This window comes from Genypterus blacodes, unplaced genomic scaffold (assembly GCF_046128005.1).
Source record: "Genypterus blacodes isolate CSIRO-AG114 ecotype Tasmania unplaced genomic scaffold, CSIRO-AGI_Gbla_v1 ptg000120l_1, whole genome shotgun sequence".
Classification (NCBI taxonomy): Eukaryota; Metazoa; Chordata; class Actinopteri; order Ophidiiformes; family Ophidiidae; genus Genypterus; species Genypterus blacodes.
Window position 1 is genome coordinate 1830071 of NW_027466923.1, and position 278646 is coordinate 2108716.

The 278646-nt window shown below is 42.1% G+C and overlaps 26 protein-coding genes across 35 annotated transcripts; 18 read left to right on the forward strand and 8 right to left on the reverse strand.

Moving 5' to 3' along the window:
- The first annotated feature begins 3269 nt into the window (after positions 1-3269).
- LOC143009980 (vasoactive intestinal polypeptide receptor-like) lies at positions 3270-22733 on the forward strand. 2 transcript variants are annotated; one of them, XM_076162085.1, is made up of 13 exons: positions 3270-3355; positions 5528-5615; positions 8525-8638; positions 14137-14243; positions 14392-14489; positions 15925-16054; positions 17406-17559; positions 17653-17713; positions 17954-18020; positions 18111-18202; positions 18719-18848; positions 19232-19273; positions 20194-22733. In XM_076162085.1, the coding sequence occupies exons 2-13, from the start codon at positions 5543-5545 to the stop codon at positions 20380-20382; spliced, it is 1257 nt and encodes a 418-aa protein (XP_076018200.1). In that variant the 5' UTR covers positions 3270-3355; positions 5528-5542; the 3' UTR covers positions 20383-22733. The 2 variants fall into 2 exon arrangements, with proteins under 2 accessions (XP_076018200.1, XP_076018199.1); XM_076162084.1 differs by lacking the exon at positions 3270-3355 and adding an exon at positions 3669-3904.
- A 234-nt stretch (positions 22734-22967) lies between these two features.
- Positions 22968-26129, reverse strand: LOC143010144 (kelch-like protein 40a). Its single transcript, XM_076162342.1, has 6 exons — positions 24996-26129; positions 24741-24901; positions 24278-24385; positions 23536-23721; positions 23166-23315; positions 22968-23079 (listed from the first exon to the last, which is right to left on the reverse strand). The coding sequence occupies exons 1-6, from the start codon at positions 26127-26129 to the stop codon at positions 22968-22970; spliced, it is 1851 nt and encodes a 616-aa protein (XP_076018457.1).
- A 1106-nt stretch (positions 26130-27235) lies between these two features.
- On the reverse strand, positions 27236-34687 carry hhatla (hedgehog acyltransferase like, a). The gene is made up of 12 exons (XM_076162082.1): positions 34291-34687; positions 33165-33292; positions 32081-32148; positions 31871-31984; positions 30794-30988; positions 30495-30704; positions 29952-30123; positions 29658-29802; positions 29511-29546; positions 29207-29408; positions 28845-28986; positions 27236-28476 (listed from the first exon to the last, which is right to left on the reverse strand). Exons 2-12 carry the CDS (start codon positions 33268-33270, stop codon positions 28346-28348), a joined length of 1521 nt encoding a protein of 506 aa, XP_076018197.1. The 5' UTR covers positions 33271-33292; positions 34291-34687; the 3' UTR covers positions 27236-28345.
- A 1173-nt stretch (positions 34688-35860) lies between these two features.
- LOC143010067 (CTD small phosphatase-like protein) lies at positions 35861-48011 on the forward strand. 2 transcript variants are annotated; one of them, XM_076162224.1, is made up of 8 exons: positions 35861-36487; positions 43450-43607; positions 43875-43907; positions 45420-45521; positions 46008-46064; positions 46446-46538; positions 46989-47174; positions 47490-48011. In XM_076162224.1, the coding sequence occupies exons 1-8, from the start codon at positions 36412-36414 to the stop codon at positions 47613-47615; spliced, it is 831 nt and encodes a 276-aa protein (XP_076018339.1). In that variant the 5' UTR covers positions 35861-36411; the 3' UTR covers positions 47616-48011. The 2 variants fall into 2 exon arrangements, with proteins under 2 accessions (XP_076018339.1, XP_076018341.1); XM_076162226.1 differs by lacking the exon at positions 43875-43907.
- Positions 48012-52209: 4198 nt separating this feature from the next.
- Positions 52210-60301, reverse strand: LOC143010175 (1-phosphatidylinositol 4,5-bisphosphate phosphodiesterase delta-1-like). The gene is made up of 15 exons (XM_076162382.1): positions 60044-60301; positions 57749-57907; positions 57006-57234; positions 56724-56853; positions 56378-56606; positions 55397-55598; positions 55153-55297; positions 54906-55061; positions 54620-54775; positions 54360-54516; positions 54082-54198; positions 53809-53987; positions 53544-53676; positions 53283-53432; positions 52210-52912 (listed from the first exon to the last, which is right to left on the reverse strand). The coding sequence occupies exons 1-15, from the start codon at positions 60072-60074 to the stop codon at positions 52821-52823; spliced, it is 2265 nt and encodes a 754-aa protein (XP_076018497.1). The 5' UTR covers positions 60075-60301; the 3' UTR covers positions 52210-52820.
- A 2965-nt stretch (positions 60302-63266) lies between these two features.
- Positions 63267-75748, forward strand: LOC143010074 (serine/threonine-protein kinase OSR1-like). 2 transcript variants are annotated; one of them, XM_076162237.1, is made up of 17 exons: positions 63267-63488; positions 64566-64678; positions 66986-67094; positions 67836-67977; positions 68798-68853; positions 69900-70009; positions 70135-70236; positions 70741-70874; positions 70997-71045; positions 71143-71208; positions 71353-71475; positions 71769-71804; positions 71958-72107; positions 72387-72495; positions 72588-72656; positions 72925-72989; positions 73135-75748. In XM_076162237.1, exons 1-17 carry the CDS (start codon positions 63419-63421, stop codon positions 73207-73209), a joined length of 1578 nt encoding a protein of 525 aa, XP_076018352.1. In that variant the 5' UTR covers positions 63267-63418; the 3' UTR covers positions 73210-75748. The 2 variants fall into 2 exon arrangements, with proteins under 2 accessions (XP_076018352.1, XP_076018353.1); XM_076162238.1 differs by having other exon boundaries at positions 72390-72495.
- A 72-nt stretch (positions 75749-75820) lies between these two features.
- Positions 75821-79590, forward strand: slc22a13a (solute carrier family 22 member 13a). The gene is made up of 10 exons (XM_076162145.1): positions 75821-76195; positions 76283-76386; positions 76491-76645; positions 76779-76947; positions 77210-77330; positions 77708-77802; positions 77893-78107; positions 78184-78292; positions 78364-78570; positions 78780-79590. The coding sequence occupies exons 1-10, from the start codon at positions 75821-75823 to the stop codon at positions 78853-78855; spliced, it is 1626 nt and encodes a 541-aa protein (XP_076018260.1). The 3' UTR covers positions 78856-79590.
- Positions 79591-79817: 227 nt separating this feature from the next.
- On the reverse strand, positions 79818-83489 carry LOC143010025 (uncharacterized). The gene is made up of 2 exons (XM_076162144.1): positions 83380-83489; positions 79818-83147 (listed from the first exon to the last, which is right to left on the reverse strand). The coding sequence occupies exons 1-2, from the start codon at positions 83487-83489 to the stop codon at positions 80444-80446; spliced, it is 2814 nt and encodes a 937-aa protein (XP_076018259.1). The 3' UTR covers positions 79818-80443.
- xirp1 (xin actin binding repeat containing 1) lies at positions 83421-97842 on the reverse strand. Of its 3 annotated transcripts, XM_076162143.1 has the most exons (8): positions 97546-97842; positions 96674-96817; positions 96397-96451; positions 96059-96319; positions 95682-95760; positions 91831-91985; positions 91598-91639; positions 83784-90993 (listed from the first exon to the last, which is right to left on the reverse strand). In XM_076162143.1, exons 1-8 carry the CDS (start codon positions 97695-97697, stop codon positions 83977-83979), a joined length of 7905 nt encoding a protein of 2634 aa, XP_076018258.1. In that variant the 5' UTR covers positions 97698-97842; the 3' UTR covers positions 83784-83976. The 3 variants fall into 3 exon arrangements, with proteins under 3 accessions (XP_076018257.1, XP_076018258.1, XP_076018256.1); XM_076162142.1 differs by lacking the exons at positions 91598-91639; positions 91831-91985; positions 95682-95760; ... (2 more) ...; positions 96674-96817; positions 97546-97842 and adding an exon at positions 83421-83510 and having other exon boundaries at positions 83951-91587; XM_076162141.1 differs by lacking the exons at positions 91598-91639; positions 91831-91985; positions 95682-95760; ... (2 more) ...; positions 96674-96817; positions 97546-97842 and adding an exon at positions 91102-91587 and having other exon boundaries at positions 83785-90993.
- A 4746-nt stretch (positions 97843-102588) lies between these two features.
- LOC143010184 (cysteine/serine-rich nuclear protein 1-like) lies at positions 102589-108964 on the forward strand. The gene is made up of 5 exons (XM_076162392.1): positions 102589-102720; positions 105991-106202; positions 107086-107348; positions 107439-107732; positions 107903-108964. Exons 2-5 carry the CDS (start codon positions 106019-106021, stop codon positions 108887-108889), a joined length of 1728 nt encoding a protein of 575 aa, XP_076018507.1. The 5' UTR covers positions 102589-102720; positions 105991-106018; the 3' UTR covers positions 108890-108964.
- A 1423-nt stretch (positions 108965-110387) lies between these two features.
- gorasp1a (golgi reassembly stacking protein 1a) lies at positions 110388-114290 on the forward strand. The gene is made up of 9 exons (XM_076162159.1): positions 110388-110554; positions 111230-111310; positions 111703-111906; positions 111987-112073; positions 112164-112294; positions 112421-112574; positions 112670-112778; positions 112865-113008; positions 113201-114290. The coding sequence occupies exons 1-9, from the start codon at positions 110492-110494 to the stop codon at positions 113827-113829; spliced, it is 1602 nt and encodes a 533-aa protein (XP_076018274.1). The 5' UTR covers positions 110388-110491; the 3' UTR covers positions 113830-114290.
- Positions 114291-115327: 1037 nt separating this feature from the next.
- On the reverse strand, positions 115328-124028 carry LOC143010035 (WD repeat-containing protein 48). Of its 2 annotated transcripts, XM_076162157.1 has the most exons (19): positions 123974-124028; positions 122298-122438; positions 122107-122185; positions 121791-122003; positions 121581-121669; positions 120290-120304; positions 120099-120200; positions 119767-119991; positions 119538-119612; positions 119297-119399; positions 119102-119199; positions 118612-118719; positions 118407-118503; positions 118207-118302; positions 117984-118089; positions 117638-117725; positions 117343-117419; positions 117052-117244; positions 115328-116802 (listed from the first exon to the last, which is right to left on the reverse strand). In XM_076162157.1, exons 1-19 carry the CDS (start codon positions 124019-124021, stop codon positions 116707-116709), a joined length of 2049 nt encoding a protein of 682 aa, XP_076018272.1. In that variant the 5' UTR covers positions 124022-124028; the 3' UTR covers positions 115328-116706. The 2 variants fall into 2 exon arrangements, with proteins under 2 accessions (XP_076018272.1, XP_076018273.1); XM_076162158.1 differs by lacking the exon at positions 120290-120304.
- A 3152-nt stretch (positions 124029-127180) lies between these two features.
- On the forward strand, positions 127181-137262 carry LOC143010011 (sodium channel protein type 5 subunit alpha-like). Its single transcript, XM_076162118.1, has 12 exons — positions 127181-127456; positions 128569-128687; positions 129755-129844; positions 130599-130727; positions 131094-131185; positions 131750-131992; positions 132139-132202; positions 135955-136096; positions 136377-136574; positions 136719-136910; positions 136997-137139; positions 137187-137262. Exons 1-12 carry the CDS (start codon positions 127190-127192, stop codon positions 137260-137262), a joined length of 1755 nt encoding a protein of 584 aa, XP_076018233.1. The 5' UTR covers positions 127181-127189.
- On the forward strand, positions 137061-148064 carry LOC143010068 (sodium channel protein type 2 subunit alpha-like). 2 transcript variants are annotated; one of them, XM_076162227.1, is made up of 16 exons: positions 137061-137381; positions 137528-137641; positions 137765-138003; positions 138468-138641; positions 138935-139291; positions 141358-141762; positions 143070-143187; positions 143279-143433; positions 143641-143814; positions 144462-144584; positions 144728-145000; positions 145132-145185; positions 145268-145409; positions 145725-145825; positions 145913-146183; positions 146319-148064. In XM_076162227.1, the coding sequence occupies exons 1-16, from the start codon at positions 137345-137347 to the stop codon at positions 147476-147478; spliced, it is 3897 nt and encodes a 1298-aa protein (XP_076018342.1). In that variant the 5' UTR covers positions 137061-137344; the 3' UTR covers positions 147479-148064. The 2 variants fall into 2 exon arrangements, with proteins under 2 accessions (XP_076018342.1, XP_076018343.1); XM_076162228.1 differs by lacking the exons at positions 137061-137381; positions 137528-137641 and having other exon boundaries at positions 137983-138003; positions 143073-143187.
- Positions 148065-150500: 2436 nt separating this feature from the next.
- LOC143010069 (uncharacterized) lies at positions 150501-155414 on the forward strand. 2 transcript variants are annotated; one of them, XM_076162230.1, is made up of 8 exons: positions 150509-150652; positions 151083-151125; positions 151438-151640; positions 151751-151843; positions 151940-152035; positions 152651-152761; positions 152846-152975; positions 153076-155414. In XM_076162230.1, exons 3-8 carry the CDS (start codon positions 151491-151493, stop codon positions 154944-154946), a joined length of 2451 nt encoding a protein of 816 aa, XP_076018345.1. In that variant the 5' UTR covers positions 150509-150652; positions 151083-151125; positions 151438-151490; the 3' UTR covers positions 154947-155414. The 2 variants fall into 2 exon arrangements, with proteins under 2 accessions (XP_076018344.1, XP_076018345.1); XM_076162229.1 differs by lacking the exon at positions 151083-151125 and having other exon boundaries at positions 150501-150652.
- Positions 155415-157739: 2325 nt separating this feature from the next.
- On the forward strand, positions 157740-177222 carry col6a1 (collagen, type VI, alpha 1). Its single transcript, XM_076162235.1, has 35 exons — positions 157740-158028; positions 158594-158723; positions 158807-159007; positions 159107-159266; positions 159660-159773; positions 159872-159892; positions 160473-160493; positions 160592-160636; positions 160731-160784; positions 160991-161035; positions 161524-161550; positions 161644-161670; positions 161802-161846; positions 161956-162009; positions 162609-162671; positions 162758-162820; positions 162921-162974; positions 163066-163101; positions 163195-163257; positions 163471-163533; positions 165713-165775; positions 166291-166353; positions 166471-166521; positions 166610-166645; positions 166803-166865; positions 170935-171000; positions 172241-172276; positions 172621-172657; positions 172818-172826; positions 172914-173047; positions 173591-173697; positions 174345-174531; positions 174633-174804; positions 174926-174955; positions 175064-177222. Exons 1-35 carry the CDS (start codon positions 157947-157949, stop codon positions 175669-175671), a joined length of 3030 nt encoding a protein of 1009 aa, XP_076018350.1. The 5' UTR covers positions 157740-157946; the 3' UTR covers positions 175672-177222.
- Positions 177223-180830: 3608 nt separating this feature from the next.
- Positions 180831-194205, forward strand: col6a2 (collagen, type VI, alpha 2). Its single transcript, XM_076162244.1, has 32 exons — positions 180831-181037; positions 183262-183353; positions 183470-183570; positions 183686-183829; positions 184125-184487; positions 184571-184591; positions 184681-184746; positions 184879-184977; positions 185080-185106; positions 185212-185238; positions 185333-185377; positions 185461-185514; positions 185601-185663; positions 185747-185809; positions 185999-186052; positions 186135-186170; positions 186256-186318; positions 186447-186509; positions 186595-186657; positions 186761-186823; positions 186919-186969; positions 187044-187142; positions 187225-187287; positions 188193-188228; positions 188408-188453; positions 188537-188689; positions 188933-189027; positions 189727-189908; positions 189997-190175; positions 190291-190329; positions 192605-192939; positions 193206-194205. Exons 2-32 carry the CDS (start codon positions 183278-183280, stop codon positions 193470-193472), a joined length of 3036 nt encoding a protein of 1011 aa, XP_076018359.1. The 5' UTR covers positions 180831-181037; positions 183262-183277; the 3' UTR covers positions 193473-194205.
- Positions 194206-194543: 338 nt separating this feature from the next.
- On the forward strand, positions 194544-197574 carry LOC143010201 (D-serine dehydratase). The gene is given in 11 exon segments (XM_076162414.1): positions 194544-194617; positions 195056-195211; positions 195294-195427; positions 195552-195608; positions 195611-195697; positions 195784-195964; positions 196101-196219; positions 196333-196459; positions 196736-196798; positions 196887-196992; positions 197082-197574. Coding segments are annotated over 10 exon segments (1110 nt in total). The 5' UTR covers positions 194544-194617; positions 195056-195065; the 3' UTR covers positions 197172-197574.
- Positions 197575-198004: 430 nt separating this feature from the next.
- Positions 198005-202125, forward strand: orc2 (origin recognition complex, subunit 2). Its single transcript, XM_076162393.1, has 17 exons — positions 198005-198106; positions 198445-198516; positions 198631-198792; positions 199071-199157; positions 199254-199343; positions 199433-199464; positions 199594-199651; positions 199738-199955; positions 200047-200145; positions 200401-200510; positions 200581-200713; positions 200824-200920; positions 201021-201167; positions 201262-201433; positions 201518-201579; positions 201675-201793; positions 201917-202125. The coding sequence occupies exons 2-17, from the start codon at positions 198447-198449 to the stop codon at positions 201995-201997; spliced, it is 1737 nt and encodes a 578-aa protein (XP_076018508.1). The 5' UTR covers positions 198005-198106; positions 198445-198446; the 3' UTR covers positions 201998-202125.
- On the reverse strand, positions 202125-204199 carry cfap410 (cilia and flagella associated protein 410). Its single transcript, XM_076162394.1, has 7 exons — positions 203983-204199; positions 203856-203874; positions 203640-203686; positions 203168-203397; positions 202931-203081; positions 202720-202819; positions 202125-202620 (listed from the first exon to the last, which is right to left on the reverse strand). Exons 1-7 carry the CDS (start codon positions 204057-204059, stop codon positions 202471-202473), a joined length of 774 nt encoding a protein of 257 aa, XP_076018509.1. The 5' UTR covers positions 204060-204199; the 3' UTR covers positions 202125-202470.
- A 209-nt stretch (positions 204200-204408) lies between these two features.
- On the forward strand, positions 204409-206529 carry rpl37a (ribosomal protein L37a). The gene is made up of 4 exons (XM_076162156.1): positions 204409-204474; positions 205153-205281; positions 205386-205468; positions 206367-206529. Exons 1-4 carry the CDS (start codon positions 204472-204474, stop codon positions 206428-206430), a joined length of 279 nt encoding a protein of 92 aa, XP_076018271.1. The 5' UTR covers positions 204409-204471; the 3' UTR covers positions 206431-206529.
- Positions 206530-206664: 135 nt separating this feature from the next.
- On the forward strand, positions 206665-210730 carry pecr (peroxisomal trans-2-enoyl-CoA reductase). Its single transcript, XM_076162153.1, has 8 exons — positions 206665-207661; positions 208391-208524; positions 208610-208775; positions 208867-208948; positions 209141-209237; positions 209330-209440; positions 210310-210421; positions 210517-210730. The coding sequence occupies exons 1-8, from the start codon at positions 207550-207552 to the stop codon at positions 210597-210599; spliced, it is 897 nt and encodes a 298-aa protein (XP_076018268.1). The 5' UTR covers positions 206665-207549; the 3' UTR covers positions 210600-210730.
- A 650-nt stretch (positions 210731-211380) lies between these two features.
- ndufb3 (NADH:ubiquinone oxidoreductase subunit B3) lies at positions 211381-212717 on the forward strand. The gene is made up of 3 exons (XM_076162154.1): positions 211381-211486; positions 212269-212403; positions 212494-212717. Exons 2-3 carry the CDS (start codon positions 212270-212272, stop codon positions 212642-212644), a joined length of 285 nt encoding a protein of 94 aa, XP_076018269.1. The 5' UTR covers positions 211381-211486; position 212269; the 3' UTR covers positions 212645-212717.
- LOC143010031 (UDP-glucuronosyltransferase 1A1-like) lies at positions 212678-216801 on the reverse strand. Its single transcript, XM_076162152.1, has 9 exons — positions 216130-216801; positions 215347-215410; positions 215117-215265; positions 214871-214998; positions 214400-214493; positions 214207-214332; positions 213970-214057; positions 213667-213886; positions 212678-213308 (listed from the first exon to the last, which is right to left on the reverse strand). Exons 1-9 carry the CDS (start codon positions 216658-216660, stop codon positions 213038-213040), a joined length of 1671 nt encoding a protein of 556 aa, XP_076018267.1. The 5' UTR covers positions 216661-216801; the 3' UTR covers positions 212678-213037.
- A 388-nt stretch (positions 216802-217189) lies between these two features.
- Positions 217190-219758, forward strand: LOC143009978 (uncharacterized). 2 transcript variants are annotated; one of them, XM_076162080.1, is made up of 6 exons: positions 217190-217467; positions 217680-217748; positions 217930-218342; positions 218729-218804; positions 218889-219002; positions 219275-219758. In XM_076162080.1, exons 1-6 carry the CDS (start codon positions 217430-217432, stop codon positions 219633-219635), a joined length of 1071 nt encoding a protein of 356 aa, XP_076018195.1. In that variant the 5' UTR covers positions 217190-217429; the 3' UTR covers positions 219636-219758. The 2 variants fall into 2 exon arrangements, with proteins under 2 accessions (XP_076018195.1, XP_076018196.1); XM_076162081.1 differs by having other exon boundaries at positions 217190-217374.
- Positions 219759-220880: 1122 nt separating this feature from the next.
- LOC143009988 (C-X-C chemokine receptor type 4-like) lies at positions 220881-222748 on the forward strand. The gene is made up of 4 exons (XM_076162096.1): positions 220881-221326; positions 221449-221657; positions 221747-222030; positions 222128-222748. Exons 1-4 carry the CDS (start codon positions 221312-221314, stop codon positions 222721-222723), a joined length of 1104 nt encoding a protein of 367 aa, XP_076018211.1. The 5' UTR covers positions 220881-221311; the 3' UTR covers positions 222724-222748.
- Positions 222749-278646: the final 55898 nt, after the last annotated feature.

A 278646-nucleotide genomic window follows, 5' to 3' on the forward strand; every position in this document is an offset into this window, starting at 1 on the left:
ATTACAAAATAACTATCACTTGATCTTGCACATTAATACAGAATGAACACATTCAAGCCAACTGCACCATGATTAAATTGACCTGTATCTAAGCAGAATATATGGTGACCAACCCTGTATGATCAATATTAACTCAAGCTTAATTATCACAAACAGCATTTACAGCACAGGGAACACTAACTTTGGCAGTGTGTGTTCAAATATTTAGGCTATTACAGTGGGATTTCTGGGCTTTGTTGTTGATATGAATGACTAAGCCCTCAGACTGCGGGGCAATAAATGTAAAGTTCATCATCATGCATCATTTGAGGCCCCCCCGACCTCTTGAGCCCCTGGGCCTGGGCATGTTGAGCTTGCCCAGTAAGCTACGTCTTGGTCCTCCGACAAGCAAAAAAGAAACTGTATAGAAATCCAAACTATGCTACAGCTTAGTAAACAATTCCACTATTTAATTTCGCAATTGCACCAAAACTGGAGAGGAGAGGAGAGAGGAATTCAGAGGACAGAACAGAGGGATCCACTTCAGAGCTGCTTTTGTCCTTTTATTATCTTTAATGCAGATCTTAAATGTGTTTGCCCTTGACTGTGAATTGAAAGCATCAAGGCATTTAACTCAAAATCCAACGTCATTTTCTTCTTGTTATTTATTTGAAACATTTAAATCTAACAAAAGCAGCAGCAGTTATGATACAATGTTTAGTCACCCAAGCAGTACGACACAGTTTCATGAAACTCTTCCCATTCTTTCAGAGACAGTGTCACAAATTTGCTGACTTGAGACTCAAGTTGACATTCTAAACACAGATCCATCTTTGACTTTGACACACTCACTTGTGATGTCACATGGACTTTGATTCAGGGAGACCTTCCCTAAACCGAAGAATTGGATGAAAATACACAAATATAACTTAATAAAAAACTTGTATAGTTGTATATTTGTATACCACAAACACACAAACACACACTTTATGATTCATACTTACCACATCTTTGTGGACTTCAGATCCTCTTATTCAATCAGCACCAAAGTATTGAGTCAGTCTAGACTTCTGACTTCCTTGTTTTGAATAAAGATTTCAATGTGCCTTCAAAAATACTAACTTGGTCGCACCTGAGCTGTATACTCTTTAAACTCTACACTCTAAAGTGCTAAATCGTTACGCATCTGTTGTACTTTCAATGACCACAGTTCTAAAAATGTCACTGTTTGCTGAAAAACAACATTTTTACCCCCAATTCAAAGATTAAATTGTTTACAAATCCAGCATTCAAATGGTTCATGGAACTCCTGCTGGGAAAATAATTTTACTTTCCGATCTTCATCTTCATTTGATGAGACTGTGGCACCGTTGTAATTATCATCATTACCTCTGATAAACTATCTGGGGCACTTACTGTGTGATTGACATCACCGGGGTCTATTTAAACTCTAACATCAGCATCACACCAAAACATTGAATCCCTGGAGTCAAGGCATCAACATTATTACAGGTGCCATATGTAGCATTATAAACAAGAACATGTTAATTGACTTTGATTTACGAGCATTAACAGTCCAGTATATTGATTTTAAAAACATTGTCGCCTTTGCTGAAATGATCCTGAAATCGTACAGGCTTCCAGTTGGCCACAGAATTGTTGTTTTAAATAGCATTGCTGTAAATGGCTGAGGTGCTGACAAGCTGACACCATATGAGTCAAACAAACAACAGAAAACAGATCTACTAACTGTTTATAGAGCTAAAACAAAACATGGCAAACCTTTAAATGTTATGCTTATATATGGGACAAACTCTCAGAGGACCTGAGACATTTTAGAGATATTTGGTGTTAACTTCACACGCCCTTTGGTCCAGCAATCTGGTTCTTAGGCCTTTGGATTGCTGTAATGTTAATGACAGAATCAGTACAATAACAGCAGATGCAGTGGAAGGACAAACAAATGCTCTTAATTTGTATTGAAGTGTGACTGTAGCCTGTGGCATGTCTGAGGTCCTCTGGGTGTTTATCCCATATATAGGCAGCATAATATTTGAAGGAAGCTTTGCCATGTTTTGTTTCAGCTCTATAAATGGTTAGTCGACCTGTTTTGGGGACTCCTATGGGGTCTTCATGTCAGACGTGTTCATGTATTTGTGGATCTATGTGATAATGGGCAATGCTATTTTAAATGTGGTTCTGTGGCATAACAAGGCATGACAAGAGGACCAGTGCAATATGATCATACTCCTTAGTTCTTCTGTATGGATCAGAAAGCTCTTGACCTCAGAAATCAAATATGTTTAGAGATGGATTCAAGTTTAAAAGAATTACAGAAGTTAAAATTGCAGATGACTCAAAAGCCAAAATGTTTGTCTTCCATCTCACTGGGGGGCGTCCTCTAACATCCATCAAAGATGTTTACAAGCCTCTCCGACTCATCCACTGATAAGAAAACCAGGCCAACGTATGGAGTGAAGCACACGGTGCCACCCAATGAATCAATGTATAGACCCTGTGTTTTGTTCTGTGTTACGTATATACGTCAGTCTCGTGGATGGAAATGAATGCAATAACCTTCACTCTCGGTGTTCACAATGACAGAGCGACCATCTGTCCAGAGACGGAGACAAACTGCATTTCGGTGCAGGAATCCTGCTTGGAGAGAGAAAGCAGAAACATTCTTCTGTCTTTTTACTGAAAAAGGTCTAATGTCTTCTCTCTCTCTTCTCCACAGCATGGTGCATCCACTTCAGGTATAAACACTCTGCATCACTCTTTGTCCTATTCCTGTGGGTACCACTAAATATCCTCCTTATCACTATAGCAACAGAAGTAATAAGATGTGGAAGGTGTGCGTCAGAAATAAAGACTTTGTGGGCACTTGGGAAGTGATGCATAAACAAAATGACACATGCTTCCGAGCATCATGGTACTTGAGTACTGCAATAGCTGAAGTGTGTTCATAAAGCTTCCCATATGTTGATTGGTGTGCTGACATCCATATGCTGTGTTCAAAGTAAAAGCCAGTGAAAAGCAGCGTGCTACGTACCTAACACTAACACCTACTATTATACTGATTTGTTTGGTGTCAAATCAGCAAAAGGAAGCGTTAAGGATCCGTTTTAGAGATCTGCATTTTAAGAGAGAAGGTACGGAATGCTGCAACTGTGTTCAAATAATACAGGGAGTCCCAGCACACGTGGTGTGTTTGGATTTATCATACCAATGGAAATTACCATCTATTTATTTGTTTAGTTGTCTTTACTGCCGGAAAGTTGTGCGCGGCCCCCTCCCGTCCCAGCGCAGCAACAAGTTCAGCCTCTGTCCCTCTGCCGTTCAATCCTGACACTGACACCCCGACGCCCCAACACAGGTGAGACTAATCAGTTCTTCAGTCCAGCTCCCCTCATATGTCCACAGTGAGATGAAGACCCTCAACATCACTTTCTCACTACATTCTTTTTTGTAAATGTGCTCTCAGAATGAAGACTTTTCTTGAGAAAATGGCTTCAGACCGCAGACAGTTAAACAATTGCGGACACATGTCACTAACGGGTATCGCATTTCCTGCTTCCTTCACCGACTGGCGTCCACGGGTAATGTTTAATTAGTTTGTTTTAGTGGGTCAATGTTAAAAATCCCAACGGGAGGAGGTGGGGGCAGGGGAGGGGGAGGAAGATGAGGAGGAGGATGAGGAGGAGGAGGAGGAGAAGAAGGGGGAGGATTTGAGGAGCGCGACTACAAATTCACTCCCCACCGTCAGTGAGTGCGCAGGAACGCGGAGTCGGGAACAGTAGGCTCACAAACCTGAAGCGGATTATCACTATTATTCACTTATTTTCCTTTGTTAGTTTGAATGAAAACTATGACGGTGGGAGCTTCTAAACTCGTCTTTATTCTCTCTTGCCTGTTGTTGGAACCTGTGAGTATATTTTAATCTTTAAACTTTTCTCTTGAGCTGAAGCTGGTTGTCGAATGTATTATTTATTATCTGAGCTTTCCTACATACACCCACAGATCCTTCTAGTATAGTGAAGGAAGTGGGTTTGGATGCAGCGCAACTTCCTTACTGCGCCTGAAGACCAGTTTAATGTCTTGGCGTAGGCATGGAAACGTACAAAAACGGATTTTGGTTTAATTTGTGACATATTATGTAAGAATCTTCATCTTTTCTAGCTGAAAAGTACTAGTTTTTTGGTCAAGTCTAAAGGAAAAGTTGTCCATTATTATATCAAGGTCTTCCTCTAATAGATTGTATCATCATGCCTCTAAAAGTCAATTTTCAGCCCTTATCACTGAAGAGATTTAGCTTTCACATGCTTTTGATTGACTTCTTTATTCCTAACAGGCACAAATGTATTCAGCCCAGGTTCCCTCTGCGCTTTGTGTCAATCTACGCTTTGTGTGTCAATCTCCAGAGTTCCCTGAGCGCCAGAGTCTCGGCAGGTCTTTGAGTGACAGTCAAAATCAAACTGTGCGACAGATTGTTGATTGATTGTTTTCGGTGAATTTATGTATTTTGTGAGCTTGCTGAGGGTGAATTACCTGGAAAAGGCTTTGAGGTGTGCGTTGGTTTAACAGGACACCATGGCAACAGCCTCCTTTGTCTTTCTCGGAACTCGCAGGTCTCCAGTATCTTTATCCGCAATTGTCTCCTATAGAAGAGCCCCTATGCATCATTTCTGTATTCACCTAGAGGTCAAATCTCTTAGAACACTATTAGTATGTAGTAAGCAAAGGAAGGCGCTGTTGCTAGTGGCGATGACAGTGAAACACAGGGGGTTTTCTCTAGTTACTCCAACTTATTTTGTTGAAGCCTGCACCAATCCATCAATGACTCAAGTGAATATGGCCGAGGTGATGGCGGCTCTGTAGCCTGAGGAGTCAGATAAATCATAACTTAAACGAGGGAGTCACCTTGTGTAGGGGAAGCTGATGTGCTACGGACTCATTTTGTCGCTAACAATAGCTTCATACATCCAGTTTGATTAATGTCTCCACAGAAGAGACTCATCCAGCTAAGTAACAGCTATAAATCTACAGGTCTAACAGGATCCTCCAGAGTCTTCCTCCTGTGGTAAACCCTGACACCATCAGGGAAATCCGACTCACTTTCACATTGAGGATTCATGGGAAAATCAAAGGAATGAAGAGGTTGAATCACTATTACAGGTTGATTTTGTTTCAGCGTAGGTGAGACTCAACTCAGGGATGATGGAAGTTTGCCTTTATATGTAACGCACAGCTGAGACATGAGGTGGACCACAGGTTTTCTTTCAGATTCTCTTATTTGAATAAATAATTATCAACAATTTTGACCTTTTTTTTTAATGTTTTATTTTCAAGAACTTCAAAGATTTGTTTTGTTGGATGATAGATTCAGGAATTCTTGATTGATCTCTCCTTGAATTTCTTCTAGATTTTTCATTTTTTTTACCAAAGCAAAATTCAGTGAAACCTAAAGAGGGTTAACTTGTAATCTCATGAAGAGTTTGTTACCAATAGAGAGCGGCCTAATTAATCAAACTGAACTGTGTCTTCACAGGTATTTTCTGCTCAGATGTGTGAAATCATGATGGAAATAGAAAGAGAGAGAGACGTGTGTCTGTCTCAGATTGAGAACAAAACGACAGGTATGTATTCTTTTGACACATTTGTATAATTAAAGGTGAAGCCATACGCTTTGCCCTTAATGTTAATATCTACACAACGGATAACTCACCTACCTACACACCTGGTTAGACACGCCCACTTTTTAAGAGTCAGTGAGCCAGTGGGTGTGTCCTAATACCCAGTGAGCTGCTGACTAAGATGCATCATTTTGGTCGATTCTTAAGTCATCATGCCATGGGGACTGGCAGAGTAAGGCAGTTTTGCATGCAGCAGAACCTTTGGTGACTTTTTTCAATCCACAACGGCGGACGCAGGCGAGAGCGGAGCAACCAGCAAGTCATTTTCAAAAGTAAGTTATTTCAACTGCTGTGGAGTTTTGGGGTTCGTTTTATCATAAATAGTTGTGACATTGTGTGTAATTTGTACATGAGCTTTATAAATGCTCATTTTGTCATTTTAGTGCATCAATCTTTTTCTTGGTTTAGCATGTTAGCTAGTTGTGTTGCCTCGGCCCATTGTTTCTAATGGGTTGGGTTAGCTAGCTCTGACCCTAAGTAATCGCTTCCATGGAAATAGAACAATTTCATAAAATCAACAGGGTTATTTATCTAATCTATCACCGTGGTTACTGGCACTTATTTGTCAGTAAGAGGCTGGGCAGTTGTTCATATTGTTTTTTTGGTAAACAGGAGTGTTCTCTTCACTTTCAGGCACCAAACCTGCCCTGGGAGTTGGTAGACACACGAAGGAGGTTACCCTGTAATCGTTCACAGCCTGTAGCTGTACTAAGGGGAAGAGTTCCCGGTTGCCATAGCACCCAGCACCTGGTTCACCTGGAGCCTTAAGCGGACATGGCAGCCATCAATAGCCCCAATAACATACTGGAAAACTCTGTGCTCTTTTATTTATCTATATTTATATTTCTGTAATGTCATGTGTTATCCTATTAATTGCCTTGTTCCTGTTTGGCTCGTATGTCCTATGTTTTTGAAGGTGCTATACAAATAAAGTTCTTATTCTATGCATCCTATGTTATACTCTCTATTATTAATGGTTTAGTAATGTGAAAAGGTCCATTTTGGTCATCTTTAAGTCTTTGACGTAGAAACATCAATTGAATAAAATCCATGCCATAAATCTCACTCTTAAACACTGATTTGTGACATCCAGTATCTGTAGCAACATAGGGTGTCCCAATAAGCTGCCTAAGTAGACATTATGATGCTGTTTGTCTTCTAACAAATCCGCATAGATCTCTCATGGAATGACTAAACCAGTCAGGCTGCTCTGTAACCGACTGATGCCCAAAAGACAACAAGGTTTTCGGCTTTAGATGACACCTTGGCTGAACACTAATTTACTTGAAAATATTGCAGGCTTTAAACTCAGAAACTTTTAATTTACCACTGATCAGTCTTAATTACATATTTGGAAGTGTTGCATATTCACATTATGCAGCAGGTAATTGTATTCTACTGAGAGAACACTGAAGATATGTTTACTCGGCCTGGTTTAACAGCATGTTTAACCCCTGATACAAGACTCTGTTTATGTACACACACTGCTCTTAACTGCTCATTATGGTTTTAATTTAGTTATGATTTTGTCTGGTATAGATTTTATCAAACTTAAACGCTTTTTAATCCTCAGAGTAATGTGGCAAATGGTGTGTTTGTAGTGTTGTAGTGGTGTAAATGGTGAACAGGTGTGAACAAGCCTGGTGGTGATCTGCTCAATCCAAATAAGTGTAATGAAGGACAGGGACCTGTTTTATTAGTCATTGTAGCAGCGCTTTAACTCATCTGTTGTTATGGACCCAGGGCCATAACAACAGTTGACCTGAGTTAACACATTTTGGATGCCATGGAAACGTCAACGCTCTACCTTCGTTTTCTGGAAACACAAGCCAGGTTCCTGTTTATCTCACAGTAGCATTCAATGGATTCTGAAGAGACTTTAACATGTTGTATCTTCTTCTTTGTCTCCATTGATTCCCCTCATTCTCTCTCACACACGCATTTTCTGTTTCTCTCTTACTTTTTCAACCTTTCCTCCTTCTTTCTCTTCATCTGTATTTCTCTCACTCCCCCCTTGAACTGTCTTTCATTCTCTCCCCATCTCTTGGTCTCCCTCTGTCCTTTTGTCACTCTTCATCCTTCTCTCTTTTACCCTCTCTGTCTGTCACTTATCCTCTTATCTCTCCCTCGCTCTCCCCTCTCTTGTAATTTGTTTTTCCTCTCTCACTCTTTCCCCATTCTCTCGTTCTTCATCTGTCTGTCATCTCTCTCACTCTCCCCAATCACTCTTGTTCTCCTGTGTTTCTTTTTTGACCTCTCTCTTCATTCTCTTCACCTGTATTCCTCTTGTATTTCTCTCACTCTAACCTCTCGTTCTTCATCGCTCTCTCTTTTTCACTCCCTTCTCTTGCTCTTCATCCGTTTCTCTTGTTTGTTTGTTCTCTCCCTCCTTTCTACATCTGTATTTATGTCTCTTCATATTTCTCTTCTTCTTTTCCCCTCCCTATCTGCTCCCACTCTGTTCCTCTCGCTGACTTCTCTCTTGACCTCTTTCTCTCTGTCTCTCTCCATATTTGTTCCCTTGTATCTGTTTTTATCCCTCTCACACACTGTCTCTCTCTCTTCCCCTGTCTCCCTTACTCACTCCTCACCTTTCTCTCTTTTACCCTCTCTGCTCATCTCTCTCTCTCTCATCTCACACACCTTCTCTCTCCATTGTTTTCCCTCTCTTGTATTCCCTCTCTTATGTTTTCTGTGTTTCTTTCTCTTTTGACCTTTGTTCCACCTTATTTCTCCTCATTTCTACTTCTCCCTCTTCATATCCCGTTTGCCTTTTACTCTCTCTCTCTCTCTCTCTCTCTCTCTCTCTCTCTCTCTCTCTCTCTCTCTCTCTCTCTCTCTCTCTCTCTCAGGGTGCACTGGAATGTGGGACAGGATTGCTTGCTGGCCCAGTGCTGATGTGGGAGAGGTGGTCACCATCCCCTGCCCCAAATATTTCTTCTATTTCTCCAGAGACGTCCATGCGGGTACGAGGTCCAGTTTATAAAACAGGTGGTGTGTGGGTCTGTTTGTGTATATGTGCTTTTATGCATGTGCGTGTGGGAGACGTTGACTGATGTTGGAACATTATGTGACATGAGGGTGGTTGAACAATTGATATACTGAAATGTCCTGTAGAATCTATAAAAAGCACAACTTGTTTGGCAAAATAGTATAAAGCTTCATCAGTACACAGATAGCTGCCCCCCCATATTGACCTTCTTGGCGTCTGTCCTGTCTACACATTGACTGTTTTTCTTTCCTCTTAGTTATCACTCAGTAAATTCATTTCTCTTTGTCTCTGTCATGCTGCTGAATTGTTGACTGGAGGATTTGGTGCCGTAAGTTAAAATTTCCACGAAATGCCCCACGTAACAAGTTGCTCATCAAGTGAGAATCCACCATTAGGAAGGTCATCTGCTTAGGAGGTCGTCATTTGATTGGATGACAGCTTGGTGGAAAGTTAACATGTCAAGTCATACCAATCCATTTATTTATTTATTGTTAGATTTTGGGTTGCTTTAGATATTTTAGTCTAGATATTTGGTACCCTTTGGCCATGAGGTCTGGGTAGGGACTAAAAGAATCAGAATTAGATCGCAAGTGGCCGAAGTTGTGTCAGAGATCATTTGTAGGCATAGAGTGAGGAGACATCTGAAGATGGGACCTTGGCTCTTTCACGCTGACAGAATCTAGCTAAGGTGGCTCAGATCCTGAAAGACTGGCACGTCCAGCTGTGAGCAAGCTTAGCATGCTGCCTCTGTGTTTGGTCAGTGCGTAAATGTGCCAAGTTTTATGCTGTTGAAAAGTGCAAGGTTTGACCTAAAATCCTTTTTAACCGCCATGCTATTGTTGAAAATTGTTGGTTCTCTTTAAAAATGGCATTTTTAATTGTTGGATATTTCTGAAATGTACACGCGTGCCATTTGAGTGTGTGGGGTGTTTGGACAGATCTTGTTGAGTCAGATGTTACATCATGCATCAGACAGTGGTCTCTGCATTGAGTAGTATTTCTATACATGCAGGTCTGGGTTGTGTGTAGGATATTTATAACGGAAAGTGTTTCTACATTACATTACATTACGATCATTTGGCTGACGCTTTTATCCAAAGCGACTTACATTACATTTACCACCCTTCGCAGAGGGGGGAGCAATTGAGGGTTCGGTGCCTTGCTCAGGGGCACCTCGGCAGGGGCTCGAACCGGCAACCCTCCGATTCTCAAGCGGAAGCTCTACCCACTGAGCCACTGCCTCCCTATTCCCTTCCATTCATGTTGATCCTCCCCTATGTTTTCATAATATATGAGATCTTTGCAAAAGGTCATTGTCGTTGAATGTTGGTCGGTATGTACTGTCCTGCATTTTTGTTTGTTTACTATACATTAGGTTCAAAGTAGGCTAAACATGTAGTGGCTTGTACTCATGATGTTATGCATGATATTTCTCAGCTGTGTTTAATGTATAGATTAGGTATGAAAACAACAAAACAAGACAAAAGCAGTGAGGCGTACTGGCTGAGTCACAAAAACAACAGTTTGTCATCTCCACAAAAACAAAACGATCAAAGATTGTGATGTTTGTTTGTCCTCTTTTAATCTACGAGAAGCACCGTAAAGAATCCTACTAATTATGTGTAACACTATCCACTGCCTGGAGAAATTGTCGGCTGAATAGCAGTTTGTTGTTCTTGCAGATATGATTCCCCTTTGATGATCTCCGTATTTTAATTATTTACAACGTTGGATCTGTTCAGTTTAATGCTTGTTGTTGTTTGAGTGTAATAAACTGGCAGGGAGGCGTCAGTTTGAGATTCTGGGAGGTGATGGAGTTGGCCTAACTTAAAAGACTCAGATTGACACTTGGGGTTACACTAAAATGATGCTTTTACTGTGGCTGACTATTTAAGTAATCTTTCATTGAAACATGCTTGTCACTCAATAATTCCTGTACTAGCTCACTTCAACAGTTCAGACTATGACATTTTGACTGCATAGGGTTCGGCTTTAAGTGGCCGTAGTGCTTTTACAATTCACCTTGTATACATACTGTATAGGGGAGATGTGGCTGCCCCTGTAATCTATCCAGCATGTTATGTCACATACAGGACAAAAGAGGGACTCAAGTCAGGGATTTATTATCAGCATGCGATGGGTTCATCAAGGAAAAATAGTGTTTTCTGGGAAGCACCCAGATGGGAGACGGAATGACCTTTCCCTCATACCCCTGCAGGGAAAAGGGGGAAGCAGTGAGCACAGAGATGAAGAATCACCAGTTTACTGAGGTGGAGGGAGGTGGAGGTATATTTCAGCGAGCTGTCAAAGGTTCAGCTGGCCCACACTGAGCAGGGCTGAAGTGAGTTAGAAACAACATTATTACAATCTGTTCTGTAATGAGTATTTTTAGACATTCTCAAATCATCAAAATTTGAGGTTGACTCCTGAGAAATGCATCCATTAAGACAAACAAGCCTACAGCAATCACTCAGTATGTTTACATTCATGTTGAAACTTGCGTGACGGTAATCACTTGATTTTCAAACATCTCATTTACGCTATAATTTGGCCTAAACAAGTGTGTTTCTACACAGCTGGTCAATCCTACCTGAGCTGTGCAGACCTGTACCTAAACAGCACTTATGTGGCTGGAGATGTGTTTCCAACGAAGGGGAACATCCAGGGGGAGGATGTCAGTGAAGGGAAACCATCAGATTCGATGCAGATAAATTGAGCTGTTAATATTCTAACTTGTGGATTATCAGTGGTAAAATATGCATTATGCAACAGAAATCATGATGTTTCAATCTGCTGCAAGGCAAACACACAATCACTGCACACAATGTTGTACTAGAAGAAAGCTCAATACCTTGTGTGCATCGCTGTTTGTGGTCTGTTTCAACGGAGCAGACAATTCAGTCTTAATTATGAAAACATAGAAATGAATCCATGAGGCTAGAGACCAACTTGACTGGGCTCTTCTACGAAACAGCGCTAGGAAACTGTGTTTTCCGAGCTTACTTCAGCTCGGCTCAGGTCCACTTGTAGGGTAATGGAAAAAGAAGCAGGCCAGGTCAGATTATATGATTGTACATCTATTTACTCAGGCATGTTAAAGTTTTAGTAAGAGTCTGCTGGACCTGGAGATGGATTTTATTCTTTTAAGACTTTTTTTTGGGGTGTATCTAGGATGACCTGTTGTTAGTCAGTGTTGTAGCATAGTTGCAAAGAGAGATTGTTGTTTGTTTGCACCAAAAGCTACTGTTGGTCAGTACAATGTTGTACATAGCAGGAACATTAAAAAACATTATAAAGCAGACACATAAAAATTTAACAACAGAACAGGAAATATGTGCATTCCCTCTCAGTAACTTGTGTGGAGGCTGGAAGAGCTTCTTATTGGACAGATTTTGCTGAATTTGCCAGTTGTGTAAATAATGATTCTGCCCCTTATCGTAGAGTCCATTCTGTTTTTATTTTAAAAGATTGAATTCACGTGCTTGAATTAATATTTTCACCATCAACAACCGTGGTGAAAGACTGAAACACATCTAAAGCCATTCATTTTCTAATCCTCGCACTGAAAAGCCAAGCATTACGAAACACGGCGCCACAGATATTCAAGGGGCAAAGTCATAAATTTAGTTCAGATAGAGTTTGCCATTCTCATGAACTCTTTACCTAGTATGTCTAACACAAACACACAGTCATTCATCTCTTTTAATAACACGACTCAACCTCTTCCCAAGCTCCCTTGTGACAGACTGCGAGGTAAGTATATGTTTATACAAAAGAATTTAATGTCACAAACAACGTCTATGAAGTTATTTATTTTTACGTCCCTGGCACACGACAGGCTGATTTACTCGCTTGAGCTCTGCTCGTTTTTTATGCATGACACTGAAAATCCCTCCAGTGGTGTTTTGGGGGATGATGAAAGCATTCTTCTGGTCATCCCTCATACAAGCCAAATCCAGTGGTGGCATGGGCTGAAACAGCAGGGGCTTACCATCTCCTTTGTGTCTTGGCATGTTGTTTGAGAAAGCTAAGCCTCGATCTTCTCCACCGTACACCGCTCAGGTATTTGTGAGCTGAGCTTTTTTAGAACACATTCTAAGACTTTACATTGTTGATCATTTCTCAACTCACACTGGATTTGATAGTGGCAGTGGATTGTTATTGGGAAATGTGAGGAATGTCCTACATTTAGATTTCTACAACATTCAGGCCAGGGATTAATTTCTCTCCTCAGGAACAGAAGGAGAGGAGGCTCTACACGTGCTGCACAATTACAGACTGAGTAAATCCCATGACGTAATTGATGTTTGTAGGATTAATTATGGATCATCTTTGTTGCATGATGGGTTTTCAGTCTAATTACAGATTAGCTCCAGCTTTCGGTCCCTGCAACACTTGCAGGTTTAAAGTAGGTTGATATAAATGCTGAACATGTATTCATACATGATATAAACATTTGTATTTGCAACTGCCAAATGTATTATGTAACATAATTATGAACATAAGTGGTTGTAATATCATCTAGATATAATGTTTTGTAAGTAAGACCTTAAAGTCGGCCCAGGTGTTGAAAGGAAGCCGTTGTTGCAAAGCTAGAACTGGAGAATTATCTTCAAAGTTACGGGGTCGTAGTTCGGGGTCGTGCTGCGGTGTTGTGAAGAAGCTGCAGTTTTTAAGAGCAGTAGAGCTCAAACCAATGACAAGAACATAACAATAATTTGTCTAGAATTACGAATGCATGGACTGAGGAGAGTTCTCATCCTGGATGTATTAAGGAGAGGAAAATATGCAACCATCGTCTTCGTCGAATACTTCCCTTAGGTCTTTTATTGTTATGGAATGATGGACTGGGGAGTTATCAAAAGCATCACAACCATAGCGTATTACTTTGTCTTTTATGCTTCATTCAATGCAGTGATCCAACTCTAGTCAGTAGGGAAATGCATAATGTGTTGTCCAATTACCCACACTAAGTAAAAAGCCTTTCAGTGTGTGTGCGTGGGTGCGTGTGTGTTTTTCATTTATTCATCCCTCCTGCTTTCGTTTTGTTGTTTATTCATCCTGTTCTAGTCAGTCTCTTTGCTCCACTTTCTTCTCCTTGTGTCCACTCAGATAATCCATCACTCTCCTCTCAGCACTCTGCACTTGTACCCCCCCCCCCCCCCAAGCAAAGATATCTAAATGCTCGCCTTGGCCTTCTGATTTGTTTGTTCAGAGAGGGAAATTAAGAAACAGATGGAGGGAAATACAGTGGGGAACCGTCTCAGTGTCTCTGAGCCGCTGGGACTGCTGATCGCATTCAGCCATGCCTTTCATTTTCTTATAGTTGGGAGTATTCCAAAGAGACGCATATGGCAGGTCTTAGAGGGCCATAATTGAGTGTGAGCAAATGTAAGGACGTTTTGCCTCCTCATGAGGAAAGGAACTAGTTTGTCATATGATTGATGTTTGCCCCGTCTCTCTGCTCATTAGGTAACCTGTCAAAGACCTGCAATGAGGAAGGCTGGTCCCAGATCAGCGCCGCTGCCTTTATACAGGACTGTGGGTACAGCCCCAATAACACCATAGATGATGATGTGGTAGGTATGGCAACCAACACTTTAATGACCTCCAACCCTTAGCTACTGATCATCATGTCTGAAATTTTATGGCAAATGTGAAACCCGGTCTGTATGGGATTCAGTTGGTTTACACTGAATTTAACAGAATGTGTAATGTGAATTTTAGGGGGAATTCTATGACAGAATCAAAGTGGGTTACACCATTGGTCACAGCGTGTCGCTCATTTCTCTGACGATCGCCATCATCATACTGTGTCTCTTTCGGTAAGTGGATCCACAAAATGCTGCTTAATGTGCCTGTATAAAGAAAATCAAACACCTTGTTCCATCATTTAGGGTGATAAACCCCTCAGTCCCTCGTTTGCGGCCACACTTCCTGAATTTTATAGAAGTTTTACAGCGCTTTTCACACAGGGACTGACTTGTAGGACAAAACGTCCAGATCTATCCGCTCTTGCAACATTTCTCAAACAAAGCACTCAAATGCAAGAAGCAATATAGGAAAACCACTTCGACAAGTTGCTGTTGTTGACTGTATCCCTTTTTGCGTGTGTGTCTGTGTGTGTGTGTCTGTATGTGCGGATATGTGCATTCTGATGATTAGAACAAGTGGCCTGTGTATAGCTTTTAATGAATTACACACTCTGTTCATTAGGTTGAGTGTGAGTTTACAATTGGACTCCTGCGTGCTTGTTCATGTGTGTGTGTGAGTGTGTTACTGACTAAACAACAAGTGAAATGTTTATCTCACGGGGTAATGAAATGCCAATGGTTGGGACACACAGGATGCAAAGAGTATGGGCTGTTTATGTGCAGCTGTACACTCGTGTTCAGGCAGCTGGTCCATGCTGTGTGTCATCACGCCCATCCCGCTGGATGACCTGTCCGATTGGCTCACACTCTTCACCCCGATCATAAGCTCACCGTGAAGGCATGTGTTTGGGAAAACCCACATGACAGAATTTACATTAGAGAAGTTTTCTCCACAGACCTCCCGATTTGTTCTCAGAGTGAAGAGTTTTTCTCGCTTGTTTTGCTCATTAAACATAGAATTCAGTGAAAGAAGTAAATACAGAATAAATCTACGTGGCAATAACTGGTTTTGTTGGTAAACAAAATCTGCTAATGGATTTTTGTGGAGCCTTTTCTCATTTTTAGCTGCTTTATTTAACACTGCGGTTTGGCAATTGTTTCTCTTATCAATAACTCATTTGTGAAGCTTCACTATTTGGTCAACAACCAGAAATTCTGTGCTTCATACTATTCAAAAGTGCTTATTACTCAGATGGGACAGTCAAAGGGAACAAATTTCACAAGAGCAACAAATCTCAGAAAGTAATAATGGAAAAAAAAACACCAAAGCTTTCATGCTTCTTTCCTGTGTGTGATGGATTAGATGCTTAAATTGCATTTTAAGTTTTGTTTAGGTATTTATAATTTTTCAGCAATAGCAAGATATCTAAAAAGACACAGGCAGGACTTGGACACTACAAGATCCTTAAGCCAGTCTTTCAACAACAGGAAACAAAGTCCTCAAACAAATGGTCTGATTCTCCTCAAGTGTGTGGTTTTTTAAACAGCTCTTATATTTATTACTTCTGTTCGGGTAAACTCGTAATTAAACTTAAAATGTGATATTTATTCATCATATTCTTGATATGAAACCCTAATCACCTGTTTACTTTCTATTCTTCTACAGGAAGTTACACTGCACAAGAAATTACATCCACATGAATCTGTTTGTGTCCTTCATCCTGAAAGCCATCGCAGTCTTCATCAAAGACGTGGTTCTGTACGATGTCGGGGAGACTGACAACTGCCAGTCATCTGTGAGTGACACATTCAGTCTCCTCCTCTCCTCCCCAGCTCTTTGAGCCACACACTTTATACTGCAGGGACAAAATATCCGCACATCTCTTAAGTGTAAAATGATTATCCTCAACCATGCACGCACATCGCTAATCACTATTGTGGCTTTGCACGAGTTCAGCTCCACTTTATCCCACGTCATCCCAGTTGGCTTCCAAATACTTTAAACCTTAGATTCACTTCTATCCCTTACTGCAGCACTACTTTGCACACTGGGCGGTAACAGGTTACTTTAGGTCATTTGAGGCTTACAGGAACTAGAATATTTCTAAAGATGCTTGAATAGATCGAAAAAGACAATCAGGTTGAAACAGCAAATATATAATGTGTTCACTTCAAAAACACAAAATCTTAGAAATCTACGTGAAGGACTTCTGTCAAACTGGGACCGACCTAAGTTGGAGTATGATGAATATATTCAGAAGTCCTACATGATACAAAGATCTTATTCACTTGTCCATTTGATGAATGAGTCTCTGTGTGTCCCTGCTGTGTCCACTCAGACTCAATGGACTTTAATGCCTTTGTCTCCAAGTTTACATAATGTGAGTGTGCAAAAGTTCCTGGGTGGAGTTGTGTTTACTGAGTCTCTTACGCTGCAGAGACAGAGATGTCCATTAATCTGTCCAGCAGGATGTTGTGAGAGTTCCTGTTGGCTGAACATTCAGATAAATCACATTCAAACTTTTGATATCAAATTTTAATCACTTTGTTTGGACAACATGATCATAGCAACAACATCAAAATGTAATAAATGTAACCATTCAGATCAGAAGATAGGCTGTTGTTTATCTTGCAGTTTCATACCGTCTGTATTCTTCTGTTGACATTTTTACATGTCTAGTCAGCAACTGCAGGTCTGTTTTCTCAGATCTGGTTTGAGACGAATCCTCTGCTTTATTACCTGGGGGGGATTAGATCAGCAGACAATAACTCACCCGCCTACTTCACTATCTCTAAGTGCTGATTGTTAAATGCAGAGTTGGAGTACACTGCTTTAGATACACTATTTCCGCTTGAGGGTACACAGACGGTCCTGGACCAAACACAGCTGCTCACGCTCTCAACAGTGTTCAAACACAACAGAGCAACATGTTGGACGCAACTAACATGGACAAGTCAGGGATAATCCTAAAATACTCTCTGGTGTAAACGCTGGAAAGTTATTCAGAGCTTCGAAAGTTATGCACCATTGACCGAACAACCACCGACCAATATCCTACTAAGCTTTATAAAAGTTGGTTTTGTGTTTATCTCAGTTCATTTTGTTCTGCAATCCGCTGCTGATATCCCATCCCGCTTCTCCTTCAGGTGGGCTGCAAGGTAGTGGTGGTCTTCTTCCAGTATGGCATCATGGCGAGTTACTTCTGGCTGCTGGTGGAGGGCCTCTACCTCCACGCTCTGTTAGCTGTCTCTTTCTTTTCTGAGAAGAAGTACTTCTGGTGGTACATCCTGCTTGGCTGGGGTACGTGTGTATGTCCCATGCAGGGTTTATTTGTCGGCACAACTGATTACTTTGCTCTTAAAATAACCTTTTGTTGTTGTTTCTTGATCACAGGGGCTCCGACCATCTTTATCACAGCATGGGTGATTACAAAGGCTTTTATGAATGACCCTGGGTGAGCGAACCATTTGTCTTTGTTTTTATCTCAATGATGAAATTGGCTCCATGCCTTCACAACAGTCATTACGTGGCTGTTTTCACATGATGGTGAATATTGCACCCATGATCAACAAGCTGGATTTCATGTTTAAAAGTAGTGGAATCCCCCTTTAAGAGATATACTTGGCTTATAAAATAGAATAGTGGTTTGACAGTTTAAGTATGTAATATCGTTCTATTCTCTCTGTTGCCGTAGATGCTGGGACACAATTGATGACAAGCCATGGTGGATCATTAAAACGCCTATTTTAGTAACCATACTTGTGAGTCATAGTGTTGGCTTGTGATTTACATTTCATAAACAGCTCTGAGTAATGGGATTACATGAACCAGCCTATTTGCTCTTTTGCCAGGTAAACTTTTTCCTCTTCATCTGTATAATCCGCATTTTACGACAGAAGATGAATTGCCCAGACATCGGAAGAAAGGAATCCAATCAGTACTCGTAAGTTTTGCGCTTTGAAATATCAGCGTCTCTGTTAGGGGGTGGGTCCTGGTTATTTCTCATCAGGCGACATGTCATAAATTATTTGAGCTACGGTTGTGTTTTTATAGGCGAGCAGTCATACCTCTTGGATAGGGAAGAGTGTTGCTCAGCATTTGTGGAGGATATGAGGTTTGACTCGGCGAAGTCTCGGCGAAGCTTAAAATGACGGCAACATTAAGATATTAGTGGACAAAACTAGGCACATGGTCATATTCAGATCATTTAATGCAGTACTTTGTAAGGGTGTGTTTACTTCACACAATGCATATTGCTGTCAATATGTTTGAGAAGTAAAGGACCAATCAAAAACAAAGCTTTTGGGGCATGAATTTAAACTTACTCACAAAATATTAAGGCAATACATGTATAATATGTCCCCTTACAGTTAGGGTAAAAGGTAGTCATTTACCTGAGCGAATTAAGATTAGAATAAAGATTGAGGATTAATGACTTCATTTTATTTGTGACACTCAGGAGACTGGCTAAATCCACACTGCTCTTGATTCCTCTCTTTGGGATAAACTACATCATTTTTGCCTTCATTCCTGAACACATCCACCCGCACATCAGGCTGGTCTTCGATCTGATTCTGTGGTCATTTCAGGTGAGGTACACCGCCTTAAGCAACAGTTTGGTGTCAGATTAACAGAGTAAACATTGTGTTTGGGCAATGTTAAGAAAAGTACGCTCCAATAATGTGGCGTAAGTGATTTGCTGTGGCTGAGTGTTGCTGCTCAGGGCCAAGCAGAATGACGGAAACATAGCTGGGGAAAGTATTTTTAATTTTCAACCTTTTAACTCTGATTTTCACTGGGAAAAATTCCCAGAGATCTAAATGATGAAGCTCCTGTCTCAGCCTGAAGATGGTCGCAATCTCGCCATCATTACTCATTCAGAAGTATTTTGAGTGTCTCTCCAGCTGCGCTATCACACTGGTATTTCTACTGGACAATACATTTCATCTGCTTCTTATTCTCTCCTCTGCAGGGTTTTGTTGTCGCTGTGTTGTACTGTTTTCTGAATGGAGAGGTAAGCACAAAACGTTTCTGACCCTTTAAGAAAAAGAGTTCCACATTTATTAGTCATCAGATCTGCTCTTCATCCACATCAGACAGACAGAAACACAATCTGCCCAAACCAGGGATGCAGAAAAGTGTGATTCCGGTGTCTAAGTTGAAGAAGTTATTTATTCATTTATAATTGAGGTCTTTAATACCTGGTTGAAGCTCCTTCAGCTGCACAATCTCCACCAAACTTTTCCCGTAGCTGCACAACAGTGAAGAGGATTTTCTGACTCTCTACAAAACTGCTACACTTTATCAATAGCTCTCGGAATTCCGTCCTGAACAGCCCTCTCCAGTTTATGCGTTCCTATTTGGCTAAGATCGAGACGGTCCTCACCATTCCAAATAGTTTCTTCTTTTTAAGGCATTCTGTTGTTGATTTACTGTAGTATTTTTGGAGTGGTACCCTGAAATGCTCCAGGAAAACTTCTACAGTAGATCCAGTTTGAGTTGTCGTTCCCTTAACGGCTGTAAGCTTTCCTTTCAGTTAGGTTGTGGTGGCGGTGTGCTATTCTCTCTCTTTTTCTTTTTGTATTGAGCAATTCACCTCTACAACCCACAACAACAATGTCAATTTTACAAATTTTATTTCATGTATTGACAAGAACAAGTACAGTTTTGGTTTATTTTTAGTTTTGGCAGATTGCATTTGTCCATTCTAGTGATTTAGATGAGTATAATCAGTCCACATGTGATGAGTAATGTAGAAATGAGGTCACCCCGAGGATTTCACTCCCCCTTTCTTGCGCAAAACCATCGCTTTAAGATGATAATTTCCTCTCCAGCATTTATGTATCAAATCCTATAACAGTTGCCCCCTCTTCAGCCTGTTTTTATTCTTCCTCACCTCTCTCTTTCTCCGCCACTCTTCTGTCTCTCCCACAGGTTCAGGCGGAGATTAAGCGTAAGTGGCGGAGGTGGACGTTACAGAGGTTCCTGGGTGCTCACACAAAGTACCAGCATCCCTCTATAGGCAGCAACGGCAACAACAGCACCCAGATCACCGTTTTCACCAAATGCAGCCCAACTATCAGGCGAGCATCTGAGACTCAGGAGAAGTTCTCTGCCATCTGAAACAGCAAAATCTAATTCTCCTTCTATTCCAGTCGTACTTCGATTTCATATGGAGAATGATTGTCTCAAGCTACTGGTTTTGGGTTAATACATTCTATTTGTATTAGGGCTAGTTTAGTGCCAATATTGATCGTCTTTAAGTTTCTTTCAGTATGTGGCAAAAATAGAGAAACTGAGGCTTTTAAGGGAAACCATGGGAACCCGAACACTTTGAATTGTTTTAGTGTTAGAAAGTCTTAATTCACGGTAACCAACGCCAACCATCATTATCTCAAAAATCTTTGAGAAATTAAGCATATGACAGTTTCAATGTCATTTATCAGATTTTTTTTAGACTTGGCTCATGATAGATTTGATTAGATACTGAGGAAGATCAGAATCTGATTAAAGGAATAGTTTCACTTTCATTAGCCTCACATGATAAGGAATTTGTTGACATTTTTTGCACATTTCTTAAAAACTACGTCGATCATAATGAAAAATACTCTGGCATGTGTGTCCTATGATGGATCATCAACAGGTGTAATCTAGCTCAGGCAGGGTCAGATGCTCAGACGGGGGTCACACTTGTGCTGTAACAAATAAAGCAAGACACATGGAGCTACCACCAATATTAGGCTAAAATGAGGCAAGATTCAACACCGAGTTTAACCCCTTATGGACAGCCATTTACATGATAGATATGTGGCATGTCTCACTTCAAGGTGTTGAAAGTATATGGGCAAAAAAAAGCAAAACTAATAGACTGTTGTACAGCAGGACAGGGACATTATACGGCACTGACTGGCAGATATGTAAAATTTCCAGTAAGCCCAGTGTCAGGATTATATATTGGCAAACAGGGAGGTTTGTACAAGCATGTAACACCTGAAAACTAACTACTGAAAAGATGTTGATAGTCGTCACCACACAGACAAACATTAACTCAGTAGTTTTATTATTAATGGAAACCAGGACACTGAAGGAAAAAGAAATGTGACTCTCGGCCAGAATTTTCCGTCTGATGCTGAGCAATAGATGGATGGAGCAGAGGAGCAGAGTCCTATAAGGAGTAATATGTTTATTAAAGGGGTGTGTTACACAAGAGGACTTAAAGCACTTAACCTAATGGCCCATGTTGCTTAGGGGACCGCTGGTAGCAACATTAACGACAGCATTGGTCTGCATCTATAGCATAGCCAACATACTGGACATTCTTATCCTGTCTATGACAGTTTTATATGAAGGATACACTCAGATGAATGACTGCCGGATGACATTCCAGAGGAGAGACTAAAGATCCCCCCAGTGATATTTATCTGAGATTACAGAAGCTTTTAGTTGTGTTGAGTGCACACACTTTCATTTTTACGGCCTCTGCAACTCAATGCATTTGATGTATTTCATTATAAATGCACAATATACTCATTCCATTTCAAATCAGTGTGAGTTATTATGTGGTATCAGTGATTAAAGTCCATTAAATGGACTGCGGAGCATCTGACGGTTAGTATTCTACTCTGTTCTATTTTATTCCTCTCTTCTCTTCTTTATTGTCAAATTATACAAATGTAAATTGTAAGCAGCAAAATTCTGTAAATATCAGAAAACATAATTTTGACTGTGCACAGGCAGTGTCAGGTATTTTACTTTAGTTCCCTTTCCTGTATCTGTGCTTGTACAAGTAACTGAAAGTACCTCAGACCTTTGACTAAACGTCACACAAAGGTGTTGTGTATAGTGTGAAACTGTAAATATGGATGAAGAATTTATGGTCATGACTTTTAGTCTTCAGGTGTAAACTGGAAATGGATGTTTACATGTAAAACTATGTCCCACACGGTTCCCTGTGGTATTTGCATAACGTCTGTAATGTTGATTTATGTGAAACTCTTTGTCGCCCTGTAAAGTTCTGTGTAAATAGTGTGTAATGACCTGGCCTAGTGTACAGAATAAGGAATCACATGTAAAGATGTTCAAGAACCAAATGTTAAATGAATACAATCATTTGTGGATGTAATCAGAGAAACATTCAAATCAAAGCAGTCAGACTTTATCTGTATTTGTGCTTCACACATAGCAAAAGATAATAAAGGAAATACAACATCACAAAACAGATGTACAAATTGCACTCAAATATTATAGCTTTTTATAAAAGAATATTGATGATATTCTGACCTCAATCGGCTCAATTCCTTCCGAACTTACAGTTTGTATCCGTCTCCCCCTGCTGTTAAGGCTAATATAAAACAATTCTGAAAACACTCAGCAGTTGTTATACTGTTTTCAACTATACAGACAAATTAAATGCAATCATGTTCCTCTTCCCTGAAATACATTTTCCCTTAAGCTAACTTTGGGCCATTTGTACAAAATGTGTAGATTGATTTGTTTGTTATTCTTTTTGTTTTTGTATATTATTCTTTTGTTATCAACGTGTAACAGTTGTGATTTACAGACTTAAACAGGTAAGTGTGCACTGTGGTGCTGTGGAGTAGAAATGGATCCATGTGTTTGCACATTAAGGCATTGAAACTATTTCAAAATACTCCCGAATTTAAATAATAACTACTAAATTTTTATGTCCCCTTTAACAGTTCCCATGGTTATAACTTGGTGAGGCGCACAGTATTGAGGCGCGCAGGAAGCACAGTGGAACCCTCTGCATAGATGATCTCTCGTAAAATCCCATTCCAGCATGTATCTGACTCATCGTATCTGTTGGTCAAATAGAGAGAAGACGTGAGTCACACGTACACAGATTGTCTTCAGATATCAGTACTGCTAAAGAAGTGGGCGTGTACCTCCAGATGTCAGTCATCTCTGTTGGGGTGGGCTCCTCACTGGTCTCACTGGGCATCATGGCGAAGCCTCCCACAGCGTACAGGAAACCTCCTGTGGAGATCAGACTGAGGGAGCTGCGCTCTTGAGGGAACTCTGTAAAGTCAGACCACCTGGAGCAGAAGAGTACAATAATTACACACGCACACAGGAAGCGATGATAGCCTGCAATAAGCTGCTATACTTCAGTGTGACTCACACAGAGAACAGCATCTGTGCTATTTTATGACCTTATGACCTGCTGTCCACAGTCTGAGTCATTACACGACTGATGACAAATACTTCACCTCATAACGAGGAGATTTAGTGGTCATATAAAAACAGCTGCCTTACTGATCGGTGGCGATGTCGTAGACCTCCACAGTGCTGGTGAGGCCCGAGTCTGTGACCCCCGTCACCACATAGATCTGATCGTTATGGACAGTGACACCAAACAGGGAGCGGCCCTTCTTCATTGGAGCCAGGTCCTTCCACTCAAACTTAGTAGGGTTGTAGACGCAGACCCTCCTCATACACTTCCTGCATAAGAACAGTGATACAGCGTGTTGAGAACTCCACCCTGAAATGCTCTCAAATGATACATTCTGACTTAGGCAGAAGGATTTGTGCTTTATAGAAATTTAAAATGGATCATATGACTAGTGATCAAGCTTGGAAGAATTACTAGAACTAAAACAGTATTTCCATAAAAAAATGTATGAAGATAAATTTTAGATTTAAAATTATGAGAAATTATTCCTTTAAAGATTCCAGAAAAAAAACCTATTCTACCTATTCCTTCACTTAATTCTCTCTTTAAAAAAATGTCTTCATATTTGTTTGTCATGTGGTCCATTTTGGTTTCAGTCCTTCACAGTCATTCATCCTTTTTTGTTGTCTAAAGGTTTGGCAGAAACATCCCCCTTTTTTACAAGATGAAATGAGAAGCAAAAAGCAGCAGCGTCACGGCGCTGATGTATAACACCCTCCACTGTGTACTTAACAGACACTGCATGAGGAACTTAGACTGAGGAGCTTTTGTAAATCAGCCATAAATTGTCAGACTTTGGACTATCTGAAGTTCCAGCATACGTACTTGCCCTCAGACTTTCCTCCAATGACATAAACCAGGTCGTTGTGTGAGACAGTTCCATGCCCGTACACTTGATAAGGCAGAGGGTCTGACTCACCCCATTTGAAAGACCTGTGAGAAAAAAGAGGATAACAAAATCAGACTTACAGTATTTGACAAAGTACAATTCAATTACAAATACATTTTTTCACAATGCAAAAAATAAAGACCAATTAATAAACAAAATTGAAGCATAATTGAAAATTGAATAGTAAAAATGTAAATACAAAACACAGGTGCAACAGGTTTCAAAAAAGAAATATATATAAATATAATATATAAACTGACTGTACTAACGTTCCTTTACATTGTTTAATTAGAAAACACAAAATTACAGTCAAATGTGCAGACAAAAACCTGTTGCTTACAACAGTGTCAGACCCGAAACTAATCATAATTATGATAATGTTCTAGTATCCATACTTACTGTCTGTCATAGATCAAGACTGAGTCCAGAACGTGATCTCCGTCCTTCAGTTCTTTGCCACCTACAACAAAGATGGAGTTCTCAGCCTCAGTCAGCCCAAACAGACATCGTGGGTTTGGTAATGAGGGCATCCCGAGCCATTCTGAGCTCACTGGGTCAAACTGGGGAGGGAGAGAATGAAAGTGAACGCTCTGTCTGGACAAATACTTTTTCACATAACTACATGTTGATCCTTGGAGTGCATTGATACGCTACCTGTAGGAAGTAAGAAGTGAATGGGTCGTCTTTGTTTTCCTCGTTGTACAGTAATCCTCCCACCACAAACACCTGGTTCTGCTTTGTCACCAAGCTGCTGTGATTCTTTGGAATTTCTGTGGATTCTGAGACCACAAAGCATTCGTTTCCTACCGGGTCATAGGCCCAGGTCCCTGTGCTACTGATCATAAGTACCAGGTCCATCTCAAACATCCCAAAGCGAGGGTTGTTGTTAAGTATACCAGGAAGAAACCCATCTTCATCCTCCTCTTCCTCCTCCTCCTCCTCCTCACTTCCTTCTCCCCCCTTTGCCCCCTCAGCACTAGGTTTCCTTGGTTTTGGAAGATGACCTCGGTGAGCATCCTTGACGAGTTCCAGCTCCTTCTTGATGTCCTGGTTGAACCGAATCAACGGGTGACGCTCCACTTTCTCCTTGAAGTATTCCAAAGGTATCAGCCTGAAACGGACGCAGTGCAAAAGCTCCGCCAGGTCCTTCGTGCGATTTGTCTCATCGTGTTTGACCCAGTCCATCACCGATTCAAACACCACCTCCTCCCGTTCAACATTGAGGGCATCTGAGGTGATGATAGAGGCCAGCTCGCTTGGACCCAGGAGCAGGAAATCCTGATCCCTGACAATAACCTGATAGCGTTCACAGATGAACTCCCTTGCAGGCACAATGAGCCTGGGACAATCCAACAGTATTCCTAGCCTGAAGATAGCAAAGCTGTTTCCCAGAACCAGCTTTTCTTGAAGGTAAGTCACACAGACAGAGAAGATAGAAGGAATCTGATACATGTTGGCAACCATGAAGATATCTTGAACATTCTGCTCTGTCAAATCAATATCAGAGGTGTATAAGTAGCGCAGGATCAACCCCATTATCCCCGGCTCCACATCTTTGAGGACAATCTCACGTCTCTTGCTTTCCTCCAGGTCAGACAGGAACATGGCCTTGAAGAAGGGGCTGCTGGCCGCTAAGACCAAGCGGTGGCAGGGGAACTCCTTGTCTTGGATTTTGAGGACGCAATCCACAAACTTGTCATTCTCCAGGAGATCACATAGTCCATCCTGAAGCAGGCTCTGTTGGTACATCCGTGGCTGCATGATCGGGTCTATGGTCAGGGCAGCCATTTTGTTCTGTCTCCTTATCTTGGGTGGGTTTCCTGGGAGGGAGAGGAACTCTACTTACTCCCACAACCGAGCAGAACTGCCAGTGTTCTCAGTGTTAACCTGACTGCTGTGGAGTCTCCATGGGTTGGTTGGCTACTGCAGCTGTCTGTGGCTGTCTGTCACTCTGGCAGTCAGAGGTATTTATAGACAGACAGACCAACAGGACCATTCCACTCCTGCACAGAGCGTCCCCCACAAACAGCTGAGTGACTAAGCACAGCTGCCTGGAACGTTCTCCTCACTTTGATCACTGTTCCCAACTCGTTTGCAACGTCATACTGGGTGAAAGTGGCTGGACTGGGTGGAGGGAAGAGTTTAGCATTTAGCATTTATATGTCAGTGCAGGTCAGAGCCTGAGGCTGTTTTAGGTGTTTCATAATGAGGAACATCTTTGATCAGCAGACCTGAGCACAGTCCCATGTTTTAGGGTAAAATACATGGCGTACTTGGCTGAAATATTGATAAATTCACAAGGCAGAATTTTTCCTGCTGTCTTCTCCAGGGCTGCGTTTTAGGCTCAGCCAATTTCACTTCATTCATTCATTCATTCATTCATTCATTCATTCATTCATTCATTCATTCATTAATTGTGTGGCCATGAGTGTATCAATAATCTGATCCATTTGCTCTCTTTTATATCTTATTTAGCTTTGTTTTAAGAAAGTTTAGTCCAGAAGGGCATTATGGGTCAGTAGAGATCTGTGGTAAAACATTGCCATCTTGTGGTGAAAGATAACAACGTTTACCGTTAAGCATAAATAAGAAGTTTCTTGATTTGTTGAGCAGTTTCTGTCACATTCTTGTTGTCAGATCCTGACACTGATATGTGAACACATATATATATATATATATATATATATATACACATAAGCTTTGAGCAATTACTGAGTATTTATTTCTTCTTGTATGACACATAATTACATGGACTTTCCAACTCCAATAGTGTATAGTCTTAAATTAGTTTGAAGGTCAGAATTTTCTTTTGTAGTCCTTCAGTCCACTTATTGTGATATGACACACACACACACCTAATCATCAACCAAACAGGTAACAAACACACAGCCATATTTATTCCAGCAAGTTTTTATTATTTCCTCTCCTGCACAAAATCAAAAGTTAGAGTTTTAAATCCAGTGCAACAACTGAAATGAACAGTTTGAAAAATAAAAACTTAACAATCAAACCCTTCCTCACTGTCTGCAGCACTGAAGACACACAGCGGGTTTAGGTGACAGACAGGACAACTGAACAATGAACTCTGCTCGGCTTCTCACCTTTCAGCCTAAACCTCAGGATTGCCAGTTGAATGAATCATGTGGGGGTTATAGGCACAAATGTCACACTTAATCTCCAGTGGAGGACGATGACAGTGGAGGGCGGTAATGTCTCTAGAGTGGACGTCTCTCAAGGTTTTAGCTTGCTTTCAACTACATTCATTGTTTAAAATTAGAGGATGATCTACTCAGGTGACGTTTTCTCAATCAGCTCTCATCTAAACGATCCCATACAGTCTGACTTGTATTTCACTTAGTGACGCTACAGCATCACAAGCATACAAGCAATGCGGAGGACATGCGTCTCCATAGCACCCAATGTTTATTTGTTACACTCCACAAATAGCACCCTGATTTAATACTCAAGTTCAAGTTTATAAACCTCTCAGGAAGGTTAGAAGCTGTGATGGGTCAAGCAGTCTAAAGCAAATTGGCAAATTAATATTGATCGTAATGACAAAAAGCAAAGATTGTCCAAATTTGTAGAAATCTAAAATGAACACAGGAGACAACCTGCATCCACAGAGCTCCAGTTACAATCCACCACAATCCCATGTAATGTTCTTCTCAATATATTATTAGTTATCATATCATAAAATATTTGTCCGACTTATAACCTGTTAAACAATCTTTTGTTCAAATACAATACAAATACAAAACGTGCCATTGGTGTGTTTGTGCCAAAGGATGTGGCGATTATCTACAGCAAGTGCACTTGAGGATATTTCACAGTTCCAAATATTGCCTCGCTTCTGACAACAAAAGCAATTACACAGGCTTGTGAACAACGTCAGAGCTCATTGGCTGTTACAGTCTGATTGAGTAAAGTTCGCAAGACCGAAAATGGAAAGACGTGAGGGTTTGTTGACGATAAAGTCCGTAAAACTTAGTTTTCCTCCCTGATTATTCAACTTTTTCTTTGCCATCGGCTGCCTCTGCTTCCTCCTGAATGGCTTGTTGGCGTTCTCTTTCCTTCACCAGCTGCACACCACAGTAGGTCACCATGAGCACTGACAGGGTGGATAGAGGGAAACCTGGAGAAAACAGACATGGAGGGAACAAAGAGGGAAAAAGAAGGACGTGAGGGCAGAAACGTATGTAGGTTGGCTCTGCTGTGGTCTGAGAGGTGATCAATAGGTGATGATCCTCTCAGTTTGTCAGTGGATTATTGCTTAGATATTTTTTTAAGTGAAGCAAAGCAACAAAGAGGGCGATCACACTGTGTGATCTGTGGAGGATGAATCCTTTTGGGATTCTGTCGCTCTGTCTGGCTTTGATTATGTTCAAAGGGAAGTGACAGAGCTCGATAAAACACCAGGATTAGGTTCCACTAGAGAACTACATCCACCAGTCGTAGCTAAAAATTGTGTTCCATCTCATCCGAACCTCAATAGTTTCCCACCTTTGAAAATGAGTCTTCTTCCCACCATTTTGGCAAATTCCAAATTGTTGAGGGCGAGAACGTTGTAGAGGACGATGGTCCAGAAGTTGGCAGCGTTGAACACACCCCTGATCCTGCGTGACATGGCTTCCCCCATCACACCCTGCAAGAGAGTGCAACACCTTAAATGTAGTAGTTTCTTGTTATTGTTATTCTTTATTATTTCTCCAAGAGTCTGTAATAAATGGTGATTTGACCCTAGACAAACAAACCAACCAAACACTCGACAAATCAGGGACCCAAGCATCCATCCATTCAACCAACCAACCAACCAACAAGCTAATCACCCACCCAATCATTCCTTTTGTTGGTATGTTGCTCACCTCAATAGTTGAAAATGGAGGAATGGAGAAGAACTTGGCCACCCACAGCTCAAAGTTCAGACCAAAGCAGTTGAAAAATGACCAGATGTAAACCAGCTCACACGGACCCAACCACAAGGTGGTGATAGCAAAAGTGCAGAAGGTTGCCAGGAGCTCCTTGAAGATCCTATCGTGATTCCCTCCAATATAGTCGTAAACATACCTGGAAACAGAGTTCAGCTGAGCTTCAACTTGAGACCAAAGAGAGCAGCATTTATACACATCTAACTCCATTTGAGCTGTAGTTATACATTCATATACTCACTTGCACAGCCAATCGTTTATACCTCTGTCAAAATGCCTAAAAAGACAAAAGATTTCATATTAAAACGTGTTTAAGAACTCTCCAGCTGCCACACTGATTTAAGATTCCGTTTGCAAAGGGACGACACGCTGACGAGTTGACACTTACGTCTCAGCGAAGACATACAGCATGGTGATACACTTGGGAGGCTGAGGAGGGTCCAGGTGGTCCAGTCTAGCTACGGTGTTGATAACGCCAAACATGACGGCCGCTTTCACCCAGTCATACACCAGATTGGAATAGGCCAGAGCACCTATGATGGGAAACACAAAGACTCTTTCCTAAAGGCTCTTAGACAGTCAAATACCACTTTAACCTTAAATGTTGGCTCAAAACTATCATCAGAAACATCAGCACTGGTATCAGATATCCACAACCCACTTTAGACATGAGACTACTGACCCAGACACCAGTCAGAGAGCTGCTTGACCAGTTTCATGTCACTGGGGATTGTCAGGATGTAAAGATAGTGGAAGAAGACGTCCACCACCAGGATAACACCCAGGTGCAACAAGGCCCGGGTGGTGATGTTCCACATCTCCCTCTCCTGGCGGGTCAGCTTGGTGTCGTTTGCCTGGGGGATAGAAAAAACATCGATCTATCTATCTGTTGTTTTGGTAACGTGTTCTAGTAGTTTTCTCATATTTCCAGAGTTGAGGTACAGGTTAGGGAAAGTCATGAACATTCGGGACTTACTCATGATCTATGACAGACAGTAAGTATACATATTAGTCACCACCACTGTTCATTGTTTTATTATTATCATTAGTAGTAGCAGTAGCTGTTGTAGTAATGGAGTTGTTGTTGATGTTTGACTTAAAGGACTAAATGTCGATTTCAACCTTTTACCTTTTCTGTCCTTTTTTCCAAAATATTGTTTTCTAAATGTACTGTTATTCGTTTTTATTTAATTTTTGATGATTTAGGTGGTAACATTAGCCTCACCTGGGCATGAAACCTGTCGAAAGTCATGATGGGTCCAAAGAAGAAGAAGGGGAGGTAGAAGTTGTATTTGAACAGGTCACAGAATGAGTAGTTGCCATCTTTCTTCTCACAGTTCTCTAAAGCAAAGCTCATACAGCGAAAGATGCTGAAACCACAGCCTCCATAGAACAGGATGTCTTGTAGGTCAAAGGAGCCGGTCACCAGAGATTCCTGCAGGAAGAGTCAAAGTGCTTCACAGCTTCCTGCTTACCTCTTTAGATGTACTTCACTTTAGATCTACTTCACCTGGAAACACTCACCTGCCAAGAGTTATAGGGCTCTAGCTTGATGGAGGCCAGCGTGGTCAGGCCTGCCAAGAAGCACATCCATTTCTTCTTAACCAGAGCAACGCTGTAGAGTATGAAGCAGTGAGACAGAACCAGAGCCATGAAGGTCCAGCCCATTGTGACCAGGACTGCCAAACCACCGTACAAACCAAAGATGAAGGATCTGTGCTGTGGGTAAAAAGGGCTCAGCATCAGAGAAAGCTCACAGCTCAATCCTTGTATGATTTGTCATTGCAATGTATAACACATTAGGAGTTAGTGTGACATAACTGCCTATTAGTAGGATGGGCAGCAAATTAGAAAAAGCAATGAAATCCATTATCAAAGTAGCGATGATTTAATTAAGACACATGATATGGGCTTTAAATTCATGTTGATGTTACCTTACATCCATCTATACCAATCTTCATTGTAAGCATGAAACAAGACAGAAAACATGTTTGAAACACATTAAACTGTTTAAATATAAAACAATTTTCACACACAAATGTATTTGTACATTAATATCATTCAACTCAAGTCAAAGTAATAAGAATATACCTTAAAGGTTACATATTATTTTCATTTCATGTTTAAAGTTGTTTCTGATTGGTCCCTTTACTCCTCTACACATTACATCATCATTTAATACAGCTGTTTAGACACACCCATTAATTATGAGGTGAGTGAATGAGCATTTTCACTCTGTGTGCACTGGGGTGCTGCAACAAGGGAGAGATGTGTTTTTTTGCAGGTCAAATGTTTTAAATATTAATGTGGAGATCGCTATAATATGTCCCCGATTCAAAGTGTTTGGAATAGAATAGAATAGAATAGAATAGAATAGAATAGATCCATTATTTGTTTAACCCAAGACAACAGTACGATGTTGATTGGAACACAGCATGCATTCATTAATAACTGTACAGATACACACTCATATCTACAATACAGAGAGGATTTGCAACTATACATTCATGCAGATCACATCAGAACACAGTGCTTACACATGGGCATTCATTAAGTCCCTCGGTCTCTGTATCACACACACACACACACACACACACACACCTTTGGAGCCAGCAGGGTGAAGATCTTGGCAAAGATCACATGACCGGCAAGAGCAAAAAGGATATGGTTGCGGAAAGTAGTGAACCACATCATCCACTCGAAGTCTGCAACATCCTGTGTAAAAGGAGAACACATTAGCACAGAAGCACTAAGATGCTGTGCTGCAGACAAACTGGAGATATATATTCAGTATATAAGTGAGCAACTTGCCATTTTCCTGCCAAAGTAATGCCATCCTGGTTTCACGTTTTCTCTGAAGGACTTCCTGTTTACATTTTCTGAACAGAACCAGGGAAAGAAATACAGAACAATCACCCAAAAAGAATGTCATTAATTGCACAGGAGCCATTGCTGAATAGGTGAAGTCTTAACATGTAAATTCATGGCAGTGTACACGCCGGTAAGCACTCTTGTGGGATTTTGTGTGTAGGTGTGAGCACATTTAACACGTTTGACATAAAATATTACATAATATACTCATAAAGACTTTTTTTCCATTTAGCCTCTGCTGATAATTTTGTAATCCATTTGTAAAAGATGATGTCATCGCAAAGACACTAATACAAAATACTGAAAACAGAAAACAACAACAACGAAGCTCCCACAGCTTTACCTGATTACACTAATGGCCCTAAAAATATGTGTGAAATGTGAGACTGACTGAATAAGGGAAAGCTTATCTAAGCTTCCTGAAGGCCAGCATACGGTGCTGAGTTGAAACTATACCATAGCAAATCCAGAGAGCAAACTGTCCCTACAGAAACACATCTATAGTGAAGCAGGAGAGACAGTATGACTCTGAGTGCACCGTGACACACTGCACCATCCACCAGATCACACTCAGTCCATTCACATCGCTGTGTTATGAGGCTTTGGCGTTGAGCGATCAGAATACATGCAAATCTTTGGGGAAGGACGTAGGAAGGAGGAAGAACGTTCATCATGAAATGAATTAGCAAATAATTAGACCAGCTATAATTTGCCCTCATATTAATAGAGAGAGGATTCCATTGGGGTAGATGATCCCTTTAAATCTTATCTAACAGGACAGTACTAATGTTACAGTACAGTTCTTGACGTTGGCAGGATTGTTGACATTGATTGATTATTAGAACGAGTTATTTGAGCTTCACTTACTGGAGTGTTTCCTCCCATTGAACTTATATGTTAATTTGGTACAAATATGAGTCTATATTGATCCACTTTGATATACTTCAGATCTGTAATAATATTTGTTGTTGTACACTTGATGTGTGTTTGTGTTGGACATCATCTTGACATGTGACACACTCACCGCTTGAAGCTTCCAACACCCAACTGCCAGCCCATATCACGGCCACGCCGAGTACAGCTGTGTAGAGATAGAGCTCATATTTGGGGAGGGCAGCTTTTAACCCCATGGTGACTGGTTACACAGGAACCCTAACGGATTGAAAAGCAATCAGCAACACAATATTAGACCTGACTGGAGGCTATAGCATGAGGATGAATAACACATAAACCAGAAGCCAGTATCTTACAAGTATCGTGTGGTTTGATGATGTTCTCCTGACATTTAAGTTAAGTTAAGTTAAGTTAAGATGTGAGACATTACGTATGACAACGTGCACTCGGTCAACCATGGCTAAAAATACTGTGGGTCGTTGTCCTACCATAAAATGCCACTAATGATATCTGAGACAACAGCTGAGTCAACGATTAATACAAGACCACATGATAAGTTGTTTTTTATTGTGGAATGATAGATTTGTTGATATCACTAAGGTGTTTTGCCTTTGATCACTCGAAGGCTAGAACGCAAACCAATTTAATAGGTCCGGTCCTGTACTATCTACTCACCACAATACACAACACAATTTGCAGCTTAAGAATCACACACAAATGGAGATATGTGCCTCTTCTTCATGTCTATCTCAGACTGAGGTGTTTTAAGGAGCTGACATTTTACTAATTTGCCTTCAGGAGTGAGGGGCCAGAGACTTAAATAGTACTGCAGCCCTGTAGCTCTTTGGAAATCAGCATCGTCAGCTGCACCCAACCATTCCTATTATAGCCTGCAGTTGGTATGGCTGTGCAGCAGGGCAGCTGCAGTGCTATGTGATCTGAGTGACACTGGGGACTCACTTCACAGAATAATTAGCACTGAGTGGAATAACCAAGAATGGTGCATCGGAGTGAGAAAACACATTCACTGGGTGTGTGTGGGTGTGCATGTGTGGTTGTGTTTGTGTGTGTAGTTAGTGAAGTTAAAGGAGTTGGACTAACAATCCCCTGGTGTGGACCATGACAAACTGCCCCCCCCCCCCCCCCCGCCCCCCAGCAGGACCCCAGCAAAGCGTCCTGCATACAGATTCAGGATTGTGCTCTTATTGGCACATGCAGTTACATAAACAGCGGATAAAGCACTTGTTTTTACTAACCTCGTATCGGTTTCTCACTGTGGAACGCGATAGGATGTTCAGCCCGATTCTTCAAAATACAGAAAAGGGGGCTGTTGGTGGTTCCAGCAGGGTTTCAATTCATCCGTCCTGCAGGGGGTTTGCCGCTGCCGCTGCCTGTGATCGCCGCCCTCAGCCAGTCAGGATGCGGACTCCACGAGGGGTTGTGTGGGGGGTTGGGGGGTATATTTATCCTCCATACTGCACATACTGCACCGCAGTGAGGAGTGGTCCACACGCTGTCCATCACAACCAAATACGCCCCGGATTTGAAAGTGAAGCGGGATCAATCTGTATCGATCAGCACCCACATTCCAGAAACATGTCAAAAATATATATCAGGTACAATCAAGCGACGAATCCATCAATCAATGCAATCTAATTTACAGTGCGTGTAAGACAGGAAACGTGTCAATATAACATAAAGCGCGACAGGCAAGACACTTGAATGAGAAAGAATGAATTTAGATTGTGAAGAAAAACACGGAGTAGACATAGATTATCAAAATAGACTTTACCTGATGTAAGTTACATAAGAAATGGTGTCATTTTGTTATTTTCACTCGTTGACATGTAAGCAGAATCTCTATATCCGAAACATCTGACTGCCATTTCCCATGACTCTCTCACATTTTATACATTAAAGTTCAAGCACTTAATAAAACTAGATCGATAAACTATGCAATAATTATTAGTAATCATGCCGGACTAATTAGGTCAGATCTGGCATTTATATTGATGAAGTTTATGACCCTCATCACACAAATAATCAATTCTTCATCATGAATGATCTTTGGGGAGGGATCCTTTTCTACTAATGAGCTGCTGTGTTACAGAGGGACAGATTCAGGGTAATAGGATAATAAAAAAAACATAACGTCAATAGGCTAGAAAGCTGATAGATAGATAGATGTATTTATAGGTAGATAGAATATAGATTATTATTTATTTGTAGAGTATGATTGATGTAGTGAAGAAAATGAGCGAGTTCAGTCCAGTACAGCACTTCAAACTCTGGGTGGCGCTCATTGATTTTGTTTTGATGCACACGAAAGGAATTGTTGTCTACAGCTTGCAATTTGTGATGTGATTCAATAAATATACATTTAAGTAATGCCATTAAACCATTAAAGATTGTTATCAAATGTACCGGTTCCATGTGTATTCTGGTTCGAATGATTATATTTGTGTAAATTAAATAGTTTTCCCTTTTTGTTATCTTCAAAAATAATTTTACTGTGTGCTCTAATCTTGATTGGACACATTAGTAAAGTTATTTTTTTAAATTATCAATTTGAAAATTAATCAATTAAATCCTAGGAAAGTCCTATTCAGCAGAGGTTCATTTTGCATACAAGCTTCTTTTTTTTTTAATCAGTAACAGTTTTAATGATTGACTGATTATATAAAGAGTCTAATTACTCCGTATTGTATATTCTCTTTAATTGTGTTTCAAAGACTTCTTCTACATGTGATAAGGAGAGAGAAAGTGTGAGCAAACTGAGCCAAAACGCCCACTCACTGCCCCACAGCGCCCCCTGCGGTTCACATTCATTCCAAACACAGAGAGCCTCCATGTTGCACAGGGCATGTAGGGCCCGTTGCTACTAACAGATTGCCTAAACCATTAACTTTAACCTCGTTTAAAATTCGCCATTAATCCGATTTTTGGACAACAGCACTCATCTGACGGGCTTCCTGCTTTTTTCCCACGCAATTCCGGGAACATTTTTGGATAGTCGGGAGCTTTACGTAGCTAAATTGCTAACCCGGGCTACTTGCTAACTTGAGCTTGTTTGCGAATTAACATCTAATGTTTTTGTTTATTAAGCCGCGCACACGGGTCGTTGTTGTCCGCAGCGGCGATGGTATTTTGCGTAAAGCCCTAAATGAGAGCCCGTAACCCGGCTCCTAGTTTTCATCGTGTTAGCTGGCTGGCTACCACCGCTGCCACAACGCTTCACCTCAGACGTCCGCCTGGTTTTGTGGGCTTAGCTGCTCACCGATAGCGTAGACTAAGCTAGCTCACCTTCGCTAGCCAACAACATCCAAACTCGCTATTAGGAATAACATTGTGGAAGACGGGAATACTCAGCAGCCTAAATGGACCACATGTCCATAATAACCCAAGTTTCCAACCCCAAAGAGGAGGAAATAATATCCTTCAACCAGGAAAAAGGTAAGGAAAAACTCCGAACTACTGTTAGCTGTAGCTGGCTAACCACTTTTCCACGACTAATTGCTAATGTATGTGATGACACTGGTTGCCTGTAAGTGATAGGAAAGTTGCAGAAATAAAGCAACGTAGCAACGTATCGCTGTAGTATTGGCGCGAATAAGTTGCGAAATTCTTTAAACGTTTTCCCTGTCGGTGGTGTTGAAGTGTCAACAGTGCGGTGTGATCCCGCTCACTCCAGGACTCATCTGTTGACAAACGGTGAATGAATGCGCACAATCGAACCTAACTTCGTGTCCTTGGCAACACGAATGACAAAATGATGGGTATGATCACGAAGTTTAAAGTTTCTTTGGTCTCAGGGAGTTGAAACCCTAAAAGGATGGAGCCAGTTCACAGGCAGAGAGAGGAAAGCTGCATCTGTAGAGTGAAAATGAAAGTATTGTACTTGTGTCTTTTTCATTGTCTATTTCCATCAAAGTTTCTCTGTCTTAATATCTAAATGATGAAGCTGTTAGATGATGAAGTTGTTTTCTTAATTTAGTATATAATCCATAGGAATCCTCTGCCAGTTAAGGTAGTATCTTCAAAGTGCCAATACATCGACTGGTTGGTATGTGTTTTTGTGGCCAGATGTGTTAAGATTAAATCAGGTTTGTGTAAATGAGACCTGTTACTTTTTACAGAGCTCCATCAATAATCTTTATTTACTGCTCCAGTCCCTTAATGATCAGCAATAGATGCCACATCAATCCTTCCAATCTGTACGTCCAAATGTCTTTTAATGCACTTGTGACTGAGCTTCCTAAACCCAGCTAATGTATCAGTGTCTCATCTCAGGATTCACTTCACTGACAATTAGTAATGTGAGAACCAAAGTCTTTGAGTCACAACAATGCAGTTCCTCAGAGCTGGACAAAGGTACTCCTCAGTAAGTCTTTAAGAATTCACTTTGACTTGCATGTATGTGGGCGTCATTGTAAATATATCTTGAACAACACAATCTGAATGTTTCTAGTAGCATGCTCCATGTTGAGCCTGGTAGGGAGCAGGTTAGATTCCAGCTTAGTGTGGGCTGAAATGTAAAGCTCACTCTGATCACCCAAAAATAGATTCACCCTTCTTGCAGGATCTTGTTGAACTAAGTGCACGTGTCGTTAGGGACACACGCGCACGCACGCGCACACACACACACACACACACACACCCTGTTTTGATTGTGTTAAGATTTTAAATGTAAGGAGTACTTGCTCACAAAGTGTATTGACTTCAGTGTGGTGATACTGATTCAGGCTGATTGCTGTGTTTAGATTTTGACAAGGCCGAGCTCTGTTATTCCTTTGTAGTACCTCCCCAGGTTGCCTTTATATTTGTATGGATGTCAACACATCTCTTACCACTTATTTAGCTGTCATGTCACCATGTATAGCAAACCTGCAGTCTGAAGTCTATCAGAAATCTCCCCTAGGTCTGGTTGTACTTGATGTTGCATCATTGTGTTGGGGAATGTTACTGTTTGATTATTTTATTCCTCCTGCTGCACTTCATCAGATTGGCTCAGCCCAGGTCATTGAAAGTCATGATGTCACTTATAAGCAGCACTTTAACGAACCAAATCGTTTATCGACATTGACATGTAAATGTGACAATCATTGTTGACAAGATGCATATTTCTGCAAATTAAATTACTTGGTTTGTTGGCTCTTGGTAAAAGTCACCAAATATGGTGTTCAGTAATAATCAGCTGATAATTTCTGAGATAATTTCAAGGGCAAATAAGGTGTGCATCAGGGAATCAGTCAGCTTGTTTCCATACAGGAGCGGAGACTTTGATTAGGAACACACAGATATACAGTTTAGATAGCAGGAGTTTGCTGTGTTTGGCTGCTGAGTGAATTCACAGCCGATGTTGAGCTTTGGTATGGACGTTGATGAATACCAGGGATGGTTCCTTTTTGTTCCTGGATCTACCTCTCTTCCATTGTCTCTCAAGAATGAACCAGAGACTTTACCCCCAAGGTAAAGTCTGACATAGCCATTGTTACAAGAAATGCCGGTCTTTCTCCTTTTTTTAACATTTGTAATTGGCAAAGCTGGACTGTTAGCAGTGAATTTACAGACGATGGTGTCGTCAGGCATATGAAAAGATTCAGAGACATATTTTAGGTATTTAAGCTTATCATCACCCTGTCCAGTCACCTCACAATCAGTGTTTATAGCCTTATAGTTTCCTTCTATCCTAATATTCTGCCAGTCTGTGATGTGACTGCCCTTCATCTCTAACAAACCATGAGACATGTAGCCTATCCTTATTCCCAACAGCTGCCTCGGAGGCATTTAACAGGTAGTCCTTTGCTTGGACCGGCTCCAAGCTGTCTGGACAGAAATTGCCCACCTTTGCTCCCGGCGTTCCTAAACTGGCTGTCTTAGGACATGTGTCTGCCTTTCACACTGCTTTGGCTGCCAAGTGGCAAACTAAATATAGACCCGCTGCTCTGTTGGCCGGGGCACCGCTGACCTCGAGGCCAAGTATAACTGCATGCGAAGACAATGATTATGTCGTACACGCTCACTAACTGGACCTAATTTGGATAGTTTGGAAAATCTCGTCACTAGGAGACAGTTGGGGCAGGGGTCTTGTTTTATTTCAATAGTTATTTCAGACACACACACACACACACACACACACACACACACACACACACACACACACACACACACACACACACACACACACACACACACACACACACACACACACACAAACTAGTGGCTGGCTACCTTTATTGCACCTGTGAGCAGATGCCTCTCATGTGACCCTCTTCCACCTCTGACATTCGTCCTTTGAACCGGAAGTCAAGAACCATTTTGAGGTGGAGTCCATGTAGAATGTGAATGTGTTGAGCACTGCAGTTAGTACATTTCATGATTTGTCATTGTAATTATTAGGTCTGAAATCCCAAGGACATGGGCTGGAACCATTCCATGTAGGATTTTTAAAGAGGAAAAACAAATTACAATAAAACAAAACGGCTATAAAAAGTGCTGTGACGGAGAGCAGTTGTGAATGCACCACAGCTCTGTTTGAGCACTCACACACAGGAAAGTGTGGAAACAGCCAATCCACAGTGCTGCTCTCCCCCTTTTATTGTTACTTCTGCTAGGATCGGTGATATGCAAGGCCACACACACACAACTGATGAGATGATTGATGCCTCTGGTAGGGCAAAAGTTAAAACTGACGACAAGAACACTATTTTGAGTACAAAGGTAGAGTTTTATTTATATTTAGCTGGAACGGGTTGAAGAATACAAAGTCTATATTTTGAGGCCGTCTCTGCTTGTGTTTGTTCTGCTTGTTTGGCGTTTCGCCGCAGGGAGGAGTCCACATCGTTATTGTTCTGTTCTGAAGTAGTTTATACATGTATTCACTGCCTTTGTGGGTAATATAATTTGTATATGTTTGTGTATTTTAGAAGTATATTAGTAGTCAACTTGGTTGAAATGAATCCATGGGTAAATTAAAGTGATAAGTCTTAATGTATTTGCGGCTAGACGATGTGACTGACCATGCAAGTTCCTACAACCGCTGTGGTTGCCTTGCTTTCGATATATTTTCTCTAGATTCTCCTTCAACTTTCCACACTTTTTTGTTGTGGGGTCTGTTTTTGTATGCACACGCGAGCAGCTGTTAGCACTCCCCAAAACATCGCTACCGCCTGGAGCCAGGCCCGCTCCCGGCGGAGCTCAGGAGGACACGCCAGAGGTGTCGAGCCGGGGTGAAGCTGAGAGCAAGGACACGGCGATACAAACCTCTGATCCCAACTGTCATCATGGGGAATAAGATGTTTTTTGAGATGGTAATGCCCCTTGGGGAATATGATGGAGCAGATGTGTGTGCTGGTTAGGACCCAGCGGGACAACCTGGCTGCATGCAGACTGTCGGGACCACAGAGCCTCCATACCTGGCCTCAGCTCTGTGCAGGCAAACGGGGGTGTTAAGAAGAGAGGGAGATGGTGGTGGTTTTTAGAAAGAAAGGTACCGTGATTAAGTCCATTAGTCCTGCCTCCCACAGTCACACTGTACAGCAGCTCACCTCTGTCTGACAGATGAAGACACTGTGAACTCTACATTTGTCACCATTGCACAACATTTACACTGATGGCACATCCTCTTTGTTTGAACATCCTCTGCTGTAATCATTGTGTTGCATCATATTAAAGCTTTGGTTATGGCTTTGGCTTTGTTGTGGCCTTTCTTAGTCTGGGCAGACCTTGACTAATTAATGTGTGTGTGTGTGTGTGTTTATAACTCAGGGCTGCTATAGGTAAAAGTTAGCTTATGATCAAAGGGGGCAACACAGGACATTTCCTTTGTCTAATGGTTTGTTTTTTGTTCACTGATGCTTGAAATTGTTATTTCATGAGCAGAATTGACCTATTTATAAGTCCAAGTGAATGATGGCCCCCATCTACCCCGTGTGTGCCGTGTTGAAGTCGCATTCTAGTGGTCCTCAGTGTTCGGCGGTACTTTTACTGAGTATAGTAGTGAGTCATTCGACAAATGACTCACTGTTCTAGTTTTACATTAATGCAGATCTGGAATAGCAAGCGTAGACCTTGGATGATGTCTGATCTAATAAAAGTAAGTTGTGTGGCGCTGGTGAGGTTATTTTTACCCCAAGCTTACTATGGCTAATAAGATCAGTTTGCAATGTTGCTTGTGAACTACAGCAAGGTCATCGGGGAAGTTCATTTACTTCATTTTTCCTCTTCATGTTGTTCTAAATCATCATAGGATGCGGTCTGTATTTGAATGTACTGGTGATACATGCAGGAAAGTCTGTAAATATGGGTTTTATTAGTATGTGGTTGTAGTTGGTGTCTTGTAAAGTATTTTCCAGTGCCATGGGTCAGCTCAGATGATGGTGATGAGCTTTTACACTGTGGAAACATTTGGTAGTATCAAGAATGTCCTACATATCCCGTTCAGTCGTCTTCTCTGTCAGCTCTCCTCGTATTCTCTTCTAGATGTGAGGATTGCACGAATCCAGAGACTAATCAATCAATCAATGGATTATTATGATCACACACAACCATAACCTAGCATTGAACCCTTTGCTGTCTAAAGCACATTGGCTTTCTTTGACGTCAAACTCTCTCTTGCCTTCTACTTCCCACTTCCACTTGTTCTGAGAGCAGTTCAAATCCGGTAGATCCACCGTCCCAGGGGGGGACACTAGTCTGTTGCTGTCCATCATTCAGCCTCTATTGGAATGATTGGAATGGATTCTGGTCTCTGTCAATCTGACAATGTGTGACGTGCATGCAGCATCAGCGTCCATGCGTCCTGCAAGCTTGACTGTTTAATGATAGGAAAATATAAGAGGAAATAGTTGTGTATTGAAAGCGTTTACAGTGAGCCACATCAAAAATGACATTTTAAAATAATGAAGTGATATTGACGGATTAGTTTGCTCATTTAATTTAGGAAATCATTGGAAAATAAAGCAGCACTCTGTATAATTTCCAATATGCATTAATTGATTGTGTATTTTGTCACTGATTTTAGTAATATAGACCTGCAGCCTTTTGTAACTTGGGTTGACGTAGTTGCAGGGATTGCTTGTACATCTTCTTTACAGCTGAGTCCACAGTTACCACTGCATTTCCTCCAGGGATATCATCAATCCAACAATTCTTTGTGTGCCCTCATAGGACAGGCAGTAATTAATTTTCCAGTCATAAAGCCGGTGATGGAGGCAAGTGACAAAATTGGGATCAGGGAGTATGGATATGTATGTAGCTGCGTTGTGTCTCTGCTGATCCTCCATTCATGAGTGGATGCAGCTTTCTGAATAATGTAAATTATGAAGTTGATTGGCATGCTGACTTCATATGATAATCAGCCCCGACATGGCACAGAGATCAACTAAAGAAATCCAGTATATTATGTAGGAATGGTGGAAAGTTTATGGGATTGTCTGAGGTTCATTGTCTGGAGAGATGTGTGTATCTGCATCAGGCACAACCTTATGACAAATGTCTGGTGGGTATTTGTTCAGGGTCAGGGGTACAAAGAGGTCAGATATCATGATGACATAATGCATTGGCGTTTGCTCTTTACTGGGTATTGGTTGCGAAAGCATTTTGGATGTGTAAGCTGAGGGGTTTGGCAGTGGGGGGGGGGGTCATGGTTGGAGAGGAATGCAGCCTTGTATAGGCTCTGCAGGGGCTGAAGGCCTCCCACCTCCTCTGTGCCCCCCTCGTCTTTGGTGCAAGTCCAGGCTGCTTTACTCGCTCACCTGCCAAGGGAAACGTGGGAGGGAAACGCGAGCAAGCCTTCAAAATGGAGACCCTTTCACCAATCAACTGACAGAAGCTACAGCGGGGAGGAGCGTGCAGCTTCCAGCTTGTCACTATTAATACAAGCTGAGTGATTTAGGGCCCAGAATTGGAGGTGATTTGCAATTGGGACAGAACAGTCTGAAATGTCACTGTGTCTGACTGACACTCTGGTTCTGCATAGGGCTAAGATCTCCATATTAATGGACGACGACCCTCACAGTTTCATACATTCTCTGTGCAGTTTTGAAGTATCTGGACAAGCACAAGCACCACTCTAGTACTGTGACGATGAAGTGTTCCCACAATCTTGCATTTGCAGTTGGTGTGCGTCTCACATACTGTAACCGCATATGAATTTAATTACAAAGTTTGTGTCGTTAAAAGAATTTCAGCCGTTGAATCAGCACTGCACTAATTGGGAGATCAATTGGCAAATGTATTGGATCTTGCTGCCCCACTCACACTGAATGAGCTGATCAAGCCAAACGGTTTTTGTTGTAGTTAGAACATGCAGAACTCCTGGTCCATTTTTACGTCGTAAAGTTTTGATTTTGCATATTCACATATCTATCCTGACCTCTACCAACTCTTTGTTTGTTGTGTTTCTTCGTTGACAGCGTTGCAGTCGAACAGCAGCCTAAAGAAGCAGAGGAGCCGGAGTATCTTCAGCACATTCTTATGCTGCTTCCGCAACTATAATGTGGAACCGCCAGCTGCCAACACCAACACCAGCTCTTTGCCCCCACCTGTGGAAGAGAATGGAACGCCTCCCAAGGTGAACTGCTACTGAATTACGCACAAATAGGAACAGGAAGCATTCACTTCCTTCGTCCACAACTGTATCTGCTGAAACTTTGTCACTGCTAAGATCGATACACTGCAGATGTTCTGAGTAGTTCTTATCTCTTATGAAAAGTCTGTTTGTGTGAAAAGTGTTTTCTCTTTGTGTTTCTTCCTGGACCTGTCTGTGTGTGTGTTTTTTTTGTTCTCCTTCCCACCCCTCACCCTGTCCGTGTACGTATGTGTCTCTCTAATGTCGTAGTGTGACCAGGTCGAGGTCATCTCTGTCCCTTGTGTATGTATCGCCTTTATTCTTTCCCTTTTTGCATGCAGGCTGAGTGGGCTGGCGCTGGCACATCCTGTCTGTGTGGGCTCCAGCGCTCCTCAGAGAGCTTTAGCGCCGCTACCGTACCGCGGTTCATTTTCAGCTGATGGTAGCTCTGGCTGTGAGGAAGGTTCTTTGTGCCCCTCTTTGAGTTAGAATGACGCCTCAGTGCCTGATCTGCATGAGTGACACTTGGTGGTTTGTATGCTTTCAGAAATCCTGTGATACTAACACATTGAACAGTTAACGATTGGCTGGAGTGCTTCTAAGCAAGAAATAAAGCCATTTACCATCCCTGCTTACTCATACATGACAAGGGGAAGAGATCCATCCTAGGGGCTTCTAGTCTTTAAAGTTTCTCCCTCAATACAGGGAAGTAATAGATCCTCCTACTAAGGAATGGAATGTGAACTTGTTTGCTGAGTGGCTTATCATCATGGCTCCTTGTTTGAAGTTTTTATAGATTTTCACCTAGAAGTCTTGTTTTGTTTTCAAACCCATTTTTGGAGTATAACCGCTTTCCACCTGTCGTACGATTTACGCTTTAAACTTTCTTTTCTGTACTGCTTGCTTGAGGAATCACCTTCTAATTGCAGTTTACAGTGACAGTGTTCAGGTAGCACTGCTCACATCGCTCAGACTTTGCTCCCAGTAATTGAATGTGAGGCAAAAATGCAAATGAGCTGATAATGATGTGCCAGCATTCATGGAGTGCGTACAAAGAGTCTGTAAAAAAGGCTCCACTGTAACGGCCCTAAAATGATACCTGGGAGGTCTGGGGTTCCTCTTCATTGCTTCACCTCAGCAGGAGTTCTCCCTGTAAAAGAAATGGTATTTGTGCTTTTTGTTTTACTTTTACATTTGACTTATATCCATCCATTTCTGAAATTGTTTTTCCCAGACTTCTTTAAATTAAAACTAGAATAATGAGCCCCAATTATCCCCTAATGAACCGTTCACATCCCATATCATCGAGTGTTTGAAACCTCACTCCTCAAATCCACTTCATGTAACTGGATTCTGAATACAGCACTCTTCACGCACTGAGGCTTTATTTCCACTTGAGGCCGTGTATCAAGTCCCCACATTACTATTGAAATTTGAGATTTTAGTGACCTGACCACTGTTGGAAAGCAGCTAACCATTGCATCGCTGCTTGTCTCTGAGAGTTTGTATTTGAGGCAGAATTCTGTTTTCCATGCAAGAGATTTGCTTCAGCTGTGATGGAGAGACGGCTCACCGATCCATTAAACGCATCATTTCAGATATCGCTCTCTCTCAGCTGCATTGATTAAAATACCCTTTGTTAACCCTGTTCTGCTCAGCCTTACTCATTAATTTATGCCAAGTATACAGTGATGTGCTCTCTCTCTCTCTCTCTCTCTCACTCACTCACTCACTCACTCACTCACTCACTTACTTACACAAACAAACACTAACCCTCTCAGTACACCTGACCTTATGTGTCCTGTCTCGTTCCAGCCTCCAGCCAAATACCTCCTACCTGAGATGATAATATCCGACTATGGCAGAAAGTGTGTGGTGATCGACTTGGATGAAACCCTCGTTCACAGCTCATTCAAGGTAAAAATGTCTGGGGTTGACCGTCTAAGGTTGTAAACTTTTATAACTCACTGTAGCTGAAATAAAAGTCTTTTATCAAGCGTTGTCACTGATATTTGTAGTACAAAGTTGTCTTTTGTGTACCAGTAGTCTCTCACAGTGGCCCTTACAGTTCAGAGTATGTTGTATCTAGACCTCCTCCTGACCGTCTTCCTGTTTATCCTTCCTTTTCTACCTCTCCCTGTCCTCCGCTCCCTCTGTCACGTCCCTGTCTGAAAGCCTGCCATCTTGTCTCTTGTGTCAGCTTGCTAACTTGTGCAATGTAGAATGACAGAGAGGAGGGACTTGTTCTGGCAGAAAATAGCCTCATTATTTTCTTGTCCCTGCCTGATGTTTTGGCAGCGTGTGGCTCAGCGTTGTCGCCGGTGTCGACAGGCCCTCTGTTGCTCAGTTGTGGTACTACACCTACAGTCTGACTGACGCTGACACTTTTGTTTCTTCTCACAGCCAATCAGCAATGCAGATTTCATCGTTCCGGTGGAGATCGATGGTACAGTTCACCAGGTATGTCTCTCAGCGCGTGTCCTGGTGTGAAGTATACTTGTATACTTGTTGTAGGGGCAAGAGTGTCGCTCGCTCTGTTCATGTCAAGATCCTCCCAAGAACGGCGGTGTCCCAGTTCAAGTAATCCAGGATAGGCTGTGTGTATCTCGGTTGGCCTGTTCATGATTACTTGCACTGGGTTGCTGCTGAGAAACAACAAGATGTCATCTAGACTGAGTGAGGATGAGACCAGGTACAAATGTTCATCAAATACTGGAGAAGAAAACCCATAATGTGTATAGGAAAAGCTTATGTGCTTCTGTCAGATTTTTTACCTTTTGTCCTTTTGTCCTACAAATTCTAAAGCCGTGGTCAATCTAACTCCCTGTATGTCTCCGTCAGGTTTATGTGTTAAAACGACCCTACGTGGATGAGTTTCTTCAGAAGATGGGGGAGCTGTTTGAGTGTGTGCTCTTCACAGCCAGTCTCGCAAAGGTTTGTCACTCACTCCCAGACATTTGTTGATGCCATGACACTGCAAACATTTTCCTCATTTCCTTGTTATTGTTTTCTGTTTCTACTCCTGCTGTCCTAACTTCTTAAACTCCTCTGTTCTTTACCTTTTGCATTTTTAGCCTATAATACATTGGTAAGTTTGATAAAGGAGGTAATTAACCACAGCCTGATGTTTCCATAGTGTCAGGAATTCATTCTGTGGCGATAAAGCAGGTAGCGGTGCTCGTTGTGTCATAGTGTAGTAAGTCCTGAAGATTCACTGTCAGATAAACAACAATGAACTATGATGTTAGCATCTTTCCACCGGTCTTCATGACATAGAACAAAGTCATAATAGTGTGTTTTGTGTAGTGTGTGTAGAAATCTAGGATATCTGTCGTATTTGTCTTATTTGTCTTCATGTCAGTAAACATTTGTGGCTCCCAACAGTATGCTGATCCTGTGGCCGACCTGCTGGATCAGTGGGGTGTGTTCCGGGCTCGACTCTTCCGAGAATCCTGCGTTTTCCACAGAGGGAACTACGTCAAAGACCTCAGCCGGCTGGGACGCGAACTCAACAACGTCATCATTGTTGACAATTCCCCCGCCTCTTACATTTTCCACCCCGAAAATGCTGTAAGTTCCCTCGTCCAAATTTCAGCACTACAGTATAGACAATCGGAACGTCTGACTTGCTTTCCACCTTGAAATTGGAGGGGGGGGGAGTGGAATTATTGAGGAAATTGCCAAGTCAGCAGCTCATTGTTTTCTTTAATTTCTGTAATTTGAAGCATATTCTGAGCTGTCCTGTGCTGGAAGACCTTGATAATAAATAAGCTGAATCCGGTCTGAGTTTTGTGTGACGGTGTGTGAATAGTTAACCCAGTTTCTAGGTGATGAAATACTGAAAATGACACTATTTGTCCTTTTACACTCCCTGTTTCTCTCCAGGTGCCGGTCCAGTCCTGGTTCGACGACATGAACGACACGGAGCTGCTGGACCTGCTGCCGTTCTTTGAGGGACTCAGCAAGGAGGACGAGGTCTACGGCGTCCTGCAGAACCTGAGAGGCAGGTAGCAGGACACAGCACAGCACAGCGCCACCTGTGCTCCGCATCCTCCTCTCTCCGATGATCTCGGCTCTATAACACACCACATCTCTTAGACTCAGGCAGAAACCCCATCCACCCACCCCCCCCAACACACACACGTGCCCCTCTTGTCTCTTCCCCTCAGAGGACACCTGGGAGTCTCACTGTGGAAAACCTTCATGTAACGCCCCCGCCCTCCCTCCCTCCCCTCTACGCTCTCACTTCCTGGTGACTGGCTGCATTCTGAGTGCCATCATAAAAAAAACACTTCATACACCAGGAGCACTGTGTTTCACAAAAAAAAACCCACGCCAGAATCAATGCGGCGTACCGAGCATCACAAGCACGTTGCAATTATTGTGGGGGGCGGGGCGGGGGGGGGGGGGGGGGGGGGGGGGGGGCAAAACGCTAAGAGGAGCGAAACTCTGGTCTTTATTTTCAAACCAACAGAGTTTTACTATTAGGTGAAGTGCTTCGTTTCAAACCAAAAAAAACAAACAAAACAACCTTTTGTTGGGAAAACCGTCTTTTGTGGTACCGCACAAAAGTCGGGAAAAGATTTTGTCCTCGTATTGTTGCTATGCAGGCAGTTTCCGGTAGGAGAAAGGACTGTGATTCTCTTTTCTTACTCAACGAAGTGCCTTGTGTGAATGTTTATATGGGGAGAGATTTTTGTACATGGCATGTTTCCAGATCACTTTTTTTCCTACACGTTATGCTTTAAAGTGAACACGGAAAAAGTTTGTTTTAGCTCATAAGTTGCTGGGTAAATGTCTTCTTCTTTTTTTCCCTTTTTTTTGGTGCCATTATATAGATGTGGCTTTCTTTCTTTGTTGCTTTCATTATACATAGATTTAGTTTCTAATTTGTTAGAGGCAAAGGAGTGCGTTTGCAATTGTGAACATCGTCCCACATGCAAGTAGTTTAAACTGATAGAATTGTGCCATTTAATCTCCTATCTCCTTCATTTTACTCATTTTTTTGCATTTTATTATTTGCCAAATTAGAAACATAACTTTAACAGACTTCCTATCTTTTAACAGGGGCTCAGCTATAACAGTCTAACCATTCGTAGTGCGTATAAATCTATGGGTTTTAATTCTTTTGACAACTGGATGTCGGTTTGCATTGTATGTTTTTAAACTTAGCTGCTCCTTCGTGTTTATAAATGTTTCTCGACTTCTGCTTTTAAGCATTTAAAGGTTCCTATTTTCAGCCCACTGCGGGAAATCCGTGTCTGAAATTGTACACAGTTGCAAAGGTGTTCCTTTCGTCGTGTCCCGATGTTTGGAATCTTACAGCAAATGAAATGAATAGAGTGCCATGTTCAGTTTTATTTCTTTCACGAGTTTTAGTCTCTTTGGTCAGTGATGGATTGGGCCTGGACGGAGCTGAAACGACACCATTTTATTCCTGATTTACATACAGCAATGGTCTGGCTCAGTCCAGCCTGGGTAATACCAGTGGAGAGGGCATATATACGCGGTGTTTACCTTCCCAGACTCTTTTTAACTGCTCTTCACCTCAGTGCCTAAGTTTGAGAGGAGCCACGCAAACCCAATGCTGCAACATTCGCTGCCATGGCAATAACCTTTTTGGGAGGTTCCGGCCCAAGTGTTTGGTTTGGGTGTCGGAGCACTTCACACGGCTCGGCCAGTGTAGGTTTGTATGAAACGAGGGCTGGCCCGGTTGTCTCATCGTCAGGCTTCAAGATGGTCATCAGTGCTGATGAATATATTCATATAATTGTGTTCTTTAGTTATTTTATAACTAAATTCAATTGATTCAGTCAGTTGATTATTAGTCTACATATTATTAAGTTAGTACACACTCAATTTTTATTATTGAACTCAGCCAAGAGCCAAATGACTTTGTGTTGTCATCATGAATCTGCTTTTATTGTGGAAGAAAGTAAAAGTGACGCCTTCCTAACCTCCCAGTTGTGGGTGCTCTATGTTGGTCCGCCCAAGCAGAGCGTTTCCATAGACAAGGTGCTGGTACCAGAGCCAGTACTGGACCAGTGCTCGCAACCCCCCCACCCCCTCCCCCTCCCCCCTGAAAGTATCTGAATGTAGAAGCCTTTTGGAAATAATTAATTATCCTTCCGACCGGACCCCTCATCTCCTTCGAAGAACTCTGATTTAGCTGGTTTGGATCTTTTCTTTCTTTCTTTTTTTTTTAAACAAATCAGAACAATCAGAACTTCTTTGGTCTCCTGCCACTTTAAGGCCAGTGCTCTCAAACAAACCAGGCGGTGTAAGATGCTTCTCCCTGCCTCCGGCCCCTGACATCACCGGGTCCTTGGTGCTAGACCTGCAGCTTCCAGCCCAGAGTCGGGCTCTTTGTTGTGGAAATCATGCTACTAGGCGCAGGCACAGCACCGTGTCTATGGAAAGCACTAACAGACTCCTAATATTTGGGGCCAGTTCTAAATACAACACTAGTGGGGGAACTGCAAATGAACTGTGAAGAACCTCATCACGGCATCGATGCCTTACTGCCTGTGGAGCAATGTTTCTTCATCTATTCCAAGCTTACACCCACACGTTATAGCATTGTAAAAGTTGACTCTGTCTCTTGTAGAGTGTAAAAACAGCTCAGCTATATATGTAGACCATATATGGAGTCAGTGGGTCGGCAGTGGGAAATGAAACAGCGAAGCAAAAAGAAGCTCGATGGCTCCATCTAGGGATAGAAAGCCTGAATAACCTCCTCTGCTTTGTTTTGCTTTTGTTTTTGACTCTTGTTCTACAGAAAAAGGCCGACACTAGTTAAATCATAATTTCCATCCGTTTCTTTTTTTCCATTTGTGAGGTTGCTGCTCCTTCAGACACGTTGAAGCGTTTGATCACATTTGTGTTGGCAGTGAGCGTTCCAATCACGACGATGGTTTCAGTGCAATGTCCTTTTATACAAAGTGTTTGTCCGACTCGTCTCAACCTCTCGATGATTACCTTTCTCTGAAAATGTTGTTTGTATCGTGATATTTTTCTACTTACCTTTTGTCAGTATTTGGTTTAAAAAGTTGCATATTTCCCATTGTATACAGCTTTTTTTCCCGCCCCCCCATCTTTTCCATATCTAATATCCCTCTCTCTTACTTTTGGTAAAGATCCTTGGTCAGGTGTCGTCTTTCCTATCGGAGCTAGTGTGTGCATGTGCGTGTGTGCGTGTGTGTGTGTGGGGGGGAGCACAGGGCATGTGGTTTGTGCTTCTTTCCAGTTAAGTTTGGTGTGTCACTCCACACATTGATTCACTTTCATCGTTCTGTATTAATTTAACACCAAAGTTCTAAAACACTTGAGTTGAAGTCACAGCATATATATTTGGTTTCCTTTCTTCACTTCTTTTTTACCAAACATCTGTCAGTTCCTATTTGCTCACTTTGGCTGTAGGCAGTGTGTTGTCATCCAGTCACTTTTCTTTCTTTCCATAATAAAAGGCTTCATTGAAACATTTCCTTTGTCACACTATTTGTTATTATTTGTCGTGGTACGTGAAATTAAATCACACTTGGTTTCTACGTCTCTGCACCTGACATGGTCTCAATATCAAAAGTACTGAGAGGGATGTTACTGTTTCCTGTTGGCAGTATATTTTTACAGTGAGTTTGTTTTGCCATATACCTCCTAGACATGTCACAATAAAGCACCTTTTTATGAAAGAACGTCACTTGTCTTCTGTCAGCAGATTGGTTTGTGCTCTGTTCGTCAACTAAGGGGGGGCTTCACACCAAATTCAGTCTACTGGTGTTTCGTAGTCCTGTGGTTGAATCGGCCCAGATTCTAGGAGTAGCTTTAATTTTCCAACCTGTAGCCTTCAGCAACATAAAGAAGATGAAACTTGTCATGAAGTATAATGAAATGTTTCCTCTGAATCTTGGGGCATTGGACCAACTCCAGATCTACAACTTAGTTTGGAGAACTCTCAAACTGCAGACAAGTCTGAGCACAGGAGTTGAGCCCAGGACCAGCTTCCTGTGAGGCAACAGTCCTTAACCACTGTTCCACCTTTGTACTGCTTACCCTATAGCCTTTATTCTATACACCACAGAGGCCTCTCCTGTCTATGAGAGCCATGATACTGCATGGTAGGCATCCCGTGGTAGGCAACTGAATTTGCTTCACCTCAAACAGGTTACTTTTGCTGCTTCAAACACAGAAAGTCTCCTGGTCTTCTAAAGTGAGCAAAACCTATTAGACGTGAGTTTTCTTATGGCACCGTCATACAAAGATAATATAATAATAATAATACAATAATGCCATAAACAAGCATTGGCCTGGACTTGTACCTCAGTAAATTATAATCATAAAAATCTAATAGTTTATATGCAGGATTATATGAAGGATTGCATAATTTTCCTAGTGCTTTACTAATTTGAGAACTAGATGATTTACGCTCTTTTAATTCAATACTTTATGGACTTCCAGATGCATCGGAATGATTCTTTCCTTCTCCATCTGTCTCTCCGTCTGATGTTGGCTCTCCCGCTCCCCCATCTGAAGTTGTAGCCTACTGTACCTGCATACTGATTATGTGCAAATGCTGACTTTAAAAAAAAAAAAAAAAGATCAAGACACGTTTGGATGTTTATAACAACTTCATTTACAAGACGATTTCATCAAAGTCATTCTTGGGAAAAGGTACAGGGAGATAAGCATTGCTGATGACCACAATGAGAACTCTGAGCATGTGTTGTGTTGGCTTCTGTTCTTCCTGAATTCATTACGGAGTATATTGAGAAAAATAAAAAAGCTGCTGAAAGATGCTGACCAGAAATTATGGATTAAAAAGATCTGAAATCAAAAAGAGTTAATCAAGACTGTCCAACACGTACTAAAGCCGTTTATTGGTCAGTCCCTGTCATGTGATTGTGATGTACTGTAGAATAATGTAGCGTAGCAGAATTAGCATGCATGGAATTGTTGATTTGTGTGTGTGTTCACTTCCCAAAGCTACGGAGGTCACAAAGGACAGAAGACATGATGCGTCTCAACATGCATAGAGCTAACAAGTACATGCTCATCATTACATGCTGAATATTAGCAAGTACAGACAATAGACAATAAATTAATCATGAACTAAAACTGCAAAGCCTTATGCATTAATAATCTCAGATTATTAAGAGTGTGGCTGTGTGATGAACACTCTTGTTTGTGTCACACAGAGGAACAAGCTGTCGGGGCGACGTCTTACTCTGCATCCAGGACCATGATGTGCACGAAGAGTCCAGCTGACAGGAGGACGTCTCCAGTTTTACTGAGCAAAGGCATGTGTCTGTATCCTGTGACGGACAAAGACGGCTGCAGTCAGTGAGCGATCAGAGGTCAGTGTTACAAACAGAAAAAGGAGGATATAAAGACATGGTTTACCTATAAAGTGGAGCATTTGTTTCCATTTATTAAGTGTAGTTATTGCATTACAATAGCACAATCCAAATCTTATCTTTTGACAACAAAATGTAAACAAAGCCCATTTTGCTGTCACCTCGGGGCTGCAGGGACGACTTATTTGTCACCGATTGGTTATAAAAAGCTGTTTTGGCAAGCAAACTTTGAAACACTTAGACAAAATACCCAGAAAACACTGAGAGGGACAGGTGGTAAATAATAATGATGGAATACCTCATTACCACAGTCATTTGCTGGACTTACCCATTTGTAAGCTGTTGAATGGAAGAGTGAACTGGGCAACAAACTCATTGTCGGAGGTGGAGTCGTAGTCTTCCACGAGGAAGCGCACCAGGGCCAGATCAGGCACATACACATCAAACTGGAAGTTCTCATTCCACGCTGGGTTGAAACCTTAAACAGGAAACGTTGTTATAGATTTGAGGATAAATGATTCTTAGGAAAGATGAAAATCTTTAGCGCTTGTGTGACAAGACGGAAATATAGTCTCTGAAGAAAAGATACCATTGTTTTCAATATGATTGGTCTCTTTGACAGCAACATCAGCTGCCACTCCATGGATTTCCACCTTCACCAGAGGATCCACAATGGAGGACTTCTTCTTGTTAACCTTAGGGAGCTGCTGGGCTGATATAACCTGTTGGACAGGTGGACACATCATGTAAGTGAATCAAGATCCTATCAGAAGAGACACAACAGAGCAACACGTAGAGGAGGAAACTGCAGCAAAACGTTCCCAGCCATCTCATCTTTCCAGTGAGAGCCTGACCATGACGTGGAGAGTCTTGTGTTGCAGCCAGTGTCCTCGAGTCAACGTGACAGGGTCAAACTCTGTCGCTGGGTTCCTCATGTAGTCTGGTTTCAGGATGTAGCCGCTCTTCCCGTTCACCGCAAATCTGCCTTGGTTGACATCCATGTCCGGGCAGGTCGTCTGGAAGTTTAAGGCCACTGAGATGGGATTTAAAGAAAGATGCAAGGACAAATTTCTTAACAATTCCTCATTCTCTTTTGCGATCCTTGTCAGCTGTGTTTGACTATGTACCGATTTGGCAGCCAGTGTTCCACAGGGGCACTGGGTTGTAGTTGGATGAGTCGGTCCTGGACCCAGCTGGATAGATCCGGCTCAGCTTGTCCACGTTATGATGGATGTAGTCATTAGCTAGAGACAAACAGGTCAAACAAGAGTCATCTACTGGGATGCAAACAGGAAAATGAATCATAACAGACCAAAACATCTGAGCAGCAGCTACAGAGAACCATCTTTATGTAATGACCTCATACAAATGTCTCAAGAACTTAGCTTCCCTCTGGTTTCCTCACCTGTCTCCTCTGCCAGCTTCATGGCCTTTCCTTCTTTGAAAGACGACATTTCGTAGAAGCCCAGGTTTTGTCGGGCATCGTCAAAGCCGTGGAAGTGGACACTCTTGCAGTAGATAACAATGTCGGACAACTCTTTGGCTAGCTTCAGCTTCTTCTTCTTCAATGTGAAGAATTGAAAAAAAAAAGGGTAAGTTAATAAAAAGCTTGAGTGACAGACAATGTATTTATTCCCTGCCAGACCTTGCTTGACGTCATCCCACCTGACTTTTCTTTGCCTCCTCCAGCTCCTCTTCTTCGTCATTCGACTCTTCCTCCTCTGTCACATCCGTGTCCTCGTCGGTTGCCGCCTCAGGAGCAAAGCTAGCCTCAAGTTTGTTCAGCCTCTTTCCTTTGATTAGGAACTTACCCTTTAGCTCCTGTGCGTATAAACAAAAGAAGCATTTTCAGGCTTAAAGTGACGTTCTTGTTGCATTACAACACTGGATCCAAAAGACAACAGGCAAAACTAAATCTGCCCGACATAGAGACCACCGAGAAATAACCAACCTCAGGAGATGGAAAGTTTGTCGGCATGCCTCCTTCTCCCAGGGGCGACGTGACGAGTGCACTGCCCAGGATGGAGCGCATATGTCGGGCCATGACTTCCTGTTGCTCCACACTGCAGTGGTTCTCCAAGGAAAGGATCACTGGGTAGTCAGATGTCTAGGGACAACCAGGAGAGCCACAGAAGGTTGGAACGGAATGGAGTGCACCTGGATTAACTAGAGCCATGCCTAAATATACAGAAACACACCTTAAAGGCGTACTCCTTGATGGCTTTGATCACATCTTTGAAGAGGATCTTTGAAGTGAGGGTGTAGCCGTGGTAGATCTCAGGCTCATCGTCTGATCCGTCCCAGCAGTCCAACTCCACACAGCGACAACCCTTCAGCAGAGCCCTGGGAGATTTACAGCATTAAATCAATGAGTGAACAAACTGCCACTGACACTCGAAGACAGCTCCTTCCCGAAAAGGTTCTAAGGATGAAAGTTGGTACCTGACATAAGCCTGTGTGCTGCTGGGTCCTTTGAGCTGATCCTCCATGAGGTAGGTGTTGTGTGAGGAGGAGATGAAGTAGTGGTTAAGGGGCTTGCTCATGTCCTGGTACACATCTTTGTGCTCTGGGTTGAGGATCATGGCATCTAACTGGTGCAGGTACATGAGGAAGCCATCTTTGGAAAGCAGCTTGTTCCCCTTTGCTGGAAAACAAACAGAAAACAGCTGATTTGAAAGCGGAGCAGATAACAGGAATTAAAGGCCGACTTCCTCCATTCTAACTGCACATTGGAGTACAAGATGAAGCTACAGATCATTATGTGAGATTCAACTGCACAACCACTTGGATGTGATGTATTAACAGTCATGTAATATGTAACTAATCCCTAACAGCACACACAGTTGTGATCCGGCAGGTAACAATGCCCCTTTTATGCAACTTGGCTTCTCTTAAGCTAATATTAATAGTGTAATTAGTTGCTGGGCAAGCGGCTTGTCTTACTGGTTGTGTAAATACTTAATGCTGCTGTAGGTCTGTCAATACTACTTAGATCTTTCAGTCCAAACTGTGATGTGATGACACAGTAATGCCCGAGACTCACAATGGCTTATTGGTGACCGAACTCAAGGGTAACGACTGATTCATCTTCTTTCAACTCTACAAACTCCTGCATGCACTCAATACTCGCCAACAGTGATCTGATGTGAAGGAGGCACCAGGAAGATATGAGAGGAAAGTAATCCAATCTGTTTCATGTTAAGTGTCTCAGGAAAAAAAATTCTGAGGAAACGGTGAGCATGTTAGCAAGTTCTAAGTAAACTGAAGTTAGAACTTCATGTAGAGTAGTTTTTAGAGGCTGTGTCCTATGGTGCCATTCTACAGCCTACAGATCTACTCCAGACCGGGAAAGCCATCTGCAGGGAGGGGAGTAGAATTCACCTGTGTGCAATCCAAATGTGCAAATTCAAATAAGGTTCTGACCCGTTTCGTCCGGCTCGATCTTCTCAATGATCCTGTGAGCATCAGCCAGCGTGGCCGTTTGTCTCTGCTCTTTTATCAGAAACTCCATCAGGTTCTCTGCACTCATGTAGCTGCTGGTTTTGGCGTACGTTTCGTAGATCATGTCGATTTCCTCTCGATGGGTCAGCAGGTCGTAGAAATGTTCAATCTCCCTCCCAGACAGGTATCCAGATTCTGATGCGTCACATTGCTGTTTGATGGAAACACAGTAGATAAATGATGCAATCCCACTTTTAAAAAAAGGTCATAAGTTTTGAAATAATAATAAATAAGTCCTGGACAGCATAAACAAAACTCTGAAGATCACCTTGAAGAGCATCTCTGCATAGTCGTCATCCACCTCAATGTTGATTAGATGGAGGAAGTTCTTGACCTCTGACTGATTCATCTTGTCATCTTTGTTCTTGTCTGCTTTCCTCAGGCAATTGAAGATCCAGCTGAAGTATTGAACATGTAAGGTAATATTTATTTTCTAAAAAGCAGCCAGTCTCACCTCAGTCATTCAAGACAGAAGCAGATCAGAGAAACCCCTCTGATCTGACAGTAAGCACAGTAATTTAAGACATATCAGTCATAACCCCAAGGATACTGCTCTGTCTTCTGCTGGCAGGTCAGGTTGTTCATGTTGGACATGACTTTCTGCAGGCTGTTGACCCACTGCGTGGCCTCTGCCTCCGAGCTGGCCAGGAGGTCCAGGTTCTTGCGGCGGACCTTGAACATGATGGTGAAGCAGCGGCTCTCCACTTGCTCTTCTGTGTTTTTTCTCAAGCCCTCTGACTGACGGCCCAGTCGCACTGCCGAAACTTCATCGAGGGAAACTGAGGAAGACAGCAGTAAAGTAGGATTTGTGGGGGATTGCGTCATTACCAAGAGATTCCTTGTAAAGAGGATGTCTTACAATGGGATCAGGTATCAGACTGTTATTTGATTCACACACACACACACACACACACACACACACACACATAGTGAGAACAGTTTGTGGTTCACACCTGAAACTTACAAGGTCCACATTTATTCAATTCTATGATTTCCTTGTCGCCACACCCATGACTCTGTTATCAAGAACAACCCACTTATGATAACACAAAGGTCTGTAAGATTGCAATAGTCTTTTATAGCTGTAATATCCAGTCTGATCTTCAATAGTAAAAATCAATGGAAAACCTAAAGACAATCTACTTGTGAATCTGTCAGCAGAAGAACTGTGACTCTTTTAAGGGGTAAGGTGTAAGACACTAATCCACCACAACACCTTTATCCCCACATTCCTGCCAGATTTTGGTGGCGGACCTCACACACATGTCGATGCGGCGCTGGGATGGCACTCACATGTCTGGTTTGACTTGAAGAGTTTCTTTGATTCGTGCCATACGGTCTTGCAGTCCTCCTGTAGCCTAAAGTATCGGGTCTTCTTCCAGGAGGAAGAGCGGACCTTCAGGAGATCTCCCCCCTGCAGGAGGAACCGAAGCTCTGGTTCTCCCTCCATACCTGGCAAAGCAAAAACACAGGTTTACTCTCTGCAGCCATCCTCCTCTACCTGCTTATCCCCTGCAGAGTTGAGTAAGGGAAAGAAACGGAAGCACCCAGAGGAAACACATGATACAATTTAAATTGCAACAGGGTTAAAAGAGGTCATGTCAAAACGTTACGTAAAATGTTCACAACACAACAGTGAACTACAGTCAGAGATCTCATAAAACTGTGACCTGTCGCTGCAGTATCTGGTTGCAGGATTTTAAAAGTGCTGAGCAGCCTACCTAGAAGCTTTGCATTAATTTCTATGATCTTCTTGCTTCTTGCACTTTGAAGTAATTCCTCTGATCTACTGCATTCTGGTTCTCTTTGCAAACAATCCATGTTGCCTTCAGGTGCTACAGACGGCGCTCTGTGTTCACAAGGCGTCGGTACCAAGCAGCATGAAAAAGGGCGTGTGCTATCCAACTCAAAGTTCACCTCTCGTTTCCGGCAAAACGCTCTGCTGATAGTCAGCTGACCGACGTTTTGCATTAAACCGTAGTGCAAAATGGTGCCAGGCCAGGTGAATAAGTGTTACACTCGAATAAATCTATATTTGTTGGCTCTACACAACGAGCAGGACCAGGAGTTAATGTATCTGGAAATGTAATAAAAATTTGACTAAGCATACAATTTTTGTCCCTCAAAGAAAACACTTCAATTGTGCAATATATGTTGATTGTGACGGGAATTGTTTTTTAAATAACTGGCAAACGCTCAGACATCATCTTATCAAGTTTAAACAAGTCAGACTTTCTTCAAACAAGTGGTAAAAAAAAACTTTCTCATGAAATCATCTTTAATATCAAGCAACATTAAAGTTAGGATCTGCAAACACAATGCAGCACTAAAAAAAGAAAAGAAAATGACAGTGCGCACAATTAACACATGCTCCATAAAGAAACACAACAGTGAAGCGAATGAGAAGTACAATTTTACACAAATTACTTACTCCAAAATTATAATCAGCTGAAGGTTCAGTTATGCAGCGGTTGCGTTAATGTCGCCATCTAGTGGCGCTATGCACATATTGAATAATCACTGTGGTTCTTTTTTTATTTTGCAAATATATGTAAAGTAGCAGTAAAACGCTATAACAATAATAATAAACGAATATGATCAGTGGTGTGGAGCAGACTCGGATCTGAGTTATATATTTGACATAATCTTGACATAATCAAATATTTGCAACTTGACTTTGGTGCCTCACTGACTTTGAAGTTACTTCACTTGACTAAGATACTTTTCCCCCAAATCAAGCACCAAACAATTACACAGTGTTGTAGTCATATTCTGTGCATTTTCACTAAACAATTAGGTTGATCAAAGAGTAGCCTGCTAAAAACTAATCTCAAAAACAGCCACAATTAGTGTAAATATACCATACGTATTATTTCTCAGACATTAAATCGGTATAGTGTGAATTGTTTAGCACTAAAACTTCTACTTCATGAAATACTTATAGCGCACCAAAAGCAAACGATTGAAAATGAACTCGTAAATTTATTGGAAATGAATCAAACTAATAGCAGCATCCAGTCTGAGTCAATCGACCATCATTTATTACTTACTTACTTTAATATCGAGCGCATTGTAACTTGTCCATGATTTGAAATTCAAATTGTATGACCTTCATGTCTTCACTGACAAGACTGACGAAAGACGTGCGCTAAATCAAACCAAACTGACTTTTGTCTTGCAGTTGTGACACACACTGATATACTGTACTTTATCAGTATAAGCAGATTCAGCATCCCAGTCGTTTTGTCACCAGTTATCAGCGTGGATCACATGCACAAGTGTGGTTTTGTCCCTGTTTGTCTGTGGGGAAATGGGCTGATTAAAGAGAGCCACACCTATTTGGCAGACATATCAAATACCTGCTGCTGATCTTATGCCGAAGAAGTCGAAGAAGCGTGTTAATATCCACATTTTAAAAAGGATGAACTATTTCACGACTATTTAAATGCAAGAAATGCTCAATGCGAGTTCAATCACCTACTCTGCTTACATCCACGCTGCGGTGTTGGATGTAACACGACCTACAAGCTTTAAACAAAACGTATTAAACACACCAACACCCCCGTTCCTGAAGTCTAAACCATTTACCGTGTTTCGGTTCGATCCCGTTCGTTTCCATCCTCTCCAAAGTGTATCTAAAGTTGTTTTGTTTGACTTTATTCAAAACTGCATGTAAAGTTGGTGCGTCTTTCCATGTGGGCGCCAAAGTTGGGATTGTTGTAGAAGGCGAGCAGCAGAGAAACACACCCAGGGAGGGCGGTGAGACGTGTGGGTAACTCCTGCTTGCCTGATCGGTGTCTGCACTCAAGACCAGTTTGACCAGCCGGTCCGACGAGCTGGAGTAATGATGTCACAGCAGGGTAGAATACACTGGAGCGCCACTGCACCGACTGATCAGCACGCCACACAATCACATGCTCGATTTAAAGCTAATACAACACATGCAAATAGATCAATCCGTCGCTTTCTTTGCACTTGCATGCAGGAAATGCTTTCAGTTCAGTGGATCCATTTTTTAATCCGAGCTTTTTGGGATAACGTGTGTGTGCCAAAGTGTGGAAATACTGCCAGAGCCTGGAGGCCAAACACAGGCAGGGGTGGTTCACCTGAGAACGAACTATGTAAATAAATTCCTTATAACAATAAAAGAACAAAGAGTGCGCTTGTGCGGCCTTTTGTTGCTATCTTTCAATAAGATAACGCGAGTTTGTCCAATCAAAAACTAAATTATTTTGTTTGTTTTGGTAGTCGTTTCATATGGACTATAGCTTTCATTTTCATCATCATTCAGTGCAATTTGATTTGTATAGCACGAAATGCAAATCAAAGTGATTTGCAGCCAATAAAATACGCACAACAAAGAACAAAAGCTCAAAGGGACGATTGAGATCAAATCACGCATAGATAAAAGTAAAATCAAAAATCAAACATGGCAAACAATCAAATATTGGATGAGAAATAAAGACACTGAATACAAATAATTAGAAGAAGTTCAAGGAAATTAACAATATAATAATAATATAAAACAAGACCAGAGAAAATTATATATGTTACATTAAATATTTCATCAACAACAATGATAATAATTTAATAAAAGATGTTAAACTTGAACTTAAGCTTTCTCTCAACAGATTTTGTGTTCAAACATCTTTATGTGTGGAGCTGTTTATTGTTATCTGGTGTAAAGAAGCAGTCCCAACATCTGACATGCCCCCACATGCTGCACAGGAGGCACAGTATTTATTGCATTCTTTTCTTGATTGCAGAGATGAAGATATCTCTTAGAATAAAAGCCAAAAATGAATCAATTCATTCATTCATTTAATCATACGACGGATCTCATATGGATTGGGGTCAACCTATGTATTGTTTCTTTGTTTGGTGCCATCACGCTGCCCTTCTGCACAATCCAGACATATGCAAAATTATTAAAGACAAGGTTGCACTGCATAGGGAAAATGAAGTTTCTGTTTTCCTTTTCATGTGCAGCTCAGCCTTGGCAGGATAATAGTATTGCAGTCACTGGTTCACTGCTGCTCTTGTGGCTCTCAGCAGTTCCCTTTCAGGCCTGGCTTACCCACAGCGCTCTGTCAGCATTAGGATGAGTGAGCTTTTGCGCAGCATCTGGGTAACGCTTCCGGGGAAGGGCCATCCACTCCCAAAATCCACCAGGGTCATAATAATAAAAGACAGGACGATGGAGTGTAATATTGGTTTTGATCACTATCAATGCTCTCAGGAGAGTAATCTATAAACCTTTCCTTACCAATCTTGCATTATAAGTATTGATTATAAATTGCATCTATTTAAAGTCATCTTTCATAACATTTAGAAGTAGCTATACAAAGTGCTGTGATTTGGTAACTATAAACCAATCTGTGAATTTAAGTTAAAAAGCTTTGCATCAGATCAAACCAAACATTGTGATGACTTCAGGTGCTGTCGCTGCTTGTTGCCTGTGATTGTAGAACGAGCTCTGACAGGCCCAGCTCCTTCCCTTAAACCACTGATACCATCCAGAGATGGCTCTCTGGTTCATGGCATGATACAACAACTACAAAACACAAAGACTAAAAAGCATTGACAGACAAATCCTCCTAAAGTAATGTGTCCATTTGCAACAACTTTCATATACAGCTTGAGTTTTAGTTCTGCGTGTTGTCCGTATGCTTTTGATACGTATTAACTTAGACTTCTTCAAGCATTACATACTACAAATTCATGTCAAGTCAAGTGAAATGATGTTTATACATTCTGATAGCAGGCACAATGTTTCAGGTGAACATTTCCTGGCTCACACCCCACCAACCTGCCTGTTTGGAACAATGTGAAGACAATTCTGGACTGACACAATTGGACTAAATGCATTGGACTCCTCATTTGGCTGGGACACAATTTTAACTTCTTTCTTTTTTTAACTTTTTTAAAACATTTTTTATTTCATTACCAGTGGATTTTGAAAAAACGTCTGTATCCTTCTCCTGTACAGGGCTCAATTGTTGTACTGTGTATCTTCCTCTATTGTTACATCTTTGTTTTCTTCCTTTGTACTTGTTCCACATGTGCAGCTCCCGTTGCACTCCTTGTGATTTGAGCAAATGAGATCTCTGTGAATTGTCTCTCCTGGGGGGTGCTCTCCCATTTTACCTCCATTCCAATTCTTTTTTGGAGAGTTTTTCCTTGAGAGCTTGAGGTGGGTCATGAATCTTTGCTTGGTAGGCCTGTACAGCCCTTTGAGACTGATGTGATACTGGCTACACACAAATTCACTTGACTCGAAAATAGAGTCAACAATAGCAATAATAAATGTGCTCTCAGTCAGAAAACACCTGTTTAATAGATTATGTATAGTGAATATACTGTATATTTATACATTTGGTTCAAATTAAATAGTTTCCCCCCATTTTGAGTTTTCATTGTTCCCATACTGTAAAAATCAGAGATGATAATACAATACAGCTACAGACCATATAAAACAGAAAATAGTCACAACAAGACATTTGTTTCACATTTACGGTAGTGTTTATTAAAACGAATCTGAACGTACATAGTATGTTTCCACAAGAATGGGACATTTGCGCCCTCTAAAGGGGGCTTGTGGTTCTACAGGTTAGGTTTGTTAAAATAATTGTTTTTTAAATTAAGTATTATCTGTAGTTCAAACTATTGCGCTTTTAGCTTTGTAATATCGGCAGCAGTTGTAATGGTTCACAGTATTTCCCCATTTTGACATTGTGGGGTTTTTCGCCAGACTCAATATGGCGTCAGCCTGGTCCCGCCTTTCGATGACGTAAGAAGGCGTCAACGCCTCCGTGCATCGGCCATTGGTGAAGTTGTGTTGACAGGAGCAGCAGGACTGTCAGCGGAACAGCAAGCAGCATCCCGGGAGCCGAATGGAGAGACCTTAACCCGCCAGAACGCATCGCTATTTTAACCTACCAACACTGTTTACAGTTGCAAACCATGGCGGACGACCAGAGCTCCCAATCCTGGACAATCGACAGGGATGACTATGAACTTAATGAGGTGATAGGTGAGTAGCTCAACGTGCTAATGTTAGCATATTGGCTAACGTTGCCAAGCTAAACCTCGGCTCTTCTTCCAGCAGGGCAGACTTGACACTAGCCTGCTAGCACTGCTGCATCTCTATAGCTACCAGATTAACAGAAACAACGCAAAGCAACAGATACGGAGTTTTCTTTTAGGTGCTCCAGGTTCAGTTAGCATATTCTGTCAGCTAGCGGGCTCAAGTAAGACAGCTTCTTGGCTAGTTAGCATTAGTAGTTGGCTAGCTAGGACAAGCTAGCCTGCATTGTATGAAGACAGGAGGCTGCAGTGGGTGGTGCTGTGTGCTGGAGGTGAGAGACAGACCGGACAGACAACGAGCCACATGGAACGTGGCCGATGTTTGTGTGACTATGAGAATATTAATGTTGCAGCTAACCTTTCATTTTGAAAACAAAACTAAGAATAAATAACTGACATTTTTATTGTTATTTATGTTTTTAAACCCATATAGTTGGAAGAAAAAAGAAATTGCTTCATGAAACGTATTACAGACCTAGTTTTATGTATTATTAACCTAGATTTCTTAATGCAAGTTTTTATACAGGGACTTCATTTCAGTGTTTAATTTCCAGCAACTAGAATTTTACTTTTCCAAGTTGATTTTCATCATTTTAGTGTTCCTGTTGACATCTTTAATCATGAACTTGAACTTGGTTAACTCTGAAAAATCCCAACTATTGCAACTATCTTCTTTGATAATGTGATGGATTGAACAGTGTCGGCTTCTGTTGTGTCATTTTCTTTGATTCAGCATTATCAGGTTTTTCTTTCTCTCAAATCCAGCTTCCAGTATTGGCAGGACTGATCATTTTCATTACAGTGTGGCTGTGCAAATACTGCTATCTGTCCTATAGTAATAGCACTAAGTATTGATATGATGGCTGAAATTGCCTTAGTGATCTATCATAAAGTTGTGAAAAGAAGTGACATTCAGCACAGCACATTTGCTCACAGGCTTCTTTCTGTCACCGTTCAAAGACTTCTCTAATCTGTCAGTGGGGACAATATAACTCAAATCTCTTTTTCTCCTCTGATTGATCAGGGAGCGGAGCCACTGCTGTGGTCCAGGCGGCATACTGCAAACCCAGAAAGGAGAAGGTGGCCATCAAAAGAATTAACCTGGAAAAGTGTCAAACCAGCGTGGATGAACTCTTGGTAAGAAACTGTACATTGTACGAAACTCTGTATGTGTTTGTGGAGAGCTTTGTTTGGTGTAGGGCGGAGGTTTCTTTTTCGTTTCTATGATTCAAGTTGTCTAAAGAACAAGAGAGAGAGAGAGAGAGAGAAACATCAGTCAGTGTTAGTTTAGGATTGGATACAGTACATTATCTTAGACCTCCTTTTTATTACAGAATTCACTGTCAAACTGGTTTTACCAATGCAGCTGGATGACGCGACTGCAAAAGTTTACGATTACGCAACACACAGTGGGTTTAATCAAAGTCTCCTTATTTCATTTAAGTCGCAATGCTGGGGGTTCCAAATGATGAAAATGAATACTCCCCCATCCCCAGATAACGGCACCCACGACCCATATGAAAAGCTGGGAAGCCTCGCAAACAACACGCGGTAGAGCATCAGAAATCACTCCCTGGACCGAGCATGATTACTATGTGACTGTCAGAGATCAACACTGTGATCTACACCAGCTGTTATTAAATACTTCACATTACCAGGCTTCCCAGCTACACACAATTCCTGATTGTCATCTCAGTTACAATTTCTTAAGTCAGTGTTTCAGTGGTGGTGTAAGATGAAACATGGAAGAAAGAATAGAAGAATCTGGTTTTAAACATCCGGTTTTTTTCTTAATAACTTTAGCTGCTTACTGTGAATAGAGTTTGGAGTGATGCCTTCAGTGACGTCATTAAAATCCAGCAGCACTTACTTCCTCTCAGTTTGAACTTCTTACTTCAAGGATGAAGAGGCAAATGCAACTCCTTAACCCTGATTTATTAACTAGAACTCACTCAATGCTGGCACAGAATAGAAGTGGGAACCAAAACACAGTCTTGGTTTATTTGTTTTGTTTGTGGCTTTCTGAATAAATACCTGGTATACACACTGGAAAGGCAACTCCTGCTGCACCCCTGCTGGCATTACACTGGCTGGCAACCACGGACACAAAGAGCAGCCATCTGACCAGTGTTAGTCCGGCCTGGCCCTGTGTAAACATTCAGGTCCCGTCAGGTTGGGACAAAAATGGACAAATAGGGAAGTAACGTTTTTTGGTAAGAAGAAAAGGGGAGGCAATGCAATTTTTGTGAACGGAAGGCGGTGCAATCGCGGACGTATAACTGTTATGGAACATCTCTGCTGCCCGGACATGGACCTCTTGGCTGTCAGGATGTATCCTTACTATTTGCCATGGGAGTTTTCTTCAGCCATCTTGATTGTTGTTTACATTCCAGCCTCAGCTGATGCTGCAGCTGCATGCGAGGTATTCCACACCACTGTTACCAGTCTGCAGGCCCATCACTGGGGATTTGAACCATGTTTCCCTTCACTCCACCCTCCCAACTTTCCACTTGTTTGGTGACTGCTATACACGGAACAACAAAACACTGTATTTCCTGTATGCAATGCTACACACGCATACAGTGCCCCTGCCCTTTCCCCATTTGGCAGATCTGTTCACAACACGGTCCTGTGAACACCTCAGTATGTCCCTGCTGTGCAAAGGCAGCCTGTCTCCACATGCACTGTGAGGAGGTGTACTCAGAAGGCCAGCGAGGCTCTGCTGGACTCCTCTGAAACCACGCACTGGGATGTGCTCCCTGAACCACACAGGGATGATATTTATAACTTGACCGGCTGCATCACTGACTGCATCGCCTCCTGTGAGGACAGAGCCAAGAAGCACAACTCATTCTTGCCACCTGCAGAAGTTCTTGGATGACTCTGCAGAGTTTAGGGAACTGGTGGGTATATTTGTTGAGCGGTGCAGAATGAATCAGCTGATGCACAACGTCAACAACACCAGGGAGAGGAAGAAGGAAAGGTGCTGTGATTAATTGTGTGTTCCATAGAAAGCCGGGTTTGTCATATGCCACAAGCTGGAGCTGTTTGAGTCAGTGATGCTCTCTGTCATTGTCATCCTCTCTGTCGCACATTGGACAGACAGCGGAGCTCATTTTGTAACAGACTCATTTAGCGCCACTGTCACAAAGAAAGTTTGAGTTTCGCCATCACACTGTACAACAGCTCACCTCTGTGTGACAGGTGAATACACTTAACTGTACATTTGTCACCATTGCACAACTTCTACACTGTTTGCAGATCCTCTTTGTTTGAACATCTGCTTGTTGCTACTTCTACATCTTCTCCCAATGAATGAAGTTAAATTGTAGAGAGATCTGGATCAAAACCCCACTGAAGACTCACCTGAGCTCCACACAGTGATGGAGGTATTCAGTCATGGCTGTGCCTTTTTCTTACATCACACCTGTTCTTTATTTGCAGAAAGAGATCCAGGCTATGAGCCAGTGCCACCACCCAAACATTGTGGCTTATTATACCTCCTTTGTGGTGAAGGATGAGCTGTGGCTGGTGATGAAACTACTCAGTGGTGGTAAGTGCTGTGATGGAAACCTTTGAGCTTTGGCTTCACATGCTCTTTGCTTACTCTTATCTTCAGCTTGACATTGACTTGACTTTCTCCATACTTCCAAAATATCTGAACTAAGATCAAGTTTCTGTGTACTATGTGGTAAAGCCTACATTGGCACTTCAACAAAGCCCCACTTCAAAGTTTACAATTTAAAAACACAACATGTATGACCAGATAGATAAAATATAGATTGAATCTTATTATTCTGCAAGCTCCAATTCCGCTCTGTGTATTCCTATTTAGCAGCCATTATTGCCTGATCCATTGTAGAAAGGCTCTACCTCACCGGTTGTCTTTCACACTTGGATATTGATGTCACCTTCCTGGTTTACAGCTTTTCTGCACTGCTGTCTCGGTGCTTTTTCTGTAACAAAATACTTAAGCAGTTTTACAGTACAATGCATCACACGCAGGTAAATATGCAAAAGGTTGGCAAACAAAATACTGAGGGAGCCAAATTCCAAGCACCAACCCAGATCACCCTCTTGCATGATTTCATATAGGATATAGAGAATCCTTTAGCATCCTTTAACCCCTTTTCAGCCAGTATGCCAGGTAGAACCTTATAACAATCAAGTCACAATTCCTTTTAATTAACAATTTCTTCATCTCTTCTGGTACTCATTATGGCTTTAACTACCACACAAATAAACATCCTACTTATGTCCTTTTCAGTGTGATAAGCCTGTGTGTCTCTCTCAGGCTCGGTGTTGGACATCATCAAACACATCATCTCTCGTGGCGAGCACAAGTCTGGAGTGTTGGATGAGGCCAGCATAGCCACCATCCTGAAAGAAGTCTTGGAGGCGCTGGAGTACCTTCACAAGAACGGGCAGATTCATCGGTGAGGCAGATGAACGCATGACTGCACACACACACACACACACACACACACACAAGCATAACAAAGCTGCAGAGCCATGTCGTGTCGTCACTTTATGTAGGTTAAGTGCATTTAGAATCATGGTAGCTAGGCAAATGGCATTCACTTTTCCTCTCGGCTTAAATGTGCTTCAGTTTGAACCGGGGCCTCTGGCTTTCATAAAGGCCTTTTAATATTTAATATACTGGAAATCAGAGGTGGGGGCGGGTCAAATTTGAGACTTGTTTGACTAACAGTGATGAAAGCCTTGACTTTGACTTGATATTCATGACTTGAGACTTAAGTTACACATGAGACAGATGACTTGAAAGGTGTAAGCTTATATTTATACAGGCAGCCCCCAGGTTAGGAATGAGATTCTTTTTTTAAGTGTCTTTATGCAAAATTTGTATGTAAATTGGAACAGTAACCTACGGTTCCCATCAAGTGTCTGGAGGTGATTGTAGGAATGGTGCTTGTTGCAAACACAAACTGCAGGAGACCTTGTAAGTAAGTGGTATGAGTCAGTTTGGAACAGCGGTCGTATCTACACTGTACTCCTGATGCCCTACTGGCTTTATCCACTCTTTACTTTCTGCATAGTTTGCCACAGTTTGCAAACAGATATGAGTTGGAATAATAACGGGAGGTGGTGCAGCTGCAACATGTTAGTGTGTGTAGTAGTAAAGACTGTGTGTGATTGGGTTAGGAGAGCCTGGCCACTCCTCAGTTAGTTTAGCCAGTGAGTAATTGTTGATAGTGGTTTACATGATGATTCATTCATTCTCCTCTTTGTTCACAGGGATCTGAAGGCTGGAAATATTCTTCTGGGGGACGACGGCTCAGTGCAAATTGCTGGTATGGTGTTTCTCTGTTTTCTCTGCACCTGCCTCCATCCTACTCTCTAAAATGATGGATCTTCATGTGTTCCTCCATAAGCACACACTGCAGTCACTCTGTTGGAGTTCTGTTTCCCTTCCTGACAATGTGTTTAGCTACACTGTCCGTCCATATTTATTAGCACTAGGAATTTTCGCTGGTGAAATTAGAGAAAAGCTGCATCCGTAAGATTTGCGTATTTGGTTAAATCCATATTAGTCTCAGGGCTTGCCGATATGAAGCCACAAAAAATAGCAGAGAATGGAAATTATGGCTTATGCCTCGCTACGGCTGATTTATCATGGCTGGTCACCTTTGCAGCAAAGGTGATTGCATCCATGATTTACCATCTTTGAAAAGCACTTCACCTCTTTGTGGCCCTAGATTGTAGACAAAGCGGCTGCTATTGTTAGGAAGAGACATCGTCGGTGTGGTGGAGTGTGTGTGCAAAAGGAGAGAGTGAAGTTGAGATCAGGCTACTGAGTCATGGCGTACTCCAGTTTCTCCACTTTACTCGACGAGCAACAACAAAGTGAAGCCGCGTCAAACCTGCAAAACTTCAAAACGTCTCTCCCCGCTGCATTTCCTTGCTTCCAGCTCTTTTGGAGCTCACAGTCGCAGCATTAGCCAGGATCTCACAGGCGCCGGCTTTCAAACGCGCTGGTGCTGAAAGCTGTGCTGTTTGGAGTGTGTATCATATTTCCAAAACCGAGAGGCAATTTGTTTTGCTTTCCTGACGTGGCTCAAGAAGCGTCTTAAATAGCTGCAGTGCGTTCGCATGATCTCGCTGCAGCTGTGCTCATTTACATAACGCGCCTTCATAAATAACCTGCTAAATGGAAAACATGCAGCGGTGCAGAAGATTAACGTCTGGATGATAATTTACATCATGCTTACTAAATCTGGCTCTGTGTGTGTGTTCTTACTACCAAATCGCAACACAGGCTGGGCAACTTAGTTTATCTTCTTAATTAAATTTGCTTTCAACCTACCTCCTCTGTGTCTCGTCTTGTTCTCACACACAGATTTTGGTGTGAGTGCCTTTCTAGCAGCAGGAGGAGACATGACCAGGAATAAGGTTCGGAAGACTTTTGTGGGGACGCCATGCTGGATGGCCCCTGAGGTCATGGAGCAGGTGAGTGGCTTTTTGATCCTTTGATGGTGCCCACATTGTTCTGTTGTCCCTCTGTAAGGCATTGTTATTTGATGACTATAGGGAATGTTGCACTTTGGTTACTTGGCTCTGTTTTTAATCTGCAGGTCCGGGGATATGATTTCAAAGCTGACATCTGGAGTTTTGGGATAACAGCCATTGAACTGGCCACTGGTGCTGCACCATATCATAAATACCCACCTATGAAGGTAACTGTGTGTTTCTGTTTGCAAAGTCATAAACTGTACGATCAGGGAATGCTGTTGGCCAATTTTCAGTTCTCGTGCTGCTTGACCTATTGGCTGCCTTTCAAATAGTCAAATCCTCCTCTCCACACTCTGAGCTTGGCCTCTCAGGATCGGCTCTCAGCTCTCAGGGAGATCTTTAAGAGTGTCATGGGGCAATTCTTGCATATTGTCACCAATCGGCATCCAGCTTGACTCCTCAAGTCAACCCTCCAAAAAAAAAAGGGAATGATTTTGCAATATGCATTTAGCATAAACTGCTGAGAAACAATATTGATCCAGTCCACTTGATCCAGTCAATATGCAAGTTCTGATTCCCCTAATTCCTGAATAAATAATGTGGAAATGTCTTGACATTTGAGTATAAAACATTCTGTCTGATTTGACAAAGCTCCCCAAACTTTGGATCGATAGCCTCATCGGTTTTCCAGTTTATTGAACACTATTGGTTTTGTTGTTTGTCTGTAGGTGCTGATGCTGACACTGCAGAATGATCCTCCCTGTCTTGAGACGGGCATCACAGACAAGGAAATGGTGAAGAAGTACGGCAAGTCCTTCAGGAAGATGATCTCCCAGTGTTTACAGAAAGAGCCGGACAAAAGGTCAGTTGGTGGTCAAACCCTCTTTCTAAAGGAAGAGTGTTTTTTGTGACATTTAACTTGTGCTGCTTTTGCCTTCACTGGGATGTGCTTTTGATGAATCATGTCACGTCTCTCCTTTTAAGGCCAACTGCTGCTGAATTGTTGAAAAACAAATTTTTCACAAAAGCCAAGGTAAGCGTTGTGTGTGTCCCTATGATAAAAGATTCAACTGAAACTGTTTTTGTTTTCTTTAAAGGCCATGTAAGGAATGTTTCTCTTCCTGTTACAGAACAATGAGTACTTGCAGGACCGGCTCCTACACAAGGGCCCAACAATAAATGAACGATCAAAAAAGGTTTGATATCACACTGATAACACACTGCATTTGTGTTTCCATGGTTCCAATGGTCTCCCGTCCTGAGAAGTGTGTTTAGTAGATCCATACTCTTCCTAAATGTATGCAGGGAAACATTTTATCCCTCTTTTTTGTATTGTTTAGGTGCGCCGCGTCCCAGGCTCAAGTGGCCGTCTCCACAAGACTGAGGATGGCGGGTGGGAGTGGAGTGACGACGAGCTGGACGAGGAGAGCGAGGAGGGAAAAGCTGCTTTTGCAGCTCTGCGGGTAAAAGTCGACGCCGCCGGCTTGTCTGAACTCAGTCCAGTTCAATGTGTGAGGCTGAACACAAACTCTAAGATCTCTTTATTCTTCAGTGTGTGTTCACCCTGGTGCTCTGTCTATGTGTGGGTGTGGGGTTTTACTGTCTTGTCATCTTGTAACTTTGTTACAAGACCTCTGGTCAAAGTCACTGTGTGTCAATTGTATTCAATCTAATGTTTCATCAGTTTGTAGCTTTGTGGGATAAAAGTAGAAGTGCATGTTTTTAATCCTGACAATCTGTCATGTCCATCCTGCAGTCACCCAGAGTGAAGGACGGATCCCAAAACATGGAGGTGAGTCCAGTTGTAATGGACATGACCTGAAAATCTTGATTCATCTGTAATGCCTTGACATAGAGATCTGCATGACTGTCTTGTGTGTGTCTGTTTCCAGTGATGTAACAATGGAAAACACCCACTGATTTGTTTATGTGTCATACCCCATAGCTCTTCCCACCAACAGATGGCTCCACTGCTCTACTACAGCCACCTGGTCCACCACAGGAGAGCCCTGCACATGTCAGCCAGCCGGTAGAAGACGCTCCACCGCCGGCACCCATCCAGACAGCCAGTCCTCTGCATGTACCCGCTCCCCAGGTACAGATTATATATATATATATATATATATATATATAGGTATAGATAGATAGATAGATAGATAAAATACTATATAAATACAATAATCTCCTGTTGTTTGGGAGTTAGGAAGGGCCTTAAAGGCACTGTAATTGTAGATACATCTTAATCACACAAGCCAGCAGTCGTGAAGAGTTGTGTACTTTAGTGGATGCTGATTGTGCTTCATCCTACTTCTCATCCTTTGCTCCAGTCAGGCGGAAGTGCTGCATAATGACTTTTATTCCTGTTGTGCCATAGCAGGAGTCGGCCCCGGCCAATGCCAGTATTCCCATCAGCCTTGTCCTGAGACTGAGGAATCTCAAGAAGGAACTCAATGACATCAGATTTGAGTTCATGTCTGGCAGAGGTAGAATAATTCCACCTATTTGTTCTCTTTTCTCACATGCCAAGAGAGTTAAATTCTCATGTCCTCCTCTCTGGGTTCTCCTGTGTCCTCAGACTCTGCAGACGGAGTTTCTCAGGAGTTGGTTTCAGCAGGTTTGGTTGATGGACGGGACTTGGTCATTGGTAAGTATGAGTAATATAGCATTGTATTCTTGAGATGGCATTTGGCTGCTTTGGTTTCTGCTCTACAGCAGAACAACAAACCTGCTGAGACTCAATGCTTGCGTCACAATTGCCAAATAGCTTATTTTCAATGCTTCTTCACAATGTCCTCGTTTGCTCATTAGTTTGTCTTCTAGGTTAGTTTGTGAAGAATACATTGTGCATCATCACATGGCAAGGGTCGAACCTGAGACTGATGCATCCTCTCACTTTCAAATCCTCTGTTTAGTTGCTGCCAATTTGCAGAAGATCGTTGATGATCCTCAAAATAACAGAAATGTGACCTTTAAACTGGTAAGTCCCTAGATTAGAACATTCTGTGAATAAGACAAGGATGTCTTTGTCTTTCTTCTGTCCACTGATCTGTAATATAGATTATTTATATATATATATATATAAAAATATGCATGTAGAGTTCATGATGTTTGTTTCCTGTCAGGCATCTGGTGTGGAGGAGTCTGAAATTCCAGATGATGTTAAACTGATTGGATTTGCGCAGCTTAGCATCAGTTAACCACGGACCAGGCAACCAACAAAGGACAGCTACAAATGGCATTGCACAGCTGCATAATACTCAATTTTAAGAAGCCACTGCTGCCAAAGAGATGAGCAGGAGGAGGAGGAGAAGGAGGAGGAGGAGACGTTGAGCCGGCAGGAGTGTGACACGACAGCAGGGTGCATGTGGTCTGCATAGGGCCTCAGTTCAACCTGGGAATCACACTTGAATCGTTTACAGTGCGCTTAGAAACGGGAGAAGAAACACAATCGACAAATCCTACTCATCTTTTTCTTCTTTGTTCTTCATACAGAAGCACAATCTCAACCATCTCATGCCCCCACTGGAAGTGATTGCCTTTTTATTTCTTTATTCAACTGTGCCACAAAACTGGTGCCGCCTATATGTGGCACATTATGAAAAGTGTAAATTCAACCTAAGTTTGAAAAGTTATAGATCCTGACGGTGCAATAGATGAATAATTGAGTCTGATGATGATGATTGTTGGTTTTACCCTTTTTAGGACTTTCTGAAACAAAAGCAAATCCCAAATAACAGGTAAAAAAAAGAGTTGTCCATAGCTACAGTTTAGTAAGTTCTCTATTGGAATTGGAATCTTAGCATACCGAGTGATAATTGCATCTTAAAATGGTGCGATGAATCCTCTCCTCAGTCTGATGGTTTTGTTTAAGGCATAACCAAAGCGTTTGGGCTCTTAGTACTCTATAGTACTCTTAGAATATTCTTCTACTATGCAATAGTTCCATTCTTTTCCATTCTTCAAGTTATATTTCTCTTGGGTTTAACACTTTTTGTGCTTGTATCTCAACAGGAGTTCATTAATAGTCAACCAGGGACAGGTGGTGTTCGATCATTGACACACCTGCAGACATGATTTTCATTCCGTACCCCAGGAGAAGCTATTAGCTGTTATTAGGTATTTATTTTTCCGGTATACTAATATTACAGGAGCACCCCACCAATTTTACAGAGTAGGTTCATTTTTGTGTGGGCTGTGGGAGCTTGACGCATGTGGAAAGAACTGCTTAAAAGCTTTTGTGTCTGTTAAGGGAGATTTACAAAGGTCAAGGCAGGGCTTTATTACAAAACTTACTACTTACTCTTACCAACATTTGCTGTCTAAGGCCTGGATGCAGTTTTCATTGGACCAGATAGATAGATGGCTAATATGCTATTCCAGACCGAACCTCCATGCAGGGCATCATCCATTCTGTCTCGACTTAAATTAAGTAAAAAATGATCAGATTATTGTGAAGAAATCCTTCATTGTCGGTCCAAAACAGATATTCACCCGATATTCGTCTCAGAATCGTATATGCATCAAATTTGTGACTTAGCATGTCTCCCTCTGCAGCCACAGAAGCAGTTCTACAAGTCTTTCTCCACGCTGCATATTGCTCTCCAAGAACTAAATAATATGCAAACAAACTGATATGCAAAGTGGGTAGAGTCTTTAACAGCTGGGATCAATCCTGAATGCTGGTGTTGATCTTACAGATTGACTGCTAATGAATTTCTTTGAAGCGTGCTCGCTCAAAAACAAAAACCCCGAAATATAACAACATTTCCCTCTCAGTCATCGTCTCTCTAGGCATGTTGTCCTGACATGCATGTAGTCCCCGTGCTTTTTAAACACTCGCCAACAAATCACTTATGTCACTCCCAGTATCGCTGTTTGGTTGTTTTTTTTTTACCTGTGCGAGAGCTGTGATGGCTCGCAGTTCAGGTACTGAAACATGTATGTAAAGATGTACAAAAGATGGCCAATCTCCATGTCACACAAACATCTTCAGGTTTGTATGTAATTATGATGAGGGCAGATTGTTTGGAACACCTTTTAATGAAAAGTAACATATTTGTAAATAGTGACTGAGGCAAGAAGCTGGTGAATCCATTACAGTACACACAAGTAGTTTTTGTTGGTGGTTTGCAATGTTGGGCTTTATTAGATCACTAATCATGCACAAATTCTTTGTTCAATTGGCACCTTATTGATTTGTATGTTATGAGCTTATTTGAATTTACACGAGGCTTGTTATCACATTATGTGCTTTAATGTCACGGTATGCAGTTCTCACCCAAACCTCTCAAAAAAAATATTATTGTGTTCCTTTATATGTAACGAAACGGGCAACACAAGTTCTGTTATTTGTCTCTTATTTGACACTGTTGGTTGGTTTAAAAAAAAAAAAAAAAATATCAAAAGTTTTATTGTTTACTAATCGCAACGCCAAATCAATTTATTTCTGTATTTTTATGATTGATTGAATTTTTGTTATACAAATCATTAATCAAAGCTGTAATGTTTGTGACAACAGCGTTAGAATATATCTTGACCAATTGTGTATATTGTTGGAAATGGTCCACATATGCAAATGATTTTTAGTAGCTGAATAAAGTCACGACGCATTCATTTTATGATTGGGATCTGTTTTAGTATCATGATTTGATGTCCATGTCATAAATCATCCATTGGTAGAAGTTGATTTTTGCCCTGTAAAGTGAGTTACTGAATAAAATCAGTGGGTTAAACATCTATCTGCATTCCTCTCTTGAGCGTGAACAGAACGGTCCGTCTGCATTTTGCAGATTGTTTTGCGGTGTGGAGATGGCAGAGTTTGGAGAGATTCTAAAAGCCATTGGAGACTTTGGCTTCTTCCAGAAGCTCATCCTTCTAGCCTTAACCTTTCCAAATCTCATGCTTCCAATTTTATTTTCCTGTTTGATTTTTATCCAGTCCGATCCAGACAGACACTGTAACACAGACTGGATCCTCGGTGCCGATCCTAACCTGACAGCAGATGAGCAGCTGGACCTCACTGTGCCTCGGCAGGAGGATGGATCCTTCAGTAAGTGTCTGATGTTTGTCCCTGTGAAGTGGGACATCATTGCCATCAGGGAATACGGACTCAATGCGACCACACAGTGCCTGCATGGATGGGTGTATGACAAGACGCTGTATGAAGCCACCATAATCACTGATGTAGGCTAAGTATGAGTTTGGGTTTTGTGACATGTCCGGTACTATCCGCAAACATTCCATGACATTTTAGCAGTTTTGTTTGTACAGTTTGATCTCGTCTGTGACAAGTCTAACTTGGTTGAAGTTGCACAGACGGTCTTCATGGCTGGTATACTTAGTGGGTCATTCATTTTTGGACCTATGGTTGAATCGTAAGTCCTTTTAAATAGTCATCTTTTAGATTTTACATTTTAGGGATTCAAATCTTTCAAAACCCTAATATATACCTCCTGCTTCTTCCCCTCTCTAACTGTAGGTACGGCCGTAAAAGAACCACCCAGTTACCAGCAGTCTTTCTGCTTATATTCACCATACTTAGTGGTGTGTCCGTAAATCTATATATGTTCCTGGTGACGCAATTCTTTGTTGGAGCTGCAATAGGAGGATTTAGAATCAACTCCACTTTATTAGGTTTGATTCATCTTTTCTTATGGTCTTTGATTTTGGGGGTGCTCTATCACAGACATTGATGGCTTTACAGAAAAGGTTTAGTACTGGTTCTGTGTTAATGTAGTGATTTAGATGTTTACATTTTTCTTTCTAGCTACTGAGTGGATTGGCGTCACCCAAAGGTCTTTCTCTTCCTGTCTGGGCCAGTTATTTGCAGGTGTTGGACAGTGTGTCATGGCTGGTCTGGTTTATATTTGCCGTGATTGGAGAAATGCACAGTATGTCATGGCAGGAGTATTGGCCTTTATAAGCATTTACATATGGTATGTATGTTTGGCATCCATTCTTTGCATAACTAACTGATGAACTCATGACTTGCAGTTTCACCTTGTTGATGCAAGGTGTAACTGCAAGTCATGTTATGTCATGATTAATGATTAATGGTTTGCCCAAGTCCCTCTAGATGAACCTGTCGTTAAATTAAGGTTAATTATGTGATTTATTTGTTAACACTTTCTGGATGAGTGCTGTTCAAGATACTTTAATAAGAATTACTGAATGACTTTATATGTGTTTTGTGAAAAGTTTTATTCCAGAATCCGCAAGGTGGTTACTTGGACAGGGAAGAACCCAAGAAGCTAATAAGTTAATAATGAAAGCTGCTGCAATAAATAAACGTAAAATCCCAGAGAATCTCCTGGATGAGGTATGTCAGATTAGGATCATTGTACACTTGCCTCAAGATAACTGCATTAGACATCTGCCAATGTCCTACAGACTGATTTATTTCCTATATATAGTTACACCTAACTTAAATCCGACATCTAAAAAAGATTTACCAAACTATTGCATTGTATAGCAGCATATCAGACATCTGGATCTGGACCTGTTCCCCAGTCCAGATCTGTTGAACGCTTCCTTGACCCAAGTCCTACCTATGAACAAAATCAAACTCCATACGTTTACCTTTTATGTTTCCTGCTAACAGATGGACGGACAAACAATGGTTAAAACATAAACAAACGCGGTGTTGATAATCCCCAAAACTCTGATGTCCTGTGTGTGACATATTTTTTCCTTCAGGTAACCGAGAAAAAAGAAATCCAAAGAGGGGGAATCCAAACCATTTTAAAATCACCAGTTCTTGTGAAATACGTCTTTATTGTTTCTTTGGCATGGTGAGTGATCTGGAATTTTAGTAGAATAAACTTTTGGAGATATACTGTACATTTCCTATACCTTATCTTTTGTGTCTTTGTGGTTTTCAGGTTTTCACTGAACTTGGGCTACTTCTGCCTTGTTCTGAATGTAGCCAAGTTTGGTATGAACGTCTTCCTGGTGCAGATCCTGTTTGGAGTAACAGAGATACCAGCACATCTTCTTTGTATCTGGTTTCTGGAGTTGGTGGGGAGGAAGATATCTCTGATAGTGACGCTGTTGGCAGGCGGTGTTGTTTGCTTCTTGTCCCTGGCTGTCCCTCAAGGTACATTTGTTGTCTTTATGTTCTCATATTTAGACTGTGAGTGATGTAATATTCCATACTGTAATTATCATTGCAGGCAATGCTATTGCATTCACAACTATTGTAACGATAGGAAAGTTCTTTTTGACCTGGGCTGGATCAGTGTGTATGGTCTACATTCAGGAGCTGTTTCCCACATGTGTCAGGTACACTAAATATAATTCCACAGTATTTACAGGTGAAAATAAGTGCTCATAACTTCATTTCACCCTTTTAGGCAAACAGCCTTTGGTTTGGGCTCCATATCTTTTAGAATTGCAGGATTATTAGCACCAATGGTCAACATGTTGGCCATGTACAGCTGGTTCATACCCATCACAGTCTTCAGCAGCTTAAGTCTAATCAGTGGGGCTCTCTGCTTTCTGCTTCCCGAGACGAGAAGAACAGAGCTCCCTGATTCAACTGATGAGGGCAAAGGCAAAAGGTAACATTTCTGCTTATAGTGAAAACATCGGCTTTAGGTTTCTGTCTTACATTTGAACTGCATTTATAAAGGCACTCCCTAATTTTGAATTAGCTAAAGTAACTACAGGCCTACTGTCTGGAAATAAAATGCACTGCAAACAATGTGAAGATTACAGTATGTTTTTGCAAATGATCAAATCTGTATCCTTTTTTTTTTTTTTTTTACAGAAATGAGGCCACAGAGACGACCACACGTGACTCTGAGATGGCCGAACACAATGTCCAAAGATCAACCAAACTGTAGTGATACTAAGGTCATACTGTAGATGTGTTGCTGTTACATGAAGTATTGAGCTTAGTAGTTAAACATCACTGAACTTGTTTTTGCTGAAGACGCCATGAGAATCACTTCACTATCAGAATGATATCAAACATGAAATCTTTCCAAACCTCTTGAAGCACATTCAGCGACTCAAGTCACTATGACATGATGGTTGAGGCATAGTTTGTTATTATGTTTAAACATTAAGACACACATTAACTAACATTATTTGATGTTGAACAAATCATTTACAAGTATTGTTGATAGCGGGTCATAACTAATCTCTAGTTCATCTGTAAATGTTGAATTAAGAATGTGCTGATTATTTGGTAAATTTTCAACATTCAAATATTACAGTGATCATCAATGGCTTCATTTGTGTTTCTGCCGTTTTACAAATAATTTGTTAAACAAAACTCGATAACTCATTTGCAGATGTTTTTGCAGCCTCTTATCTGATGTTGAAGCTAATCACCATGTGCCAATGTCTCCCTGGTGAGGAAAGGACTTCATTACAGAGGGAGGGTTAGGGGAGTTCCACTGCAGCAGTAGAGGATGTCTGGCTAGTAAGGCTGTGAAATTAATTATTTCTTTTTGACAGTGAATCTTGCAACGGTCAGGGGTCAAGAGAATGTTTTAGTTGGCATCTACCTAACCCAGCCTGTGTTTGCTCTCGGCCAACTCTATACAGTATTCTCCAGGCTACAACAACAACACCACTACTAAACAATAAATAAAATAAATAAAAACAATAATTCAGTCAAAAGAGACAGAATTTTGAGTGTGTGCTCCTTTTATTATAATCATTTCTTACTTTTTTAAAAATCATTTCATGTGATCAAATTTAGTTTAAAGTTTATACAGACAGGATTAAGAAAACAAAACCGAAGTACTTAATTACAGTGTTTCTTTTCCACTCATCTAAAATGTCTTCGGAATTCGAATTTATTCATCAGAAGTTACAAACTTTTTCCTCATGGCAGTATTAGAAGAAAATCTTTAAAATGTTGATTATTTTTTCTCAGCAGCACTGTGGAGTTGTCATGTCTTTTCTGTACAGTGTTTGTCATGATTATTTGCGGATATTCATATTCATTTATCAAAGCATTCATATACAGCATTTGCAGTTTGTCATCTAAAAAGCTGCAAAAGTAAACAAAGAAGAACCCTTCATATTTCTTCTGAGACTGTAAACACAAAGCTCAGTGTGTCCGAGGCCTCGGTCATAGTTTACACACCAACATGAAAAGACTCAACGAAAAGAGATCATTTTTACATTTTATTTAATTTTCATGATTCTAATGGGTGTTCTGACTTATTTTGCCATGCTTTCAGAGCCCAACACACATTTCCAGTTGATTTTGGTTGAAAACAGGTTGAAATCTCAGTATTTCAAATTCACATGTGAAATTCCCAAACCTAAGGTCACTTCTCAGTCTTAGTCAGTATATAATGACACAAAAAATCATACATGAAGCTGGTAGACTTGATTAAGGGTCAGAATCTGCATTTGTTAGTGAGTGATGATTATTTAAAAAGTTGAGTTAATTCATGTAAACTCAGACTGCATTTACCCAAACAAGTCATCCATCCAGCTGTTGTCTGTGACACCATTGTTTGCTGCTTGCTCAGTATTGCTTTCTACAGACCCTGAAGGAAAACTTTGTGTTTCTGATGTAAATATTTTGTGATCAAAGGGATCTGTGTGAGCCGATATTGAAGATGAATCTAAAGCCAGGAAGTCAGTCAGTGAATTGGAGACGTCTTGACTGCTTGTTGGTGCTGTGAACACACCTGCACTGCTTGAGATGTCTGTAATTCCAAAGACATCATCAGGGAAAGTAAATGGCTGAATGTCTGCAGACACATGTGTTCCAGCTTGATCAGACACATTAACAGCAGGCGGCTGAGTGAACAGAATGCTGTCTGAGCTGAATATATCAAAGATGGCTTCCTGTTCTGCTGTCTGATTGTTTGTAATGAAAGTGGAAGGACTTGGAGCTTGACTCTCATCTTGATTCACAGGAGCTGGATCAGGAACAATGAGCTGATCTGTCATGCCAAACAGGTCTTGATCTTCATAAGAAATGGTTTGGGTGTCAAGCGCTATAAAACCATCAGCAGAAACATCTTCAGACATAAATAGAGGTTCTTGAGGTTCTTGCTTGAGATGGTTGTTTCTTTCTCCGGACTCTGGTGCTTCAACAAGTTCATTTGGCCTCTGGTCATCGTTATTGGCCTGAACAATCAGCGGGGTTGAAGCCCCATTATCTCCAAAGATGTTGAACCCATCCATCAACTGATTGGTTGAACTGTCAGGCATTTGGTTCAGTGATTGCTCAGTGATGGGAAGTTCTTTGGAGTCTGTTATGCCAGTATCAAAGACACATAGACCCTCAGCCTCACTGCTCTGTACTTTTGATTCACGATTATCAGCTGGAGTTACATCCATTTGTGCTTGAGATGTTAAGATGGTTTCCACAACAGTTAGGCTATGACCTATTTCTGTAGATATACTTATGTCCATATGGTCTACAGACTGTGAGTAGACAGTCTTAGGGCTAGTTTCCTGTTCTAGATGTTGGACTTGAGATGTCTCACTTTCCTTTTGCCTTTCCTCTGTTGCAGGCTTTTGTTCGTCCTTAGGAGTTTTGTCATCGTGATGTTCTTGTGGGATGTCACTTGTTTTGTCCACTTTCTTGGTGTCTTCAGTTTTCTCTGAGGACGACTGAAGCAGCCTTCCTAAGAGTCCACGGGATTTGGTTTCGGCCTTCTTGTCGTCTTTTGGTTCTGCAGTTGTTTTTTCATTGCCGCCTGATATGAACAGCTTTGAAAATGGACTCTTTCCTTTGGACCACGATCCCAGTTTTCCTCTCGTTCTCTCAGGCTGTTTAACAGAATTGTTTTTTGTACCAGCCGTCTTCACAGCAGCACTGTTTTCTTGCTCATTTGCTAATTCCACCTTTTCATACTGACTTTCATTCTTTTCATTGTTCCCCTCCTCTCTGCTCATTTGCTCTGCTGGACTTGGATTTTCTGAATCATGTGGTTTGACTGAGTTTCCTGGATCGACCTCAGTTTTATTGGGCGCCTCTTTTTGTCTCACAAATTCGTGAATTGAAGGCTCAGTTAATTTAAGATTTTCACTCAGTGATTCGTCACCCTGTTCTTCATGTCCATTCAGAATCATGTTACAGTCTTTGTCATCAGTTTGTGAGATCTCATGACCACTCTCCACTTCACCATCATGCAGTGGGTTTGATGTTTGGATTGTTTTTTCATGCCATCCAAATTCAGGTGATTCAGGTGATTCAGGCGTTGCTTCGCTTTCAACCTGCTTGTTCTTGAGCTCAGGTGACAAAAGATTGTCCTGTTTTTCACTGCTCTCTTCTATATTTTGGAATGTATTCCCTTGGCATTGTTCACCTTGATCTTGCTTCTGCCAGTCTTCATTTCCAGCTCCGAAACACAACTGAGAGGACCGGTCATCCTGAGCAACATCCACATCTGGAGCAAACCGCACATATTTCTTTGCTTTACTTGGAGTTGAAGCTTCCTGCCTCTTAGCTGTTGAGTTGTAGTTTGTTATTTTGGTGGATTTCTGTGTGACAGAAAAGCCATTTTCTATGCAGGATGAGGAAATAATTACTTTCGATGAGCGGCTGTCTTGGAAAATAGTTGCTTTGGTTGGAACACTCCCAGATTTTGTTTTCTCTGATGGTAAACTATCAGATAAGTTCATATCTGTGGTCTTAGATCGTCCCTTCACCCTCGACATGAAGGAGCTTGCCAGTCTCTTCACTTTGTCCTCGGTGTCTTTTCCCAGGCTGATCATTAGCTGCTTGCTGTCACTTTGCTGATGCTGTGAAACGCTCACACTAAACATGGTGGCTTTGCCTACGTCAGGTGTATGGTTTTTCTGAGCTGTAGTTGTTGCATATTTCACTCCTGTATTTTTCTTGTCTGGTGGCCAGCTCAGCTTCAGTTTACCTTTAACATCAGCACTGCTGTTTGACCCGGGGTCCCTTGTTTGTTGAGCAGATACACCAGACGAGGTCTCTCCTCTAGAGCCATCAAAGCTCCTTGATTGGCGCTTTGTATTTTTTGCAATCAACTTGGCATCTGGCTCATCCATCCCATTTGTTTTCTGAAGCCATCGATCTTTATGTTGCGCGTGGCCAAATCCCTCATCATAATTTCCTTTTCTCTTAAAAAGCTGTTGGTAGTGCGAAATGCAGTAGAACTCCCCATAAAGAGATGAGTAATTGTGAATGCTGCAATGAAACAAAACAGATTTTGTTATAAATTTGATATTGTTTAATCGTTTATGTTTTTGTTATAGTTATTCATCTGTTGTCAATACTTTAGTCATTCCCGAAAGTTTAGAGTTAGGAAATAATTGCCAATTTAAAAATCATCCCATTTAATTTGATTTATTGATCTTGGTAAGTTGTACTACTAAATGGAATGAATACATCTGAATCAATGGAATGGATGGAACCTTACCTGAGCTTCTTCAAACAGTGTTTACAACAGAAACAGTTGCTGTGCAGGATCAGTTTATTGGCCACCATTTTTTCCATCGGGTAGACGGGAGTCAAACAGGCAGAGCACATTTCCTTGGCAGTTGACAGAAACTATGATAATGAAACATACATTTCATTCAGACTTGTGACTTTGTAAAGGCATGAAGGTCTCAGGAAACGTTTCATATAATAACAGCTCTCTTACATCTTCCCCATATTGGTGATGAAATTATTATTTTTTTATTACTGGTTCTTAGTTTTAATTAAAAATTTAAATATTTGATATTGTAAACAATTAATTGTTTTTCATGGAATTTGATGATTTTAACTTTTTAGGTTGTGAAATAATGCAAGTGAATTCAGAACAGAAATAATTCCCTTAAATTACATTTTATTTGATTATTATACAACAGAATGTGTCAATCTTAATAAAATCATTTAATACTATGTCATTACAGTAAAAAAATCCATAAAACAAACATTAAGTAATTAAAAGCCAACAATGTTTCAATTTCATAGTGTGATGATACAGAAATGTAATTATTAGTTACATAAAAACCAAAGAAAAGTTGTCATTTTAGTGTTTGTCAGTCGGTTTGCTGAATGTTACAAACACAGCTCCCTCTTTTGCATTCGTCAACTTATTATCTGCAAAAGGCCGAGCAGATCTCCGCATCAGTGGCGATGTCATCACTTCATATCTGGATGGACTCCCGACAACCTCAAACAATGCAGATGCGTTGCTGTCAGCCTGCTTGGTGACGACTGTGGAGGTCGTGGAGGAGACGAACATGTTTCCAAAGCGGTCGGTCTCTTCATACGTCTCACTGACGGTCTTTGTGCCAAAGATTCCTGCAGGCACCTCTGGAACGGTTTTCACCTCCAGTACACTGACTTTGCGTTGCGCAGGATCGTGACCGCTGTTTGAGGACTGCTGGCTCTGGCTAATATCGTTGTGGCAATTTTTAGAACGCTGGTCTATTTTGGTCTGGAGTGTGGCATCAGGTGATTTCTGCTGTTGGCTGGGTTTTCTGGCAGCTGAGTGAATGGAGATGAATGATGGGGAGGACTGAGAGCTGCTCTGCCTCATTATTGGTTTATTGTGCACTTGTCTGCCTGCACCTTCTGGTTGTTTTGAGGCACTTGAATATGAACTTGTTTGAGATTGTTTCTCTTTGGCATCTGACTTGGCTTTGGCAGACACTATACTTATTTTCCTGATGTTGTTGACAGCTTGACAGTTTTGTTCATCCTTTAAAGATTCATCAAAAAGCCCTGACAGCCCTGCAATGTCAGTCTCCGATTTCAGATTGGAGACAGAGTACAAAGCCTTTTTAATTGCCTCTTCAATGTCAAGGAGTTTGGCTAAAGTCTGTTCCTTCAGGCTCAGAATGTCCTTGCTCGCCTTCTCCAGATCTTCAAACGCCATCTCCACCGAGGAGATGCTTTCAAGATCATCGTCCTGTGCCTCTACTTCTTTCTCTACTTTAACTTTCTTTTCCTCCATTTTGATTTGCTTAGCACCTCTGCTTGGTGTAACTACCCAAGCAGGCACATTCTCATAAATTGTCTTCAAGGAGCTAACATCTACATTGCTGGTCTCTCCTTCTACCTCCTGCACTTGTGAGAGGAGTTCCTTGAGTTCCTCTCGTTTCCTTAGATTTTCAAAAATCTCCATTGCTGCCCCCACGTTTCCTTTCATGATTTCCTCTTTGTGGACAGAGAGTCTCTGTCGTCTTTCATCCTCTGTCTCCTTCACTTTCTTCTTCCTTAAAACAACTTTATCCTCAACTTTTTGTTGCTTTTCATTAAGGTGACTTTTTCGGATATCAGATGCATTAACTGGAATGTCGGTTGCTGATGTTTGGCTATCATTGTGTCTGTGGGGGTTCTTGGGAATGTTGGGCTCTGCTTTACACGGTTGTGCAGGGGTTTTGTCAGATTGTTGATGTTTGTTCACAGAACCGTTTACTACCTTCACCTTTTTGGACAAAACAGGAACTCTTTTATCCCGATTGTCACTTTCCTTTCTTTCAAAGTTCTGTAGAGCGGCCTGCAAGCTCATATTCATCTCATGTTTACCGTCCTCTGCATAATGCTGAAGACACATCTGAATCTCCTCAGCAGCATTGATTTTCTGTGTCATGTTTCTGTCCATTCCTGTGTTGTTTGTCATTATGTTCTTGTCAGTTTGGTAATCAGCCCTTTTCTCTGTCGATTGTTCTGATTGTTTTGTCTCCTGATTTGATGTTAGTAGACATTTACTAGTTGAACTAATGTGATGAGTATCTTGCACTTTTTTCTGAACACATGGATGGCAAGAACTCTGTACATACTGTTTCTCTTGTATAGTCTGTTTGCTGTGTGCCTTGTTTTCTTGTAGTTTCTCTGTGGCAGGCAGAGGTTTGCGCTGTTTTCCTTTTGGAAGAATCACTGCACGCTTCACACAGTCTACACTGGGATTGGGACCTTCAGCAGCAGACGGCTGTAGAACATTTTGCTCATCTACAATTATTGACTGTGTCCATTGTGGCTTGGGTGGCAAAGCCGGCTTCTGGTCTTGTGGCTTCCCACTACTTTTATGAGGGAGTGGAGGTGCATTTATAATTTCAGAAGTAGACGCTTTAGAGTTTCCATTTGCTACAGGGTTGGGAGTTGAGTTGTTTGTTGCAATGGATGGTTGTCCTTCACTGGTTACTGAAATTGAAGGAGACAGTTTTGCGTCAGATACCTCACCACACTCCTTGTCAATGGTTTTGCTCTGTCCTGAACAACTCCTGCCTGAATTCCTGTATAACATTGCAGCTTTAAAGTCTCCTTTGGATACATTTACACTGGACTTCTCAAGAGACTGCAGTGCCTGTTGCATATTGCCTCTCACAACGTCTTCTTTATCTAAGTACTTCTGTTCTGTTGCTGCACTCTGCAGGGACTTAATTGCTGCCTTCACATCTCCTCTGATCATTTCTTCTGTCTCAGCTTCTGTCATCTGACCATTACACTCAGAGCTTACACACTGTCGCAGTGGTGCGGGTGCACAGTTACTGACTATAACTGCATTTTGTGACTTTTTACTCTCTTGACAAGCCTCAAATATAACATGGCTTTGCTGATCTTTCACTGCATCACTGACCTTTGAAAAAGTCGTGCTTTGATGGCTTCTAGTGGAGGAAGAAGATGATGATGATGAAGAAGACTGCATCACTGCTACAGAACGCTCCTCTTCTGCTGAGACAGTGACGTTGTATATTTTTCCAGGAGTAATGGCCTCACGCTCCACATGCATGCTTTGCTTCTTGGCCATTTCAAGGGACTTTTTAGCTGCTTTCACATCTCCAGATATGATAACTTCTTTCTGTGCTTGGTTTCCTTCTGTCTCAGGACCTTCGCCTGACAAGTCCATGTCATATATCGTTCCAGGTTTTATGATCTCACGCTCTACAGCCATGCTGTGTTGCTTTGCACGTTCCAGTGACTCCATTGTTGCCTTGATGTCACCAGCCACTATTTCCTCTTTTTCCACTGCAGTAGCTTGCTTTACCGCCAGTTGTTGCTTTGCTGTTAAAACATCTCCAGGTATGATTTCTTCCTTTGGAATGCAGTTCTCCACACTGAAAGAGCACTCAGATGAAAATACTTTTTTGGTGTTTTTTACATCACCTGGCAAAACATCAGAAATGGTTTTCTCTACCTGCTCCTTCTGCTGGTAGAGACTTCTCATTGCTTCTTTCACATCACCTTGCACTATTTCAATCTGGTCTTTTTCCAAAACACTGCAATCAACTTCATCTCCTGATTCCTCAGTATGGAGACTTTTCAGGAATTCCAAATTTCCTTTCTCAATGCAACTTTTAAACAAGTTCACATTTCCTTTTTCATTTTCATATACTCTACAGGCTGCAGTCTTTTGTTGTTGTTGACCGTTGGCAGTAGCTAAGAGATTTCCGATTGTTGACTTTACGTCTCCCCTTTCAATAATGTGACTCTCCATTTTGGTTTCAGATTGGCAGATCAGCGAGTAAAAGGACAACTCTGCATGTCCCCCAGCAGACTCTTGCATTATGAGTCCTCTTTTCATGTTTCTACCTTGCACAAGTATTTCATCAATCAACTGGACAATGTTTTGTAGTCTTTGATCATTGTCCAGCTTGGTACCTGATGCTGTCTGGTAGACAGGAAGCTCTACAACAGTGGTGCTCACTTTACCCTTCTCCACCTCTCTCAGCAGAGTAACTTGGGGCTTCAGAGTTGGTTCAAGTAACAGTTGTAACATGATATTTCTGATGTTACCCCCGGTAACCTCCTCGTTCTGGATCTGTACACCCTCTTCGCTTGTAAGCAGATATTTTGCCATGTTAACATTATTACTTTCAGTTGCTTCAATTAGGATTCCGCTTGACTTAATAAACTCCATTTGATGGAAGTAGGACAGAGTGTCAACAACACTGTTGACAATGATTTTGTCCAATGGGGTGGTCTCAAATAGCCAGGTAGTGCACTTCACATCAGCCTTTGGTATCTCATTCTCAACACTTTGCACTGAGGTATCATCGGGCTCTTTAATCTTGTCCAGTGGCTGAGATTCAAACAGCCAAGTGCAGCGCTTCACGTCTCCTTTGTGGTTGTCCTCCCTATGGACAGCATTTACTGTAGTTTGCTCCTGAGGTTCCCCTTTCAGGCTGTCGATGGTTTGATTCTCAAAAAGCCAGGTGGAAGTCCTGACATCACCTTGGTGGACATCAGTGACACTAACCATTCTCCCAAACTTCTTGCATGGCTGCTCGGATTCAAACATCTGTTTATTGAGCTGCACATTACTGCTTCCAAAATCTTCCATGACCTTGACAGAGGGTTCGTCAGGACTTGTAAAGGAATCCATAGGTTGTGTCTCAAATTTCCATCTGGCTGACTTTACATCTCCTTTCTTGACATCTTCCTGTGTGACAGCTCGGATCACATAAACTTCATTTTCTGCCTTGATGGCATCCAGGGGTTTGGTTTCAAACATCCACCTTGCTCCACCTACATCTCCACTTACGACCTCCTCTTTTTTTACTGTAGTGACCTCATGGAACTGCCCCTCTTTGTCTCTGATGGCATACAGAGGCAGAGATTCAAACATCATGGTGCTTGATTTCACATCAACATTGCCCATAGGCTGTTCCTCACAAGTCGACTCCTGGTCATTGGACTGGTCATGGATCTTGTCCAGTGACGAGGTTTCAAACACAAACTTCTTGTTGTGTACATCTCCACTCACAGCCTTACTGATCCTGTGTGTGCTTTTATCCTCTTTGTCCTCATTAATTGTTTTCATGGGACAGTTTTCAAACATCCAAGTGAACTTATTCACTGATCCTTCTTGAATATGTTCATCTTGGTTCTTTTCTTCAGACGTCGTTGTCACCATTTCTGATGCAATTTCATCAAGCGACTGGGATTCAAAAAGCTCTTTGACTCGTGAGACTTCTCCTGACTGAATGTCCACCTGGCTGACGCATCTCACATCTTGTTCAGAATTTGCATTCTTGCTTATCTTGTCTAAGGTTTCTGTCTCAAAAAGATGTTTGACTGTTTTGACACCAACCTCTGACTTGGCAGAGTCCTGTATGGTGCTGCATAAACTCAAATTGTACTCTGCGCTGTCTTTCATGCTGTCTAGAGGCTGTGACTCAAAAAGCCAAGTAATGGACTTGACATCGGTTTTGACATCTGTTTCCTTATCAGTCACTTTTTCAGATTTGTCGTACAAAATGTCCATTGGTTGAGTCTCAAATAACCACTTGCATGTCTTAACATCACCTTTATGATGCTCGTCTGTTACTGAGGGATTCTGTTCTGACTGATTGAACTTAGTGTGGATTCCATCTATTGTCTGGGTTTCGAAAAGCCACTTTGCCATCTTTACGTCACCCATCGTATCCTCCTGTCTAGTGATACCTTGGATTACTTCCACATTGCCTTTTCCCTCAGCAAGCTCATCCAGTGGCTTTGTCTCAAACATCCACTTATAGTTTTGGACCTTCCCTTTGATGCATTCCTCTCGGCTGACTGTTGTGACCTCATGGAGATTTCCAGAACTGTCCTTAATAGCGTATAGTGGAGTCGTCTCAAACAATGATTTGTTCCCCTTCACATTTCCTCCCGCGATATCATTTTCCTTGCCATTCTTCTCACCGCCGTCCTCGTCAGAATGGACAATTTTGTTCAGGGGGATTGTTTCAAAAAGATGTTTGAATCCCTTGACATCACCCCTTTCAATCTCTTGGCGCTTGAAGGAGGCAGTGTCCTTAATGCTGTAATTCTCAAACATTTGTTTTTTACCTTTTACTTCTCCTTGTTCATCAGCAGAAAGGGCGATTTTCTTCAACTGGCCAACTTCATAGCTTTCCTTCAGCGTATCCATGGGTTGAGTTTCAAACAACCACAGAGAAGTTTTAACATTTCCACCAATTACTTCTTCTTTTTCCAAAACCTTTTCTGCTGCGTCTCCTTTCAGTGATGCCAGGGGTTGCATCTCAAACAGCTTCGTCTTGTGCCCTACGTCAGCCACGGTTCCTTCAAACTTGTCCTCTTCCAAGACCTCTTGTATTGTGTCAAATGACTGAGTTTCAAACATCCACTTCTTCTTGTCAACTCCACCTCTGGGCCCTTCTTCAAGTGAAATCCCCCGAATAATTCGCACTCCTGCACTTCCCCTATTTATAAGGTCCAACGGCTGGGTTTCAAACAGCCAACGTGCAGTGTTGACATTGCTGCTGTTGATCTCCTCCCTGCAGATGGATTTGACTGCGTGGATGTTGCCACTCTTATCTCTGATAGCACAGTGAGGGTCTACCTGGAAGAGTCTCACCGTTTTCTGGACGTCTCCCTTCTGCTCTTGGACCTCAGACTTCAATTTCAAGAAGTCACGGTCCTCTATGGAGTTACAGCGCCCCAAGTCACTGAGGGGCTTTGACTCAAAAAGCAGCCGAGTACCTTTCACATCTCCGGGCTTGATGGGTTCTTTCAGCACTGCTTCAACCAGTTCACCTTCTTCTCTTATTGTTTTGTTAAGGGAATCTATGGGCTGGGTCTCAAACAACCACGTTGAAGTTCTGACATCCCCTCTGACAGACATCTGTCTTTTTGCAAATGCCTGTTGCATGGTATCGATGTGCTCAAACATGGAAGATGTGCCTCTGACATCTCCACCTTTACAATCCTCCTCATCCAACAGCTTTCTGGTTTCGTGAGGATCCCCAATATTGTCCAGGGTCCAGTTCTCAAAGATCCACCTCATGGACTGCACTTCAGCTGCGTCTGTGGTCTGAGTGCTTTCCGATTGCACTGCCTTCATGATGTCATCATCCGCAACATCATCAAGACTTGCCCTCAGATCTGGGTGAATGTGTTTAAAGAGCCTCTTCAGCTCACTCTTCTGCCGCTGCTGGTAGAACCCTGAGAAGGTTTCCTTGGGCGGAGGCAGAGGCAGTGTGGAAGGCCCTTCGTAATCGATGGGTCTGGGTGGTATGGGGGGAGGTGGAGGAAGAGGCAGGTCATCTTCATCGTGAAGTGCCGGTGAAACTGTGATTTGCCTTGCTGCATCAGCCATCTTTAAATGAGAAACAGTTGGGATTAATGATGTCAGCGTTCAGTTCTAATAACAGTATTTGTCAATATTACAGACTGACATGCAGCAAGCAAGTAAAGCCATAATTACCTTTGTTTGTTGGCTTGATGTTTTTCACAGAAAACACTCCTCTATCACACTTCTAGAGTTAACAAACCACTTCATGACTGTTAGTAGGCAGACGGTGAATGTAGCAAGGAAAGGAAATATTTGAGTGACCACACAGAAAAGCTTTTATCAGGGCGGTTCAGAGACGTCTTGCTGGTTGCATTCCCATCGGCATTTCAACTTTTACACTGTTCACCACATACTTCAGCTATATGACACCATACAAATGAGGTAAAATGACAGGAAGCTTTGTTTCTGTCAATATAAATCTATAAATCCATCATTTGAAATGTGAAGTGCTTCCCTCATGTCTTGCTGTGGAGGAAGAGTGTATTGACTGTGAATATTAATGTTGCTTTTTGTGCCCCTGGTCAACAAATATAAGTTAATAACATGCAAGAGAAAACAACAGAACTACACAGCACTCACATTATAGCGTCACATTATTTATGGGGCAAAGAAGTCAAATGTGTTGTACCTTGTTGTTTTTAGCCTTCTGTCCTGGAGAACCTTTGAAATCCTATAGAATAAAAAAACAAACTTTAATTCAGATCAAATTTACAACATCAGTAATAGTAATTATATTCCCACAGTACTGCTCAGTATACTTGATCATAAAATGTTGCATAGCTGGCACATAGTGGTCATTCCCTCTTGGAGTCCTTGACCCTCAGTATGTGGGGAAGAATGGAAGGAATTTCAGGCACTCACCGGTTGTGTTGATCCTGCTGTGGACTCGGTTGGTGCTGCTGCTCTTGACAGATAGAGAGCGGATCTGTCTCTCACTGAAGCCAACGCTGGTGTCCTATTTCTGACTTGTGTTATCGAGGTGCCTCCCTTTGTCGGCGATGGAATATTTAGATTATCTGCAAAAGAGCAAAGAAAATCAATCTAATACATGTCGGGGAGGTGTCACTCTTGTTTAACCAGCGAGAGTCTGAAATCTTTTTTTTTGATGAATTTGGCTTTCATTTGGAGCCTAAAGAGTGAAACAATTTGAAAAAAGGTCTTCATAGTTTTCACTTAAAACAAAATTGATGATTGAACACTAAAAATTCTTTTAAGTGGCCAAAATTCAAATGAATGAAAGCTAAATTCAGTGTAAAGTAAAAGTATTAAAGGTTTAAATAAATCTAACCTTCTTTATCAGTTTTCCTTGTATAAGTACTTTAACACACATTTGTATAAATATTTGTGTGTATGTATTTGTAGCAGTGTGAAGAGTTTTGTATTAATAGAGTGGAATCTGCCTTATCACTTTACTGTTCTTGCTCCAACAACTTGTGGAAACAATGTCGCCTGCAGCCTATGTGGCTCCCTGACAGCAAATGTAGCTTTAAATATCTTTGTGTTCTGTTGGGTAAATAAAAATACGTAGTTCACTAAAAGCAAACAACAATGAGGAGGTGACAGAGGTTTTGATCACAGTAAGTGACAAGATCAGCCCACACAGGCTGACCGCTGTCTGGATCCTCAGCTAAAACAACTGCTAGCTCAGCTGGAGTGACACAGAGTGTTTGCACATTGTTTGTTTGAGCTCTGTGCCATCAAACCATCAACACCTGACCACAGGAATGCCACTGCCTGACCCCGTGAAAACTGTGGAAATGATCCCAGCTCGGAGTGTCATTTTAAGGGGACATATTGTATTCCATTATGAAAATTAAATATATATAGAATAATGCAGTTACATTGTGGTGAATAAGTTTTTATTGTTATGAAGACTGGGTTCATGATGGGATTTTAAGGGAATTAAGCGTTGAAGTTATGATTACCAAACTACACACCTGATTTCTATGTTTCACATGTACGTTTCCTTAGGTAAAAATGTCAAATTAGTAAATGTAATTATAAATGTGTTACATATTGATGACAAAAAATACAATCGTCCAATCAACCATCACCAGATCGCTATGGTTTTGTTTCCTTATGGTACACACATAATCGTAAACAAATATTTCAAACAACAGCATAACAGCAGCCAGAACAATACGGTTCCAGAGGTCAACAGCTCAGTGTGAAGCACAGGTCATCCAGCTGTAACTAATGGCCAGATTTGAACACATCTCCCTTTTCGGCCAGTGAATCCAGGACAAAAGGATTCAGCAGTGAGCTGGCGCCTCTCACGAGCCTGGACTTAAAGCATTTTCATAGCTCGGTGAGCAGACAGAATGTGGCAGCCAAGCACCATACAATCCTCACCCTTTACACTGAGAGGTCATCCTCCTTTAGTTGTTATCACTGTACTTTATATACAAAATATTCCAGCTGTCTGTGATTTGTTTGCCTGAATTTCTGAGTGAAGAAGACACCGATTTCTACTGATGTGTCTTTGATCTGGACTGATTCTCCTGGAATGAAGGCGAGCTATTCGTGGCACAGCGATGTGAGGACTTTTGGGCCACTGGCAGCTGTACAAATGATGGCTTGATGCAGATGGTATTTGTTCTTTCTCACCACCTTCAGCTCCGTCAGCTGTTTGCGTTTTTAGCCACATTCACAGACTGTAATGAAAACCAGCATGACAAAAGTGGCCAGTACCTCCCAGGCTGCGGGCCGGACTCCGCAAACAGCACGTCACAAAGACCAACAACATGGTCATTTACTTTGCAGTTCATCGTCCCTTCTGTAATGCTGATAAAAAGACAGATCCTGTCCTGTCCTGATCCTGTTTGCTGTCCTCAGAGTCATGTTGAGAGATGACTGCCACTTCGAACTTAATGAATGCCTGCAGCAAAGCCATGACACTATAACTTGTGGTCTTGTGTTTGTCTGATGACAGCTATACTGTAGAGGCTTGGGTACAGATATATGGCTTCATAATGAAACGTTATATAATATTATCTGTACTTTTATCCTTCTACTTGAAAAGGTTCTTTGTTTCTCAGAGACTAATCAGGAATATACTGGCACAATATAAACAATTTGAATACTGTATTTAAAAAAAAAAAAAACGTCTAGCAGATTAGAATCACTAATGTTCAACACACACCTGTCATGTTAAACACATACAATTACAGCTCATCCACTACAATCTGTTTTCTGTCTATTCAAGTTAAAGTCACTCACTGTCTCTCGGCTGCGTAGTATAAAGTGGCTCTGGGCCCGTGATGTCAGTCTGTCTCTGCTGCTCTCTGACTTCCTCACTGCTTGTCTCTTTCTAGTCCTCTGGCCTCGGTGACAGCTGATTTTTATCAGACCCTCTGCCCCAGTGAGAGACTGTCTATTTTGGGAGGGTGGCTGGCGGCTGCTACTCCACTGAGTCAATCAGCTCTGTTAGTCACTGTGAGATGGGGGCACCCCCCCCCCCCCCACCATTCCACCATTCCCATGGCTATATTGTCACCCACTATAATGGGCACAGGGAGGGACCTATGGCATCTGTGTCAGTAGGTGGTCTCTGGGCAATGCAATGAAAAACTCACAGATTATAAGTAATGGACCTGCTTTGGGAAAATGATACACACTCACCGTTCAATAATTATTCTAACTCTTCTCACAAGTTGTCATCGTGATGTGAAATCATTTTCAATGAGTCCTTTCATCCATGCTAATGAATCCAGCATTATGTGATAGATTTCTAGGTTCTTATATGGACTCCATCAAGGTTCTCTCCTCACTGAACCATCTCACAGACTATAGTTTCATATTGACCTCATCTTTGTGGACTTGAGATCCTCTTGCCTCGCTTGACATCTCTTCCATTCTGACCTAGAACATGAAGGTTTTTCTATGGAGTTGTCGTTTTGAGAGCTTAAAGCAGGTCAAGAACCATTTATGTGTCAGCCTGTGATCTTGAAAATACACATACATACAAGTCATCAAGAGATATGAAGGTACAAGTTCTGCTACTACATCTATGTTTTATTGCATGCTGTCACTGTTGATCTCCATAAAAAGTCATATTTTGAACATATGCAGCTCTTTGTGATGACCTTGCTCCTTGATGAAAATAAGTAAGTACCTCAGGAGGTAACAGGCATTCCCACATTCCTGCCTGTGGCTCAATAACCAAGCACCAGATGCTTCTCAAGGTTAAAGAGCCAACTGTGAACAATATCACTTCCAGGACGCAGAGTCTCAAGGTCTGCGTCACAACTGCCTACATCGACTCCAACACCTATCTTAAGCATGGGTGACAAACACATAGTTATGTATCTATATCCACATCCTGCTCTTTATTTAGCGGCTTCCCTGTCGCTCCCCAAGCCAAAGAGCAGATCAACATGCTTATAAACAACTCTGTTTGGATTTACAAGGCTGATCTTTTAAAACGGTAGATCTAGACAACATTTTTGCTGGGGTAATTATAGAATCAGAACTAAGTGTAAGGCTCAAGCACTGTCAGGTTTCACACCCGTTGATGGATGTGTTTTCCTTCATTCATTAATTTTTGCTTAATCATCATAGAGAACAGTTTGTATGTATTTTGGTGCTTCATTGTGCAATGAGGCACCAAAATACGCTGATGACTTCATGGCTGGGAGGGAACTCTGGTAAGCAGTCATGACCCCTATCAGGTCTCAGTCACTACAAACTTGAAATTCAGGACCACTGCTCACCGTGTGAGCATTTGGACGCTCTGTCGTAACTCCCTGAGAGCCCATTCATGGCCTTCACTCCGTCCACATGGTCGGCTCCCTGTGAGTCAGCAGCATGGAGGGTTATAAGATTGATGTAAAGAGTCAAGATTAGGTTTGACCTCTTATAGACGTCAGACTGAAAGATCGCTCCTACTGAGACCCTAAACACTCACAGCAACATAATGTATCTTAATTATCACTTTAAGCTCTGTAGTGACATGAGACAAAACATTATTGATCTTCTAATTCTAAGTCTTCTCAGGGTTGCTAGGTTACAGTATGAATTAATACTCAACTGAAAGGAGTTTAATCTAGTAATTCTGATGATGGATGAACTAATGAACACACACACTCACCTTATTGGTTAGGTCCCTGCACACATTGTTCAGACTTTTCCTGTCCTGCAGAGGGCGCTCTCTTCCTGTTTCACCACGATCTGCACTGGCATGATGGCACTGAATGGTGGCTCTGGACTCGAACATGGCACACAGGGCTCTGGTGCCAGACGGCTCCTTTTGTGGCAGGAAGTCCATGGAGCGACTCCTGGACAGACCGAAACTCTGCTCATTCCCAGTGAACCTGCTCCTCCATCGGCCGTCCACATGGCTGTCTGACACCTATGAGGTATTGATCAGTCTTTATACATTGATTTGATCGTAATTGCTATTCAATAAGACTTAAAATGGTGCTCTACCTGGAACTTTCGCTCCACATCTTCTGTAAACCAGAGGTCCGTATTGCTTTGGTAACTGTGTGGACACATTTATCAACACATTTATCAACAATGACCCTTTCCAGAAATCCCCAAATGAGCTGTGAAGCTATGAGCAGAATGATTACTAACACTCAAGTATGACTACTGCAGGGTGCGGCCAAAACCTCAAAGGTGCTCATCATCATCATCCTCGTCTTCACTTGTAAGTACATGATAGGTGTAAATTACATTTGTATCAATCGTGCAGAACACTTACTGTTGCACCAGTTGAGAGACAGACTTCCTGTCCCGGTGAGTGGATGCCGGCATCACCCGTGACCTCTCATGACCTACAGACAGACTCTTCAAAGACTGACTCCTCCTCAGGCCGAACGCCTCCATGACGATCCTCTGACAGCAGCTAGAATGAGATAAGAATCATGTGAGAACTCAAAAAACTGGACTGGAATAACTCCTGTTGAACATCCAGAACATTCAGTTTGTCACAGTGATTAACAATTATGGATGCCTGTATTGCTTAAAATCCAAATATTTAATTTTGAATAACAATACTGTGTGATTATAAGGTGCAAAATGATTGAATGAGATCAATCTGAAAACATGAAATGTGAAACTCCAAACACCATCATGTGCAGAAACTGCTTTCTCAAACTGCTCACAGCGGCACATTCTCACAATCGGACTTTAAATGATTCAATCTGGACTTTAATAGTCGGTTTTGGTTTACGATTATATTTGTTCAAGCATACAGCAGGTGATATTTAGTTATTATGTAACTCACATTCTCACACAAAGTCATATGACTCTGTTAATGTTTAGGGAGTCCTGTGCTCAGGCGTCACTGTTGTTTAGCTCAGTGTGACTGCGTGCACATATAATAATATAATGAATTAATGTGCATTGTTACAAAACATGTTATCTGCTGTCATATCCACGATATAAAAGAAAAATGTTATTATTATCTACATTTAGAGCGCAAACCATTTAATTCCATAAACTCACAGTCACAACATTCAGACGCAAATCATTATCAGAGGCTTTAAATCTGCAGTGATCGCTGTGATATCACTGCAGGTAAGATTATGCTGCTCTGTCTGCAAGATTAACTCATAATAATCATGTCCTTACCTGGAGAGAAGACGAGTCACCTGTGTGTGTCCCAGTCCTAATGGTTGACTTGTGGGTAAGGAGCATCTCTCACAAGACACGGCAATTTGTAGTGACCAAAGTCCTTTAACACCCGGTGATTCAAAAGTTCCGGATGTCAGACCTGCTTCCATTTTACTATCGCCTGTTGAAACCCCTTTGATAGATCAATAGAACACACACACGCTTGTTATGTCACCACAAACACATTAACAGCCACATTTGTATTTCTGTTTTGTTATTGTGGGGTTAGAACAACAAAAGACGTTAACACTTCTTCCTGATTTTGAATACTAATGGTAGAGCAAGAGAGAGAGAGAGAGAGAGAGAGAGAGAGAGACAGAGAGAGAGTGAGAGAGAGAGAGAGAGAGAGAGAGAGAGAGAGAGAGAGAGAGAGAGAGAGAGAGAGAGAGAGAGAGAGAGAGAGAGAGAGAGAGAGAGAGAGAGAGAGAGAGAGAGAGAGAGAGAGAGAGAGAGAGGAGAGACCATAGCAGCTGCTGCAGTCAGATGTTGAATACTCTTCATAACTCTCGTGCTGAAACTGAAACCAGCAGCATTTCATCTGCATCTCGCCCACATTCTTGTCATAGTTGTGTTATTAAACCAAGTCACATCCCTCGGAAACACTGACATGTATTCTTTAATGTACTTTACAGACAATAATGTGTTAAGATGCTTCTATTATGGCATCATTTCCTGCCAAAACAGGACAGAAATGCTGACACTGCATTTGAATCTGTGTCATGCTGTTGATGAGTGCAGCTCCTTTGTGCTCATTATGGTTATGTCAGACTGATAGCACATCAGTTTTAGCCTCCATAAAACAATTAAAAGAGGTTTTTTATACAGGTTACATAAGGTGACGGTTATCAGTCTACGACAAGTAAGCACAAATACAGACACGTTTGTAAACTACGATAAAACAAACTAACTTAACTTAACTAAAATTGAGCTAAAAAGAAATATATTGTATTATTATATATATATTGACATATTTTGGCTTGTGAAACATTGTATGACTTATGACTTATGACAAATCAAAATAACACAGCCAGTGAAGTATTCAATCATAAACTCATCACATGTTTCATTAATTAAGAATCAATCGCATTTTTGTCATTATTTCTTTACGACTTTTCCTGCTTTTCTTAAATTGTATTTCATGCCCCAGATTTATTGCTAAAATCTATTTTGTTTTTCGTCCTGTCTAGCGAAGATGCAGCTTTTTACGGGACGATTCAAGCCAAGATGGATCTTTTTATTTCTATAACCACATCGCTCTCGCTGAGTGTGACCCACACTGACCGCTAGTGGACAAAGTGGTGAGATACCGCAGGGTTTCTTCACGATCTTCTAGCAGCCAGAAGATGGCGCCAGAGTAATACCTTTAGACGGTCAACATCTGTGAGGCTCTAAGTGTTGCTCAAACGGATTAACCAAATTGAAGCTTCTCAGGTGTGTGCGGAGCAGGGGGAGATGGTGTGTGTGTGTGTGTGTGTGTGTGTGTGTGTGTGTGTGTGTGTGTGTGTGTGTGTGTGTGTGTGTGTGTGTAATCAATAACAGAAGAAGAGCTTATGTAATTTTTTACATTACACAATTAGTTTTATTGTTTTTTGATTCTTTTTCTTTTTCTTTTTTCTTAACATATATGATTGTTGTGATTAATTGATGGATTGATGGATTGATTGATTGATTGATTGATTAAATGTGTATCTACATTATCGGTATAACACAAGAACACATTTTTTGAGTAACAATAGAGTCATAGATCAGTAACGAAAAACAGGCACATCGTTGGCCTTTGCTGCATGTGTTTTGTCAGCTGCACTGGAAGAGCAGAAAGGCATGAAGTGAGTGAATAAGGGAGGAGGGAGGAGGGGGGCTCACCCACACACAACACTCAGTACTGGCCTGAACAGCTGAGAACAGAGCAGGTCTCCTTCCTGCTGCTGCTAACGCTCACATGGAGCCACATGTGACAGGCAGCACCAACCGCACAATACACTGTGCTGGAACTCACAGGAGGAGCTCCCAGTGCACAGCCTGCAGCCAGAGTCTGTCAGAGGCAGGATGAGAGGAGAAGGAGCACACACTCAGTACACACACACACACAAAGGCAGGACCCAGAATGCATAATAAACCAGCTGCACACAAACATGCAACAGAGACATAAAGAGAATACAATTGTGCCTTCGCTCAGTGATATGAGTAATTTGTGAGCATTCATGAAAAATGCCTTTCAGGTCCACATTGCTTCACACAGGCCAGCAGTTTGGAGGAGGAAAAAAAAGTGCATAGCGGCGCTGTGGTCGATGTTGACAAGAGGCTCATTGTTGAAGGGGGGGAATGTCAAACCCGATCATACAGCTGCTTGCTGTTACAGCTCACACTGCTCACAAACACTGACAGATAAGATCACTTCTGTTGAAAAGTCTGGTTGTGTAACCTCGTTTCCATGGGGGCTGCCGCTTGACTTCCAAAACTAAACTTACCAAAAAAAGATCATGCACATCATGTTGAAGGAGGATTGAGTGCCTTAATATCAAATATAAATGCAATGGATCAAATGAAAAGCTTGATTATGAGTATTATAAATAACTAGCTGACATTTGTAGGTCAAGATTGAACTCAGTTCTTTGTGCTTTACTGGTTATTAATCCCCATTTGCAAATATGTATTTATCTTATCGTAACTATTAGGAGCAGAACCTGTTGGGTCAAGGGTCAAGGGCAGGAGCATTGACCTAATACATGTTTTGATATGGGGGAGACCAGTGTACCTGGACAGAACACACACAGACACATGGTGAACTTGCAAACTCGACACAGAAAGGATTAAGGTCAGCATGCTACAAACACTTTCAATCCAACACTGCTGCTCAAATGTCACCATTATATACACTGTGTCCACTAGGTTCAGGTGTAAAGCCCATAACATAAGCCGTCCCTAGTTGGCTTGAGAATATCTTTTCAAAGGACATAATTACCTGGTGATATTATCCTTTCATGCAAAGACACAGGATCTTCAAGACATCACAGACTTTACTGGAGCTGTTTTGATGTATTTTAGATAAAGATAAAGCGTACAAACCAGCAGCACCACTCCCAACACAGCAGGGCTGACTGGAGGCCTCCACTGACACTGAGAGGCTGTGTGCTGAGGCGCCAGGGCCACTGCAGGAGTCACTTTGTTTACTGTCTACCCTACAGTAAGCCTTACTACTACTACTACTAATGATAATACCAATTTATAACATGAGTAATTATTATCTGATTAATTTTCCTAATTGTTAAGAGCTACAGTCTATTTGCCCTTGTGGCCATAGCGACTATTGTAAACATATGACATCAGAGGCTATTTGAACAGGAGCCAATTTACATGTTCATATGATATTTCCACAAGAAGACCACAGACGAGAGAGTATGTGTGTGTGTGTGTGTGTGTGTGTGTGTGTAGAAGTATATTATTAGATTGATTGACTGATTCCTGATTTTCCAGTATCAGAATTTTCCAGGAAATTCTAGCCATTTTCAGAGTTCTTTTTGCTTATTTGTGTTTTGTTTGTTTCTCAGAATTGAGTGTTCAGTGTTCATTGTGTCTCATCGATTTTGAGGACTTTCCTTGATATCCAAGGTTATTCAAGACTTTTCAGGATTACACCATTCTTTAGCAGGTATTCCAGGGAATAAAGGGGATTCTTTACTTCGATTGATCTCATCAGATTCATGCCGTACCTCTGATCTCTTTCCTCAGAGGAAGAATGTTTCTCACACCTTATGTTGCTACATGACATAAGGTGAAACAACAGACGACACTATTGATGATGCTTCCTGTTGTCATCAGAAAATTGGAAAGTGATCTGAAGAGGCGTCAAAAGAATTGAGTGCAAAAGGAAGTGGAGCACGGTTTCACAGCTTTGTCAAACTTTCTCAGTATGTGGGCCATCGCTGGAAACTGGGCCACAGGAGGCAATGGCAGCAACCTGAGAGGCTGCCAGAATGTAGGTTAACTATGAGTTATGCAACGTTCAGTAAAAGCACAGTGACAGTTTGCTCTCATTGTGTGTGACAGGAGGCAGAATCAGAGATGCAGAGTGTTGTTGTGCAGTGCGTAGCATCTTTATGTGTCAGGAGGTTCATTCGCAGTGTTTGCCCACACGACTGTCGCTCAGAATCGGATGAGTGATACATTTCAAGGTCAAAGGTAAAACGGTATTTTTGATGTTTTCCTTTTCATTGACATTGGTTTTTAATTTGGAAAGAAAGAAATGTAAAATTCCCAAATACTCTTTAATTAGTTACTGATTGACTTTTGATGATGGTCCAGCTGGAGGTCAAAGGTCACTGATTCACCATCACATTGTTGGCTGTGCAACTTTATAACAGCTCAGACAGGAAGCTGACTGTCCTGAGCCTGGGCCTCTGTTAGATACTGATACAGAGACGATAGAAGGAATCAAGAGGGTTCACCTCCTCTCACCACTGCCTGCAGGAGACAGGATGCAGACAGACAGACTGGAGCCTTTTCAGGTTTAGCTGGAGGTTACTGCACAAGAGTAACTATCATTTTATTGGTTCATCATTGAGGAATGACTTGAAATAATCTTGTGTAGGGTGTACAGTGTCTTAAGGTGTCATTTGAGGAAGAAAAATAGAAGAAGTGTACAAAGGGAACGTGTAGCAGGCTTATTATCCACAGGCCAGAAGAAGAAAAGAGTGCAGTATTAACAGCCAAAGGTTTCTGTTAAAAGAGTTTGCAACAAAACTAAGAAATATTGAATTTAGTTTGAATCTGAAAAATGAGAAGAACTCTTAAATCTTTAAAAACACTTCTTCTTTTTTCAAACTTAAATTTAAACTTCTAAATACACACTGAAATCAATCATTTCATAAATGGAAGTTAAACGCTTGACTGGATGGATTGTTTCCTGGTGTAGCTGCTGGTCCACGCGCCTGTAGGCGGAGTCCGTGTTTTAGTGCGGGTGAACTATCTTGTGCTGTATTGACTCTTTGGCAGCTGTGCAGCCTCTGTGTGTGTGTGTGTAAACTCACATTCACACACACGGACACACACAATGTTCAGCTGACCGAATCGCAGACTGGAGCATAACTTCATGTCGGGTTGTGTCTTTGTTACGATGCTGTCTGATCGTTCATGGTGAGTAAATCATGAATAATCACCATAGTAACGAGCTCATATGGAGATCTAAGCCCCTGGATGACTTTATACACTGACTGATCACTTTTGATCGTTTCAACCTCTGACTAGAGCTGACTTATGTATGTAAAATGTGCGTAAATATGAGCCAGTGTGTTGTCGTTTTTTATAATATTGTTGCCAGTGTTGTTGATTTCTGTTACAAATTCGCATTTACGTTTGAAATTCCGATTTAATGCCACATAATGTTTGGAAGCTTTGCGTGGCTGCGTTCCAGGAGGAGAGTAAGTTTGTTGTGTTTGGCTCGTGCAGGATGACGCTGTGACGTCGCTTGTATGAAGACTGCTGTGTCGATTGTTTATTTCTGGCTTCAATTTCTTGTGTGTGAAAGTAACGTCACTCATAAAGAGATTTTATTTCATATCAGATGAGTTCATTCGAGCTCAGTGCGTGTAACTTACAATACCTAGAGGTATGCAAGGCTCAGTGAGTTGCGCAAGATACACAAACTAGGCCAGCATGCAGTGGTTATGTGCTCTATCATTGCACTTGAACTAGTTCAGTACCCACCTGATTCCGCCCTCTCAGACCTTCACCTTCTCCTCCAGCAGGAGGCTTCTGCTGGAACCTATTTGGCCTCAGATTTGTGATGTCATATCAGCTGCAGAGGATATTTTTGGACAGTGGAGACAAGTTAAACTCCTTTCATTGTTGTTGTCAGAACTGGGTTGAGTCAGAGGAGGATCATGGTGAAAGATTAATAATCCTAATACATCCAAGTAAGATGGCAGATCTCTGGCAGGCTCAGAACTTATCAATCAACACTTGGAAGAAAGTGAGCGGGGACATGAAGTGGTGTTGTGCTGTGTCGGGGGTGAAGAGGTCGACTGTGACATCTGTGTAGGGATCCTGTAGGGATTTGAATGCGTGAATACAGTAAATGTTTCGTTATTGTTGTTGGTGCTTGATGGTAGTTTAGGTCTCCAGGTGTTTAATACTCATCAGTAATAGAGCTAATGAGCCATTTTGCAACATTCAAATTCCATAGAGAAACCAGTTGCAGCATGCAGAGGAAGCGACTGTCAATGTCTTTAGAAGCTGCCATGCAAATCAAGAGATTGGTTCTCAAGTAACTCGTTGATACCATCTGACCACAACATGAAAATGAAAGTAGGAGCTGAAGTCAAGCTGCTGAGAAACCTGGAAGCAATTACAGAAAGGCACCAGGACGTTGGTGGGGCAGATGATGAGCAGTGTGATGACTGACTGACTGCCTTATTCTATGTTGACGCCAGATACTAAGACTCATTTCGAGGAAATTCATTGAAGTTTGAATTTTAGAACTCAATAACAGATGTATTTGATAAGATGGAGATTCATAGCTTCTTTGTTTCCAAGTGCAAATTCAATTTAAATGCAGAAATCCTAAATTTACAGGTAAATTGGCTTTTTGTAGCCTTCACAATTAATACAAAATAAATGTCCCATAGAAGACGTTTCTCATGCAAAATGATGCAAAACCTTGTACAGAACAGATTTGTAAAAATACAATTACAGATCTATTAACTATATCTTTCTCTCAGACTTGATGAAAGCTCAGTTAGGCGTTTGAGTAATTAAAAACAAATACAACTTTTTTTTATTTGTAATTGTGGCTTCAGGTTGTTAAGTCACATCGTTTCTTCCTCTTCAATGTGTGCGATGTTTGCTGCTGCTGCTGCTTTGCACCTTTAAATTATTGATGTTGTCTCAGTGGGTTCCTTCATGTTCAGACTAAGTTCTGTCAGGTGTGAAGCTGAACTGTGGTGTGAATGGGGAATGATTGTGCTTTACTGATACTGCACTGTCTGCAACTTCAATTAGAAACGTAGTAAGTATTCATGGACATGTTGAAGAAAACAAACAGCTGTGAGCCATGGATGCATTTTCAGCCGAGGCATCAAAATGCCTTTGCAGCGGAGAGCTCTGCCGTGTAAACACTGTAATGGCGCAAGAAGCTGTCTCTTGTTTCACCTCTTATTTGCTGATGGATCCAGGAAGCTGCTCACTGCACAGACTCACGCAAACACGCTAACACACAGGCATATTTGCCAACTACAGACAATCAGAAGCCCCTTGTCTTGTGGACACTGAATGCCTGTGTGTGTGTGTGTGTGTGTGTGTTGTGGCTCAGTGGCAGCCTGCTGTTGGCACTGCAGCAGCCTGTCAGCACAGATGCAGACGACTGTAACCAGTTATGAGGTCACCCGTCAGTGTGAGTGAAAAAAAAAGGGCTGTATAACTGTAAAACTGTATCATTTTGGTATAATTCCTACAGTGTTCTTCAAATTTTACTTAAATCATCCAGAAATACAGTAACCCCCCCCTGGCTACGGCCCTGTGACCAGCAGCAGGCAGTCACTGGTGGTTTACGTTGCAGAAGCACGCTCACCATTTTCTTTTTACCTTGTGTAGCCTCACTCTGAGGAAACAAACACACACACACACACCGGCTAAATCCTGCTCAGCTGCTTGTTTGACTGTTTGCTGTGGGATCACTGTGGGTTTTAAAGCACGCAGAGGTCAAATCGTTTCTGTTGTTTAGGCTGGACTTAGTGCTGCAGATCTTTAACTTTAACCAGGACAACAATGCTACCGTCACCATTATAGTCCATAATAAGTCTAAAGCAACAGTTTACCTGCAGCAGTCAGATGTTACAGGTCACAGGCTCTTATTTCTTTCCGACAACAAATGTAACAAACTTTACTCTCATGACTCTACTGAGAAGCTCTTTTATTGTCTTAGTTCTTTATTTTCCTTGTTCACCCCCCTCCCCCCTCCCCCCAATCCCCGGATCCCTGGGATGCTGCTATTGGACGCTCTGTTTCCATGTATTCTTCACACAAAAAACTTGAGGAATCATCGGAATGTTAATTACTCTGTGGGGAAAAGAAAAAGGAGCTGTTGATTTTCTCTTTTTCTTTCTCATGTGTGCGGCAGTAAGTGGAGTTATAGTAAACATTTGGACATCTCTTATAAAGGATAATCACTATCAGGATTGAATTAGCCTAAACAAACTCGTGCCCTGAAACCGGCTCGACCAGCAGAGATGCAGGATGAAGCTCTCCCTCCTCCCTCTGTCACTTTCTAAAGAACGACTGCTGTGGACAGTTGGGCATTCATGCATGTAATACCTGATGTTGTTGCTGAATTATTGACATTTTCAACGAACACCACCGACTCACTGTTCCTCTTGACAGTATTTCACTTTTTGCTTTGTGTTCATACAGAATTTTGGTCAACCAACACTGCCAAACCATGAGGGAGGTCCTCAAGAGAAAGTTTACTGAGGTGGATGAAGATCCCTGCTATTCCTCCTCCTCTCCTCTGTCCTCCCTCTCGTCCCCTTCCTCCTCAGAGTGGGGGTCCGACGGGGAGAGCAACTCCTCAGAAAGCCGGGATTTCACTCCCCGGTGCCCCGCAGCGCCCGCCAGTCCACCCAGTGAGTCTCACAAACAGGCGCCGCTCTCTCGCCTCTTTCAAAATGTAAACTAATGTAAACCTCCTGTCCTTATCTGGGCTGTTTCCCATCAGTGTGTTTTACTGTAGGAGTGTCTGTTATCACTGTGCAGCAGCTCTGTTATGACTTTCTGATATGAGAACACAAACCTATGGGCCATTTTAGATAAAGCACAGGGAAAAGCTCTCCTCTGTGCCGCCTGTGTGGATCATTTACATAAACAATGGGATGTTGTAGAATCAATTTGAATAACACGATCTCTTTTAACAAGTGGCATCAAATGGCCTCATTCGGACACTAACAATGTTGCTTATCGCAGTACTGCCAGTCAAAATATAACATAGTTGCTCTGCAGTCTTCCAGCTAATGTGCGACAATTACAGGCTTGTTATTTTGAGGCTCTCTTCACTTTCAAAGTCTATTATCAGTCTCACAGCTGAGTCACGGAGCAAACAGAGCCGCAACATGGATTGTGAGGAGCTGAGGCGAGCTTAGTCAGCTGCTCTCTATGTTGTTTACTGGCTTTTAGAGCCAGAGTTCACCCCAGAGTTCGGCTTTACTAATGTGTGAATGCCAGATAAATAGTTGAAAGCGAGCTGTTGACACCCTTTAAACCTGTTTTACTTCTTTACCCCCTTTTGTCTTGACTTGATCACTGTTCAAACGGAGTCTTGCCTCGATATTGTAGTTCCTTTCAATAAGAAAGTACAGCACAGCCTCCTTTAATCTGCCATCTAGTGGCTACTCAGACACTTACAGCGGACAAAGCCTCCAGCAAAGTCCAAGTGCTGACTCAAGTGCTTTTTCTTGCCCTTTTAACTGTAATATTGAGGTGTAATCTTATTCATTCATTGATGTCTTGCAGTTCGGTCCATTCTGAAGAGGCCAAAGTCAACCAATGAGCCGTGCAGCGTGCGCTTTGACCTGGTGACGGTGTTCTGTTTCCCACGCTGTCAGGGCTTTACCAGCGTGCCCAGCCGGGGGGGCGCCACCCTGGGCATGGGGTGGAGACACATCGCCCTCCAGAGGTACACGGTGGCAGAGCATGCACTGGAGCAACGGCACAGGCACAGGGAGAGACTCAAAGACAGACTGAGAGATGAGAAGTTTCTACTGCTGAAGCACAAAGTGAGTAGGAGTGATCTCTGTCCCTTTCTGTAGTCTGGAGCGAGTCCTTTAACTTACTTTAACAATCTCTGTGCCCCTCTGTGCTCCCAGTTGATGGTCAGCGGTGCCATCGACCAAAGAGAAGCAGATCTGCTCACGGTGGATCAGGTCCAGGATGACGTCCAAGTCAGTGATTCTGAGCTGGATGATGGAGGTTTCCTGCAGCCGTACTCCTCCAAACAACGACAGGCTCTCCTACAGGCGGCGGGGGTGAAGCGAATCGACAAGGAGGAGAAGAGGCAGCTTCACGCCCTGCGTCTCTCCAGGGAGGCCTGTGGATGTGACTGCCAGGGCTTCTGTGAACCTGAGACCTGCACGTGCAGCCTGGCAGGCATCAAGTGCCAGGTATTACACTTAGGCTGCGGCTACACGACTACATGTCACGTGACTTCTATCAGTTTTCTAGTATCCGATTAGGTTAAATGGCGTAAAGTGTGAGGGCATTGGGATCAGATCTACCAAACAACATGAGTTTGCATTGGTTTTCTAAAAATGCTGCTGTGTTTGTCCTCCAGGTGGACCGCTTTAACTTCCCATGTGGCTGCAGTAAGGACGGCTGTGGCAACACTCAGGGACGCTTCGAGTTTGACTCCAGGCGAGTTCGGACCCATCACATTCACACCATCATGAGACTTAAACTGGAGTCGCGACTGCAAGATGAAACACTGAGCCAAGCGGACCAGATAGGACTTCCAGAGGACCTTGAAGAGTACGGGGCAAATGTCCAGCCGGCACAGGGCCCAAGCTGCCCCTTTGGGTTTACAATGGAGGACGACGGACTTCCTCTCACTATACCTTCCACTCCTTCCTTCCATTTCGGCCTGGAGCGCTCTGTGGTAGAGGAGAGCAGCTGCAGCAGTGACATGACTGAATCCTCTTGCTCCTCAGGCCACAGCGAGGACAGTGATGCAGGAGGATGCAACCTTAGCAACAGTCAGAATCTTCCTGAAGTGGACGATGGTGGGCTATCACGTGCCCTCAACATCAGTGACATGGAAAATAATGACTACATTTGCAGCCAAAGCAAACACGTGAGAAAACCGCTGAACCAGCACAACAACAACAACACCTACAGCCCCTCTGCAGACAGCGTGGGATCACTGTCTAACACAGCCAACACATTCACAGACTATACAAGCGTTGGGGAATACCTGGATGAAAATGCAAACCAAACCACGGACTTCTTGTGTGATAATTGTCTGGAGGTCCTCCCCAACACCCCCTCCCCCTCAGTGGACTATTCCTCCAGCCAATACATGGACCTCAGTCTCTCCTCAGACTCCGACCTGGAGTTCTTTGACAGCGATTACGGCTGCGGCCCGCTGCACAGCTCATTTAAAGGCCACAGACACCCGGACAGCGTTCAGCATTTCCAGCTGTTCAGCACTGCAACTTTACCACAGTGCAACGAGTCGAGCACCTACCTCCTGGAGTCCCTTATCGGCCTGTCTGAGCCCAGCCCAGAGCAGGTTTATCCAATCGCTGATAACCAGTCGACGTAATGGAAACTTTGACGAGCACGTTTAAGGAAGAGCACTGTTTTGTATAGTTTTTAGGATATTTCAATAAACAAAGAATGACTGAGTAAATATTTTCGGGGCTGGAGATTTTTGCAATTGCAGAAAAATATCTTCCTTTGTTTCCATATGAGTAATCTAATTTATGTCTTTGTTGTTTATACTCTACATCAATCTATGTATTGATTTTTGATTTACTGTATAATTTCAGACCATACAAGAGCTACAGAGGAATAGTCCATTCTGATAGGCTTGGGCTGTGCATTATGTGTAACTTTGGCATCTTCTATTTTTAAAGCACCATACTGAAGTCATGTTGTCATAACAAAAGATACGGCTGCCAGTTTCCATTGTTATTGCTCCTAAGTCTGTCCTGTCTGTTTTCATCACTGGCAGGTGGCTGTGGTATAAACAGGTTCATCCAAGTTCACCTAAACAATTACCAGAAATAACACGCTGTTTAGTCAGTACCCATGTGTTATCTGTCAGTATCTGAACATCTTGTGGTGGATTTTTTTGTATAAAAGATGAAAAATAACACATTTCTGTATTTGGACTAATGAAATAAAACATTTGTATTTATTAATTCACTGAGTGGTACTTTTATGAACACTATAGTAGTTCTTGAGAGTCACATGGAGAAACAACATTGGGGTAAGCTTAATTGTATAATGTACTATTATTGTTACATTCTTGATACGTTTCCTGACTTAACTTTCCTTGAACTATTATCTATGTACATATATTTATTACACAACATCACCATATAATCTTAAGACAAATACTACTACTACTACTATTAAAATAATTGTAGTTGGAGCATTATTGTTCATACGCTCTCAATTTGTGTGTGCGTGTGTAAGAGAGAGAGAGATTCACTGTGCCATTTTGTTTCTACGCTGTGTTTCCTCTCAGAATTACTTTGTTTGATTAAACAATTACATTAGCAAATGTTGTATCACACATTTCATTGTGTTTGTGTGATCAATGTTACAAATGAGTGTGTTTCTCGGTGACGCTACACATGAAGTCAAGGGAAGAACTTCCAGGAAGGGCTTGTGTGAATGCGGGGTTGTGTGACTGTGGGGTTGGGTGGGGTTTCGGGGTGGGAAGCCATCTCTCTGGTTCTTCCCTTTCCTGTTTGTTTCTCCCCTATTTCTCTCTCTCTATCACAACTTATGATGTGAACCTATGAACTAGCCTACATTGCTGTTTGACATCATCCTGTAAGTTCTGTATGTACCCTATGACATCATTGCAACTCCAGCCCACTTGTTCCTCCCTTCTCTCTATCTCTCTCGCCTCTTCCCCCTCTTTCTATATAAGAAAGGATCTCCAAAATACCCTACACCTGTATGCACAATGTCATGTACAATATCTGCTTCAATAAAAACAAATTGCAAAAAAAAAGGGGAAGAACTTCGTGACGCAGCAGCAATACCGCCATCTAGTGGTCGTTGACGCGTGTTCAGCATGTCGATGTTCGATTGCTCTGGACTAAAATCAAGATGGCCGCGGATTGTCAAATGTAAACCTCACGCTCTCCTGTGCATTAATGATTATATAATTATTATTTTTTAGGACAAAATGGGTTTATCTCAGAGTGCCACCGTGTCCGAAGGAGGAACGTATGGATACCACGTCCACGCTGTAAGGCTCGCACATCTATTCAAGTGTCAAGCGTGTGTGTGTGTGTGTGTATAAGCTGTGTATCGCGCTAAGTAACGCGTCAGTGTAGAAACACCGGTAACTGTGCTGAGGTGGCATTAAACAACCAGCTGTTTAAAATTACAAACTGTTCCTCGAGCGTAACTTTGATTTTATAATGAAGAAATGAACTGGAATGTAACTTGGTGTAACTTCTTCCAGGCAGCGGGGTTAAAACATGGAGCCACTACAGCACCAACAGTGTTAGAATAAGTGTTAAAATGTGTCTGAGTGTGTGGTAATACGGATTAATATACATAAACCATATGCGTGAAGAAAAGGAGATGATACAAGAGAGGTGCTTTGTTTAAGAGGAGAGAAATGAATGACGTAGAGACTGATTACATTTAATCCCGTATAAAAATTAGTTTCTACACCAAAACGCTCATTTAAATCGTGAATTTGATTATTCCTATCTAAACCGTTTACAAATACACTGGGTTGAAACATTAAATTACCAATTTAGCTATAAAGGAAGTCACTGTATTCGTGAAATTATTGACGGTTTTCACATTCTAGATCTTCTGGAACATTCTGTGAAAAAACCCCACAATTCAAAAAAATGTCAGAAAGACAAACCTCATAGAAAATCGTTTTGTTTTTGTTTTATTTGAACAGGTGCAGCCGAATTCCCCTGCAGAAGAAGCTGGACTGCAGCCGTTTTTCGACTTCATTCTGTCACTGGACAACAGGCGACTGGTAAATTTGTTGATTTGTTGCTCGTTAATGTAAAAAAAAAAAAACACAGTTATTATGAAGCATTTGGATCGGTTTGTTTACAGATCTGTCACTTTTATGTCATGTTTTATGAAGTGAGGCGTTTCAGTTCATCTTCAGATAATCATTTTTGTTCCATTTATTCCTTTGTCATACTTCTTATCATTGATACATGTAATATATAGGCCCGTCTCTATGGGAACCAAAGACTACTATCCACTACCTTCACATGTATTTCCTTCTTTACTTTATTCTCTCTGTATTTCCCCTTTGTATGCCCTCTCCTTTTTTTTTTCCTACTTCATTTTGTTGTTTCTATTTATTTATGATCTGCAGTTAAATGCACTCCTCTGCTTGCTTTTGTTGTATCCCAGAACGAGGAGAATGACCTCCTGAAGGAGATCCTGAGCGCCAGCGCGGAGAAGCCGGTGAGAATGGAGGTGCTCAGCTCTAAAACCATGAGCGTGCGTGAACTGGACGTGGTGCCCAGTAACATGTGGGGAGGCCAAGGCCTGCTGGGTGCGAGCGTTCGCTTCTGCAGCTACCAAGGAGCCAATGAGAACGTCTGGCACGTCCTGGTGAGCTGCGAAACACTCATTCCTACCAAGTTGTGCTTCTAAATCTTCCACAGATTCATCATTCTATTTCCCTCCACTAGGATGTGGTTGCCGGTTCGCCTGCTGCGTTGGCGGGACTTGAACCCCACACTGACTACATCGTTGGAGCAGATCAAGTGTTGCAAGATGTAAGACGTGTTTTCACATCATCCATCATTTCTGGAAGATGTAAGACAAAAGAAACTGTTATAAATAATTCGGAGGTGCTGTTTTTGCAGTCTGAAGACTTCTTCTCCCTGATCGAGGCCCATGAGGGGAAGCCCCTGAAGCTGTTGGTGTATAACACACACACTGATGTCTGCAGAGAGGTGGTGGTCACACCGAATGGAGCATGGGGAGGAGAGGGGAGGTATGTGGATCAAGCTGTGGATTCCCCGGCTACATGTTGGTGTGTCTTCAGAGATATTAGTGTGGTTATAGAAAGTGTTAGTTGTGTAACAGTGACTGATAACTGCTCTTGACGCCTCACTCTTAGTCTGGGCTGTGGCATCGGTTACGGCTACTTGCACAGAATACCAGCCAATCCTGATGTATCGCAGGCGGCGCCTCCCTATGCTGCTCCTGAAGAGAGACTGGAGGATCAGGAGCTCAGAGACGCTCCAGAGCCACAGACTGATGGATACACCGAGGTGAACGCTTCATCTGGTCCCTTCAGTACTAATAAAGAGTATTGGCTGTAATCTCCTGGCAGTAAAGATGGATCTTACCTCTTTTGTGTTTACAGGCAAACTTGATGGCACCTCCGAGCCCAAGTGAAGACATGGTAGACCTGGAGCAAGTCTCCCTGCAGGACGCTCCTCTCCCTCCGCCCATCCAGAGAGTCATGGACCCCGGTGAGTCCAGTGATCCAGATTTTGCCCTCCTGAGGAATCTACGTGACTCCTGTCTTCATGCATCTAACCGTTTGTTTGTTTTCCAGGCTTCTCTGAGGCTGATTCGACGACGGCGACCGTTAACATGTCAGACCTGTTGGACAGGCTGGATCTGTCCACATCGTCCATTGACATGACCAACACTGCACTGACCATGCAGGAAGAGAAGGACTGTGACATCTCTGGTGTTGGTAAGTTAGCGCCAAGTTGTGTGTATTGGATGCTGTAAGATTGTCGCTGGCCCGGGGTTCGGATTGAAATCTGTATTTTTGGGGGCCAGACATGAACACAGATTGACAGATATGTCATATTGTCCAAATGGGTGTTACTGGCGGCCATCTTTACTCTTTAATCCAGACTAAATCAATCTTCCTGTTGTGCAGTGGAGATGGGGGATAGTGAACCGCCCTCACCGTCAGCAGACGACCCGGCTGAGCCACCAGAGCTGAGCTGCCAGGCGGCCATGGACCTCGCTTCTGCTCTCGCTTCCACAGATTCGCCCATCCCGCCTGCCGAGCCGTCTCACCTGCTCACAGAAGACACAGATCTGCAAAACTCTACCAGCGATTCCAGCGACACCCAGAGTCCACCTATGGATGCACCTTCTCCCCAGGAAGAATCTGTCGAGTCTCCTGTCGAGCCTCCTGTCGAGCCTCTTGCTGAGCCTCTTGCTGAGCCTGCTGCTGAGCCTGCTGTTGAGCCTCCCGTGCCAGATGTAGACCCTCCATGCCCATCTGTTGTCGACCTCCTCCCGACCCAGTCTGTCGTCGTATCGGCGGAGGACGAGCCTCCTGGTCAGGACATCATGAATTCAGCAGAGCCTGACATCTCAAGATCCCTGGAGGAGTTCACGGAGCCTCAGCCTGTGGTTCACCTGCACAGCTGTGGCCATGATCACGATCACGATCACCATCACGATCACCATCACCATCACCATCACGATCACGAGGACGAGGACGAGGACGAGGACGAGGAAGCGGACCAACTCGCCGCAGAGCCGGTCTATGGGTAAGCTTGTGTCAGTCCAGATTGGGGAAAAACTCAAAGGTTCAATTGACAATCAGGAAAGAAAGAAACACTACATAGGAAACCCTCTTGATAGTTCAGATAGTAGTACAGGACTGTACGACTCATTGGAAACCTGCTCCAGCAACCGCATGTATGTAGGAACACAACACCGGGCACCGGAGAGAAATTACATTACATCATCATATTTACCTAGCTGGGAGATGAGACTTTGCTTCACAGAGAGAACACTTGACTACTTCTAAACACACACACACACACCTGTTCTTACACTAACACGGAATCACATCTCACGCATTAATGAGTGCAAAGCACTGCTGCACCTTAAATCCACGTCTTGCAGTTACTGTGGGCATTTCCAGTTAAGTTGAGTTAATGTTACATTCAAACGCGTCTCTCAGTGCAGCGTTCAATCCAGTGCTGTGGTTCTGAAGAAGTGACCAGAAAGGAGCTTTTTAAAAAAAAAAAAAAAAAAAATAGAATCCTTAGCTTTATTTTCTAGGATGGCATTCAGGGAAGTTTTTAGTTCATGGCCCACGTGTGCGATGTTGCTCCTGAATGCTGTTGTCTTTTTACGAGTGAATTTTTAGTCCCTTTTGTTTCTGTTAAAGCAAGAAATCTGTCTGTAGTTGTTTTTTTTACACCTTGATGAGGTCAGTGTGTAGATTTGTTCAGCATTGCTACCTGTAATCCGTTTATAAGCAAAGTATGCTGCCGACACAGCTGGAGTTGTTTCTAAAAGCTGTCATCATGTCAACATTTCTGTGATCTATGCAGTACTGTGTCAATAAGAGAATTCCTTACTTTACGGGGAATTTGTATAATCGAATAGATGACAGGCTTCCATATGCAAGTAGTCAGAGTCACTGTGTTTACATGCTCACTATACTCAGTCTGGGTCGTGGATAACACTACAATAATAGAATTCTTCCATTCTCTGAATAGATGTGATGAATTAGCGAAATCCAATCTGAGTATAGTCGTCCTGTAGAGGAAACGCATGTGGCGGTGTCTTATTCCCACCATTGCATGTCTGAATAAATGGATTTACTATTGTGTAATCGAGTTATTCCTCACCTTTAAGCTCAATTACACCTGCGTTATGGTGTTGACATGACATTTGAAACAACAGCAACTATGATAGACTTAACCTGAGTATGAATAAAATGCCATTTTAATGTGCATGTAAACAAAGTGAGTGACGCTGCTCTCAGCTCAGTTTCATGTATTTCTAGGCGTTAAAAAAAGGTTTTCACTTTCAAATTAGGAGTTAGTGTAAAATAAAGTATTTTTACAGATATTTTATCAATGAAATTAAATGTTTTTTTATTAGGAATGGTTGCAACAGTTTTGATGAATGTAACGGGTGAATTGTCGATGCTTTAACAACCAGACTCCTTTGTAAAGAAAAAAAAAAAAAGGTTCTGTCCACGATGTTTACATGTCACAGTCCAGAGGAAACGTCCCTTTATAATTACAATAAATCCGTAACTGTTAAACCATTCCAATTTATTTCTTTCAATGCCTAAAATATACATCATTCACAAATTATTACAACAAGGGATATTGCAGGGGTGATGGCCTAATTACGGGACCCGTTCTGTTTTGGCCAATTAAGAGCGCACTCAAAAGTGTTTGACTGGCATTTTCACACACACACACACACACACACACACACACATCCCATCTCCAGGGTGAAATTCATTGCAGAATATTTTGCGAGTGAAAACATCTGTATTCGCTTGGTTGGACACCGAGAGAGAAATCCGTTTTTACCATTGAACAAGAATATATAGCACGGGGGCAAGATTCCCCTTTTTAGTTATATTTGTTTAATTGAATTCCTATTAAATCTAAATGAAATATACATTAGGAGCAGCCCTCATTGTCAACATAATCACTGCTCATGACCCAAGCACAGAGCATTAAGCATCGTTATTGTTAAACATATATACCTTATATATAATTTCCCAATTGCTACAATGACTTGGACAACTACTAACATTCTTAAGAGTAAACTGCAATTTCAGGGTTGTAAGTGAGTACAACAAATGCAATTTTAACATCCAAGTCAAGTTACCATCATAACCATGAATGTGCTCTAGGGATTCGGAAACAAAATAAGTGTCGGTTTTAAGTAAACTGTACAACAAAACAGAACAGCTGGAAAAAGAGTCACTTAAATCAAACGTGTTGTACATAAATTTACAAAAACAAAGGAACATTCAGTCCATTGATCACAGCACAGCTAAAAAGTAAAGACAAAGACGTCTGCTTGTGTCAATGAGATTCAAGCTCAGCGGGTAATTAGATGTCTAAGCTGGGGAGGAGTTTCAAGTTAATATGGACGATGATGCCGACGACAGAACAGACAGAGGATTTCTTCGAGGGACTGTGACTAAACCCAGAGAGCGAGAGTTCTTTTAAGGTGTGATACTGTTTTAGACGTTTGTGTTTGTAGAACAAGGACAGTTTCTGGAATGTACTAGAGCAAACCTTAGTCTACTACATCCATGTGTGCGCATACACACACACGCACGCGCTCGGACATAAACACACTGGAACATCGGTCGCGTCAAAGTAAACCGCCAATCGGGAGAGGAGCAAACTAGCAGTTGAAGATGTAAAAAAAGAAAAAAAGGAAAAGAAAAGAAATGAGTGCTGATTCGTCAAACAAAAGGAAACTAAATACGGACCACTTATCTCCCAGGTGTTTTGGCTGCTCCGGCCTGTTCTGGTGAGTTCCCTGTAATCCTCACTGATACTGCGACTCTTGACCACACAATGGGGTTTAGGGTACTACATGTCAGAGGTGGGTGGTGATTGGCAAATGACGAAGAGTTCTTTATAAAAACCATCACTTTCACGTGGACTTCTGCCTATAGTGAAGCGTCAAGTCCCCTCCACTCTTCCAGATAAAATGTTTAACTGTTCGCAGGTCCATGTTGGGATCTAGAACCTGAGAGAGACAGAAAAGGAGGTTAACAAAATGCAAGACAATCCCAAGATATTCATGACTTTGGATGACATCATTGCTTGAAACGGAATCTGAATCAGCAGAATCCAATAATCCAGACTCTCCAAACTCTTTCATCACCTCAAACCCCAAAATGTTTGTGTATGAATACAATAAGAGAACACAAAGGAAGCAAAACCCCCGGTCAGTGACAGGATGTCGGCCTTCTACAAAACAATGCCGTGCCCCCACCTGGTCTTGACACATTAGCTCAATCTTCTCCTCGGCTAGCAGGGCCATGTCCTCCTCCTTCTCCTGCTCCCCAGGCTTATCGTTGGCTGAGGAGCTGGTGGTCTGCGACTCGTTGTCCAGGTTGATGATCTTCTCATAAACGTGCTCCATCACCTTCCTCACCTGCAGCATGTCGCTGGCAGAAAGACGGTCCCTGCAGAACACACACATGACACAATAAAAGCTCTGTGAGCTACGCAGGCCTGCACCCAAAGTGTCCAGATCAGAGAAAACAAAAGAATAACAACTCACTTTTTCAGAGTTTTTGCACCAGAGGAAGAGTGGGGCTGGAGGTAGAATGGGATTTTGTTGAACTTGGGCATATTTTTCTGAAAGAGAAAAGGGAGAACACACACAAATCAATCTAACTACTGAGCACCATCATATGTGTTTAACCTGAGTGTTATTCCGGATTTGAGCAGAAGAGACAAATACAAAAACAAATATAAACCAAGAGAGGGGGAATTGTACCTTCTCTGTTTTTAATAGAGAAAAGTTAATAGAGGAGTTAATAGAGAAAAGTTTCAAAGAAAATCTCCATACTCACATCTACAGTAATGTCGATGACCCACTGTGGAACAGTCTCATTCAGCAGCATAGATTCAGTCTCTCCACCAGAGTCTCTACATAGCAACCTGCAGCAAACAACACAAAGGCTTTTTGTGAGGAAACTACTAACCTGCGGTTTCTATTACACACCTGGCCGTATCATGGAAAGGGAATCTATCTTTGAATTGCCTCTACCAAGGTTTCTTCAGTAACAAGTTTCAACACAACATGGCTGCAGGGCCCGAGGGTTCACCTGCTTTATTCAGAAGACATTTCAAAGGGCTGTCCCCACATGACTCAGAACAGGTTAAGCGGTAGATGGATGGATCATAGTAACACCGTACCTAAAGAGAGTTCTACCTCCAGCCTCTCCGAAGATGACTGGCGTGTGCGGTGGCACCTGGAAGTATCCGTTTCCTTTTTGGACCCTGGTCTCCTGCTCTCCATTCACTGTGTGTCAGAAAAGGTCCAGAGTCCAGATGCATACTGCTGATACTCAAAAATGTGTATAAATGTAAGTCAAGTATGGAATTATTTGTAAATAGTGACAGCCAACCGTCTCCTTACCATGGTTGACCTCATTCTCCTCCTCATCCATGGGGTTGATGCGAGTTCTGGGCCAGAACTCCAGTAGAGCCTGAAGCAAGAGCCCGCCCAGGTTCACTGCAGACACAAGGGGACAGAAAACTTTCATAAAAAGGTCATAGCTTTAACTACTGCTTTAAGAGTTAATCATGCATCAAAAGTCATTAGCTCAGATATCGTACGCTTTGGGTCAGATCCATCAGAGCTTGAAAATCCTGCGTCCTTTGCTGACACCCAGGCGGCGAAGCAGTCGCTCTCATCCAGTGTGATAGTGAGCATCTGTTCATCGGCGCATAGAACCAGGGGGGGGAGAAGCAATTATATTTATGATTTCATGTTTATCAGGGCCTGAGAGAGATGAGAAGTTGGGCGAGCTTTGGGACTCACCCCAGTTTTCAGATCAACAGAGAACCAGTTTGGCACATAGACCATCTTGAAGCGCTTTTTAATCTCTTCATCAAACTCCACCTTCCCCAGGTCTTCACCCTTGCAAGCCTAAAGAAAGAAAAAAAAATGAAGAACACAGATGAGAACTCTAAATGAGTCATTAGGGCCGAGTGAGAACGACATCATTCAGATTTAAGTAGAAACCAAATGAGCACATCGGCCCTCTTCTAACTGAACTGTGGGGTGATTTGTTAGAAGTAGGAATAAATTGGAAACAGTTATAGGATGTGATGCCAAACCTGCTATACCCATACGCACACATTGTTAATTACAGCAGAGTGCAGCCTGGAATTTGATCAGACTCCTGCTTGCCAACACGTTTTACATCTTAGATTAACAAAGTTAAGGCCAGTAATAATGAGCGCTAATGTCCGATGCCATGGCAGGAGAAGGTCTGGAAGAAAGGAAGAGTAGGTGCCGACGTGTTTACCTTGAGGACATCCCAGAATGCCACATTGTTGTTGGTGTCTTTGGTGAGTATGTGTCTCTTGTCATTCAGAATGTGACACTGGATGATGCTGGCACCTCCTGCAGACACACACACACACACACAATGGGGGAGTTTACTTAAATCTGATATAGGAACAGACCAAACCATTTGGAGGATAAATAAACACAGGTTTACCCTTAATGACTTGCTCGGGCTGAGTACACAGTGGTGTCAGAGGGGTAGTGCAGTCGTTGTCGTACTCCCCTGATGATCTAAAGTTGTGCATTCCCTTTAGAGGCTACAGAGAGAATAATAATCATGAATCAAGGTTTTCCTCATCTCACAGAGTTCCGCACAGAGCCTGTGGGACTTTAGCTCCGCAGCGTTGTGGGGCTGACAGCCTGCCAGCGATCTCAGAGGTGTCACGCATGCTTACCCATTTATTAACGGATGACTTGGTGGTGGAGACCCAAATTGCAGGAGGCGGGTCAGCAGATCTGTCCAGTTCCATCTGAGTAAAAGAGAAAGAGAGCCAAAGGTTGAGTGACTCTAAATGGGTTGTTGTGACCCACAGATTCCTGCTTATTTACTGTCAGCAAATAGCTTACATTTCATTTTACAACACATTTACTGACAGCTGGATTCATATATCTGGGTCGCCTTACCTTGAGCACCGGGGCTTTCTCCTCACAGATCAGCACACGGATGTCTGGGTTGCGCAGGTCAGTGCAGTAGATTTTCTTGTCCCTGCCTCCAGAGTAGACGTGTGTGAAGGCCTCGTTGACCTGCAGGGCCCACACGCCTTCATCGTGCACTCGATAAGTGGCGATACACCTTTGCTGGCCGAGGGACCAGAGGCGGATGGTCCCGTCTGAACTGCCCGACAGGCACTGTGCGGGGCGGACGAGATTCAGATTTAGAATAAGATGAAGGGGAAAAAGGGAGAGCGGCCCAGATTAACACCCAACAAATCTCTGCTCCAGACAAATCAACTCGCCTGGGTGCCGTCTCGATTCAGCAGCAGTGACTTGACGTTGTCTGTGTGACCCTTAAGCTTCATCAGTTTTGCGCATGTCCGAGGGTCCCACACTCGCAGAACCTGAAGAGAGAAAGAAAGTGACGCCATTAATGGGTCTGCGGGGTGAGGAAGTGTTTCTGTATTTTCAAAGTAGCTGGACTTCTACTAACCGCTGTTTGTATAATCTGGCGAATGTCAAGTCAGATGTGTGGTATCACATGGAAAAAAAGGGAAGATGAAGTCTTTGTTTGTTGTTTCTTAAGTGCCCTAACTAGCAGAGTTAGTCCTGACTAAACTGCCACTATTGATTACTTTGACAATCAATTCATCTACTGATGATGTTGACAACTAATTGAATAATGAATATACTGTACGTATAGAATTTGAGTGTGTGTCCATCCGTCTGTTTTGTACAGTTAGGCAGACAGGAGGGAGACACTGACAATTCCAAGTCCCAATTTACAATACAGTAATGAAGTCATTATACTTCGACCACTTTAATATGGATAACTTAAAAATGATCCATTATGATGAACAAAATGTGATCAGGTTGCAAGCCAGAAATAATGTCAAAGCTTCTAAGAATGCTATTTTATAATATTTTACATTTTACAGGATTTATGCCATCGATGTCAAACAATGTGTATTGTCGTCTTTAAAACTCGATTGTACTTTTAGTCTTCTGACCCTTTCTTGCTCAGACCCTCATGAACTTCAGCCATATTGCTTAATATTCTTCCTCGTCTTTGTTTAAAGTTTGGTAAGTCAACTTAATGATGCATCACTGCCACCAAGTGTGGAGCCACAGTGCTGAATAATCCAGTGCATGCATTGTTAAGCAGATCACACCTATTGTGAGATCACTCTGGGGTTTGTACGCCTAAGTTAGTGCCAAAATCTGTACAGGTTTCATGAAATCTGCTCATAACTTTGAGTATAACCTGGTGACAAAGATAAAAAGATGAAAACACAACCTCATTAGCAGAGGTATATACACCAATATAGGTGTTAGTAATTTTGGTGAATTTATTTTTAGGGGAACATTTACACTATAGGCCAATAGGGGGCAATGGCGCAATTAGGAGTGGCTTCCTATATCAAAAAATATAATGCAGCTGTACTCCAAGGTTGGTGCAGGTAGAGCAGCCCTTACAACACTCAAACACAAATGCAAGAGAGCATAAATGTGAGAACAGCAAGACAACTGCAACTCACTTGTTCCATCATGCCACGAGAAATCGGGAAATGCTAAATATCTGGACTTTGCTGGGATTTCATCATGATGCAGATTCAAGTGTGACACAAAATGTAGTTCTGATATTTAAGATTAAGATTATACTGAATTGTTAATAAAGTTTCAGCTTCATTGTTAATACAATAACAAGGTGAAGGTGTCTGCGTGGCCGCTGAGGAGCCTTGGTGCGGTTTAACTGAATGTGAGCCACGGACTGAAAGCCAAACCTTTTCTGTGGAGCCGGATACAATGACTGTGCCCATCTGATTCATAGCCAGACTGTAGATGGAGTCCTTGTTCCCACTGAGCGATGAGGCTGTTGCAGAAAAATCAGAGCGAGGGTTACTGATGCACAATCAGAGTATGAGTACGTCTCAAAGTGGAACAGGCACAGTTTAGCTCCTCTAGTTGGCACAGCTGCCGGAGCGGATACTTACTGGTGACGGTGTTGTTGGATGCGGTAAGTGCCGTTAGCGTGTTCACATCCCAAAGAAAGATCTGCCTGTCCAGACCAGCTGATGCCACCAGCTCCTTGTCCTTAGCGTAGGCCAAAGCTTTCACGTAGTCCTTGTGTGTTCGTAACGTTGACATGCAGAAGCCTTTATGTGCATTCCACACTTTGACTGTGGTATCTGATGAAGCAGATATCACTACAAAAGAAAGAGACAGTGTTTACCAAAGCATCTGTCAGACTAAATGCTTAAGGCTTTGCAGCAGCACCTTCATGAGTCCGTCATCAGTCATCACACTCACATGTTTTTCCATTGCAACACAGAACGATGTCATTAACCCAGTCTGTGTGATGCTCCATTGAGGCGATGTAGGGGTCCTGCTGCAGTGACAGAACAAACAAATCATTTTCAAAGCTTCTATCCAGTGGCATCAGTACAAGTGTATACGTATAGTGAATATATGATATAGATGCAGAGATGACGAGGCCGTACTTTGTGCTGGTTCACACTCCATATCCGGATAATGGAATCCCTCCCGGCCGTGAAGAGCCGGTTCAGCGCCGGGTCCAGCTGGAGCGCGTTCACCCCATTTCGGTTGTACTTCTCAACCTCATCTCTAATGACATAGGAGACCTGAAACACAAAGAGATGCTCTCACACCCACAGTCTTATTCCCCCACCCACCCCCACCCCTACTCCTCATGCCCACTTCATGCCTCTTCAACACGATTAATGATCAATGTTTACAGCGTTACAATATGAAATTACTGCGGTTATGATATCAGATTCAATTACCGTTTCTCATGTGAAATTTGTATTACTGCATTTCTACATAAACTCTCACTTGACACCAGTGTCAAAGAGAAACTATCTAGCCTCGCCTCACTGATCTTTCTGCTGGGGGCTCGCAGAAGCAGGAAGGCGAGAAGAGCGTGAATAAAGCATAACAGAGGACAAGAGGAAATACGTGGAAATGCTTACATCAGAGTGACGTGCAAACCTCTACTCTGTCAGAATCCCATCTCCTCCGCAGAGAAGTGGACAAGCAACTACAGTCCAGATGATGCATCAACAAAACAAGCCAAGACAAGTCCCAGACATTCCATACTGACATAAAGTATTTACAGATACATAAAAGAAACGGTGGAACACAAATGCAGATTTTTATATTAATGTATTTCAGTTAATTATTATTAATATCATTTTCCAGTAACTACATTATGAGGTTGTGGATTTTGCATGTAAACATTGAGGGATCATTTGCAATATTAAGCGATATCATGCATATAATTGTATTTTACCCAAGCGTCAGAACCGGTATCGGTCGTAAAAATACATATTCAGTGATTTTACGTCTGTTAAAAACACTAAACTAAGTCATTTAGACAACAGAGAGAAGGTGACGGCCAGATAAACGACCGAAGATTGGCTTGGAAATGTAAGAATTGCCAGGACCTTAAAATGTAAAGGGACGACAAACTCATGAAATGTGGTTGATTTCCCTTCGCGTAATATGTAATGTAGTGTTATTATAATTTAAGGAGCGCAATAAGCAGTTAACGTGTCTCCTTTTCGAGTAACTTCCTCCAAGCACTGGCAACAGTTCAATCACTGAAGTGTTATTAGCTAATGGCTCATGTGACCTCGATTAGAGTCAAATGTAATATTGAAGAGTTCCCCATCGTTTTAACTCAAACATGACCAGACACAGGGACATTACACATCTACTGCGGTATAAAAGCAAAAGCACGATTCAGTCAGCCAGAAGCACGTACTTTCCCCAGCAATTAGACCGAGCCCAGATATAGTTTTAAGCTAACCACAACGCCGCAACTGCTCAGAGTGGCTGCAGAGACGACACGCCAGAAACCCGCTATGACAAAATGAGCCTAAACTTTAATGATATCCATTTAAATATGGATTGAAATGAGAAACGTTAGAAACCCCCGCGTGTGATAATTAGACGCCAACATTAGCTGGAGACGCGAACAAGTAATGTCAGCTAAGCTAGCTAGGTTAGCCGGCTTGTGTCATGACTCGTAACAGCCACACTGTTTTCTGCGGCCGCTTTTCATCATCCGGTAATGTCCGGGTGGCGCGTTTTGAGCTGAATGCAGCCACGAAGCCGCTGACAGAAAACCAGCAATTATTCAACGGTAACTATTTACCTGTACTTTTCTCCGCCCAGCAGCATTTTGCCTGTGATGTGTGGCCATCTTGCATGTTGACAGTCAGTGCATATGACGCTACATCCGGGGAAGAAGAAAACACATGCACCGATGCATTATGGGCAGTGTAGTTTACGCCCGCGTTCTCTCTTGGGGCTATAAACAAAACACTGCAGTTTGGAAGAAACTGTTTTTTATATTTGTTTCACATTTATGCAGATTCCTTTTTTGGCATAAAGAATAATAATTGTGAAATATGTGATTATTAAATGTATTTTGTAAACTATATACATGAAGCAATTTCTGACAACTGTAAGCAGACAAGGCTTAATATACCCTATAGATGTCATTTTTCGAGCCTAAAATCCTTTTTGTAATGTTAATTTAATTGGCTTCGGAACCTTGTTGTTTGTTTGTTTGTTTAGCCAAGAGAGTACCCCGAGGCATTTTCAAGTATTTGTCTTTACTTGGGGTGCAGTGATCTATCTTATTTTGTCTTATTTCCTGATTCCTTATTTCCTTGACAGCCGATTTGCATTGGATACCGACTGAAATAGGAGCCACGCAGGTAAACCTAGCTGGGGGATTCACCAGTAGAGGGGGCAATGGGGTAATTATCTACTACGGTCACAGCTGGATAATGTACTTCATCATATTACACTCGATTGTGGAGTGATTTCAGTGACAGTTTGATTGTAAAACGTGTTGCTATATGCCTTGCTTGGTTGGAAATTGCACATGGTTGGCTCTCTGATGTGTTTTAAGTGAAATGAGAGGCTAATGAGACCAAGTGAAAGTATCAGATTTTCCTTCCTTTACTTCAAAATAACGTATTTTTCTTTCTTGATTTGAGTTGTTTATGCGCTTACCGATGTGGGGAAATTAAACTTCAGGGCTGTCAGATGGAATGACTGTAGTGTAGTGGACTTCTGGAGCGGTAATCCTCTATGCATGCCCTCCCTCATCCAGCCTCCTCTGGCTGTCGGGCGAATGGAGGTGCGCTTCCTGCTGCTGCGCACTTTCCCCCCCATGGCTCTTTACACTGCGGATTCTGCGGAAGAGCCACTCAGATGGAGGAGAAGAATAGAAAATGCACCTGTGGCAGGATAAGGGTATATAAGGTAATAAGGTGACTAAACTGCTGGAATTTACTCCATGTGTCAGTTTGCGATACTTACAGTCGATCTGGATTCAGTTGACGATTTTCTCTGGACACTTTTTTGGAGTTTTTATCCGCAATAATAAAGTCGGAAAAGCTTTGAAAAGAAGACATGGATTTTGCACGGAGATCTCGGCAGTTCTTTCTTACAATGCTTAAAGAACTGAATTATAGAAGCTGTGCTGTGAATCTCAGACATGCATATGTAAGTATGTGTTTACTAAAGTTTCCTATACGATGACCTAATTGATATGCAGAATTGTGTTAACAATAGAGGCACAGATAGCGAAGAAGAAGTACGGCAATTCTTCAGCATTTCTTCTTGGTCCTACAATTTGAACAACTTGATAAATCGAGGATGAAATATTCATGGAGAATTTTTAGGCATTGGTGAATGCCAAAGGGTAAGTCTGGAGTCATTTTAAAATGGTAAAAATGACACATACAGGATTGAAAACACATGCCTATTTGATATACAATAAAACCATAAAATACAGTACATAATGGAAAGCCTCATTCAAATTAAAAATTCACAGAGTTGAGCATTTAAGTCCTTCACCAACTACAGTATATATACAGTATTCAAATGTGTATATTCATTTGATATTGAAATGAATATGTATATTGTAATGAATATGTATGCTGTATATACGTATATTTAAGTTATAGGGATATAGAGTATATATAGTATAGCTTTCCTAAGTTATTGAAATTTAACATAATGCTTGAAGCAGTAGTAGAAACATTACTGTTAATCAATTAAGAACCCTTCATGGTGATAATAATTTCACTTCACTTCATTTCAAGGTCCATACTGACTTTAATCTACATGTTTAGGCGCCCTCCAATTACATTGAAAGGTTTTTGCAAAAGAATTAGGTCATCAGTTCAGTGCTGAGTATCTGAAGCTTTGAGAGGGGGGCAGCCACTACACATGAACCAGCAGACATAGACAGTATGGAAATCTAGACCTGTCTGCTGGATTTGTTCCAAACGGACTATTGTCAGTTATAGTTTTATGTTCCATTTGGCGTTTGTGCTTCTGATAAAGATTGGTGCTTCTCACAACTACGGGAAAACCACAAGTGCACACAGATGTTGGTGTGTTACTCTGCTAACTTGAAATCATCAAATCCTTTTACGTAGTGAAGCATAAACTGGTCAGTAACACAACTGCACAACACAATTCATAAAAAATAACTCAAAACATAATATTCTGACATTTTTCAACACTGGTTTGGTACAGTAATGTTTTTTTTTGCAGTAGTTTAGGTATGTTTATTGATATACAGTACAAAATTATCAATTTCAAAATGGAAATGTCAAGGTAATGTTTGTAATCACACTTATATGATTTGTCATTCAGGCATATCCTGACAGAAACATCACTGCATTATCTGCTTACTAATAGAAGTGAAAGTTATTGGTCCTTTTTGTCAGCAAATGAGAATTTGTAGGATTTTAGGAAATGAGCTAATCTGATTTGGTCAAATAAGCAGATGAGGTAAAAACAGATAACTGCCGTCTGATTGGATGTGTGAACGGATCAATGCGTGTCAGCACAGACTAAGCTGGAAACTCACACAGTCTAATATGAAATGCAGACATTAATGTTCTCTGTCATGGTGTCTGTCTGCTCTATACAACAACAAACAAGGCTTTTTGTCTAGTGTCTCCTTTTCTTAATTTGCATTGCATTGATCTGCTGAATTCTGTCTTTTTTTCAGATCTTCCAGATAGAACATTCCTGAAACAAGTCGATTTGTTGTTTGTTAAAAAGATGGAATAATCAGACAGCACCGGCAGATGTTATTGTTCTCTTCTCTTTTGAAGAAAATCAGACTTTCAATACTCCAAATCAGACAAAACGCACAAAAGATGCCAAATTCAGATGAGATATGGCATTCAGACTGGACGTTTGGTAGGTTTTGTACAATTACCTAAGAAAAATGAAAAAAAGAATTTTTGGCGTCATCTGTACTTTCTCCTGTCATCGACTTTGCTGCTCCACCTGCAGATGTAAGTAAATTGTAGTACAGGAGGATCAGGATGAAAAGATGGCAGCCATGCTGTTACCAACCGGTCCTGATGGCTTGCGGCGGTTCACTCACGAATCCTTGGCTGCCCTGGAGCAGCGGATTGCGGAGGAGCAGGCCAAGAGTGCCAAGGATTTCCAAGAGGAGCTCCGGAATACAGAGCCAACCAAACCCAGGGCCGACCTGGAGGCAGGCAAGCAGCTACCACGCATCTACGGTGATGTTCCTACAGAACTTATCGGAGCACCACTGCAAGACATCGACCCCTTTTACTTCAAGAACCAGAAGGTGAGAGTTTGTGTGTGTGTGTGAGAGAGTGTGCATGTGTGTGTGAAGCCATTTTTGAAAGGTCATCGCCATCCTTTCCTTAAATCCTGCATTAATTCATATATTTTAAATTTATCATCACTAAACTCTACAAACCTCTAAGTTTGTTAAAGCTACAGTGCATCTTTAGTACAATATTCTGTTACTTAGAACTGTTTGCATACATGAGAGGTGATCTTCTGGATTTGAAAGCATCATATGGCAGTATTTCCAACAGGCTTGTTGTGACGGCTGGTCTTGTAGATGCAGTATAGGATGCAGAAATAGGATTAGTAAGTTTAGTTTGTCTGTAGCTCAGGCCTCAGCCCATTAGCCGGCTGCTCATGCAGAGATTGATGCAGGACGATGTTGTCTTTCTGTGCGTCTCTTTGTTTTGGCATGTGATCTGTTGCTGGATGAGAGGATTATCCAAAGATCGGAAAAAATATTTAAATAAATGCCACATCTGTTTGGAGAAGGTTCAGCCTCCATTATCTCGGCAGGCCTCACCCACAGTGGTTCTAGAGGCAATCGTGCCTGTGGTGCATGTCAACATAAGCGGTAAACACAATATGATGGTTAAAGAAAACTCCTGCTCAGCTTATAAAACATTTTTGTGCCGCAATGGGTTTTCAGATTTGCGTCAACATTTATGAAAATCTGAAACAAACTACCTTTTGTATTTGGTAGTTGGAGATATAGTACATAATCTGTTGTTAGCCCGGGAGAAATACAATTTTAAGGAAAAGTAAGCAAACCCTTTGGAATTACCAGGATTTGGAGAGGAAAACGCTCTATTTACACCAAAGCCTCATCCCAGCTGTGATGCATGAAGGAAGTAGCTGCTTTGCTGCCTCAGGGCCTGTACATGTTAGTGCAGTCACTATGTTTACAATCAATCAACTATTGATTAAATGAAGCAGTTTTGTAGGGAGCAACGGTCTATACTTTCTTCTCACTGTTGCACAGGTTTGATCAGCAGCTCCAGGAAACATTTAGTGGAGGTTATTGCTGCTCACTAATTGTCTTGTTTTTGCTGCAATATTTGATGGTATTATATCTTTAATTAATTGTGTTTCTTTCTCTCCTTGCAGACTTTTATAGTGCTTAACAAAGGGAAGGCCATCTTTCGATTTAGTGCCACATCTGCACTTTACATCTTCAGTCCGTTTCACGTCATCAGATCGATCGCCATCAAAGTTTTAGTCCATTCATATCCTTTCTAATGCCTGTTACCTTTTATCCCTCCTGCACAGCTGCACACAGGGCAAGATGACAATCATGTAATTATTTAACAGAGCAGGCCAGGTTGGTCATTCCTTGCTAGTATTATGTCACATTATCTGTCAAATTAATTAGTTTGTTGCAGGATGAACATATTAATGAAATTGGGGATAATGTAATAGTGGGCCACCGTGCTTTTCTGGGAAAAGGTTTGGTAGTAATGATGATAAAGATGATAATTACAGGCGGATTTCTATAGTAAAACTGATTGTATCACTTAGTGTTAGTGTCAGTGTCTTTGCTTTTTGTAATAACATTAATAGAGTGAAAATCAGAGTCCTTTGCTTGCAGATCAGCCAATTTCTAATATTTACAGCTTAATATGTATCTGTAGGCTCTATAGAATTTTTCCATATTCCTATATCTGCACCAGCTTTGGCATTGTAACCCAAATCCTCTGATATCCCTCTTTTAATCTCTAAAATGAAATAAGACAGAGGAGATTTTACGCCATGTGACAGCTGCCTGTTTAGTTTTTATTTGCATTCATAGTAGTGCGAGAAGCGCGACATGAATGGAATCATGAATCATGTCACAGTTGTTAAGGACACCAGAAATGATGAACATTTACATATTTACATTTCTTATCATCATGTGTTTCAATATTACGATTTTGAATAGTGACATTTTAGTGACTCAATACGTATTTCCTGTCAAATGTAGCATCCTTATTTAAAAACATCCATAATATTATTTCAGTTTTGGTTCTATTCGTCCATGGGAGGGAATCAGATCACTCTCAGGTTTAATGTTAAATAGAATTTACTTATATGATTTCTATAATCTGCATTTAGTTGTAATGCCTTTGGCACACACAGCCCACGCCACGTTGTTGGGTTATTTTATCCTAATGGATGTATATTCCACAGGATTATGAGAGGGTTTGCTCATTCTTTATTTGCTACAACGATAAAAATGTGACATCATTAAATCTGTGTAATTGTAAATTAACTGTACACAGCATTTTACAGAACATTTTCCTTAACTCGCTTTCACTTTGTTCAGCCTGTTTATAATGTGCACAATACTGACAAACTGTTGTTTCATGGGGTTGTCTGATCCGGCGCCATGGACCAAGTACCTCGAGTAAGTATGCATCCATGTTTGGTTTCCACTTATCTGAACTATACAGAATGTGGTAAACAAACTTTGCTATATTTGTTCTAATTATGGGTTTTGTCAGTCCACATTGGGGAATCATTAGATATGTAAGTATTTAAAGTATCTAATATGTACTGCATGAGGTTTGCTATGAAAATCACTCATAGCTGCTTTAAAATCTTAAGTACTGTGCTGTCCAAGTGGCAGTAAAGGATGCCGCTGAGCCGTCATCGTCATCAGTGGGTCACCGCATGGTTAGCATGTAGCATGACATCTGTGAAATGCACATTTATTCATTCATGAAACTGTGTGTCATTTACAGACCACTTTATAGTCAAATAAAAAAAAAGAAACTAAAGGCTCATTGTATCATGGCATGGCTGATATAAATCCACAGCACATGACTTCATTTTATGGTAACTGTCACAGTGTAATGTATTTTTAGTTTGATTTGCCTTAAATAGGACAAGTGAAAATACAGAATTTATAATACATGATTTATTATCTGTTATGATTATATATCTTGTGATCCTCATACTTAATACATGTGAAGTGTTGGAACACTGTTTAATGACTGTTATGAGACTGATATGTAACTTTAAGCACTCCCTACAATGTGAACTAGAAAACACTCAATCATGCTTCAAAGACCCAAACTTACAGTTGCAGTCGTTATTGTATTTATTGTTGTACTTATTGTATTATAATTGTATTTTCTTTTTCCTCGAATACTTTCCAGGTATACTTTCACTGCTATTTACACTTTCGAATCTGTAATAAAGATATTAGCGAGAGGGTTCTGTGTTGTACCGTTCACCTTCTTGAGGGACCCGTGGAACTGGCTGGATTTCACTGTCATTCTCATGGCGTAAGTAACAATAGATCACAGATAATAAGTGTTAGCCAGGGTTCACACTCACTTTACATTAGCTTTGGGGACAATGTGCAGATGTGTTTGCGGAGCTTTACAAATGAATCTAGACTGAAAGAACATACCTCTACCAAGGCCCAATACCGATCTGAGCCAGACTTTTTACTGAGCAATCATGTGTGTAAAACATGTTCTTTGCTCTCTCATTAATATTTTGTATCCATTAAAATATAAAACATACTTTCATTTGGGACGAAATGGGTTAGAAGTCAGTAAGACAAAAGAAATAGCTGCTTTTCCTAATAGATACACAAGCTTTCTTTCTTCTTCAAAGATTCATGATCTATTTGTGTTATATTGCAGATATTTGACAGAATTTGTAGACCTTGGAAACGTCTCTGCATTAAGAACTTTCAGAGTGTTACGAGCACTGAAAACCATCTCAGTCATTCCAGGTAAGACCAATAAAATTAAATACTCATTTCCTCATCATGTCTCAATGTCCCCTCTCTGGTCATATGGTCCCTGGTCTCTATGGTCCCTCATATGGTCATATGGTCCCTGGTCTCTATAGTCCCTCATATGGTCATATGGTCCCTGGTCTCTATGGTCCCTCATATGGTCATATGGTCAGCTCTGTGGCTTCTGAGCTGTCTCAATGGTAGATGGGAAGGACACAGAGTGTGTGTCCACTTACAGGCTCTGTGGATCCCTCTGCCATCTGGTGTTCCTATTGCACACCCAGGTGTTCGTGGAGAGGGAATCTCTCTTGGATTTGCCTCTCCTGAGCTTTCTTCCTTTTTTCCTGCTATATTAAGGTTTTTCCTGTTGTTGTGTGCCTGTAAAGCCCTTTCAGACATTGTATGTGATATTGGGGTATAGGAACAAAGTTGACTTGACTACGGTCCCTCCTATGGTCATATGGTCCCTGGTTGCTATGGTTTGTCATGTTTATGTCTCTGTCATGTGACCCCTCCCTGTTGTTTGGTTTTGTTTTCACCTTTATCTCATCCGTAAAGGTCTAAAGACCATCGTCGGCGCTCTGATTCAGTCTGTGAAGAAGCTGGCAGACGTAATGATCCTGACCGTCTTCTGTCTGAGCGTGTTTGCCCTCATTGGCCTTCAACTTTTCATGGGGGTCCTGCGACAAAAGTGTGTCCGCAGCATGGGCCATTGTGTCAACACAACCTCAAGCCCCAATGCATCCTTCATCTGCAACAACAAAACATGGAGCTCCACGGCTGAGTTCCTTGGTAGTGAAGGTCAGTGCACGGGTATACAAAACTGTCAATCAATCAGTCAGTCGACAAATTTGATATTTTTGTATATTGTCTGCAACTTTTGATAGATAGACAACATAAAATTTAAAGTTAGATGAATTCTTTTTTTTTTGCTCCTGTTCCTGTAGACAATTTCTACAAAGTTGAAGGTGCAAAAGATGGCTTGATATGTGGATTTGGGAGTGATGCAGGGTAAGTGTTTGTCCTGCTTACTGAGTCACATATGCTTGTGCCAGATATGACATAATATTAAAGTCTTTAGCATGTAAGGGATTTTAATCCTATGCATGTTAAACTGTATGTATAATTGGATACAGTAGCTGGAGCTCAAATAGGTTTCACAGAACAATACTAAGGAGACAGTAGATGTAACAGTGGATGTGGTGCTTTAAGCTTCATATTTCAATCAGTAATGTATAGAGGAATGATCCCCTCCTATCGTGAGAGAGGCTGCATAAAAAACAACATGTGGTATGATTAATCGCTCCTCTGGAACCCTTTACTGTGGTTTGTGGAGTTGCCAGCTGGACGGACAGGAGTGTTTGGAGATTTCATCATCTCAAAAGCTCAATGACATGATTAGGTTAACATTCTGTTGCTGTTGAGACGCTGTGCTGCTGTCTTGAGACACAGCAGTAATCCCTCAATTTGTGTATTTGTGACAAAGCCCTCGTCAGACGGTGACCTGACATTTTCTCTGATTTGATTTTATATAACTAAATAAACATCTCCGAATCATCAACACCCAGAGATTGCAATTCAACCTTCACATTACATAATTCGATGAATCCAGATGATTTTGAAATCAACACAACAGGACAGCCCTGCTTCAGGTCAGCTTCAGGTCAACTTCAAGGGTTATAGGGATCTAAAGGGACATCTGGGGGAATCTGAAACCGGAAAGTGGAAGTGTATCATGTAAAAATAAGAACCCTGGAATCTGTATATGATGTATGTTCCCTTTAAGGTTTGGTAGGAAAGCTTATGGTGCTTATTTAATCGTTTATTGATATATATTTGTAATATAAATTTATATAGATTTTAAATAGGAAAACAGTTGATTTTTCCCCACGATGACTGCAAACTCTCTAGCTCTTAGTCTCCCTCAGCAGCTCCTCTCCAAATAAGTAAAAGAAGTTAATCTCCTAAAATAAACCTAAAATCTGATGTTCTATTTTATGTTCATGTCAGAGTGAACAGATGAGACATCAGAGGGCATCCAGGGGAATCAACTGGCATTGATTTGGCTTATCCAGCTGTTTACCTACATGTCACTGCAATTGTGTTTGTGTTTCTGCCATTTTCTCTGGAATAACACAGAGAAACAGTTTTAATCTTTTTCTGTCTCTAATGGATTTGATAATGGCTGTTTGGATGACAAAGAGAATAGAGAAAAACCTTTTTTTTCTCTCTCTCGCTAATCTTAATAGTGCTCCGCCATCCACAAGAGTTGATGGCAGAAATCTGTAGGGTTCTATAGTATCTTTTACTTTGTGGAATTATTCAAATAGCTTATTGTCCTATATTACACTGAAGATGAAACTTTCGGAGGTTGATAGTAACATATTAAGCAGGTGTGCACTGCAAACATTGAGCTTTATCTTTTGAGTATATTCCAGCTAGTAATCCCTGAGAGTTCCGAATTAAATCTTTGGGTACATAATGATAACACAACACAACAGACACACAACCACCCACAGACACACAAAGTGTCATGCACAAAACACTCACATGAACACGTAGAAATAATATTTTCAGCCCATATGCTCAATAACTCTGTGATACATTGTTGGCTCAGAGGGCATAGCTATTCTTCATCATGCTTACTGTAGATTTGAGGCAGAGTGCATTAAGGATTAGCACCAAGTGTACAGATTTGATTCGTACAGCTTCAATTTTTGCCCTTAACTGCTCTGGCATTCTGTCACAAACTGTTAAAAAGCAGCACCTTGATGGCGAGACACAATAGATTCCACATTTGACCACACACATACATGTTAGGTCAAATTGCAACAAAGCAGTTTGATGATGTTTATCAAAAGTCTTATGCACCCCAGACTGACCCACCACAAACATGAAAGACTGGTTATGCAATCTGGCACAGGCTCTGTCTGTCTGTCTGCCTGCCTGCATGTCTGTCTGTCTGTCAGTCTGTCTGGTTATCTCCAAAACATTAATTTAGAGTTGATCAGATTTTAAGCAGATCTAGATTGGGCTCAAGACATTGAAGTTTTTTCTTCTTTGTTTTGTCCTTTCTTTATATATTTTCAGACAGTGATCCATTTATGGGTTCACTAACAAATAACCACATAATATTGAGGCACTGAGCAGAATTTAACAGCGTTTACATATTTTTACAGTCAATGATAGACATCCAGAAGACGATAATGTCAACAATACCACCGTACAATGAATTTGCATGATTATTGTCTTTGCACATCTGATTTCAAAATTAAATTGGATTTTGGAAAAATTTTAATCAAATAAATCAAGGCCTTGCCAGAGATGCGATCTCACTGAATACACACTTTGCTTATGGGAACAAGAGATGACTTGTAAATGCAGCACACAAACAGCACAAAGCTATTGTGTCTAAGTTGTCTTAAAGGATATTAGGCGCTAATAATAGTTATATTAAATACTTATGTGTAATATGTTGTCTGGTGTAGAGATGAGGAGAAAAACATTAGCATGTGTTTTTAGTGGATACAGCATTTCAGAGCAGCTGTGGCCGTTGCCTGTGAGGAGGGAGATCATACAGCGAGTATGTGTGACAAAGCTGCGCTCCTTTAGGACCTCTAACTCGCACTGTACTCATGCAACAGCAGTCTCCAGAGCACGGTTTCTATAGGAACCTCCAGCACATTTGACCTAACAGGTGTCTTGTTTTTACAGCAGTATCTCATTGCACACCAAGCCTCTCATTCAAAATGATGTTCGGCCTTCAGCATTAACTAGCTGCAGAATAATGAATTTAGCAACCACATCATTAGCTGCAAGTTGATTGTGAAGTGTATTCAAAAAGCGAAGTTATCGCTGAAGGCACTTTCGTTATTATAGATATATAGATATTTAAATGTTTTGAAAGCTGCAAAGACTAATTTTAAATATGTAGACTTGCATTTTTACCACAACAAATAGCTGCTCATTGTCTGTTGTTTCTGTGCAAGCTGTTGCCTGTTTACACTGTCTACACTGTAAAATGACTATACTATAGCATATGCAATGTCAAACTTGACTTGTCTTGGCCGTACACGCATTCAAACCTGAAACACTGGAGCAGTTAGGGGTTAGCTGCCTTGCTCAGGGGTACCTCTGCAGTGGTAATGAGGGAGGGGCAAGCGCTGCTCATTCAACCCTCAGCCCTCCTCTGTGCCTAATGCTACATATTAGTATAAGCGTGGCATCCCGGCTGGCTGCTGTGTAAGATCCACAGCTGCCGCCCAGCTGTTTCCCAGCCATTACGAAATTATTCTGCACCCAGTCCAACATGGCAGTCCAGCTTGTTCTTAGCCGCTGGGCAGAAATATTTGCTGTAATGCCACTATGCTGACAATGAGGATCAGAGATGGAAGCATCATGCTGAAATTTTTTGAACTGCAGTCTGACATCCATCTGGCTCAGCATAATCCCTTTGGCTCCAGGACATTTTAGAGCTCCTGCCTGAAGTGCCCTCTGCATTTGAAATAATGGTGATGATGCCAGTGTGCAACTAACTCACTCCTCCATTTAACTCCCTGTGTAGTCAGTGACCAGGAGGCTACATGGACATGTAGGCTTGTGGTAGATGTATTTTACTGTGATTAGCATTATGCACACTGCTACAGATATTGGCCTACCTGCTTTTGATGTAATTGCACACAATTGTTTACCACCTCCTGCAAATCATATCATCATCTCACCTCTGCCTGTGTTTGTCCTATGTTTTGGTTTGTAAATTACAGGAAGTGTCCAGATGGATTTAACTGCCTTAAAGTGGGGAGAAATCCAAACTATGGCTACTCTAGTTTTGATACTTTCGGCTGGGCCTTTCTGGGCCTGTTCCGACTCATGACTCAGGACTACTGGGAAAAACTGTTCCACCAGGTACTCATCTCTTTTTTCATCATGTTCATTGCAAAAATTCAAACTGGTTCAACTCTACTTTATTTATTTAACTTTATTTTACATTAATGTAATTTTGGAATGTAGTAGTTGTTTGTAATGTGTTCCATGTGGTATCATGTTGCTTTCAATTTCAATTTCAATCATCAGTGTAAATTAAGAAAAATGTTATCTTACCTGATGCAAGTGATGGCCAAAGTACAAGAAAGTTTTCTTTAAATATGTAGATTAGCTTAAAGTGAATTTACATCTCTTCCTTCAGACTCTTCGCTCAGCAGGGAAGACCTACATGGTTTTCTTTGTCCTGGTAATCTTCCTCGGCTCCTTCTACCTTGTCAACTTGATTCTGGCTGTAGTTGCCATGGCCTACGAGGAGCAAAATCAAGCCACCATCGCAGAGGCCTGGCAGAAAGAGCGCGAGTTTCAGCTGGCAATGGAGCATCTCCGCAGAGAGCAAAGAGTATGTGCAGAAAATGTTTTTTCTTTTACTATTTCTTCAGATTAACTGCAAAATGATCTTTGCTCTTTTAAAAAATCACCATTTCCATTTAAACAATAGAAATAATGAGATAACATGTCTAATGTCATTTATTTTTGTGTGAAGTTGGCAGCAAGAAGACAAGCCCAGGAGACAGACTCAGTGTTGTCCCCAGAGTTGTCCCCACTTTGCTTGAAGACAGGGGCTTTACGGAGATGCAGTTCTGCAAGGCGGAGATCTCACAGGATGTTTTCAGAGGAAACAGAAGAGGAGGCTGCTGAGGAGAAGGAGAACCTAGACCCACTGGATGACCCAATGGTACAGTGCTAAATGTTTCTCTCAGCCTTTGAATTTCTTGTTGAATGACAATGGAGTTCATGTTTGTGCAATCTGTGTCTCTGTAGCTTTCACCGTCTCCCATACCAGTCCACCCACTCCTGGCCACCCTCTCCTCTCATCCACTCAGCACCAGGAGGGGAAGCCAGAACAGCACTTTTGGTGCTCTCCGTGCTCGCCGCTACTCAGAGGCTGACTTTGGGGATGACGAGTACAGCGTTCATGGGGACTATGTGAGAAGTCGTGCTAATTCAACAGTAACTCCCTGGAAAAAGAGGACGGGGAGTGTGAGGAGCCACTGCTCCCAAATCTTCACCCCAAGCCACAACATTAACGGCCGTCTCAACATTTCCTTAGACCACAATGGAATCACAGGTGTGGGCTTGCACACCCCAACCTCCTTGCCTACCTATAGTATGGAGAAGATTAAGGACACAGTGAGTGATGAAGCTGGTGTATAATTGAACCATTCAATTCTAATCAAGCCTAATTAAGAGCCCACAATTACTTTATCAATCTCTAAGTACGTGTGTATTCTTCTGACTGCCTCACTCTGTCTTTTTTTCTTTTCTTTGTGTCCCAGAAGCCTGTCTGGGCAGAGGAAACAATTCCCAGACTAGTGCTGCAGCCATCCCCAACTGTGCCTGAGCCACCTCCTGCACACAGAAAAAGAGGGCTGAGCACTGTCAGTTTCCTTAGTGATGCCATGGATGGTGAGCCTTTCTGTTTGCTGAGTCATAGTGACACAGCAAACAGTATTGAATTGTATAGTATAAGGTTGAACAAAAAGATGGACTTGAGGTTATGACCAATCCTTTGTTGTTGTCTGATTACAGAGCTGGAGGAGTCAAGGCAGAAGTGCCACCCTTGCTGGTACACATTTGCCAAGAAGTACTTGATATGGGACTGCAGTCCCTGTTGGCTAAAGTTGAAGCAGTGGGTGAAGTTGATGGTGATGGATCCTTTTCTCGATCTGGGTATCACCATCTGCATTGTGCTCAACACCCTCTTCATGGCTCTGGAGCACTACCCCATGACTGATGAATTCAACACAATGCTTTCTGTTGGCAATCTGGTGAGGGGCTATTAATGACAAGCAGTTATCATGAGAGTAGGTTTGTTATCTGAAACAACGCTGTTTCACCTATGTGGTATGTGTGGCCTCTCAAGTATATAAGGCAAGTGGAGTGGACTGAAAGTCGTACGGGAATCAGCATAAGGACACACCATTCAGATAATGTATTTCTATATCAGGCAGCATGTTGTTTTCTCATCCAGCAGAACTTGAAGAGCTATTTTTGCTTGCAAGTAATGGACTCAATATTAGTGCTAAATAAAACCATGTTGTCAAGGTTCTGTGCTCCTCTGTTTGGTTAATGGTCTGCATAACAGGGAATATTCTTTGCACTAGTTAAGGGCAATTCCTTCATTTGTATTTAAAACATCTCCCCCTACTGGTAAACCCGAAACCTTGCCGATGTCTTTTCAGTTTTTAAACCTGTGTGTGTGTTTCTGTTGGTGATTCTGTGTCTTTATCAGGTGTTCACAGGGATCTTCACAGCTGAAATGGTCCTGAAAGTGATTGCCCTGGACCCATATTACTACTTCCAACAGGGCTGGAACATCTTTGATGGCATCATCGTTTGCCTCAGTCTAATGGAATTGGGCCTCTCCAATGTAGACGGCCTGTCTGTTTTACGCTCATTCAGATTGGTAAGAGGAATCATCAGCACACATTGTCATAATGGAAATGCAACATATCATGGCAAATGTTGGTTTTTATTGTTATTTTTGTATCTCACCATTGATGATAAGTGGAGGCCAAAATTTAACTAAAGCTGTATTCACACCTATGTAGTTTAGTTTGTTGGTTTGATACAATTATTTTCCTAAGGTCCAAACACAACAATCACACTTGAATGCTGACGAAAACATTCACCAAAAGCACCAAAACCCTTTTCCAGCTCATTCTGAATCACTACTATTGACCTTCTTCTCTTCATCAGTTACGGGTCTTCAAGCTGGCAAAGTCCTGGCCGACTCTTAACACACTCATCAAGATCATTGGCAACTCAGTGGGTGCCCTTGGAAACCTGACGCTGGTGTTGGCCATTATTGTCTTCATCTTTGCTGTGGTGGGCATGCAGCTGTTTGGAAAGAATTACCAGGACTTTGTGTGTAAGATCTCCGTTGATTGTCAGCTGCCTCGCTGGCACATGAAGGACTTCTTCCACTCGTTCCTGATTGTGTTCCGGGTTCTGTGCGGCGAGTGGATTGAGACTATGTGGGATTGTATGGAAGTGGCTGGGCAGCCCCTCTGCATCCTGGTGTTCATGTTGGTCATGGTCATCGGGAATTTGGTAGTAAGTACAAAACTTTTGTATTTGTATGGCAAAAAATGTTTTCCTGCCAACTGTGACTGATGTTAAATTCAAATGATGATGTCACAAGTAATCAGGGCTATGTGTACACCGTTGAGGGATTGCAACTCCATATTAAGAGAATGTGAGCTACTTGAACTTTGCTATGCAGTAGCAGGCAGCTGTAATCACTGGCATTTGTTTGGTCGTCTGTCTGTCTGTCGCAGTGATAACTCAAGCAGTTTTAATCAGATTTGGAAACTTGGCAGGTTAGTTGGAGGGTTCAGGTCAGGATCTTTTCAACCAAACGCTAATGCATCACGAGTACACTGGTCAGAATACTGGACATACTGAATATCAGGGAATTGACATGAAATACAGGTATTTCCCATTGTCCACTGGATTAATCTCAGTAATCCCACAGTGGATTTCCCTTATGGCATCGTAGTAAATGCGATATGTTTTCCAATGCTGACATCATCTCATTTATATTCATTATATAATTTCCTGATGGATTTTCCAATGCCAACATCATTTTATGACTTTTCATTATGGAAATTCTCACAGTACGCTTCCCCCTCGCATAATCTCTGTAGATGTTACTCTAATGTTAATCTAATTTTGCCATCATCTACTTTATATTTCAATGTCCACTGGATTAATATCAGTATTTGCTGTTTATTTTCCAATGCTGACATCATTTAATTTATATTCATTTGTTTTTAAAAGGGTCGAAGGTACAGTACATGTGAGTGATAAGGGAGCTTAGGATGAACACGATTTAAACTACTATCAAATTAATGACGTGGGTGCAGCATCTCTGAGTGCATTTCTGCTTGTTATAGTGCTTTCTGGATTTTTCCTTCAGTGATCCTGCTGGCAACTGAGAAAGCAGTTGTATCACGGGTGTATTGAAGATTTGTATCAGTGGATGACTTATAAACCATCTATTGTCTCTTCAAACTCATATAGTGTTTGTATTATCCATGCTGCCGTGCAGACTGCAGTCAAAACACTTGGCTGGAGGAGCTGTATTGCAGCCAGGATGTCCAGCAAAGCGGAATGTTTTATCCATTATAATGAACTTAGTCTTATGGGTGAAGTTGTGACCTAAGTACTATACAAAGGATAAGCCAAGGCCCCAGCAGCTAATGTTTTGACCTTTGCAACTTGCAATAGATAAGACATGAAACATAGCTTACATGTCACTGCTTGCGGTATTTAATCCATCCTACAGTTCTGTCTGTACACAACTGCTGCCATTTGGTGTCATAGCAAGGGTATGAATACGGTTTGTCCACCCATATGGTGATCTGTTGTCCAGCTATTTCCCAGTAACCAACGTTGATGAGAATGGATTAAATATTCCAAGAATCCCAGAGAGAGAGAGAGAGAGAGAGAGAGAGAGAGAGAGAGAGAGAGAGAGAGGGAGAGAGAGAGAGCTTTGAATATCTGGTGACTCAGATCAGTACAGCTGATGAAGGATGAGTGTTAATGACAATGATGGCATTGCCCAGTTGCACTTGTTGCATAAACAGACATCTGAAAATCGCTCTATTGCCTTCTTATGGAATATAGCCAATCACAACAGGACTCCTTATGAAATATGAGGGACATAAACCTCATCAGCACATGAATCGTGGGAAAGCTGTTTATCCAAGGGATTATCCAGGATGCTTAGGGTGAGAAGTTCGAAGGGCATTCATCACTAATCATCCACTCATGCTTCCCATCTCTGATTGGCTCAGTGGCTAAACATGATCCTTGCCAGCTGTGCGCTCACACATACACACACAGTATAGAGATGCTTTGTGTTTGATGCTGCTGTTCTTTAAACTGGTGGAATAATAACTGGGGAAGATAAAAGTGTATTCCTCACAGCAATAGAATATTGTAAAACAGGAAAATAGCTATAAAAACATTTTATTTTATTTTATTTTATTTTATTTTATTTTATTTTATTTTATTTTATTGTGTGAGACAGGTTAGAACTAGATGAATCAAAGCCTGAAAAGAGAAACTCAGAGCAGTCATTTTGTTTGACCCTTGTCTGTTGTTCCCATCGACAGGTGCTCAATCTTTTTCTGGCCCTGCTGCTCAGCTCCTTCAGCTCTGACAACCTCTCTGCTCCTGAGGAAGATGGGGATTTGAATAACATTCAGATTGCCATTGCCCGCATCCACGCTGGTATCATCTGGCTCATCACAAACACCTTCAACTTGAACAACAGCAACTTGAAGCGAGAGGAAAAGGCCAAAGAATCTAGTCAGTCCATCAAGCTTGCTGGCAACCACTTAGAAAGCAATGGAAGAACATTTGGTCTCTATAGGGAGAAGTATATCATACCAGAGGAGGACAGCTACATGACCAACCCAAATCTCACTGTCATTGTTCCCATCGCACCTGGAGAATCAGATGTGGAGTTTCTAGAGGAGGAGGAGATTTCATCATCAGAGGATGAAGATAACAAACCGGTGAGTTTTTCACCAACAGCAGCGCGGATTTTAAGGTAGATAATTAAAGCCAAATACAATGAAAAGTGAAATTGCAAACATGACCTCAACCTTAAGTCACTGAACAACCTCTCAGCAGTTGTGATCTGCTCAGGGGTTCATCAGCCATTATCACATTTACAGCCACATTTGCATATGTCAGAGCCAGTCAGGTGCTTCGTGTGGAGGTCATTTAGGTCGTGTCCACTCTGGCTGGCAGGCAGCAGTAGTGCAGATGTGAATCCAAGCCCTTCAGAGCAGATTAAAGTGAGAGAGGCAGAGCTGAGAGCGTCCTCCCTTCCTCTTTCCATGCCAGGTCAAGTCCACACTGTGTCAGAATGAGGCATGTAGGGGAAATGAGGAAAAGCTGTGTGTAAGCTGACTGACTGACTGACTGATAATACCATTAATCTTACCTCTAGGTCGTGTGGATCATCTTTAATGCAGGATTAGACTCCAAACCTTTTTATTGGATTGAAGCAGCACCTCTGTCCCATATGAAATATGCTGCCATGAAAATCTCATCAGAATTGTATTAAGGCCCATATGAGACTGAAAGACACTGAAGTGGCTGCATCAAGGTGGCTACTAGAGTGCCTATGAAAGAACAAATCCAATCTGACACCAAGGGAACACTGCTCCTGCTCTGTTTCATTTGTGTGTGTGTGTGTGTGTGTGTGTGTGTGTGTGTGTGTGTGTGTGTGTGTGTGTGTGTGTGTGTGTGTGTGTGTGTGTGTGTGTGTGTGTGTGTGTGTGTGTGTTGGTGTGCATTCGTATTCGTTATTGATCAATACTTGTGTGATGAGATCGATACTTAAGTTTCAGTTTCTCTTCTCTATGTTCAGTACACAACTCCCGTTACATCATCGCATGCAAACAAAACAGCTCCTCTCACTCACTTCGCTCATGCTCACTCTGCCCCCCCTTCCTTCCCCCCACTTGTGCTGAGTGTTGGAGAAGATTGTGCTTCTCATGTGCTCCTTCAAATTCCTGTTAGGATTAACACTTAGACATTCTGATCACATCATCATACACCCATTGCTTTACACCCTTCATACTGTAAACTGACAAATCTAGAGAGCAGTGCATCATGGGTCTAAATATAATTTATAACTTTTCATACAGTGTGCAGTTCAAAGTGCTCTACATGTTTACAAAATGAAAGAACAAAATGAAAATAAATACGCTAAGACCTACTAAGTAAGACCATCTAAAAGACAAGAGATAACACCATGGATACAGAGTTAAGCTGTGGATCAGTTGATAACAGTAGATTTCTTCTTTCTTAGGAGATGATCAGCCTATCAGAGGGCAGCACAGTGGATCTGAGAATGCCTGGAGACGAGATAGACAACCTATCTGAGCTGGCTGAAGAGAAAAAGGAGCCAGAGGAATGTTTCCCCGAATGTATGTATACAACTTCACATTAAAATCTCAAGAATTATAGTTGTCTGGAAAATGATGGTTTACGTAGTGTGCTGTCTGGTTTTCCTCCCAGTTTGTGTGAGGCGCTGTCAGTGCTGTGACTTCGATATCACCCAGGGTCACGGCCAAACCTGGTTCAGGCTGAGGAAGACCTGCTACCAGATTGTAGAGCACAGCTGGTTTGAGACCTTTATCATCTTCATGATCCTGCTCAGCAGTGGGGCTCTGGTATGAATGTTAAAAGATCTGAAAGTCTTCCAATGTTTGTGGATTTGAGAAATATAAAATGGCCATAACTCCATGCCAAGGCCTTATTGTTATTGGCAGAAATGTCAGGAATGAAAGCATATTCAACAAATTTAATAGACTCCAGAAACTTAAAACAAATGCAACATATTATCATTATCAGTCACTCTGCTTTCCTTGCTGCTGCAGGCATTTGAAGACATCTACATAGAGAAGAGGAAGGTTGTTAAGGTGGTGCTGGAATATGCTGATAAGATTTTCTCCTACATCTTTGTGCTGGAGATGTTCCTCAAGTGGACTGCGTACGGCTTCAAGAAATATTTTACTAACTACTGGTGCTGGCTCGACTTCCTTATCGTGGATGTAAGCAGATATTCTTTATGCGTGATATAACAATATTAACTCTTTGGGAGGAAGCCTTAAAGAGACAGGACCTAAAATGGCACGTTTTCACTCAGTGTGCACAGGGAAAAACACAGTAGCACAGGATGTTCATAAGTTGGCCGTTCGTAACTTGGCCTGTATACAGTTCCCAAAAATGAAACACATTCTCCAATGATCAGAATCATTATGAGTTACAGTCTAGTGAGTATCATTTGTAACACAGATGTGTGTGTTCAGTGTGTGGTCTGAAATCTAATGTCAGTGATTTTAACTGCTGTTGCACAGATGGCCATTAAAGAGCAGGATATCTTTTGTTTTGTCTAGTTTGGATACAGTGTGTAAGCCTAAATTTGATTTGATTTGAAATGGAGCTAGATATTCCACCTTTCTAGATGTGATTTACAATATTGTATACAGTGACTTCATATGTTAATGAGACTATGTATGTGAGTATGTGAGTGTAATTCTCCTAAATACATCCAGTACATTTATGTTTTGACAGTTTTGTCTCTTTGTAAAGCCAGCCCTTTTCTTAAGACGTTTAAAGATGATAGTGACTTGCCATGTGTATTTGAGTTTATTTTTACAAGTCTCAAATCTTAGATTCCTTTCTGTACCCCATATAGGTGTCTTTGATAAGCCTGATAGCAAACTCACTGGGATATTCTGACTTTGCTGCCATCAAGTCCCTGAGGACCCTGCGGGCTTTGAGACCTCTACGAGCTCTGTCCAGATTTGAGGGAATGAGGGTCAGAAACTGTTTCTGTTCTCTCTCTGCACTGTTACATCCTGACCTGTAGATCTACAATTGTGTGATTCAGTAGTATGGAGACTGAAACACTGAGCTAGCATGTGGTGGCACTGACCTGTTTTCTTATCTGTTGGTCATCAGGTGGTGGTGAACGCACTTATTGGAGCCATCCCCTCCATCATGAACGTGCTGCTGGTCTGCCTCATCTTCTGGCTCATTTTCAGCATCATGGGAGTCAACCTGTTTGCCGGCAAGTTTGGGAAGTGCGTCAACAGAACTGGTTTCATCCACAATGTCTCTCTAGTCAACAACAAGTCTGAGTGCCTGGCCATGAATGACACCCAGTTCTACTGGACCAAAGTGAAGGTCAACTTTGACAACGTAGGACTTGGCTACCTTTCCCTCCTGCAAGTGGTACGGTTGTCCAAACGTTAAATGTAATATTCAGAGTTTAATTTATGTTTTGATTAATATTGTTTAAGGATACATTCAAGAGTTCACAGTGCACACCCAGTAACTTTGACTGATGTTGTGTTCTATTATAGGCTACCTTCAAAGGATGGATGGATATAATGCATGCAGCCGTAGATTCAAGAGGAGTAAGTGTGTTTGTCTTCCTCCAGAGTCTACAGCATCACATTAGGACCAGCTGACGTACTAAACTCACTTGTCTGATTTCAGGTGGAAGAACAACCGATTAGAGAAATCAACCTTTACATGTACCTCTACTTTGTCGTCTTCATCATATTTGGCTCATTTTTCACCCTCAATCTCTTCATTGGTGTCATTATTGACAATTTCAGTCAGCAGAAAAGAAAGATGAGTATTATCAACATATTCATAAGTTATTTGTTTTGGATTTATTTTAACCAGCTTACAGTATCAGATGGATGTGCAAGGGTCAGGGTACATAAACTACTAAAAAAAATGCTGTTTCATTTTACTATGCATTGCTTTTCAGTAGTTTATCCAAGCACAGTGTGGAGAATTGTGTACAAATACTAATTGACACAGATTTGAAGGAAACATTCACACAATTGTGAAAATGTAGAATAATGAACAGAGTTGTTGTTTTTTTTACTTTAGTCTACTACATTTTTCTATGTTATTAACAATGATTATTTTGCACTTTACTTAGGTGGACAAGATATCTTCATGACCGAAGAGCAAAAGAAGTACTACAATGCAATGAAGAAGTTAGGATCTAAAAAACCCCAAAAGCCCATACCAAGACCTGCGGTAGAGACATGTTTCTTTGACATCACCACAATGGTTCAGTGCTGCATTACTTCTCATATCTAAATCTCTTTATGTTTCCCGTCTCAGAACATTCTCCAAGCCTTCTTCTTTGATCTTGTGTCCAAACAAGCTTTTGACATCATGATCATGATTCTCATCATTGTGAACATGGTGACCATGATGGTGGAAACCGACGAGCAGTCGGAGCACATGGAGTACATCCTCAATAAGATTAACCTGGGCTTCATCATGGTCTTCACTGCTGAATGCCTGATCAAGCTCTTCGCCCTCCGTTGCTATTTCTTCACTGTTGCATGGAACATCTTCGATTTTGTGGTGATCATTCTCTCCATTGTGGGTAGGTGAAAACAGTTTTTGTCAGTGATTGAGATGCTCAATGTCAAATTTCTTTCATTAAGATGCATTTCTGGCTCTTGTGCCACAAATGAGAGAGGATTTATTGCAGTGCATGTTTCTTCGTCTTTCATCACAGGAATCGTTCTTGCTGACATCATCGAAAAGTACTTTGTTTCCCCGACATTGTTCCGAGTCATCAGACTAGCGAGGATAGGACGTGTACTTCGACTTATTCGTGCAGCCAAAGGAATACGGACTTTGCTGTTTGCCTTAATGATGTCAATGCCAGCACTGTTCAACATTGGCCTCCTGCTTTTCCTCGTCATGTTTATCTATGCTATTTTCGGTATGGCAAACTTTGCCTATGTGAAGAAGCAAGATGGGATTGATGACATGTTTAACTTTGAAACCTTTGGGAATAGTATGATCTGCCTTTTCCAGATCAGCACCTCTGCAGGCTGGGATAATCTCCTGAGCCCGATCATGTCAAGCTCCCCAGATGAGTGTGACGTTGACTTTGTTAACACAGGAACAAACGTTCGGGGAAATTGTGGAACCCCCTCAGTGGGCATAGCCTTCTTCGTCAGCTACATCATCATTTCTTTCCTCATTGTGGTAAATATGTACATAGCTATAATTCTTGAGAACTTCAGTGTTGCCACAGAGGAAAGTACAGAGCCGCTGAGTGAGGATGACTTTGAGATGTTTTATGAAGTGTGGGAGAAGTTTGATTCTGAAGCCACGCAGTTCATCGAGTTCTCCGTGCTGTCGAGCTTTGCCGACACCCTGTCAGAGCCACTGCGCATCGCCAAGCCCAATATGATCAAGCTCATCTCCATGGATCTTCCCATGGTCAGTGGAGACAGGATCCACTGCCTGGACATCCTGTTTGCCTTCACAAAGCGTGTCCTGGGCGAGTCAGGTGAGATGGATGCGCTTAAACAGCAGATGGAGGAGAAGTTCATGATGACCAACCACTCCAAAGTTTCCCATGAGCCTATTACCTCCACGCTGCGGCACAAACTGGAGGACGTATCTGCCATCATAATCCAGAGGTGTTATCGGAGGCATTTGATGCGGCGGCAAATGAAGCAGGCGTCCTATTTGTACAGACAGATAATGTACAAGACTGTGGAGGATATGGACAACGCTCCGGAAACAGAAGGTCTGATAGCCTACATGATACAGGAACACTATGCACCAGCAAAGGTGGAGGCTGTACAGACAACAGAGCTCAAACCGATGTCCTCGCCACCATCTTATGACAGCGTGACACGGGCAGCAAGTGACCTCTGAAGTGGCAGATGTACCCTGCAGTGAAAACTATGAAGATATTTGTGCTAGAGGGTGTTTTGGAAGGGTTTCTGTACATTTTTGTTTTATTTAGAGCAGAACCTTTATATCAGTAGATGCAAGGGAAATATGATATCATTCAGCAACACTTTTTGAATGGAGCAGCCCAAGTCTCAGTTATATTTAGATATTCAGTCAGGGAGCACAATGAGAGGAAGAGAAGTGATAATGAATGGATTCATCGCTTTTTGAAAATGCTAATTTTAAAAATGAATAACAAGAAATTACAAGCATAATTTGTGTGTCAGCTACAAAGAAGGGCTGTGTGTACTAATAATCCCAGAATGATGTGCCTGATATTTATGTTTCTCTGCACAGTTCTTTGAATCGTTTAGACCATTTAATTTGATTTGATGGATATGAGTTGGAACAGCATGAATGGACTGCATATGCAATTCCAACACATTTTTACCTATTTTTTGTAATGTATTTATATTGAAAGAAAGGCCTAATAACAATAGTGACAATCACGTTAATGAGAATGATGAAATTATATATATGCTATATTAATTTTTATATGAAAGATTAAACTTTTCTTTGAGAACCTGTCTGTATTGCATCTAAGTATATTAATTTTTGGATTTATTTATGAGCTGTTATAAATCTCATTCCATATTTGTTGGGGTTTTGTAGGGTTGCAGGTTTTTAATTAGTCATAAATATTGAGCAAGAATATATATATAAAGTTACTACAATCTTATAGACCACACATTTTCACACGTTATTTACCCCTCATTTTTATAGTGTAGGGAGCATTTGATGGAAAGAGTGTGACACTTTAGAAATGTATCTATGCTGATAATGTTATTTCTAAAAAAAAAAATGTGATCATTTGCAAACAAGGCTGTGAAAACATAATATCGCTACTTTCAAGTTGTTGTTTTTTTATAATGTTTGTTTCTTTTTTAAAGTGCAGCTTTTTGGGGTCAAAAAAATTAAAATTCAACAAAAAGCTATATTGCAAAAATGACCTCAGTCTCTTGAGCACATTCGGGTGCCAATTTGCGCAAATCTCCCTGTTTGTTGGTTTGGTCAAATCCATCTGTGACCAGCTGGGATACAGGGATAATCTCTGTGATAAAAAATAATCACTTGTTTTAATTACACACAGACACACAAATGCACTGCTCTCTCTTTCTCTCTTTCTCACTCTCTCCTTCTCCCTATCAACCCCCCCCCTCTTTCTCTCACACACAAAAGTTGCCACGCCATATAATATAATTTGCTTGTATGCATGAAAAGCCTGAAAATGTGCCTTAGATGATTGTGTACTTAGTAATTGATCTGATTTTTAAGCATAAGGATAAGTGGCAGAGATTCATCTCGCAGAGAAAAAGGATTACAAATGCTCTATATTTAATTACAATATGCACTAGCGGACAGTAAAACACGGTGCAATGCATTACGGGTCATATAGTGTAAGAACAAGGCAAACATTTATAATAAAGACATTTAATGGATTACATGTTCCGTTTGCTGCTGATGACACACAGTGGAACAAGGGGATTTTGTGTCATCAGGTCAGTCCTGCTCGGTTATCATCAGTGAGGTCAACATTGAACAGAGGACCAGCCGAGGACCACAAGCCTTTGAGCTAGAAGAAATTTAATAAAGAAACCAAAGGGATCAGATCTCCTCTTCCATACTGCAAAGACATTAACATGTTTGTATTATGTCATGGCAGGCTGTTTTCAATTTTTTTGTTACAAATAAAAACACCAACTGGAGTTAACATGATTCAGAATTGGTAAGGGGAATTTACAAGATAAGAATTTCAGATTTTTCTGTTATCTTCTTCTTCTTCCGATTATTAAAGCAAGCATTAAAAAAACAACAGGAAGAATCAGGGGGACGACAGTAAAGCTTCTGGGAGCATGGCTACATGAGAAGCTGACATGGAAGTTTCTTGCTGAAACAAATAACAGCAAAAATGTCTTTCAGGATGCTCATGAGGACCTAAATAGGGACTTAATAGACTTTAATAGTTGGCAGCACCAACTGTTTTGTCTAAGTACAATATATTGCAGGCCAGAAAGGTCAGAATTTGCCATGGAGCCGGATGTTCAACTCCAATCCCTGCTTTGATGGTTGAAGCGGGGGCGGTACAGCTGAGTCTGCGGTAGGATTAAACCCACAATAAATGATAGATTTAAGTTGAGGGGACATGACCCAGTAATTCCCAATGAAAACATCATACTTGATGAGCATTGGGAGTTTGTGGGGGTAGAAAGTGGAAGATCAAGTGTAATGAAATATAAAAATTTGGGAGCAGGGCATTGACCGAATACAGGTGGGGCCAGGTAGCACCCTAGATTTTTGGAAAGGTTTCGATATTAAAATAATAACCACATATATTAATATTATTATAATTACTTATATATAATTCATTATATATAGTATTCCAATATAATAATAGTATTAATATACAGTAGAAAAGCATTTAAAACAATGCTGCAGATTTATATGAACAGTATGAGGTTGGGTTTGTCATCCCTGTTCTTAGCAGAGTTTTACCCTCAAGCCCAACATCATTGCCATTGTCTGACATATTATTCTTCTCCAGCTATAAAAAAGAAAAGAAAAAAGGAAATACATTTTACAACTGAAATACACTTAATATGAGGAAAATTGGTCATGAACAATGATTCTATTTTAAGGAAATCACCGTTTACGTTTAATCGTACATCCGGAAGTTGTTTTATTGTTAAAAGGCCTTTTAATTTGTTTTTTGTCGTCTCAAGTTTTTATATTTTATATTCTATTATGTACCATCGTGAAAGAAAAATACATTTTATCGAGCTACATTCTTCACCCCAAGCAACGTTGGTTATTCGTTTTGCATTTCGGATTGTCTGGAGGGGCGGTGTGTTTCCTTTTGACTTTCCAATCATTGTCCCTGTGCGGGCGTCCGGGCTGCCTTGACGTACAAAACCAACGCAACCTTTTGAACCCACAATGACGCGCATCCCATAATGAACAACGTGTTTCAGGAAGAAGTTGGCGCCTGAAGCCTAGTACCCTGTCAGCTAAAACGCTAACCAAAACTATGAAGTATTTCTCGTCGTAATAATTTTGCTTTACCGTTGTCATTAAGGACGCTAGGAATGAACGATATGGGTACGTATGAGCTCACCAAGCTTGGCTAAAATGTGTGTTTTTAGCATGTTGTCCTGGTATGTTGCTAGCTAAAGCTATAGTTAGCTGGGGCGCCAGAGGCCTCGACTAATCCCTGGAACAAGAATAGTCTAACATGCTAAAGCAGTGTTCGTGTGGCTAGCCTGAGCGCTTTAGCTGGCGCCTTCCCTCGTTAGTCCCTTTCCTTTGTCGCTCGGCAATGGGAAAGAGTCGAAATGTCGAAAAGTCACCAAACATGACGCAAATAGGCAGCCGTTACGATATGCAACCAACAACAATAAGGTGAACTTAGTCACAGATGGTATGTTGTGTTCCTACTGTAGGGCTTCCTGCCTGCTGTAGCACCTCACACAGAGGGTCTGTGTTCATTTAGACACTGTTTTGATCGAATCTCCCCTCTTTCTGAAAACAGGTTCCCCTTCTTACACGGGGCTTTCTCTTGTAGAATGCTCAAAGTGAGTTGCTCATTAGTTTGTTTTCCTCAAACGTTTTAGTTCAATTAAAGGCCACACTTTTCTAATTTAACCTTCTGGAAAGTGACGATCTGCTGTCTTTCTGAGTAGAACGTAATCATATATTTCTTTCTATTGTGACTTTTAACATATAAAAATAAATAACTGTACTAAATGACATCACAGGAGGTTAATAAGACAGCCATTCCCTATATAATGTTGGAATCTAACAGAACTGTTGGATTGTAGCTGCCATGTACAAAGTTGACGTCTTGTTTGGTGATTTTTGTTTGACCCAAATGATTTTCTCTTAAGAATTCAGCGTTCCTTTGTCTTCACTGGCCTTACTCGTTCCACCACTTCGTCTGATGTCAGCGGTGATGTGGGAGGTGGTACGCCAGCGGAACATAAAGCACTATGGGAAACTGGAGGAGTTTGTGTCCATGGTGACAGATGCAGTTCCTGAACTTATGAGTAAAAGAGAAGGGAGGCTGCTGTCATTGGGTCTGAGAGCCAGGGTAAATATTTAATCATGTTGTGTCTATGGTGAGAGGCATCGCACCCATACAGTCTTTTGTTTTTATTTCAAATATCATCAATAAACAATTCCTGTATACATTTTCCCCAGCCAACTCTTGAACTGTTGCGTTCTGAGCACCCTGATGATCTGAAGGCCGTTGAGACGCACCTCAACAGAATCCGATCATCTTGCATAGAGGAGGTGAGTGTCCAAGTGTTACCAAGGTATTTCTTTTTACTAATTTGTTGATTTAGTCTTAAATGTCCTGAACTTATCTTTCATGTCTTTGTTATGCAGACAAATGATACTGTGGTTGAAGCACCTGAAGCCAACTTCATGAAACTGGTGCAGGGCCTCATAGAAGATACTGATGGCAGAGAACACTTCCTCAAGGTGAAAAATTGAATAAAGCTGCATTAACACCTTGCATTAACAAGTGTTCTTGGACTTGTAAGCACACCTCAGATCAAAATGCATCCTTGTTATCCGGATGCCCTTTGTTTTGTAATTTGACCTTATTAATACGCTATTCAACAATAGCTATTAACTTTGATGCTTGTATTGCCGGCTGAGTTCCAACGACAGGTCACCACTTCAAATAACTCTGAATACAAGGGAGCGCGTTGTGGAAAAGGGTGGTGGGCGGTGTTGGAAAATGGACAAAATGGGAAGTGGGCATTACGTTGACTCACAAAGTACCATAATGATGAATATGTGAGTCATTGGGACCATGTCCTCATAACTTTGCTGTGGTTGTGATGTTCATTTGCTCCACCATTTTCTATTTGTGGTCATTTAGCACAGTCTAGTCAAGAAGTGCTGTCATCATCAGGTATCATGAGCCAGATTATGAGATCGTATTTTAATGTTTATTGTGAAAAGCGGCTATCATGTTTATGGATAGAAAGTGTTTAATCATCATCACTACTTTACTTACTGGTAGGTCAGATATGCATGACATAAATATTATCTGATTATGAAGCCTAATGTTGTCCACCTCTTTGGCAGAACGTGTTTCCTGTGGAGTACGGCCCGGACTTTGACACGGCACTAGAAACTCTAGTTTGCGAATTCTTCACCAGACTGGAGGAGCTGCTGCCAATACCAGATTTCAAACAGGTACAGGAAGCGTCACAGAGAACATAAACAGGAGCGCAGTGAACTCACAACTCATGGTGACATCTCTTTTTGTGTAATGTATAGACAGCATCCTGGATCAGTGCTGCCCCCTCTGTCCTAGAGGAGTACATGCAATGTGTGACGAATGGAGAGGACCTGAAATTCCTTCTCCAAAGTAAACAGTGTCATGGAAAACTGGCCAAGAGTGGTGTTGGTATGTATGTTTGTGTATTGGACACATTATGATGTAGTGAATGGCTTATAGAAATGAGAGATACTGGTGCTGATAATGATCTCTTCTTATTTCCATACAGCTCCATTTCAGTCAGAAGACCTCCTCATTCCCTCTCTGTCTCTTCCTCCCTCCCTGGAAGTGGCCATAGCCTCCCACCCCAGTGCTTGTGACGACGAGAACACAGACGTTCCTCAGATTGTCATGTTTGATGAAGAACTTTCAACAAACCCTTCCACCTCTAATGACTTTCCCGAATCACCCAAAAGGAACGACGCGGCGTCTCCTCGTCGCAGGCAGCAGTCCGGACTGCACAAATGCCAGGAGTGCGACAAAAGCTTCAAGCATCACTCTGTGCTCATCGAGCATCAGAGAGTTCACAGCGGGCTGCAGCCTTACAACTGCTCCGAGTGTGGCAGGGCGTTCAGGACAGCCACTCTTCTAGCCGGTCACCGGCTACGGAAATGTAAAAACGCGGCCTATCTTTGTATTAAATGTGGTAACAGTTTCCCAACATCATTAGAGAAATTCAGGCATCAATGCCCAAAGCGGAGCCGTAGTTACGACTGCGCACACTGCGGAAAGAGTTTCCAAAAGTCGAGCAGTCTGAAGGAGCACTTGCTTATCCATGTCCAGAGTCGCCTGTTTAAGTGTAGCCACTGTGGCGAAGGCTTTCCTGGAATTGGTGAACTGAAGTATCATCAGCAGATAGATCATGATAAACCCTATCAGTGTAAGCAATGTGGAAAAAGTTTTATCTCATCCAAGTGTTTGACCAAACATCAACAGCGCCATGAAGAGGGTGAAGTGGAAACCCCCAAGCTAATGAGCGGAAGTAAACACAAGAAAAGTGGCACTGCTCACCGGATGTCCTCCACGTCTCTCTCGTCCAGGAAAAGCACCCTCAAAGCTGTCTATTCACGCGGACGGGTCACACACAACTGTCCCCTGTGTGGGCGGAGCTTCAAGTATCGATTTGAGTTTCTCGAACACCAGCGGTTCCACACTGCAGTGAAGCCTTACAAATGCTCCCAGTGCGGCAAAGCCTTTAGAACAGAGGCTCACCTGTCTGGCCACAGGAAGAGGAAGTGCAAAAACGCCACCCACATTTGCACCAAGTGTGGGTGTCAGTTCAGGTCGCTGCATGAACGTGTCAGACATCAGTGCGTGCAGCTGCTGACAAAGTACGAGTGTTCACATTGTGGAAAGACATTCAAAATGGCCCACTTGCTGAGGAACCATCAGATGACTGAACACCAGCTCCCTTACAGCCCCAACCATCGCTTCAGGTGCAGGTATTGCGATGAGACATTCCCAGGCATCAGTGAGCTTAAGTACCACCAAAGGGTTGACCATGAGAAGCCGTACCAGTGCCAGGAATGTGGCAAGTGCTTCCTGTCTGAAAAATGCCTGTCAAACCACGAGCTGCGGCACAATGACGACAGGCCAGAGAGTTGCCTGGTCTGCGGGCGGGGCTTCAGAAACCGCTACGACCTGAAGCAGCACATGCGCACGCACACGGGAGAGCGGCCGTACCAGTGTACGCTCTGCTCGCAGTGCTTCTCCACAGCCGGAGGACTGAGAAGCCACACCAGAGTTCACACGGGCGAGAGGCCGCACGTCTGCCCCGATTGCGGCAAGGCTTTCTCCCAGATGGGGGCGATGCGCACCCACAGGCTCACCCACACGGGAGAGAGGCCATTCAAGTGCACAGTGTGCGGCAAAGGGTTCACAATGGCGCATAAAGTAACGGTCCACATGCGCGTGCACACAGGGGAGCGGCCATATGTCTGCTCCCAGTGTGGGAAAGCGTTCTCTGACGGCAGCGTGTTGAAGCAACACATGCTGAACCACTCAGGGGTCAGACCGTACCACTGCCAGATCTGCCCCAAGACCTACACCTGTCTGAACCACCTGAGGAGACACCTGAAGAGCCACTCCAACATGAACTGAGGACATTTACATTGGTGAGGAGACACGGCATCAACACATGCCGTGTTCGGGTGGAGAACGGATGCTAAAGCTGCAATATATGAAGAAGCCTAACGTGAAAGAGATCTTCTTCATTGTATAGTTAATGTAAAATTGTTACAGCCGTTTGTCGACGAGTACGTGAGCCTTCTTCTGGCACAAACAGGTAGTTCCCTCTTCCCCTCAGTTCCACATCAGCCTCTTTCTTCTTACCAGTTTGGTATGCATGGTTGAAGTTTGATTGTTGGGTTCTTGGTGTGGGAGCGAGTCCAGTAATGAAAGTATATGTTTGGAAAACGTCTGGAATAGAACCAAAGAAAACATTTGGCTCCTCTGAAAGACAAATCATGCGAGTAAGGAACATTACATCGTTGTTTACCCCCTCCCCCCGTCTTTTTATATCCCCCATTACAAGTTCTGTGAGTTTCCAATTAAATCACCATGGTTACACCCTGTGCGTCTTCATTGCATTTATATCATAGAGCTAAAAAAAAGATGGAAGTGGGACGATTCAAGCCTTTGTTCAGTGTTTGGGCGTGAACAGGAGGTCTCACTCTGTTAATAAAAGGTTTCACTAGAGGGCAGTAAAGGACCACTAAACACTTCCCCCTCTGATCTTAAAGCTTTGTTTTATACGCTCTTAGGCCGTGTTGTAAAGTTAATCATATGATCCTTTAATGTTTTCCTCACCTACTCTGCGCAATTATATGTTTTTGTCCTTTTCTGTTTTTCTTTCTCCGACTTTAGACTGGCGAGGGATTTAATACAGCGGAAGTTAATCTGGCCCTTTCCTGTTGTTAACCTTATCCATTTGGGCCGCTTTGCCATCTTGATTAGCCTGCAATTTCCTCATGTTTTGGTCGGTGCTTAGCAGTATCCAAACAAGTGGAAAAAACATGAAAAAGAGCTCTTTGCACATTTTTTTTTGCAGCTACAGCACAGTTTAACGCCCTGCATTGCTTAGTGGGAACTTAAGGCAGATGAACTCTGAATCACTGTAACATTAATGTTTTCCATGTGGGCTGAACTGACTTTCATGTATTCCCTGGAAAAAAAAACCCACGCTCTGTTTTTCTAATTCCATTCCTTCCAACATGTTTTACGGTTGAATTTCACCCGTAGCTTCTGCAGAAACAGCAACTTATGAATCAAGTATCCCAACCCCAGCAAAAAGAGTGTGTCATCCACCATTCATGAGCGTTTTAAACCCCAAAATGAATGTGGTAGTGTGTTAAATGTTACAAGATGGTAAAAACCACAAGTTTAACTGATCTGGTGTCTTCAGACCGGAGCAAATTGGTTTTCAGAAATCCTACAACGGAACATCAGGCTCCTGTGGAAACTCATGCCTCCTCTCTGCCAACATGCTTTGCCTAAGACGTCGTGCAGAAGCTTTATCGTCACTTGTGGACTAAAGATGTTGGAATGTCTCAGTGTCTGCGTTCTAACCCTAACCCTTAATCCCACTTGACGATAAAGACAAACATTCTCCAAAAACTCCTTCCTTTCAACCTCCTCATCCTCATATCTTTAATGAAAACACTCCCAGCTGCTTGCCTAATGTATGAATCCTCAAAGTGTTACATGGTGTAATCTATTCCTTATGGATGAGGCTATGTATTGTGACATCCCTGCCCCTTAAATGCTGTTTCAGATCTGAATTAGTGCAATCCAAAAACTATACACCTCCCGACAGCTGCCAGAAATCTAACAGATTTACTACACGAGCTCGCTAATAAACACAGATCGTTACCAGATGTGGGCTCCATTCTCTCTCTCTCACTCACTCTCTTTCTCTCTCTCCCTCTTCCTCTCCTGGTCCCCTTTTCCTCTTGCTCCCTTCTTTCCCTTCCGTCCTCCCTCCCTGCTCCACACTGTGAGCAGCCGTTTCTCCCCTAAAACAGTGATCTCAGTGGAAAATGTGAGTCTAGGCCAGACCTTCCCAACAGTCTCTCAACACACACACACACAGGAGAAAGAACATAGCAACCATGCAGCATCCCCCCCATTAACACCCAGCCAAATGTACACTCATTGCTCTACGCCCACACCTCTCCGCCTGCCACCCTGTGCCCCCAAAATCTTTCCGATGTCTCTTCCAGCGTCTGTCCTCTTCACAAAGGACTCGGCACTAGATGGCACTGTGTCCCTTTGTCCATGTGGGGAAAAGTTCTATACAGGAAAGAACACAGGGGCCAAGAACATCCCTCCACCCCCACCCCCACCCCGATCCCCACCTTCCCACATCCCGCCTTGCTGCCTTGCTTTCATGTTCAGGTCAGGTCTGGACACTGAAGTGTACCAGATGTATCAAAGTTCCCCTCACCCCTCTCTTCCGTGGAAGACAGACGTTTGCAGAAGGCTTGCATGTGTTTCAGCTGTGAATTATTAAGAGTACAGATGAAATTGCATCATCTGCATTTATTTATTGTTACGTTTCTTTGTTTCTAACACAAACACACACCCCTCCTGTGTGTAGTATGAGTGCCTCCCCCACCTGAGTGCAAATGAAACATGGGAAAGTTGGTAATTTGATATGAATTGTACATTCACTTCAATCAGGAACACAGCTGTGTTACGTCCAGTTAGTTCATTCCGTGTTTCCGTAGCTGGGATCCCTCTGGGCACCTTCTAAGGAAACGGAAAAGGCATATCTGGGATTTAGCATAAACTTCTCTCCAGGCCCGCGCGCGTTCTCGCTCATTGCGCGTCCCCGCCAGTGCGATCGCGTGCACTATTCTTCTCGTCTTCTCTTCCCTTCCTCCTCCTCCTCCTCCTCCCTGCTCACCGTGCGCTCTGGTCCTCCTCTGCGCGCTCTTGGTTCTGCGTTGGACAAACTCAAACTCGGAGCGCTGGATTGCTGAAAGTTCGCCGAATAGGTTTTGAGGTACCGGGTTTGGGGCCGGAGAGATTCGGAGTTTTTCTGGGGATCGGGGTGTTGTAAATTTTCCTTTTTTTTGTAGTTTTTTGGGGGGTTCTACCATGGAGACTCTCCGATGTCTCTTCGCCCTGCTGTGCGTCCTGGCTGTGGCGCAAACTCAGGTCCCAAGACGCAAATTTGCGGGTAAGTTAACGGAATATTTCCCAATGCTTTCCTACTTGGTGTATATGAGATTCAATGTGTGCATGTTTGGTATTCTTTTGGTGTTTAAATGTAACGCGTCAGATACTGTAGTACAGATGTTGCAGGGAGATAATCCAGATGTTCGTTTTCTCTGACGCACCCTCCAGTCAGCAGCAGGGAAGCAGAGACACAGAGCTGAAGAGGATGAGAGCAGCCTGCCGTGCTGCGTTCAGGGTCCCGTTTAGGTCCAGGCCCAAACTCAGATTTAATGTAGACCAAACTTAATTTAGTCCAGTGCCACCTCAGGCCCCTTACCTGCCATGATGCCATGTAAAAGTAATGGATGACAGATGCAGGCAGCCATCTTATTATGGGCGCAGACACACAGCCTTGTGGACAGGCCTGCACACCTGTGACCTGACGACACATGGAGGGCTTAGAGGAGGCTGGTCATGTTGGCCTACACGCCTCCAGTGCAGATGGATGATGGATGGATGGATTTGTTTGTATCTGGTTGATGCTAAATGATGCTAACTGCCATCTTTTCTGTATGTTTTGTGAGCAGAGTGTCCTGTTGACCTTTTCTTCGTGCTTGATACATCTGAGAGTGTCGCCCTCAGACAGAAACCTCCAAACTTTTACATCGATCAGATCAAAGAGTTTACCAAGCAGTTCATAGATGAACTCAAAGAAATGTAAGAAACACACACACACACACACACACACACACACAAACCAATATATGAATGTATGTTACTCTAATTATGACCTGTCACAGGCGCCATATGTGTGACCGCCACCTGACATGGAACTCAGGAGCCCTGCACTACAGTGATGAAGTCATCCTTGTGCGAGCGCTAAGTGACTTGTCCACTGATCGCCAGGCACTGAAGGATGACATTGATGGCATCAAATACATTGGCAAGGGCACATACACTGACTGTGCCATCAAGAAAGGTCTTGCTGAGCTGCTTGTTGGGTAAAATACACACACACACACACACACACACATAGGCAATTTGGCACATGAGTAAGAGCAATGACAAGACTATTATCATTTGTTTGTGATGTTATGCAGGGGTTCCCACTACCAAGAGAACAAGTACATTGTGGTGGTGACTGATGGTCATCCCATCACCGGATACAAGGAGCCATGTGGAGGCGTGCAGGAGGCCGCCAACGAAGCCAGACAACACGGGGTCAAAGTGTTTGCTGTGGCCATCTCACCTGACCAGGAGGTACAATACACACACACACACACACACACACACACCCTGATGTTGATGTAATGTTTGTATACACAGATTCCCTCATGTCATAAACCCACAGCAGCTCATCTTTTAAAACACTTGTTGTGACGTATTCGCCGGCGTGGAGGAAGAATGTCATAAGTCATGACATTAGACAGGTTTTTGACCATGCAGCCAGCAATGCAAGCTTTTAACTCTTTGCATTATAATATTATACCAATCTAGCCAAGTTATGTCATGTTTATTTCTATATCATATTTCATCTTATGTAAGCAGATAAAAGACAAAAAGCAACGATAAGACGAGACCAAGACAGGACAAAAACCTTTTCTGTATAACGTTTCTGTATAAAGCTGTTGATGGTGTCCCGTCTCTCTCCAGGACACCAGGCTGTCGGTCATCGCCACAGATCACAACTACAGGCAGAACTTCACTGCTGCAGACGACTCCAGATCCACCAAGATGGGAACCATTCGAAGCATCATCGACATGATCGTACGTCACCTCTGTGACCCGTCTGCCCCCAAGCTGAGACTCAGAATGGAATATTTTAATGTTTGACTCTAACCTTTGTTTTCTCTGCTTTTTTCCAGACAAACGAGACAAAGGACGTGGTATGTGTTTGAAAGTGATATTTCAAAAGGACATTATTCCAGTCTTTCTCTATGTTGTTCTTGATAAATTTAAAAGATTAAGTACACAATATACATTAGTATTTCAATGTATTTGCATATATTTTGCATCTGAAATTGCTTAACAGTGTTTTCAATGTGCACCCACACACTCTCAACATCATACATTATTTTTATTTAAATTGTGTTTATTCCTATGAAGATTTTATGTGTTGAAATATATTATTTTAGATCAAATGATTCCCTAAATATTTGAACCAAAGATTTACACCCCTAGTAGAAACATCACAGAAATTAAATGTCTGCATAAAAAGCACAATATTCAATGAAATCCCTGAATGTATAAGTTAAATAGTCAACACAGCACTAAGCTTCGGTCCCATCCATCAATTCAACAAAGTGATGGTAACAGGTCAGAGGTCACGACTCTGACCAACACTGTCCTTGTTGCACGTCATAGAATAAGTAATAATTAAACACAGACATGACTTCTTAGTGAGTATGTCATTGCACCAGCTGTCTCCTCTCATGTGTTCACCATCTTTCCTTTCTCTTTTTCAAGTGCTGCTCTTTTGACTGCAATGTAAGTATCAAGTAAACCTTTGACTATACACCATCTCAAATCCATTTTTGGGCTTAATTTAAGGAATAATGACAACACGGCTTGTGTTTTGTCTGCAGGCCCCAGGAGGTCCCAAAGGACCAGATGGAGACCTCGGCGCTAAGGTGCAACATGATGATATGAATCCAACAAGATAGCTAAATGCATTTGAAAAAATCGGAACTTTGAACTCATCTTTGGTTTGTTGTGTCTCTACAGGGAGAGGCTGGCCGACCTGGAATGCCAGGAGAGAAAGGAGATATTGGTGCTATGGTAGGTCATCCACAGGTGTCTTTATAGAGATGTTGAGTCAGATTATGCTATTAAGGTTTAAGGACCTATTGGTTGTGTAATATTTAACTTGATTAGTTGTGTTTTAACACATTATTATTATTAGGGGATAATAAAGTGTATGGTATCATATTCTGTCACACAGGTTTGATGATGTTCTAATAATTATTCCTTTATTTACGTTACAGGGTGCCATTGGAGATCCCGGTCCTATTGGTTACAATGGAATGAAGGTATCGAGTCTACAGCCAGAGAAAACAAAGATTTCAGTCATTTGCAACAATCCATTAGAAAGCCTTGAATTTCAGATATTATACAATAGATTATGGTTTAGTTTACACAACACACCTTATTTGTCTTTTCTGTAAGTGTGCCAGTGTTACAGTCCTACGGCAACATGTTTCTAAAATATGCAGCTAAAATGATGCAGTGACAGAAGTACAATAGACTTATAGAATGTCATTAAAATGGTATAAAAGATGATAAAAGCCAATACAAACAAAGCATTTAAGAAACAACTGTGAAAAAGTGAATAATAGAATATTAGTTTTCCATTAAAAAATGCTCATTCAGATAAACATGCAGGCCTTTATGGAGTGCTACATTCTTTAGAATCTGGATTTTGTCGATCTGCAGCCCAGAATAAACCTTTTCTATTCCAGATTGTTGGTATTTGTTGATGTCTGCATATAATCCTAACTGTTTATGTTTCTGTTTCTAGGGAGACGGTGGTAGCAGAGGGGAGAAGGTACAAACAGAATACTCATCCATAAAGTATCATTTAATGTTGTTGGATGAAGAGTATTAGTCTGCTAACCAATCTCCTTTGTCTTTTCTACAGGGTGAAAGAGGACACAAAGGCTACAAGGTGAGCTGCTCCTGAGATCATCTGATCTCCAGAGGGCTGATCCCTTATGTTGATTGGTGAACCAAATAATTCTGTTTCTCTCCTTGCTCTTTGTGTTCACCTCTCTTTCCATATCTGTCCATCTTTCTTAGGGAGACAAAGGTCACAGGGGAAGAGATGGAACCGATGGACAAAAGGTGAGTTTGAGACCCCCCAACATCCAATCACTCCGGTGCTGACTCTGTCTGTTGTGTTAGTGATGATGTCATGAAGTCGTTAAGATTATGATCTCTTCTTCCTCATTAGGGCGAAGCTGGTTTCTCTGGTCTTTCTGGGTGTAAAGGCTCTCCTGGATCTGATGTGAGTAAATCCCACTGCTAAGGTCCTGGACTCATGTTGTAGTCAAACATCAAAGACTGTTTGAATCACCACCAGATGGAAATCTATCAATAGATATTATCAGACTCTTCCATTCTCACGTTTGCTGCTTTTGAGAACCGCAATCACATAGTCAGTCAGTCAATCATACATACTGGTGTAGGAGTCTGATCACACACATTTGATATTTTTCTGTGTTTTACGCGTATCCGTCCTGCACATACACAAAACAGTTCAGTCGCTCTCATTTCTGTTTAATGCTCCACCACACAATGTTTACATATTAGCCATTAGCCACAGTTGCTTGTTTAGGAGTGTCGCTGTCACTGCGACCCTGACCAACAGGCAGCCCTGTGCCTGGATCCCCGGAGCAGCCAGGCTGAGGCCCCTGGCTCTTTAATCACCACTTGGTTTACATTCCCTACTGTCAGACTGTTTAAATTAAGGTCTATAGACATATTGTAAACACACGTGCATACATCAGCATGCTGGAGAGTCACAGCAGCCTCCAAAGTTGAGTGTTGTGGTTTAAGCTGCTTATGATCATCTAGTGAAACTGTTACTGTGTTTTCTGCTTTCAGGGCCTGCAGGGGGAGCCTGGTCCAAAGGGAGACCCTGGCTCTTATGGATCCAAAGGAGCTAAAGTGAGATGTTGGAAAATACTTGTGCTGCCAAAAAGTGTTAATTGGAGCAAATCTATTTTGTATTAAATCAATATTTTATATTCTAGGGAGATGCTGGGGGCGATGGTGAACCAGGAAGAGCTGGAAACTATGGACCTCTGGGCCCACAGGTAATCTGTGCAAAGGCAAACCGAAGATGCCCACAGATGAAGATACAAAATATGTGTTTATATGAATATTGATGGTGTATGGATCTCTGTGTTGTGATAGGGTGAGCGTGGCCCTCTTGGAGCCAACGGGGACAAAGGAGAACGTGGCGATGATGTAAGTGTTAAGCTCACGGACAACGCCAGAGTTAACCAGTTCGTTGCCTTTGATTAGCCGTCTGATATCAAGTTATCTATGTTTGTTTCAGGGCGCACCCGGACCTGATGGCGGTCGCGGAGAACGCGTAAATATGGCTCAGGATCATTTTGAATGCATACATATTGCATATGTGAGTGTGTTTGTGTTGAATTGACATCTCTCTCGCCTCCAATTCAAGGGACAAGTAGGAGAGAAGGGGGAGCAAGGTTCCCGTGGAAACAGAGGACCAAGAGGCGCTCTAGTAAGTGATGATAGAGAAGAGGAAGGGAGGAGAAATATGGCTTTGGTCTATTTCAGCACCTCCTGATTATAAAGTAATGTACAGTGGGAAAGTTTATCATTAATTTTACTTACTTTGACTCGTCCTTATTTGTTCTTCTTAAAATTGTATTTGTTATTGTCTTAAAAGCCTTTAGCTCAGCAGTGCTCTGATTAATATGATTTTCCTTGCCAGGGGGAGCCAGGACCCCGTGGAGAGCAAGGGAGGGAAGGTTCAGCTGGCCCCAATGGAGACCCAGTAAGACACACATGCACATTGAAACATAATCAAACACACAGAGACAGAAACGCACAATCAGAGACAGAGACACACACAGGAGCTAAGTGCAGGGCCACTGTTCAGTCTCTTTGGCGTGGCACAGCCCCAAGTCAGACCCTCCCGCTTCTCCTTCTGGCAGCATCCCTTTTTTCCACTCGGAGACTTGGAGTTTGCACCTGTGTGTGCGTGCATGTGTGAATGTGAGCACGTGTGCAACCATATTTCACCGTTGTCTGTTAGTGAGGGGGAGTAAGGTGGGCAGAAGCTCAACAGAGGAGAACCTGGCCGATACCCAAAGTGCGGATCCAAACTCCTCCAACCTCCATGTTCTCTTCCCCTCTCTCTCCCTCTGCCTCTCTCTTGCTCTCTCTCGCTCTCCCCCTTTACTGCTCCTGGGAACATCAACACTCACTCTTTCCCCTCTGACTCAGTTCTTCTCATGCTCTACCCGGGCCAAAGCCTCAGTATGGTTTTCTTAATAAGGCACCAGGCAGTGTAATAATAATAATATGTTACGCGCGTTAGTTGTGGTGACCTCCGTGATGTCAGAACGTTCAATGCCTCTTTTGTGCTTCAGGCCTCCTTTCCTCATCAGAGGTGAATGAATAGTAAGGAACTGAATATTGGGGAAAACATGGAATAACTGACACATTAGGCCTACCTCATGCACTGAGGGAAACACTTAACTGTATCCTCACATGCACCTAGGTACAGCACAGGACACTTTATGTGACTCCCGTGCAAACACAGCCAAGCTACAAGAACCTGACTGTATATTAATGTATTGTATTATTAGTGGTTTTTGCTGTAAAGGAACACTCCAATATTTAGCTGCTTCTCATATTGGTATTACCCAGAATCGGATGAGTAATTTAATTTTCAGTTTCACCAAGGAATCATCAAGAAAGCACTCAAACAACTCCAATGTGTCTGTGACATAGAGTAGAGTAGAGCTGCCAACTTCACTCTGAGAACCTCTCCGATATTGTCTACAGTTACACACAGCCGTTGTTACACAGTAAAAAGCTCCACTTTATAATCTGATTGGCCAATAAACTACAGATCTTGTGTAGCTGCAGTTGTCTCTTAAGACTCTGGATAACATGACGAACAAATGTATTTCCCAAAAATGCTGGAGTGATCTATCACATTAAAATCTATGTGAAAGATCTTCAGATGGGCTCAAGCTTGAGAAAATACAATGTGTTCGTGGAAACACACAGCGATGTATTCTCTGGTGGGAAGGACGGAGCAGCTGAAAGTTCATTAACTGTAGGAGGAATGGAAGTACTTAATAAGTAAAAGCCAAAAGCAGGAAAAACGTTTGCTTTTTGTAAAACATTTATTTAAAATCAATAATGCAATTCAACTTTATTTATACAGTTCCAAATCACAACAAAGGTTATCTCAGGGCACTACAAAGCATTTAAAGAAGCCCAACATTCCCACATGAGTAAGCACTTGGCAACAGCGGCAAGGAAAAACTTTTAATGGGGAGAAACCTCAGGCAGAAGCAGGCTCTATGTGGGCGGCCATCTGCCTTAACTGGTTGAGTTGAGAGAGGAAGGAAGAGGAGAGAGAGAGAAAGAGATAGAAAGGAGAGAGAGAGAGAGAGGGAAACAAGACTCAAGCATGTAAATGTTTCAGTAAACCACCTCTGCATGGATTTCCCGAATGGGCAGGCTCATCTCAATCTCCAATCAAGCAAAGTGTTACATATAAGGACTCGATGATTTAACAAAATTCAATGAGTTTCAGGAAACACTTATTAGCAGATATTTGGCTTTTACTTACCATGTCCCCCACCTTTATATTGGACTCTTGCATGGCCTGAAACACCTTCATCTAGAGTTTTGTTGAGGTAGATTGATAACTGAGAGATTGTCAGTCAGTGTAATGATGGCACTGTAGTTGCTGAATTCATACAAAATCATCATTGTCATGTCTTTAAAATTACATTAGCAAGTACAATAATGGAAAATATCGGCCCAGATATCAATACAATGTGCCATTATTTTGTATTAACTTTACACAAAAGGCTTTTATATGGAAGTAGGCCTCTCTGCTAGTTTTCCGGGTTCATCATGATGTTGTTTCGTCACAGGGTTTTCTTTAATGGTGTCTCATTAGAGTTCTTAATGGTGCTGTTTTTTTCCAGGGTGAGCCTGGCAGGGCCGGGACTCCTGGTTACAGAGGGGATGAAGGACCACCTGGACCTGAGGTGAGTAATGCACAATCACACACACACACACACACACACACACACACACACACACACACACACACATACATAAGTTTAGTGTGATTAGTTTCTATACTTTCGATGTGTAATGCCAGAAACACAACAATCTAACTTGGCAATGTAATCACCCTAATTTTCCTCCACACTGTTAAAAAAATGCAATTCAGCTTACAACTACTACAATCTGTTACTGTCATCAATTATCTATATGACCACTATTAAGCATCATTAGTGTAAGAGGTTTAAAGTGACCGTACACTCATTAACACACATGGTAATCAGCTTAAGGTTTTGTAACACATTCCATTTATTGTATGTATGTGGGTTTACATCACGGACTCAGGCGCGCACACACACACACACACACTCACACACACGCACACGCACACGCACACGCACACGCACAAACACAAACACACGCACACACACACACACCCACGCACACATATTGTATCAGATTTAATATGTTTCGAATATTTCTTTTTGTCTTTCAGGGCCCCAAAGGACCAAGAGGAATCAAGGGATCTCCAGGAGACAGAGGCCAGATAGGGGAGAGGGTGAGAGAGAGAAAGAGATGTTTGCCATCCATCATATGCCATAATTGTGTGTGTGTGCATGGACAGCACATGGATGTGTCTGTAAGTGTATATCAGATATTGTTTTCTTAATTTCAGGGAGAAGATGGTGTAGCAGGAAACGGAACAGCAGGTTGTAATGGTTTCCAGGTATGGGAAATTAATTCATGTCAGGTGGAATTCAACTTATTCCCAGATGAATTTAAATTCAAAGGTTATGAATACTTGTGTCTTTTAGGGTTACCCTGGGCCCCGTGGAGACGCTGGTGAGGCGGTACGTTCATTTTCCTCTTTAACTCCAGACATACAGTATGTCAGGCTGATGCAGCCATTTTGGTGTCCTTATTAACATTCTGACTGTTTGTCAATAGTGTCAAATCTGTTTTCATGCACATGTGCCCGGTAACATCTGTCGTTTATGTGGCCTTCAGGGTGGCAAAGGAACACCTGGACCTAAAGGAGACGACGGAGACCCCGGAGATGCAGGCCCTGACGTGAGTCTATCGACCCTCCATTTTGAAATTTCTCCTTTCTCTTGATCTCATTTTATGTTTTCCTCAATCCCTTCTTGGCACAGAGCTGCGACAGGATGTGAGTCACGTGTCTTGTTTATGGTCACATTTACATATTTTGGCTTTATTGGTCTCTTTTAAGATGACTTTTCTCTTACTTTTGGTCTCTCTTATGTTCATGGCTGCATCACCCCACTGGAAATCATTTATTTTGTTTTTCTCGGTTTGATTGCCTATCCATCCATCACTCTCTGTTGTACAGCTGGAAATGTTTTATTAAGTAGAGCTGTGTGTGTGTGTGTGTGTGTGCGTGTGCGTGTGCGTGTGCGTGTGCGTGTGTGTGTGTGTGTGTGTATGCGCGCGTGTGTGTGTGTATGCGCGCGTGTGTGTGTGTATGTGTGCTTGTGTGTCTATAGGGAAGGGGGCTTTGAGCTGATGCAGCTGTGTATATGTGGTTGTCAAGGATACAGGAAATGAGCAGAGACTGAAGGGACTACATTACTCTGGTGTGTGTGTGTGGCTGCTTTTGCGTTGCATTATTGTCCTCGCAAGTGTACATGTGTGTGTTCATCCGTGTCCATATAGCATGCCAGGTTTAACACTTTCACCCCAGGTTCAACTTAGTCGTGTTTACATTGAAATTACTGCATTTCCAAGGTTCGTGTTCCGTGACATAAACATCTTTGCACATGTTTGTACTTTTCTCTCGTGATGACATCAGTGCCCCCTGACCTGTGCCTCACGTCGAGTCACACATTGGAAGTGTAAGATTACAATGTCAGATCAGGTTAGCACTCATCAGTGTGTGTTAATGCAGAGCAGGATTAGATGCATTTTCTCAATGAGTGGAAAGCAGCTACATGCATTCAAGCATTTACAGCATTTTTAAGTTTTCCCATAAAATTGTATGCAGTAAGACAAACCCATACTGTAGCTCCTGAACTTTCCTGAAAGCTTCATTGTTTTAGTTGGTAAGCAGGAAGATAATGAGTGTGCTTGCTGTTTGGCCAGCATCTGTTTTTCGTAGTCCGTGGATGTTTCCAGCTCAGGCCTAAAGTAGCTGACCAATGAGAAGAGAGCAGCTTTTCTGGAGGGCGTCTTAAAGGGACAGTATGTGAAGAAATGCTCTGTTCTCACTCAGTGTTCACAGTGATACTGTAGCAAGCTGGTACTCACCTATTGCAAATCTATTGGTTTTGGCAAAATTAATTGTTGGATTTCTTACCTGAAGTTTAATTATTATGTTTTTCGTTTGGATTTACCATATAAAAAATCAACTTGGACTCTGTCGGGTCTTTCCACAGTTGCTCTTTCCCATTACTGATATCAATTCCTTTGTGAATATAGATAATTAGAGGCTATATTTGGTCTGTCTCACTGACCAAAATGAATCCATTACTTTCCACTTATCCCCCCTAAGGCATCAATGCGTTTTTTTCTCTTAACTCGGCCATCTTATCTCTGAACAATCATTTCCTTGTTTCCGCTCAGTTTCATGCTCAGACATTCATTGTTACATTCATGGTGAGAGAAACTGTTGCTAGTTTGATGTGAAATCATCATAAATCGATGTATTTTCAGAGAAATTTCATGCTGTTGGCTGTACTGTGATTGTAATTTCTATTTCACGTGGTTTAAATATTTAACTCTGTCCTAACATGCACATTGTTGCCCCGGCCAGAGGGGACAGCATGGGATAGATGGGTGTGTGTCAGGGGAATTAAAGGTGGAGACTGACTGAGATATCTTCCACCTACTGAACTCATTAGCTAATTCACTTTGACACAGTGATATACACACACCACAAACATTCACATCTGGATTTGTGTCATCAAACATTACCTCATGAAGTCAGCATCAGCACATATTGTGTGTGTGTGTGTGGATGATATCGACCATGTTTTATGCTTCAGAGAGCGTTTGAAGTTTAGAATGTGCCACAATTGAATCCATGTGTGTATGAGTACCTGGAAGTGTACTGTCTCTGTGTGTGTGAGCTCATTCATTCCTGACAGCAACTATGCATACATGTGTGTGTGCATGTGTGTTAAACCCAGGTGGTTGGCATTACCCTCTTCTCTCCCTCTCTCCTCTCCTCTGTGTTGTAGGTAGATGGTCGAGCAGCAGCAGTGCAGTCCTGCTGGTCGCAAAAGTTTTTACATTCAGATCAAAGAGCAGACTTATATATATCACGGTGATTTGTGACTTTATAGTACCTGACACCTGACCTCTGCGCATCTTGTTTCAGTCTGACAAAGAGAGTACAAACCACTATCAAGGTCTTCACAAATCCAATATTTTACCTAAATATTTACTATCATTAACTTAAAATTGGATGTGGAAATATAATAACTTTGTAAAATTATAAATTAATTTGTGCAGCTGTGTTGCAGACATTATCTTTTTCTGGGTCTAGAAAATGTGTCAAATTCATGCTGCTGAATCAGCATCATCTTAGTTACACATCTGGAGCAGTTTGATGTTTCTTTACTTATTCATTAAAATACAGCAACACCATAAATGACTCAGCATATATTTATATATCTGGATTTATAGTCCATAGGAGGATAAAAATGCCAGAATTTTTCCATTAAGATCCGTATCTCCATTTCTCAGAAATCTGCAAAAATATTGACCCTGCAAAAAGGAAGTTAAAAATGATTCCAGCTCTGGATCCAATATTTCTTGAGAAATCCTGCTGATGATCAAACAGTAATAGTTTGTACGAGAGAAAAACATAATCAACAGTTCATCCACTTGCACAGAGCTCAATTCTGACTCAACAATATAACAATGGGAATAGGAAGGAAATTGGACTATAGTTTGCACATTTGTTTGTTAGGTCATAACATCATTCAACATGGCATCTGCTCTCAATTTGCAAAATTCTCCTTTAAAGTGTGTAATTGTGACTGTGGGAACTAAAGAAGAGCTCACTTTCCTGGATTGATTTACAATGTTAAGCTCTTTATTCTCCACACTTTAGTCTGGCCGGTAATTTCTTAGTGATCAGATGTGAATCAGGCTGCAGCTGCCACAGTGGCTTTGGCTGCTCCTCACCCCTGCAGCTGGACTATGGCAGTGTAGACAACCTGAGCTGGCCTCAATTAACATCTGAAGTGGATTTACTGGCTTTTCTCTGAATGATTGAACTCATCTAAAGCTAGAGCTGAACACTGCTGGAAAGGTTTTGGATTTTTTTAACAATTTATTTTATCTGACCTTTCTATTATTCAACTATGTGTGGAAACAAACTCAACAAAACAGACTCATAACTCTGAAGTCAAAGCTATTGATTACAGATGATTAGTGAATCAAATCTGTCCAAATGTATAAAAATAAATCAACGAAACGAGCAAACAACAAACCCCAAGGCCTGTTCAGATTTTGACGTGTAGGGAAGAACCCATCCTGGTGCTGATCTAGATCCGGAGGCTGACCCATTTATCTCATTACAGTCCAATAATAGGTGCAGTTTGGTCTGGGTCCATAAACATTGATCTGTTGTGACAAATAAAGCAAGTGTAACCCATTTTTACTAAAGTACTTTAATCTTCTTATCCCCAAGTGGACTAGTGGGTGTCACTGTTGTGTCCTGGGTTTGAATCCTAGTGCCTGCCTTTGAAGTTTCCATTTTTCTCTCTGTGCTTTCTTCTCTGTGTGTAGTTGGGTTAGTATAGGTCGACTATATAGGAAGAATTTCCCCAAAGAAGTGTGAAATCAATTACACTAATTTTTGGCTATGCTTGTTTGACCTTGGTAGGTTGGTGGTATTTTGAAAGAACACGCATGTGGCCACATCTGGGCCGTCACCTGAGGTTTCACTGTTATACAAGCGTTTTCATTTGTAGAACACACAGCTGTCAGCTACTCATGAAAATTATTGCTCAGCTGGAAATGATTGATGTTCATATATTTTTTAAGATTTTTTATATTTGTCCATGCTCCAAAAGGATCGTTGTGGCCATTTTATGCATAATATCATTCTAATTAATCAACATTATATAAACATCTCTCTCATGATCCTCCTGTATTTCTTTTTTTCCCACAGAACAGCCTTCCAGGACAGCCAGGCCCGAAAGGGGCCAAAGGTCACAGAGGACCTGAGGGCAGACCGGTATGAACGAGCATGAACTAATTATGTGTGTGTGTGCATGTGTGTGTTTCTGTATTTTGAGTGGCTGGAGCAGGTACGGTGCAGACCTGCAATGCAGACCCATCCCCCCTAGACAACTCACATGCTGCTGTTGCTTTTTGTCTTTCTCCCATATTTTCTCTCGTGTACTAAAGAGGAACACGAATTTTGTGTTTTTTACTTTTTTACTTCTGCAACATGTTTACAGCAACACCGCCACCCTCACACACAGATGCTCAGACACGCACACCAAGTACAAAGCCCACAGAGAACATTTGGCCAGCATCTGTGTTTCACATTCCACTACGGCTGGATGCAGCCGGCAAATCAGAGCAGAGAGGGCGTTTTGGAACGAAGCCTAGACGAGACATGGCCTGTTTTCATCAGTGGGCACAGTGGTGCTGTAGATGTGCTCAATGTGTTTTTGCCAATTTAAACATGGGAAATGTCTCATATAGACCCATATGATAATAAAATCAAGGAATTTTGATATAAGATAAATGTTTTCTCCTACCTAGCTACGAGCTAATCTAATAGGATAATCTGTCAAAAATACTTTGAAACAACTGAAAGAGTCAGGAAGTAAGTGGATTTGGCGTAAATACAGTTTAACAGGATGTGTGAAGTTTTTTTTTTAAAGGCAATCCATTTAGCCTTGAACTCTACCCTTCTCTCTCTCCCTTTTCTCTCCTCCCTTTCTGCTTCTCATCAGGCCTCCGTGTCTGCTGCATATTTCCACATGAAAACTTTGAAGCATGAAGCAGGACAGTTTTGTCTACAATTAACTTCTCTCCCTCTCTTTCGCTCAGTCTCTCCGTCTCGTTTGTGTGTGTATGTGTGTGTATGGGGAGACAATCCTATCTGGCGTCATTGTCACAGCAAAGAATGCTCTTAAACTGAATTTAATGTCTGTTAAAACAAAACAGATGTTTTTTTTCCTGCAGCCGAGCAGCAAAAACCAAACGCTGTGGCATGGAGACAGAACGTTTTGGAAGATTCCCATGTTGTTGCAGAAAGATAGCATAACCCAAATGTGTGGGTGTGGATGTGGGATCAGTGAATAAAGGATTCTGGCTTACTGTGCATTTGAAGGAATAATGATTCCTGATAATGATGACAGGACTCTGCTGGAGTTGCTCTGTCATCATTTAATGGAAAAACTGTAGTCTGGACAAAAATGCACAGCTATCAGAGGAATGAATCACTGTCTCTCTCTCTTCAGGGACCTCTTGGGCCTCCTGGACCACCAGGAACCGATGTGAGTATAAAAGCCTTTAATTATTTCATCTCAAAGAACCCTCACCCTTCATTTTAGCCACAGGCCAAGAAGACCATGTCCCACAGACTTTATTCCCCCTTGAGTTCTTGAGGCTCTGTTGGTTTTGAATCTGAACCTGATACTGGAAGTTAAGTCCAAACCCACACGTCTAATTTCCTGAGAAAAATGGAGCCTTTGACCAAGCAGCTTTCTGAGTGAAATATCACCATCGTTGTGTTTCTTTCTTTTGGCTTCTCAGCTGGAAACTCCGTCTTGCACAGTTATGTAATGCGATGTAGCAGCACGTTATGGTACAGTAACATGCGTTTCACCTCTCTCCTCAGGAATGTGAGATTCTGGATGTCATCATGAAGCTCTGTTGTAAGTCATGCTCAGATTGCTTTTGCCCTTTTCACCCCAGTGCTTGATTAGTTAGCCATGTAACTGAAACCTAAAGAATCTAAGGGCTAATATTGTTTTAATTATTCCTGCCTGATTAATTAACTCTGTGTGTTTCTTTTTCTTTTGTCGATCTCTGCAGCTTGCTGTGGTAAGTTTAAAACCAATCTGACAGTCATCAATATGATTTTTGTCCATATTCTTTAGTGAAAACAATAATCCTCCTGCATGTCCTCAGAGTGTAAGTGTGCGCCTCTGGACCTGGCCTTCATCGTGGACAGCTCAGAGAGTATCGGTGCCACTAACTTCGCTCTTGCCAAAGACTTCATCATCACCATCATCGACAGACTGATCAAAGACCAGCAAGTTAAGGTATAATTATCCAGAATCATCACATTTGTCTGCATCATATTTGATATTAAAGTCAGACCTAATTAAGTACAAAGGACAATTAGTTGTGTGGTAACAGTGTCAACATAAAACAGAGAGTAACATGCAGTGTATACACAAATTTACAGGAAATACAGTAGTAAGAAAAGAGAAAAATTTAACAAGATACTAATGGTAATAATTCATATTCATATAGAATAAACTCATATTATTTTCCCATTTTATTGTAATCTCGACAAGTTGACTGTGTTTGACCTTCATGGATCTCATTGTTGACTCAAAGTGGAGTGAAAAGTGGTTTTCAGAGATGAAACCAAAACTAAAAATATCACATGTGCGTCGGCTGTTCTCACTCTGAATGTTGCTTTCATGTGTCCTAAGTGACTCTCTCCTTCCAGTTTGGATATAATTAGTCAGGATAGGTGGTGCGCTGACATGTTGACAAAAAACAGCAGATGATCATAGGCGCAACCCACACACACACATAAACAACAATATATCACCATCCAATGTTTCTCTTTCCAGTTTGGAACTGAGTCCAATGTGGGTGTAGTCCAGTACAGTGGAGCACAGGCCCAAGAGGTTGTGCAACTGGGCAAGTCCAACATCAATTCACTCACCGAATTCAAACAGTGAGTCTACACACACACACACACACCTACCTTCCTTGCATTTCCTCTGGCTTCCTCTTCGGCTGTACAGCGGTCACAGTTAAGCACACACTCATCATTATGGTTTTTTTTCATGCTTCTCCTCCAAACTGCACTCATCATGTTTTGAACATTTTAGCCTCTCCACACACAAGATGTTGTCAACTCACAGCTGAGCTTCATGCAGGAGAATAAACTATCCAGTCTGATAGACAGTGGGGTGGATTTAACGGTTCAACAGTCTGTGTTCACGTTTGTGTTTTAAGAGCTATTCCTCCTGCTGAGCTTGAGCAAAACACCAACTACTACCTGCTGTAGCTGTAAATCTGTCCGTGGCCTCTGACACCCCTGAAGCAGGGAAAGACAATCTCTCCACTCAGCTCTAGCCAGGGCAAAAACTCAAAGACTCACTCAAAGAGATTCTACTCCCACACCACTGCTTTGATAGTAGAATACAAGGTTTAATCAAGTTCACTCTAAATCTCTGTTATTATGTTATGTGCACCCAAAACAACTGAAATAGGTTTAAGTATGGACACACAAATATAATAATCTGCATCTGGTATGTCATAAGCATAATTTCTTGTGCGTCAGTACATTTATCTGTCCGTGTGTGTGTGTGTGTGCAGGGCAGTGAGAGACATGCGCTGGCTGGCTGAGGCTACATACACAGGCGAGGCTCTCGACTACTCGCTGAACAACATGATTCAAGTCATGACGAAAGAGAACCGTGTCGTTCTGGTTCTCACCGATGGGCGCTCCGATATTTCCAGAGACAAAGTCCCCCTCAATGTTCTCTGTGGTAAAGGCATTAGGGTGAGTACGATAAATGCAATAATGTAAACACACTTGCTGTAATTGTATAAGATTCTTTGCCCTTTAACTGATTTGCTGGAGCTCTTATCTTGAATCTCCAGGTGGGTGGTCTCGGCGTGAAGGACTACTCAGGCCGTGTTCCCAACCAGGAGCAGCTTGAAGACGTGGTGTGTAAGAGTGACCCCAAACCTGGATTTTCCTTTGTCCTGGACAACTTTGCCGAGCTGCTGGAAGACACTTTCCTGCAGAACCTCACTGCCAGCATCTGTAAAGGTACAACAACAAGCTCCATACACATTCACACACGTCATTATTCATCGTTTTCTGTTGAAAGTTTTGTAGAAAGTACAAACAAATTGACAATATTCCCTTTTGTTCTCAATCCGAACACTAGATAAGAGATGCCCAGACTACAAATGTGCCAGTAAGTCTGTTTACTTTCAGTTGACTGTGCTGGTTTGATTGGAGAGGTTGAAATGTTGGGTCGCAAAATCTTTCTTGATCCGTTGTTTTGTGTGTGTGTGTGTTGCAGTAAGTTTCGCAGATAGCGCCGACATCGTGGTGATGATGGACAGCTCAGCCAGTGTGGGCCAGAAGAACTTTGACACCAGCAAGACTTTCGTCCGCCGGCTCGCTGACCGTTTCCTGAGCGCTGAGAGGAAGGGCCGCGCTGCCGTCAGAGTGGCTGTGGGTCAGTACAGCCGGACGCCGCGCCTCGAGCAAGAGATGACCTCCAACTACACCCTGCTGTCGCATCGCATCGAGGAGGCCGCATTCCAAAACGACGGCACCGACATGATGGCAGCTATGAGCTTTGCCCTTCAGCGTTTCGAGGGTCGTGGAGACTCGGCGGGCAACATGAAGAAGAAGTTGATCCTGTTCTCTGACGGCAGGTCTCAGGGCGTCACGGATGCTCTGTTGGAAAAGCGCGTTCGCCAGGTGGCTGACGCTGGAGTGGAGCTGTTTGTGGTTTCTGTTGGCAGCCAGGTGAATGAGGTTCACCTGCGTACGCTGGTGAGCAGAGGGCGACGGGACGACATCAGCTACGCCCAGCGTCACCTGTTCCGCGTTCCAGACTACGCCTCTCTTCTCCGCGGGGTCCTCCACCAAACCGTTTCTCGCAGAGTGTCCCAGCCCTAAATGCAGGGCGCCACACAACAGGACCAACACGCTTTAGATTTTTAGTCCCATTATGAATACTCAGTTTCACTCATTTACCGTACACTGTGTTCAAGTGCTTTTTAAAAAATGTCACAAAATGACAAAAATGATTGTGTGGCAGACAGAAAGGGCTTGATGAAAGGCCCGGACATTTTTGCCCTGAGTTGAGCCTCCTAGGTAGACCGTCCTCTCAGGCTTCATCAAAATTCCACATCCACCATCAGTCTTAACCCAACCAAGCAATTACCTAAAACACTTCCGTGGTAGAGGTTGTTTTGACCTGAGAGGAAGAGCTGCTGGGAGGTTCAAACCAGAACAAAAACTACCTTTTCTATATGAGCTGGGGTCCATGATCATACCAAATCCTAAATCTAGCATTGAACTGCATCTGGCTTAATTTCTACTCAAGTACTTTGCATTCCTGTATCATAATCACCCGGCCTGGACCCGATTTGCTTACTTGAGAAAGCTTGTCAAACTACAGTCTTGTGTCTCTCCAGGACCAGAGTTTTCTCCATTTGAAGAATTGCCTTGAGTCTGCTGCAGATTTTGTTGCTCTTACCACTCTTTACTGGACACAAGCAGGAAGTCAGATGATCAAGTCAGGAAAATTGGCAGAATTCTGGCAACTTGGCCTCATGGGAACATGAATGTGCCAAAGCTGCAAACCCATTCTCTCATTTCTAGGACTAAAGCTACCATCTTTGTTGCCCTGAAATATTAGATTCTCCAAGCATAGGGGTCCATGTATATAATCCATTGGTGCAGTTGTGATATTTTCCCCATTACAGAAAACTGCGTCCTGACATCACTTGAACGCTCGATGAGATCACCAATCCGTCAGGACAGACAGACTCATGAACAAACCTCATCAACATTTCATCTGGTTTTAAGGAGTAATAATGAGGGCAGAACAGCTGGACCCAGCATGTGTCATTGTTTCAGAGTGTGTGTGGGTACATGTGTGTATGTGTGTGTGTGTGTGTGTGCGCGTTTACGTAGGTGTGTGGGGAGGTGATATTTAATGTGTAGCCTCTGGGTTTGTTCTATAAACAGTTTAGTAGGGGTCACCAGTTTAAAGAGTGACAGAAAGCTGCTCTGTATCAGCTCTGAACCAGAGCGGTTGCGGTCAAACACACACGCACACACACACACACACACACACACACACACACACACACACACACACACACACACACACACACACATACCTTTGGACATCATCGGTGTGAAAGGAAAACATCTGCCATTGCTGACAGTCATGTCTTATATGGAAAGGAACCCCAAGGGAACGATGCTCTGAGCCCCTCACACCCAGACAAACACACACACACACACACACACACCTTTTAGATCCCCTCGAATGTCAGCTCCACACCAAGACAAAGGTTTTGTTGTGATTGTACTGTTGTTGTTATCTGTGGTGCTATTTGTCTCAGTGTATCAGCCTCTACCCATGTTGTTAAAGAAGAAACGAGGATTCACAGCCTGTGTTGTAAGAGCTCCTTCAATAAAGGTTGCTACACCAATGTTCCTCATCTCACTTTTGTGGACACGCACACACACACACACACACACACACACACACACACACACACACACACACACACACACACACACACACACACACACACACACACACACACAAACACAAACACATATACTCACATACAGACAGCCAAATCCAGTCTTGCCAAACTCCACACAAGTATGCACGTTCACACATCAGTCACATAAATCCACTCTGTTTTAACTAATCCCGAGTTCTGTGTCTCACTCCAGATGTTAACATGTCCAGCTTTTAATCTAAGCACCCAGTAAATATCCTGGTTCATTTAGGGTGGGATAGTGCTGTAGCTCCAGGGCTGCTGGGCTGTGGCTAAGCCTGACCTCTGACTTCTAAACTCTTTGTTGGAAAAAGACAAAAGAATTCAGAATTCTTCCAGACATAATCTTCACAAACATCTCTCTGTTCAAGATAAGAGCATGGATGCAAACGAAATACATGCACGCGCACGCAAACCTACTATTATACTGTTTGTCTATCACCAGTGTAGCTCTCTAGATGCCTCACATGTGCTTTATATTAAACTTTGTAGTCAGACTACAATGGGAGTTCAATGTAACTGGCCCAGACTGAGACAGTGAAACTCCGACTACAGCCTCTGTTTATCTTCACGATTGTATGTCTGTGTGTGTGTGTGTGTGTTTGATATGCCTCTTCCGGTGTTAAAGTAATTTTTTTTGAAGAGTTAGACCAAATTGTGCTTATCAGGCTTACAGCATTCCACAGCATCCCTGTATGTGTGAGTGCACAAGGGTGTGGCCACTTGCAAGCCAGTGTGTATCTGTATGCATCTGCCGTGGGCTTATCTGTGAATATTGTGTAGATTTTTATGTGCCTGTGTGTTTGTCCGTGTGTGTGTATGCGCCTGAAAAATTTATCTTGGCCCCTGTGTTGTTTTTTTTTGGGATTATTTCCTCTTTCCTCCTGTTTTTGAAGAGCACTGAACTCCTCTCTGCTGTTGCATTCTCAACCTTTTTCCAGTGAACTTCACTGGCAATGACATGAGTTTCACACATGGACTCTGACCGAGCACGCGCATCTTTGCACGCATGTGAGTGTGTTTGTGTGTTCACGCTCGTGCGTTTGATGCACTGAATTAACGACTCCCAGCTGCCTTGTCTGAGCAGAGAACACATCTGGAGAAAGAGACTGGAAGGAGGATTAGAAAAAAGAAGCAAAGGAAAGGAGGCTTTTTGCTTATCAGAAGTGTGGTCACTGTTTGTTTGTGTTAGAGACAGTATTTCATTAGCAGACGCTGCAGATCTGCACAGGGACACATCTGGAAGAGCTGCATCACTGGAAACCAAAGATCAGAAGAGAGAAGTTCCCTTCATCCAGCCTGGAAATAACTATTGCATCGATTAATTGTCTGTCTGTGTGTGTGTGTGTGTGTGTGTGTGTGTGTGTGTGTGGTCAGAGCAGTGGTGTATTTATGTTGAGCTTGAACCTGTGCATTAATGCATTTTCTGTATATTGGTCTGCTTGAGTTCCCTTTATGTTCCTTATTCTGCCCGGTCGGTATTTCCGTCTTCGTGATTGTTTGCACGTGAAGTGAATCAGACTTTCTGTCTTTTCAGTGGAAACGTTGCAAGGATGTTGGGGGAATCGAGCCGTTTACGATTCTGGAAGTGATTATACAGAAATCCCCTCAGACTGAAACGCGCTTTTGGTCTATGTGAAAGAAATATAGAAAAAAGAATTGAGTGTGTGAGAAAGAGGGAACAGAGGGAACAGAGAAAGAGAGAGAGAGACAGCGAGATTGGCAGAGTGAGAGAGAGAGAGAGAGAGAGAGAGAGAGAGAGAGAGTGAGACTGAGGGAGACAGAGAAAGAGACGAGGGGAAACGAGGAGAGAGAGACATACAGACAGACAGACAGAGAGAGAGACTGGTCTGGGAGAGAGAGGCAGAGGGTCATTCCTATTCTATGACTCACACTTTTAAGAGAGACCAGAACCCCCCCACCCCCCACTCACCCTCCCACCTCCATATCCCTCAAGCACACGCATGCACACACACACACACATACAGACACACACACACACACACACACACACACACACACACACACACTCACACTCACACTCACACTCACACTCACACACACACATTGTACGCTCCTCTCTTCTCTTTTTAAGGAAAAATCCTTCCCCGGCCAAGACAGAGAGAATACTTTCACAGTTGTATCTCTGGTCAGCAGCTGGCCATCCTCCCCTCTTCTCTCTCTCTCTCTCTCTCTCTCTCTCTCTCTCTCTCTCTCTCTCTCTCCTCGTTTCCCCCTGTCTTTTCCACCTCCTCCTCCTCCTCCTCCTCCTCCTCCTCCTTCTGCATCCAGCAGAAAGTGAGACAGCGCTCCAAAGCAGCTCTAAGACCCTAGCGTATATCCCCCCATAATGATGAGGGACTGAAATTTCCACACTGAACATGCAGAATTTCCATAAGGGCGTGAGCAGCGATGACGCAGAGATGAATTGTGGGTTAAAGTGGTCAATTTAGTGGGGAAATCTCCTTCTGAATCCCTCTATTGTTCAAGCTGGTGGTTCGAAATACAGCAACATTTCTCTATACTTTCTTAATGGTTGTTCTGTATCAAAATGACATGAAATGTCATGTTAAAGTGCTCAACTCTTTGACGCAGTTGACCTCCCACCACATCTCTGCACACTGCACATCATGTAAAGGATGTAGAAGCTTGTTCTTGACATTCTCCCTTGTCTTCTGGGCTGGATAACACATTAGTGGCAGTGTTACTGGTTAATGCATTGGCAGCCTTGTGGCCTCCTCATCAGAATCCATCAGCAGGATCTGCAACAATCACAGTAGCAGTTTGGACACAAGCACATGTGCAAACAAGGTTTGTGACATGAAATATGCTTAACGTGTACACTCTGATGTGCATGGTTGACTCTATTATAAGACAGACCTCCCACTGTGGAAACACACGCTTAAACACATACAAATGCAAAAGAGTGCACGCGCACAGACACACACACCAGTTGAAACACCTTCACGCACGTATAAACACGGTGAACAGGCTTGCAGAGAGTCTGTCAGTGTTTATCCCAAGTGTAAACTCCTCTCCTCTGTTTGCTAATTGCAACCAGGCTGCCGAGCTCAAGTGAGGGCCATTTATGTGTATGTGTGGGGGGTTAAGTATGGTTTTGATCCTGCTTTGTACTATTTCATTCTGTGGCCACATTTATGAGATTAAGAGTGAAAACCTCCTCGATGGACCCATCTGACGGACATGAAAGCTGGGGAGTGACTCCATAGTTGTGCCATGTGTTCCACTGAGGGCCCCCCTGTCATATCTCCTAATGTCAAACGCACTTTACAGCCTGTTTGTGGCACTTTTTTGTGCTCAATCGGGGGTTTGTTCATAACCGTTGGACATAATTTGTCCAACCGTTACTTGGCATTCTCTATCACTGCATAATACAGGCTAATACAGAATCTTTGGCCCCGGGCAAATGCGCGTGCACGCACACGGGTTCCCGCGGAACCAGGGCGCCGCCAAGCGGACACCAGGAGCGCAGACTGGGGAGCATCGTGCGCGTTCAGGAGGAGGGATCAGATCGTCTTGCTGGGGCTGGACCCAGACTGGAGAGCGAACGCACGGCTCTTCTGCGGAACGTAAACGCGCATCCAGGGATTTATTTCCCGTTTTCTCCTCTTGTATCCCTCTTTTCTTTCTCTACTTTCCCTCCGACTGAGATGAGGAGGTGATCCACAGAGGAACGCCTGTTCACTGAGATTTGAAGTTGTTGGAAAATAAGTTCTGGTAAGCAGCACTTTTACGCACAGCAATGCGCCAGCGTCTGTCTCTGACTCTCCTTGTCTCACTGTCTCGTTGTGTGTGTCCTGCAGTGTTTGTATCTCCAAACGTTCTCTAATTTACGGAATTGCGTGCGTGTGTGCAAATTAAGCTAAAACTGTTGCATGAACAAACGTGGACACGCAAAAGTTTTAGAATCCGCAAAGTGCTGGCTTCAGAACTATGCGTGTATTCCATTTGTGTTGTTGTTTTGTTGTAAAAATGTATATACCTGTTCAGCAATGACACATTATTAGGTCTCTCAGTCGCTCTCTTGTCCGGACTTTGGAAGAGAACCGCGAGTTGAGTGGAGCGATACAGTTGTCCACTAGAGGGAGCCATAGATGGATTGTTACATTTCTAATTCCCCTTTTTCCGAGTCCTAAATTTATCAACCTAGTTAATTGGATTGAGATAATAGCAGTTAGGTTAAAGCAGCACACACAGTGGAACAGTTTGATTGCAGGTCATGTACTTAAAGGAGTGAGTTTGTAAGGGAAAACAGTTAAATGTTCTGATTTAGATCCTTTAGCAATAAACAGTAAATCACTGGTGAAAGTTAAAGTTGTTTGCTAATGATGGTCCCATGGCTGAATATGGTGATGTTTAGGCATTAGACTGATGTTTTGCTTTGAGTGCTGGAGCGACAGTTGAAGACGAGGCCTCTCAGTACAGCAGACTGACAGCTTGGAAAATCAAAAAAGTGTCCAAATGCTTAGTGTATTCATGTGATCAGCAGGCCACATTTATGTAATCACCATGAACACTGCCTGGATGGTTTTCCCATTTAAGATGAGCAACTTTCATATCATTAATTCCTTTATTGATGAATGGAGACTCGATACCTACTTTTTTATACATTGTACTCTTTTTCTTTTTGTGAGTTGTTCTGCAAAATGTTCTTTTTGACATTAATTGTAGAACAGGGAGTGATCTTATTTAGTCTTGGTCAAAGTTTGAGGACTCCATACAAGACAGTTCTTCTTAAAGTAAGTTTCCACTGTCTCAGATTTGAATAGGATATACAAGCATTAAGATTTTTTTCCTGAACCCCTCTGGAAATGTCTTTGATGATGATGTTTCTCCAGAGGTTTTACAAATGACTGAATGTTCTATATTTGGGTTCATTGAAATAATTATTTATGGAGAATGATGATGATTTTCCAGAACATGAGCCTCTTAGTTTAACATTTAGTTCAGTTTCTCTCTGTTTACAGGATTCTCTAGAATCAGGGTTAAAAAATTATCAAGATCATTCAACAATGCATTCTGTTTATCGTAGTACAGGTATAATTCTCTTGATAAAGGTCTGTGTTCTACATAAATAGTCCATGTTTACAATATTGTGGCAAATCCATGTTGAGTTCAGTCACCTCTACTGCTGTTTTCCTTCACTGGCAACTATGATAATGCTTCCAGACCTATTACATAACTCTGTTGCAGCCATTTTGCTCCCTGGGAAAACATAAATGCTGCTTAGACTCCCCCAAGCTGATCTCAGAAGCAGACCCTAAGCATTTATTATACAGAAAAAACATTAAGATAATGTCGGTTTGATTTTGACCATCAAAAAACCCAAAACAGTCTTTTTGACATTTTTCACTAATTTGTTCATTTCTGCAATCACACAGGCGATCACACATAAATGATTTCTTTATATTTCTGTATATTTCCGTAATTTAATTACCCAAATTACCCAAGGAAGGAAGGAAGGACAGAAGGAAGGAAGGAAGGAAGGAAGTCATATTTAACTCTGTGCGTCAGTAGCAACTCCTACTCATTCAACGCACTTGCATAGGGGAGGGAACAATCAGAGGTGATGGCGTGAGTCGGCTACAGGAAGATACTGAACATTACGACTTTGAGGATAAGGGTTATGTAGCCTGAACTTACAGCCATATGTTCATATTTATAAAAAAAGTACAACATTTCGGTGTTGCATTACATGGGGATGCAAGTTAGACATTCCTGCCTCCTACACATTACGCCCTCTTTGGGAAACTGGACGCCCACAGATCAAAAGAGATGGTTTACATGATGGATCTCAGAGGTAAAGCACATGGCGCCTTTTACTCCTGTCAGCAGATAGTGGGGACCAGGCAGTGACAAAGAACTCAAGCACACAGGGAAAGAAAGAAAGCAGGGACAGATTGTTGACTTGGGTCTGTGTTTTGTGCCTATATTCCATCAGACAGGAGTAAAAGAAGATGCTGAGGTTAGAAGTCGTCACCCTGTGTCTTCTTATTGGAGCCCTGGTTCATGGACAGGCACCAGAGTGCAGCAGTGAGTGATATGAAACGGAACACTAATACCATATTACATCTCACTGATTTTATGAGTGTGCAAGGTAGTTTTTCCTATCCTGAGGTTTGATGTGTGGATGTCTGCTTGCCTTCCAGAGAAGAATGACTGTCCCATAGACCTGTACTTCACCATCGACACGTCTGAGACTATCGCCCTGCAGGAGCCTCCCCCTGGATCTCTGGTGGAGAGCATCAAGGTCCCTGCTTCATGCCTACTAAAATTATTTAAACCTCAGCACATTTTGGAATGAAATATATGCTGTGTGACCCTTGTTTAACATATCTGTGTATGTACGTGTGTGTTTTCTATAGACCTTCACACAGCAATTTGTCGCGCGTTTAGAGGATGCTGAGTTCAACGGTGCAGTGCAGCTCCACTGGAACTTCGGTGGGCTTCACTACTCCCAGAAACAGCAGGTGTTTGCCAGCATCGGACCCAAAGACGCCTTCGTCACTGTGAGTAAGACACAAACAGACAGACATATTTTGAGTAATATGAAAATCTGAATTTCATTCTGCAGTATAAGTAATTATTTGTGTATTTTATTTCATGAATCAGATCTAATCACTAGGGGGCACTACAGAGCCATCATTGCTTTTACAGGACAGGATGTTAAGAGAATTTCAACAAATTCTACAAAAAAGAGTTCTTTAAAAGTTCCATACTGTAGCTTTTAACCTCATTCATATTTAGCTATCTAAACAATAACAAACAACAGTGACACCAAGTCAAACTTGTTGCTGTTTCCAGGGCGTCAAGGGAATCCGTTACCTGGGTAAGGGCACCTACACCGACTGCGCCCTCACCAACATGACCCAGGAAATGCTGCGCTCACCCACATACCCGAAGGCTCTCAGATTTGCCGTGGTCATCACTGACGGCCACGTGACTGGAAACCCGTGCGGAGGCATCAAGGTGGCAGCGGAGAGGGCGCGTGATGAGGGCATCCGCATGTTTGTGGTGGCCGCGTCCAACAATGTCGAGGAGACGGGCCTGAGGGAGATCGCCAACTCTCCAGCTACTGTCTACAGGGGGGACTTCATGGCTGTGGACCTGAGCCAGGGCAGAGCCTCGATACACACCGAAACCATTGACCGCATTATTAAAACCATGGTAACACACAAACACACACACATAGACAGGAATATGGCTGTTGGTTCTTATTTTTGCTCACTCTTTGTTTTTTGTCTTCACAGCAACATTTGGCATATGTAGAGGTAAGATGGCTGACAGAACTCAATCATCAGAGATATAAAACAACATTTCATGCTTTCATCATGACATTTTCTCTCTGCTCCCTGTACAGTGTTACAGTGTTTCCTGTCTGGAGACAGCAGGGCCTCTCGGTCCTAAAGGCCACAGGGGACAAAAAGTGACTTACACACACACACACACACATTCTCTGTCTCTCCCTCTTTTGAATGCATGCTGATACAATAACATGTTCATACGTACATAGATGTTGATGCAGATTTGTTGTCATACGCACACGTTTTGACTGCAGGGAGCTAAAGGAGACAACGGAGACCCAGGTCTGAAGGGACAAGGTGGTCGCCCAGGAGATCCTGGTATTGAGGGTCCCATCGGTCAGCCTGGTATCAAAGTAAGTGATAATACTTCATCCTCCCAAATCATCATGCGCTTCATTATCATTAATGCGTGACAATATATAACTGATTATAAATCTTTTTTTTCCTCTTTATAGGGAGAACCAGGTCTTAAAGGCGAGAAGGTGAGATAACAATAATGATGATCTGAATGCATCTTAGTCTATCAATGGAGACTGATTTTGAGTAAAAAGACATAAAATGACTCTCAATCGTCTATCTGCCCACAGGGAGAAATCGGCTCTCAGGGGAAGAAGGTAGGTCCTCCTCTGATTAGGACTTATTGATTGAAACAAATATATCAATTGGAAGATGATTGGTATTTAAACTCCTGGTTCTCTTTGTCAACAGGGTGTCGCTGGCCTCGCAGGACGCAACGGCACTGACGGGCAGAAGGTAAGAGCCATATCAGACTCACTTCAAGTCACCAAGTTTCTGTTGTTTTTATTTGTGATTTGACTTTTATCTTCTCTTTCCAGGGTAAAATCGGGCGTATCGGCGCACCAGGCTGCAAAGGAGATCCAGGAGACAGAGTACAACATTCAGCTTTTATGAACAATACTGCGTCCATGTTTATTTGTCTCATCGCCTATTTACCCACGTGTGTGATGCTTTGCAGGGTCCTGATGGTCACCCTGGAGATGTTGGTGAACGCGGTATCGCTGGTACTAATGGAGAGCAGGTACAACAAAATACAGCCCTCATCTCAAGTGAGAACAGCATCATTCAGTGTCTATGGTTAAACTATGTCTCTGTTGTCTCCAGGGAGATACCGGACGCTCTGGGAGATCAGGTCCACTTGGCCCATCTGGAGATGGTGGACCAAAGGTAAATCAGAAGGCCACACACTGTAGGTCATACATTATGTCAGAGGTTGCGTAAATGTACCCCAACTAACCCTGGATATCCTGGAATAACCCTGAAAAATTGAGAATAATTCCAAACTTTAAAGTTTTCCCAGATTTTTAGGATTGAAGTGTTGCTTGTGAAGGCTAAACTCTGCTGTCTCCTCCACAGGGAGAGAGAGGAAGCCCTGGCACACCTGGAATCCCTGGTCCCAAAGGAAGTGCTGTAAGTGCAGAGACACAAAGACATTCAAACACACTTGTTCACAATTTTCTAGGTGACTCACGTGTGTGTTGTCTTTTCATAGGGAACAGCTGGAGCCCCAGGAGCCAAAGGAGAGTTGGTAAGAAAATCTGATCTACATGCGGCGTTCCCCACTTGCTCTGTCTGCGTTGGCCTTTGCTTTTTTAACAGCTTTTGTATTCTAGGGGAGAACAGGAGACTACGGGGCAAAGGGTGCTCAGGGACCTACTGGATCTAAGGGAGATAAGGTAACAATTAGTCAATGACTCAACCATGAATTGTGTCTATATACAATTTATTTTTATTTTTTTGAGAGTGCAAAGATTATCTCAAAGTGTTTGATTGTAGTGGGCTCACTGCTGGTTTTGTGTTTCAGGCTGAAATGGGGCCAGAGGGCGTGAGAGGACTTCCAGGTGAACAAGGACTTAAGGGGGCAAAGGTGAGACCTCTGTAAGACTTCATACACACAGCATTCACACCTGAATGCCTCTGCACCTTTCCTCATCTATCTATGTCCTACACAGGGAGACAATGGCCTGGCAGGCCCCAGAGGACCATCAGGGGCACCGGGAGAGGCTGGGAAAAATGTAGGTCAAAGGTCATACTTTGTCATCATAAAGTAGTGGAATTTAAATGACACTGCTAGAAATCTTCTATCTCACCCTTGAATGCCTTCTGTTCATATATTAGGGAACCCGAGGGGATTCTGGTGATTCTGGACCAAGAGGAGAGTCTGGAGCACCAGGACCAAAGGTGTGCATTTCCATGTGTGTGTGTGTGTGTGTGTGTGTGTGTGTCTTTTTTTCAGTGTTTCATCATTTTCATGACTCTGTTTTGACTCGATTCAGGGAGATAATGGAAGACCTGGCTTTAGTTATCCTGGATCAAGAGGACCGTCGGTAAGGACCCATTCTCCGCGGCGTTTCTTGTTGGAGTGAGACACTTGGCTGACATCTCCTCTCTTATTTAACAGGGGGAAAGAGGAGCGAATGGTAATCGTGGACCTCGAGGCAGCAGGGGAGACTGTGGTCATAAGGGCTCACCTGGAGATAAAGGAATTCCAGGAGAATCAGTGAGTAACTTCTTCAGTGCTGGTGTGTGTGTGTGTGTGTGTGTGTGTAGCTACATGTTTCTGACTGAACTGTTTACTACAGGGTGAACCTGGACCTCTGGGTGAACCTGGCCTGAGAGGACCAAGAGGAGAGCTTGGGCGTGATGTAAATATACAATTCAATTCAACTTTATTTATACAGCGTGAAATCACAACAAATGTTATCTCAAGGCACTTTACATATTGAGCATTCTGGAGACCCAACATTGCCACATAAGCAAACACTTGGTGACAGCGGCAAGGAAAATCTCCTTTAACGGGAAGAAACCTCAGGCAGAACCGGGCTCTATGTGAGCGGCCATCTGTCTTGACCGGTTGGGTTGAGAAAGAAAGGGGGAGGAGAGAGAGAAAGAGAGAAAGAAAGAAAGAGGGACGAGAGAAGGAGGGAAGACACACACACGGAGAGGCCCAGCAACAACAATAGTATACAATAATAGTAATGGAAATATGACTAATGATATTAATACAGATAGAATGGATGGGTCTGGGAAAGAAGTTAAGTTGAAATGCATGGAACAAGGATATGCACAGATAGAGAGGGGAGGAGGAGAAAGGAGCTTAGTGCATTATGGGAAGTCTCCCAGCCATCTAGGCCTATCGCAGCATAACTAGGGGCTGATCCTAGGCAAACCTGGCCAACGGTCACTATAAACTTTATCAAAAAGGAATGTTTAGGGCGTATTTGAGAGTGTCTGCCCCCCGGACCAAATCTGGCAGATGGTTCCACAAGAGAGCAGGGTTTTACAGAAAGCCTGTACTTTGAAGCCAAAATGGAAGTAAGTTCTCACTCCTAGTTTTTGTCAGTACACGTGCAGATGCATTCTGGACCAGCTGTAGAGTATTTAGAAACCTATTAGGGCAGCAATAATGAGTTACAGTCATTTCTGCATCATTTTGTGCCTGATGTTTGCAATATTATGCAGGTGAAACTAGGTAGTCCTTGAAATGCTTCTGTTTACATGTGTTTAGTTGTATACCAGATGTGATGTTGTTTTATCTCTTCCGTTACAGGGAGATCCCGGCCCGGAGGGAGATCCTGGTCTTACAGTAAGAACATCTAATTTCATCTAATCAAAAATGCTGTTAACTGCACTGTGCAGGCTTAATGATCTGGTGAAAGATCTAAATTAAAAGGCAATGTTAAATGTTTGGTTATATGAGTAGTACATGGAAGAAAATCCTCAACAAGTTGGAGACAGATGAGATGTATTGTTTTGTGATTACAGGAATGTGATGTCATGAACTACATCAGGGAGACGTGCGGCTGCTGTGGTGCGTTTATTCCCCATTGTGATAGTCACAATCTGCTCTCTAACACATTATCACAACCTCACGGCGTGCATCTTTGTCTGCAGACTGTGAGAAACGGTGTGGACCTCTGGACATCGTCTTTGTAATTGACAGTTCAGAGTCTGTGGGCCTGACCAACTTCACCCTGGAGAAAAACTTTGTCATCAACACCATCAACAGACTGGGATCAATGGCCAAAGACCCCCGATCAGATACAGGTAGACATGCAGATTTGTTCACGCCAAGGCCGTTATTGCTAATGAAAGTAGTGCATAAAGACATATTGTTTGATAAAAAGAAATAAAACTACATAAACCAATTACTTTGGTTCATGTATGTGTCGTGATTTCACCTGATGGAAATTGTGAATTTGACACACATCTGAATACGTCTGTGCAACATGAACAAATCTCATACGATGGTTACTGACTTCATGTGTAACGAGCTGTTTTGGTCCAAAGGCACAAGAGTCGGAGTTGTTCAGTACAGTCACAGTGGAACCTTCCAGGCCATCCGACTTGACGACCCCAAAATCGACTCACTCTCTTCCTTCAAGGTCTCTCTCTCTCTCTCTCTCACTCACACACACAAACACACACACACACACACACACAGAAACTTTTGTCAGCATCACCATTAATCGAAGCTCAGATCTGCAGCCACCACATGTCACATTGATATAATCATAGATATAAATTATCATAATCTTCTGATGATGCATGTAGTTTTTACCTTCCTTCCTTTCTTTCCTCCAGATGTGCAGCTGTCTGCTCACACAACTGACACAAGTGTGCAGGTCTTTCTCATTGTGTTTCTGGCTTTTACATCATATACAATCTAGACAATAATAGATAGATACATTAATCAATAATGAAATAATCATTAGTTCCATGTGGAACCGGGACACAGCTTCTGTTTCAGCTTATCCACTGCATCCAATCATTACTCTTTTTACAGATCAGCTAATAGAAACAGATTGATGGTTCCTCAAGAATCTATAAACAATATATTTCCATTTCTCTGAACAAAAATGGCCAATTATGGCAAGCTTTCATAGGTAGTCGAGCATTCACTGCAGTTTTGTTTCCAAGGACTGTTACCTAACTGTTGGATCTACTTGAAGTCTTGAGTTGATTGATTACCAAGCAAACTTTCTCTCCACAAGTGTTTAATTCAGGAGTAAAGCTTCAGTACATCCGGGTCAATCTGAGATCAATGTGTTCATATATATCATGCCGCCTTCTTCACTATTCAGGAAGCAGTGAAACGTTTGGAGTGGATCGCTGGAGGAACATGGACTCCATCTGCTTTGAAGTATGCCTACGACAACCTGATCAGGGACTCCCGCAGAGAAAAAGCCAACGTCACAGTAGTGGTCATCACTGACGGACGCTTCGACCCCAGAGACGACGACTCACTGCTCACCTACCTCTGCAGGTGAGCTTCAGTGGGTCCTGGGGTAGAAATGTGGAGAAGGAAAGTGTCGTATCCATCATTGATTGTGTGTTTCCATATTTGTGAGCAGTGATCCCAGTGTAGATGTGAGTGCCATCGGTATTGGGGACATGTTTGACCAGATTGAGGAGAATGAGAGTCTTAAGAGCATCGCCTGCCAGAAGGACGGCAGGGTGCTGGGCATGAGGCGCTTTGCTGACCTGGTGGCTGAGGAGTTCATCGACAAGATTGAGACAGTGCTGTGCCCAGGTACATTCACACATGCTCCATCTGTCTGAACTGTGAACTGACCACTACTACTGTGAACCATGTAGTGGTCATTTACTGGTTCCATTTCTGACCTTTGTCCCTGTTTTTGCTTCAGATCCCGTCATTCTGTGCCCTGATCTGCCATGTAAATCAGGTAAGATTCCAAAACGTTGAAGGGGTAATTCATAAAAAGGATGAATAAAGCTTGTCTACTTCTACTAACATTAATTAGCATGGGGGTACCCATTAATGATGCAATGTTGGAAGGGGTGTAACAGGTAACTGTTTTCCTCAGGTGTTAAAGCAAAATGAACGTATCAAATCAGCAAAGGAAACTTCAATCCTCCGCTTTAGAGCTCACCAATTGTAGGGAGATGCTCTGTGTCTCCATCTGTGTCAGTCCTGCTGCCTGAGTGTTGGGGGGGGCTGTCGGGTGTGTGTGTCTGTGACAGAGAAAGACGCAGAGCAGAGTGGCTGGGAGAGGCGGAGCTCTGTGTGAATACATGAGAGATCAGATAAACGCGCGTACTAACGTGTCTTAGTTGAGTACCTTGGCTGTGGTTTATGAATTACCCCTATGTGTCATTTAAGCTGTGGTGGCTATTTTTGAAATCAAATAAACAAATCAAACAGAAATTGATGTACCCACCTGAGAGACAAATCTAATGCAGGCAACAACAAAAAAGAACAATAATAATCAAAAATGACTTATTTCTGATGGTTTATTTTCCATTTTGATGAGCAAGTAAAGAAAGAACAAAACCTTTTTATTCTATGGTTAAAAAGTAAAGGCTCACCCAGGTGCATGCTGGTCCTAGACTTAAATAATAATATTCAAAAAAACAATAAGATCTAATTATTCAGCTGCATCTCTGGTTGCGACTTGGCTGGGCTGAAATATATTTGCCTGTATTTGATCAACATAACCACCATGGTGCTGTAAAACCCAGCTAATACTCATCATTCAGAGCAACTTGATGTACCTGCGACATCCTTGTTTGTGTCCGACCTGTTCTGGATGTTTTGCTGCGTGGTATTTGTGGGACCCCGCCCACAGTGTTATTCCGCCCACTTGTTGCAGGAGGGGGCGTCACTTCAGGACAAGCCCCTCTCCCCTGGAAGCCATTGGCAGAGGAAGGCAGCCCCTCATTGGTCCCCACCTCTTTGGAGGGTGTGACCAATCTGCTGAATGGCCTGAGCGAGCAGCAGTACGGGGTTGGCGTGGCAACCATGGCGTACACAGCCCAGAGAGCCAAACTCTCCCAGGGAGTGGACAGGCAGCAATGGACCCAGCTGTTCATCGACTCCTTCAAATATGTCTACGGAGACATAATGGGGGACCCAGAGAAAGCCCTAGGACTCTGCTAATGCTAACATGCTAACCATGCTACCTCGCTATTATAGTCCCTAAGGATGCTAATACCTAATAAGCTTACTGCTGGAAGTAGAGTAGATATTAGAACTGAGCACTTTTTAGCTCTGAGGGTGCAAAGTACACCTGGGCTGATGCAATATGATAGCATGATAGCTCGCCTGTCATAAGCTTACTTTTAGGTACTGTATATGATGGGCCAACAAGCCAAACAAGGTTTTGTGAAGCTTCTTCTCCTCGTGGATTATTCCAGACTTTACACCTACAACACTGTCTCTCAGTTATATAATACATATCATTTCTTCCACCTTGAGGAGGAAACTTGCTCACTCTGATGGAGACTGTTTGTCATGAATTTGTTGTGTGTAGAGCCATTCATGTCGCTCTGTGTGTGAGGCTCTTTGTCGACCCCTCATTTCCGCTGTGAACCACCATCTTGGTAATCACTGATGAGATTTTTGTTGTTGTTGCTGTTTTGCACATATCCATGGTTACAGGCATTACTTTACATCCTGTGTTCTGTGAATGAAGAATTTCAGTGTGGAAAAGCCATTACATGTGGGTTTATCTTAGTCACAGTTTTATTGTATATGAGTCAGAAGTTGGTGTATGAGGTGTTTGACTTGGCACTGGCAATGAAGGAACTATTGTGTGTTACACAGTCAAGTTGTGTCATTTCAGAAGGCAAGCTTTAAACAGCAGTAAATGTGGCTTTGATTGGTGCATGATTTGCATGTAGCTTGGCTTGTAATGTAGGATGACTAGAGACTAAAGAGCAAATTTACACGATCCTATGATGGTGTCCTATCCTCTGTGACTGCAATGTACTCATGTGCACATATTGTTTACTTGATGCTTTCATGTTTTATGTTCATCTCAAGAGAATAAAATGGTAGAATATACCGACACAGAGCTTTTCTGACGAGAAACGAGCCTGTATGGAACTACAGTATCAACTATGTTTTCTTATGAGCCCGGAGCATCTGTGGACCATATGTAGCTCACTGAATACCATATGAATACAATGTCTGATTTACTGTGTGTCTGTGGGTTCTAGAGCCTGCTGTGGCCAGCTGTGTTCAGCGGCCAGTAGATTTGGTGTTCCTGCTGGATGGTTCCGAGAGAATGGGACTGGAGAACCACCGCAGGGCCAAGGAATTCATCGAGAACGTGGCACGCCGCCTGACTCTGGCCAACAGCCAAACAGATGAGAGGAACGCTCGCATAGCTCTGCTGCAGTATGGCAGCCCGACAGAACTGGAGGTGGAGTTCACGCTCTCGCACAATCTGACCGTGATCTCTGATTCGCTGGCAGCTATGAAATACTTGGACTCTTCTTCTGCTCTGGGCAGTGCTATCATCCATGCTGTCAACAATCTGGTGAACTCACAGGTACAAACACACACACTTACACATACACACAGTATATGTATCTTGCATTCACTGTCAGGACCCCATTCTGTAAGCAGGTTGTGAGGACCCCCTAGAATGGTGAAAAAGTCTATTGACCACTAAGACTGTCAGAATTTCATTCAACATCTCAGAAAGTAGAGCTGAGCTTGTACTGTTGCAAGGCAGTTTTTTAAGGTGATGATCTGGTGTTAATCACCTGCAAACTGCTATGACATCAGATGTGTGTGTCTGTGTGTGTGTTCCAGGGCAGCCGCTTGTCCCGTCGTAATGCCGAGCTGGCTTTTGTGTTCATTACTGATGGCATCACAGCCTACGATCAGCTGGAGGAAGGTGTGTCCGCCATGAGGCGAGTTGAAGGTGTTCCCACAGTGATCGCCATGGGAACAGACACAGACGAAGATGTGCTGCGGAAGGTGTCACTAGGAGACATGTCAGCCATCTTTAGAGGGGCTGACTACGTCAATCTGAACAAACCCTCATTCTTTGAGCGCTTTATCCGTTGGATATGCTAAGGAGGGACTGTAACACTCTACACCGTTGAATTAGAATCCACAGAATAAAAGAAGGGCCAGTTCCTTCAGTGTAAATGTATCGCACTTGGTGGCACCAGACCACTATGATCATTATCATGGCTGGATGTGAGGCACTGAGACATCCATCCAAGGCCAAAACACACCGTGTAGGACCAGCAAACAAACACAAATTCACAGTTGCACACACAGGCATGAAATATCCATTCTAACATGGTATTCTATTAATTCTAATCTATGGTCAGCACTTCCAACCAAAGACACTCATACATTGAGGAGAGGTGTATGAATATTGAATGTGTAGAAGACAAATTATAGGCTTTATTTTGTGTTTTATATTGCTGTTTAACTTGCAGATGTCTGTTTCTCAGTCTCTTTCACAAAGTGAGTATTTACATTAAAGGTGCTAAACTCAAGGAAATGGACAAAGCCATCCTTTGCATATTTGCTGTAATTGCTGTAGTTTGTTCAGGGGATAAAAAACATTTCAACATATTTTTTCTAGGGTATAGCCCACACACACACACACACACACACACACACACACACACACACACACACACTGCCCTTGATCATCAACACACCCTCAGATATGCAGAACGGACACAAACACACACCCACAAAGACACACGCATGCATTCACAGACACACACATGCAAACATAAAATAAATCTTTAAACATGAAATCCAAATAAAGCTTAATGTGGTCAACCCAGCCATGTGTTTTGTGTTCACATAAGGTATATAGTATTTGTTAAAATGTGCATGATCTTTGTACAATTGTTCTCTAAAGTACTGAAACTGAAGCAGTAGAGAAGCCCAGCCTACACAAGTGATTTAGTTCTACACTTTTAACTTGAAATTTAATCGTGACTAATTTGCTCTCATCGATCATTTATATACCTTAAAAGCAAAATCCCCTTTTGTGCTGAAAAATCAGTGTCTGTACACAGATGGCTCTCTCTGCTGGTCACCAACGGACAATACCAGTAAACTAACAGCGCATTATTATTTGGCGATGGGGACGACTTCAGGTTAAGAGGTTTGACCCTTCGCGGGCATCGTAGGCGTCACGTGATCTCTGCACCTGACCTTTTTTGGTTAGGGTCATTGACTGCTGCTGAAGGGTGAGTGAACTATTATAAAAATCGGCATACATTTTGTCTCTTTTTGCATTTTCACAAGGATGGACACTTTTAACATTTTCTGCACATTTTAAGTTAACTGGCAGCTGTTTGGGAGGAATACAACATAGTGAGTACAAAGGTCACTGACTTGCAAAACATGAAGTATTACAAAACTGCACAGAATTGTAAAGAAATGTACTGACATTGTTATTGTCACTGGCAAGGCTGCAGCAAAAAAGTAATGTTAAAGGTACTGTCTTATGAAAGTAACATAAATACTATTATTAGTTGACATTTTAGTCCGGTTCTGTATAACATGGTTAAAAGAATGCAACTCCTGTACTTTCTAGTTAGATGCATAATAGGGCTCAGTCATGCACAATAATTTAATGAGATATTTCGTTTTTGTGTGTGTTTATGTGTGTATGTGCACTCCAGCACAGCCAGTATGGAGGGAGAGCCCATCACAGCGCTGTGTACTCCTGCTTTGGTGGTGGACTTGGACAAAGTGAAGACAAACGCACAGAGGTTGATTGAACGCTTTCAAAGACTGGGAGTCCAGCTTCGGCCACACATGAAGACCCACAAAACCCTGTGACAGCACACACACACACATCCACAATCACACACACAGGCAAACAATACATACTGATTGATTTGTTTGTGGTCATTTTAGTGAATGTGCTGATCTCATGACGGGTGGATCACAGAGGTGCATCGTGGTCTCCACACTAGCTGAGGCCTGTTTCTATGCAGACCATGGATATGATGATATGCTCTATGCTTATTCTCTTCCTTTTGATAAGGTACTTTTACATCTCACACACACATACATACACTTTTACCCTCAAAACTAAAACTACAACCTGGCAGTATAGTGTTTTTTGATTTGAAATGTCAACAGATAACCCATCCAGTGTGTGTGTGTGTGTGTGTGTGTGTGTGTGTGTAGCAGAGAGGCTGAGTCTCTTCCAGGTGTTGCTGGATCATCCGATGCTCTGGAGCTGCTCAAAAAGAGGCCGCTGAGAGATGGTCGGTTGTGGCACGTCTGGCTGAAACTCGACTGCGGCAACGGCAGAGGTACAAGCAAGTCTCGAAACCAGAATGAAGCCCTGCACTGTGTACCCTAGGGTCTTGTCGAATTATGTGCTTGTTCTCTGTCGTAGCTGGCATCTTACACACAGAACCAGAGGCTCTCAGGTTGGCTCAGGCCATCACTGAGACGAAAGGCGTGGAGCTGACAGGAGTGTATGTCCACTGTGGGAACACCTACAACTGCAGAGGGGTGGAGCAAATACAGGCCGTAGCCCAGGAAGTCACAAGCTTCACTCTGCAATTTATGGAAAAGTAAGACAAGCAGCACAAACATTTATGTCAACGTCTGATATGTTATTCTGCCATAGAGACATTAAATGTTCACAACATTTGAGGGATTTTGGTTAAACACAGGATTAACATGAGCACACGTGTTGCTTTCCTGCAGACTGAAGGCTGTTGGTATTACCTGTAAGTCCAGTATTGGTTCCACACCTTCCTGTAGTCATCCAGTCGCTGACATGGCACAGCTCAACGAGGTGCATCCTGGAAACGCCATCTTTTACGGTGTGTTTGTGTGATGTTTCCCTCCACCTCTGTGTTCATCTGCATCTGCATGATAATAACAACTGATATAAGTCTGCAAGTAGCACTCATGGTGTTTGTAATGTGGCTTTCAGATGTGCAGCAGTCTGTGATTGGCTCCTGCAGCCTGGATGATGTAGCTGTGCGAGTTTTGACCCGGGTCATCGGACACTGTCCCCACAGGAACCAGCTCCTGATTGACTGTGGATGGTGTGGACTCAGGTACAACCATCATTTAGTATTGACTGATGAGTTCAAGAAGTAGTTACATATTTGCAGGTAAGGGCATGGGTGGTCTTAGTGTCAGTGTGTGTGTGAGAAGTTCCAGCTATTGTAGTCCTGGCTGTTTATGTAACTATGTTGTGAGTAGCAACGGTCAGCTCTCGGCCGTGTGTTAATGATTGTTAGGAAGACAGCTGATATAGGTCATGAGGTCATATTATGAGGACATTGTATTGTATTGTATTGTATTGACATATTTTCTTTTATACTCCACAGTCTGGATGGAGCTGGAAAGCTGCCCACTGGATATGCTGTGATTGAAGGACACCCCAACCTCAAGTAACGCTATGAAATCTTGCCTCAAAGTCTCAAAACTGAGCATAGCCGAAGTTGTGACGTGAGGTGTCTCTATGTCCTCTGCCTGCAGGTTGTCGTCTATGACCCAGGAGCATGGGGGAGTGGAGCCTATCTCAGGCTCGCTGGACTACAGCAAATACCCCCTGGGCTCTCTGCTCACGCTGATCCCCTACCATGTTAGTGATGTCATCATGCAGTTGGGCTCACCAGTATATATTTCAGACTTCTTGTCTCTCGCTCATGCTTTCTCTCTTCATTTCTGCAGTCCTGTGCCACAGTGATGATGCATCCTGTGTACTTTGTGCACTCTGAGGGTCGCCTGGTGGGGAAGTGGACACCCACACGGGGGTGGTGAAGTGATGTGACTGAGAAAACACTGGAGGAAACTACTTCTATGCTACAACAACACTTATTGAAAGCAAGTTATCTAATGAAAATGCTCCCCTGGCATCTTAGAACACCAGCGTCAACCTGCAGTTTGCACCTTGATTTATGTGACTAACCACCCCAACAGCTGATTTAACATAACACAAGACTATAATAGTGAACAGCAAGGTAGATCTAAAATTAATGATAGTTTTTAATTGTTTAAATAAATGAGAGGGTTAGGGTTACATTGTATCCACATAACTTTGTCAACATGTGCAAACACAAAGTTTAATTCAATGTGCCGCTCTTTTTGGGCAATGAGAATCTTTCTGTAGGGGCCCATAACAGCACTTGTATTTTCCACATAACAATAAACTTCTTTCATCTTATCTGGTGGTTACGTTTCACTTTGTTGTTTGTTTTATCAGTGAATAGGTGCACAGTGGTAGACAGTTGTATTTATGTTTTGTATACACGCATACACATACATGAAATTATTATTGTTATTTAAATATTACATTGACACATTGTAGCAAAATCAATGGTATCTCTTTGAAGAGACATACTCTAATCTTGCATATAAAATATCAAAAATTAATGAAATGGACAAATAACTAAATAAGGAGACTTAAGACGTTACAATTAAATCTCACACTAACGATTGTTTAAGGTCTTTCAATTCAGATTTTTTTTCTTAAACATGTTGCACATTTTTTCAAACGCACCAACGTTTTGCGAAATGCATTATGGGAAATGACGTTTCAGTCAGAACAACGTTGTGATTGGCCCCCGTTTGACCTTTTAACTTGTCACGTGGTGTGTAAAGCAGTATGAGGATGGCGCGGAAAGTTGACACACTGTTCGAGTCAACTTTTACTTTATGTTAGTTTTGTTTACATTTGGTGACATTAACCTAACCCGGTAAGTTAATACGGACTGTTAAATCAACGGTGACCAATACGGCGATCTTTGCGGCCGGTCGATCGTAACGGAGTGCGGGTAGATTGCGTGCTATTCAAGACATTTCTTTTTAGATGTGAGTCTATCATCTATCATATGGCGTTTGCCACTTCATTGACGTACAGGGGAGAGGTAATTGAGGTTGCAACACTGTTTCACCTGAACTCGTCTGCAGTGGAGGATGAGAGTTTGACACTACAGGCTGACATGCAGCTTATGGACAGTTTGGAAAAGATAATATCATGCCTTTATGTTTAATATGTGTAAGAGCCTGTTCCATGTTGTTTATTTATTTTTAGCAATGAGTGTGTTGGAGGTGAAGTTCATCGGGGATGGAGATGTTCTGGATCACATCGTGGACAAACAGGATGGTATGGACAGCTGAGTTACTTGATGATGATGAGGAGGAGGAGGCTTCAGGGATCAGACCTGTGTCTTCTCTGTCTCTCTGCCTGACTCTGAGTGTTTGTCTCTGTGTTTGTCAGACGTGCACAACATCGGTGGCTCTATTCAGAAGATAGTGAAGTTCAAGAGCCCAGCTCGTCAACGGAACAAAAAGGATTCAGAAGATGATGATGATGATGATGAATATGAACTGCTCAATGAACAGAACTACATCCAAGCTCTGGGAACAGACAATACAGAAGGTGAGCCGGCAACACATTGTTTTGGCACTATTGTTGTTTTTTTGCTTGCGGTATAAAATGGATAATTTGAGTTATTATGGACTTATGATTATATATTTTAAAAAGCGCCAGCCACCCATGCATTAAGCCCTTGCCGGGAAGCTTAACTTGAGCAGATGAAGAAGGTCAGGGGTGATGCAGGCAGTGGGACGATGTAGTAGCAGGACAAAACACAGATTGACAAAGTGTCTCAGAAGTTATCAGTCAACCTTTGTGTGTAATATTTCTTGTCCTCACAGACGATGAGGACGCTGTGTTCAAACTGGGAGGAGCCTCTGTTTTCAGTTTTCATAAAAACAAACGCACCCACGGCTTGGCCCAGACTGGTGAGAGACTCCACAATCTCACTTAACCCTTTTTTTTACCTTGCATTATATTTATTAGAGAACTATCATTCTGTCCTTCTCTGTTTTTCTACATAGCGAGTGAACTGGCACGGACTCATGGGAAAAGTGTGACCTTCAGCGCAGTGCCCAACGCTGAACCCTCCACTCCCACTCGGGCAGGGCGCCGTGAGTTCAACACATCTTATTCAATTATGTCTTCATCCATCTAGAACTGCAACTCCATCTTCCCTTCCTCTTTGTCTTTCACTGTCTAGAGCCCGGAGCTGAGAGAAGGACACCACAGAGGGTGAGACTGGGCGCAGCATTTGGATTGGACTGCTGATGTCGCCATTTTTCTCTTTGCTGTGTCTTTACTGTAGTATAACGATGCTGGCTGTTTTCATGGCGTAACTTCAGCTTCCTGTTGTCTCGACAGGGCAAAAAGGTGCAGTTTGTCTCCACAACGCCGCACAGGCTTAGGAAGAGAATGACTAGTAAGTTCAAATGTAACAAACGTGATAAATAATGTTGGACTATGATCTAATCTGCAATATGATCTAAAGCTGTTTGACATTTTCAGCACCAAGCCTTCGATCAGACAGCGACAGTGAGCTGTCGCCGTCGGACTCTGGGGAGGAGGAGGAGGAAGACGAGGACGAGGTGGAGGAAGAACACACAGCAAAGAAAGAGGTCAAGGAGAACACGAAGAACCCACGGACACCCAAGAAGGTGTTATCTGCAGCTCTGTACAAAACTCCCGCCAAGAAAACCAAGAATGCTCCAGAACCCCTGAGCCAGGTGTGTGTGTATGTTTGTGTGTGTGTGTGTTGAAGTGTGCACCTTTACTGTCTATAAGGACTTTGTTAATACTTTCTTCTCTCTGTTCCAGCCCAGTTTAGTTGAGGAGTATTTTGAGGCCCATGTCAGTTCAAAGGTTTTGACGTCCGACCGCACCCTTGATCGTTTAAACACCCCGAAACTGGACAGGGTCGGTATAAAATTGGATTTATTTATTTGAATTTCTTTTGAAATCAAGTGCATTTTAGTTTTAATAGTGCTTAGTTTCATTTATATATTTAATTTCTGATTTTAGTTGTCCTGATATTCTCTCTCAGGTCTCAATGGTCATGTCATGTCATTCCACTATGATCTCTTTACCTCATTTTAATCTTCTTTCAAATTTGATTGATTGATATGACAACCAATGTAATAAACACTGTATATTATTGTCCTCCATTTGCAGGAGACCTTGGTTCGTCTTTTAGAAGGTAAACCAACCTGCTACTCATCAGAGATCCAGCAGCTCCACGACAAATACACAAAGCACTTCAGCAAATGGATGTTACAGTTACAGTGAGTGCAAACATTTCCCACGGTGTTTCACCTCTGGCCCGAGACTACAAATGTGTGTTTGTGTTTGCAGGTTGGGCTTCAGTGTACTGGTCTATGGGTTAGGCAGCAAAAAAGCCCTGCTGGAGGAATTCCGTGTGTCGCACTTGGAGAAACAAATCCATCTCGTTGTCAATGGATTCTTCCCATCCATTACTCTTAAATCGGTCAGTGTGTTTATGTTGTAAAATGATAATATAAGATAATAATATACCCCAATTCTGTTGAGCTTCACTACTATATTTACCCATTAATGTATAATATGCATTCATTGCAGATCTTAAACGCTCTGACATCCGAGGTTCTAGAGCACCAAGGAACTTTCCGGACTCCCTCAGACCAAATCCAATTCATTGCCCAAACAATTAAAGACAGTGAGTGTGTCTATGGATTGTTTTTGTAAAATGGATGCTTTAGCACTGCTTACATAGTGTGGATTCATGCTGTACATACAACTGGAACATGTCCCCGCAGGTGCAGATCTCCATGTGTACCTAATAATCCATAACATCGATGGACCCATGCTCAGAGGAGAGAAGACCCAGAGTGCACTGGGGCAGCTTGCATCTATACCCAACCTGCACTTGGTGGCTTCCATTGACCACATCAATGCTCCACTGGGTACGTGTGTGTGCGGGTGCATGCCTGCATGTACTGCAGCATCATAATGTGAGAACATATCCCAGTAGCTATATCTTTCCTGTCTGTTTCCCAGTGTGGGACCAGTTTAAGCAGAGTCAGTTTAACTGGCTGTGGTGGGAGTGTGTGACGTTCCAGCACTATGCAGAGGAGACATCGTATGAAAACTCTCTGCTGGTGCAGCAGACTGGGTCTCTGGCTCTGTCCTCCCTGACTCATGTCCTCCGCAGCTTGACACCCAATGCCCGGTACCACACACACACACTTGATATAATTCATTTTCAAAATGATAGTGATTTGTTTGACTTCTTCACTGCAATGTCTTTCTGCAGAGGAATTTTTCAACTGCTGGTGAAATTTCAGCTGGAAAACAAAGACAACCCCTCGTATACTGGTACACATGCATTCATAACTTCTTGGGCTGGCCTCTACTATTCCAGTATAGTAGTACTCTTATCTGTAACTCTAATCGCGGTCTGTCTTGTGCAGGATTGTCATTTCAAGATTTCTACCAGCGTTGTCGAGAGGGGTTCTTGGTGAACTCTGACCTCACACTGAGAACTCAACTGACTGAGTTCAGAGACCACAAACTGATCCGGACCCGGAAGGTGGAGTTCAATCCCTCATCAAACATGTCACACCTCCTATGCATTTTTATACAGTTACTCCTTTGCCAGCTTTAGTGACATCTGTTCTGTCTTTTGTTGACATTTCCTCCCATGCTTCTCTAGGGAGCAGATGGAGTGGAATACCTGATGGTTCCTGTGGACACCAACACACTGCTGGATTTCCTGGAGAATGAGAATAACTGAGATGGATATAGCCTCTGCCTTTGTTATTAGACTAATAGTTATTTGGGGGAAATATTTCTATTTGTAGTAGTCTGTATTGTATTATCTGTTACCATCTTTGTAAATAAAATCATCAATTGCAAGTTGCTATACTGCTGTTTTCTCTTTTTAATTACAGAAATATATACAGTGTCTTATTTACATTCAGCAAAACATACATTATGTGTTCTGGCAGCGGAGGTAAACATGCTGCTGTGTAAAAGGCAAAGTGAGGAAATTACTCTCTTGCTCTCCACATCTGAAATTATGCAGGCTCATACAAATTGGAATAGTTAGTTAAATTAAACCACACAGGCATGCTTATTGCTGTTGAAAATAGCGCTCCATGACAATGTTGCTGATCATTCAGGTTGCAGGTGGCTGTGGGGTGGATGCTGGGAGGGAAGATGTATATTGGGACCTGAGCACATGCCGCTAATTATCAGCATTGGACCTCAACAGTTTTCTGTAAGCAGAGATTCTTTTAATGTTTCGAAGTCCACTGTGTAAGTCTGGAGTCTGTTCTGAGTCGCCGTGTGCACAACATGAAGGTCCTCTTCATCCAAATCGTTCAGCAGCAGCAACACTGCATCAAGGGTGTGTGTCTGAAATCACAGTTATTGCAGAACATGAACAAATTGATCAAATTGATCTGAGAGTTTCTCAGCAATTGAGGGGACCGTTGCTCAGAGAAAAGAAACTACCTTTTTGACTGATGGTTTGGATTCTCTGGTTGATGGAGAAGATAGAGAGGGGAACTTGTCTCTGGAGAGGGGCTTCATCCCCAGCTCCTCCCTGATTTTGCTGAAAAACAGAAACATTAAGATCATTAAAAATACTTTGAAAACTATCAGTCCACATTGGTTGATCAGTTGTTTCTCTTTTTTGTGAGTGCTTGCATTTATCAAGACTTACTTAGTCTCCTCCATGTTATAGTTGAGTGGGTCATTCTCTGTCTCTGCATCTGGAAGTCCATTGCTGGATATCTGATTCTGCTCAGTGACGGGAGGAGTGCTGACCTCGTCTCCATCCGTGAGAGCAAGTGCAACCTCATCCTCTGTCACTACTGTGCACACCGACAAAACAACTTACACTGATGTAGCATTCCTGTGGTCAAAACATGCCCCCAGAGCAAAACACACACAGACTCACCTTGGTTGTCCAGCTTCTGGAGACGCGGCAAGCATCGGAGTACAGTGAGCCGGTATTGGCTTGAGTCAGTTCCACAGCAGGGGTTCTCAGCCAACCACAGCACTCTAAGGCGTGTTAATGGTCGCAGGTGAGAGAGCTCCGAGAGAGATGTGATCATGTTCCTCCTCAGGTAGAGCTCACACAGAGACAGACAGCCAGCCAGAGAAGACAGAGACGAGATGCTGTTGACACTACAGAAAGACAGAGAGGTTTATGGATCATTGTCTATGAAGGTTCCTTTCTGTCATCCGGTGAGTATAGACTGGAGAAGACATTTAGCCAATCATCCAAAAAGCTTCTTCAGTTCTTGTCTGAACTGAAGCAGCAGAGCAGACATGTCCAACACAATGACCCCCACAACTGTGAAAATGTGAATGTGATTTGAAAAAAATGTGAAAGTGTGTGTGTGGGGGGACTATAATCAAAAACTAACCTGAGTGTCAGCACCTCAATGTTGAGCGTTTGGGAGAATATAGAAATCTGGAAACATATTAATGGAAATGAAGAAAACATCAAGTAAATAAAGTTTAAAATACATACACTGAAACTTAAAGGATTTAAAAACAATTGAAGTAAAACGTGAACGTGAGCACAAATGGTGGATTCGGGGACGGACCAAACCTCGTATCTGTTTGTGTTATTTACTCACATCAGTTAGGTTGCATCCCCTGAAGACACAAAGCGATAAAGTACACTATAAACCCCACAGAGATAAAGGAAAATGTATCATTCAATCTTCATATTCTGGATTATACACTAAACATAAACTTACTTACCAGCAATTCAGTTTCTTCACGCTTTCCAAATCGGAGGCCTTCGCCTTAGCGAGGACAAGTTTCCGTGTAAGCTTCATGTCATATTATGTAGCTTAGCAAGTATGTGTGTGTGATATCTAGGAATACATTCGATGTGCTAAATCATCGGCGAAAACAGCAAACAGCAGGATAAATGAATAAAACATCACAAGTACACTGCAGTGGCGCTCATATCCGCTGTGTGACTGCGCATGCGCGTCTCCACAGTAGCGTCCATAGTTACAGGTGCCCTTTATTTATCCTATGTTTAATATTTACGCAGATATATTCTTTTTGTACCACCGATGGAAGCCTTAGGGAAGGCGATTTGCGTTTTGTTTCATTGAAAATATATATGTTCAAAAATATTACTATCTAAACTCAAACTCCCAGAATGCACCGTGCCGAGTTTGGTAAATCGCGCCTGCGCACTAAGCAATCCCTCTTTGGACCTACGCCTCCACTGTAACGATGGTGAGCCCTCAATGTCCTCCGCTTAATCCGACTCAATCTAACAAATTCTGAGCTCTAAATGAACCGAACACATTTCCTGACTAGTTATAGTTTCCTTGTTCATCAGACCAGATCCTTATTTGTGTTATTTGTGTAATTGTTACCACAAAAAAAACGATGTTTTCATGTGTTGGTGAAATACAAATGGCTGCCGCCGGTGCTCTCCATGTAGCAATGCTAATCATATTAGCAACTGTAGGGGTGCTGCTAAAACTTGTATTGGTCAGATAATACGACCAAACAGACTGCATGTGTCACAACTGGGTTCAAGATCCTCAAACCTGATAAATGTTTGTTACATAAAGTCAGCTAGAAGCTTCATTTAGCCTAATTCAGCTTGTTTAGCCGACATAGCTAGTTGCGCAAATAGTGACCGCTCATTCACGCGGGGGTATGTCACACACTGTTCAAGTTGGTTGGATTAAGACGTGGTGTTTATACTGGCATCGCAGTAATCTATATAAAGTTACAATTCAGTGGGATATCTGGACTCGACGCAGCCAACCAGTAGCAGTTGCGTCAAAGATTTTCGTGGACTGATGTCATTCGTGTCATCTAATGAATGTCTTAACCTGAACGCACATTTCCCTTAATGTCGACTGCGGTGCTCTTAATGCATGTTGTTGTGTTTATCCGCAGGCCAAGCGCACGAAGAAGGTGGGCATTGTTGGTAAATATGGCACCCGTTATGGTGCATCGCTGAGGAAGATGGTTAAGAAAATTGAAATCTCCCAGCACGCAAAGTACACCTGCTCCTTCTGTGGCAAGGTAAGGAGAAGTCCTGCGTGTGTTTGGCTTACTGAGTGGGAGTAAGGTTAATATGTTTTGTATAGTGGTTTGTTTTGAATACACATTTTAATTGATCATTTCAGACCAAGATGAAGAGGAGGGCTGTAGGTATCTGGCACTGCGGGTCCTGCAAAAAGACCGTGGCTGGAGGCGCTTGGACTTACAAGTAGGTTTCTCTTTGCTTACTGTGGAAAGTTGTATTTCATGAATAAAAAATTGCCCTATTTCTGATGGAGCTTCACAAGGACCTCTGGGCATGTTTTTGAAAGACTAAACAAATCTGTGCTGCCTGCATTTGTAAACTTTCTAGGCAGAAGAAAACTCTAATGTATGTAATTGGAATCAGTTTATAAGATAAGAGTATTATTTATGAACTACGTAGTGGTTCCTGACCGTGCACATGTAACGGCACTGACACAGCAGCACAAGTACATGGTGCAGAAGTCTAGGGCTGTTAAACATGAGCGATAATGGACTACTGGTAGAAAAAACTAATGATTGAAATCATTAATTATTCAGCAAAGAAGCCAATGCAGAGATTGACTTTGTGCCAGGCTTACTTCTGCAGTCTTCATGACGAGACACAACTGGGCTCAAGCACTTTATTGCACACCAGAAGCCAGATCAGCAACTCTGTGGCAACTTAATTCACCTTGTGCAAGATATCTACATTGTATTCATCGTCTTTCTCCACTAATGGATAACAATCGATGGAAATGTAATGCGTGAGTTGGCAATACCATATCCTTATCAAACTATCTGATAATGATATAAGTTATAATCCATGTTCAAAGTAATTGATTGTGGCAGCCCTAAATTATTCCAACACAAATTCAAGTGCATGTGTTTGGGCCAATGTCGAAGTGCCACACTCCAACAAATTCCAGACATAAAGTTACATATCAGATTTCAAATCAATCAAATTCTAAGATCATACTGAACTTAAAGTGGTACAACAGCAGTTGAATGGATTGGAGGACACAAGTCATTTTATTGTTACTTAGGCCACATTGGATGGTATGTTTGTTGTGTAAGTAATTACTTTTTTCCCTCCTGTTTTACAGCACAACGTCCGCTGTCACAGTCAAGTCTGCAATCAGGAGGCTGAAGGAGCTGAAGGACCAGTAAACCAGTGCAAAAGCCGCTGGTGGAATTTGGGACTTTATTTTGTATAATTTAACAGATCCGGACATCAAGATCTAAAAAATAAAGCAGTCAGGAGTGGAAGCCCTTGCTTGTCTGTAAATCTTTACAATATATCACTGAAATACCTTGTGTGTCATGAAAACATGGCTGCTACGCTGCCCCTGCATGGGTTTATGTCCCACTGGCACTCAGACTTTCATTCAGATTACTACTGGCTTTCTGCAAATTACGGGAGTTATTGGGCCGCTCACACCCTGAAATTGTTAGGTACATGGTAACCTTTTTAACAGGACTCCATTACTATCGAATCAAGTTTATGACCATCAGGAGAGGGCTGAACTTGTTCAGTCAGTGTAGTTTTGTGTTCTGCAGGGTGAGAGGCAGAATATTAAATACTTAACGCTAAGGTTGACCTGAGCTGGTTGGGGGTTGAACCCTGCTTTGCTGTGTATTTTCCTGTTGGATCCTCGGGCAGTGAGCCATGCCAGGCAGTACAACTCTACCTCTTCAGGAGCCACAACTATCAAAATGGCCTCCAAATTATGGAAAATTTGACAGACAAATGAAAGGTGTGCTAAAATGTTCATCATTGAGCATCATTGCAGACCTGAACTGAAAGTGCACAAAGTACTGCACAAGGTGAAAATAATAAACTGGTGTGCCTGGTAAAGCTACATTACTCTTAGGTAGCCTGTAAGTAGGAACAAAAACTGAAAACCTTGGCAAAGACGGAAGTCTTAACTGATACCTGTTGATGTGGCTCAAATGCTGAACTATTGTAAAGTCTCGTGGAATTAAGGCTAATCAGTGGACTAACTACAAACAAAAGGAAAAGGGCTAAGCCAGATGGGGAAATGACTTGCAGGAAATGCGTAGGGATGACAAAATAATTGATATCAGTTTAGAACAAGATGGGGCCATTATGTCGAGATGACAAACACCAAAACGTTCAAATGAGGTCATTCAGTAATTTCCTTCGGGGTAATAAACTTTCATTTTATCTTATTCTGAAGTCGAAAGTTGCAATTCCCAAAGACCACAGTGCGACCATTGGAGGGCGCTGTGGCGATCTTCTCCGTAATATGATCGAAGAAGAAAACAATGGCGGCTCGCACTGTTTTCAGATCCGGCCTTTTTAATAATAAAGTCGCTATAGTGACGGGAGGAGGAACCGGCATCGGTAAAGCAATCAGTGCAGAGCTGCTGCAGCTCGGTAAGTACCGAGAGAGCCACAGAGATGTCATCAAGATAGATACATAGAGGCGAAGGAGGTGAACTTTGACACATAAGTCCTCTGACATGTCAGAGCTGAGAGGCATAATACAAATGTGTCATCCACCACCGAGACATGTTTAGTAGTAGGGATGGTAAATTTAGTAACATTGGTGTGATCTTGATTTTATGCAAAAGTTTTTATGAGTCACAGCAAACCATTCATCTTCAAAATGAAATGATATGCAGCGTGAGAACCACTGCAGATAAGTGAAATGAATAAAGAGAATCACAACAATACAAAGAAGAATGCACCCCTCAACGTAATGGGGGTTCCAAACTGTTTCAATGCAAAGCCAAATGAAGCGATCATGTGATTTCAGAGAAGCAAATCCTTGCTGCAAAGAGAGAGAGAGAGAGAGAGAGACATGCACAGACCTGTTACAAAGTCCTCATCTCCTTGCATGACTGGTCTTGCAAGAGTTTTGCTCGTTTACTCCCAATGAATGAAGGCTCTCAGACCAACATGTACAATGGCCATTGCTTTGAGTAGTTGTTTTTGTTCTTTATTGTATTTGATCTATATTGTTTTGGTTTGAAAACTGTTGTGTCCTCCAAAATCATCTCCTCCTTTTAGATGCAGTCATACATCGTCTGAATAACTGCAGTTTTATATTATTGTAATGTATTCCAGTGAAAAGCGCAGTTTGGTCTTCCTGCTTGTGTTCAGGCTGCAGTGTGGTGATCTCCAGCAGAAAAGCCGAGCGGTTGGAGGCAGCGGCTCAGGAAATGAGAAAGAAAATCCCATCCTCCAGCCCTGCAAGTGTCACTCCTTTAACATGCAACATCCGCAACGAGGATGAGGTGAGTCTGAATTCATCATCACAATTCAAACTATTATCAAAATAATACATGCTCAGTCAGTTAAAGTCTTGTGTGTGTGTTGTAGGTGAAGTCTCTTGTGTCGTCTGTGCTGAAGCAGTACGGTCGGATAGACTTTCTGGTGAACAATGGAGGAGGGCAGTTTAGCAGTCCAGCAGAGTTCATGACCTCTAAAGGTTGGAAGGCTGTGGTAGACACGAACTTGAATGGAACCTTCCACTGCTGCAAGGAGGGTAAGAATGAGTCACAAGGAGTAGTCTGGGAAACACAGAGTTAAAGGAATTAGAAATTTGGTAGGCAGTGTGTCGCTGTTTGTCCACACAGTCTACACTGCATGGATGAAAGAGCATGGAGGTGCAATCATCAACATCATCGCTGACATGTGGAGAGGATTCCCGGGCATGGCGTAAGCACACACACACACACACACACACACACACACACACACACACACACACACACACACACACACACACACACACACACACACACACACACACACACACACACACACACACTCACTCTCACTCTCACTCTCACTCCCACTACTCTCCACACACACACTTTTCCACTTTGAAACTCTGCCTCCCTCTGCCAGCCACACAGGAGCAGCGCGGGCAGCAGTGGATAATTTAACTAAGACTCTGGCCATCGAGTGGGCCAGCTCAGGAGTCCGAGTCAACGCTGTTGCACCTGTATGTATACAGTTTGTACGTGTTGATGTGTTTGTGCACAATCAGTTGTGAAAGTTTTTAATTGTGTTCTATGTGCATACGTTTGGATGCAGGGCATCATTTTCTCCAAGACTGCAATGGAGAACTACAAAGACTTTGGGCCAAAACTTTTCAAGATGTCGGTTCCCTTTGTCCCTGCACAGAGACTCGGAGTACCTGAGGAGGTGTGTAAACATTAATTTAGACGCCAAGAGCTGATCCTGCAGACTACATGTTACAAGGCACTGATGGGACTGTTGAAGCCATCATTGTTGGCATAATGGACATGAATAATATGGTCACAATGATTTTAAGTAGGAAACGAAGCCCCTCTTTGCATATGCCAATCCCATGGCTTCCGTCAACCGCCACCTTAATGAGCGGCTGGTATGGTTTGGATGATATGCTTGCATTACCTCTCCTCTTCCACTTTGTTAGATTTGGTGATGTCATGTTGGACCTTTGTAAGTTCTGGTGACGTCACTATTAGCTTAAATATGATGCAACAATAGTGGCATCAAAAACTGAAATTATTATGGTAAATGTGAGGGTTTTAAGAGTATTGCACTCAATGACACTCATTTTGATAGTGCTTTTAATTTTTCAACCATTAGGTGCTTGTGTATAAAGACCATGATTATTTGTTGTGTAATTTGTTATTTGTCTCAGTCCAAATTGTGATATAATGTGAAACGGGTGGTGATGTCATTGAGTGTATACACAGTTTGGCTTCCTTCATTCTCAAATGAGGTTGACGTTGTTGCAGTGTGATTCCCCTACAGTACATATTCACAATTTTCTCCGTTGCTGCTTGTTGTGTAGACTTACATAGGTCACTATGTCATCTGGATATTTTATTTCTGGACAGGTTTAACATGAATCATTTATATAAATATGGAAAACTCGGCCCAAGATACAGTAGTTTTTTTAGATGTGCCATCTTTTGTTTTGAGACGAGATGTTGTGAACAGTAGTACACTGTGAGAGTGAGTGTGTCAAGTGCTTTGCCGCATCACAACAGTTTCTCCCTCTCTATTTAATTTTGTACGTCCAGATCTCCTCTGTGGTGTGTTTCCTGCTCTCTCCTGGTGCCTCATTCATCTCTGGAGCCACCCTAAGGGTTGATGCAGGGCAAAGTCTGTATCGGTCCATGTGGGAGATACCCAGTACGTACAGCCAGCAAAAGCATGTATGCATCCACATTTTCGTCATTGTAGCTTATACTGTACTCAATATGTCCTGTGTGTGTGTTTGTCTCCAGACCACAGTGCTTGGCCTGAAGCTCCAGAAGGAGAAAACCTGGACTCTCTCAAGGACATGCTCAACCCAAAGAGCAAACTCTGAGTCACATCTGTGAAACACACACGCACACACACACGGCATGGCCAGCATATAAGGTGATGTCATTGATTTTGCAATGATAATATGTACATAATTGTGTATATTTTAATAATAATAAAAATGAACAAAGTCTCTTTTTTGCTTAACGCATCCTTTGGTGTAACATGTTATGGGATAGAAAAAAAGCACACAGAAAATTAGTTCCATTACAGTAGAAACATTTGAACGGAAATAATGTATCTTGTTTTCATATGGATTTCTGATAATTGCAAAATTAGTTTAGATGTAATAAAGTTTTGTGTCTGCTGAATGTACAGGAATAAACTGAAGGAAATGATTCATTTAACAGTGCTGAAGCTTGTACTTTTTATATCTCAATAGACAGACCAACATGAGCAACAGCTACTATGTAGTTGTAGTCGAACAAATGCAATGAAACTAATGTCAACCCTTTTCTTTATTTCAATTTGATCGCATCAAAATGATTGAGGATGTAGTACCAGAAAGAGTCAGCAAGAAGCCAATTCCTGTTTTACATTATAGTCACATATGACAAAAAAAAGGGATATTAGTGTAACATACATAAACGTATACGTTAACATTTCTTTGTTTACAAGACCTAATGACTAAAATTACTTTTCATTTTGTAACCGTAGATGATACTAAATAAAGCGATTGCATTCCTTTACAACATCTTACTCACGATGACTACATTTATAGTAATTTTTTATCTTTCCCTGGGTTTTACTTTTAAATTATCGAGTCTCAACGCTCCGTCACATAGTTGTGCTCATCAGCTGTTTTGTCCTCAGTGTCGTGCCGTAATTCTGCCGTCAAGTGTACTGTCGCAACGTTCGGTGCGGTAACAGAGGTCACAACAAACCGTTCAGGTAGATAATTATTATACCATTATGGTCATTGTACATTTGCTTTACAGATGGAATCTAGAATTTTAAAACCAGATTCTTCTATTGTTAAGTATCTGAAGGTGTTATATGTGCAAACAGGAACACCTAGGTCAATGAAATCGAAAAACATCCTGCTAATGCTAATGCTAGTGGCGAAAATATTTACGGTTGGGACTCCATATTATAATTACATAAAGACGAAGGTTACATTTCATACTGTAACTTTCGGTACATTATCCATTCTGTGGTTAAGTAAATACCAGTAGATAATATATACGTGCTCATGCGAAGTTTGACCTCACTAACTGGGGCCTTGAACGTCTCACCATGTCTACACAGTTCAAGATAAGTTAACTTCAGATTCAGATGTGTATATTTCTATGTGGCAAATGATATAATGTGAGTTTTTGTAGATTGTTGTATTGTGCTGTACATTATCAAGATGACAGAGAAAATGGATTGATTAATAGGTTATACAACTGTCTCAAATAGAAACAATAATATAAGAAACAATTGTGAGGTTAATTTCTTAAAAATGCTCAAATACATGGTCATCATATGAGTTTGTCAAAAGCCTCAACCTTTCCAAAATCACAGTGAGGCGTTTGAGTGAGAAAACTTGTTTGCCAAATCTTTCAGACCAGTTGAGGACCTATGGGTTTGTCTTAACGGGATGCATTTCTATATGCGTTAACTTGCTGTTTCCACTGTGAAATAACAAAAGGTAACAACCTCCCCTTCTCATTTTCATACATTGTTTTCAGTATGGGAGGTGACCACGGCCATGGCCACGGCAAGATGCCCATGCCTGACTGGCGGCAGTGGAAATCGGAGGGGACGCCGCTAGAGTTCACACAAAAACGACTGGCAGCCAGGGGCCTCCGTGACCCGTGGGCTCGGTCAGTATTGATGCAGTTTACCTGCAGGAGTCGTACCAGATCTCTCTCTCTCTGTCTCTTACGTGACCACCTCACTCATTTTCTCTGCAGGAATGAGGCGTGGAGGTACACGGGCCGCTTTGCTCGTGCTGTGACGCTGTCGGACGTGTTGCTGAGGGGATTCAAGACGGGCTTTATCGCCTTTTCTATCGCTCTGGCTATAGAATACACCTTTTTCCCACCAAAGAAGAATGACCACTAATCTTGACCTTCGAGCCCAAAACACACCCTGATGGATTATAATTTCTGTTTATTAAAGGTCTTATTGATCATCATACGGCCTCACATGCTGCTCGTCTTTTATTTAACGTAATACAGTGGAGAGGAGGTTTAAAAGTTCATAGTCAAATATTTTCGTTACTGATTTCTGTTTTTTATTTAACAATGACTTGAATTTTTATTTTCTTTAACGGAAAAGTCCCATTTAGATTAAGAACTTCTTCTTGCGAGTCCTGGCCAAGATAAGCAGCGGAAAAAATTTCCCCTGAATATTAAAAAGAAACAATTACTCAAACAAAACAATGACACTGAGAACAAAAGATGGAATTGAAAAATAATCAATTGTTTTTTAAGTAGTTCATCTGGTGGGTTCAGGTTAGTCCTGCTTCTTCTTCCGCCTCACTTTACTGATGCAAACTTTGATGCATTTGACTATAACTATGACAAAAAGCAGCAGTGCAGTAAGCAGTAGAGGGATCACATCCAGACTGTGGTATTGGATCCAGTTGAGGTCACGGGCAGCAGATTTGAGATGTTTGGCTCCTTTGTGCTTCATTACAAACTCTGTCCAGAACACAGACAGGTCGAGTGGGTCGATGGGTCTGTCCTTATGGAGGGCTGACAGCTTCTCCACACTCGCTTTATACCTGCAGAAATATACAGAAAGATTCAGCTGAATAAGATCCACATGCTTCAAACATAATACAACTTTCTAATCACTTGTTTTGAGAAACTTTGCATTCAACCCCAGCTTGAAGCTCAAGACCATTGGGGCAATTTAAGGACTTCAAATACCAGAACACACACACACACACACAGGACACTCAGCAATATCTCTATTTTACAGCGGTATACCCATGTTTGGTACTTTAAATATGTTGTGATGTTATGATGATTTAAGAAGAGGGTTGATTTAATCTAGGCTGAAAACTTTCCTATCCTTTAAGGCCTAAGAATATTGTAGAAAGAATTGTGGGGAAATTGTCAGTGACCTATTGTCCCCACCTGGTGTTATTGATGACATCATTCAGCCCCTGCAGGAGACTTTCAGTAGTGATGGAGAAGATGTCGAGCACGACTCCCACTCCTCTGCTCGCCAGCCGCTGTGCGTTGTCAGGCTGGTCTCCGTTAATTGGCAGCATCACCATGGGGACAGCGTGACACAAGCCCTCGAAGAGACCATGTGAGCCGGCGTGAGTGATGAAAGCCCGAACTCTATGATGTGCTTAAATAAACACACACACATAACATGCAATCAGTTAATTGTTAGTCATGTGTTTTAAGAGTACAGCAGTGGATTTGCATTACCTAGTAAGTCATTCTGAGGCACCCATTTCATCATCTTCACATTCTCAGGGACATTGTCAGGGATCGGCCCTGTATATCTCCATATCACCTGTTCAAAGAAATGAACATTATCTATGTTAATGTTCATAATAATCAACATAAAACTGAATGAAACAAACAAATGTCCAGAAGCAACATTTGGTCTCTTTTTTGGCAAAGAACTCAATCTTCACTCAGTGTTGTGATTGCACATTCTACCTTCTGTGGAATCTGTCGGAAGGCATCGAGGAAAACAGTAGTAACTTCTTCTGGCAGCACAGATATCATGGAGCCCAGGGTGAAAACAATAAACCCATGCTGACCTGACACCCAAGAGTCCAGATCCTGCAAACACACACATAAATATTATTTCCTTATGAATACAAAATCCAACTGCTCGATGATGTCTCACCTCAGACAGGGGGTTTCTCAAGTTGCAGTTGATGCCACCAACCAGCACCATATTAGGCATGAGCGGGCGTGGAAACTCAAGTGTGAAGTCAGTCCTGTTTTAATACAGTATGCATGTTTGTGCATTACTGTGTATGCATCCACTGTACTCAAAATCAGGAGGATTGAAAAGTTCTGAGCCTGGCACTGTTTTTTGGAGAGGTAGTCAAGGTTCTGTGACTTGTATGAGAGGCACAAACTATTATCTGCATTGATTATGTTGTTGGTGGCTGCTACTCATGATTTTGGTTGAATTCAATCAGCACATCTGATTTGGCTCCGTCAGACTTTCTCCTAAATAATATCAGGTGTTGAAAATGGTTTGACAGCCAAGAAAATAGATGAGAGGAATAAATATCCACAATACCACTGAGTTAGATCTTCCATTGCCAGGCTCAGAACTTACTATCACTGTAATCTTTGTACACATTACCTCAGTAACCACAAATCAGAGTCTGATAGCACCTCAGCTATGCCCATATCCTCTCCTAGGAACTGACTTGCCATGTTATCAAAGTGCCAAAACAGCAGTCGAGCCATGAATGGTTCCACTGCAGCCACCTGGATGTTGGAGAAAAGACAAATGTAGATACTGGGGTTGATTCCACTCTCTTTAAAGACTAACAATGGAAGCTTGCACCTATTTATGTATATTTGGCTACAAGGAGTATTTGCTCACCAGTAAATTAACAACTCTCTGTTTGAAGTTCATTTTATCTGTGCATCCAGAGAAGAAACGAGGGACATATGAGGGAGGGCTGGGGCAGGCTGCAGCCCTCATATCCATGGAAAACAGCATCCCTCTCAGCAGGTTGACAGTGGGCAGAGCTGAATGGGATTATGGGATGGAGGGTGAGAAATTGTCGAGACACAGCAAAAAACAGTGGGTGACAATGTAGCAACAATCACCTAATTTCCGAGCTATTAATGCACCTGTGGGCACCATAGGGTCACTCAAGACAGCATCAAAGCCCTGCAGAGTGAAATCGGGGAAATAAGATTGAGATAGTTTATTTATCATGTTGCATGCAATTCACGCGCAAATTACATGCAATTGAAATTTTTCTTAAATATCACACATGCCTTACAGAGGGGGGCAGATAGAATTACCAGTATAAATATAAAACATTTAACTATAACGGTGTCTTTTGTTTTCAGTTGTATCTATATATTAATTTTATTGAAGAAAGCATTTGACATGACAACAACCTTTACAATATACTGTTACCAGAAAAAGGCGAGAACTAAAACCATAAAGAGAACCAGGGACATGTGGATGACAAACAGAGCCACATCAGCTAGCCACAGCAAGCAAAGATAATGTTGGAATGACACAGTAATGTTGGTTGTCATTATGATGTCATAGTAAGTTTCCAATGACATCAGTTGGATGATCTTGTAGGTATAGTTCTTACAGGAGGACATTGTTCACCCTACCCCCCACCACAGCAGTCACATAACCCCACATTCATCATCCAGGGAGCCCAGGGCCATAACCATACTCAGAGAGGTGAGTTTCAGTTGGAGCTTTTGACCTTTCTGGACGTTATTCTGGCTACTACAACCTACTAGTGCAGTATTTAAACTAAAAACTAACAACATACAAACAATATATTTTTGGAATGAAATATCAGTAACAACTTCATTCAGGACTCAGTCAGGCTCTACTCACTGCACATGTGTGTACTTTACCTGCTGTGACAGATGTGAGATGAGACTGGCATTGAACAGCAGACTCTCGGCAGTAGTGTGGAGAAAGCCGGTGATGTTCCGAATTTGTGAAAACCTTATACTTATCCTCTCCATGAAAGGCTGTGCAGAATTACGCATTACTTCTGTGTGTGAGTTACCCAAAGCATTAATCAGAGCCCTATCATAAGGAACAGGAAAGGTCAGTGTGCTGTAGTGCTTCCCTGGTCCCATCCGCATGCTGATCTCTGGCATGACGATGGTGACCTGATGTCCACGGCGACCCATTTCTTGAGCAATGGCCTTCAGACCCAGCCAGTGACTCCCGTCCTGAGGTATCACCAGTAATTTACCCAAGAATACAGATGAATCACTGTCTTTTGCAGGAGTGGTGCCAGTAGTTCCATTCTTGGTCTCTGCAGCTTTCACTTCCTTCTCTGGCCTGCTGTTTTCTGCTGTCACGTGATCTTTGGCTCCATATACCTCCTTAGTTATGTTAAGCAGGAGGCAAGCGAATACTGCTGTTTTCCACATTTCTCTCTCGTTCCCTCACTAAAATGAATGCAGTGCACTTTTGTCCTCACTCCGGTTTCAGTCTCCTGATTTGCCCTCCAGGCTACTCTGCAAGAATTCCTCTGTGAATAGTTAGCCTTGTGTGTGTTTGTGTTAGTGTGTGTGGGTTCAAAGTACAGTGAGGTGAGTTCCAATAGGAGCAGCCCACAAAAACACTGATGAGATTTGTCGAGGAATATCATAACCTTTACACCTCACAAGATGTTGTTTTGGTTGTTGTTGTGTGAATGTTATATACAAAGGCATAATCTTCAGTCACTAAGAAAGGCAAAACACCATGACTTCTCATTGTCAGGTCTCAGCAGTAAAAATAGTTAAATTATTTATATTTTACATTGTTATTTTTTTTGTCAAAGAAACCGATTTAGTTAAAATAATGTAGTTTTTTTTTTCCATCCTTATTTTCTGCAGAAATCTCCTGTTTCACACTCCAGTGCAGTTGGTGGCGGTAGTGCACCACTAAGCTGCTTTGCTAACCGCCAATAAATGAAGTAGAGGAACCAGAAGAAGAAGCGTTTTTGAAGTAGTTGTTTAAGGTTGTGAAGTGCGAATCAATAACAAAAGCAACTATTGGTGCAAATCTGCCCCCGCGAGCCCAACAGCTAAAGGCCGCGAGCGAGCGAGCTGAACGCTGTGTCACGACTCCAGCCCGAGCTCGCGCCACTATGTGTACAAGTAAGCACGTCGCTAGTTTGTCAGGCTGTCGGCACTCAAGTAAATAGCAACAAACATGTTAAAACTCGTCAAATGTGACCGAGTTCGGACGAAGTAAGTGCTAAAAGTCAGCTGAGTGACCCGGGTGTCGTTTCTGCTAGATAACAGTGTAGAATGTGTTGGTTTATGTGGTCTAGCTGAAGTGTAGCTTAAACCGAGTCAGCAGTTAACACGGGCACTCGTTTGCCCCCAAACACCGGGTTGCATACCGGGTCTAGTGACTTGATGGCTCAACATTAATGTCATCTGGTGTTTTGTGTTCACAGTCGCGGCTTTGCAGATGTCTCCGCAGATGTCTCCACTCGTTCGTTCTCCATAAAGGTGGAATATTTTAGGTAGGATATCACATTAAGCTAAAGTATGATCTTTGCTGGCAATGGGTCACTGTTGTTCACTACTATTCATATACGTATGAACCATATTTATGTAACACTCACCAATATACTAAGACTATTGCATAGGTGCTTCCTCTCTGGTTGTTGAAAGTAATTCATGTTGCTGTTTATATGTTTACAGGTCAGTAGAGTATCATTTTAATTATAAGAGCCCAATGTCTTTTACACGTTCTCCGAAACAACAAAAGACATCCAAGAAAGCCCAGAGGAGTCCCAGTCCAAATGAAGATGTTATCCAACGCAAGCTGAGGAGCACCAGACTTAAGAGCAGGGTGAAGGAGGCAGAACCTGTCCCAAGTACTGCTGATACAAACGAGGCTCCCAACCATGACATTGAGACAGTCGATGATGGATTGGATGAGCCAAAAGATGGAGATGATGACACCAGCAGCGTTAGTTCAGGTCCCAGCCACTCAAACAACCAACTTTCTGTGAGGCTGAGCTCTCCACAGGCTCTCTGCTCAACCTGTGGCAAGCTTCACCAAAAGGCAAAAAGATCGAAAGCACCAGTCATCAACAAACTCTTAGACAATGGTGAGCACTGTTTCCTCCAAATAACACAACATAATAATCGGATACAATAAAAATGGAATATACACACAATATACCTCAAAATGTTATGTGTGCTGTTGGATTTGATTATATTGGAAGGATTGTACTGTCCTTTCCTCGTGTTTAATCAAAAGGGGATACAATATTATAAACAGTTCTCATGTTAATACAACACCTCAAGATGAATATAAAGGGGAATTACATCACTAGCTCCACTACACAGTTAGAATTAAAACTTAAGATTTACAAACAGGATTTATTTCAGAGTTGCATTGCTTTGAGTTCAGGAGTACTCAACTGGTAACTAACTAGATCAGGCACTTTGAAGCATTCTTGCATACATGGCTACTCTGTTATATCTTCTTCAGATCCAACCTCCCCGACATGTGACCAGTGGGTCCTGCTAAAAAAGTGGAGACCAAGCAGACAGTATAAGGCAAACGGGTAAGATGACTCTACTGGACTGAAGTGGATGAATCAGGAGGAGACTGATTATAACCTCGCTTTTCAATCTGATGTCTTTTTCAGGAAGCTTAACTTTCACATAAACCAAATCAAGAAAGGACGTAGAAGGCAGAGTGGGCAGTGTGCTGGAGAGAGAGAATCGTCATCCTGCTCTAGGCCACATGCGTTCCTACAGAGGTGATGCATCTCTACCCATCGCACATCTGTTCACATCATAGTTCTGTGCAGATGTGGCTCAAAGTGTTGGAAGGATTCCGATAAGTTGAATGACTAAGATTGAAGACGTCATTATAGTTAAAAGAAAATTGTCTGCTTGAAATATCACTACAATCCAATTATTTATTATAAATTTATAAGGGGTATCATTAATTTTGACTAGGATATTTATATTGTGTTATTCTTATGTCACAAATGTATTGAATTCTAATAATTGTGGGTTTTCATTTCAGGAACCGCAGGCAGCATGTCCGAGTGTTGCCGACACAGGGGAGGAAGAGGAAGGCTAGGAGGAAGAGGCCAAGAGAGGACGAGCAGGGCCCTTGCGTCGCAAAGCAGCAGCGTCTCGATAGCAGCAGTCTAACCCATCAGTACCAACAAGACAGTACAGACGAAAGCAGCCTTTACTCTGCCAGTGTTCTGTGTGGCAGTCCCAACTTTAAGGGTGGCAGCCAAGAAATGGATGATCAACCAGGTACCTCAGGGGAGGTCCTACCCAAGCAGGAAGCACCTCAACGAACGGAGGCAGGTTTCAGTGACTTACTTAATCAACTAAGAGGCAACCGCAGCAGGATCGTTAAAGAGACACATTAGACAGGTCAGAGGTTAAGTGTCTGGAATTTAACTGTTGAAGTTCTGCGTTATAAGCTAGGTGTGTAAGTTGGCGTGTAAATATTGATTGCCATTTCCACAAGTGTAATGTACATTTACAACATACTGTTTCTGTTATTTATTTGTCTTAAATGTTAAAACAGAGGTCAGGCTTGTTTAAAAGCTGCAAACCACAGAAGGACTTTGAGTATATATGGGTTGTTTCAAACATTTTTGTTGGAAAAGGGTTACCGCATTACCATTTACTTCACTAGCAGCACTTTGACTTCAAGTTCAACGATGTCATCCAAATGAAGCCCTTAAATATTGACCAGATTTGACTTTTGGCCCAGGAACCAGAAAGTTAGTTTGGTGGTCTTGCACAATTGCAGGCCTTCAGGTGTAAAGCTTACTGACACACTCTACCCAGGGTATGATCCAGTTAAAATGTCTTTGTTGCTCAAGTATTATAAAGATTCTGCTGTACAGATTCAGATGGTCACACTTAAGCATGTGTAAACCCTCTTATCAGCGCTTATAGTCCAATAAAAGACACTGATGTAACAAACAGAACAATTTCAATAATCAATTACTATTACAATAAAATGTTGTGGTAATAACAATTAGCAAATAGCTCCAGAGTGAATGCACAGGACTGGATTGACCCCTGGATTGTTTCTCAGTACTTTATTACTGTCAACACAGTAAGCTCAGCCCCGTCTTCATAACTCCACACAGTGGCGCCAACAGCCACACCACAGTACAGTCGGTGCCTGTGCTACTAAGCACAACTACAGTACTTTAACAGGTCTGCCAAATGATGTGCAGATAGTTGTGTCGATACTGAGACTGGAGGACAAATGGGAAATGAGAAGAAGATAAGGCACTGGGAGTAGAATTGTTTTGAAAGCTGTTGTGGGTGTGTGTTCATAGGATTTGTGTATTGAGAGATTGCTGACAAACATGGCATTAAACTTGGTTTAGGGTTGGTAGGTTTAGTTTTGGGGAACAGGGTTCTTCAGAGCGATGAATGTGTTAATTACACCAGCATGCAAACATGTCACCAGACCATTTATTTTCCATTAAGAAAGGTGAGACAGCAGTATCACAAACACACACACACACCCACGGTTCACTAAGATCAGAGAGCTGCACAGTGAGATATTTATCAGAATAGAGAGGAGGGGGGCAGATAATCATCTTGCATTCACTTGCAGAATATCACGCTCCTTCCCTCCCTCTCATCGGTGCTCATGCATACATGCTTGCATCATATTACACACGTAGGACAAGTATTCTCACACTCCAGTGCGAGCAGATAATCCTGCTGCTTGTCCTGACTTAACAGAGCATGGAGTTCGGGGAGACGCATTATAGTCATTGTTTCATTCTCACCAGCATTCTTTCCTATTGCCAGCGGGACTGGATTATCACAACCTGGGGTCTCAGGGCCAAAACAATTCAAGCAGCGCATAAACAAGCACAGTATCCTGTGATAGAACCGCTATCAGCACCTGACACCTCGAAAACAGGAAAAACGTTTCAGCAGGAACACAGATGTGTTGGAGAGTTGGGGGGGGGGGGGGAGGAGCAGAGCCACAGAGCTATATAGACTCACAGGACGGAAATCTCAGCTTCACTCTACTCAACACAGAGAAAGAGAGGGATTTGCCTCAGCCATGTCTTATTATGAGGTAAGGCTGTTTCTGATATTTGTAGTTAATCTATACTAAAACTTTTAATATTGATTTTCAAATGCCCAAATCTGTAGTTTTGAATCTGTTGTAATTGTTCTTTAACCCTTCCTCCCCTTCAGCATATTGTCTTCGACTATGACTTCAACGACACAGGCTCAGGTTCTGGTTCTGGGGATGTGGGGATGGATCTGGAGGAACCTTGTGAGATGCAGCATGTGATGTCCTCTGACCTTCAGCAGGTCTTCTTGCCTGTCGTCTACGCTCTGATCTTCACCCTGGGCATCACAGGAAACGGCCTGGTGGTCATAGTGCTCGGCTGCCAACGCAGGTGAGAAGGCTGCTGGTAGCTGGTAGTGATAGAGATGTAAGGAAATTGTTGTGAAGAATATTAAGATTCCCTTGTGTGTTTGTTTACAGGTCCAAATGCAGTCTCACAGACCGCTATCGACTCCATCTCTCAGCGGCTGATCTGCTCTTTGTACTGGCGCTGCCGTTCTGGGCTGTGGATTCAGCTCTGGCAGACTGGCGTTTTGGAGCAGCCACATGTGTTGGTGTGCATGTAATCTATACAGTCAACCTGTATGGCAGCGTGCTTATCCTGGCATTCATCAGTCTGGACCGCTACCTGGCAGTGGTCCGAGCCACAGACACCAACACTGGCGGCCTGAGGCAGCTGCTGGCTCACAGGCTGGTGTATGTGGGTGAGTGTCTAACCGTGTCTTTAGTCTTTTGTGGCTTTGCCTTTGTTTCTTTTTACTCCCACAGTTCCTTATCTCATCTTATCTCTTCTCCATCCAGGTGCCTGGTTGCCTGCCGGCCTGCTGGCAGTGCCCGACTTGATATTCGCCCGTACCCAGGAGGGAGGCGAGGGGGCGACTTTGTGTCAACGATTCTACCCAGAGAATCACGCTCCTCTCTGGGTGGCTGTGTTTCACCTCCAGCTGGTCCTGGTGGGCCTGGTGATCCCGGGCCTGGTTCTACTGGTGTGCTATTGTGTGATCGCCACTAGGCTGACTCGAGGCCCACTGGGGGGCCAGAGGCAGAAACGCAGAGCAGTCAGGACCACCGTGGCATTAGTGCTCTGCTTCTTCTTGTGCTGGCTCCCCTATGGAGTAGGCATCTCTGTGGACGCCCTGCTGCGCCTGGAGGTCCTACCCAGTTCGTGCACTCTGGAGGCCGGGCTCGCCATGTGGCTGGCAGTGGCCGAGCCGATGGCGTTTGCCCACTGTTGCTTGAACCCGCTGTTGTATGCGTTCCTGGGCGCTGGCTTCAAGAGTTCTGCTCGCAGAGCTCTCACGCTGAGCCGAGCCTCCAGCTTAAAGATGTTACCACGTAGACGGCCCGGAGCCTCAACCACCACAGAGTCTGAATCATCCAGTTTACATTCCAGCTAATATTTGTTTGCACTGTACATGTGCATAGTGTGTGTGTGTGTGCTTATCTGTCTGTAAGGAGGTTTACAAAAAGTAAATCAGAGAAATAAGGAGCAGTCTGCTGGTCCATGACTTGTCCTGTAAGGTTTCTTGTGTGAATAGTGATCATTTCCTGTGCTACTGTACATGTTTGCTGTTGTATATATTTGTAATAAAATTCAAAACAAAATGCTCTAAATGTTTTTTCTCATTTTCTCATTTCCTGAGAGAAACGGTGTTCATTCCTGATTTCCACTCAAGCAGAGCCAAAGCTGCTCTCAACACTACTGTATGTCTGTGTCTCTGTGGGTGAGATGAATAACAGGACAAGCTTTTGAGTAACTATTTAGATGAGAGCGTATGATAAACCTGATTCAAAGCCATAAATTCTCGAAATCTCATTCAGAAAGCTTCCAGTGTGACAGACAGAAAATTAATAAATCAAAAGTCACATCTGAGGTTTGGGGCTATTATTACGTTGCAAAAAAAGTTGCAATGACAAATTCTACGTTTTCCTTATCTTTCTTATCGCCAGCTTGGTTCCTTTTATATTGATTCACAATCACTTAACCCAATCATTTTAATCCACAGATCCTGAGCATTAACAGCTCTTCTGAAATTGAAACTGTGTTTTCAGGCTCGTGACGTTCTTCAGCCAGGTGTGTCTGAGACAATGATGGCCTGAAATAATGCATGTGCACGTGTGCATGTGTGTGTCCAAGTGTGCGGATGTTTGTGTGTGTGTTAGATTTACTGTTTGCCATGTTGCTGATATATATGCAGTTTGGATTTACTACATGAGAGAGAAGGGAGCACCGAGGGGTCAGAAGGTCCATTTTCTCAGCAATTTATAATATCCATACAAACTGACACACACACACACCCACATACAAAGTGCTTCCCACATACCCACTTCCACTTGGAAGTGAAAGAAACAGAAGCTGGAAGTTTACTGTGTTCCGTTTCCTGGAGCAGAGAGGAGGAGGATGAAGGGGACTGTTGTGAAGGAGGTGAAATGGAAGAATACAGTAAGACAGCACAACAATGAAAGATTGAAGTGTGTGATGTGAAACTAAGTGTGTATCCCTTTAGCTGGAGCCTCCTGCCCGCTGGTCTTTGGTATATTCCTCCATAACAACATACTGTACGTTTATCTTCATAATCGGTAAAAACCCTCACCTATTACACCCCCCCTCCCCCTAACACACACACATCTCTGCTATTCATAGTATATACAAAACAGGAAAGACTTCCTGCTGCTCATTTTAGGAAAAACAAGCAGCTAAAACAATCAAACACTCTAAGCCTCAGAGCAGCTCTGCAATTACCAACACAGCGTGAAGGAATCATGTCAATAAGCTTTAATATGCTTTACACACTGCGTAGGGAGGCAGTAGCTCAGTGGGTAGAGCTTCCGTTTGGGAACTGGAGGGTCGGCGGTTCGAGTCCCTGCCGAGGTGCCCCTGAGCAAGGCACCAAACCCTCAATTGCTCCCCCCTCTGTAATGGGTGGTAATGTAAGTCGCTTTGGATAAAAGTGTCTGCTAAATGATCGTAATGTAATGCTCTAATGAATGACAGGAGAGACTCTGAAGGACACCTGAAAGTCAGACCCAGCAGCATTAACGCCAGTATATTAGGATGATGCACATATCTGTCCATCTCTCTTCTTCAGCTCAGTCTGCTGGTGCCCCTGATGATTATGCCACGATGCTGTACATTACACAGAGGGTTGTGCGCATGTGTGTGTATTGTCATAAATACCACCCAACAGTTTAAGACAGAAAGAAAACATTACACATTACTCACCCACTTCTGGTTTGCATCAAGAACAACTTTAGACAAGCAAACCCTCTCCTTACCACAAGCCAACCTTCAGGATATTATTGCTCTTGTTGCCTGTGTGTGTGTGTGTGTGTGTGTGTGTTGGTGATTTTGCTGGTGCCTGAGTTTCGTATGCGTTGGTCGTACAGATGGTCACGTTCTCTCATAGCCAGACAGGGTGAGCTTCCTGTTTCTGAACAATCGTGGGAAAATCAGAGGTCAAGACAAACAGAGAAATAAAGTCTGAAAGAGATGGTGGGGGTCGGGGGCACATGGGTCGCATCCAAATGGCCCGCAACAACTTCCTGCTTTGTTCCTGGTGGATTAATACAATGTGACAGGTGAAGGCAATAGCCTGCTCGGAGGATTTCCATTGCCGTCCGCAGATGTAGACATGGGAAAGATCTGAGAACAAAAATAGAATATATATTAATTGAATAATTCAACGCAGAACCTCACCTACACACTTGTATCAATCCTCCATCTGACAGAAACAACGGGGAGATTATGTAAAAGAGAAATATAATGTTGCCCCGTAGGTGTGATTGTGAGTGTAAGTGTGAGTTTGTGTGCCTCTATATGTAAGTCCTGTGTTAGACTACCTGCCCAGTGTAAACCCTGACTCTCACCTAATGAACTCTGTGAGAGAGTTTAGCCCTCTCAGCCACAACAACACAATATAGAATCTATCGTATAATATCTATTAATTACATTACATATTGCCATTTATTTATTGCAATAGCCCACTGACTTAAGTGAATGAGTGTTTTTTAATATATAAAGAATTCACTAATTCAAAGCCCATATCTTGGACAAGGAAGGAGTGAGAGAGCTGAAATTTCAGACACAGCATCCAGTCAGAAATAGCATCTTTTTCAATTCCCCAATTTGCCCCAAATTCACACAAATTGATGCCATTTCTGCCTGGATGCTGCGTCTGAAATTTCAGCTCTCTGTCTCCTTCCTTGTCCAAGATATGTGCTTTTCAATTTTTCTCTAGTTTCAAAAAATCAATGACCGCGAGGTCAACGTTTTTCAAATACTTTCAATATTCCCCGATTTGCCCCAAATTCACACAGATTGATGCCATTTCTACCTGGATGCTGCGTCTGAAATTTCAGCTTTCTATCTCCTTCCTTATCCAAGATATGGGCTTTTCAAGTTTTCTCAAGTTAAAAAAATCGGGCTACGGGCTTGCTCTAGCTCTTAAATTGACCGAGATACGGGCTTTTGAAAGAGACCAACAATTTGGTCCATGTCGTTCGTTGAAAATTGGACCAAAAATGAAATTTTCCCCAAACTTACAGAAAATTATCCTCGCGTCCGGCCGCTGCTGAAGATTTCAGAGCTCTAGCTCTTAAACTGATCGAGATACGGGCTTTTGAAAGAGACCAACAATTTGGTCCATGTCGTTCGTTGAAAATTGGACCAAAAATGAAATTTTCCCCAAACTTACAGAACACGATCGTCGCGTCCTGCCGCTGCTGATGTTGAAGATTTCAGAGCTCTAGCTCTTAAATTGACCGAGATACGGGCTTTTGAAAGAGACCAAGAATTTGGTCCATGGTTACACTGTTTTTCTTTGAAAATTGGACCAAAAATGAAATTTTCCCCAAACTTACAGAACATGATCCTCGCGTCCTGCCGCTGCTGATGTTGAAGATTTCAGAGCTCTAGCTCTTAAATTGACCGAGATACGGGCTTTTGAAAGAGACCAAGAATTTGGTCCATGGTTACACTGATTTTCTTTGAAATTGGACCAAAAATGAAATTTTCCCCAAACTTACAGAACATGATCCTCGAGTCCTGTCGCTGCTGATGTTGAAGATTTCAGAGCTCTAGCTCTTAAATTGACCGAGATACGGGCTTTTGAAAGAGAACAAGAATTTGGTCCATGGTTACACTGATTTTCTTTGAAAATTGGACCAAAAATGAAATTTTCCCCAAACTTACAGAACATGATCCTCGCGTCCTGCCGCTGCTGATGTTGAAGATTTCAGAGCTCTAGCTCTTAAATTGACCGAGATACGGGCTTTTGAAAGAGACCAAGAATTTGGTCCATGGTTACACTGTTTTTCTTTGAAAATTGGACCAAAAATGAAATTTTCCCCAAACTAACAGAACATGATCCTGGCGTCCTGCCGCTGCTGATGTTGAAGATTTCAGAGCTCTAGCTCTTAAATTGACCGAGATACGGGCTTTTGAAAGAGACCAAGAATTTGGTCCATGGTTACACTGATTTTCTTTGAAATTGGACCAAAAATGAAATTTTCCCCAAACTTACAGAACATGATCCTCGAGTCCTGTCGCTGCTGATGTTGAAGATTTCAGAGCTCTAGCTCTTAAATTGACCGAGATACGGGCTTTTGAAAGAGAACAAGAATTTGGTCCATGGTTACACTGATTTTCTTTGAAAATTGGACCAAAAATGAAATTTTCCCCAAACTTACAGAACATGATTCTCGCGTCCTGCCGCTGCTGATGTTGAAGATTTCAGAGCTCTAGCTCTTAAATTGACCGAGATACGGGCTTTTGAAAGAGACCAAGAATTTGGTCCATGGTTACACTGTTTTTCTTTGAAAATTGGACCAAAAATGAAATTTTCCCCAAACTAACAGAACATGATCCTGGCGTCCTGCCGCTGCTGATGTTGAAGATTTCAGAGCTCTAGCTCTTAAATTGACCGAGATACGGGCTTTTGAAAGAGACCAAGAATTTGGTCCATGGTTAAACTGTTTTTCTTTGAAAATTGGACCAAAAATGAAATTTTCCCCAAACTTACAGAACATGATCCTGGCGTCCTGCCGCTGCTGATGTTGAAGATTTCAGAGCTCTAGCTCTTAAATTGACCGAGATACGGGCTTTTGAAAGAGACCAAGAATTTGGTCCATGGTTACACTGTTTTTCTTTGAAAATTGGACCAAAAATGAAATTTTCCCCAAACTTACAGAACATGATCCTCGCGTCCTGCCGCTGCTGATGTCGAAGATTTCAGAGCTCTAGCTCTTAAATTGACCGAGATACGGGCTTTTGAAAGAGACCAAGAATTTGGTCCATGGTTACACTGATTTTCTTTGAAATTGGACCAAAAATGAAATTTTCCCCAAACTTACAGAACATGATCCTGGCATCCTGCCGCTGCTGATGTTGAAGATTTCAGAGCTCTAGCTCTTAAATTGACCGAGATACGGGCTTTTGAAAGAGACCAAGAATTTGGTCCATGGTTACACTGTTTTTCTTTGAAAATTGGACCAAAAATGAAATTTTCCCCAAACTTACAGAACATGATCCTGGCGTCCTGCCGCTGCTGATGTTGAAGATTTCAGAGCTCTAGCTCCTAAATTGACCGAGATACGGGCTTTTGAAAGAGACCAAGAATTTGGTCCATGGTTACACTGATTTTCTTTGAAAATTGGACCAAAAATGAAATTTTCCCCAAATTTACAGAACATGATCCTCGCGTCCTGCCGCTGCTGATGTTGAAGATTTCAGAGCTCTAGCTCTTAAATTGACCGAGATACGGGCTTTTGAACGAGACCAAGAATTTGGTCCATGGTTAAACTGTTTTTCTTTGAAAATTGGACCAAAAATGAAATTTTCCCCAAACTTACAGAACATGATCCTGGCGTCCTGCCGCTGCTGATGTTGAAGATTTCAGAGCTCTAGCTCTTAAATTGACCGAGATACGGGCTTTTGAAAGAGACCAAGAATTTGGTCCATGGTTACACTGTTTTTCTTTGAAAATTGGACCAAAAATGAAATTTTCCCCAAACTTACAGAACATGATCCTCGCGTCCTGCCGCTGCTGATGTCGAAGATTTCAGAGCTCTAGCTCTTAAATTGACCGAGATACGGGCTTTTGAAAGAGACCAAGAATTTGGTCCATGGTTACACTGATTTTCTTTGAAATTGGACCAAAAATGAAATTTTCCCCAAACTTACAGAACATGATCCTGGCATCCTGCCGCTGCTGATGTTGAAGATTTCAGAGCTCTAGCTCTTAAATTGACCGAGATACGGGCTTTTGAAAGAGAACAAGAATTTGGTCCATGGTTACACTGATTTTCTTTGAAAATTGGACCAAAAATGAAATTTTCCCCAAACTTACAGAACATGATCCTGGCGTCCTGCCGCTGCTGATGTTGAAGATTTCAGAGCTCTAGCTCTTAAATTGACCGAGATACGGGCTTTTGAAAGAGACCAAGAATTTGGTCCATGGTTACACTGATTTTCTTTGAAAATTGGACCAAAAATGAAATTTTCCCCAAATTTACAGAACATGATCCTCGCGTCCTGCCGCTGCTGATGTTGAAGATTTCAGAGCTCTAGCTCTTAAATTGACCGAGATACGGGCTTTTGAACGAGACCAAGAATTTGGTCCATGGTTACACCGTTTTTCTTTTCGAAATTGGACCAAAAATGAAATTTTCCCCAAACTTACAGAACATGATCCTGGTGTCCTGCCGCTGCAGATGTCGAAGATTTCAGCGCTCTAGCTCTTAAATTGACCGAGATACGGGCTTTTGAAAGAGACCAAGAATTTGGTCCATGGTTACACTGTTTTTCTTTGAAAATTGGACCAAAAATGAAATTTTCCCCAAACTTACAGAACGTGATCCTGGCGTCCTGCCGCTGCTGATGTCGAAGATTTCAGCGCTCTAGCTCTTAAATTGACCGAGATACGGGCTTTTGAAAGAGACCAAGAATTTGGTCCATGGTTACACTGTTTTTCTTTGAAAATTGGACCAAAAATGAAATTTTCCCCAAACTTACAGAACATGATCCTGGCGTCCTGCCGCTGCTGATGTCGAAGATTTCAGCGCTCTAGCTCTTAAATTGACCGAGATACGGGCTTTTGAAAGAGACCAAGAATTTGGTCCATGGTTACAAAGTTTTTCTTTGAAAATTGGACCAAAAATGAAATTTTCCCCAAACTTACAGAACATGATCCTGGCGTCCTGCCGCTGCTGATGTCGAAGATTTCAGCGCTCTAGCTCTTAAATTGACCGAGATACGGGCATTTGAAGGAGACCAAGAATTTGGTCCATGGTTACACTGTTTTTCTTTGAAAATTGGACCAAAAATTAAATTTTCCCCAAACTTACAGAACATGATCCTGGCGTCCTGCCGCTGCTGATGTCGAAGATTTCAGCGCTCTAGCTCTTAAATTGACCGAGATACGGGCTTTTGAAAGAGACCAAGAATTTGGTCCATGGTTACACTGTTTTTCTTTGAAAATTGGACCAAAAATGAAATTTTCCCCAAACTTACAGAACATGATCCTGGCGTCCTGCCGCTGCTGATGTCGGAGATTTCAGCGCTCTAGCTCTTAAATTGACCGAGATACGGGCTTTTGAAAGAGACCAAGAATTTGGTCCATGGTTACACTGTTTTTCTTTGAAAATTGGACCAAAAATGAAATTTTCCCCAAACTTACAGAACATGATCCTGGTGTCCTGCCGCTGCTGATGTCGAAGATTTCAGCGCTCTAGCTCTTAAATTGACCGAGATACGGGCTTTTGAAAGAGACCAACAATTTGGTCCATGGTTACACTGTTTTTCTTTGAAAATTGGACCAAAAATGAAATTTTCCCCAAACTTACAGAACATGATCCTGGCGTCCTGCCGCTGCTGATGTCGAAGATTTCAGAGCTCTAGCTCTTAAATTGACCGAGATACGGGCTTTTGAAAGAGACCAAGAATTTGGTCCATGGTTACACTGTTTTTCTTTGAAAATTGGACCAAAAATGAAATTTTCCCCAAACTTACAGAACATGATCCTGGCGTCCTGCCGCTGCTGATGTCGGAGATTTCAGCGCTCTAGCTCTTAAATTGACCGAGATACGGGCTTTTGAAAGAGACCAAGAATTTGGTCCATGGTTACACTGTTTTTCTTTGAAAATTGGACCAAAAATGAAATTTTCCCCAAACTTACAGAACATGATCCTGGCGTCCTGCCGCTGCTGATGTCGAAGATTTCAGCGCTCTAGCTCTTAAATTGACCGAGATACAGGCATTTGAAAGAGACCAACAATTTGGTCCATGGTTACAAAGTTTTTCTTTGAAAATTGGACCAAAAATGAAATTTTCCCCAAACTTACAGAACATGATCCTGGCGTCCTGCCGCTGCTGATGTCGAAGATTTCAGCGCTCTAGCTCTTAAATTGACCGAGATACGGGCATTTGAAAGAGACCAAGAATTTGGTCCATGGTTACACTGTTTTTCTTTGAAAATTGGACCAAAAATGAAATTTTCCCCAAACTTACAGAACATGATCCTGGCGTCCTGCCGCTGCTGATGTCGAAGATTTCAGCGCTCTAGCTCTTAAATTGACCGAGATACGGGCATTTGAAAGAGACCAAGAATTTGGTCCATGGTTACACTGTTTTTCTTTGAAAATTGGACCAAAAATGAAATTTTCCCCAAACTTACAGAACATGATCCTGGCGTCCTGCCGCTGCTGATGTCGAAGATTTCAGCGCTCTAGCTCTTAAATTGACCGAGATACGGGCATTTGAAAGAGACCAAGAATTTGGTCCATGGTTACAAAGTTTTTCTTTGAAAATTGGACCAAAAATGAAATTTTCCCCAAACTTACAGAAAATGATCCTGGCGTCCTGCCGCTGCTGATGTCGAAGATTTCAGCGCTCTAGCTCTTAAATTGACGGAGATACGGGCTTTTGAAAGAGACCAACAATTTGGTCCATGGTTACACTGTTTTTCTTTGAAAATTGGACCAAAAATTAAATTTTCCCCAAACTTACAGAACATGATCCTGGCGTCCTGCCGCTGCTGATGTCGAAGATTTCAGCGCTCTAGCTCTTAAATTGACCGAGATACGGGCATTTGAAAGAGACCAACAATTTGGTCCATGGTTACACTGTTTTTCTTTGAAAATTGGACCAAAAATTAAATTTTCCCCAAACTTACAGAACATGATCCTGGCGTCCTGCCGCTGCTGATGTCGAAGATTTCAGCGCTCTAGCTCTTAAATTGACCGAGATACGGGCATTTGAAAGAGACCAAGAATTTGGTCCATGGTTACACTGTTTTTCTTTGAAAATTTGACCAAAAATGAAATTTTCCCCAAACTTACAGAACATGATCCTGGCGTCCTGCCGCTGCTGATGTCGAAGATTTCAGCGCTCTAGCTCTTAAATTGACCGAGATACGGGCTTTTGAAAGAGACCAAGAATTTGGTCCATGGTTACACTGTTTTTCTTTGAAAATTGGACCAAAAATGAAATTTTCCCCAAACTTACAGAACATGATCCTGGCGTCCTGCCGCTGCTGATGTCGGAGATTTCAGCGCTCTAGCTCTTAAATTGACCGAGATACGGGCTTTTGAAAGAGACCAAGAATTTGGTCCATGGTTACACTGTTTTTCTTTGAAAATTGGACCAAAAATGAAATTTTCCCCAAACTTACAGAACATGATCCTGGTGTCCTGCCGCTGCTGATGTCGAAGATTTCAGCGCTCTAGCTCTTAAATTGACCGAGATACGGGCTTTTGAAAGAGACCAACAATTTGGTCCATGGTTACACTGTTTTTCTTTGAAAATTGGACCAAAAATGAAATTTTCCCCAAACTTACAGAACATGATCCTGGCGTCCTGCCGCTGCTGATGTCGAAGATTTCAGAGCTCTAGCTCTTAAATTGACCGAGATACGGGCTTTTGAAAGAGACCAAGAATTTGGTCCATGGTTACACTGTTTTTCTTTGAAAATTGGACCAAAAATGAAATTTTCCCCAAACTTACAGAACATGATCCTGGCGTCCTGCCGCTGCTGATGTCGAAGATTTCAGCGCTCTAGCTCTTAAATTGACCGAGATACGGGCATTTGAAAGAGACCAAGAATTTGGTCCATGGTTACAAAGTTTTTCTTTGAAAATTGGACCAAAAATGAAATTTTGCCCAAACTTACAGAACATGATCCTGGCGTCCTGCCGCTGCTGATGTCGAAGATTTCAGCGCTCTAGCTCTTAAATTGACCGAGATACGGGCTTTTGAAAGAGACCAAGAATTTGGTCCATGGTTACACTGTTTTTCTTTGAAAATTGGACCAAAAATGAAATTTTCCCCAAACTTACAGAACATGATCCTGGCGTCCTGCCGCTGCTGATGTCGAAGATTTCAGCGCTCTAGCTCTTAAATTGACCGAGATACGGGCTTTTGAAAGAGACCAAGAATTTGGTCCATGGTTACAAAGTTTTTCTTTGAAAATTGGACCAAAAATGAAATTTTCCCCAAACTTACAGAACATGATCCTGGCGTCCTGCCGCTGCTGATGTCGAAGATTTCAGCGCTCTAGCTCTTAAATTGACCGAGATACGGGCTTTTGTAAGAGACCAACAATTTGGTCCATGGTTACAAAGTTTTTCTTTGAAAATTGGACCAAAAATGAAATTTTCCCCAAACTTACAGAACATGATCCTGGCGTCCAACCGCTGCTGATGTCGAAGATTTCAGCGCTCTAGCTCTTAAATTGACCGAGATACGGGCTTTTGAAAGAGACCAAGAATTTGGTCCATGGTTACACTGTTTTTCTTTGAAAATTGGACCAAAAATGAAATTTTCCCCAAACTTACAGAACATGATCCTGGCGTCCTGCCGCTGCTGATGTCGAAGATTTCAGCGCTCTAGCTCTTAAATTGACCGAGATACGGGCTTTTGAAAGAGACCAAGAATTTGGTCCATGGTTACACTGTTTTTCTTTGAAAATTGGACCAAAAATGAAATTTTCCCCAAACTTACAGAACATGATCCTGGCGTCCTGCCGCTGCTGATGTCGGAGATTTCAGCGCTCTAGCTCTTAAATTGACCGAGATACGGGCTTTTGAAAGAGACCAAAAATTTGGTCCATGGTTACACTGTTTTTCTTTGAAAATTGGACCAAAAATGAAATTTTCCCCAAACTTACAGAACATGATCCTGGCGTCCTGCCGCTGCTGATGTCGAAGATTTCAGCGCTCTAGCTCTTAAATTGACCGAGATACAGGCATTTGAAAGAGATCAACAATTGGGTCCATGGTTACAAAGTTTTTCTTTGAAAATTGGACCAAAAATGAAATTTTCCCCAAACTTACAGAACATGATCCTGGCGTCCTGCCGCTGCTGATGTCGAAGATTTCAGCGCTCTAGCTCTTAAATTGACCGAGATACGGGCATTTGAAAGAGACCAAGAATTTGGTCCATGGTTACACTGTTTTTCTTTGAAAATTGGACCAAAAATGAAATTTTCCCCAAACTTACAGAACATGATCCTGGCGTCCTGACGCTGCTGATGTCGAAGATTTCAGCGCTCTAGCTCTTAAATTGACCGAGATACGGGCTTTTGAAAGAGACCAAGAATTTGGTCCATGGTTACAAAGTTTTTCTTTGAAAATTGGACCAAAAATGAAATTTTCCCCAAACTTACAGAACATGATCCTGGCGTCCTGCCGCTGCTGATGTCGAAGATTTCAGCGCTCTAGCTCTTAAATTGACCGAGATACGGGCATTTGAAAGAGACCAACAATTTGGTCCATGGTTACAAAGTTTTTCTTTGAAAATTGGACCAAAAATGAAATTTTCCCCAAACTTACAGAACATGATCCTGGCGTCCTGACGCTGCTGATGTCGAAGATTTCAGCGCTCTAGCTCTTAAATTGACCGAGATACGGGCTTTTGAAAGAGACCAAGAATTTGGTCCATGGTTACAAAGTTTTTCTTTGAAAATTGGACCAAAAATGAAATTTTCCCCAAACTTACAGAACATGATCCTGGCGTCCTGCCGCTGCTGATGTCGAAGATTTCAGCGCTCTAGCTCTTAAATTGACCGAGATACGGGCATTTGAAAGAGACCAAGAATTTGGTCCATGGTTACAAAGTTTTTCTTTGAAAATTGGACCAAAAATTAAATTTTCCCCAAACTTACAGAACATGATCCTGGCGTCCTGCCGCTGCTGATGTCGATGATTTCAGCGCTCTAGCTCTTAAATTGACCGAGATACGGGCATTTGAAAGAGACCAAGAATTTCGTCCATGGTTACACTGTTTTTCTTTGAAAATTGGACCAAAAATGAAATTTTCCCCAAACTTACAGAACATGATCCTGGCGTCCTGCCGCTGCTGATGTCGAAGATTTCAGCGCTCTAGCTCTTAAATTGACCGAGATACGGGCTTTTGAAAGAGACCAAGAATTTGGTCCATGGTTACACTGTTTTTCTTTGAAAATTGGACCAAAAATGAAATTTTCCCCAAACTTACAGAACATGATCCTGGTGTCCTGCCGCTGCTGATGTCGAAGATTTCAGCGCTCTAGCTCTTAAATTGACCGAGATACGGGCTTTTGAAAGAGACCAACAATTTGGTCCATGGTTACACTGTTTTTCTTTGAAAATTGGACCAAAAATGAAATTTTCCCCAAACTTACAGAACATGATCCTGGCGTCCTGCCGCTGCTGATGTCGGAGATTTCAGCGCTCTAGCTCTTAAATTGACCGAGATACGGGCTTTTGAAAGAGACCAAGAATTTGGTCCATGGTTACACTGTTTTTCTTTGAAAATTGGACCAAAAATGAAATTTTCCCCAAACTTACAGAACATGATCCTGGTGTCCTGCCGCTGCTGATGTCGAAGATTTCAGCGCTCTAGCTCTTAAATTGACCGAGATACGGGCTTTTGAAAGAGACCAACAATTTGGTCCATGGTTACACTGTTTTTCTTTGAAAATTGGACCAAAAATGAAATTTTCCCCAAACTTACAGAACATGATCCTGGCGTCCTGCCGCTGCTGATGTCGGAGATTTCAGCGCTCTAGCTCTTAAATTGACCGAGATACGGGCTTTTGAAAGAGACCAAGAATTTGGTCCATGGTTACACTGTTTTTCTTTGAAAATTGGACCAAAAATGAAATTTTCCCCAAACTTACAGAACATGATCCTGGTGTCCTGCCGCTGCTGATGTCGAAGATTTCAGCGCTCTAGCTCTTAAATTGACCGAGATACGGGCTTTTGAAAGAGACCAACAATTTGGTCCATGGTTACACTGTTTTTCTTTGAAAATTGGACCAAAAATGAAATTTTCCCCAAACTTACAGAACATGATCCTGGCGTCCTGCCGCTGCTGATGTCGAAGATTTCAGAGCTCTAGCTCTTAAATTGACCGAGATACGGGCTTTTGAAAGAGACCAAGAATTTGGTCCATGGTTACACTGTTTTTCTTTGAAAATTGGACCAAAAATGAAATTTTCCCCAAACTTACAGAACATGATCCTGGCGTCCTGCCGCTGCTGATGTCGAAGATTTCAGCGCTCTAGCTCTTAAATTGACCGAGATACGGGCATTTGAAAGAGACCAAGAATTTCGTCCATGGTTACACTGTTTTTCTTTGAAAATTGGACCAAAAATGAAATTTTCCCCAAACTTACAGAACATGATCCTGGCGTCCTGCCGCTGCTGATGTCGAAGATTTCAGCGCTCTAGCTCTTAAATTGACCGAGATACGGGCTTTTGAAAGAGACCAAGAATTTGGTCCATGGTTACACTGTTTTTCTTTGAAAATTGGACCAAAAATGAAATTTTCCCCAAACTTACAGAACATGATCCTGGTGTCCTGCCGCTGCTGATGTCGAAGATTTCAGCGCTCTAGCTCTTAAATTGACCGAGATACGGGCTTTTGAAAGAGACCAAGAATTTGGTCCATGGTTACACTGTTTTTCTTTGAAAATTGGACCAAAAATGAAATTTTCCCCAAACTTACAGAACATGATCCTGGCGTCCTGCCGCTGCTGATGTCGAAGATTTCAGCGCTCTAGCTCTTAAATTGACCGAGATACGGGCATTTGAAAGAGACCAAGAATTTGGTCCATGGTTACAAAGTTTTTCTTTGAAAATTGGACCAAAAATGAAATTTTCCCCAAACTTACAGAACATGATCCTGGCGTCCTGCCGCTGCTGATGTCGAAGATTTCAGCGCTCTAGCTCTTAAATTGACCGAGATACGGGCATTTGAAAGAGACCAACAATTTGGTCCATGGTTACAAAGTTTTTCTTTGAAAATTGGACCAAAAATGAAATTTTCCCCAAACTTACAGAACATGATCCTGGCGTCCTGCCGCTGCTGATGTCGAAGATTTCAGCGCTCTAGCTCTTAAATTGACCGAGATACGGGCATTTGAAAGAGACCAACAATTTGGTCCATGGTTACAAAGTTTTTCTTTGAAAATTGGACCAAAAATGAAATTTTCCCCAAACTTACAGAACATGATCCTGGCGTCCTGCCGCTGCTGATGTCGAAGATTTCAGCGCTCTAGCTCTTAAATTGACCGAGATACGGGCATTTGAAAGAGACCAAGAATTTGGTCCATGGTTACACTGTTTTTCTTTGAAAATTGGACCAAAAATGAAATTTTCCCCAAACTTACAGAACATGATCCTGGCGTCCTGCCGCTGCTGATGTCGAAGATTTCAGCGCTCTAGCTCTTAAATTGACCGAGATACGGGCATTTGAAAGAGACCAAGAATTTGGTCCATGGTTACACTGTTTTTCTTTGAAAATTGGACCAAAAATGAAATTTTCCCCAAACTTACAGAACATGATCCTGGCGTCCTGCCGCTACTGATGTCGAAGATTTCAACGCTCTAGCTCTTAAATTGACCGAGAGACAGGCTTTTGAAAGAGACCAAGAATTTGGTCCATGGTTACAAAGTTTTTCTTTGAAAATTGGACCAAAAATGAAATTTTCCCCAAACTTACAGAACATGATCCTGGCGTCCTGCCGCTGCTGATGTCGAAGATTTCAGCGCTCTAGCTCTTAAATTGACGGAGATACGGGCTTTTGAAAGAGACCAACAATTTGGTCCATGGTTACACTGTTTTTCTTTGAAAATTGGACCAAAAATGAAATTTTCCCCAAACTTACAGAACATGATCCTGGCGTCCTGCCGCTGCTGATGTCGAAGATTTCAGCGCTCTAGCTCTTAAATTGACCGAGATACGGGCTTTTGAAAGAGACCAAGAATTTGGTCCATGGTTACACTGTTTTTCTTTGAAAATTGGACCAAAAATGAAATTTTCCCCAAACTTACAGAACATGATCCTGGCGTCCTGCCGCTGCTGATGTCGAAGATTTCAGCGCTCTAGCTCTTAAATTGACCGAGATACGGGCTTTTGAAAGAGACCAAGAATTTGGTCCATGGTTACACTGTTTTTCTTTGAAAATTGGACCAAAAATGAAATTTTCCCCAAACTTACAGAACATGATCCTGGCGTCCTGCCGCTGCTGATGTCAAAGATTTCAGCGCTCTAGCTCTTAAATTGACCGAGATACGGGCATTTGAAAGAGACCAAGAATTTGGTCCATGGTTACAAAGTTTTTCTTTGAAAATTGGACCAAAAATGAAATTTTGCCCAAACTTACAGAACATGATCCTGGCGTCCTGCCGCTGCTGATGTCGAAGATTTCAGCGCTCTAGCTCTTAAATTGACCGAGATACGGGCATTTGAAAGAGACCAAGAATTTGGTCCATGGTTACACTGTTTTTCTTTGAAAATTGGACCAAAAATGAAATTTTCCCCAAACTTACAGAACATGATCCTGGCGTCCTGCCGCTGCTGATGTCGAAGATTTCAGCGCTCTAGCTCTTAAATTGACCGAGATACGGGCTTTTGAAAGAGACCAAGAATTTGGTCCATGGTTACACTGTTTTTCTTTGAAAATTGGACCAAAAATGAAATTTTCCCCAAACTTACAGAACATGATCCTGGTGTCCTGCCGCTGCTGATGTCGAAGATTTCAGCGCTCTAGCTCTTAAATTGACCGAGATACGGGCTTTTGAAAGAGACCAACAATTTGGTCCATGGTTACACTGTTTTTCTTTGAAAATTGGACCAAAAATGAAATTTTCCCCAAACTTACAGAACATGATCCTGGCGTCCTGCCGCTGCTGATGTCGAAGATTTCAGCGCTCTAGCTCTTAAATTGACCGAGATACGGGCATTTGAAAGAGACCAAGAATTTGGTCCATGGTTACAAAGTTTTTCTTTGAAAATTGGACCAAAAATGAAATTTTGCCCAAACTTACAGAACATGATCCTGGCGTCCTGCCGCTGCTGATGTCGAAGATTTCAGCGCTCTAGCTCTTAAATTGACCGAGATACGGGCTTTTGAAAGAGACCAAGAATTTGGTCCATGGTTACACTGTTTTTCTTTGAAAATTGGACCAAAAATGAAATTTTCCCCAAACTTACAGAACATGATCCTGGCGTCCTGCCGCTGCTGATGTCGAAGATTTCAGCGCTCTAGCTCTTAAATTGACCGAGATACGGGCATTTGAAAGAGACCAAGAATTTGGTCCATGGTTACACTGTTTTTCTTTGAAAATTGGACCAAAAATGAAAGTTTCCCCAAACTTACAGAACATGATCCTGGCGTCCTGCCGCTGCTGATGTCGAAGATTTCAGCGCTCTAGCTCTTAAATTGACCGAGATACGGGCATTTGAAAGAGACCAAGAATTTGGTCCATGGTTACAAAGTTTTTCTTTGAAAATTGGACCAAAAATGAAATTTTCCCCAAACTTACAGAACATGATCCTGGCGTCCTGCCGCTGCTGATGTCGAAGATTTCAGCGCTCTAGCTCTTAAATTGACCGAGATACGGGCTTTTGAAAGAGACCAAGAATTTGGTCCATGGTTACACTGTTTTTCTTTGAAAATTGGACCAAAAATGAAATTTTCCCCAAACTTACAGAACATGATCCTGGCGTCCTGCCGCTGCTGATGTCGAAGATTTCAGAGCTCTAGCTCTTAAATTGACCGAGATACGGGCTTTTGAAAGAGACCAAGAATTTGGTCCATGGTTACACTGTTTTTCTTTGAAAATTGGACCAAAAATGAAATTTTCCCCAAACTTACAGAACATGATCCTGGCGTCCTGCCGCTGCTGATGTCGAAGATTTCAGCGCTCTAGCTCTTAAATTGACCGAGATACGGGCTTTTGAAAGAGACCAAGAATTTGGTCCATGGTTACACTGTTTTTCTTTGAAAATTGGACCAAAAATGAAATTTTCCCCAAACTTACAGAACATGATCCTGGCGTCCTGCCGCTGCTGATGTCGAAGATTTCAGTGCTCTAGCTCTTAAATTGACCGAGATACGGGCTTTTGAAAGAGACCAAGAATTTGGTCCATGGTTACACTGTTTTTCTTTGAAAATTGGACCAAAAATGAAATTTTCCCCAAACTTACAGAACATGATCCTGGCGTCCTGCCGCTGCTGATGTCGAAGATTTCAGCGCTCTAGCTCTTAAATTGACCGAGATATGGGCATTTGAAAGAGACCAACAATTTGGTCCATGGTTACACTGTTTTTCTTTGAAAATTGGACCAAAAATGAAATTTTCCCCAAACTTACAGAACATGATCCTGGCGTCCTGCCGCTGCTGATGTCGAAGAATTCAGCGCTCTAGCTCTTAAATTGACCGAGATACGGGCATTTGAAAGAGACCAAGAATTTGGTCCATGGTTACACTGTTTTTCTTTGAAAATTGGACCAAAAATGAAATTTTCCCCAAACTTACAGAACATGATCCTGGCGCCCTGCCGCTGCTGATGTCGAAGATTTCAGCGCTCTAGCTCTTAAATTGACCGAGATACGGGCTTTTGAAAGAGACCAAGAATTTGGTCCATGGTTACACTGTTTTTCTTTGAAAATTGGACCAAAAATGAAATTTTCCCCAAACTTACAGAACATGATCCTGGCGTCCTGCCGCTGCTGATGTCGAAGATTTCAGAGCTCTAGCTCTTAAATTGACCGAGATACGGGCTTTTGAAAGAGACCAAGAATTTGGTCCATGGTTACACTGTTTTTCTTTGAAAATTGGACCAAAAATGAAATTTTCCCCAAACTTACAGAACATGATCCTGGCGTCCTGCCGCTGCTGATGTCGAAGATTTCAGCGCTCTAGCTCTTAAATTGACCGAGATATGGGCATTTGAAAGAGACCAAGAATTTGGTCCATGGTTACACTGTTTTTCTTTGAAAATTGGACCAAAAATGAAATTTTCCCCAAACTTACAGAACATGATCCTGGCGTCCTGCCGCTGCTGATGTCGAAGATTTCAGCGCTCTAGCTCTTAAATTGACCGAGATACGGGCTTTTGAAAGAGACCAACAATTTGGTCCATGGTTACACTGTTTTTCTTTGAAAATTGGACCAAAAATGAAATTTTCCCCAAACTTACAGAACATGATCCTGGCGTCCTGACGCTGCTGATGTCGAAGATTTCAGAGCTCTAGCTCTTAAATTGACCGAGATACGGGCTTTTGAAAGAGACCAAGAATTTGGTCCATGGTTACAAAGTTTTTCTTTGAAAATTGGACCAAAAATGAAATTTTCCCCAAACTTACAGAACATGATCCTGGCGTCCTGCCGCTGCTGATGTCGAAGATTTCAGCGCTCTAGCTCTTAAATTGACCGAGATACGGGCTTTTGAAAGAGACCAAGAATTTGGTCCATGGTTACACTGTTTTTCTTTGAAAATTGGACCAAAAATGAAATTTTCCCCAAACTTACAGAACATGATCCTGGCGTCCTGCCGCTGCTGATGTCGAAGATTTCAGTGCTCTAGCTCTTAAATTGACCGAGATACAGGCTTTTGAAAGAGACCAACAATTTGGTCCATGGTTACAAAGTTTTTCTTTGAAAATTGGACCAAAAATGAAATTTTCCCCAAACTTACAGAACATGATCCTGGCGTCCTGCCGCTGCTGATGTCGAAGATTTCAGCGCTCTAGCTCTTAAATTGACCGAGATATGGGCATTTGAAAGAGACCAAGAATTTGGTCCATGGTTACACTGTTTTTCTTTGAAAATTGGACCAAAAATGAAATTTTCCCCAAACTTACAGAACATGATCCTGGCGTCCTGCCGCTGCTGATGTCGAAGATTTCAGAGCTCTAGCTCTTAAATTGACCGAGATACGGGCTTTTGAAAGAGACCAAGAATTTGGTCCATGGTTACAAAGTTTTTCTTTGAAAATTGGACCAAAAATGAAATTTTCCCCAAACTTACAGAACATGATCCTGGCGTCCTGCCGCTGCTGATGTCGAAGATTTCAGCGCTCTAGCTCTTAAATTGACCGAGATACGGGCATTTGAAAGAGACCAAGAATTTGGTCCATGGTTACACTGTTTTTCTTTGAAAATTTGACCAAAAATTAAATTTTCCCCAAACTTACAGAACATGATCCTGGCGTCCTGCCGCTGCTGATGTCGAAGATTTCAGCGCTCTAGCTCTTAAATTGACGGAGATACGGGCTTTTGAAAGAGACCAAGAATTTGGTCCATGGTTACACTGTTTTTCTTTGAAAATTGGACCAAAAATGAAATTTTCCCCAAACTTACAGAACATGATCCTGGTGTCCTGCCGCTGCTGATGTCGAAGATTTCAGCGCTCTAGCTCTTAAATTGACCGAGATACGGGCTTTTGAAAGAGACCAACAATTTGGTCCATGGTTACACTGTTTTTCTTTGAAAATTGGACCAAAAATGAAATTTTCCCCAAACTTACAGAACATGATCCTGGCGTCCTGCCGCTGCTGATGTCGAAGATTTCAGCGCTCTAGCTCTTAAATTGACCGAGATACGGGCATTTGAAAGAGACCAAGAATTTGGTCCATGGTTACAAAGTTTTTCTTTGAAAATTGGACCAAAAATTAAATTTTGCCCAAACTTACAGAACATGATCCTGGCGTCCTGCCGCTGCTGATGTCGAAGATTTCAGCGCTCTAGCTCTTAAATTGACCGAGATACGGGCTTTTGAAAGAGACCAAGAATTTGGTCCATGGTTACACTGTTTTTCTTTGAAAATTGGACCAAAAATGAAATTTTCCCCAAACTTACAGAACATGATCCTGGCGTCCTGCCGCTGCTGATGTCGAAGATTTCAGCGCTCTAGCTCTTAAATTGACCGAGATACGGGCATTTGAAAGAGACCAAGAATTTGGTCCATGGTTACACTGTTTTTCTTTGAAAATTTGACCAAAAATTAAATTTTCCCCAAACTTACAGAACATGATCCTGGCGTCCTGCCGCTGCTGATGTCGAAGATTTCAGCGCTCTAGCTCTTAAATTGACCGAGATACGGGCATTTGAAAGAGACCAAGAATTTGGTCCATGGTTACAAAGTTTTTCTTTGAAAATTGGACCAAAAATGAAATTTTCCCCAAACTTACAGAACATGATCCTGGCGTCCTGCCGCTGCTGATGTCGAAGATTTCAGCGCTCTAGCTCTTAAATTGACCGAGATACGGGCTTTTGAAAGAGACCAAGAATTTGGTCCATGGTTACACTGTTTTTCTTTGAAAATTGGACCAAAAATGAAATTTTCCCCAAACTTACAGAACATGATCCTGGCGTCCTGCCGCTGCTGATGTCGAAGATTTCAGAGCTCTAGCTCTTAAATTGACCGAGATACGGGCTTTTGAAAGAGACCAAGAATTTGGTCCATGGTTACAAAGTTTTTCTTTGAAAATTGGACCAAAAATGAAATTTTCCCCAAACTTACAGAACATGATCCTGGCGTCCTGCCGCTGCTGATGTCGAAGATTTCAGCGCTCTAGCTCTTAAATTGACCGAGATATGGGCATTTGAAAGAGACCAAGAATTTGGTCCATGGTTACACTGTTTTTCTTTGAAAATTGGACCAAAAATGAAATTTTCCCCAAACTTACAGAACATGATCCTGGCGTCCTGCCGCTGCTGATGTCGAAGATTTCAGAGCTCTAGCTCTTAAATTGACCGAGATACGGGCTTTTGAAAGAGACCAAGAATTTGGTCCATGGTTACAAAGTTTTTCTTTGAAAATTGGACCAAAAATGAAATTTTCCCCAAACTTACAGAACATGATCCTGGCGTCCTGCTGCTGCTGATGTCGAAGATTTCAGCGCTCTAGCTCTTAAATTGACGGAGATACGGGCTTTTGAAAGAGACCAACAATTTGGTCCATGGTTACACTGTTTTTCTTTGAAAATTGGACCAAAAATGAAATTTTCCCCAAACTTACAGAACATGATCCTGGCGCCCTGCCGCTGCTGATGTCGAAGATTTCAGCGCTCTAGCTCTTAAATTGACCGAGATACGGGCTTTTGAAAGAGACCAAGAATTTGGTCCATGGTTACACTGTTTTTCTTTGAAAATTGGACCAAAAATGAAATTTTCCCCAAACTTACAGAACATGATCCTGGCGCCCTGCCGCTGCTGATGTCGAAGATTTCAGCGCTCTAGCTCTTAAATTGACCGAGATACGGGCTTTTGAAAGAGACCAAGAATTTGGTCCATGGTTACAAAGTTTTTCTTTGAAAATTGGACCAAAAATGAAATTTTCCCCAAACTTACAGAACATGATCCTGGCGTCCTGCCGCTGCTGATGTCGAAGATTTCAGTGCTCTAGCTCTTAAATTGACCGAGATACAGGCTTTTGAAAGAGACCAACAATTTGGTCCATGGTTACAAAGTTTTTCTTTGAAAATTGGACCAAAAATGAAATTTTCCCCAAACTTACAGAACATGATCCTGGCGTCCTGCCGCTGCTGATGTCGAAGATTTCAGCGCTCTAGCTCTTAAATTGACCGAGATATGGGCATTTGAAAGAGACCAAGAATTTGGTCCATGGTTACACTGTTTTTCTTTGAAAATTGGACCAAAAATGAAATTTTCCCCAAACTTACAGAACATGATCCTGGCGTCCTGCCGCTGCTGATGTCGAAGATTTCAGAGCTCTAGCTCTTAAATTGACCGAGATACGGGCTTTTGAAAGAGACCAAGAATTTGGTCCATGGTTACAAAGTTTTTCTTTGAAAATTGGACCAAAAATGAAATTTTCCCCAAACTTACAGAACATGATCCTGGCGTCCTGCCGCTGCTGATGTCGAAGATTTCAGCGCTCTAGCTCTTAAATTGACCGAGATACGGGCATTTGAAAGAGACCAAGAATTTGGTCCATGGTTACACTGTTTTTCTTTGAAAATTTGACCAAAAATTAAATTTTCCCCAAACTTACAGAACATGATCCTGGCGTCCTGCCGCTGCTGATGTCGAAGATTTCAGCGCTCTAGCTCTTAAATTGACGGAGATACGGGCTTTTGAAAGAGACCAAGAATTTGGTCCATGGTTACACTGTTTTTCTTTGAAAATTGGACCAAAAATGAAATTTTCCCCAAACTTACAGAACATGATCCTGGTGTCCTGCCGCTGCTGATGTCGAAGATTTCAGCGCTCTAGCTCTTAAATTGACCGAGATACGGGCTTTTGAAAGAGACCAACAATTTGGTCCATGGTTACACTGTTTTTCTTTGAAAATTGGACCAAAAATGAAATTTTCCCCAAACTTACAGAACATGATCCTGGCGTCCTGCCGCTGCTGATGTCGAAGATTTCAGCGCTCTAGCTCTTAAATTGACCGAGATACGGGCATTTGAAAGAGACCAAGAATTTGGTCCATGGTTACAAAGTTTTTCTTTGAAAATTGGACCAAAAATGAAATTTTGCCCAAACTTACAGAACATGATCCTGGCGTCCTGCCGCTGCTGATGTCGAAGATTTCAGCGCTCTAGCTCTTAAATTGACCGAGATACGGGCTTTTGAAAGAGACCAAGAATTTGGTCCATGGTTACACTGTTTTTCTTTGAAAATTGGACCAAAAATGAAATTTTCCCCAAACTTACAGAACATGATCCTGGCGCCCTGCCGCTGCTGATGTCGAAGATTTCAGCGCTCTAGCTCTTAAATTGACCGAGATACGGGCTTTTGAAAGAGACCAAGAATTTGGTCCATGGTTACAAAGTTTTTCTTTGAAAATTGGACCAAAAATGAAATTTTCCCCAAACTTACAGAACATGATCCTGGCGTCCTGCCGCTGCTGATGTCGAAGATTTCAGTGCTCTAGCTCTTAAATTGACCGAGATACAGGCTTTTGAAAGAGACCAACAATTTGGTCCATGGTTACAAAGTTTTTCTTTGAAAATTGGACCAAAAATGAAATTTTCCCCAAACTTACAGAACATGATCCTGGCGTCCTGCCGCTGCTGATGTCGAAGATTTCAGCGCTCTAGCTCTTAAATTGACCGAGATATGGGCATTTGAAAGAGACCAAGAATTTGGTCCATGGTTACACTGTTTTTCTTTGAAAATTGGACCAAAAATGAAATTTTCCCCAAACTTACAGAACATGATCCTGGCGTCCTGCCGCTGCTGATGTCGAAGATTTCAGAGCTCTAGCTCTTAAATTGACCGAGATACGGGCTTTTGAAAGAGACCAAGAATTTGGTCCATGGTTACAAAGTTTTTCTTTGAAAATTGGACCAAAAATGAAATTTTCCCCAAACTTACAGAACATGATCCTGGCGTCCTGCTGCTGCTGATGTCGAAGATTTCAGCGCTCTAGCTCTTAAATTGACCGAGATACGGGCATTTGAAAGAGACCAAGAATTTGGTCCATGGTTACAAAGTTTTTCTTTGAAAATTGGACCAAAAATGAAATTTTCCCCAAACTTACAGAACATGATCCTGGCGTCCTGCCGCTGCTGATGTCGAAGATTTCAGCGCTCTAGCTCTTAAATTGACCGAGATACGGGCATTTGAAAGAGACCAAGAATTTGGTCCATGGTTACACTGTTTTTCTTTGAAAATTTGACCAAAAATTAAATTTTCCCCAAACTTACAGAACATGATCCTGGCGTCCTGCCGCTGCTGATGTCGATGATTTCAGCGCTCTAGCTCTTAAATTGACCGAGATACGGGCATTTGAAAGAGACCAACAATTTGGTCCATGGTTACAAAGTTTTTCTTTGAAAATTGGACCAAAAATGAAATTTTCCCCAAACTTACAGAACATGATCCTGGCGTCCTGCCGCTGCTGATGTCGAAGATTTCAGCGCTCTAGCTCTTAAATTGACCGAGATACGGGCATTTGAAAGAGACCAAGAATTTGGTCCATGGTTACACTGTTTTTCTTTGAAAATTTGACCAAAAATTAAATTTTCCCCAAACTTACAGAACATGATCCTGGCGTCCTGCCGCTGCTGATGTCGAAGATTTCAGCGCTCTAGCTCTTAAATTGACGGAGATACGGGCTTTTGAAAGAGACCAAGAATTTGGTCCATGGTTACACTGTTTTTCTTTGAAAATTGGACCAAAAATGAAATTTTCCCCGAACTTACAGAACATGATCCTGGCGTCCTGCCGCTGCTGATGTCGAAGATTTCAGCGCTCTAGCTCTTAAATTGACCGAGATACGGGCATTTGAAAGAGACCAAGAATTTGGTCCATGGTTACAAAGTTTTTCTTTGAAAATTGGACCAAAAATGAAATTTTCCCCAAACTTACAGAACATGATCCTGGCGTCCTGCCGCTGCTGATGTCGAAGATTTCAGCGCTCTAGCTCTTAAATTGACCGAGATACGGGCTTTTGAAAGAGACCAAGAATTTGGTCCATGGTTACACTGTTTTTCTTTGAAAATTGGACCAAAAATGAAATTTTCCCCAAACTTACAGAACATGATCCTGGCGCCCTGCCGCTGCTGATGTCGAAGATTTCAGCGCTCTAGCTCTTAAATTGACCGAGATACGGGCTTTTGAAAGAGACCAAGAATTTGGTCCATGGTTACAAAGTTTTTCTTTGAAAATTGGACCAAAAATGAAATTTTCCCCAAACTTACAGAACATGATCCTGGCGTCCTGCCGCTGCTGATGTCGAAGATTTCAGTGCTCTAGCTCTTAAATTGACCGAGATACAGGCTTTTGAAAGAGACCAACAATTTGGTCCATGGTTACAAAGTTTTTCTTTGAAAATTGGACCAAAAATGAAATTTTCCCCAAACTTACAGAACATGATCCTGGCGTCCTGCCGCTGCTGATGTCGAAGATTTCAGCGCTCTAGCTCTTAAATTGACCGAGATATGGGCATTTGAAAGAGACCAAGAATTTGGTCCATGGTTACACTGTTTTTCTTTGAAAATTGGACCAAAAATGAAATTTTCCCCAAACTTACAGAACATGATCCTGGCGTCCTGCCGCTGCTGATGTCGAAGATTTCAGAGCTCTAGCTCTTAAATTGACCGAGATACGGGCTTTTGAAAGAGACCAAGAATTTGGTCCATGGTTACAAAGTTTTTCTTTGAAAATTGGACCAAAAATGAAATTTTCCCCAAACTTACAGAACATGATCCTGGCGTCCTGCCGCTGCTGATGTCGAAGATTTCAGCGCTCTAGCTCTTAAATTGACCGAGATACGGGCATTTGAAAGAGACCAAGAATTTGGTCCATGGTTACAAAGTTTTTCTTTGAAAATTGGACCAAAAATGAAATTTTCCCCAAACTTACAGAACATGATCCTGGCGTCCTGCCGCTGCTGATGTCGAAGATTTCAGCGCTCTAGCTCTTAAATTGACCGAGATACGGGCATTTGAAAGAGACCAAGAATTTGGTCCATGGTTACACTGTTTTTCTTTGAAAATTTGACCAAAAATTAAATTTTCCCCAAACTTACAGAACATGATCCTGGCGTCCTGCCGCTGCTGATGTCGAAGATTTCAGCGCTCTAGCTCTTAAATTGACGGAGATACGGGCTTTTGAAAGAGACCAAGAATTTGGTCCATGGTTACACTGTTTTTCTTTGAAAATTGGACCAAAAATGAAATTTTCCCCAAACTTACAGAACATGATCCTGGTGTCCTGCCGCTGCTGATGTCGAAGATTTCAGCGCTCTAGCTCTTAAATTGACCGAGATACGGGCTTTTGAAAGAGACCAACAATTTGGTCCATGGTTACACTGTTTTTCTTTGAAAATTGGACCAAAAATGAAATTTTCCCCAAACTTACAGAACATGATCCTGGCGTCCTGCCGCTGCTGATGTCGAAGATTTCAGCGCTCTAGCTCTTAAATTGACCGAGATACGGGCATTTGAAAGAGACCAAGAATTTGGTCCATGGTTACAAAGTTTTTCTTTGAAAATTGGACCAAAAATGAAATTTTGCCCAAACTTACAGAACATGATCCTGGCGTCCTGCCGCTGCTGATGTCGAAGATTTCAGCGCTCTAGCTCTTAAATTGACCGAGATACGGGCTTTTGAAAGAGACCAAGAATTTGGTCCATGGTTACACTGTTTTTCTTTGAAAATTGGACCAAAAATGAAATTTTCCCCAAACTTACAGAACATGATCCTGGCGTCCTGCCGCTGCTGATGTCGAAGATTTCAGCGCTCTAGCTCTTAAATTGACCGAGATACGGGCATTTGAAAGAGACCAAGAATTTGGTCCATGGTTACACTGTTTTTCTTTGAAAATTGGACCAAAAATGAAAGTTTCCCCAAACTTACAGAACATGATCCTGGCGTCCTGCCGCTGCTGATGTCGAAGATTTCAGCGCTCTAGCTCTTAAATTGACCGAGATACGGGCATTTGAAAGAGACCAAGAATTTGGTCCATGGTTACAAAGTTTTTCTTTGAAAATTGGACCAAAAATGAAATTTTCCCCAAACTTACAGAACATGATCCTGGCGTCCTGCCGCTGCTGATGTCGAAGATTTCAGCGCTCTAGCTCTTAAATTGACCGAGATACGGGCTTTTGAAAGAGACCAAGAATTTGGTCCATGGTTACACTGTTTTTCTTTGAAAATTGGACCAAAAATGAAATTTTCCCCAAACTTACAGAACATGATCCTGGCGTCCTGCCGCTGCTGATGTCGAAGATTTCAGAGCTCTAGCTCTTAAATTGACCGAGATACGGGCTTTTGAAAGAGACCAAGAATTTGGTCCATGGTTACACTGTTTTTCTTTGAAAATTGGACCAAAAATGAAATTTTCCCCAAACTTACAGAACATGATCCTGGCGTCCTGCCGCTGCTGATGTCGAAGATTTCAGCGCTCTAGCTCTTAAATTGACCGAGATACGGGCTTTTGAAAGAGACCAAGAATTTGGTCCATGGTTACACTGTTTTTCTTTGAAAATTGGACCAAAAATGAAATTTTCCCCAAACTTACAGAACATGATCCTGGCGTCCTGCCGCTGCTGATGTCGAAGATTTCAGTGCTCTAGCTCTTAAATTGACCGAGATACGGGCTTTTGAAAGAGACCAAGAATTTGGTCCATGGTTACACTGTTTTTCTTTGAAAATTGGACCAAAAATGAAATTTTCCCCAAACTTACAGAACATGATCCTGGCGTCCTGCCGCTGCTGATGTCGAAGATTTCAGCGCTCTAGCTCTTAAATTGACCGAGATATGGGCATTTGAAAGAGACCAACAATTTGGTCCATGGTTACACTGTTTTTCTTTGAAAATTGGACCAAAAATGAAATTTTCCCCAAACTTACAGAACATGATCCTGGCGTCCTGCCGCTGCTGATGTCGAAGAATTCAGCGCTCTAGCTCTTAAATTGACCGAGATACGGGCATTTGAAAGAGACCAAGAATTTGGTCCATGGTTACACTGTTTTTCTTTGAAAATTGGACCAAAAATGAAATTTTCCCCAAACTTACAGAACATGATCCTGGCGCCCTGCCGCTGCTGATGTCGAAGATTTCAGCGCTCTAGCTCTTAAATTGACCGAGATACGGGCTTTTGAAAGAGACCAAGAATTTGGTCCATGGTTACACTGTTTTTCTTTGAAAATTGGACCAAAAATGAAATTTTCCCCAAACTTACAGAACATGATCCTGGCGTCCTGCCGCTGCTGATGTCGAAGATTTCAGAGCTCTAGCTCTTAAATTGACCGAGATACGGGCTTTTGAAAGAGACCAAGAATTTGGTCCATGGTTACACTGTTTTTCTTTGAAAATTGGACCAAAAATGAAATTTTCCCCAAACTTACAGAACATGATCCTGGCGTCCTGACGCTGCTGATGTCGAAGATTTCAGAGCTCTAGCTCTTAAATTGACCGAGATACGGGCTTTTGAAAGAGACCAAGAATTTGGTCCATGGTTACAAAGTTTTTCTTTGAAAATTGGACCAAAAATGAAATTTTCCCCAAACTTACAGAACATGATCCTGGCGTCCTGCCGCTGCTGATGTCGAAGATTTCAGCGCTCTAGCTCTTAAATTGACCGAGATACGGGCTTTTGAAAGAGACCAAGAATTTGGTCCATGGTTACACTGTTTTTCTTTGAAAATTGGACCAAAAATGAAATTTTCCCCAAACTTACAGAACATGATCCTGGCGTCCTGCCGCTGCTGATGTCGAAGATTTCAGTGCTCTAGCTCTTAAATTGACCGAGATACAGGCTTTTGAAAGAGACCAACAATTTGGTCCATGGTTACAAAGTTTTTCTTTGAAAATTGGACCAAAAATGAAATTTTCCCCAAACTTACAGAACATGATCCTGGCGTCCTGCCGCTGCTGATGTCGAAGATTTCAGCGCTCTAGCTCTTAAATTGACCGAGATATGGGCATTTGAAAGAGACCAAGAATTTGGTCCATGGTTACACTGTTTTTCTTTGAAAATTGGACCAAAAATGAAATTTTCCCCAAACTTACAGAACATGATCCTGGCGTCCTGCCGCTGCTGATGTCGAAGATTTCAGAGCTCTAGCTCTTAAATTGACCGAGATACGGGCTTTTGAAAGAGACCAAGAATTTGGTCCATGGTTACAAAGTTTTTCTTTGAAAATTGGACCAAAAATGAAATTTTCCCCAAACTTACAGAACATGATCCTGGCGTCCTGCCGCTGCTGATGTCGAAGATTTCAGCGCTCTAGCTCTTAAATTGACCGAGATACGGGCATTTGAAAGAGACCAAGAATTTGGTCCATGGTTACACTGTTTTTCTTTGAAAATTTGACCAAAAATTAAATTTTCCCCAAACTTACAGAACATGATCCTGGCGTCCTGCCGCTGCTGATGTCGAAGATTTCAGCGCTCTAGCTCTTAAATTGACGGAGATACGGGCTTTTGAAAGAGACCAAGAATTTGGTCCATGGTTACACTGTTTTTCTTTGAAAATTGGACCAAAAATGAAATTTTCCCCAAACTTACAGAACATGATCCTGGTGTCCTGCCGCTGCTGATGTCGAAGATTTCAGCGCTCTAGCTCTTAAATTGACCGAGATACGGGCTTTTGAAAGAGACCAACAATTTGGTCCATGGTTACACTGTTTTTCTTTGAAAATTGGACCAAAAATGAAATTTTCCCCAAACTTACAGAACATGATCCTGGCGTCCTGCCGCTGCTGATGTCGAAGATTTCAGCGCTCTAGCTCTTAAATTGACCGAGATACGGGCATTTGAAAGAGACCAAGAATTTGGTCCATGGTTACAAAGTTTTTCTTTGAAAATTGGACCAAAAATGAAATTTTGCCCAAACTTACAGAACATGATCCTGGCGTCCTGCCGCTGCTGATGTCGAAGATTTCAGCGCTCTAGCTCTTAAATTGACCGAGATACGGGCTTTTGAAAGAGACCAAGAATTTGGTCCATGGTTACACTGTTTTTCTTTGAAAATTGGACCAAAAATGAAATTTTCCCCAAACTTACAGAACATGATCCTGGCGTCCTGCCGCTGCTGATGTCGAAGATTTCAGCGCTCTAGCTCTTAAATTGACCGAGATACGGGCATTTGAAAGAGACCAAGAATTTGGTCCATGGTTACACTGTTTTTCTTTGAAAATTGGACCAAAAATGAAATTTTCCCCAAACTTACAGAACATGATCCTGGCGTCCTGCCGCTGCTGATGTCGAAGATTTCAGCGCTCTAGCTCTTAAATTGACCGAGATACGGGCATTTGAAAGAGACCAAGAATTTGGTCCATGGTTACAAAGTTTTTCTTTGAAAATTGGACCAAAAATGAAATTTTCCCCAAACTTACAGAACATGATCCTGGCGTCCTGCCGCTGCTGATGTCGAAGATTTCAGCGCTCTAGCTCTTAAATTGACCGAGATACGGGCTTTTGAAAGAGACCAAGAATTTGGTCCATGGTTACACTGTTTTTCTTTGAAAATTGGACCAAAAATGAAATTTTCCCCAAACTTACAGAACATGATCCTGGCGTCCTGCCGCTGCTGATGTCGAAGATTTCAGAGCTCTAGCTCTTAAATTGACCGAGATACGGGCTTTTGAAAGAGACCAAGAATTTGGTCCATGGTTACAAAGTTTTTCTTTGAAAATTGGACCAAAAATGAAATTTTCCCCAAACTTACAGAACATGATCCTGGCGTCCTGCCGCTGCTGATGTCGAAGATTTCAGCGCTCTAGCTCTTAAATTGACCGAGATATGGGCATTTGAAAGAGACCAAGAATTTGGTCCATGGTTACACTGTTTTTCTTTGAAAATTGGACCAAAAATGAAATTTTCCCCAAACTTACAGAACATGATCCTGGCGTCCTGCCGCTGCTGATGTCGAAGATTTCAGAGCTCTAGCTCTTAAATTGACCGAGATACGGGCTTTTGAAAGAGACCAAGAATTTGGTCCATGGTTACAAAGTTTTTCTTTGAAAATTGGACCAAAAATGAAATTTTCCCCAAACTTACAGAACATGATCCTGGCGTCCTGCTGCTGCTGATGTCGAAGATTTCAGCGCTCTAGCTCTTAAATTGACCGAGATACGGGCATTTGAAAGAGACCAAGAATTTGGTCCATGGTTACAAAGTTTTTCTTTGAAAATTGGACCAAAAATGAAATTTTCCCCAAACTTACAGAACATGATCCTGGCGTCCTGACGCTGCTGATGTCGAAGATTTCAGAGCTCTAGCTCTTAAATTGACCGAGATACGGGCTTTTGAAAGAGACCAAGAATTTGGTCCATGGTTACACTGTTTTTCTTTGAAAATTGGACCAAAAATGAAATTTTCCCCAAACTTACAGAACATGATCCTGGCGTCCTGCCGCTGCTGATGTCGAAGATTTCAGCGCTCTAGCTCTTAAATTGACCGAGATACGGGCATTTGAAAGAGACCAAGAATTTGGTCCATGGTTACAAAGTTTTTCTTTGAAAATTGGACCAAAAATGAAATTTTCCCCAAACTTACAGAACATGATCCTGGCGTCCTGCCGCTGCTGATGTCGAAGATTTCAGCGCTCTAGCTCTTAAATTGACCGAGATACGGGCTTTTGAAAGAGACCAAGAATTTGGTCCATGGTTACAAAGTTTTTCTTTGAAAATTGGACCAAAAATGAAATTTTCCCCAAACTTACAGAACATGATCCTGGCGTCCTGCCGCTGCTGATGTCGAAGATTTCAGTGCTCTAGCTCTTAAATTGACCGAGATACAGGCTTTTGAAAGAGACCAACAATTTGGTCCATGGTTACAAAGTTTTTCTTTGAAAATTGGACCAAAAATGAAATTTTCCCCAAACTTACAGAACATGATCCTGGCGTCCTGCCGCTGCTGATGTCGAAGATTTCAGCGCTCTAGCTCTTAAATTGACCGAGATATGGGCATTTGAAAGAGACCAAGAATTTGGTCCATGGTTACACTGTTTTTCTTTGAAAATTGGACCAAAAATGAAATTTTCCCCAAACTTACAGAACATGATCCTGGCGTCCTGCCGCTGCTGATGTCGAAGATTTCAGAGCTCTAGCTCTTAAATTGACCGAGATACGGGCTTTTGAAAGAGACCAAGAATTTGGTCCATGGTTACAAAGTTTTTCTTTGAAAATTGGACCAAAAATGAAATTTTCCCCAAACTTACAGAACATGATCCTGGCGTCCTGCCGCTGCTGATGTCGAAGATTTCAGCGCTCTAGCTCTTAAATTGACCGAGATACGGGCATTTGAAAGAGACCAAGAATTTGGTCCATGGTTACACTGTTTTTCTTTGAAAATTGGACCAAAAATGAAATTTTCCCCAAACTTACAGAACATGATCCTGGCGTCCTGCCGCTGCTGATGTCGAAGATTTCAGCGCTCTAGCTCTTAAATTGACCGAGATACGGGCATTTGAAAGAGACCAAGAATTTGGTCCATGGTTACAAAGTTTTTCTTTGAAAATTGGACCAAAAATGAAATTTTCCCCAAACTTACAGAACATGATCCTGGCGTCCTGCCGCTGCTGATGTCGAAGATTTCAGCGCTCTAGCTCTTAAATTGACCGAGATACGGGCTTTTGAAAGAGACCAAGAATTTGGTCCATGGTTACACTGTTTTTCTTTGAAAATTGGACCAAAAATGAAATTTTCCCCAAACTTACAGAACATGATCCTGGCGTCCTGCCGCTGCTGATGTCGAAGATTTCAGAGCTCTAGCTCTTAAATTGACCGAGATACGGGCTTTTGAAAGAGACCAAGAATTTGGTCCATGGTTACACTGTTTTTCTTTGAAAATTGGACCAAAAATGAAATTTTCCCCAAACTTACAGAACATGATCCTGGCGTCCTGCCGCTGCTGATGTCGAAGATTTCAGCGCTCTAGCTCTTAAATTGACCGAGATACGGGCATTTGAAAGAGACCAAGAATTTGGTCCATGGTTACACTGTTTTTCTTTGAAAATTGGACCAAAAATGAAATTTTCCCCAAACTTACAGAACATGATCCTGGCGTCCTGCCGCTACTGATGTCGAAGATTTCAACGCTCTAGCTCTTAAATTGACCGAGAGACAGGCTTTTGAAAGAGACCAAGAATTTGGTCCATGGTTACAAAGTTTTTCTTTGAAAATTGGACCAAAAATGAAATTTTCCCCAAACTTACAGAACATGATCCTGGCGTCCTGCCGCTGCTGATGTCGAAGATTTCAGCGCTCTAGCTCTTAAATTGACGGAGATACGGGCTTTTGAAAGAGACCAACAATTTGGTCCATGGTTACACTGTTTTTCTTTGAAAATTGGACCAAAAATGAAATTTTCCCCAAACTTACAGAACATGATCCTGGCGTCCTGCCGCTGCTGATGTCGAAGATTTCAGCGCTCTAGCTCTTAAATTGACCGAGATACGGGCTTTTGAAAGAGACCAAGAATTTGGTCCATGGTTACACTGTTTTTCTTTGAAAATTGGACCAAAAATGAAATTTTCCCCAAACTTACAGAACATGATCCTGGCGTCCTGCCGCTGCTGATGTCGAAGATTTCAGCGCTCTAGCTCTTAAATTGACCGAGATACGGGCTTTTGAAAGAGACCAAGAATTTGGTCCATGGTTACACTGTTTTTCTTTGAAAATTGGACCAAAAATGAAATTTTCCCCAAACTTACAGAACATGATCCTGGCGTCCTGCCGCTGCTGATGTCAAAGATTTCAGCGCTCTAGCTCTTAAATTGACCGAGATACGGGCATTTGAAAGAGACCAAGAATTTGGTCCATGGTTACAAAGTTTTTCTTTGAAAATTGGACCAAAAATGAAATTTTGCCCAAACTTACAGAACATGATCCTGGCGTCCTGCCGCTGCTGATGTCGAAGATTTCAGCGCTCTAGCTCTTAAATTGACCGAGATACGGGCATTTGAAAGAGACCAAGAATTTGGTCCATGGTTACACTGTTTTTCTTTGAAAATTGGACCAAAAATGAAATTTTCCCCAAACTTACAGAACATGATCCTGGCGTCCTGCCGCTGCTGATGTCGAAGATTTCAGCGCTCTAGCTCTTAAATTGACCGAGATACGGGCTTTTGAAAGAGACCAAGAATTTGGTCCATGGTTACACTGTTTTTCTTTGAAAATTGGACCAAAAATGAAATTTTCCCCAAACTTACAGAACATGATCCTGGCGTCCTGCCGCTGCTGATGTCGGAGATTTCAGCGCTCTAGCTCTTAAATTGACCGAGATACGGGCTTTTGAAAGAGACCAAGAATTTGGTCCATGGTTACACTGTTTTTCTTTGAAAATTGGACCAAAAATGAAATTTTCCCCAAACTTACAGAACATGATCCTGGTGTCCTGCCGCTGCTGATGTCGAAGATTTCAGCGCTCTAGCTCTTAAATTGACCGAGATACGGGCTTTTGAAAGAGACCAACAATTTGGTCCATGGTTACACTGTTTTTCTTTGAAAATTGGACCAAAAATGAAATTTTCCCCAAACTTACAGAACATGATCCTGGCGTCCTGCCGCTGCTGATGTCGGAGATTTCAGCGCTCTAGCTCTTAAATTGACCGAGATACGGGCTTTTGAAAGAGACCAAGAATTTGGTCCATGGTTACACTGTTTTTCTTTGAAAATTGGACCAAAAATGAAATTTTCCCCAAACTTACAGAACATGATCCTGGCGTCCTGCCGCTGCTGATGTCGAAGATTTCAGTGCTCTAGCTCTTAAATTGACCGAGATACGGGCTTTTGAAAGAGACCAAGAATTTGGTCCATGGTTACACTGTTTTTCTTTGAAAATTGGACCAAAAATGAAATTTTCCCCAAACTTACAGAACATGATCCTGGCGTCCTGCCGCTGCTGATGTCGAAGATTTCAGCGCTCTAGCTCTTAAATTGACCGAGATATGGGCATTTGAAAGAGACCAACAATTTGGTCCATGGTTACACTGTTTTTCTTTGAAAATTGGACCAAAAATGAAATTTTCCCCAAACTTACAGAACATGATCCTGGCGTCCTGCCGCTGCTGATGTCGAAGAATTCAGCGCTCTAGCTCTTAAATTGACCGAGATACGGGCATTTGAAAGAGACCAAGAATTTGGTCCATGGTTACACTGTTTTTCTTTGAAAATTGGACCAAAAATGAAATTTTCCCCAAACTTACAGAACATGATCCTGGCGCCCTGCCGCTGCTGATGTCGAAGATTTCAGCGCTCTAGCTCTTAAATTGACCGAGATACGGGCTTTTGAAAGAGACCAAGAATTTGGTCCATGGTTACACTGTTTTTCTTTGAAAATTGGACCAAAAATGAAATTTTCCCCAAACTTACAGAACATGATCCTGGCGTCCTGCCGCTGCTGATGTCGAAGATTTCAGCGCTCTAGCTCTTAAATTGACCGAGATACGGGCTTTTGAAAGAGACCAAGAATTTGGTCCATGGTTACACTGTTTTTCTTTGAAAATTGGACCAAAAATGAAATTTTCCCCAAACTTACAGAACATGATCCTGGCGTCCTGCCGCTGCTGATGTCGAAGATTTCAGCGCTCTAGCTCTTAAATTGACCGAGATATGGGCATTTGAAAGAGACCAAGAATTTGGTCCATGGTTACACTGTTTTTCTTTGAAAATTGGACCAAAAATGAAATTTTCCCCAAACTTACAGAACATGATCCTGGCGTCCTGCCGCTGCTGATGTCGAAGATTTCAGCGCTCTAGCTCTTAAATTGACCGAGATACGGGCTTTTGAAAGAGACCAAGAATTTGGTCCATGGTTACACTGTTTTTCTTTGAAAATTGGACCAAAAATGAAATTTTCCCCAAACTTACAGAACATGATCCTGGCGTCCTGCCGCTGCTGATGTCGAAGAATTCAGCGCTCTAGCTCTTAAATTGACCGAGATACGGGCATTTGAAAGAGACCAAGAATTTGGTCCATGGTTACACTGTTTTTCTTTGAAAATTGGACCAAAAATGAAATTTTCCCCAAACTTACAGAACATGATCCTGGCGCCCTGCCGCTGCTGATGTCGAAGATTTCAGCGCTCTAGCTCTTAAATTGACCGAGATACGGGCTTTTGAAAGAGACCAAGAATTTGGTCCATGGTTACACTGTTTTTCTTTGAAAATTGGACCAAAAATGAAATTTTCCCCAAACTTACAGAACATGATCCTGGCGCCCTGCCGCTGCTGATGTCGAAGATTTCAGCGCTCTAGCTCTTAAATTGACCGAGATACGGGCTTTTGAAAGAGACCAAGAATTTGGTCCATGGTTACAAAGTTTTTCTTTGAAAATTGGACCAAAAATGAAATTTTCCCCAAACTTACAGAACATGATCCTGGCGTCCTGCCGCTGCTGATGTCGAAGATTTCAGTGCTCTAGCTCTTAAATTGACCGAGATACAGGCTTTTGAAAGAGACCAACAATTTGGTCCATGGTTACAAAGTTTTTCTTTGAAAATTGGACCAAAAATGAAATTTTCCCCAAACTTACAGAACATGATCCTGGCGTCCTGCCGCTGCTGATGTCGAAGATTTCAGCGCTCTAGCTCTTAAATTGACCGAGATATGGGCATTTGAAAGAGACCAAGAATTTGGTCCATGGTTACACTGTTTTTCTTTGAAAATTGGACCAAAAATGAAATTTTCCCCAAACTTACAGAACATGATCCTGGCGTCCTGCCGCTGCTGATGTCGAAGATTTCAGAGCTCTAGCTCTTAAATTGACCGAGATACGGGCTTTTGAAAGAGACCAAGAATTTGGTCCATGGTTACAAAGTTTTTCTTTGAAAATTGGACCAAAAATGAAATTTTCCCCAAACTTACAGAACATGATCCTGGCGTCCTGCCGCTGCTGATGTCGAAGATTTCAGCGCTCTAGCTCTTAAATTGACCGAGATACGGGCATTTGAAAGAGACCAAGAATTTGGTCCATGGTTACACTGTTTTTCTTTGAAAATTTGACCAAAAATTAAATTTTCCCCAAACTTACAGAACATGATCCTGGCGTCCTGCCGCTGCTGATGTCGAAGATTTCAGCGCTCTAGCTCTTAAATTGACGGAGATACGGGCTTTTGAAAGAGACCAAGAATTTGGTCCATGGTTACACTGTTTTTCTTTGAAAATTGGACCAAAAATGAAATTTTCCCCAAACTTACAGAACATGATCCTGGTGTCCTGCCGCTGCTGATGTCGAAGATTTCAGCGCTCTAGCTCTTAAATTGACCGAGATACGGGCTTTTGAAAGAGACCAACAATTTGGTCCATGGTTACACTGTTTTTCTTTGAAAATTGGACCAAAAATGAAATTTTCCCCAAACTTACAGAACATGATCCTGGCGTCCTGCCGCTGCTGATGTCGAAGATTTCAGCGCTCTAGCTCTTAAATTGACCGAGATACGGGCATTTGAAAGAGACCAAGAATTTGGTCCATGGTTACAAAGTTTTTCTTTGAAAATTGGACCAAAAATGAAATTTTGCCCAAACTTACAGAACATGATCCTGGCGTCCTGCCGCTGCTGATGTCGAAGATTTCAGCGCTCTAGCTCTTAAATTGACCGAGATACGGGCTTTTGAAAGAGACCAAGAATTTGGTCCATGGTTACACTGTTTTTCTTTGAAAATTGGACCAAAAATGAAATTTTCCCCAAACTTACAGAACATGATCCTGGCGCCCTGCCGCTGCTGATGTCGAAGATTTCAGCGCTCTAGCTCTTAAATTGACCGAGATACGGGCTTTTGAAAGAGACCAAGAATTTGGTCCATGGTTACAAAGTTTTTCTTTGAAAATTGGACCAAAAATGAAATTTTCCCCAAACTTACAGAACATGATCCTGGCGTCCTGCTGCTGCTGATGTCGAAGATTTCAGCGCTCTAGCTCTTAAATTGACCGAGATACGGGCATTTGAAAGAGACCAAGAATTTGGTCCATGGTTACAAAGTTTTTCTTTGAAAATTGGACCAAAAATGAAATTTTCCCCAAACTTACAGAACATGATCCTGGCGTCCTGCCGCTGCTGATGTCGAAGATTTCAGCGCTCTAGCTCTTAAATTGACCGAGATACGGGCATTTGAAAGAGACCAAGAATTTGGTCCATGGTTACAAAGTTTTTCTTTGAAAATTGGACCAAAAATGAAATTTTCCCCAAACTTACAGAACATGATCCTGGCGTCCTGCCGCTGCTGATGTCGAAGATTTCAGCGCTCTAGCTCTTAAATTGACCGAGATACGGGCATTTGAAAGAGACCAAGAATTTGGTCCATGGTTACACTGTTTTTCTTTGAAAATTTGACCAAAAATTAAATTTTCCCCAAACTTACAGAACATGATCCTGGCGTCCTGCCGCTGCTGATGTCGAAGATTTCAGCGCTCTAGCTCTTAAATTGACGGAGATACGGGCTTTTGAAAGAGACCAAGAATTTGGTCCATGGTTACACTGTTTTTCTTTGAAAATTGGACCAAAAATGAAATTTTCCCCAAACTTACAGAACATGATCCTGGCGTCCTGCCGCTGCTGATGTCGAAGATTTCAGCGCTCTAGCTCTTAAATTGACCGAGATACGGGCATTTGAAAGAGACCAAGAATTTGGTCCATGGTTACAAAGTTTTTCTTTGAAAATTGGACCAAAAATGAAATTTTCCCCAAACTTACAGAACATGATCCTGGCGTCCTGCCGCTGCTGATGTCGAAGATTTCAGCGCTCTAGCTCTTAAATTGACCGAGATACGGGCTTTTGAAAGAGACCAAGAATTTGGTCCATGGTTACACTGTTTTTCTTTGAAAATTGGACCAAAAATGAAATTTTCCCCAAACTTACAGAACATGATCCTGGCGCCCTGCCGCTGCTGATGTCGAAGATTTCAGCGCTCTAGCTCTTAAATTGACCGAGATACGGGCTTTTGAAAGAGACCAAGAATTTGGTCCATGGTTACAAAGTTTTTCTTTGAAAATTGGACCAAAAATGAAATTTTCCCCAAACTTACAGAACATGATCCTGGCGTCCTGCCGCTGCTGATGTCGAAGATTTCAGTGCTCTAGCTCTTAAATTGACCGAGATACAGGCTTTTGAAAGAGACCAACAATTTGGTCCATGGTTACAAAGTTTTTCTTTGAAAATTGGACCAAAAATGAAATTTTCCCCAAACTTACAGAACATGATCCTGGCGTCCTGCCGCTGCTGATGTCGAAGATTTCAGCGCTCTAGCTCTTAAATTGACCGAGATATGGGCATTTGAAAGAGACCAAGAATTTGGTCCATGGTTACACTGTTTTTCTTTGAAAATTGGACCAAAAATGAAATTTTCCCCAAACTTACAGAACATGATCCTGGCGTCCTGCCGCTGCTGATGTCGAAGATTTCAGAGCTCTAGCTCTTAAATTGACCGAGATACGGGCTTTTGAAAGAGACCAAGAATTTGGTCCATGGTTACAAAGTTTTTCTTTGAAAATTGGACCAAAAATGAAATTTTCCCCAAACTTACAGAACATGATCCTGGCGTCCTGCCGCTGCTGATGTCGAAGATTTCAGCGCTCTAGCTCTTAAATTGACCGAGATACGGGCATTTGAAAGAGACCAAGAATTTGGTCCATGGTTACAAAGTTTTTCTTTGAAAATTGGACCAAAAATGAAATTTTCCCCAAACTTACAGAACATGATCCTGGCGTCCTGCCGCTGCTGATGTCGAAGATTTCAGCGCTCTAGCTCTTAAATTGACCGAGATACGGGCATTTGAAAGAGACCAAGAATTTGGTCCATGGTTACACTGTTTTTCTTTGAAAATTTGACCAAAAATTAAATTTTCCCCAAACTTACAGAACATGATCCTGGCGTCCTGCCGCTGCTGATGTCGAAGATTTCAGCGCTCTAGCTCTTAAATTGACGGAGATACGGGCTTTTGAAAGAGACCAAGAATTTGGTCCATGGTTACACTGTTTTTCTTTGAAAATTGGACCAAAAATGAAATTTTCCCCAAACTTACAGAACATGATCCTGGTGTCCTGCCGCTGCTGATGTCGAAGATTTCAGCGCTCTAGCTCTTAAATTGACCGAGATACGGGCTTTTGAAAGAGACCAACAATTTGGTCCATGGTTACACTGTTTTTCTTTGAAAATTGGACCAAAAATGAAATTTTCCCCAAACTTACAGAACATGATCCTGGCGTCCTGCCGCTGCTGATGTCGAAGATTTCAGCGCTCTAGCTCTTAAATTGACCGAGATACGGGCATTTGAAAGAGACCAAGAATTTGGTCCATGGTTACAAAGTTTTTCTTTGAAAATTGGACCAAAAATGAAATTTTGCCCAAACTTACAGAACATGATCCTGGCGTCCTGCCGCTGCTGATGTCGAAGATTTCAGCGCTCTAGCTCTTAAATTGACCGAGATACGGGCTTTTGAAAGAGACCAAGAATTTGGTCCATGGTTACACTGTTTTTCTTTGAAAATTGGACCAAAAATGAAATTTTCCCCAAACTTACAGAACATGATCCTGGCGTCCTGCCGCTGCTGATGTCGAAGATTTCAGCGCTCTAGCTCTTAAATTGACCGAGATACGGGCATTTGAAAGAGACCAAGAATTTGGTCCATGGTTACACTGTTTTTCTTTGAAAATTGGACCAAAAATGAAAGTTTCCCCAAACTTACAGAACATGATCCTGGCGTCCTGCCGCTGCTGATGTCGAAGATTTCAGCGCTCTAGCTCTTAAATTGACCGAGATACGGGCATTTGAAAGAGACCAAGAATTTGGTCCATGGTTACAAAGTTTTTCTTTGAAAATTGGACCAAAAATGAAATTTTCCCCAAACTTACAGAACATGATCCTGGCGTCCTGCCGCTGCTGATGTCGAAGATTTCAGCGCTCTAGCTCTTAAATTGACCGAGATACGGGCTTTTGAAAGAGACCAAGAATTTGGTCCATGGTTACACTGTTTTTCTTTGAAAATTGGACCAAAAATGAAATTTTCCCCAAACTTACAGAACATGATCCTGGCGTCCTGCCGCTGCTGATGTCGAAGATTTCAGAGCTCTAGCTCTTAAATTGACCGAGATACGGGCTTTTGAAAGAGACCAAGAATTTGGTCCATGGTTACACTGTTTTTCTTTGAAAATTGGACCAAAAATGAAATTTTCCCCAAACTTACAGAACATGATCCTGGCGTCCTGCCGCTGCTGATGTCGAAGATTTCAGCGCTCTAGCTCTTAAATTGACCGAGATACGGGCTTTTGAAAGAGACCAAGAATTTGGTCCATGGTTACACTGTTTTTCTTTGAAAATTGGACCAAAAATGAAATTTTCCCCAAACTTACAGAACATGATCCTGGCGTCCTGCCGCTGCTGATGTCGAAGATTTCAGTGCTCTAGCTCTTAAATTGACCGAGATACGGGCTTTTGAAAGAGACCAAGAATTTGGTCCATGGTTACACTGTTTTTCTTTGAAAATTGGACCAAAAATGAAATTTTCCCCAAACTTACAGAACATGATCCTGGCGTCCTGCCGCTGCTGATGTCGAAGATTTCAGCGCTCTAGCTCTTAAATTGACCGAGATATGGGCATTTGAAAGAGACCAACAATTTGGTCCATGGTTACACTGTTTTTCTTTGAAAATTGGACCAAAAATGAAATTTTCCCCAAACTTACAGAACATGATCCTGGCGTCCTGCCGCTGCTGATGTCGAAGAATTCAGCGCTCTAGCTCTTAAATTGACCGAGATACGGGCATTTGAAAGAGACCAAGAATTTGGTCCATGGTTACACTGTTTTTCTTTGAAAGTTGGACCAAAAATGAAATTTTCCCCAAACTTACAGAACATGATCCTGGCGCCCTGCCGCTGCTGATGTCGAAGATTTCAGCGCTCTAGCTCTTAAATTGACCGAGATACGGGCTTTTGAAAGAGACCAAGAATTTGGTCCATGGTTACACTGTTTTTCTTTGAAAATTGGACCAAAAATGAAATTTTCCCCAAACTTACAGAACATGATCCTGGCGTCCTGCCGCTGCTGATGTCGAAGATTTCAGAGCTCTAGCTCTTAAATTGACCGAGATACGGGCTTTTGAAAGAGACCAAGAATTTGGTCCATGGTTACACTGTTTTTCTTTGAAAATTGGACCAAAAATGAAATTTTCCCCAAACTTACAGAACATGATCCTGGCGTCCTGCCGCTGCTGATGTCGAAGATTTCAGCGCTCTAGCTCTTAAATTGACCGAGATATGGGCATTTGAAAGAGACCAAGAATTTGGTCCATGGTTACACTGTTTTTCTTTGAAAATTGGACCAAAAATGAAATTTTCCCCAAACTTACAGAACATGATCCTGGCGTCCTGCCGCTGCTGATGTCGAAGATTTCAGCGCTCTAGCTCTTAAATTGACCGAGATACGGGCTTTTGAAAGAGACCAACAATTTGGTCCATGGTTACACTGTTTTTCTTTGAAAATTGGACCAAAAATGAAATTTTCCCCAAACTTACAGAACATGATCCTGGCGTCCTGACGCTGCTGATGTCGAAGATTTCAGAGCTCTAGCTCTTAAATTGACCGAGATACGGGCTTTTGAAAGAGACCAAGAATTTGGTCCATGGTTACAAAGTTTTTCTTTGAAAATTGGACCAAAAATGAAATTTTCCCCAAACTTACAGAACATGATCCTGGCGTCCTGCCGCTGCTGATGTCGAAGATTTCAGCGCTCTAGCTCTTAAATTGACCGAGATACGGGCTTTTGAAAGAGACCAAGAATTTGGTCCATGGTTACACTGTTTTTCTTTGAAAATTGGACCAAAAATGAAATTTTCCCCAAACTTACAGAACATGATCCTGGCGTCCTGCCGCTGCTGATGTCGAAGATTTCAGTGCTCTAGCTCTTAAATTGACCGAGATACAGGCTTTTGAAAGAGACCAACAATTTGGTCCATGGTTACAAAGTTTTTCTTTGAAAATTGGACCAAAAATGAAATTTTCCCCAAACTTACAGAACATGATCCTGGCGTCCTGCCGCTGCTGATGTCGAAGATTTCAGCGCTCTAGCTCTTAAATTGACCGAGATATGGGCATTTGAAAGAGACCAAGAATTTGGTCCATGGTTACACTGTTTTTCTTTGAAAATTGGACCAAAAATGAAATTTTCCCCAAACTTACAGAACATGATCCTGGCGTCCTGCCGCTGCTGATGTCGAAGATTTCAGAGCTCTAGCTCTTAAATTGACCGAGATACGGGCTTTTGAAAGAGACCAAGAATTTGGTCCATGGTTACAAAGTTTTTCTTTGAAAATTGGACCAAAAATGAAATTTTCCCCAAACTTACAGAACATGATCCTGGCGTCCTGCCGCTGCTGATGTCGAAGATTTCAGCGCTCTAGCTCTTAAATTGACCGAGATACGGGCATTTGAAAGAGACCAAGAATTTGGTCCATGGTTACACTGTTTTTCTTTGAAAATTTGACCAAAAATTAAATTTTCCCCAAACTTACAGAACATGATCCTGGCGTCCTGCCGCTGCTGATGTCGAAGATTTCAGCGCTCTAGCTCTTAAATTGACGGAGATACGGGCTTTTGAAAGAGACCAAGAATTTGGTCCATGGTTACACTGTTTTTCTTTGAAAATTGGACCAAAAATGAAATTTTCCCCAAACTTACAGAACATGATCCTGGTGTCCTGCCGCTGCTGATGTCGAAGATTTCAGCGCTCTAGCTCTTAAATTGACCGAGATACGGGCTTTTGAAAGAGACCAACAATTTGGTCCATGGTTACACTGTTTTTCTTTGAAAATTGGACCAAAAATGAAATTTTCCCCAAACTTACAGAACATGATCCTGGCGTCCTGCCGCTGCTGATGTCGAAGATTTCAGCGCTCTAGCTCTTAAATTGACCGAGATACGGGCATTTGAAAGAGACCAAGAATTTGGTCCATGGTTACAAAGTTTTTCTTTGAAAATTGGACCAAAAATGAAATTTTGCCCAAACTTACAGAACATGATCCTGGCGTCCTGCCGCTGCTGATGTCGAAGATTTCAGCGCTCTAGCTCTTAAATTGACCGAGATACGGGCTTTTGAAAGAGACCAAGAATTTGGTCCATGGTTACACTGTTTTTCTTTGAAAATTGGACCAAAAATGAAATTTTCCCCAAACTTACAGAACATGATCCTGGCGTCCTGCCGCTGCTGATGTCGAAGATTTCAGCGCTCTAGCTCTTAAATTGACCGAGATACGGGCATTTGAAAGAGACCAAGAATTTGGTCCATGGTTACACTGTTTTTCTTTGAAAATTGGACCAAAAATGAAATTTTCCCCAAACTTACAGAACATGATCCTGGCGTCCTGCCGCTGCTGATGTCGAAGATTTCAGCGCTCTAGCTCTTAAATTGACCGAGATACGGGCATTTGAAAGAGACCAAGAATTTGGTCCATGGTTACAAAGTTTTTCTTTGAAAATTGGACCAAAAATGAAATTTTCCCCAAACTTACAGAACATGATCCTGGCGTCCTGCCGCTGCTGATGTCGAAGATTTCAGCGCTCTAGCTCTTAAATTGACCGAGATACGGGCTTTTGAAAGAGACCAAGAATTTGGTCCATGGTTACACTGTTTTTCTTTGAAAATTGGACCAAAAATGAAATTTTCCCCAAACTTACAGAACATGATCCTGGCGTCCTGCCGCTGCTGATGTCGAAGATTTCAGAGCTCTAGCTCTTAAATTGACCGAGATACGGGCTTTTGAAAGAGACCAAGAATTTGGTCCATGGTTACAAAGTTTTTCTTTGAAAATTGGACCAAAAATGAAATTTTCCCCAAACTTACAGAACATGATCCTGGCGTCCTGCCGCTGCTGATGTCGAAGATTTCAGCGCTCTAGCTCTTAAATTGACCGAGATATGGGCATTTGAAAGAGACCAAGAATTTGGTCCATGGTTACACTGTTTTTCTTTGAAAATTGGACCAAAAATGAAATTTTCCCCAAACTTACAGAACATGATCCTGGCGTCCTGCCGCTGCTGATGTCGAAGATTTCAGAGCTCTAGCTCTTAAATTGACCGAGATACGGGCTTTTGAAAGAGACCAAGAATTTGGTCCATGGTTACAAAGTTTTTCTTTGAAAATTGGACCAAAAATGAAATTTTCCCCAAACTTACAGAACATGATCCTGGCGTCCTGCTGCTGCTGATGTCGAAGATTTCAGCGCTCTAGCTCTTAAATTGACCGAGATACGGGCATTTGAAAGAGACCAAGAATTTGGTCCATGGTTACAAAGTTTTTCTTTGAAAATTGGACCAAAAATGAAATTTTCCCCAAACTTACAGAACATGATCCTGGCGTCCTGCCGCTGCTGATGTCGAAGATTTCAGCGCTCTAGCTCTTAAATTGACCGAGATACGGGCTTTTGAAAGAGACCAAGAATTTGGTCCATGGTTACACTGTTTTTCTTTGAAAATTGGACCAAAAATGAAATTTTCCCCAAACTTACAGAACATGATCCTGGCGTCCTGCCGCTGCTGATGTCGAAGATTTCAGAGCTCTAGCTCTTAAATTGACCGAGATACGGGCTTTTGAAAGAGACCAAGAATTTGGTCCATGGTTACAAAGTTTTTCTTTGAAAATTGGACCAAAAATGAAATTTTCCCCAAACTTACAGAACATGATCCTGGCGTCCTGCTGCTGCTGATGTCGAAGATTTCAGCGCTCTAGCTCTTAAATTGACCGAGATACGGGCATTTGAAAGAGACCAAGAATTTGGTCCATGGTTACAAAGTTTTTCTTTGAAAATTGGACCAAAAATGAAATTTTCCCCAAACTTACAGAACATGATCCTGGCGCCCTGCCGCTGCTGATGTCGAAGATTTCAGCGCTCTAGCTCTTAAATTGACCGAGATACGGGCTTTTGAAAGAGACCAACAATTTGGTCCATGGTTACAAAGTTTTTCTTTGAAAATTGGACCAAAAATGAAATTTTCCCCAAACTTACAGAACATGATCCTGGCGTCCTGCCGCTGCTGATGTCGAAGATTTCAGTGCTCTAGCTCTTAAATTGACCGAGATACAGGCTTTTGAAAGAGACCAACAATTTGGTCCATGGTTACAAAGTTTTTCTTTGAAAATTGGACCAAAAATGAAATTTTCCCCAAACTTACAGAACATGATCCTGGCGTCCTGCCGCTGCTGATGTCGAAGATTTCAGCGCTCTAGCTCTTAAATTGACCGAGATATGGGCATTTGAAAGAGACCAAGAATTTGGTCCATGGTTACACTGTTTTTCTTTGAAAATTGGACCAAAAATGAAATTTTCCCCAAACTTACAGAACATGATCCTGGCGTCCTGCCGCTGCTGATGTCGAAGATTTCAGAGCTCTAGCTCTTAAATTGACCGAGATACGGGCTTTTGAAAGAGACCAAGAATTTGGTCCATGGTTACAAAGTTTTTCTTTGAAAATTGGACCAAAAATGAAATTTTCCCCAAACTTACAGAACATGATCCTGGCGTCCTGCTGCTGCTGATGTCGAAGATTTCAGCGCTCTAGCTCTTAAATTGACCGAGATACGGGCATTTGAAAGAGACCAAGAATTTGGTCCATGGTTACAAAGTTTTTCTTTGAAAATTGGACCAAAAATGAAATTTTCCCCAAACTTACAGAACATGATCCTGGCGTCCTGCCGCTGCTGATGTCGAAGATTTCAGCGCTCTAGCTCTTAAATTGACCGAGATACGGGCATTTGAAAGAGACCAAGAATTTGGTCCATGGTTACACTGTTTTTCTTTGAAAATTTGACCAAAAATTAAATTTTCCCCAAACTTACAGAACATGATCCTGGCGTCCTGCCGCTGCTGATGTCGATGATTTCAGCGCTCTAGCTCTTAAATTGACCGAGATACGGGCATTTGAAAGAGACCAACAATTTGGTCCATGGTTACAAAGTTTTTCTTTGAAAATTGGACCAAAAATGAAATTTTCCCCAAACTTACAGAACATGATCCTGGCGTCCTGCCGCTGCTGATGTCGAAGATTTCAGCGCTCTAGCTCTTAAATTGACCGAGATACGGGCATTTGAAAGAGACCAAGAATTTGGTCCATGGTTACACTGTTTTTCTTTGAAAATTTGACCAAAAATGAAATTTTCCCCAAACTTACAGAACATGATCCTGGCGTCCTGCCGCTGCTGATGTCGAAGATTTCAGCGCTCTAGCTCTTAAATTGACGGAGATACGGGCTTTTGAAAGAGACCAAGAATTTGGTCCATGGTTACACTGTTTTTCTTTGAAAATTGGACCAAAAATGAAATTTTCCCCAAACTTACAGAACATGATCCTGGTGTCCTGCCGCTGCTGATGTCGAAGATTTCAGCGCTCTAGCTCTTAAATTGACCGAGATACGGGCTTTTGAAAGAGACCAACAATTTGGTCCATGGTTACACTGTTTTTCTTTGAAAATTGGACCAAAAATGAAATTTTCCCCAAACTTACAGAACATGATCCTGGCGTCCTGCCGCTGCTGATGTCGAAGATTTCAGCGCTCTAGCTCTTAAATTGACCGAGATACGGGCATTTGAAAGAGACCAAGAATTTGGTCCATGGTTACAAAGTTTTTCTTTGAAAATTGGACCAAAAATGAAATTTTGCCCAAACTTACAGAACATGATCCTGGCGTCCTGCCGCTGCTGATGTCGAAGATTTCAGCGCTCTAGCTCTTAAATTGACCGAGATACGGGCTTTTGAAAGAGACCAAGAATTTGGTCCATGGTTACACTGTTTTTCTTTGAAAATTGGACCAAAAATGAAATTTTCCCCAAACTTACAGAACATGATCCTGGCGTCCTGCCGCTGCTGATGTCGAAGATTTCAGCGCTCTAGCTCTTAAATTGACCGAGATACGGGCATTTGAAAGAGACCAAGAATTTGGTCCATGGTTACACTGTTTTTCTTTGAAAATTGGACCAAAAATGAAATTTTCCCCAAACTTACAGAACATGATCCTGGCGTCCTGCCGCTGCTGATGTCGAAGATTTCAGCGCTCTAGCTCTTAAATTGACCGAGATACGGGCATTTGAAAGAGACCAAGAATTTGGTCCATGGTTACAAAGTTTTTCTTTGAAAATTGGACCAAAAATGAAATTTTCCCCAAACTTACAGAACATGATCCTGGCGTCCTGCCGCTGCTGATGTCGAAGATTTCAGCGCTCTAGCTCTTAAATTGACCGAGATACGGGCTTTTGAAAGAGACCAAGAATTTGGTCCATGGTTACACTGTTTTTCTTTGAAAATTGGACCAAAAATGAAATTTTCCCCAAACTTACAGAACATGATCCTGGCGTCCTGCCGCTGCTGATGTCGAAGATTTCAGAGCTCTAGCTCTTAAATTGACCGAGATACGGGCTTTTGAAAGAGACAAAGAATTTGGTCCATGGTTACAAAGTTTTTCTTTGAAAATTGGACCAAAAATGAAATTTTCCCCAAACTTACAGAACATGATCCTGGCGTCCTGCTGCTGCTGATGTCGAAGATTTCAGCGCTCTAGCTCTTAAATTGACCGAGATACGGGCATTTGAAAGAGACCAAGAATTTGGTCCATGGTTACAAAGTTTTTCTTTGAAAATTGGACCAAAAATGAAATTTTCCCCAAACTTACAGAACATGATCCTGGCGCCCTGCCGCTGCTGATGTCGAAGATTTCAGCGCTCTAGCTCTTAAATTGACCGAGATACGGGCTTTTGAAAGAGACCAAGAATTTGGTCCATGGTTACAAAGTTTTTCTTTGAAAATTGGACCAAAAATGAAATTTTCCCCAAACTTACAGAACATGATCCTGGCGTCCTGCCGCTGCTGATGTCGAAGATTTCAGTGCTCTAGCTCTTAAATTGACCGAGATACAGGCTTTTGAAAGAGACCAACAATTTGGTCCATGGTTACAAAGTTTTTCTTTGAAAATTGGACCAAAAATGAAATTTTCCCCAAACTTACAGAACATGATCCTGGCGTCCTGCCGCTGCTGATGTCGAAGATTTCAGCGCTCTAGCTCTTAAATTGACCGAGATATGGGCATTTGAAAGAGACCAAGAATTTGGTCCATGGTTACACTGTTTTTCTTTGAAAATTGGACCAAAAATGAAATTTTCCCCAAACTTACAGAACATGATCCTGGCGTCCTGCCGCTGCTGATGTCGAAGATTTCAGAGCTCTAGCTCTTAAATTGACCGAGATACGGGCTTTTGAAAGAGACCAAGAATTTGGTCCATGGTTACACTGTTTTTCTTTGAAAATTGGACCAAAAAATGAAATTTTCCCCAAACTTACAGAACATGATCCTGGCGTCCTGCCGCTGCTGATGTCGAAGATTTCAGCGCTCTAGCTCTTAAATTGACCGAGATACGGGCATTTGAAAGAGACCAAGAATTTGGTCCATGGTTACAAAGTTTTTCTTTGAAAATTGGACCAAAAATGAAATTTTGCCCAAACTTACAGAACATGATCCTGGCGCCCTGCCGCTGCTGATGTCGAAGATTTCAGCGCTCTAGCTCTTAAATTGGCCGAGATACGGGCTTTTGAAAGAGACCAAGAATTTGGTCCATGGTTACACTGTTTTTCTTTGAAAATTGGACCAAAAATGAAATTTTCCCCAAACTTACAGAACATGATCCTGGCGTCCTGCCGCTGCTGATGTCGAAGATTTCAGCGCTCTAGCTCTTAAATTGACCGAGATACGGGCTTTTGAAAGAGACCAAGAATTTGGTCCATGGTTACACTGTTTTTCTTTGAAAATTGGACCAAAAATGAAATTTTCCCCAAACTTACAGAACATGATCCTGGCGTCCTGCCGCTGCTGATGTCGGAGATTTCAGCGCTCTAGCTCTTAAATTGACCGAGATACGGGCTTTTGAAAGAGACCAAGAATTTGGTCCATGGTTACACTGTTTTTCTTTGAAAATTGGACCAAAAATGAAATTTTCCCCAAACTTACAGAACATGATCCTGGTGTCCTGCCGCTGCTGATGTCGAAGATTTCAGCGCTCTAGCTCTTAAATTGACCGAGATACGGGCTTTTGAAAGAGACCAAGAATTTGGTCCATGGTTACAAAGTTTTTCTTTGAAAATTGGACCAAAAATGAAATTTTCCCCAAACTTACAGAACATGATCCTGGCGTCCTGCCGCTGCTGATGTCGAAGATTTCAGTGCTCTAGCTCTTAAATTGACCGAGATACAGGCTTTTGAAAGAGACCAACAATTTGGTCCATGGTTACAAAGTTTTTCTTTGAAAATTGGACCAAAAATGAAATTTTCCCCAAACTTACAGAACATGATCCTGGCGTCCTGCCGCTGCTGATGTCGAAGATTTCAGCGCTCTAGCTCTTAAATTGACCGAGATATGGGCATTTGAAAGAGACCAAGAATTTGGTCCATGGTTACACTGTTTTTCTTTGAAAATTGGACCAAAAATGAAATTTTCCCCAAACTTACAGAACATGATCCTGGCGTCCTGCCGCTGCTGATGTCGAAGATTTCAGAGCTCTAGCTCTTAAATTGACCGAGATACGGGCTTTTGAAAGAGACCAAGAATTTGGTCCATGGTTACACTGTTTTTCTTTGAAAATTGGACCAAAAAATGAAATTTTCCCCAAACTTACAGAACATGATCCTGGCGTCCTGCCGCTGCTGATGTCGAAGATTTCAGCGCTCTAGCTCTTAAATTGACCGAGATACGGGCATTTGAAAGAGACCAAGAATTTGGTCCATGGTTACAAAGTTTTTCTTTGAAAATTGGACCAAAAATGAAATTTTGCCCAAACTTACAGAACATGATCCTGGCGCCCTGCCGCTGCTGATGTCGAAGATTTCAGCGCTCTAGCTCTTAAATTGGCCGAGATACGGGCTTTTGAAAGAGACCAAGAATTTGGTCCATGGTTACACTGTTTTTCTTTGAAAATTGGACCAAAAATGAAATTTTCCCCAAACTTACAGAACATGATCCTGGCGTCCTGCCGCTGCTGATGTCGAAGATTTCAGCGCTCTAGCTCTTAAATTGACCGAGATACGGGCTTTTGAAAGAGACCAAGAATTTGGTCCATGGTTACACTGTTTTTCTTTGAAAATTGGACCAAAAATGAAATTTTCCCCAAACTTACAGAACATGATCCTGGCGTCCTGCCGCTGCTGATGTCGGAGATTTCAGCGCTCTAGCTCTTAAATTGACCGAGATACGGGCTTTTGAAAGAGACCAAGAATTTGGTCCATGGTTACACTGTTTTTCTTTGAAAATTGGACCAAAAATGAAATTTTCCCCAAACTTACAGAACATGATCCTGGTGTCCTGCCGCTGCTGATGTCGAAGATTTCAGCGCTCTAGCTCTTAAATTGACCGAGATACGGGCTTTTGAAAGAGACCAACAATTTGGTCCATGGTTACACTGTTTTTCTTTGAAAATTGGACCAAAAATGAAATTTTCCCCAAACTTACAGAACATGATCCTGGCGTCCTGCCGCTGCTGATGTCGAAGATTTCAGAGCTCTAGCTCTTAAATTGACCGAGATACGGGCTTTTGAAAGAGACCAAGAATTTGGTCCATGGTTACACTGTTTTTCTTTGAAAATTGGACCAAAAATGAAATTTTCCCCAAACTTACAGAACATGATCCTGGCGTCCTGCCGCTGCTGATGTCGAAGATTTCAGCGCTCTAGCTCTTAAATTGACCGAGATACGGGCATTTGAAAGAGACCAAGAATTTGGTCCATGGTTACAAAGTTTTTCTTTGAAAATTGGACCAAAAATGAAATTTTCCCCAAACTTACAGAACATGATCCTGGCGTCCTGCCGCTGCTGATGTCGAAGATTTCAGCGCTCTAGCTCTTAAATTGACCGAGATACGGGCTTTTGAAAGAGACCAAGAATTTGGTCCATGGTTACACTGTTTTTCTTTGAAAATTGGACCAAAAATGAAATTTTCCCCAAACTTACAGAACATGATCCTGGCGTCCTGCCGCTGCTGATGTCGGAGATTTCAGCGCTCTAGCTCTTAAATTGACCGAGATACGGGCTTTTGAAAGAGACCAAGAATTTGGTCCATGGTTACACTGTTTTTCTTTGAAAATTGGACCAAAAATGAAATTTTCCCCAAACTTACAGAACATGATCCTGGCGTCCTGCCGCTGCTGATGTCGAAGAATTCAGCGCTCTAGCTCTTAAATTGACCGAGATACGGGCATTTGAAAGAGACCAAGAATTTGGTCCATGGTTACACTGTTTTTCTTTGAAAATTGGACCAAAAATGAAATTTTCCCCAAACTTACAGAACATGATCCTGGCGTCCTGCCGCTGCTGATGTCGAAGAATTCAGCGCTCTAGCTCTTAAATTGACGGAGATACGGGCATTTGAAAGAGACCAACAATTTGGTCCATGGTTACACTGTTTTTCTTTGAAAATTGGACCAAAAATGAAATTTTCCCCAAACTTACAGAACATGATCCTGGCGCCCTGCCGCTGCTGATGTCGAAGATTTCAGCGTTCTAGCTCTTAAATTGACCGAGATACGGGCTTTTGAAAGAGACCAACAATTTGGTCCATGGTTACACTGTTTTTCTTTGAAAATTGGACCAAAAATGAAATTTTCCGCAAACTTACAGAACATGATCCTGGCGTCCTGCCGCTGCTGATGTCGAAGATTTCAGCGCTCTAGCTCTTAAATTGACCGAGATATGGGCATTTGAAAGAGACCAACAATTTGGTCCATGGTTACACTGTTTTTCTTTGAAAATTGGACCAAAAATGAAATTTTCCCCAAACTTACAGAACATGATCCTGGCGTCCTGCCGCTGCTGATGTCGAAGATTTCAGCGCTCTAGCTCTTAAATTGACCGAGATATGGGCATTTGAAAGAGACCAACAATTTGGTCCATGGTTACACTGTTTTTCTTTGAAAATTGGACCAAAAATGAAATTTTCCCCAAACTTACAGAACATGATCCTGGCGTCCTGCCGCTGCTGATGTCGAAGATTTCAGCGCTCTAGCTCTTAAATTGACCGAGGTACGGGCTTTTGAAAGAGACCAAGAATTTGGTCCATGGTTACACTGTTTTTCTTTGAAAATTGCACCAAAAATGAAATTTTCCCCAAACTTACAGAACATGATCCTGGCGTCCTGCCGCTGCTGATGTCGAAGATTTCAGCGCTCTAGCTCTTAAATTGACCGAGATATGGGCATTTGAAAGAGACCAACAATTTGGTCCATGGTTACACTGTTTTTCTTTGAAAATTGGACCAAAAATGAAATTTTCCCCAAACTTACAGAACATGATCCTGGCGTCCTGCCGCTGCTGATGTCGAAGAATTCAGCGCTCTAGCTCTTAAATTGACCGAGATACGGGCATTTGAAAGAGACCAACAATTTGGTCCATGGTTACACTGTTTTTCTTTGAAAATTGGACCAAAAATGAAGTTTTCCCCAAACTTACAGAACATGATCCTGGCGCCCTGCCGCTGCTGATGTCGAAGATTTCAGCGCTCTAGCTCTTAAATTGACCGAGATACGGGCTTTTGAAAGAGACCAAGAATTTGGTCCATGGTTACACTGTTTTTCTTTGAAAATTGGACCAAAAATGAAATTTTCCCCAAACTTACAGAACATGATCCTGGCGTCCTGCCGCTGCTGATGTCGAAGATTTCAGTGCTCTAGCTCTTAAATTGACCGAGATACGGGCTTTTGAAAGAGACCAAGAATTTGGTCCATGGTTACACTGTTTTTCTTTGAAAATTGGACCAAAAATGAAATTTTCCCCAAACTTACAGAACATGATCCTGGCGTCCTGCCGCTGCTGATGTCGAAGATTTCAGCGCTCTAGCTCTTAAATTGACCGAGATACGGGCTTTTGAAAGAGACCAAGAATTTGGTCCATGGTTACACTGTTTTTCTTTGAAAATTGGACCAAAAATGAAATTTTCCCCAAACTTACAGAACATGATCCTGGCGTCCTGCCGCTGCTGATGTCGAAGATTTCAGTGCTCTAGCTCTTAAATTGACCGAGATACGGGCTTTTGAAAGAGACCAAGAATTTGGTCCATGGTTACACTGTTTTTCTTTGAAAATTGGACCAAAAATGAAATTTTCCCCAAACTTACAGAACATGATCCTGGCGTCCTGCCGCTGCTGATGTCGAAGATTTCAGCGCTCTAGCTCTTAAATTGACCGAGATATGGGCATTTGAAAGAGACCAACAATTTGGTCCATGGTTACACTGTTTTTCTTTGAAAATTGGACCAAAAATGAAATTTTCCCCAAACTTACAGAACATGATCCTGGCGTCCTGCCGCTGCTGATGTCGGAGATTTCAGCGCTCTAGCTCTTAAATTGACCGAGATACGGGCTTTTGAAAGAGACCAAGAATTTGGTCCATGGTTACACTGTTTTTCTTTGAAAATTGGACCAAAAATGAAATTTTCCCCAAACTTACAGAACATGATCCTGGCGTCCTGCCGCTGCTGATGTCGAAGAATTCAGCGCTCTAGCTCTTAAATTGACCGAGATACGGGCATTTGAAAGAGACCAAGAATTTGGTCCATGGTTACACTGTTTTTCTTTGAAAATTGGACCAAAAATGAAATTTTCCCCAAACTTACAGAACATGATCCTGGCGTCCTGCCGCTGCTGATGTCGAAGAATTCAGCGCTCTAGCTCTTAAATTGACCGAGATACGGGCATTTGAAAGAGACCAACAATTTGGTCCATGGTTACACTGTTTTTCTTTGAAAATTGGACCAAAAATGAAATTTTCCCCAAACTTACAGAACATGATCCTGGCGCCCTGCCGCTGCTGATGTCGAAGATTTCAGCGCTCTAGCTCTTAAATTGACCGAGATACGGGCTTTTGAAAGAGACCAAGAATTTGGTCCATGGTTACACTGTTTTTCTTTGAAAATTGGACCAAAAATGAAATTTTCCCCAAACTTACAGAACATGATCCTGGCGTCCTGCCGCTGCTGATGTCGAAGATTTCAGTGCTCTAGCTCTTAAATTGACCGAGATACGGGCTTTTGAAAGAGACCAAGAATTTGGTCCATGGTTACACTGTTTTTCTTTGAAAATTGGACCAAAAATGAAATTTTCCCCAAACTTACAGAACATGATCCTGGCGTCCTGCCGCTGCTGATGTCGAAGATTTCAGCGCTCTAGCTCTTAAATTGACCGAGATACGGGCTTTTGAAAGAGACCAAGAATTTGGTCCATGGTTACACTGTTTTTCTTTGAAAATTGGACCAAAAATGAAATTTTCCCCAAACTTACAGAACATGATCCTGGCGTCCTGCCGCTGCTGATGTCGAAGATTTCAGTGCTCTAGCTCTTAAATTGACCGAGATACGGGCTTTTGAAAGAGACCAAGAATTTGGTCCATGGTTACACTGTTTTTCTTTGAAAATTGGACCAAAAATGAAATTTTCCCCAAACTTACAGAACATGATCCTGGCGTCCTGCCGCTGCTGATGTCGGAGATTTCAGCGCTCTAGCTCTTAAATTGACCGAGATACGGGCTTTTGAAAGAGACCAAGAATTTGGTCCATGGTTACACTGTTTTTCTTTGAAAATTGGACCAAAAATGAAATTTTCCCCAAACTTACAGAACATGATCCTGGTGTCCTGCCGCTGCTGATGTCGAAGATTTCAGCGCTCTAGCTCTTAAATTGACCGAGATACGGGCTTTTGAAAGAGACCAACAATTTGGTCCATGGTTACACTGTTTTTCTTTGAAAATTGGACCAAAAATGAAATTTTCCCCAAACTTACAGAACATGATCCTGGCGTCCTGCCGCTGCTGATGTCGAAGATTTCAGAGCTCTAGCTCTTAAATTGACCGAGATACGGGCTTTTGAAAGAGACCAAGAATTTGGTCCATGGTTACACTGTTTTTCTTTGAAAATTGGACCAAAAATGAAATTTTCCCCAAACTTACAGAACATGATCCTGGCGTCCTGCCGCTGCTGATGTCGAAGATTTCAGCGCTCTAGCTCTTAAATTGACCGAGATACGGGCATTTGAAAGAGACCAAGAATTTGGTCCATGGTTACAAAGTTTTTCTTTGAAAATTGGACCAAAAATGAAATTTTCCCCAAACTTACAGAACATGATCCTGGCGTCCTGCCGCTGCTGATGTCGAAGATTTCAGCGCTCTAGCTCTTAAATTGACCGAGATACGGGCTTTTGAAAGAGACCAAGAATTTGGTCCATGGTTACACTGTTTTTCTTTGAAAATTGGACCAAAAATGAAATTTTCCCCAAACTTACAGAACATGATCCTGGCGTCCTGCCGCTGCTGATGTCGGAGATTTCAGCGCTCTAGCTCTTAAATTGACCGAGATACGGGCTTTTGAAAGAGACCAAGAATTTGGTCCATGGTTACACTGTTTTTCTTTGAAAATTGGACCAAAAATGAAATTTTCCCCAAACTTACAGAACATGATCCTGGCGTCCTGCCGCTGCTGATGTCGAAGAATTCAGCGCTCTAGCTCTTAAATTGACCGAGATACGGGCATTTGAAAGAGACCAAGAATTTGGTCCATGGTTACACTGTTTTTCTTTGAAAATTGGACCAAAAATGAAATTTTCCCCAAACTTACAGAAC

Coding starts and splice junctions, on each gene's coding strand:
- ndufb3 (XM_076162154.1), top strand. CDS start 212,270: ATGGGAGGTGACCACGGCCATGGCCACGGCAAGATGCCCATGCCTGAC. Junction 212,404..212,493: donor CTCCGTGACCCGTGGGCTCG/GTCAGTATTGAT, acceptor TTTTCTCTGCAG/GAATGAGGCGTGGAGGTACA.
- hhatla (XM_076162082.1), bottom strand. CDS start 33,270: ATGGGGTTAAAAGCTGCCCTCCCCAAATATGAGCTCTATCTCTACACA. Junction 29,409..29,510: donor ATAAACGATTGGCTGTGCAA/GTGAGTATATGA, acceptor CTCTGTTTCCAG/GTATGTTTACGACTATATTG. Junction 28,987..29,206: donor CTCCATTTTCAACTATTGAG/GTGAGCAACATA, acceptor ACTCTCTTGCAG/GGTGTGATGGGGGAAGCCAT.
- LOC143010068 (XM_076162227.1), top strand. CDS start 137,345: ATGGAGAAGATTAAGGACACAGTGAGTGATGAAGCTG. Junction 138,004..138,467: donor TGCTTTCTGTTGGCAATCTG/GTGAGGGGCTAT, acceptor TGTCTTTATCAG/GTGTTCACAGGGATCTTCAC. Junction 144,585..144,727: donor CCAGATTTGAGGGAATGAGG/GTCAGAAACTGT, acceptor GTTGGTCATCAG/GTGGTGGTGAACGCACTTAT.
- LOC143009980 (XM_076162084.1), top strand. CDS start 3,839: ATGAAAACTATGACGGTGGGAGCTTCTAAACTCGTCTTTATTCTCTCT. Junction 8,639..14,136: donor CTCCAGAGACGTCCATGCGG/GTACGAGGTCCA, acceptor TCTGCTCATTAG/GTAACCTGTCAAAGACCTGC. Junction 17,560..17,652: donor GTACATCCTGCTTGGCTGGG/GTACGTGTGTAT, acceptor TCTTGATCACAG/GGGCTCCGACCATCTTTATC.
- LOC143010067 (XM_076162224.1), top strand. CDS start 36,412: ATGGACCACATGTCCATAATAACCCAAGTTTCCAACCCCAAAGAGGAG. Junction 43,608..43,874: donor AGAATGGAACGCCTCCCAAG/GTGAACTGCTAC, acceptor CTAATGTCGTAG/TGTGACCAGGTCGAGGTCAT. Junction 45,522..46,007: donor TCGTTCACAGCTCATTCAAG/GTAAAAATGTCT, acceptor TTCTTCTCACAG/CCAATCAGCAATGCAGATTT.
- LOC143010144 (XM_076162342.1), bottom strand. CDS start 26,129: ATGGCTGCCCTGACCATAGACCCGATCATGCAGCCACGGATGTACCAA. Junction 24,386..24,740: donor GTCTTGATCTATGACAGACA/GTAAGTATGGAT, acceptor TTTTTCTCACAG/GTCTTTCAAATGGGGTGAGT. Junction 23,722..24,277: donor GGAGGAAAGTCTGAGGGCAA/GTACGTATGCTG, acceptor GTTCTTATGCAG/GAAGTGTATGAGGAGGGTCT.
- LOC143009988 (XM_076162096.1), top strand. Junction 221,658..221,746: donor GTGCTCGGCTGCCAACGCAG/GTGAGAAGGCTG, acceptor GTTTGTTTACAG/GTCCAAATGCAGTCTCACAG. Junction 222,031..222,127: donor TCACAGGCTGGTGTATGTGG/GTGAGTGTCTAA, acceptor TTCTCCATCCAG/GTGCCTGGTTGCCTGCCGGC.
- LOC143010184 (XM_076162392.1), top strand. CDS start 106,019: ATGAGGGAGGTCCTCAAGAGAAAGTTTACTGAGGTGGATGAAGATCCC. Junction 106,203..107,085: donor AGCGCCCGCCAGTCCACCCA/GTGAGTCTCACA, acceptor GATGTCTTGCAG/TTCGGTCCATTCTGAAGAGG. Junction 107,349..107,438: donor TTCTACTGCTGAAGCACAAA/GTGAGTAGGAGT, acceptor CTGTGCTCCCAG/TTGATGGTCAGCGGTGCCAT.
- LOC143010074 (XM_076162237.1), top strand. CDS start 63,419: ATGGCGGACGACCAGAGCTCCCAATCCTGGACAATCGACAGGGATGAC. Junction 64,679..66,985: donor CCAGCGTGGATGAACTCTTG/GTAAGAAACTGT, acceptor CTTTATTTGCAG/AAAGAGATCCAGGCTATGAG. Junction 72,108..72,386: donor TGCATGTACCCGCTCCCCAG/GTACAGATTATA, acceptor GTTGTGCCATAG/CAGGAGTCGGCCCCGGCCAA.
- slc22a13a (XM_076162145.1), top strand. CDS start 75,821: ATGGCAGAGTTTGGAGAGATTCTAAAAGCCATTGGAGACTTTGGCTTC. Junction 76,196..76,282: donor AAGCCACCATAATCACTGAT/GTAGGCTAAGTA, acceptor TTGTTTGTACAG/TTTGATCTCGTCTGTGACAA. Junction 78,108..78,183: donor GTCCCTGGCTGTCCCTCAAG/GTACATTTGTTG, acceptor TTATCATTGCAG/GCAATGCTATTGCATTCACA.
- LOC143010035 (XM_076162157.1), bottom strand. CDS start 124,021: ATGGCCACACATCACAGGCAAAATGCTGCTGGGCGGAGAAAAGTACAG. Junction 119,400..119,537: donor AGTCATCCGTTAATAAATGG/GTAAGCATGCGT, acceptor TTCTCTCTGTAG/CCTCTAAAGGGAATGCACAA. Junction 118,090..118,206: donor GGAGAATGAGGTCAACCATG/GTAAGGAGACGG, acceptor TCTGACACACAG/TGAATGGAGAGCAGGAGACC.
- gorasp1a (XM_076162159.1), top strand. CDS start 110,492: ATGGGTTTATCTCAGAGTGCCACCGTGTCCGAAGGAGGAACGTATGGA. Junction 110,555..111,229: donor ATGGATACCACGTCCACGCT/GTAAGGCTCGCA, acceptor TTATTTGAACAG/GTGCAGCCGAATTCCCCTGC. Junction 111,311..111,702: donor CACTGGACAACAGGCGACTG/GTAAATTTGTTG, acceptor GTTGTATCCCAG/AACGAGGAGAATGACCTCCT.
- LOC143010031 (XM_076162152.1), bottom strand. CDS start 216,660: ATGTGGAAAACAGCAGTATTCGCTTGCCTCCTGCTTAACATAACTAAG. Junction 214,333..214,399: donor TGAGAAACCCCCTGTCTGAG/GTGAGACATCAT, acceptor GTGTGTTTGCAG/GATCTGGACTCTTGGGTGTC. Junction 214,058..214,206: donor TCCGACAGATTCCACAGAAG/GTAGAATGTGCA, acceptor TTCTTTGAACAG/GTGATATGGAGATATACAGG.
- LOC143010069 (XM_076162229.1), top strand. Junction 151,641..151,750: donor CATTGGGTCTGAGAGCCAGG/GTAAATATTTAA, acceptor CATTTTCCCCAG/CCAACTCTTGAACTGTTGCG. Junction 152,976..153,075: donor ACTGGCCAAGAGTGGTGTTG/GTATGTATGTTT, acceptor ATTTCCATACAG/CTCCATTTCAGTCAGAAGAC.
- LOC143009978 (XM_076162080.1), top strand. CDS start 217,430: ATGTTAAAACTCGTCAAATGTGACCGAGTTCGGACGAA. Junction 217,468..217,679: donor TGTGACCGAGTTCGGACGAA/GTAAGTGCTAAA, acceptor TTGTGTTCACAG/TCGCGGCTTTGCAGATGTCT. Junction 218,805..218,888: donor AGACAGTATAAGGCAAACGG/GTAAGATGACTC, acceptor TGTCTTTTTCAG/GAAGCTTAACTTTCACATAA.
- LOC143010175 (XM_076162382.1), bottom strand. CDS start 60,074: ATGGAAACGAACGGGATCGAACCGAAACACG. Junction 57,235..57,748: donor CTTCAAGTCAAACCAGACAT/GTGAGTGCCATC, acceptor TGTCTTCCTCAG/TTTCCCTCGATGAAGTTTCG. Junction 54,517..54,619: donor AGGAGGCAAAGAAAAGTCAG/GTGGGATGACGT, acceptor TTCACATTGAAG/AAGAAGAAGCTGAAGCTAGC.
- col6a1 (XM_076162235.1), top strand. CDS start 157,947: ATGGAGACTCTCCGATGTCTCTTCGCCCTGCTGTGCGTCCTGGCTGTG. Junction 159,774..159,871: donor GAAGCATCATCGACATGATC/GTACGTCACCTC, acceptor GCTTTTTTCCAG/ACAAACGAGACAAAGGACGT. Junction 174,532..174,632: donor TCTGTGGTAAAGGCATTAGG/GTGAGTACGATA, acceptor TTGAATCTCCAG/GTGGGTGGTCTCGGCGTGAA.
- xirp1 (XM_076162143.1), bottom strand. CDS start 97,697: ATGGAAGCAGGTCTGACATCCGGAACTTTTGAATCACCGGGTGTTAAA. Junction 96,452..96,673: donor GTCTCTCAACTGGTGCAACA/GTAAGTGTTCTG, acceptor GTGTCCACACAG/TTACCAAAGCAATACGGACC. Junction 91,986..95,681: donor AGCGTCCAAATGCTCACACG/GTGAGCAGTGGT, acceptor GCTCTTTTGCAG/ATAATCTAAATATTCCATCG.
- rpl37a (XM_076162156.1), top strand. Junction 205,282..205,385: donor CCTGCTCCTTCTGTGGCAAG/GTAAGGAGAAGT, acceptor TGATCATTTCAG/ACCAAGATGAAGAGGAGGGC. Junction 205,469..206,366: donor GGAGGCGCTTGGACTTACAA/GTAGGTTTCTCT, acceptor CCTGTTTTACAG/CACAACGTCCGCTGTCACAG.
- orc2 (XM_076162393.1), top strand. CDS start 198,447: ATGAGTGTGTTGGAGGTGAAGTTCATCGGGGATGGAGATGTTCTGGAT. Junction 199,344..199,432: donor TCCCACTCGGGCAGGGCGCC/GTGAGTTCAACA, acceptor TTCACTGTCTAG/AGCCCGGAGCTGAGAGAAGG. Junction 199,465..199,593: donor AGAGAAGGACACCACAGAGG/GTGAGACTGGGC, acceptor TTGTCTCGACAG/GGCAAAAAGGTGCAGTTTGT.
- LOC143010011 (XM_076162118.1), top strand. CDS start 127,190: ATGGCAGCCATGCTGTTACCAACCGGTCCTGATGGCTTGCGGCGGTTC. Junction 129,845..130,598: donor CCATGGACCAAGTACCTCGA/GTAAGTATGCAT, acceptor AATACTTTCCAG/GTATACTTTCACTGCTATTT. Junction 132,203..135,954: donor GGATTTGGGAGTGATGCAGG/GTAAGTGTTTGT, acceptor TGTAAATTACAG/GAAGTGTCCAGATGGATTTA.
- col6a2 (XM_076162244.1), top strand. CDS start 183,278: ATGCTGAGGTTAGAAGTCGTCACCCTGTGTCTTCTTATTGGAGCCCTG. Junction 186,053..186,134: donor CTGGTCCCAAAGGAAGTGCT/GTAAGTGCAGAG, acceptor GTCTTTTCATAG/GGAACAGCTGGAGCCCCAGG. Junction 189,909..189,996: donor CTGCTCACCTACCTCTGCAG/GTGAGCTTCAGT, acceptor ATTTGTGAGCAG/TGATCCCAGTGTAGATGTGA.
- cfap410 (XM_076162394.1), bottom strand. CDS start 204,059: ATGAAGCTTACACGGAAACTTGTCCTCGCTAAGGCGAAGGCCTCCGAT. Junction 203,082..203,167: donor CCAGAAGCTGGACAACCAAG/GTGAGTCTGTGT, acceptor CGGTGTGCACAG/TAGTGACAGAGGATGAGGTT. Junction 202,621..202,719: donor CCAAACCATCAGTCAAAAAG/GTAGTTTCTTTT, acceptor CTGTGATTTCAG/ACACACACCCTTGATGCAGT.
- pecr (XM_076162153.1), top strand. CDS start 207,550: ATGGCGGCTCGCACTGTTTTCAGATCCGGCCTTTTTAATAATAAAGTC. Junction 208,525..208,609: donor ACATCCGCAACGAGGATGAG/GTGAGTCTGAAT, acceptor TGTGTGTTGTAG/GTGAAGTCTCTTGTGTCGTC. Junction 210,422..210,516: donor GTCCATGTGGGAGATACCCA/GTACGTACAGCC, acceptor GTTTGTCTCCAG/ACCACAGTGCTTGGCCTGAA.
- LOC143010025 (XM_076162144.1), bottom strand. CDS start 83,489: ATGTGCTCTGCCTGTTTGACTCCCGTCTACCCGATGGAAAAAATGGTG. Junction 83,148..83,379: donor CACTGTTTGAAGAAGCTCAG/GTAAGGTTCCAT, acceptor GTTTCATTGCAG/CATTCACAATTACTCATCTC.